This window comes from Aotus nancymaae, unplaced genomic scaffold (assembly GCF_030222135.1).
Source record: "Aotus nancymaae isolate 86718 unplaced genomic scaffold, 86718_ANA_hifiasm-v0.15.2.pri h1tg000016l, whole genome shotgun sequence".
NCBI lineage: Eukaryota > Metazoa > Chordata > Mammalia > Primates > Aotidae > Aotus > Aotus nancymaae.
In genome coordinates, this window is record NW_026988428.1 from 75,845,739 (window position 1) to 76,088,504 (window position 242,766).

General features: G+C 41.2%; 2 protein-coding genes and 1 long non-coding RNA gene across 10 annotated transcripts; 1 reads left to right on the forward strand and 2 right to left on the reverse strand.

Annotated features, from left to right (window-relative positions):
• Positions 1–608: 608 nt before the first annotated feature.
• LOC105713840 (uncharacterized) lies at positions 609–4,285 on the reverse strand. The gene is made up of 3 exons (XR_010342928.1): positions 4,199–4,285; positions 3,767–4,077; positions 609–740 (listed from the first exon to the last, which is right to left on the reverse strand). It is a non-coding gene; the product is annotated as an uncharacterized LOC105713840 (long non-coding RNA).
• A 72-nt stretch (positions 4,286–4,357) lies between these two features.
• On the forward strand, positions 4,358–128,294 carry BORCS5 (BLOC-1 related complex subunit 5). Of its 3 annotated transcripts, none has more exons than XM_012447645.2 (4): positions 4,358–4,388; positions 8,395–8,538; positions 68,532–68,689; positions 97,155–97,835. In XM_012447645.2, coding segments are annotated over exons 1-4 (534 nt in total). In that variant the 5' UTR covers positions 4,358–4,387; the 3' UTR covers positions 97,386–97,835. The 3 variants fall into 3 exon arrangements, with proteins under 3 accessions (XP_012303068.1, XP_064233759.1, XP_012303067.1); XM_064377689.1 differs by lacking the exons at positions 4,358–4,388; positions 97,155–97,835 and adding exons at positions 4,695–4,779; positions 118,413–128,294; XM_012447644.2 differs by lacking the exon at positions 4,358–4,388 and adding an exon at positions 4,695–4,779.
• On the reverse strand, positions 105,336–196,048 carry DUSP16 (dual specificity phosphatase 16). 6 transcript variants are annotated; one of them, XM_064377685.1, is made up of 8 exons: positions 195,289–195,719; positions 186,416–186,548; positions 155,261–155,853; positions 153,937–154,075; positions 133,551–133,714; positions 119,582–119,741; positions 113,327–113,450; positions 105,336–109,264 (listed from the first exon to the last, which is right to left on the reverse strand). In XM_064377685.1, the coding sequence occupies exons 3-8, from the start codon at positions 155,486–155,488 to the stop codon at positions 108,091–108,093; spliced, it is 1,989 nt and encodes a 662-aa protein (XP_064233755.1). In that variant the 5' UTR covers positions 155,489–155,853; positions 186,416–186,548; positions 195,289–195,719; the 3' UTR covers positions 105,336–108,090. The 6 variants fall into 6 exon arrangements, with proteins under 6 accessions (XP_064233755.1, XP_012303061.2, XP_064233757.1 ...); XM_012447638.3 differs by lacking the exon at positions 186,416–186,548 and having other exon boundaries at positions 195,289–196,048; XM_064377687.1 differs by lacking the exons at positions 186,416–186,548; positions 195,289–195,719 and adding an exon at positions 194,182–194,795.
• Positions 196,049–242,766: the final 46,718 nt, after the last annotated feature.

Consider the following 242,766-nt stretch of genomic DNA (forward strand, 5'->3'; position numbering starts at 1 on the left):
CAGGCGTGAGCCACCATGCCTGGCCTTCATTTTCTTAATGGTTCAAGAATTTACTCAAAGTCAATAAACATGTATCAGAAAAAGGATTCAAATTTTATGTGTGATTTGTCTTTCTATCCATAGCCTGCATCCTGAAACCACTCTTACATGGTCATGTTTAAGTGGGGAGAATAGATGGAAACTCCCAGGAAAGATCCTTCAATCTAGTTTTGTGGCTAAAAGCAGTAAGAAGAGGTTGAGGAATCTACTTGTGGTAAATGCAGGAAGCCTAAAGGCTGACAACTAAGAAGAAAACTGAAAAACTAAAAAGCACTATAAAACCTCAGACGCAAAGATGCAAAGAAGTCTTGGATCATACTCATAGAAGCAAAAAATACCTAATTCAGCACAGTAAGTATACCAAGGGCCTAACTGAAAATCCAGTCCCTAATCGGCCTAACATTATATTCAGGTAAGTATTAGTAAAAACATGGAGAAATACGTGGTATTTAACAAAAACTGGTTAAATGTGTGTTAAGTGACACAGTGTATTTCCCATTAGAGTCAGCTATATAGTTTGTGGCACTTTGTCCTCCAAAATAGGTCAATAGACTTATTTAAAGACAACATGTGTTTGAAAGTAGCAATTTTATTTGAGTTAAAATTATTTACAAAAACCCAAAGACATACTTCATGAAACTGGTACAAACTATTTTTTTCCTGCCGTTGGTTTTTGCTCCAAAGATCACAGCTGAGAAATCCTGTATAAAATAAAAATAGGATTGGATTCAGAAAAGTACTCTACTGTTCTAATTTCCAATTGGTAGTATTTACAGAAATATTTACAATGGAAAAAAAGGTTACTTTGAAACTTTAATTTGCAAGTCAGCCTCAAGTACCCTAAAATGCGGAATTCTCTGAGGGTTAAAAACACACAAATGCACTGCAGTTGGTGAAGTGATTATCTCACCCACCACCTCCCCCCACCAAAATCTGCATCTCTATCAGTGTTTGACAATTAGTTATTATTTAAAAAACAAAATAAAACAAAAAACTGTTAAACACTGAGGTAAATCAATTGTCAAATGATTACCAGTGTAACAGAAAAATGTAGTTTGCCCTGATTGTTCTCATCCAAATGTTTTATAATATTCCTTACCATCTGCCACAAGTCAGGTTCACCAAAAATCTGTCCCTTTTCCTAAATCCAATGATTAATAAATATCAATATATTTTGCATTTTAAAATAATTAAACAAAATATATCTAATTTAATTTTATGGGTATCATTTACCAATATGCTTTTAAAAATATTTTGCTAAGCTAGCTTTAATACTCAGGGCAAATACAATCTCAATGGTTCCCACGTTACACTGGCGTACTATGTTCTTAAAAGGTGATGGGTAGGGACTGGGGTGGGTAGAAGGAAGAAAACAATTTGCCTGGAATCAGTTACTTCCTTATAGATTTCCCAACAATCTGCATTATCAAAAATAGGAAGACAATAGAAGGCATCCACTGCATTTAAAAACATTACAGCTGGCACTGATACAAGAGCCCCGATCTGTCACTTTATACAAGGAAATAACAAAGTCTAAATGGGTAAAAATTAGACTTTTAGCTATTTTCCCCAATACACACCAAACTAATATTTTTATGGCTTCAAGTTTTTCAAATCCAATGAAGAAACATGATGTAACTACCTTAAAGGTATTTAAAAAGTATTAATGAAAAAGATCTCTAGAAAGCCTGTATTCAGAGACCTAATTAATATTCTAGAAAATTTTCTCTACCTGCCACAGGAGGGATGGATTGAAGGACGTGAGGCCAAAGGTCTCTCTTCCAAGAAAGGGAAGTGATAAGGCCCTGAAATGGGCATGGAGATATAAGAGAAATTAAGAGGAGAGTCTCTCCAAGACACAATGATTGGTTGGATGTGGTGCTGAGAGTAAGCAGGCTTCTGGCTTGGGAGCCTGGTTGGATGGGAGTATCAGGTCATATAAAGACACACGAAGAGGAGCCAGTCTGGAATGGACAGAGGCATGATGAGTTTTGAAAACGAGTCCTGGTTTTATTACTTACTAGTCGTGTGACCAAGAATAAATCACTTAATTTTTCTGTGACATTAGGAAATGCAAGTCATATAAAGTAACATAAAGTAGATACCACTTTTTTAATGCAGGTCTAACATATAGACCTGTAGGCTTTTTAGGCAGGTCTAACATATAGACCTGTAGGCTTATAAACTCGAAAAGGCTGTTCAATTGCTAGTTATTACATATTCAATAATACAGTTTGCTGCTTATGTAGAAGGGATTTTAAAGGTGCTAAAAGACATCAATCTCAAATGTTTCCTAGCTTTAAAGCTCCTCCAGCAGACTCCTTATGTTATATAAATGCTCATTTAATTTTCTTGCCACCAGACTGTAAGCTTCCTAAGTACAGGGACTGGGTCTTGTTGAATTTTTTATTCTTAGTCTGTATCAAGTGCCTAGTACATTACAGGTTCCCAAGAAATGTTGAGCCAGTGAAGGAAGGAATTTTATCTTCATATATTCTTTTTCTGAATATCGCTTTATGGATATAGAATTTGTATACCATACAATTTAACCTCATAAAAGTGTACTCTTCAGTGGTTTTTAATATATTCAGAGTTGTGCATGCATCGCTACAATTTTAGAACATTTTCATCAACCCCAGAAAGAAACCTCATAGCCAATAATAGTCTACTTTTCCTTTCCACCCACCCCTCCTTGTCCTTAGGCAACGCTAATGTTATTTCTCTCTCTGTCGTGCCTCTCCTGGACATTTCATATAAATGGAATATACAATATGTGGTCTTTTGTGACAGGCCTTTTTCATATTGAATAATGTTGTCAAGGTTAATCTATGTTGTAGCATGTATCAGTATCATATCTTTCCCTTATTTTGGTGGAATAAATATTCCATTATATGGATATACTACACTTTATCCATTCATGAGTTGATGGGATAGAATATCCTTTTAAGAATGAAATGTTTATCCAAAGGGAAGCATAAAAAACACCATCATATCAGTATGGACTAGTGTATGGAACACAAGGCAAATATACTTTTATGTGGAAAAGAGGCAACAAGAGCCAGAATGAGTGATTCTCCATCCCTCACCCCTTTAACCTCCTCTCTCACCTACCCCTCAAAGAGGGGAATCTGGGAGAGGAAGCAAGGACTCTCCAGAAGGGAATGGTCTCACTGCTTAGTGGGATCTTCCCAGTCCCATCAGCCTGGTGTGGTTTATGTAAACCTCAAGACTAGTCAGACACAACCTTCTAAAAGCCCACCCTGATCTCTCAGGCAGTTTTTAAGTTTTATCTTCATATTCCCAGGGAACACTGTACTTAGATTCACTTGGTTTTTTCTCATTGTATTGCAGTGGTGAGTAGAGGAAAGAGCATCAGACAGTCCTGAATAGTTCCACCACTTACCACCTGCTGACCATGGAGGAGTAACCCATTTACAGGCCTCAGGGTTGTTGCAAAAATTAAATAAGGTAAAACAGGGAAAATGTTTGTGATATAGTAGAGTGGAAGGGACTTAAAAAATCATTTTTTGTCAACTTGACACTCCTAACATTATGTTTTATGCATGTAAAATCTCAAGGGATTTGCTTGTAATTTCTTGATGCAAACAACATAAATATAAAATGAGTAGCAAAGTTCGGAGAATTCCACAGCCAGCTAACTCCTTGATGGCATTGCATTGCTAGGTCTACTGCCTTGCCCTGGCAAAAGTGGCAGTTTTTGGATTACCTGTACTCCCTCTTCGCCTTTTGTTAGCTTCAGAGTGACTTGTTGATAACTGTCAAGGACCCCAAAAAGCGCCTAGCCAAAAAGGTCCTTCACTTCTCTTTAAAGGTGCGCACTTCCTAATACATGAATCAGCATTTTCCATTTTTAAATTTTTCTCTCATTTCCAGCTGCTTCTTTCACCGTCTTCTGGTATTTTTTTGTCTGTTTGGTCGTCCACTGCTAAACTCCCAGCTCTTCAGAATTAAAAATGAGCTTTGCATCCAGGCTGTTGTGGGTTCGAATCCCGAGTCTATCTAGGATTCTTTCTCCATCTGTAAAACAGGGTTAAAAATACCTAATTTGTAAAGTTGTTCTCACACGTGGGTGTTGAAGAACTTAACAGTGTGGGTGGTGTTTTAAAGGTGACCATGATTACAACAGGAAAAGGCTTACCCTTTTCGGCAGTTCTGGCTACGAGGAGGTCAGGCCCTTCGAGGCGGCGTTGCACCTAATCGCAGGAGCGGGTCTCCACACCTCTCCCTCGGGCCGGGGGCGGGGTCTCATAACCCGGAACTGACGGTCGGGCGTAGCCGGCACCGCCCATTCGCGTCCCGGAAGGAGCGAGCTTTCGGCGCTTGAACCAGTGAGTGAAAGCGGCGCCGCCCGCCGGCCGCAGGTGCGGCAAAGCGAGTGTTATCTGCCTCTTCTCTTAGGGCTCCCCGAAAGATGGAGGGCGAGCCGCGTGCATTCGCGCCGCGCCTTCTTGCGTTTCTGTTCCCCAAATAGGGCCTCTCCTTCTCCCGCCGCCCAGGCCCCAGCGTGAACTGGTCGCGTCAGCCCCACAGATTAGTTTCGCCGCGGCGCGCAGACTCTGCCTTGCCTCCCCGTCCCGGTCCCTGGCCCCTGCCCTGTCGCCCGCCGCCGGAGCGGTGACCGCCTGGCCCGCCGTTCTTCTGCTGCCACCGCTGCCAGCACCATGGGCAGTGAGCAGAGCTCCGAGGCCGAGAGCCGATCCAACGATCTGAACTCCTCAGGTCGGTGTCCTAACCTCCCACCCTCCTCCAGCCCGCCCTGTCCGCTTGCAGAGCGCGGGCTGCCTCCCAGCGTAGTGGGGTCTGGGACGGCGATCGGGAACGCACAGAAAGCCCTCATACCATGCTATTAGGGGGAAAAAAAAAGTCACCATTTGTCTTGGCCTCGATTCCCCTAATGGAAGTGCCTGTGACTGCAAGCTAAGCCAGCGTGGGCGCCGGTGCCCATTATTTTCAAAACAGCCGTTTCTCCCAGCTACAGCCTACTATTTAAAAGACGACCTAATTAATTTTTGGCTCTAGTGCTCATGGCTGATGTAGTGAGATTTGGCTCACACAGTGGATGGATTATAGGACCTCTTAGAACAGGCAGTTTCTTAAAAACAGGTTTTAGAGGTTATTTTTCTGAAGGGGTATGTGATAGGTATCCACTTGCTTTGAACCCTTGAGTGCAAAGGTCTCCAGAAACAGATTTTTCTTCTCAGAAGGTGTCTTGGTCCCTTTTCTAATATTGTAGAGGTTGGCCAAACAGGCTCTGGTGTTTTCCATTGTTGTCCCCTGTCTATGATTTTTAGATTCCTCTAAGCGTTTGAGACAAGAATGGGAGGATTATTGTGTTTGCAATATAGTGAGTGTTCAATAAATAAAACAGCTGATGTTTAATTGAGGATCATTTGCTGCTTTTTTTTGTTACCCACACACCCAGCTGGCAGTGCTTTGGATAAGCTCCGGGGTTGCTAATGCAAATTGGTTAAATCCGGGGCCTAAAAAGAGTCTCCGATTTTAGAAGTTCTCTATTCTTGATAGGCTCTGTAATTCAGAAATAAGCAAGCTGATAGATCTCAGGGTGTTTCACACTGAAGTGTGACCTTCAAGACTAATTCAGACCTACATTCTGGGGGCTGGATTGGGGCAGCTTTGAATGGTGAGCAGTATCTACTAGCTTTGCTACGTTTTTCTATTTCCTTGGAAGGCCCAGAGTATCATATCTGTTATAACAAATACAATAATTATGAACTCTTTCATTTTTGCCTCTGTGGCAGGATAGAAACATATTTTGGGGGGAGGAGGTGTGGCATCTTTTTAATATGTTTGCTTGCCCATGAACCAACAGCATTCACTCATTTCTGATGTTAGAATTTACCTCTTACTTTGTGTCAAGTACTTTACATACATTTACATGTAATTTTTGCAGTAATCCCATTTTACAGATAAGGTGGTAGAGGCTGGCAAGAATGTTTTGAAGTCCCGTTTCCTCTGGCATCTGGGGAAGGAGGAATCACACTTAATTTGCAGCAGGAAAGATTTCTGGTATGGCTTTTGTAAAATGTTAGGTAAATTATCAAAAGTAGTTAAGAAATATTTCTTGAAAAGAAAAGCAGCAGAGATTTTTCTAAAAGGGTGAATGCTAAGTCTCGGGAGATGAGCTTCCAGGAGACAAAGCAGTTCTATGGCATCCCTGGATTAACTTTTGAGATGTGACTATAATGAACCTGGGAATATTACCTTCTAGAGCATAAAACACTTTAAAGATTCATTCTTGCCTCAGTCTGGAAGATATTTGGGGGAGGGGATGATTTTTGGTCTAGGTAGTTCTTTATAATTTGAATCACTTCCCTCCAAATAGATTACATTCTCCCAAGGAACCTGAATTGATCTCCCTCTTTGTCCTCCAAATGTCTGATTTTTGCCTCAGCCTAGAATGGACTTACTGGCTATTTTTGCCCTTCTTGGACTAATGTTACAATTTTAAGAGTGAGGGGCTGTAGTCCTAGCTACTCAGGAGGCCAGGGAGGAGGATTGCTGGAGCCCAGGACTTTAAATCCAGCCTGGGCAATGTAGTCAGACCGTGACTTTTTTTTTTTTTCTGAGACAGAGTTTCACTGTTGCCTAGCATGGAGTGCAGTGACATGATCCCGGCTCACTGCAACCTCTTGACTCCTGGGTTCAAGCAATTTGCCTCAGCCTCCGGAGTAGCTGGGATTACAGGTGCTTGCCACCTCGCCTGGCTAATTTTTGTATTTTTAGTAGAGATAGGGTTTCATTGTTACTCAAGTGATCTGCCCACCTCGGCCTCCTGAAGTGCCGGGATTACAGGTGTGAGCCACCGTGCCCAGCCACCTTGACTCAAAAAAAAAAAAGAAAAGTGAGGAGGCTGAAGCCTCAGGAATAGGCCCATCATTTGGGAGTTGAGACAGGGTTTTTCCTAGACTTACTAAACATAGCTGGCCTGATGCGATAGGGTACATAGACAGCTTTGCAACTACAGTGTCGCAGAGATGGGCCTTGTGTACCAATAATTTACAAATCTCTAATTCCTTTCCTAACTGCTTCTAGCACTGTTGACTTTGGGCAAGTCACAGTCAAATTATGTACCCTTTATTTCTCATTTTAGAAATAGGGATATATATCAAGATAACAGGAGAATTAAAGGAGAAAGTAAAAACAATCTGCCTATACTTTTGTGTGCTGAAAACAAAAGAAGTTCATTTATATTATATAATCCTGTAATGGGATGGGTGCAGTGGCTCATGCCTGTAATCCCAGCATTTGGGGAGGCTCAGGCAGGTGGATCACAAGGTCAGGAGTTCGAACCAGCCTGGCCAATATGGTAAAACCCCGGTTCTACTAAAAATACAAAAATTAGCTGGGGGTGGTGGTGCACACCTCTACTCCCAGCTACTCTGGAGGCTGAGGGAGGAGAATTACTTGAACCCAGGAGGCAAAGGTTACAGTGAACCGAGATTGTGTCTCTGTACTCCAGCCTAAGTGACAGAGCAAGACTCCGTCTCAAAATAAAATCCTGTAATGTCTGGAGTTTGTTGTTGTTGTTTTGTTTTTGAGACTCTTCCTCTCTTACCCATGCAGTGGTGTGATCATGGCTCACTGCAGCCTTGACCTCCTAGGCTCGAGTGATCCTCCCATCCCAGCTTCCCAAGTAGCTGGTACTACAGCGTGTACCACCACACCTGGCTAATTAAAACAATTTTTTTTTGTAGAGACAGGGTCTCATTATGTTGTCCAGGTTGATCTCGAACTCCTGGACTCCAGTGAACCTCTCACCTCAGCCTCTCAAAGTGCTGAGATTACAGGCATGAGCCACCACACCCAGCCTGAGTTGTGGTGTTTTTTTTTTTTTTTTTTTTTTTTGAGACAGAGTCTTACTCTGTCACCCAGGCTTGAGTGCAGTGGCACCATCTCAGCTCACTACAACCTCTTTCCTCTCAGGCTCAAGTGATTCTCCTGCCTCAGCCTTGTGAGTAACTGGGATTACAAGCATGTGCTACCACGCCCGGCTAATTTTTGTATTTTTAGTAGAGGCAGGGTTTCACTGTGTTGGCTAGGCTGGTCTCAAACTCCTGACCTCAGGTGATCTGCCCTCCCCCGCCTTCCGCTGGTATTATAGGCAGGAGCCACTGTGCCTGGCTCCAGCCTGAGGTTTAAAAAATACTATAGAAAATAGTTTCTATAATTTATTCTCCGTCATCCCAACCCCCACTGCAAAATAGTTACATTGTATAAAATTATTTTTTTTAATCACTACACCAAAAACTGCTTTGGTGAGGCAGAGGTACCTAACTAATATGCATTTCCTAAGCAGTGTAACTTTATTTTCAGTGACTCCTTCACCAGCCAAGCATAGAGCCAAGATGGATGATATTGTGGTTGTAGCTCAGGGCTCCCAGGCCTCACGGAATGTCAGCAACGATCCCGATGTCATCAAGTTGCAAGAGATTCCAACCTTCCAGCCCCTCTTGAAAGGTAAAGGATTGTATTTTGTTTTATCTGAACTTGCTGGAGAGGTTTGTGTAGCCCTACTACTTTCTCCCTACGTATCTATGCACCTTGCTGTCTCATCTCTTTTAGGTCTTTGCTTAAAATGGCATCTTCTCAGGGAAGCCTTTCTTGATTTCCTTAATTAAAATTGCAGCCCCTATCCCTACCTGTTTTCCTCTATAGCACTTAATTACCACTGACCTACTGCAAATTTGTTTCCTGTCTGTATTTCTCTGTTAGAATGTGAGCTCCATGATGGCTGGTATTTTCTCTTTTGCTCACTGTTGAATTCCTAGCACTTGTAATAGAACCTGGTATAAAATAGGGACTAAGTAAGTGAATGAATGAGGTTGGAAATGGTCCTTCCCTGTTATATTCCCATGAAAAGATTTTCATTCTTATTTGTGATCCGGACAGTGGGTGGACTAGTTCAGATCCATAGAGAAAATCTCCATTACTACTGATACACTTGTAATTAATCCTGGTGGCTTTTTTTTTTTTTTTTCCCGAGATGGCATTTCACTCGTTACCCAGGCTGGATGCAATGGTGTGATCTCGGCTCACCACAACCTCTGCCTCCCGAGTAGCTGGGATTACAGGCATGCATCACCACGCCCAGCTAATTTTAATTTTGTATTTTTAGTAGAGACAGGGTTTCTCCATGTTGGTCAGGCTGGCTTGAACTTCTGACCTCAGGTTATCTACCTGCCTTGGACTCCCAAAGTGCTGGGATTATAGGCGTGAGCCACTGTGCCTGGCCGTTGGTGGCTGTTTTATATGAGAGAAGAATGTGTGTTTGAGAAGAGAGATTACCCACCCAATTAGCATGTATTGTGGCAGTTACCTTTGGACACGAAGGCCATAACTTTATAATTTTCATATCTCCATTAAGTAGTGGAGATGATTTTATATTAACCGGTGTTTCTGCTATAAGAGTCCTTCAGTTTCCTCTTCCCTCACCCCCCCCGACCAAAGATTAGGAAATAATGAACATATGACCCTGGTTTACTTAACTTGGCATAATACAGTGTAAAACATCTTACATTATTACCTCGGTTGGTATCCAAGTCATGGCAGCAAAATAAAGAAAAAAAGGAAAAAAAATTACATTTCCATAACTATTTGCATTAAAATGCCGCTCCTCATACACATATCATCCCTTTAATTCTTATATCATTAAATGTGTTTCACTGATTGGGGTAAGATCAGGCAACTGATATATAGAGAAGTTGAACTTGAACCTTCTTCACTGATGTCAAATTCTATATTACACTGTTCAACACTATTTAAAAAACAAAAATGATGCTTTATAGCTGATCCATATATTGTCTCATTCTTACCAGAGCTTCATCTGTTTCATGGATAAGGAAATACAAGCTTTCAATTTCTTCCCTGCAGGTTCAGGGTTAGACTTTGGTAAACATTTTGGCTCCTTTTGTTTTGAGACTCAGTTTTTGCTGTTGCCACCCAGGCTTGAGTGTAATGACGTGGCTCACTGCAACCGCCGCCTCCTGGGTTCAAGTGATTCCCTTGCCTCAGCCTCCTGAAGTAGCTGGGATTACTGACGCACTGCTAAGTTTGTTTTTTTTATTTTTAGTAGATGGGGTTTCACCATGTTGGCCAGGCTGGTCTTGAATTCCTGACCTCAGATGATCCATCCCCTTCAGCCTCCCAAAGTGCTGGGATTATAGGTGTGAGCTACCATGCCTGGCCTACTCATCTTCTTAGTTTTCAAGATTTTGAGGAATAATGTGATTCTCTAAAGAAGCCAACAATATAGTAGGGCATGGTGGCTCACATCTGTAATTTCAGCACTTTGGGAGGGTAAGGCAGGAGGATCACTTGAGTTCAAGACCAGCCTGGGCAACATAGTGAGACTCTGTCTCTACAGGTAATACAAAAAATTAGCCAGGCATTGTGGCACCATGCCTGTCGTCCCTGCTACTTGGGAAGCTGATGTAGGAGGATCGCTTGAGCCCGGGAGGTTGAGGGTACAGTGAACAGTAGTCATGTCACTACACACTAGCCTAGGTGACAGAGCGAGACCCTTTCTCAAAAACAAAATAAGCCAGCCAGGCGTGGTGGCTCACGCCTGTAATCTTAGCGCTTTGGGAGGCTGAGGTAGACGGATCATAAGGTCAGGAGATGGAGACTATCCTGACTAACACAGTGAAACCCTGTCTCTACTAAAAATACAAAAAACTAGCTGGGTGTGGTGGTACATGCCTGTAGTACCAACTACTCAGGAGGCTGAGGCAGGAGAAGGGCTTGAACCCAGGTGGCGGAGGTTGCAGTTGCAGGGAGCCGAGATCACGCCATTGCACACCAGCCTGGGCGACAGAGCAAGACTCCATCTCAAAAAAAAAAAAAGAAAAAAAGGCCAACATTAATGAAATTTCCGTCTTTACATTTCCTTGTACGATCAGATTAAAAGACATAGATGGCTTTTATTTTTAGAAATTTAGAGTTGGACACTGTGTTCTATAATCCGTCCCTTCTGGAGTTGCGTGTAGTGCTGCCCACAACCAGAGTTTTCATGCCCCTATTACCTGTTATTTTCGTTCTCTCTTCTCCTAAACTCTTCTAGTCCTGGGTGGGACCTTATGTGACCAACTTTTGTCTCCACTTTAGGGAAATACTCAAAATATTAAATAGAAGTTTGAAATATAGTTAATACTTTTCAGGGATTAGCTTTTTAGTCATTTGAAATATAACTGACCTTTGAACAACTTGGGGGTTATGGGTATTCCCTTCCCGATCCTGCAGTAAAAAAAATCTGCATATAGGCTGGGCATGGTGGCTCACACCTGTAATCCCAGCATTTTGGGAGGCCGAGGAGGGCCGATCACTTGAGGTCAGGAGTTCAAGACCAGCCTGCTAATATGGTGAAACCCCGTTTCTACTAAAAATACAAAAAATTAGTTGGGCATGGTGGTGTGCACCTGTAATCCCAACTGCTTGGGAGGCTGAGGCAGGAGAATTGCTTGAGCCCGGGAGGTATAGGTTGCAGTGAGCCGAGATCGAGACATTGCACTCCAGCTTGGGCAACAAGAGTGAATCTCCATCTCAAAAAAACCCCAAAAAAAACAAAAGCTACCTATAACTTTCAACTTACCCAAAACTTAACTACTAATAGCCTTCTGTTTAGTAGAGACCTTACTGATAGCATAAACAGTTGATTAACACATCTTTTGTGTTATATGTATTATAAACTGCATTATTACAATAAAGTAAATTAGAGAAAAGAAAATGTATTAGGAAAATTATAAGGAAGGCCAGGCGCGGTAGCTCATGCCTGTAATCCCAGCACTTTGGGAGGCTAAGGCGGGGGGATAACTTCAGGTCAGGAATTTGAGACCAGCCAGGCCACCATAGTGACACCCTGTCTCTACTAAAATTACAAAAATTACCTGGGTGTGGTGGTGTGCACCTGTAGTCCCAGCCACTTGGGAGGCTGAGGCATGAGAATCACTTGATCTCAGAACCTGAGAGGTGGAGGTTGCAGTGAGCCCACATTGTGCCACTGCACTCCATCCTAGGTGATGGAGCGAGACTTGGTCTCAAAAGAAAATTATAAGGAAGAAAAAGTATATTAACTATTCATTAGGTGGAAGTAGATCATCATAAAGGTCTTCATCATTGTCTTCATGCTGAGTTGGCCAAGAAGGAGGAAAAGGAGGGGTTGGTTTTGCTATCTTAGGGATAGCAGAGGCAGAAGAAGATCCGCATATAAGTGGACCCATGTAGTTCGGACCCATGTTGTTCAAGGGTCAACTGTAACTCCTTTCATGATAATCACTAGTAGGGGAAATATCTAGGAGAAGACTTGGTGTTAAGGGAAGCTAACCTCAGATTTAAAGTCATCGCTGAAGGCTGGGCATGGTGACTCTGGTTGGATCACCTGAGCACAGGAGTTCGAGACTAGCCTGGTCAACATGGCACAATCCTGTCTCTACAAAAAAATACAAAAATTAGCTGGGCATGGTGTTGCACACCTGTAGTTCTAGCTACTGTAGTTGAGGTGGGAGTATTGCTTGAGCCCAAGAGGTGGAGGTTGCAGCAAGCCAAGAGTGCATCACTGCACTCCAATCTAGGCAACAGAGCAAGACTCAGTCTCAAAATAAATAATCACTTTTAGAGTGCCCTAAAAGTGAATAATTAATGTGATGCAGTTAATTCAGTGCAATACAACTGGACCTGGTTGCATTGATAAATGAGTTTTAACTGGGACTTTGCCACCAACTATTATGTTGTCCTGGCTTTGTTTTTCCACCTCTTTGAGGCTTGGTTATTAAGAACACTGAGAATAGGTGTAGGAAGGAGAAAGGTTAGTAAGGAGCAGGTTACAGGAACAGGTTATCTGGGATTTGGTTAAGGCAGGTAGAGATGAGATCATGGCTCACTGCAGCCTCAACCTCCTGGGCTTAAGTGATCCTCCCACCTCAGCTTCCAGAGTAGTTGGGACTGCAGTGTGAACCACCACACCCGGCTAATTAAAAGACATGTTTTTTTGTAGAGACTGGGTCTCACTCTGTTACCCATGTTGGTCTCGAGCTCCGGACTCCCGTGCTCCTCCCACAGTGCTGAAACTATAGGCATGAGCCACCATGCCCTGCCACGATTTAAAAAATACTACAGAAAGTAGTTTCTATAATTCATCCCTCCCCACCCCCTCTTGATGAGAGTGGCATGAATCTAGAAATGACAACATGTGGCTGTGGCCAGACTATAGCCAACAAAAAGCCAGTGAGCATTTAAGGCGATGCTCATGTTTCACCTGTGAAGACGAAACATCTTGGGCTGTGATTAGGAAAGATAGGCAAAGGGGAATAATATTGGGTGGAAATGATAAGTATAATTATAAAAATCCTGTCTTATTCTGCGCCGCCCCCCCAGCCACTGTACTTCTGCATAATAGCTATTGTTCTTTCCTTTTTTTTTTGGGATGGAGTGTTGCTCTTGTCACCCAGGCTGGAGTGCAATGGCATGATCTCGGCTCACTGCAACCTCCGCCTCCTAGGTTCAGGTGATTCTTCTGCCTCAGCCTCCTGCGTAGCTGGAATTACAGATGCCCACTACTATGCCCAGCTAATTTTTGTATTTTTAGTAGAGACGGGGTTTTGCTATGTTGGCCAGGCTGGTCTTGAACTCCTGACCTTGTGATCCGCCTGACTCGGCCTCCCAAAGTGCTGGATTTACAGGCATGAGCCACTGTGCCCAGCTGTTCTTTTCATTTTTATAGATTAAAATATTGAGGCCTAGAGAGCTTAAATTAATTACCTAAAATCACATGGCTGTAAGTTATAGCACATTTTAAGATTGCATCAGGGCGTAGAATAAGACTTAGTTTCTGAATGTAGCAAAGCCCATTATAAAAATCACTAGGATATACTGGGAACTTGCGTGATGGGTATGAGGTTGTTTGGGTTTTTAGGTGCAGCATTTGTTGCAGAGCCTCCTGCTTTGCCATTGTTCTGCCTGATAATTAAAAGCCCTGCCCTCTGCCCGCTGGGCTGCTGCAGGGGCCACGCATCACTGTCGCCTTTATACTCTGATCTCTTTTTCTCCTTTTCCTGCTTTCAGGATGAGGCCATTCCTCAAAATAGCAAAAAGGCCACACAGTGAAGGCTGTACCCCCCAGGTTTGATTTCAGAAAGCTTTTATTCAAGTTAATGACAGTTTATTCTTTCAAAACAATATATTCAAGTATTACACAGAGTTCACTATTGTTTCATAATGTCATATGATGTAATGCTAATGCTGGTGGGTGATCTGCAGAGGCAGTGGCTGGGCGAGTTTGGGGCTATTTGTATGACTGAGGTAATGTTTGCATTTTTAATAAGCAAGCAGATTCTTTCTTTGGCCTTAACCCTTTTGCATAAATATACCAGAATATAATTTATGCTCCGTAATCCAAATATCTGTTATTTTTATTTTTAATTTTTTTTAGTCAAAGGGATTTCTGTTTTTCATAGCAATGTCTGAATTAGCAATTTATTTTTACATGTAAAGCATTTTATAGGAAATGAAAGATTAGAAAATTAGAAAGTAACCACAAATGGCCATGACAGAACACAAAGGCAAAATAGTAGATTTCATGTAAGTTAGCAAGATCCCAAGAAGTTAACAAACCCTGTAGATTTCTTACTTAAAATTCAACCACTTACGTTTTTGTATATTGTACATTCTATTGTATGTCATTCTATAGAAATGAAATATTTACAAGAGAAAGGTAACATTGATGTTTTATATATGAAAGTTACAAAAATAATTATTCTATTCTTAGTAGATGATATTTACACACATGTGTGCATGTGACATCCTTTGTAAGTGAGCTACCATTTTTGTTGCTGACCTTAGGTACAACATAGGAGACTGTCTTTCTGCCTAAGGAAGGGACTGTCCTTGTTACTAGTAAGGATAATCAAACATACAGTGTAGATAATGAAGTGATACTCAGCAGCTTTGTTGGGAGTTTGGTGTTTGGTTGTTAAGAACGTGATGCATATGAAGCAGATTTTGATAAGAAGAGCCTAGGGCTTTTCTTAGTGGAGGGAAATCTCATGGAACAGCAGTGCAAGCTTTCAAATCACACACATTGAGAATTAGAGCTTGAAAGTGTAGCTAGGGAAGAATGAAGCAATGGAAAAAGAGTGATAAGGAGGGCATGATGGAGCTAGATTTCAAATGACCAGTTTCTTCACATCCTTCTATCATCCGGACAAGTAAGTCTTTGCATTCGTCATACATCTGCCTCTACCAGCTGTCAGGCCTTATCATTGCATTGGAAAATGGCAGCCAAAGGAGGGGACAAGAGAATGCATCTTAATCAGAGCCACAGTCTTCTCTGAATGGCTTAAAGTTAATCTCTAAACCCAGGGGCGATCCTAAGTATGTTTTCCCCCAAATACCATGTTTGAAAGATTGATGACTTATTTCTGATTACTTTATAGATTTGTATTTGTAATAGCTCTGCAGTTAAGCTTTTAAACATGGCTATTCAGAGAAGTGTGAGTTGTGTGTAAAAACAAAAACAGAAATAAATGTGGCTGTTTACCAGCATTGTGTTAGCCTTACTCAGCGGAGTGGGAAGTACCAGGTGAATGGTTACTTTTAACCGATTGAGAAAGTGAAGTCTCCCCAGAACACCCTGATTTTTTTCCCTTACTCCCATGAATCTCTGTATGCCTGCATCCATTCTTGTGTCTTTCCCTTAAATCTCAAAAAAAAGTATCTATGCCTTTCTCTGAAACTTAATGCCATTCTGTTTTACTCTTTTCATTTGCTGGGACTTTGCTCCTGTTTTTTTTTTTGTCTAGCAACTAGCTTAGTGGACCTCTTTCTTGTTGTTCAGATATACAGCTCTTCCCATCTTAGAAACAGAAAAGACAAACGCTTTCGATTTAGTCGCCATCCTGGCTACCATGCTTTCTCTTTTCTCATTTCTGCTGCCAAACTTACTCCATGGCTGCTACATGTTGTCCCTACTGCCTTGATACCTCTGCCATTCAGGAAGTTCTTGTGAACAGGCTCTCATACATAATTTCATCCATATTTGCTTATTTGGAGGATTACTAGTGTTTTCTTTTCATGCCTGAAGTTTTCTTCTCAGTCCACATCCTCCTCCTCTTTTCCATATTTTACATAGTGATTTTTTTTTTTTTTTTTTTTTAAATCTACTCGTTAGCCTCTATTCCTTTCTGCACAGCATTTTGCCTAGTGCTTTTTTTCTGGAAAACCAAGATTCTAAGAGCCTTGAGTATTCTGAAATATAGTTATCAAGATGATCATAAGACTCTGTCATCAACTTCACTTTTTTTCTTTTTTTTTTTTTCCGAGATGGAGTCTTGATCGGTCACCCAGGCTGGAGTGCAGTGGCACGATCATAGCTCACTGCAGCCTTGACCTCCCGGGCTCAAGTGATCTTCCTACCTCAGCCTTGCAAGGAGCTGGGGACCACAGATGGCTTATTTTTTTTTTAAATTTAGAGACAGGGTGTCACTTTGTTGTCCAGGCTGGTCTCAAGCTCCTGGGCTCAAGCAGACCTCCTGCCCTGGCCTCTCAGAGCATTGAGATTATAAGTGTTAGCCACTGCACCTGGCCAGCTTCAACTTCTTGTTCTGTTTGTCCATGCAGTCAAGTATTGTTACTTTAAATTCAGCATGTTCAATCTTCCACCTGTGTATTTTGTATTTATTCATTTTATTTATTCAACAAACACTGGATCTTATTGGGCGAGTAATGTACACTTGAATGTGTTCTGTGGTTAATGGGTGTGGTGTTCTATAAATATCAATTAGGTCTAGAAATGGTGATGTTCAAATCTTATATGTCCATATTGATTTATTTCATTAGTTTGATTACTTAATGAAAGAGGCATTCAAATATCCAGCCATTTTTGTTAATTTGTCTATTCCATGTATTCTGTTGGTTTCTAGTTTGTGTGTTTTGAAAGTCTATTATTAGGCATATACACATTAATTATATAGATCCTTCCATCTTTATGAAAATGGCCTATTTATGTGTTATTACCCTTGTCTTGTAGTCGTTTGTCTTATATCAATATAGCCACTCCAGCTTTCTTACACTTACTGTTTGCATAGTATATCTTTTACTATTCTTTACTTATTTTTATCTATGTCTTTGTATTTAAAGGCATCTCTTGTAGACAGCATATAGTAGGGTTTTGCTTTTGTATCTAGGCTGATAGTGTGCCTTTTAATTGGTGTGTAAATTGATACGGTTTGATTTAGGTCTCCCATTTTGCTCTTCATTTTCTATATGTGCTGTGTGCGTTTGGTTACTTTTATACTCCTTTCCTGCCTCCTTTGAAGATCAATTGCATTTTTTTTTTTTAGTACGTATTCCATTTTAGTTTCTTTTTTGGCTTTTTAAGTTGTACTCCTTTGCATTATTTTTTTAGTGGTTGCTCTAGAGGTTACAATAGTCTTAATTTATCATAGTTCATTCAGAATTACTATTGTATCACTTCAGGTAAAATATAAGAACCTTTGAATGGTGTGGTTTCATTCACCCCTCCTTCTTTTTTTTTTTTTTTTGGAGAAAAAGTCTTGCTCTGTGGCCCCGACAGGAGTGCACTGGCACAATCTCAGCAACTCACTACAACCTTTGCCTCTCCGGTTCAAGTGATTCTTGTGCCTCAGCCTCCTGAGAGGCTGGGACTACAGGTGTGCATCACCATGCCTGGCTAATTTTTTTATTTTTAGTAGAGACGGAATTTCACCATGTTGGTGAGTCTGGTCTCAAACTTCTGATTTCAGGTGATCTGCCTGCCTTGGCCTCCCAAAATGCTGGGATTACAGGCATAAGGCACTACGCCTGGCCCACCCTCACTTCTTTGTGCTATTGCTTTCGTATATATTACATCTACATACATTAGAAATCCCATAGTGGTTTTACACACACACACACACACACACACACACAGACGTATTTTTTGTTTTAAACAATAATACATCTTTTCTTCTTAAGAGAAGAAAATAACTATATATAGAATGTGATGTTTAGGCACATACTTAACATTTCCAGAATTCCTAATCCCTTTCTCCAGTTTCCATTTGATGTCATTTATTTTTAGTTTGAAGGACTTCTTTTAGCATATCTTGCAGTACAGGTCAGCTGGAAAAAAGTTATGTTTTTATCTATCTGAAATTTTGTCTACTTTTATTATAAAGCCATTTTTTGGTGTAATTACTAAGTTCTTGAAGAGATATTGTGAGGCTCCATGAAATCTTGTTTTGTAATCTACCTTTATTTCATCAGTTATAATATCTATTGATATTTCTTGCTTGAATTAGTTATGCTGTGATGGCTGCCAAATAGCTGTTTTCTAATTTTATCATTCTTTCTATATTTATTAGTTTATATTCTACTGCAAAGAGATTTTTCATCTCCCCATTTATTTATTCAAATCAGTGTGGAATAGTCCTGTTTTATCCAGTGAATTGTATATAATCTGTTGTTATTTCTTTTCAGTCTCAAAATGTTCCAAAATTGGCCAGTGACAGTATCTTCAGTCTAACTTACTGTGTCCTTTTGACATAGTCCCCTTATTGTTTGAAAATGTCTTTATTTTCTGGCACAATATAATGTTCCAAACTTACCTTGTTCTTCTATGGCCCAAGCTCTAGAATCAGGCATTTCTTAAAGGAACCCTGGTTCTTTTAGTGGAGGGTGGTATTTAGAATCCATTTCCAGACCTTCTCAGAAGATTTAGCTAGGGAATCCATAGATTCACACCACACATCTACGCCTGTGTTTATTTTTATTTGTTCATATATTTGGCAACAGGGTCTTGCCCTTTCACCTTGGCTGGAGTACAGTGGCACAATCATGGCTCACTGCAGCTGTGACCTCCTGGGCTCAAGGAATCCTCCTACCTCAGGCTCCTAAGTGGCTGGGACTACAGATATGTGCCACCACGCCCAACTAATTTTTTTGTATTTTTTGTAGAGGTGGGGTTTCCCAGTGTTGCCTAGACTAATGTCAAATTCCTGGGCACAAGCAGCCCACCCACCTCAGCCTCCCAAAGTGCTGGGATTACAGGCATGAGCCACCGTGCCTGGCCTGTATTTTCTATATATTGAAAATGATGAGTTCATGTGAATGTGTTCTCTATGTTCTTTGATCCATAGGTTTGTACTTATTTATTTATTTATTTATTTATTGAGACAGTCTTGCTCTGTAACCCAGGCTGGAGTGCAGTGGTGCGATCTTGGCTCACTGCAACCTCCGCCTCCTGGGTCCTGGTTCAAGCAATTCTCCTGTGTCAGCCTCCCAAGTAGCTGGGATTACAGGCATGTGCCACCATGCCCAGCTAATTTTTGTATTTTTAGGAGAGACAAGGTTTCACCATGTTAGCCAGGCTGGTCTCGAACTCCTGACCTTGTGATCCACCTGTCTAGGCCTCCCAAAGTGCTGGGATTACAAGCGTGAGTCACCGCACCTGGCCAGTTTGTACTTTTAATCAAATACTTTGGTCATTATGTCTTCCAGTATTATTCTGCTCCCACCTCCCGCTTTTTGTGGGACTCCAATTCTGTGTTAGGCCACTTGCTGTTTTCTCACAGGACACTGACACACCTTTCAATTTTTATTTTTAGTCTTTTCCTTTCTGTTCTTACTTTGGATAATTTTTACTGCTGTGTTTCCATGTTTAGTGGTCTTTCTTTTCCATCATGTCTGTTCTGCTTTTAATCTTATCCAAGGTGTTTTTAATTTCAGTTGCTATATTTTTCAGCTTTAGAATCTCCTTCTTGAATGTCTTTTGCTTCTTTGCTTATAATAATGCTTATGTTTTCCTGTACTCTTTAAACATGAGTACATTTATTTTATTTTATTTTATTTTATTTATTTATTTTGAGATGGAGTTTCTCTTTTGTTGCCCAGGCTGGAGTGCAATGGCATGATCTCAGCTCACTGCAGTCTCCACCTCCTGGGTTCAAGGGATTCTCGTGCCTTAGCCTCCTGAATAGCTGGGATTACAGATGCCCACCACCAAGCCCAGCTAATTTCTGTATTTTTAGTAGAGACGGGGTTTTTCCATGTTGGCCGGGCTGGCCTCAAAACTCCTGACCTCAGTTGATTTGCCTGCCTTGGCCTCCCAAAGTGTTGGGATTAGAGTGCATTAATTTTAATTTTTTTTTTTTTTTTGAGATGGAGTCTCGCTCTATAGCCCAGGCTCTAGTACAGTGGTGCGATCTCAGCTCACTGCAACTTCTGCCCCCCGGGTCCTGGTTTAAGCAATTCTCCTTCCTCAGCTTCCCAAGTAGCTGGGATTACAGGCACGAGCCACCATGCCCAGCTAATTTTTGTATTTTTTAGAGAGACAGGGTTTCACCATGTTGGCCAGTCTGGTCTTGAACTCCTGACCTCGTGATCCGCCCACCTTGGCCTCTCAAAGTGCTGGGATTACAGGCATGAGCCACTGTGCCTGACCTTAAAATTTACTTTATTAAATTTTTTTTCTTTTAGAGACAGGATCTCGCTCTGTTGCCCTGGCTAGAGTGCAGTGGCACCATCGTGGCTTACTGCAGCCTCAACGCCCCAGGGCTCAAGCGATCCACCTGCTTCAGTCCACCAAAGTGTTGGGATTACAGGCACGTACCACCATACCCGGCCTGGATTTCATTTTATTCCTTTAAGGATACTAGACTTTATTCTAGCATATGCCTATGGTTAAGTTACTTATTAAGTTACTTGTAGTCATTTGGACCCTTCCCATGCTTTTTTTAAAATATCATTAGGGCTTATCTGGTGCAGTCTTTGTCTAGTTTAATTTAGCCTCACTACTAACGTGAAAGCCTTCTGAGTACTCTACCTGTTTTTAATCCATATTTTTCTGTCCAATACCACTTTTTCCATTTTACTTAAGAGTCTCGTGCCAGCAGCCTTTAATTAGTCATTCATTTTTGCAACATACAGATAAACACCTGCTAAGTGCCTGGTATGGTCTGACAGTACAGACATAAAAAAATAGAAGACATAGTTGCTGCCCTTTAGGACCTTATTGTTTTGTGAACAATTTAGATAGGTAGGTACTCATAATAAAATCATATTAGTAATACTGGCCACGTATCCCAAAGAGTAGATAAACATGGAGGAGATAATTACTAATTTGGCCTGGGAATTTCAGGCAGCCTTCCTAGAGAAAGTAACATTGAGCCGAACTTTGAGGGATGAGTAGGAGGTAGCCGCGTAGAGAAGGCATGGAGGAGATAATTACTAATTTGGCCTGGGAATTTCAGGCAGGCTTCCGAGAGAAAGTAACATTGAGCCGAACTTTGAGGGATGAGTAGGAGGTAGCCACGTAGAGAAGGCAGGGTTGCAGAGGTTATTCTTTTTTTTTTTTTTTTTTTTTTTTTGAGACAAAGTATCACTCTGTTGCCCAGGCTGGAGTGCAGTGGCAGTGGCCCAATCTCGGCTTACTGCAACCTCTGCCTCTTGGGTTCAAGCAGTTCTCTGCCTCAGCCTCCCGAGTAGCTGGGATTACGGGTGCCTGCCACCATGCCTGGCTAATTTTTGTATTTTTACTAGAGACGGGGTTTCACCATCTTGGCCAGGCTGATCTTTAACTCTTGACCTCGTGATCCACCCACCTCAGCCTCCCAAAGTGTTGGGACTACAGGTGTGAGCCACCATGCTTGGCCAAGGGTATTCTTAGTTTAAAACTCTTCTATATATATTTTAAAAGATATAATTAAAAGATGCTAGCCAGGCACAGTGGTTCATGCCTCTAATCCCAGCACTTTGGGAGGCCAAGGTGGGAGGGTTTCTTGAGCCCAGGAGTTCGAGACCAGCCTTAACAACATGGTGAGACCCTGTCTCTGCTACACACACAAAAAAGTTTAGCTGGGTGTGGTGGTGCATGCTTGTACTCCCATCTACTTGAGAGGCTGAGGCCGGAGGATTGCTTGAGCCTAGGAGATCGAGCTGTGTTCATAACACTGTACTCCAGCCTTGGTGGCAAACGAGACCCTGTCTCCAAAAAAAGATGCCAAAAAAAATTCTTAACCAGGTTGGGTTTGGTAACTCATGCCTGTAATCCCAGCCCTTTGGGAGGCTGAGGTGGGCAGATATATTGAGGTCAAGAGTTTGAGACCAGCCCGACCAACATGGTGAAACCCCGTTTCCACTAAAAACAAAAAAGTTAGCTGGGTGTGGTGGTCCACGCCTGTAATCTCAGCTACTCAGGAGGCTGAGGGTGGGAGGATCTCTCGAACCCAGGAGACAGAGGTTGCAGTGAGCTGAGATTGCACCACTGCATCCAGCCTAGGTGACAGAGCAAGACTGTCTCAAAAAGAAAAAAAAAAAACTTAACCAGATTCGTATTTGAGATGTACTGCTTTAATTTTCTTTTCTTTTTTTTTTTTTGAGATGTAGTCTCTGTCACCCAGGCTGGAGGGCAGTGGCACCATCTCAGTTTACTGCAACCTCTGCCTCCTGGGTTCAAGCAATTCTCCTGCCCTAGCCTCCCGAGTAGCTGGGATTACAGGTGCCTGCCACCATGCCTGGCTAATTTTTTTTTTCTTTTTTTTGTAGAGTCGGCATTCGCCATGTTGGCCAGGCTGGTCTTGAACCCCTGACCTCAGGTGATCCACCCACCTTGGCTTCCCAAAGTGCTGGAATTACAGGTGTAAACCACCACACCCAGCCTGTAGAGGACTCTTAAAACTGTCACATTTGGCCTGGTGCAGTTGCTCATGCCTGTAATCCTCGCACTTTGAAAAGCTGAGACAGGAGGATTGCTTGACGCCAGGAGTTTGAGACCAGCCTGTGCAATATAGTGAGACCTAATTTCTACAAAAAATTTAAAAATTAGCTGGGCATGGTGGCGCATGCCAGTAGTCCTATAGTCCCAGCTACTTAGGAGGCTGAGGTGGGAAACTCTTGAGTCCAGGAGTTTGAGGCTACAGTGAGCTACAATGACACCACAGCATGCCAGCATGGACAACAGAGTGAGACCCTGTCTCTAAAATAACAATAACAACATAGTCCTAGGTATTTAATAATGTTTAAATATTTTTTCCACCAAAATTCAGTTTCACAGAAAGCCAGTGAAACGCAAAGTGAGATTTTAAAGAATTAGTTTGGATTGATAATCATTTAGTTCTCCAAACTGATGAAAATCATCAAGAAACGTTTGGTAATCATGTTTTTTTTTTTTGTTTTTTTTTTTTTTTTTGAGACGGAGTCTCGCCGTGTCACCCAGGCTGGAGTGCAATGGTGCAATCTCGGCTCACTGCAACCTCTGCCTCCTGGGTTCAAACAATTCTCCTGCCCCAGCCTCCTGAGTAGCTGGGACTACAAGCGCCCACCACCAACCGTGCCCAGCTAATTTTTGTATTTTTAGTGGAGACAGAGTTTCACCATGTTGGCCAGGCTGATCTCAAACTCCGGACCTCGTGATCCATCTGTCTTGGCCTCCCAAGTGCTGGGATTACGGGCGTGAGCCACCACACCCAGCCTGTAATCATGTTTCTAAACATTTTTAGCAGTGTATGAAAGTGTCAGTAAGTAAATATTTATGAACAAAAAGTCTGTTTTGATTTGCAGGATTTTTGGATCAGTTGACAATTGGGGTTGCTTTGCTCTTCCGTCTCTTTTAATTGAGGGCTTTTCTCTAACTTTTAGTTAAAGTATCAGTCTCTTTTATTTCAGTAAATCTCATGTTGTATCAAAATTAATTTTTACCAATGATAAGAGGATAAAGTAAATCCAACAGAGAGTTAGCAGTTATATAGGCCAAAGGCAAAGTAATAAATATCATAGGTCTTTCTCATATTTTGCCATTTTTAAAATAAGATGGCCTCCCTTTAGTGTAGTGATTAAATTTATAGCAGTCCTGTGTTTAACAACACTTTTGCCACTAGATGTCACTATACTAAAACAATTGTTAAGCTCGTTGAAACTGCTGCAACCTGGTGCAATCTTTTCAAAGGCCTTTGGTTAATAAGGTTTCTTCTGTAGCACCTGAATTTCTCATAAAACTAAGTCATAGCTTGCTTCAAGCACAAGCTGGTTGGAAAATATACATGTTCTGTGACACGTTAGTAATCTAGAATTACTTATTTTAGTGTTTATCAGGAAAGGAAAAAAAACTTGCTACCATGGGAAACTTCTTAGTGACCTTAATGTTTTGGAGAGAAAACTATTTTCAGTTTATCACCGTACTCAAAGAAGCAATTATCACACCCCAGATTTCTCAAAGGTTTGGATTTTAATCCTTTTTTTAATCCTTTTATTTATTTATTTATTTTGAGACAGTCTCACTCTGTTGCCAGGCACCAGGCTGGAGTGCAGTGGCTCCATCTCGGCTCACTGCAGCCTCCACCTCCCAGGCTCAAGCAATTCTTCTGCCTTAGCCTCTTGAGTAGCTGGGACAACAGGTATGCACTACCATGTCCAGGTAATTTTGTGTATTTTTAATAGAGATGGGATTTCGCCCTGTTCGCCAGGCTGGTCTCAAACTCCTGACCTCAGCTGATCCGTTCACCTTGGCCTCCCAAAGTGCTGAGATTATAGGCATGAGCCACCGTGCCCAGCCAAGAGTTGGGGTTTTGCCTTAAACACCTCGAATTTCTTAGGGCCCAGCATAAAGCTTGGCACTTAATTCAGTAAATGCAATTAAGCGTTAGGGTAGTATACTAGATGTCATGGGGGGAAAAGTTAGCTCACAGGTCCTCTACTCTCAAGAAGTCTCATTTGGGAGACAACACAGGCCCACAGCACAGGGTATTATATGTAAACCAAATGAGTAATGCATTCACTAGCTTCTATAGGATTTCAGATCAGTAGCTCTTGAGAGCTAGTGGTAGTGGATTAAAGGTGTCTTTAAGATCAAGTATATTTAGATATGAAAAGGTAGGACAGTTACAAGTGAGGAAAACAATGAGCCAAGGTTTAAGGATAGGAAAATGCAGGCAGTAAAGATTTAGAAAAATAAAAACTCAAGGGCCCTGAATTTAAAGCATACACTTAGGTTTAATATTCTTTAGAGGAATTGGAGGGGGCATGGAAGAATATTGGTGTGGAAAAATAATATGTTACATGATACTTTGTAATATACAGAACACTAGGACTTGAAGAACAATGAATTAAAGATGATTGCTCTTTGATTTTAAAATACTTCTGTTTTAAAGTCTATTATAGATGGGGCACGGTGGCTCACGCCTGTAATTCCAGCACTTTGGAAGGCTGAGGCAGCAGATCACCTGAGGTCAGGAGTTTGAGACTAGGCTGGCCAGCATGGTGAAACCCTGTCTCTACTAAAAATACAAAAAATAGCCAGCCATGGTGGCACATACCTGTGATCCTAGCTACTTGGGAGGCTGAGGCAAGAGAATCACTTGAACCTGGGAGGCAGAGGTCGCACTGAGCCAAGATTGCACCACTGCCCTCCAGCCTAGGCGATAGAATGAGACTCCATCTCAAAAATAAATAAAAAAGTTGATTACAAACACTTTTATTTAAAAGAGAGACCATAGGCATAGGGCTTAGTATAGTACCTGGTACTTAATAAACCTTCAGTAAATGATCTTGTTGATAGTAATATTAAATCAGGAAAAAATATTATAGACATTCTACAAAATAATTAACCAGTTTTCTTCATAATAGTCAAGGTCTTGAAAGACAAGGAACAGTTGAAGAATTGTCACAGATTTAAGGAGACTGAGGCATGCAGTGTGGGTCCTGGAATGAAAAAGGATGTTAGTGGGAAAAAAGGGCACATTTGAATAGTTGTGTCATTTAGTTGATTATATTGTATCAGTGATAATTTCCTGGTTTTGATCATTGTATTGTAGTTACATACTATGTTAATATTAAGAGGTTTAAAAATACAGTTTTGTTTTACAAAAGATTACAATTCTGTGTTCAAACTAAATTCTCTACTGAGAGGTCATATGTGAGCAGAAAGAGTTTAAAATCTCCTACCCTGTAGAACTTTTAAGATCCGCTGAAGACCACTAAGCAATCCCCTAGGATGGCTTAAGGCAAGAGTGGGTTCCCTTGAAGACAGGGCAGTAGAACCTCTGAGGTGTTCCCTTGATTAGGCTTTGGCTTAATGGAATGTTGGAGCTAGTTTGATTGTCTGTCCACACCATTAAAACTTTCTATATCAGCAGTAGGGCTGTTTTTGCCTTTGTGTGTTCACTGGAGTAGCACTTTTAATTTCCTTTAAGAACTTGTCCTTTGCATTCACAACTTGGCAAATTGGTGCAAGAAGCCTAACTTCTAGCCTATCTCAGCTTTGAACATGCCTCCTTCACTCTAGCTTTTGATCTAAAATGAGAGATGTGTAATTCTTCCTTTCACTTGAACACAGAAGACCATTGTACGGTAATTAATTGGCCTAATTTCAGTATTGTTGTATTTCAGAGAGTAGGTCCACGGAGAGGGAGAGAGGTGGGGAAATGGTTGGTCCATGGAGCAGTCAAAACACATATAACATTTCTCAATTTAAGTTTGCTGTTTTGTATGGGTGTGGTTTGTGGTGCCCAAAACAATTGCAATAGTGACATCACTGATCACAGATCTCTGTGACAGATACCATAATAATGAAAATTTTGAAATATTGCAAGAATTACCAAAATGTGACAAGCATGAAGTGAGCACCCTGCCACAAATCTTCAATTTGTAAAAAATACACAGTATCTGTGAAGCACAATTAAAAAAAAATTGAGGCCGGGCGCGGTGGCTCAAGCCTGTAATCCCAGCACTTTGGGAGGCCGAGGCAGGTGGATCACGAGGTCAAGAGATCGAGACCATCCTGGTCAACATGGTGAAACCCTGTCTCTACTAAAAATACAAAAAATTAGCTGGGCATGGTGGCGCGTGCCTGTAATCCCAGCTACTCAGGAGGCTGAGGCAGGAGAATTGCCTGAACCCAGGAGGTGGAGGTTGCGGTGAGCCGAGATCGCGCCATTGCACTCCAGCCTGGGTAACAAGAGCGAAACTCCATCTCAAAAAAAAAAAAAAAAAATTGAAGTGGAATAAAATGAGGTGTATGCCTGTATATGGAAGATGGCTTGATCTAATCAGAGATAAAAAGAGATGAATTAGGATGATATCAAAATGATTTCCAGTTTGCAGTTAATTCTGCTCCCAGTCTCCAGTCCTAGGCAACCACAGGTCAGCTTTTCTGGACATTTCATCTAAATGGAATCATGCAATACATACTCTTTTGAGTCTGACTTCCAGTTTTTGCCTGTTAGGAATAATGCTGCTATGAACCTTTGTGACCATGTGTTCATGTGAATGTGTTTTTGTTTCTTTTGTGTAGATTCAGAGAAGTAGAATTGGTAGGTTGTATGGTAACCCTGTGTTTACTTTTATGTAACTGCCAAACTTTTTTCAAAATTTATACCATTTTACATTCCTTCCATCAATGTATGAGAATTCACTATTCTCTTTATTTCTGATTAAGGCATCAGAGTGGTTGTGTAGTGGTATCTCATTGTGGTTTTCATTTACATATCTCTAATGATGTTGAGATTATTTTTGTGTGCTTATTAGTGAAATACCTGTTCACATCTCTTATCCATTTTTTAAATTGGGTTTTTAGCTTATATTGCATTTTTACAAGTTTTTTACTCTGGATACAATCTCTTTATCAGATATATGATTTGCAATATTTTCTCCCAGACTGTGACTTTCTTTTTTTTTTTTTTACGGAGATGGACTTTTGCTCTGTCACCCAGGCTGGAGTATGGTGTTGCAGTCTCATCTCGCTTCAACCTCTGCCTCCTGGGTTCAAGCAATTCTCCTGCCTCAACTTCCCAAGTAGTTGGGATTACAGGCATCTCTGCCACCATGCCTGGCTAATTTTTGTATCTTTAGTAGAGACAGGATTTCACGGTGTTAGCCAGGCTGGTCTGGAACTCCTGGCTTGGCTGATATTTTTTGAAGTACAACATTTTTAATTTTGATGAAGCTCAGTGTATCAGCATTTTTAATAAAGATTTCTCCTGGAAGTTTTACAGTTTTGGTGATTGCATTTAAGTCTGTGATCCTTTTTGGATTCTTTTTTGTGTACTGTGTAAAGGTCTAAGTTCATTTTGCTTTGTTTGTTTGCTTGTGGTATTGAGTTGACCCTTGAACTATTTGTTGAAAAGATTGTGCTTTCCCTTATTGAATTATCTTGGCACTTTTAAAAAATGATCATAAACATAAGGGTTTATTTCTGAACTCTTAGGTCTATTCCATTGATCCGTCCCATTTTTAATTTCATGGATAGTACTTATGGTGCTGTATTTAAAAAGTCATTTTACATTTAGGTCTGTGATCAATTTTGAGTTAATTTTTGTGAAAGGTATAAACCATGTGTACTTTTAAAGACTAGGTAGTTAGCAGTCATTGAGTAGAGGGTTTTATATATGTCAGTTTTGTTGGTTGATAGTGTTTTTTAAATTTTGTATATTCTTACTGATTTTGTGTTTAGTTTTATCAATTGAGAGTGCGATACTGAATTATTAACCTGTTTTGTTGAATTGTGTATTGTTCCTTTGGATTCTGTCAGTTTTTCCTTCATTTGTTTTTTTATAGCTGGCATGGATACATTTAGATTTATTATGCCTTCATGATATAATAACTTTCATCATTATGAAATGCCATTCTCAATACTCTCTGTTTTTATGTCTACTTTATGTAATATTAATAGAGCCATTTGTGTTAGTCCACTTTGAGTTGCTGTAAAGGAATACCCGTGGCTGGGTAATTTATAAAGAAGAGAGGTTTATTTGGTTCATGGTTCTGCAAGCTGTATAAGAAGCGTGGCGCCAGCATCTGCTTCTAGTAAGGACCTCAGAAAACATTCAATCATAGAGGAAGGGGAAGGAGGAGAGCAGACATATCACATGGTAGGAGAGAGAGGCAGAGGTGAGGGAGATGCCACACTCCTTTAAACAACCAGCTCTCACAAAAACTAAGAGACAGACTTGCTCAGTACCACAGGGAGGCAACAAGCCATTCTTGAGGGATCTGCTCCTATGACTCATCTCTCAGTAGACCCCACCTCCAACATTAGGGGCCACTTTTTTTTTTTTTTTTTTTTTTGAGTCAGAGTCTTGCAGTGTTGCCAGGCTAGAGTGCAGTGGCGCAATCTTGGCTCACTGCAACCTCTGTCTCCTGGGTTCAAGCGATTCTTCCACCTCAGCCTCCCAAGTAGCTGGGACCACAGGCAAGTGCTACCATGCCCGGCTAATTTTTGTATTTTTAGTAGAGACGAGTTTCATCATGTTGGCCAGGATGGTCTTGATCTCTTGACCTTGTGATCCGCCTGCCTCGGCCTCCCAAAGTGCTAGGATTACAGGCTTGAGCCACCGCGCCTGGCAGGGGCCACATTTTAACATGAGATTTGGAGGGCACAAATATCCAAACGATATCACTATTCTATTTTTCTTATGGTTCTAGGATGGTGTGTGTGTATATATGTTTGTGTGTGTCTGTGTGTGTGTGTGTGTGTATATATTTTTTGGGGGGACAGAGTCTTGCTCTGTCTTCCAGGCTACTGGAGTGCAGTGGCTGGATCTGCAATCTCTGCCTCCTGGGTTCATTCGATTCTCCTGCCTCAGCCTCCCGAGTAGCAGGGATTACAGGCACATGCCAGCACGCCTGGCTAATTTTTGTGTTTTTAGTAGAGACAGGGTCTTGCCATGTTGGCCAGGCTGGTTTCAAACTCCTGACCTCAGGTGATCTACCTGCCTCAGCCTCCCAAAGTGCTGGGATTACAGGCGTGAGCCACCGTGCCTGGTGGGTTTGTATCTTTTTTTATTCATTTACTTTTGACTCTTTTGTCTTTGAATTTAAGGTATGTCTTTTGTAAATGGCATGCAGTTGGATCTTGATGTTTTATTCAGTCTGACATTCTCTACCTTTTGATTGAGGTATAAAAACCATTCACTTTTAATGTAGTTATCAATCTGGTTAGATTTGCCTTTTTGTTATTTCTTTTCTATACATTCTAATCTATTTTCTTTCTCTGTTCCTCCTTGACTGCCTCCTTTTATATTAAATACATGTTTTTAGTTTACTGTTTTAACTCTTCCGTTGATTTTTTTTAACTATCCTTTTTTTTGAAGTTGTTTTCTTAGCAGTTGCTATAGGGATTACATTGTACATGTTAATTTATCAGAGTCTCCTTCAGATTAAGGACTTAATTCTGGTAAAATATATATGCTTTGCTCCATTGTAGCCTCATTCTTTCTCTATTTTTGTGCTATTATTCTCATGCATAATACCTGTATATGTTTGTAAACCCAAAACACAGTGTCATAGTTACTGCCTTAAGGATATTTATCTTAGAAGTTAAGAGAAGGTACGAATAAAAATATATTTGTAGAATCTGTGTTAACTCACATATTGATGATTTTTGGTGTTCTCCAGTTCTTCCTGGACTTCAGGACCCCAACGGTTGTCACTTCCTTTCACCCGAAAAGACTTTTGTTATTACTTAATGTTACAGGTTCACTAGCAGTAGATAGATTTTCTCAGTTTTTGTTTATCTAGGAATGTCTTTATCTTTTTTTTTTGAGGGATAAATTTGATTAAAATGGAATTTTTGGTTGACAAATTTTTTTCCCCCAAGCACTTTATATATGTCATTGCACTTTCTTCTAACCTCCATTGTTTCAGATGAGTTGCTTTTCTCTTGCTCATTTCAGGATTTTTTTTTTTCCTTTAGCTTTTCATAGTTTGTGATATGTCCAGGTTTTGATCTTTTTGTGTTTATCCTACTTGGGTCTTTTGAGCTTCTTGAATGTGTGGATTAGTATTTTTCATCAGATTTGCTAAGTTTGTCTCTTCTTTCCTTCTGGGATTCCATTATGCATGTGTTGATGATGTTGCACAGATCTCTAAGGGTCTGGTTTTTTTCTTTAATCTTTTCTCTTTGTCCTTTAGATTAGATAATTTCTATTTTCAGGTTCACTGATTCTTTTTCCTGTCATCCCAAAATTGCTATTCAGTTGCTCTAGTGAATTTTCATTTCCATTATTATACTTTTCAACTCCAAGATTTCTATTTGGTTCCTTATTTTAGTTTTAAAATTTTATGTATTTATTTATTTCTTTGTTTTGTAGAGACAGTCTCATTATGTTGCCCAGGCTGGTCTTAAACTCCTGGGCTCAAGCAATCTGCTGATCTTGTCCTCCCAAAGTGCTGGGATTACAGGTGTAAGCCACTGTGCCTGTCCTGTTTTTTAAAAATATATATGTAATTTCTATCTCCTTATGGGGAATCTGAATTTGTAGATTCATTGTCATATTTTTCTTTACTTCTTTTATTATGATTTTCTGTAGTTTTGTCAGCTTATAATTGCTTTGAAATTTGCGTCTGCTGTATCTAATATCTTCGATACACAGAGGCGATTTCTGTTGACTGCATTTTTTTCTTGAGTGTGAGTCATACTCCTGTTTCTTTCTGTGTCTTGTAATTTTTTTGTCAAGAACTGGGCATTTTAGATAATATAGCAGCTGTGGATTCTGATCCTCCCCAAACTGTTTTTGTTACTTTTTTGTCTGTTCATTGCTCTTTGTTTGGTAACATGTTTGTCAAACCTGTGAAATCTTTTTCCTGTGGTTTGTGGCTATTAATGTCTCTACTTCTCCACCCCACACCCTCCTTTTTAAAAGACTACAATCAGTTTATTATCGCTCAGATTTCTGTGGATCAGGGATTCTAGAAGGGCTTACCTGAGCAGTTCTGACTTTGTTATGCAACTGCAGTCAGTTGGTGGCTGGAGCTGAAAAAACCCCCGGGCTGAGGGGCGTCTGGGCAGCTCTCTCTATTTATGTAGTCTTAGGGTCCTCTCCATGTGTCTGTTTGCTTTTTAAACTTGCTTGTATCTTTACATCTGCTTTCCTAGGGGTTGTCACTATGTCTGCATGGGTTAATAGCCAGTTATTGATCATAGGTTATATTTAACCACCTTGATCAGGAAGGCTTCTGTCATCTGTAAATGGCTGTGTGGCAGGGTAGCACATTCAAAGTTCAGGCCATTTTTAAATTTTATCTTTTGCTTACTGCTGAACCCTTTTACCTCTCCTCTTGGAATACACACAGCTTCAGTGTCAGCTAGGAGCACGTGACTGGTTGCACCCTTTTAGGTCTCTGCTGCAAATTCTCGATCTCTTGACCTCGTGATCCGCCCGCCTCGGCCTCCCAAAGTGCAGGGATTACAGGCATGAGCCACTGCGCCCGGCCCTCTGCTGCAAATTCATACCGCTTTAGCCAGGAGTAAGCTTGCCCTGACCACGATCACAACCTCATGTTAGTATAGCTTTTGACACTTTGCACTTACCCATCTCTGAGATAATCACTTCTACTGATGACACTGCTGGGTGTGGATGTTACCTATTGTTCCAAATAAGTCAGCAGCCTCTTCCTGCTAAAGCAGGAAAGCTTCCTGTTCTCATTACCTGTCCCATTCTAGTACAACATCACTTCAACTGAGGCAGGAAGGTTGGGAGAAGCCTCACATCTGAATGCCACAGATTCTCACTATTTTTACCCAAGTTCATTCATTTTTTTATTTTTTTGAGATGGAGTCTCACTTTTTCACCCAGGCTGGAGTGCAGTGGTATGATCTTGGCTCACTGCAACCTCTGCCTCCTGGGTTCAAGAGATTCTCTGATCATGAAAGTAACATGTGCTCATGATTTTATGTCACTCAACCCTCTGATTTGAAGCCTCAATATACCCCATTTTGTCCCTTTTATTAGAGCATGACCTCCAGAACTGGCATAGTATTCCAGATGTGGATTGGGTCCAGTGCCTTGCTCTGCGTGATATATTCCTTTTAATATAGCCCAAGTTTAAGTAGCTTTTTTGGCAGCCACATGCACTTGAGTCATATTGAATCATCTAAAACTCTAAAGTGTTTTTCACATGTGCTGACATTAAACCACATCTCCCTCCTCCTGTATTTCTGCAGATAGTTTTTGGACCTTCAGTGCGAGACTCACATTCATCCACAGTTCAGTGTCATATGTAGCCTGAGTTTCTAGCTTGTTGAGGCCTTTTTTGAATCCCCACGATTAACACACTGTGAGGGGCCTCACTCAAGTCATTAAAGAATGTTTAGTCTGGGCACAGTGGCTCACACCTGTAATCCCAGCACTTTGAGAGGCTGAGATGGGCGGATCACGAGGTCAGCAGTTTGAAACCACCCTGACCAACATGGTGAAACACCGTCTCTACTAAAAATACAAAAATTAGCCAGGTGTGGTGGTGTGTACCTGTAATCCCAGCTACTCAGGAGGCTGAGGCAGGAGAATCACTTGAACCCAGGAGGCAGAGGTTGCAGTGAATTGAGTTCATGCCACTGCGCTTCAGCCTGGCTGACAGAGCAAGACTCTGTCTCAAAAGAAAAAAAAAAAAGAGTTTAACATGACAGAACCTAAGTCAGAGATCCAGGGAGAAGCTCATCACAGTCAACAGATACAGAAGTCTTTCTCTTAAGAATTTTTTTTTTATTTTCAAGTTTCTATTCGGTATTTTTATGGGAAGGAAATTACTGCCTCATATGTGATTAGTGAGAACTAATGTTTGTGATTATTATATTAAGTGAGACTTTTTGCTATCTTATTAGCAGTACCATGTTTATTATGTATATCATTAATGCAGTTTTTATTGTGGTATTCTATGTATTACCACAAAGTATATTTATTACTAGTATATACTTATTTAAAACATTGAAGTGTTTTTCCTGAGACTTTAAACCACACATCCTAAGACCACACTTCCCAAACATGGTAACAGTGACCAGAGAAATAAAAATCACACCATTGAAGAGAGAGTAATGATTCTAAGACCTGCCCTCAACCTCAAATAGGATAGCAGTGTCGTGGCTGTTGCTAATTTAGATGGCATGAAATCAGCAACAAAAAAAAACTGCTGGCTGGGGATAGTTAATATTCAAAAGCAAAAGAAATGTTATCTGTAGATAAAGAAGATAAAATAAATCTCATAAGATCCACTGCTTTTTTTTGATGTGGTCTTTGGACAGTAGTAGAGAAGCGTATTAATAAAACCACTGTGTTAGGCACTGTTCTGTAATTATGCAAAAAGGGAAAATAGGACAAGGCATGAATAATTAATGAAAGAAAACCAGTTTTTTATGTGGGGTGGGGGCACATGTAGGAAAAGGTAAGAGCCATCTGAGAATCTGGTCTGAGGACCAGAGGATGGCTGACATTTTTGGGGCCAGATAGACTATCTTTCTGCTGTTCTTTTCTTTTCCTGGCAATACACTGGAAGAGATTGAAACAGAACATCAAGGCAACCTCACACATTAGAAGCATGAGATAGAAATTTTAAAAATGTTCTCAGATATGAGCATAACTCCATTTGGTTAGACAAGTAAGCCATTCTTTCAGCAATGGTGGAAGCCAGTCCTCTGACTTGCAATAAGTTCTCGCAAGAAGCTACAGTTCCAAGGCCTGTTTATTTTGGACTCATTTTATCCCAACTTTTACTTTGGTAACATTCATTGAGTCTCACTTATTCCAGCATAGGGACAGGACATAGGTTGTTGAGGCAAATACCATGGGTTCATATAGAAAGTACTAGATATTAACCATCTCTGGCCAGAGTTTTTCTCCTAGGTCCTTACAAATAAATACTGGTTTTTTGTTTTGTATTTTTGAGACGTAGTTTTGCTATTGTCACTCAGGCTGGAGTGCAATGGCATGATCTTGGCTCATTGCAACCTCTGCCTCCCACATTCAAGCGATTCTCCTGCCTCAGCCTCCCAAGTAGTTGGGATTACAGGTGTGCACCACCACACCTGGCTAATTTTTGTGTTTTTAGTAGAGACCTGGTTTTGCCATGTTGGCAAGGCTGGTCTGGAACTCCTGACCTCAGTGATCCACCCACCTCGGCCTCCCAAAGTACTGGGATTACAGGCATGAGCCACCACGCCCAGCCAAATAAATATATATTTTAATGCACATTTACAATTCTAACTAGTTTTATATACCTCTGCCAGAATCTTTCTTAAGCCCAACCTAAGTTATGCGATTCCTCTGCAGAATTGGTTGCTCCATTCTGAGCTCCTTGGCTTGAGGTGACAATCTCAAGCAACCTTATTTAAAAAAAAAATTATTTTATTCAGATGATAGTCTACAGGGAAAAAAATATATATATATATTTTATTTATTTACTGAGAGTCTTGCTCTGTCTCCCAGGCTGGAGTTCAGTGGCTTGATCTCAGATCACTGCAAGGTCTACTTTTCGGGTTCAAGTGATTCTCATGCCACAGCCACCTGAATGGTAGGGATTAGCACATGCCACCACGCCTAGCTAACTTTTGTGTTTTTAGTAAAGACAGGGTTTTGCCATGTTGGCCAGGCTGTTCTTGAACTCCTAACCTCAAGTGATCTTCCCGTCTCGGCCTCACAAAGTGTTGGGATTACAGTCATGAGGCACTGCGCCTGGCCTCAAGTAACCTTTAAATCTTCATTTCCCACTGCGTGCTTTGTATTGAGCTCCAGGCCAAATTGGACTGCTTTCTTTGCTTTCCCACCTTTAGCTTTGCCCATACCATTGTGTCTGATAGAAAGGTGTCTTCTCCATGTAGGCCTGCTAAAATCTTTATATTCCTTTAATGATTCCCTTTTAGATTCCTTCAGTATATCATTCCTTCAAGATTTTGCTTGTTTATTTGTTCAGCAAATATTTGAGGACTATTTTGTATTAGGCACAGTTCTAGGAGGTGAGGCTATAGCAAAGCACACAATATCTGCTTTCAAAGAGCTTACGTTCTAATAGTTCATCCCACTAGAATGTAAGTTTGTCTTAGACCATCTTCTTCATCATCTTTTTTACCTTTCCTAAATTGATATGATAATCTTTACATAAATCATGATGAGAAAGAAGGAGATAATATATTTGAAGTGACCACTGTGGCCAAGCAGAGAACATTCCAAAATGCTTTAGTTTTAAAAGTATGTGTCCTAAATGTAGAAGGAAGCAAATGGAACCAGAGACAGATATAAATGAGTGATGTGGACTTGAATGAATAATTTCAAGATTTATAAAAGCTAGGATTGGCCAGGTGCAGTGGCTCATGCCTGTAATCCCAGCACTTTGGGAGGCTGAGGTGGGTGGATCACGAGGTCGGGAGATGGAGACCATCCTGGCCAACATGGTGAAACCCCATCTCTACCAAAATACAAAAAATTAGCTGGGCTTGGTGGTACGCACCTGTAGTCTCAGCTACTCAGGAGGCTGAGGCAGGGGAATTGCTTGAACCCAGGAGGTGGAGGTTGCAATCCTCAGCTGGCCCGAGAAGCTGACTATACCTATTTACTACTTTAGAGGCATGGTTATTTATAAAGTGCTGGGTTTACAAGGCATGAGCCACTGCACCCAGCCCAAAATGATCTTAACAGACTGGAAAGATGGTCTGAAGCCACAGTGACATTTAAAAGCAATACAGTGGGCACAGTGGCTCACGCTTGTAATCCCAGCACTTTGGGAGGCCAAGGTGGGTGGATTGCTTGAGCTCAGGAGTTCGAGACCAGCCTGGCCAACATGGTGAAACCTGGTCTCTACAGAAAAGTAGGGCAAGCATGGTGGTGTGCTCCTATAGTCCCAGCTACTCAGGAGGCTGAGGCACTAGAATCACTTGAACCTAGGAGGCAGAGGTTGCAGTGAGCCGAGATCGTGCCACTGCACTTCAGTCTGGGTGACAGAGGGAGACCTTGTCTCAAAAAAAAAAAATGAAGCAAAACAAAACGAAACAAAAAACACTTAAAAGCAGTACATGTGAAGTCCTGCATTTAGATTAAAAATAATCAGTTGTATAAGTACAAGATGTGGGGAAACTGGCTCAACAGCAATGCAGTGGGGGCTTTTTTGATTTCAAGTTCAGAAAGTGGAAGCAGCAGTCTCAGGCACTTGGCACTGGTTACTGTACACCTGCACGAGTGTTCTGGGTATCATGTTTAAGAAGAGATTTTTAAACTAGGGTACATCCCGAGTAGAGTGATCACAATTCATTGTCTAGAAACCTTGTCTTATTTTTTGGAGACCAGAGTCTCACTCTGTCACCCAGGCCGGAGTGCAGTGACACGATCTTGGCTCACTGCAACCTCTGCCTCGTGGGCTCAAGGATTCTCCCACCCCAGCCTCCCAAGTAGCTGGGACTATAGTCACACACCACTGTGTTCCTCTAATTTTTTTTTTTAAATTTTTTGTAGAGACGGGGTTTTGCCATATTGCCCAGGCTGGTCTTGAACTCCTGGGCTCAAGCAATCTGCCCACCTCAGCCTCCTGAAGTGCTGGCATGATGCCACCACACCTGGCCAACTTTTTCTTATGAAGGGAATTTGAAGCAGATAACAGTTTTAGTTTGTGAAAGAGATGACTGGAGAATCCAACTCTCTTCTAATATTACATGGCTGCCAAATACATACAAGATTTGATCTAGTTTTATAAAGTCCCAGTGATCAGAACTGAGATCAGTAGAGAGAAATTATTAGGAGATAGAATTGGTTTGATATAAAGAACTTTCTATAATACTTTGAATGGTAGTTTCTATTGGGCAGTTGCAATACGTCAGGCAGTGAGCTACATACTTTTCAGACAGCATCTCACATTGAATTCTCACAGCATCCTTGTCATGTGGGTACTTTTAGTCTCAATTTATAGATAAGGATACTGTTGTTTAGAGATAATGATTTGTTCAATGTTGTGCAGCTAGGAAGTGGCTGAGCAGCTGTTCTTAATCTAGATCTGACTGTTCTCAGAAGTCTATGTCAGTAACCTTTTTGCTGCCTTGCGTGGTATTAAACTATCTCAATTACTAGAAATGTTTAAGCAGAACTGGAATGATTCTTCTTTGTAACTCAGAATAAATTCCTGCAATTCACGAGAGTGCAGACAGGCAATGTGGCATAATAGGATAAAGCACAGACTTTGGAGATAGTTCAGGGATGAAAAATGTCCCATATTGGCCTTAGGATCTTTGTCAAGTCACCTAACCTCTTTGAATCACATTGTCCTCATCTCCAAAAAGGGACAGTAATACTGCTACCTCAGAGGGTTATTGGGAGGATTAATTTATGTGAGTAGTATGTGTTTGTTATATAGTGGGGACTCAGCAAATAATTGCTATATGCAATTATTTAACTTAAACAATTATGATCGTTGGACTTAGAGCACCATCATTTTCACTTTGTCTCTATTTTTTTTGTTTTTGAGATGGAATCTCACTTTGTCGCCCAGGCTGGAGTGCCGTGGTATAATCTTGGCTCACTGCAACCTCCACCTCCTGGGTTCAAGCAATTCTCCTGCCTCAGCCTCCCGAGTAGCTGGGATTACAGGCATCTGCCACCACGCCCAGCTAATTTTTGTATTTTTAGTAGAGATGGGGTTTTACCGTGTTGGCCAGGCTGGTCTTGAACTCCTGACCTCAGGTGATCTGCCCACCTTGGCCTCCCAAAGTGCTGGGATTACAGGTGTGAGCCACTGCTCCCGGCCTTTCTATTTTAGAACATTAGAATTACTACATTGTCTCTGAAATAATACCTGCTCATATACCAGTTAGAACAGAAGTTTTGGTTGCTAGGCTTGATTTTGTTTACAATTTTGAACAGATCAGGTATGTAGGTTTGCTTTTTATGGTTTTTCTGTCATCTCCCTTGCTGATAGCAAGTAGCAGCCATCCCCTAATTTGCTGCTGTCAGCTAGGAAACCAAAATAAAAACCAGTAGGCCTCGGCTGGGTGCGGTGGCTCATGCCTGGAATTCCAGCACTTTGGGAGGCTGAGGCAGGTGGATCACTTGAGGTTAGGAGTTCTACACTACCCTGGCCAACATGGTGAAACCCTGTCTTTACTAAAAATACAAAAATTAGGTTAGGAGTTCTACACTACCCTGGCCAACATGGTGAAACCCTGTCTTAACTAAAAATACAAAAATGAGCCGGGTATGGTAGTGTGCGCCTGTAATCCCAGCTATGCAGGAGACTGAGGCAGGAGAATCACTTGAACCCGGGAGGCGGACATTGCAGTGATGAAATCACACCACTGAACTCCAGTCTGTGTGACAGATTGAGACTCCATCTCAAAAAAAAAAAGAAAAAATTAATAGGCCTTGGAGGTAGTCTGAAGGGCTTCCTGTTACTAGAATACATAGGCATTAATACATGGGATTTAACTATTTTGGTGACCTGTAGGCCATTTTTGTTTTTCCCTGTTTCTTGGCTATTTAGGGAGTTGGAATTATTAAATAAGTAAGCTATAACTGGATGTAGCATGATTTTTGCCTTCCTTTAAAAAAATTGTTTTTTTAAAGAGACAGAGTCTCACTATGTTGCCTGGGCTGAACTCAAACTCCTGGGTTCAAGTGTCTGCCTTGACCTCCCGGGTAGCTGGAGCTATAGATGTGTTGCACCTTGCCAGGCTGATTTTAGCTCTCGAAGATTACAGTCTAGTACTGAAAACAAACCTCACGATTGACTTAAAGACTAGGATTTTACAAGCATAGTGTTCATTTAGTATTGTATAATGTTATAATACTGTGTCAAGTGCCTGTTTACCATGTGCCAAATGCTACACTGGTTGTACTTCACACAGGACCTTTGCAAATCTTCCATACAATCCTACGAGGGAGGTATTAACATCATCCTCATCTTATAATGCTGAGCTACAGAGAGGTTATTTTAGACAACTTGCTCACCTTCCAAAGAGATTTAAATTCAGGTCTGCCACAGTCCAAAAACCAGATGATTTTTAACACAGAGAAAGAGGTGGACCATAGTCATAGAAAACAACTGTATATAGAGAGAAATGATTACTTGAGCTGAACCTAAATGGACAGGTGGGGTTTTTTGGTGTGATATGTTAGGTTGGGTCAGGAAGGTGGATGAAGGAGTTCCTGGGCTGAGAAGAGAGTCTGAGCAAAGTGGGCCTGAATATCCTGCATTGAGGAGGTGGGATGGAGGCAGAGAGATCACTCTGTGACCAAAGAGAAGGGTATAATTTGAGAGGGAGTAAGAAGCAAGGTGAGAAAGTTATTATTGTTATTATTATTATTAAGATGGAGTCTCTCTGTCACCCAGGCTGGAGTGCAGTGGTGCAATCTTGGCTCACTGGCACCCTTTGCCTCCCAGGTTCAAGCAATTCTTTTGTCTTAGCCTCCTGAGTAACTGGGACTACAGGCACGTGCCACCACATCCAGCTAATTTTTTTTGTATTTTTAGTAGCGACGGGGTTTCACCATGTTGGCCAGGCTGGTCTCAAACTCCTGACCTCAAGTGATCCGCCTACCTTGGCCTTTTTGAGTGCCCGGATTACAGGGGTGAGCTACCACGCCTGGCCAGGTGGGAAAATTAGATTAGGGCCAGATTATGGAGGCTCCCAAAGAAGAGGGAATGGAATTTGAAGGTGATGCCATAAGGAAGTGATTGTAGTTCTGTTTGTTGTAGTAGGGAGCGGGGTATTAACATGTTGACAGCTGCGCTTTTTGAATGAATTGGTATGACAGTGGCCAAAGATGGGCAGTCCAGTTAGGAGATTGTTGTGGTTTGCTAGTGATGAGCTGAGGAAAGCCTGGGCTGGGGTGGGGATAGTGGAAGGAAGTGCAAACTTGAAAGGCATTTTCAAGGAAGACATGACAAGATTTGACAAATTGGGTGCCAGGAATGAAGAGATGGGGAAATAACCGTAAAGTTGCTTGACTAGGGGAGCAGAATAATGGCAGAATGGAGACGGGAGATTAATTTTGTTTGTTTGTTTTGGAGATGGAGTCTGGTTCTGTCACCCAGGCTGGAGTGCAGTGGCACAATCTTGGCTCACTGCAGCCTCCACCTCCTGGGTTCAAGCAATTCTGCTGCATCAGCCTCTGTGTAGCTGGGATTATAGGCATGTGCCACCATGCTCAGCTATTTTTTTGTATTTTTAGTAGCGATGGGTTTCATCATGTTGGCCAGTCTGGTCTTGAACTCTTGACCTCAAGTGATCCGTCTGCCTTGACCCCCCAAAGTGCTGGGATTACAGGCATGAGCCACCGTGCCTGGCGGGAGATTAATTTTGAATTTTGACCTTGCAAAACCACAACTGGTAGGAGCCATTTCACTGATGCATACTGAACACTCCCTAGTCTAGCATCCACACAATGCCTCTTCTGGCCGTGGAGGAGAACACTTCAAAAGGAGGCACTGCGGAGGGTGGGGAGGGTAGAGGAGCATGGTAGGGAATGGGAGGGGCAGATATCTTCCAAAGTTTTCGGTTTTCCTAACCTGCTTTGCCCTGGGTTCACTGAATGCAGTATTATAGTCATGGCAAATGCTACCATACTGATGTGCTTAACACAGAGGTAATGTTTCCTAGAGGGTAAACTAAAACTCTTGGAGGGAGTGGGGGGTTTTTAAATCTTTGTATTATTATTGTACTGTTAATGTCAGGGAACAATTCATCCTTTTGAGTCTGTATGTTTAAACAGAGAGTGAATACTAATATGAATTTACAGTACTCATGTTGGAAATTGCTATCCTCATTTAGAAACCATTAACCTTTATGTTAATAAAATAATGTTCTTAACTGAGCATATGAAATCTGTGCTGAACAGCTGCAGTCTTTCCGGAACACTAACTTAAAAAGTGCTCATGATACTTTTTGAAAATCAGAAGCATGTGGGTGGGATGAAGTCACCTGAGCAATTTTCTATAATTATAATTTTCAAGGCCTTTTCCTTTGTCTTTTTCCAGCTAACCTAAAACACACACACACACACACACACACACACACCTGTGTGTTTTCTTGTTCCTCCTCTGTTTTATTTGAAACCTTGTATCTCTGAGAACTTTGGAACCCCCAGAACAGGCTAGATGTCCACCTAGACTTTCAAGCTTTGAATACCCCATCCTAAAGCATTTCTAGGCACGTTAGATCTAAACTAATTCACCTAGGGTGATACTGGAAACCCCAAAATGCCGATATCCTAGAGAATGACCAGGAACTGCTCAAGTTGTTACACATTTTTTTGTATGTGGCTGAGGTTCCTCAGTGCCATCCTGGTCAGCCAGTACTGGAATGTGACAGAACTGGCATTTGCGCCCAGGAACAGCCCACGCTGGGAATTCGCTTCTGCGTTCTGATAATTAAGTCTGGTGTGCTACTACTATTGTTCCCTGAGGTAAGAAGAGCTAGGGAATAATATCATTTCCACTTGTACCTTTTAATTAACAGAGGAATGGAATGGAAAGGGATTTAAAGAAGACTTTCATGAGAGAGGATTAGTACCTGGCGTAGTTCGGTAATTCCATCATTGTTGAACACATTTTAAGAATACCACTGCCAGTTTTTTCAATAAGCTAACTGAAAATAATTCTAAACTTTGGCTTATTTTATGTGCAGAATAAAATTTTTGGTTTTCCAGAAGCATTCATCAAGAAATGCCGTGCTAAAAAGTGTTAGGCGTGAAGCAGTGTAATATGTTTGTCTTGCTATTTTAGGGGTCACTCCTCTTCTTCATCTTCCTCTTCTCTTTCCCCTAAGTAACCAAAGCTCTTCACCTAGAGTGGAATTTGGGGCTTACATTTTCTTTAATATCATGTAGCTCTTTCTTGTTACTGAAAGCAGAGAGAGCTTTTTCAGGGAGGTTAAAATTGTCTTTATCTTGTTATCGTGTTGTTTTTTCCTTCTTAATAAGTTAGGAGCAATGGATTACTTTCCTGAAGCTGTCCGAAAAGATACCCTTATGCATGTATATAGTGTCCGGGGTCATAGAAATTAGGTATTATGCCATTCGTTTCAGAAGATACACTAATGCTTCAAAAACAAGTGACAGGGAAAACGGAATGCAGTTCATAATCTTGTTACCTCAAAACTGAGCAAACGTTTTGGGAGAGCAAGTTCTTGCTGGACATCACTAAATAAGAATGAGTTGATGTCACACTTGGCAAGAAGTGACTCTTTAAAATTTTTTTTTCCATACAAATAGTACAGCATGGCTGGGAGGAGGGATTGCGAGCAAAGGGTAAAGAATTATGGAGGGAAAATAAGCAGGAGAAGGAATGTGAGAATGAGTTCTTGCTACAAAAATAATTAATATGCAAGCAAAGCCATGTTTGTTTTGTCAGGAAAAATCTGAGTTAGAACATGAGCTGCTGAAGGGGAGAGATGTTTACCATGTCCTCCCCCACACCCTCAGAGGGCCGTTGTGCACAGATCCCTGCGGAGGGTTGTGTAACCATCTTGACTTGTTTTCAGAGAAGAATGGCCCCTGTAGCTCTTTTGGCTCAATATAATGCTGCATCAAATACAATTGAAGAAGTCTCTGGAATACAGTTCTATCAGACTGAAAATATGGTCATTTTAATGAGACTTTCCAAACACCGGGAGGTGATACTGTGCAGACTGTGTGCCACCACCTGTCTCCTCCTCCCCAGATATCTGTGCAGTATTGGGAATTTAGGCAGTCCAATCAATGGCTGATTTTACAGTTTTCCTGCAAGACAGAAAATGTCAAGATTAACCAAATATTTATTGAAATTAGCTGGAGTTATCTGGCTACATGAGTGTCTGTGGTCCAGTGTGTCATAATAACAATGGTATAGTAGGTTGGGGTGCTACTGGCATCTTGGGTGGGCCAGCCTTTATTGTGTGTCACTGCTGTGTATTGGCAGTTTTTATCCCTGCCCACTAAATTGCCAGTGGTGCCCCAGCTTTTGTGATGGCCAGGAAAGGCCCTTCTTCCAAATTCCTTCTGTGTTTCAGGGGGGCTAAAATAGTATGTGTTTTACCGTATTACTAAGCAGCACAATTTTCTTTGTTGTTCATTTGCATAAAGATCTTGAAAGTCTTGAAGTTGTGCATTTATAATGTAGCATGGGTTTGATTCAGAGTGAATTTCAGTGAAAAAGTTTGGAAAAATTGGATGGAGGGAAGGGAAAAAAAAAAAGGGCAAAGTGCAAAAGGGTTTCTTAACTAGCCCACTGTTGCTCCCCAAATCCACACTCTAGCTCTGTGGGTGGTTGCTCTTTATTTTCAAGAGGCAGCAAATGAGTAGCCTGGGGTGGAGGTCAGGGTTGGAGGTAAGGTAGAGGGGAAGTAAGAGAACAGAAGACGGGGGAAGAGGCAGTCATGAATAAAAGATTTGGATTGGAATATAAAGATGGAAGACAGTGGAGTTAATGAAAGACCATAACAAAGAAACTGGAGATTTTACATGGCATTGTTAAGTTTGCAATGTTGGCATTTTGAGGACAATTCTGAGTACCACAGATCTAGAACTTCTAAAAGAAAAACCCTCTAAAATAATTATATCAGTTGAAGACCTTCGCATACATGTTGAATTAATAGTATTTAATGTCCCTTTGTAGGTTTCATCTTTTAAGCCTGTCCTGCAAAAGACTGTGTCCTTCTAGGTGCTTAGCCAGGAATTTAGGCGTGCTGTCACCAGTTGTTTTCATTATCACTTCGAAGTCTGAATAGCCATTTTCCCCTTAGATTTTATTAACTGAGTCAGTAACTGAAAGTGTTACTGTTTTCCACTCATCTGGACTTTCTGAAAATAATACAGTGCTTTATTGGAAAAGCTAAGCATAGACATTAGCCAAATGTTTGTTAAAAATTAGCCAAATTAAATGTTATTAAATAAGATGTGTAAATAGAGGAAATTTTTGAGAAATATGAACAGATCCCACTAATCTTTGTTGTCAGTCACTACTTATAACCTTGGCTTTACACCAAGGCTGAATTAAGTAGAATAATGTTTTTCGTAATGCTTCCCCTACGTTTTAAGTTGGTTTGAAAACGTTGAGTTGCATGTGTACCACTGGATTTTTTAGCTGTTTCACTGGTTGTTACCCTGGCAGCCTTCCTTCAGTAAAAGTCTTGTTTTTGTCATGGGCTATTTCTCTGAGCAGCCGATGTTTTGCTCTCTCCCTGTCTAATCGTCCAGGCTTGGTAACTCTTAGTAAGAGTAGAAATTACCTTGGTTAACCACATAACGAAAGAGTGGGCATGGGTTTTCCTGAATGTCTCCTGAGGTGACCAAGGGTGGAGTGGTGGTAGTGTAATAAACCCCGGGGGAAGTGAAGCCATAGATTCCATCAGCTTTGCAGAGGGGCCTTAGACCCAGCAAGGTTTAAGAATTATTGCTGTGAATAGGAAGCCTTGTCCTCTATAGAGATTATCAGCTGCTACCTTAGAATTTCTTTTTCATTTGCAGTATGTCAGCATACAGAAAAAAAAAATAGCAAATACTTGTGTATTCATCAAATTTGTCATATTTTAGTATTTTGACATATTTGCTTCAGATCTCTTTCCCTTTAGGAAGAAAAATATACATTTCAAATAAACTTAAAGCCCCTTCCCCACCCTTTACGTCCTTCCCTGGTATTCCCTCCTCCTCCCCACTCCACAGGGAATTATTGATCTGATTTTGGCATTCATCATGCCCATGTGTTTTTTTCATGGCTTGTTTTTTTCCTACATGTTTTTGTATATCTAAGCAATGTAGAATATTCTTTCACTTGTTTTGACTTTATATAAATCGTGTTCTATATGTATCCTTCAGCTACCTGTGTAACTTTTTCTTTTCCTTATAATTTTGAGATTTATCCATGTTGATATATGCCTCATTTATTTTCACTGCTGCGTAGTATTCCATCAAATGAATATTTCAGTGTATTTATCCATTTACTTATTGATGAATATTTGGGTTGTTTCCAGTTGTTTCACTATTAAACAGTTTTGTAGTGAACATCTTTGTACATGACTCCTTTTGCACATGCATGAGAGTTTTCTCTAGGGTATGTAACTAGGAACAAATTGCTGTCTCGTAGGGCACATGTATTTTCAGCTTGACTAGATATAGCCAATTCACTCTTCAAAGGGATTATGCTCTTTTATCGCCTTACTACTTTTATATGAGAGTTCCTGTTCCACATCCTCAATAAAACTGGATATTGTCCCAGCTGTTCCTTGTTTATTGATTAAAGACAGCATTATACTTAGCAACCATGTCAAACATAGGGTCAGATGCAAACTTAATTTTCTTATACCATGCTTCTTCCTTTTAAAAGAATTGTTTTGATTTCTGAGTTATAAATCCAAGATAACTGTAACATAGCTTTTTTTGGTCATATATATTTTTTAAACAATCTTTTTCTCTGGTCACAAAATGAATATATAATTATTTTAAGGAACTTGGAAAACAAAATGATGAAAAAGAAAACTAAAAATTTTACTACCTAGACATAGCCATTGTTAATAACTTGCTATATTTTTCCTTCTAGCGTAGACCTATGTAAGATATACATTTATTTTATAATTAAAATCTGTCATTTTATATCACAGTTTAACTTAAAATTCTATTGTGACATTTCCTATGTCATTGGATATTGTGTAAAAACACCATCTAAATAGCTGGATAACATTTCTTTCTGTAAATGTGTTGTATAGTTTAATCATTCTTTCATTGGAGGACATTTTGGGTATTAAAATGATACTGGAGTACAAAATCTTGGTACATAAATTTCATCTGAATTTGTTTCTTTGGGATAGATATTTAGAAGAGGCCAGTAACTATTATTGGAATTAGATTGGATGGATGATAAAAGCAGGGCATCAAGGGGGGAAAAAAGTCAAGAGGGCAAAACAACATGTTTCAGGATCATGAGGTTCATGAATTCAGCTTCTCTCATATTTGGGTTGAGTGGCAAATCTCTCTCTTACCTGAATTTGGAGATCTTTCTCTAATTAGGGGTGTATTAGAGGGATGATATTAGAGGGAAACTCTGCCTTACTGTGAACACCAGAGAGTTGCTTGTGTATTGTAGTGTTCAAGGGTTTTATCATTTCAATATTCTACTTCCTGCAGAGTTCCTGACTTGAGTGTCTTTTACAGAATATCTCATCGAAGTAGACTTTTAACCTTGACTTGCTCAACATCTAATTAAGAGCAACTCATTGTCATATAGGGAAATCTGCTCCTTTATGGAACATTTTTGAGTAGTTGAGTTCCCCTTTTTCCCATAAGCCCAGATTTGATTCCCTATAACCTTCACTTACTCTTTAACTTGTTTAAAGGCTCCCTAAAAATAATTCTGCAAGTATTTCAACTTTATTTCTTTATTAGCTTCTACTATAATTAACGTGAAAACAAAGTCTAAAGCTTAAAGTCTTTTTTTCCAAGGTATAATTTAGCTTTATCGTGTCTTCATAGTGAAAATTATATATGTGAACATTGGTAGGATAGAAAAACTTTCCACATAGTTTTATACTTGGTGTCCGAAAACTTCCAAAGTGTTTAGGTTTACTCATTATTATTTCTTAGAAATTGAATGAATAGAAGCAGTGGCTTGAGTATACACAGTCCCACTTTTTCATTAATAATAACCATCACATTCCCTTTTTTTTTTTTGCACAAAAGTGTTATATGTGTTTTCTTGTTTAATCCTTGTACAACCTGGTAAGGTAGATATTTTCCTCATTTGACAGATAAGGATGCTGGGGCTCAGAGAGGTGAAAGACCTTTCCTGTCATACAGTTATTAAAGGCAGAGCCAGGATTTAAACTCAGGTCTAATTCTAAAACCTGTATATTTAACTAGTTTGCACATCTGTCTTCCTGACTTTATTGATTCATAAAATCAAAGGTCTTTCCCTTCAAAGTATGTTCACGTTGGATTACTTGGCTGTCTCATTGTCAGAAGTCTGTTGCTTCTGCTGGCTTCTCTGTGGCAATCCCAGCTGCTCTCCCCATGGCTTGGGCACAGCAAAGATTTCCTTTCTGTGATTGCCCATCTCTCCCTAGTCCCCTGTGGGGCACCTTCCTGCTTCTGAGGAAACTGAAGCAGGAGATGAGGAAAGGGTAAAAATTAATTATATACTTTTTTTTCCTGAGTATTATCAACCAACATGTTCTGTAAAGGAGCATGTTTTCACAGCTGTGTGCTTTAGAAACAGGGAGAAAAGTTTGAATTTTTATGACTCAGGTATCTTCAACAAAGGCTGTGATGTACACACTTGATGGACTTGGAACATGGAAACCCATTCCCTCCCTCAGCCCTGGGATTGGAATCTTTGTGTTTATGGTCACGTGGGTATTCAGATATGTTATCTCTGAACGTGAGGCCCTGGTCAGAGAATCAAGGAGTGAACTTGCTAGAATATGATTTAATTACCCTAGATCAATCAAGCTTTGACTTAGTGATGGCAGGATATATTGTGTATTTTTACATAGTTGTAGAGGAAAGGAACAGAGTTTAATTGGCTCTGTTGAACTTTGGTATCACTTTTCTCTTATAGTTCCATATAACTGCCTTTGCAGACTCTTCAAAAGGCTGAAGGCAAGCAATTTATAGATAAGGGCTCATTCAGTACTTGCACAAGAAGAGCCCATATCTTCAAATATGGATGACGTAAGTTTACTTTAGAAACAGAAATGAGTTCATTTATTTGGAGAGATGTGAACAGAATGTGCGTCTTTTGCTCTGGGTGAGAAATAAGTTTAAATTTAGAACTTTGCTTGGGGGAAATGAAATGGAGGAACTGGGCACTTGAGCCTCTTAAAAGTTAAGGATCTTTAGCCAAGGCCCAAGGGAGCACTGTCTTGGTCCATCTATAATAAAATACTGGAAACTGGGTAATTTATAAAGAACAGAAGTTTATTTCTCACCTTTCTGGAAGTTGGGAAGTTCAAGATCAAGTTTTGTTGAATTCTGCATCTTCTAGAGGAGATGAACACTGTATCCTCAACTGGCAGAAGGAGAAAGGGCTAAAAAACAGGAGTGACTCCCCTGTAGAGCCCTTTTATAAGGGCAGCTAATCCCATTTACTCAGAGAGGAGCCCTCACTGCCTAATCACTTCTTTAAAGCCCCACCTTCTATAGGATCATTAGCAACACCTACATTTTGGAAGGGACACATTCAAACCACAGCAAGCACCAATAATGTGTTTCAAAACTCATCCACATATGAGCACTCCTCAGCATATCCAACAGCAATCTGTGGAGAACTACTTTTTTATTTTGTTTGTCACAGAGTCTCTTTCTGTCGCCCAGGCTGGAATGCAGTGGCATGATCTTGGTTCACTGAAATCTCTGCCTCTTGGGTTCAAGCGATTCTCCCACCTCAACCTCCCGAATACCTAAGATTACAGACATGTGCCACCACGCCTGGCTAATTTTTGTGTATTTTTAGTAGAGATGGGCTTTCACCATTTTGGCCAGGCTGGTCTCAAACTCCTGGCCTCAAGTGATCCACCCACCTCAGCCTCCCAAAGTTCTGGGATTATAGGCATGAGCCGCTGCCCCCAGCCAGAGAACTACTTTGTGTAAGTCTATGAGAACCTTTCAGAGATAACAGTACACACTTTTCCCTTTAAGGACCTTACTGAATAACTGGGGAGAGAGAGCAGGAATGTCAACCATGATACAGAAAAAAGGTTCTATGGTAAATACTAAAAGTGAACCTTCGCAAGTGAGTTCCAGAGAGCCAACTCAGAAAGGTAAAGATTTAGTCATAAATGAGCTATGTTGCTACTGAAAACATCTTGATTCTAAAGTATAACCACATCTCAACTAAGCAAAAACTGTCTTAAGCCTGATTTAAGAGAAAATGATATTTTAAGTTAATTCCTCAAGTTGCCAAATAATCGACGCTAGAATTTCAAGAATTGGTGACTCTAGTGCTCTCATGGTTTGCCTCCTGTATTATCTCCCTCAAGTTGCAGTAATATTTCTGTCACCGAAAATCATTAATTGATAACATTATTCTTTCTGGTAATTCCAACACTTATTTCTATCACTGTGATTTTTTTTATGATGATCATTATTTTTACTTAGTATAGGGGATTACCTGCCTCTCAAGGTCATCCTGACAAGATAAAATTCAGAACGTGGTTAGCACAATGCTTGACTGAGAGAGTGCCATTGTTAATATTAGGCATTATCTTTCTTATTTGTGAAATACAGTGTTTTAGATAGTGCCTGGCATATAGTTAAATTTTAGTATTATACTAATGTTGTTTATTGTTTTCCAAAGGATTTTAGCATGTTTTATCTCATTTAATCCTCTCAGCTACCTTCAAGGTATGTAATGATACCCCTCTTTTACTGCTACAGAAATTGAAGTTAAGTGTATCTTGACTTCAGATTTTTCTGGCTGATTTAAGCAGATAAAGAAATTATTAAAAGGATGGTGGATAGCTCACAGAATCAGCTGAAGAGCTCTAGAATCCTGTTTTGGGCTATCTAGCCAAGCAAAATGGCCAAAATCATGCTACAGAACTGAGCCACTGCCAAGTACCTGCTGCTCCTTGCTCAGCAAACAATGCTGGCCGGCATTGGCGACCGGACTTTGCCACAGGGGTTGCTTCTGCTGCTCCCTTGGAAACTGTTTTACGGAAACTGCTCTCGCCAAGGAATGTACTTCATGGAAGGCCGTATTTTGCAACATTTGCCACCTATTTACGGTCTGGAGTGGGTGACAGTTTGCTTTATTGCCAACTCTCTGTGAAAGGAATACTTCATTTATGTTTCCTTTTAATTGGATATAAAATGAGTAGAAGTTGAGATTATTTTCCTTATTAGTAGACTTCATGTGTGGAAAAATCAGTTTTTTCTAAAATTGACCTTGTTCTTAGCAGTTATCTGCTATAAGTATTGCCTCAGCATTTTAGGCTACTACTAAATGAGAACTTTCCATCGATCAGGGCATCTTCTCTGGTGTAAACAATCCTGTTTCCCATTACCCATTGGAGCACAGGGTATGTAATCCTTTAGGGAAGCCATGATGAGTTAACGCATGCAAGAAGGGTGACCCCTTTAAGCAAAAGAAGTCCTGGCATTAGTATTTCAGATTTTTTTCTGGCATCCTTTTCTGATACTTATTTTCATTTAAAGTGGACCTATGGTTCATCTTGTTGAAAATCTCCAAAAAAAAAGAAGAGAAAAAAAATTCAGGTCCCTAATGTGATTACTGTTAACTGTATAAAAATAACCTCCCCTCTTTTATAATCAGTCTTGCTGTGCCTTGCAAAGTCTATATTTCTAACTTGCGTATACTTGAAGCTACTGTGAGTATATGTTAAACACCATTTAAAAACAACAACACTTTCAGCTCCTTAAAGCAAACTCTTTTGGGAAGGAAAGAATCCTTGAGTGCTGCAGCCATCCATCCTGCTTTGTCTGGAAAGCTAAAGTTTTTGGGCAATTGATGTTTCAACAAGTGGAGAACACCTGGGTCTGGTGAGCACCAGCTGCCAAAGTGTGGGGGGCACCCAAGTGGCCTGTTCTTCCAGGATGGCATTCACTCTTCCAGACAAGTGGGACAAAGTGGGCTTTCTGCCTTCACTCAGTGAGAGCTGTTGAAAGATCTTCTCATCTGAATTGTGAATATTTGTAATGTTTATTTTCATAATAAGAGTAAGGGTCTTCTGACTTTGAATATATTTCTTTTTACAAATAGTTTTGAAGTAGCCCTGATCCTGTATTAAAAGAAACATGGTATGTCAGTATAGAAGAATCCTTCATCCCTCTTCCTTTAGAAACATGAAATTTTCAAAGTTTTCACTTGGAAGAAAACCTGGTTCATTTCTCTCCATTTTCAGGGAAGGAAATGGAATTTTTTTCTTTTGTTTATCCTTTTATAGTTTTCATTTTGTTCTCTGTTGGTCACATATTTTTTTTTTCCTGGCCTCCTTATTAGAGGGGTATTGCAGAATATTTTTGCTTAGCAAAAATTAAAATCAACATTCCTGACAATAAACATAAATTTATGTTACAATATATGTAACATAAAATTTATCATTTGAATCCTTTTTCAATGCACAATTCAGTGGCATTAAGTAGTATCATGCCCATCATTACCGTTCATCTCCAGAACTTCTCCATTATCCCAAATTGAACTCTATATCCATTAAACAGTAATTTCCCAATCTCTACCCCCAGCCCTGACAACCAGTTTTTTTTTTTTTTTTTTTAAGATGGAGTTTCATTCTTGTTGTCCAGGCTAGAGTACAATGGTGTGATCTCTGCTCACTGCAACCTTGATCACCTGAGTTCAAGTGATTCTCCTGCCTCAGCCTCCCGAGTAGCTGGTATTACAGGCACCCACCGCTGCACCCAGCTAATTTTTTGTATTTTTATCAGAGACAGGGTTTCACTCTGTTGACCAGGCTGGTCTCCAACTCCTGACCTGAGGGGATCCACCTGCCTCAGCCTCCCAAAGTGCTGGGATTACAGGTGTGAGCCACCACACCTGGCCCTGACAACAATTATTATTCTACTTACTTTCTCTGTGAATTTTACTTTTTTTTTTTTTGGAGACAGGTTCTCATGCTGTCTCCCAGACTAGAGTGCAGTGGTATGATCTTGGCTCACTGCGACCTCCTTGCACCTCACAGTCTCAAGTGATCCTCCTGCCTCAGCCTCCCGAGTAGCTGGGACCACAGATGTGTGTCACCACGCCCAGCTAATTTTTCTATATTTTGTAGAAACGGGGTTTCACCATATCGCCCAGGCTGGTCTCAAACTCCTGGGCTTAAGTGATTCTTCCATTTCAGCCTCCCAAAGTGTTGGGGTTATACAGGTGTGAGCCACCACGCCTGGCCAAATATTACTGTTCTGTTTACTTCTTGTAAATGAAATCATACAGTTATTGTCCTTTTGTGTCTGGCATACTTCAGTTACCATAATGTTTTCAGGGTTCGTCCATATTTTAGCATGTGCCAGAATTTCATTCTTTTTTTTTAAGTCTGAATAATATTCTGTTATATGTATATACTACATTTTGTTTATCCTTTCATCCACTAATGGACATTTGGGTTGTTTCTACTTTAGCTGTTATGAATAATGCTGCTGTGAACATTGATACATAAATATCTATATGAGTCGCTGCTTTCAGTTCTTTTGGGTGCTTACCCAGAGGTGGAATTGCTAGGTCATGTGGTAATTCTGCGTTTAATTTTTTTTCTCCCTTGTAATTACCTACAATGTGGTAAAATACACTCGACATGAAATTTACCACAGTAACCATTTTTAAGTATACAGTTCAGTGGTATTAAGTACATTGAGATTGTTGTGTGACCATCACTACCGTCAGTTTCCAGAATGTTTTTCACATTGCAAACCTGAAACTCTATATCCGTTAAACAGCAACTTACCATCCTCTCTTCCTCCCAGCCCTGGTAACCACTGTTATATTTTCTTTCTCTATGAATTTGACTTTTCTGTGTACTTCATGTAAATGGAATAATTCAGTGTTTGCTTGTGATGACTGGCTTATTTCACTTAGTGTAATGTCCTCAAGATTCACCCATGTTGTAGCATATATCAGAATTTTCTTGGCTGGCTGCAGTGGCTCACACCTGTAATCTCAGCATTTTGGGAGGCCAAGGTGGGTAGATCACGAGGTCAGGAGATCGAGACCATCCTGGCCAACATGGTGAAACCCTGTCTTTACTAAAAATACAAAAATTAACTGGGCGTGGTGGTGTACACCTGTAGTCCTAGCTACTCAGGAGGCTGAGGCAGGAGAATCATTTGAACTTAGGAAGTGGAGGTTGCAGTGAGCCAAGATTGCACCAATGCACTCCAGCCTGGTGACAGAGTGAGACTCCATCTCAAAAAAAATTTTTCTTTTAAAGGCTGAATACCTCATGTGTGCATATATAGTAGAATATTATTCAGTCTTAGAAGGGAATTCCTTTTTAAGGAATGCCACATTTTGCTTATTCATTCATCTATTGATGGAAATTTGAATTTTTCCATGTTTTGGCTATTATAAATAATATTCTTTTTTTTCTTTTGAGACACAGTCTTGCTGTGTTAACAGGCTGGTGTGCAGTGGCGTGATCTCAGCTCACTGCAACCTCTGCCTCCTGGGTTCAAGTGATTCTCCTGCCTCCGCCTCCCAAGTAGCTGGGACTACAGGAGTGCGCCACCATGCCCAGCTAATTTTTAGTAGAGATGGGGTTTCACCATGTCAGCCAGGCTAGTCTCGAACTCTTGACCTTGTGAGTTCGCCCACCTCCGCCTCCCAAAGTGCTAGGATTACAGGCGTGAGCCACCACGCCTGGACTATAAATAATGTTCTTTGAACATGAGTGTACAAATGTCTCTCTGAGACTCTGCTTTTGATTCTTTTGGGTATATACTCAGAAGTAGAATTGCTGGATCATATAGTAGTTTTATGTTTAATTTTTGGAGGAACCACCACACCTCTTTCCCCAGTGGCTATGCTATATACCATGTTACGTCCCCACCAACCGTGCATAAGAGTTCTGCATCCTCGCCGTCACTCTTCTTCTTCTTTTTTTTTTTTTTGGATAGTAGCCATCTTTTTTTTTTTTTTTTTTTTTTTTTTTTTTTTTTTTTTTGAGACAGAGTTTTGCTCTGTCACCCAGGCTGGAGTGTAGTGGCACGATCTCGGCTCATTGCAACCTCCGCCTCCCGGGTTCAAGCGATTCTCCTGCCTCAGCCTCCCAAGTAGCTGGGATTACAGGCACCTGCCACCATGCCCAGCTAATTTTTGTATTTTTAGTAGAGATGGGGTTTCACCATGTTGGCCAGGTGGTCTCGATCTCCTGACCTTGTGATCTGCCCACCTTGGCCTCCCAAAGTGCTGAGATTACAGGCATGAGCCACTGCACCTGACTTGTGATAGTAGCCATCTTAATGGGTGTGAGGTAGCATCTCATTTTCGTTTTGAATTGCACTTCCCTAATGATTAGGGATGTTGGGAATTCTTTCATGTGCTTTTTGGCCATTTGTATCTCTTATTTGGAGAAATGTCTATTCAAGTCCTTTGCCCATTTTTGAATTGGATTGTTGGAGGGATTTTGCTGAGTTTTAGGAATTCTCTATATATTCTGGATATTAATCTCTTACACATGATTTGAAAATATTTTCTCCATTTTGTGGGCTGCCTTTTTACTCTTTTGATAGTATCTTTCAATGCATAAAATTTAAAAATTTTCATTATCCAATTTATCTTTTTTTGTTATTGCCTGTGCTTTTGGTGTCATATTTAAAACATCATTGCCAAATTCAATGTCATGAAGCTTTTGCCTGCGTTTTCTCCTCATAGGAAACTGTAGTAAAAAACATTAAAAGTTTGATTGTTTTAGATCTTAAATCTAGGTCATGGATTCGTTTTTAATTAAGTTTTGTATATGGTGGTAGGTAAGGATCCAACCTCATTCTTTTGTGTGTGGATAGCCAGCTTTCCTAGCAGCATTTGTTGAAAAAACTGTCCTTTCCCAGTTGAATGATCTTGGTGCCCCACTCAACAGTCATTTGACTCTATATGTGAAGGTTTGTTCTGGGCCCTCTACTCATATCTGTGCTCTGTTTGTCTTTATGCCAGTGCCACACTGTTTTTATTACTGTAGCTTTAAGTTTTGAAATCAGGAAGAGTGAGTCCTCCAGCTTTGTTCTTCTTTTTCAGGATTGTTTTGGCTATTCAGGATCTCTTGAGATTTCATATAAATTTTAGGATGGGTTTTTCTATTTCTGAAAAATAATAACAGGTACTGGATTTTGTTAGGGATTGCACCGAACCTTTAAATCACTTTGGGTAATATTGACATCTTAATATTAAGTCTTCCAATCAATGATTGTGGGGTGTCTTAACATTTATATGTGTACTCTTTAATTCCTTTCAGCTATATTTTATGGTTTTTATTGTACAAGTCTTTCATCTCCTTGGATAATTCCTAGGTGTTTTATTCTTTTTGATGCAATTGTAAATGGAATTGTTTTTTTAATTTCCTTTTTGGATTGTTGGTTAGTATATAGAAATGCAGCTGATTTTTGTGTGTTGACTTTGTATCCTGCTACTTTACTGAAGTTATTTATCTTTAGTTCTAACAGTATTTTTGTGGAATATTCAGGTTTTCTGTATAAGAGATTGTATCTAAATTCACTTCTTTCTTTCTAATTTGGATGACTTTTATTTCTTCTCTTGTCTAATTGCACTTTCTAGAACTTCCATTATTATGTTGCATCAAAGTGGTGAAATCAGCATCCTTGCTTCATTCCTAATCTTAGAGGGAAAGCTTTCAGGTCATCACCATTGAATATGAAGTTCGCTTGCATTTCTCTCATATGGTTTTTATTATGTTGAGGTAGTCTCCTTCCATTCCTAGTTTGTTGAATGTTTTGTTTGTTTTTATCAAGATAAGGTGTTGAATTTTGTCAAATGCTTTCTCTGCATCATTTCAAATGATTTTGTGGTTTTCTTCCCTTTAGTCTTCTAACATGGTGTGTTAACGTTGATTGATTTTCAAGTGTTGAATCATCCTTGTATTCCAGGAATAAATCTCACTTGGTCATGGTGTATAATCCTTTTATATGCTCCTGAATTTAGGTTGCTAGTTTGTTTTGGATTTTTGCATCAATGTTTGTAAGGTATATTGGTCTATAGTTTTCTTTTCTTGTGTTTTTGTCTGGCTTCAGAATCAGGGTAATGCTGCCCTCATAGATGAGTTAGAGAATGTTTTCTCCTCTTCAATTTTTTGGGAAAGTCTAAGAAGGGTTCATGTTCTTTTAAATGATTGATAGAACTCACTGTGAAACTATCAGGTCCAGGGCTTTCGTCAGGAAATTTTTGATTACTTATTTAATCTCATTACTAATTTATAGGTCTATTCAGAATTTCTATGTGGTTTAGCCTTGGTAGGTTCTGTGTTTCTAGGAATTTGTCCATTTCACCTAGGTTATCTAATTTATTGCTGTACAATACTCATAGTACCTTGTAAAATCATTTTTATTTCCATAGAGTCAGTATTAATGTCCATACTTTCATTTCTCACTTTAGTAATTTGAGTTGTCTCTCTTTTTTTCTTAGTTCCTCTACTCTAGCAAAAGGTTTGTCAATTTTGTTTATCTTTTTAAAGACTCAACTTTTGGTGGTGGTGATTTTCTCTCTCCTTTTTTTTTTTTTTTTTCCTATTCTCTATTTTATTTATCTCTGCTCTAATCTTTATTATTTTTATCCTTCTGCTAACTTTGGGTTTAGTTTGTTCTTTATCCAGTTCCTTAAGTTGTAAAGTTAGGTTTACAACTTAATGTGAGATCTTTCTTTTTATTTTTTATTTGATTTTATAGGGATGGATATCGCTCTGTTGCCCAGGCTGGAGTGCGGTGGTATAATCATAGCTTATTGTAGCCTCGAACTCCTGGTCTCAAGTGATTCTTCTGCCTCACTCTCCCAAGTAACTGAGACTACAAACATACACTACCATGCCTGGCTAATTTTTATTTATTTACTTATTTTTTTAAAGAGACAGAGTCTCATTATGTTGCCCAAGCTGGTCTTGAACTCCTGGGCTCAAGCGATCCTCCCACCTCAGCCACCTGAGTAGCTGGGATTATAGATTTGAGTCACCACACCCAACTCTTCTTTTTTAATGTAAACTTTTTTTTTTTTGAGATGGAGTCATGCTCTGTCGCCCAGGCTAGAGTGCAGTGGAAAAATCTCAGCTCATTGATTGCAGCCTCTGCCTCCCGGGTTCAAGCAATTCTCCTGTCTCAGCCTCCAGAGCAGCTGGGATTACAAGCACACGCCACCACGCCCAGCTAATTTTTGCATTTTTTTTTCAAGTAGAGATGCGGTTTCACCATGTTGGCCAGGCTGGTCTCGAACTCCTGACCTCAAGTGATCCGCCCGTCTCGGCCTCCCAAAGTGCTGGGATTACAGGTATGCACCACCATGCCCAGCCTATTGTAAACATTTATAGTTATAAATTTTCTCCTTAGCATTGCTTTCACTGCATTTCATAAGCTTTAGTATATTGTGTTTTTGTCTTAATTTATTTTTGTTTTTTAAATTATTACAGCATGTCTCTGCACCAGGAAGCAGCCTGAGGTGTACATGTTAGGTCTCCTCAGATCTTTTCTGAGCCTCTGCTTTTCCCTGGGCATGTGTAGCAACTATCTAATTTCTCCTATATATGTGGTTGCTTTTGAATATCCTGGTCTTTAATGTCTGACTCCCAGAGAGGGGAAAAAGAAAAAAGTGAAAGAGGGGAAAAAAACATGCTTCCCCTTTTAATCTTCTGGAAATCACTTCAGCATGAGTAAGAGGACCTTGCAGCAGTGTGTCGGAGATGCAACAGCAGTGACCACTGTCTCTCTGTCTGCACCTTTGTGATCAGAAGCAGCCATTATTGATCAGAGCATAGATCCATATTTAGAGGACAGGGTCCTTTTCTACCCTGCTGTCTCCCACAAACTGTGTGCAAGCCACTCCAGGAGTAAGTGCATAGCTGCCTGCAGTGGGGCTGGGAGCTTTGGGATGGGTAGGTGCTATTATGATAACATCTGAAATTGACTAAAAGTAATCATAATTTATCATCCAGGCCTTCCTCTGGATGTTGTAAGCCTTCGATAGACTCTAGAGCTACAGAATAGTTACATCATACAGAGTGTAGCAGTGCAATTATTTAGTTGGGAAGACAAATTCCTGGTGCTTTCTACCAGTCTTCCCCAAATTCCCTCTATAATTTTTTTAGGAACCTCCATACTGTTTTCCCCAGCAGGTGCACCATTTTACGTTCTCATCAGCAGTGCACAAGGGTTCCAAAGATGTGGAGAACATCCTTTCCAACACGTGTGTTTTCTGTTGTTGGGATAATAGCCATCCTAATGATTAAGTGGTACCTCCTTGTGTTTTGTATTTCCCTCATGATTAGTGGTGTCGAACATTCTTCTTATTGGCCACTTGTATATCTTCTTTGGAGAAATGCCTATTTAAGCCCTTTGCCCAGTTGGGTGGTTTGTTGTTTTATCTTTTTAATTTTAGCTCCTTTTCATATTTGCTCTCCTTGTAAATAACTCCTGCTTTTTCTGGTAATCTGCTTGAGGAGTGAGATTATTTCTTTGCTATTTCCTACAGTGCTAGTACATAGTAGTGTGCACCTGGTCAATACCTACAGTGGTAGGATAGGCCAGTCATACAGCCAGATTTTGAAACCCTGCTTAATTGACTACTACAGTTGGTGACTGGAGACTTTGAGATAGTGAGGAAATAACACGAATTGTATGCCTGCTCTGTGCTAGGCGTTGTGCTAGGCCTAATTCCCGTAATACTCCTTTAATACATGTGACACTTACTGTGTAGATGAAGGATTTGAATTAAGGGACGTTAAATTTAGACTCCCATACCATCACACAGGTAGTAAATGGCAATCCTTGGATTCCAATTCCAGGTCTACCTGACTCCAAACTTTTTCATTATACCATGCTATCGCCCTTCCCTAGTCTGGTAAGTTCAAAGAGAGAGCAAGCCTGTGAACCTGGGAATTGTTTAGGGCAGATGAGGAGTTGAACATTTACTTAATAAGAGACAGAGAATCTTGCTGTATTGCCCAGGCTGGCTTTGAACTTCTACGCTTAAGCAGTCCTCCCACCTCTGCCTACGAAGTAGCTAGTAACTACAGCCTATTCCATTTTACTTAATTCTTTGAGAGGAAAAAGTAGAGATTGTGAAATGCTAAGTTTATAGCAGTGAACAGGATTCCTTGAAGACACTGATGTGTGTCGTTTGTGGATGCTCATGACCTTTGGAAATGCTGTGTCTACTTTTGGGTGTGACATCCTCTATTCTTGTTTCTTTGGTACCATAAATTAGGGCTGCTGGCCATGGCCAAATGGGTGCCTAACATAGAAGGAGGAAGGGCTTTTCATCACTTACCACAAATTCCCTTGAAGCCTTTACCTCTCCGAGTCTTAAGAAAGGCAAGAATAAAGGGAACAGAGTTTTATTGAAATCCTGTTGTGTGCTAGGCAAACCCTAGAAGGGAAGTCGTTATTATCTTGCTTTTACATATGAGAAAATTGAGGCTCAAAGACATAAGGTAATTTGTCCAGATTCATGCAGCTAATAAATAAGGGAGCCGCATTCAGCTTTTTCCATGCTGCCTCCATTTAAAAGTTCCTCTTTCTTGTCCTCTGGTGGGTTTCAAAGATCCTGGGAGAAATGTTTGTATCCTAACCGAATATTGTGGTGGGTGGGCATCTTACATGGGCTTGTTCTGCACTTGCAGTTTCTTCTTCCACACGGTATAACTAAAGCCATGATGATAGCCATTCTACAGGGCCTTTTCTCCTGGGTGAGGTTAGCTCTCCTCTGAGGTGACATGGTAGGGATAAAAGTTCCTAAAGGAACCGGCCCTAGAGAGCACCCTTTTTCTAAGTATCCTGAAGGAATCAGTCACTAACACACATCACAAAATCCTCTCCAAGTTGTGAAGACGTTTTTAGACTTTCTTTAAGAAGAGGTAGGAGTGCCTTCAAGAACTAGAGTTTAAGTAAAGGATACACATAGCTTAAGTGCTTTTATCTTTGAAATATATTATGACCAATAGACTCAAAAGTTCCTTATTAATTTTGCGGGTATCATAGTCAGTTTGGGATGCTATAACAGAATACCATAAACTGGGTGGCTTAAACAACAAACATTTTTCTCTGATAGTTCTGGTGGCTGGGAAATCCAAGCTCGAGGTGCCGGCAAATTTGCCTCTGCCGAGGACCCCGCTCCCTGGTTTGCAGATGGCCATCTTCTTGCTATGGCCTCACATGGCCAGGAACGGAAAAAGTGAGGGTAGGCTCTCTTGTCTCTTCTTCTAGGGACGCTAGTTGCACTCATAAAGCCTCCACTTTCATGATCTACTCACCCTCTAAGCTCCCCACCTCCTAATACCATTACACTGGGGATTAGGATTTCAACATAGGAATTTTTGGGGAATACAAACATTCAGTCCATACAAGGGGATTTCTTTTTTCAGAATCTGTTGTTTGATTGTACCTTCACAGTAACTTTTGTCAAAGTTATATATAATTTCTACTTCCTGGATTCTGTAGCAGGCAATGGAGCTCATATGTGCCCCAATATTTGTAGTGCTTATTTCTAGTCCTAGAAGTATCTAAGCCTCTCAGAGTTACAGAATTCAGTTTGGTGATAGGCTAAGCTCATAGCCATATGGCTCTGCACTGTGCTATAGAAAAACTGTGGGTTCCCCCCACGTGACAGTTCAGAATGAAAAAGATCACTCAGCAAAATATTTCCCACATTTCTAACCCTGATGATTTTTCCACTCAGCACTTTACACAAAGAGGTAGGTACAGATGGTAGTTTGCTGTATCTATGGAATATTCAGGCTTAGTCGTCTCTCACTCCCTGGAGCCTACTCCTCATTCTTGTATAAACAACGTGGTTTAAACAAGGTCTTAGGAAATATCTCCAGGACTTACCATTTGCAAACCTAACCCTTAATATATGGAATTTGTTAGATCAGGTTTTTAACTCAGTAAACATCTTTGTGTGCATCACCATATTAAACTAAAGAAGAATTAGAAAACTGAAAGCAATGGCCCTGTTTTTTGACTGTAAGGAAGATGTAATTTAGAAACTTCTTTTCTTTAACATGAAAAACTAACCATAAGTATGTGGATCAATATTCTTCTTTATGGAGTATTAGGAGTGAAGTGTCATGATGTTATGATTTTTTTTAATGGCTCAGCAAAAGAAAAATTATATAGTGAGATGAAGTAGATATGACAAAATATTAGTTGTTGAATCTAGATGGTGTGTATTTGGGTGTACATTTTTTCCCTACTTTTCTAGGTTTAAAAATTTTCATGATAAAGGGTAAAGCAGAAAAATCGTAACTGTACATAACATTTATAAAACGATACAAAAAATAATTTCAAGGGTGGTACATGGTTCATTCTCTATTAATGGTAAGAGTTTAGGTAATTAATGGCATTGGTAGGAAATAATTAAAATAGGGGTATAAAACCAGAGGCCTGCAGAGGCCAGGCAGGTAATATGGGTGAGTGGAGCTGCCGGCATTAGACAGGAGGGAGGTGGTGGGGACTGAGCAAACAGGCAGGCGCACACCTCATTGAAACCATTCCAAAAATTAAAAAAATCTTAATGTGCATTCAGAATGAAACACTTCCAAGGGCTGGCAGTTTGCGGTCTCCTAAAAATGACAAAATTTGCCATCTCTAAATTTACCCAGCTTTCTATCCTTCTCCCTCTTTTCAGAAGATCTAGGAGAGGTGCAGCTATCAGTGTGAGAGGGAGATGGTATCCTGGCGCAAGAGGGTGATGGGAAAACATTGTATTCAATGCCTCTAGAATTTGCCTGGGTTGCCACAACTTTGTTGCTTCAGGAATGGAAAGTGTGGCCCATCTTCTTTTCTCTGTCCTGTCTTGCTCCTTCTGTGACCCGGGGCAGGATTTGCGGCGGGTTTATGGAGATTCTTATGAGTCAAGGAAGCACATTCTGAGGATACACTCATGCACCTGGGTTTTGTTTTTAGATGGTTAAAGGGAGTGTGCAATTGTGATTTATAAGAATGACTTAAAGTGTAATTCCTTTGATTTTGAAGTTGGCTAGGCAACTTAATTTGAATGCCCTAGTGTGCCTATTAGACCTGGCAACCTTCTCAAAATCCCCCTCCTACCTCATTTCCCCCACCCTCCACTTTTTCTCAGGAGGCAGAGGTGAGACTTTTGTTTTGTGAGCTAAGGTTGGGCTCTGGGCCCTCTGCTTCAGCTGCCTGGCAGCTTGGGCTGGCCCAGTAGCCTTCCTCCACCTCATTCTGTAATTCAGCCTCCCAGTGGTCTTCCGAAGCACCAGAGAGCTTCCTCATGCACCTTGGAAGAACAGATTCAGACTGAGACAAGGACTCTCTTAGGCATAAATGCAGCCTACAGAGACCCTGGGAAGCCTTTTTCCTCCTAATAGCTTCCTAGACTCATGGTTTCCTTGGAATTCCAGCAATAGAACTGTATCCTCTTACCCTAATTTAAGAACCTTCTATGTGCCAGGTGCTATACTAGACATGATATATAATCACCTTAGAAAAAATGTTTTAAGATGTGTTCAGCCATATGAACTTCAGTGAGAATTAAAGATGAGGTTTTTACTTAAAGAGTAGGGGGCTCTTGGGGTGGGTGAAGAAGGGAGAAATGCCTCTGAAGAGATGCAAAAAGACCTCAGCTACTTTTTGTTACAATGAGTTTATTTAAAAAAATTAAAGGGGAAATGCATTCATTTGGTTAAAAAAGTTATGTTAAAAGTATACTATGAAATTCCACCCCCCACCTCTTGCCTCCATCTAATTCTTATATGTCATTTCAGAGTTTCTTTATGTAAATATAAGAATATCTGAACATACACTCTGATTTACTTGCACCCAACCCCCATTTTTATGCAATGATAGCACACTCTATGTATCTATATATCTTTTAAAAAGTTCTATCTTTGGAGATTTTTTTCCATGTAAGTATATAGAGGGCACCCTTATTCTTTTATTTGTTCATGCAATACTATTTATAGATGTGTCTTGATTTAATTAACAAGCCCTCTATTCAGGGACATTGGGTGTTTGCTGACCTCTGCCGTTGCAATCACTGCTGCAATGAATACTCTTGTATATACGTTATACATCATTTAGCACGTGTGGTACTATGTGTGTAAATTCCTAGCTGCTGCATCAGAGGCTGTGCATTTGTAATTTTGTTATCCATGCTAAAATTGCCCTCCATGGAGTGTTAAGAACTGACACACTAAGCAGCAAAGCCTTTTTCCTCACAGTTCTACCTACAAAGTATTCTCCATGCTTTTCATTTTTACCAATTTGACAGGTGAAAAATGGGCTTGCAGTGAACTTTAAATTTGTTTTATTATTATAAGCAAGGTTGTGCATCTTTTCTTATGGTTGAGGTGTTGGTATTTCCTTTTCTGTGAAATATCTTTTCATATCTTTTGTTCATCTTTCTTTTACTAAGTTTTTATTTGCAATTTTTTTTTTTAAGAGACGGAGTCTTGATCTCAGCTCACTTCAGCCTTGCCTCCCAGGTTCAAGAGATTCTTCTGCCTCAGCATCCCAAGTAGATGGGATTACAGGTGCATGCTATCACGCCCAGCTACTTTTTGTATTTTTAGTAGAAACAGCGTTTCACTGTGTTGGCCAGGCTTGTCTTGAACTCCTGACCTCAGGTAGTCTGCTGACTGCCTCAGCCTCCCAAAGTGCTGGAATTATAGGTGTGAGCCACCGTGCCCAGCCTTATTTGCCAATTTCTAGGCACTCTTTATATATTAGGAAGTTTATCTGATATGAGTTATCATATTAGGAAGAAAAAAGCTTCCCGGGGTCTCTGCAGGTTTTTTATTTTCTCCAGGTTTTGAGTATTCTTTTTGTATTTTAAATTTTAACTTGTGGCCGGGTGTGGTGGCTCATGCCTGTAATCCCAGCACTGGGAGGCTGAGGAGGGTGGATCACGAGGTCAGGAGTTTGAGACCAGCCTGGCCAACATGGTGAAACCTTGTCTCTACTAAAAATACAAAAATTATCCAGGCACGGTGGCACATGCCTATAATCCCAGCTACTCAGGAGGCTGAGGCAGAAGAATTGCTTGAACCCAGAAGGTGGAGGTTGCAGTGAGTTGAGCACTCCAGCCACTGCACTCCAGCCTGGGCGAGAGAGCGAGACACTGTCTTGAAAAACAACACAACAACAAAAAAACTTGTGTTTGCTGTCATGAGGAGTCTTGGTTTTTATACTGTTGAATTTATCAATATTTCCTTTAAGGCTTTCGCATTATCCTGGTCCATTATTATTGGCACAGAAATCATTCATTCCTTTTTCCACAGTGCCTCCTTCTTCTTTTCCTCTTTTAGTTTTGGATTGACAGCAAAAACGCTTTTAGTAGCTTCCCCCAAGTTTGCGTTCCTGGAAATGTATTTCTTGTCAGTGATAGGGTAGCCCTTGATAGCTTCGTTAGGAGATTTTAGTGGACTGTAAAATTCCCATTTTCTTGGTACAGGCACTCTGGGAAACTGACAGTTTCTTATAAAACTAAACATGCAATTACCATATGACCCAGCAATTGCATTCTTGGGCATTTATCCCAGAGAAATGAAAACTTATGTTTACACAAAAACCTGTACATGACTACTCACAGCAGACTTGTTTGTAATAGTCCCAAACTAGAAACAACCCAAATGTCCTTCAGTGGGTGAATGGTTAAACAAACTGTGATACATAGATACTTTGGAATACTACTCAGAAATAAAAAAAGAATTAACCATTGATATATAAACAACATAGACAAATCTCTAAAAGTATTATGTTGGGCAAAAAAAAAAAAAAAAAAAAAAAAAAAATCCAATCCCAAAAGCTTACATGATGTATTATTTCATTTATATAACACTTTTGAAAGGACAGACTTTTAGAAACAGTGAATGTATTAATGGTTGCCAGTTATTAAAGACGGAAGGGGGGTGATGGGACTTTACAGTATCTGACCATGGTGGTGAATACATGAACCTACGTATGGGGAAAAAGTTGTATAGAATTAAATACACACACAAATGAGTGCAAACAAAATGAGGAAATCTAGGCTGGGTGTGGTGGCTCATGCCTGTAATCCCAGCACTTTGGGAGGCTGAGGCAGGCGGATCACCTTAGGTCAGGAGTTTGAGACCAGCTTGGCCAACATAGTGAAACCGTGTCTCTACTAAAAATACAAAAATTAGGCAAGAATGGTGGCACATGCCTGCAATCCCAGCTACTCAGGAAGCTGAGGCATGAAAATTGCTTGAACGTGGTTACAGTGAACTGAGATTATTCCACTGTTCTCCAGCCTGGAAGACAGAGCGAGACCGTGTCTCAAAAAATTGAAAAAAAAAAAAAGGAAATCTGCCCAGGTGCAACGGCATACTCCTGTAGTCCCAGCTACTTGGGAGGCATGGGAGGATCTTTTGAACTCAGGAGTTTGAGCCAGCCTCAGCAACAGAGGGAGATACCATCCCAAAACCAAAAAAGGGAGGGATGGATAGGAAATCTGAATAAGATCTGTGGATTATATCTGTGTCAATGTCCTGGTTGTGATATTGTACCATAGTTTTGCAAGATGTTACTATCGAGGGAAATTAGGTAAAGGAGACACAGGGTCCTGTACATAGGATCTTAATAAAAATTTCAATGAAAAAAATCCCAATTTCTGCTAATACTGGATTCACCAAAACATACTACCTAGAAGCAGGTTCAGTTGAAGTAACTTGTGCTCTCCTGTGTTAGGACTTGCGGTGCAGGAGCTTAGCAGTGGAATGTGGAGGAGCTTGGCAGTGCCTCGGGTTCCAGCCCTATTGTACTCTGCTCTGTCAGGCCAGATGAAGATCTGAGACCACTGACGAGTATTTCCTAGGATTCTCTGGGACAACCCAGCTTGGTAGCCCTTCATACAGCCTGCCTTCAGGGAAAGAATACTGGCTTCAGCTCTAATAGAAGAGTGTGGGGTGGATGTTGGTGGTTGGGGTCAGTGGGGAAGGGTTCTCAAGATGAACTTTGGCCGGGCATGGTGGTTCACACTGAGGTGGGAGGACTGCTTGAGCCAGAAGCTGGAGACCAACCTGGGCAGCATGGTGAAACCCTGTTTCTACTAAAAATACAAAAACTAGCTGGATGTGGTAACAAGTGCCTGTGGTCTCAGCTACTCGGGAGGCTGAAGTGGGAAGATTGCTTGGGTCCAGGAGTTCAAGGTTGCAGTGAGCCAAGATTGCGCCACTGCACTCCAGCTGGACGACAGAGCGAGACTTCATCTTAAAAAAGAAGAGGTTGAGCTTCGATGTGCCCTGCATGTGCCCCATTGTCATATGTATTCTGTGTACCTTGTGTTGTAGTATTGGCTCTGGCATGAGACAGAGTGGCCTGGCATATGGTAGAGGGATCACTGGGATCCCCAACACCCTGCTAGGGAATCTCAGGTCAAAACTATTTTTGTAATAATATTTAGACGTTATTTGCAAATCATGGTCATTCTCTTACACAAGTGTCCAGTGGAGTTTTCCAGAGGCTAAATGATGTGAAATAGGAACAGATTAAATGCAGAAGCAGCTATGAGATTCCAGCTGTTTTCTGTTAAGGCAGACATTAAAAAGACATAAAAAAAAAATAAACCAGTGCCATTTGTTTCACTTTTTTCTTTTGGAAGAATATTTTCCTTAAAATGTTATTTGTGTTGGCCGGGCATGGTGGCTCACACCTGTAATCCCAGCACTTTGGGAGGCCGAGGTGGGCAGATCAAAAAGTCAAGGGATCGAGACCATCCTGGCCAACATAGTGAAACCCCATCTCTACTAAAAATACAAAAAATTAGCCGGGCATGGTGTTACGCACCTGTGGTCCCAGCTACTCGGGAGGCTGAGGCAGAAGAATCGCTTGAACCCAGGAGACGGAGGTTGCAGTGAGCCGAGATTGCGCCACTGCACTCCAGCCTGGTGACAGAGCAAGACTCCGTCTCAAAAAAAAAAAAAAAAAAAAAGGTTATTTGTGTTAACATGGAAATAAAAAAAGAATTAACCATTGATATATAAACAACATAGACAAATCTCTAAAAGTATTATGTTGGGCAAAAAAAAAAAAAAAAAAAAAAAAAAAATCCAATCCCAAAAGCTTACATGATGTATTATTTCATTTATATAACACTTTTGAAAGGACAGACTTTTAGAAACAGTGAATGTATTAATGGTTAAGAGAATGTATTAATGGTTAAGAATGTATTAATGGTTAAAGATAATTATCATTATCTTTAAATGATTTAAGATTTAAGGATGTTCTCAGTTTTAATTTTTATAGGTGAATATCGAAAGATATAACCCACATAAACAAAAGCTCTTTGCGGTCCTTGGTAATTTTTGAGAGTGTGGGGGTTCTGACAATTGAGAATTGTTGGTTTGGCAGAAAGCAATAGGCTTAAGTTCTCGACTGGGCTTTGCTTTGTGAATGTGGGCATCATTTGGCCCCTTTAATTGATTTCTTCTCCTGCAAATGCTGTTAATTGCCCTGCTACATACCTATGAAAATACAATACTCTATGCAAATACAGGGGAGTTTAATGGTTACATGACTAAACTGGTGTTGAAAGAAAATGTAAAGAATGAGAGTTTCTGGCCTGTTAGCTGACAGTCTGTTTACTTGATAAATATCTTCATTTTAACATCTCCTAGCCATTTCTATATGCATTTCATTTCTTTTTCTGTTTTTCAGAAAATCATTTTAATTATTTAAAAAATTATATTCCCACATTTTCAGTTAATAAGGGATTTATATTTATATTCCTTGATGAGATGTAATAAAGTCAGGAGCTCTGTCTTGGAGAAACCACTTACTAGCTATGTGACTTTTGGAAAGTTACTTAACCTGTGTCTTGGCTTCCTCAGGTGTAAATGGAGTTTATACTACCTCACTTTCCAGGGCAGTTGTGAATATGAAAAATAGTGTACAGGAAGCATTTAGCAAAAGTGATTGGCACATATCACATGCTCCATAAATAATATTTGCAACAATTGTCATTAACATATAACAGAAGATGCAAGATTAAACTGAATTCTTACCCTGTCTTCAATGAACTTATTAAACTACTTTATTCACAAGTTTATTAGCAGTAATTTTAATTTAATTTCGTTTTTTTCTCCTTTGAAGGGCTACTGAGTGGCCAGACTTCCCCAACAAATGCCAAATTGGAGAAACTGGACTCTCAGCAGGTGTTACAGCTCTGCCTCCGATATCAAGATCACCTGCATCAGTGTGCAGAGGCCGTTGCTTTTGACCAGAATGCTTTGGTTAAACGAATCAAAGAGGTAATGTACTGCAGGAAAATAACATTGCTGACTGGTTATTGTGATTGTCTGCAACTCTGGATTGACATTTGTCACTATTGCTTGGAGGAGATTGCTTTTTCCTAGCAGTAAAATGTGATGTTGAAAAAAGTGGTCCACAGAACTAGGCTCATTTAGAGTTTGAATCCTGATCACCACTGATTTGCTTGGCCAAGTTGCTTAACTGTTTGTCTCAGTTTCCTCATGTGAAAAATGGGGCTGATAGTAGTAACTTACCCCAAGGGTTGACTGACAAATTGCTCAGTAAGTGTTAGCTATTATTAGTATATGTAAAGTCCTGCCATACTCATTTGCTCTAGCTACCATTATATCTTTGAATTGACTTTAACCGTTTCCTGTGTATAATTTATATTTTGTTTCCCAGTAGATTATAATTTCTTTCAAAGCAGGAGTCTTGATACAGAAAGCTTCAGTGATCCTTACTGGTTTTATGGAAACAATTATGCCTATTTAAGCCACAAAGTTTTTTAGAGAAACGAAGCAATGTAATTCATGTGAAAGTGCTTAGTAAACTGAAAAGCATGATACAAATATTGTATAATTATTAATCTCAGTAAGTAGGTACTTCCTTTAAGCACTTAAGTGTGTCATTGACCAGCTGCAGCACAGCACAGTTCTAGGGGCACCAAGGAATAAGTAAATACATTTTTCAAAGTTTTCAGTCAAGAAGGGGTTTATATTCCTGACACCTGATGTACTGTAATATCAAGGAAATGTCAGGAACTGTTTGTTGGAGAAACCACTTACGTGAATGGCACTCCCAGATTTGTTTAACAAAATGGCCCTTTAACTCTGGTGAGAGAAGATGGACATGGAAAAGCACACAAGTGATGGGGCAAGAATCACTGCAGATTAACAATTTTTATTTAGCAATGGAGGTAGTACATCTTTGAGATTGTAAAGTAGTCATTAGTTATACTGACAGATTTAAATTTGCCAACATCTCCAGCATTTTAGTACTTAGTTTTCATAAAATGTTGTATGCATATACTCTTCTCTCATGGGTTAAATACTATTATTTGGAAAGCTATTAAACATGACCTTTGATATTGCTTTTCATTGATGTGGCTTTGCATATATTATAAACTTATTTTACTGTATTATGGTCCACCAAGCTTTAATTTCCAAACATGACTCTTCATTGGCAACATGTGGTTTTTTATTTATTTTAATACTGAGTTCTCCCCTCCTCCCAGTATATCTAGGTGTAGTCTGTGAATCATTATTTTCATAAGATGATATGGTTTGGCTGTGTCCTCACTCAAATCTCCTCTTGAATTGTAGCTTCCATAATTCCCACATTGTCATGGGAGGGACCCAGAGGGAGGTAATTGAATCTTTCCCATGCTGTTCTCATGATAGTGAATAAGTCTCATGCGATCTGTTGGTTTTATAAAGGGGAGTTCCCCTATACAAGCTCTCTTGCCTGCCACCATGTAAGATGTGACTTTGCTCCTCATTTGCTTTTAGCCATGATTGTGACACCTCCCTAGCCATGTGGAACTGTGAGCCAATTAAACCTCTTTCCTTTATAAATTACCCAGTCTTGGGTATGTCTTTATTAGCAACATGAGAACAGACTAATACATAAGGTTACCAAATGGTACTGATGCCACCCTCTATTAGCTGGAATTTGAGAACCAGTGGTCTTAAGCACTATTTCTAAAATAAGTTCGACAAAACTAGTCCCATATAAAGAAGGTCAAACATTTTGCATATTCCCTTACCACTCCTTAGAAACCCTCAAAGCATATTATCTCATTTAAAGTTTTTAGGAGTCTCACAGTAAAGAAAAAGATTTTTGAAACTTTGTATTTAGTTTCTGAAAACCTAAGTATTTGATCGCCAAACACTTATCTTGGGTAACATCTGTTAAGTCTGGTAGAGTAGTGATTTTAGAACATTCTTTGGGAAATGCTATTGTAAACATAAGACTTTACCTTTTTAATTTTTTTAGAGACAGGGTTTCATGCTGTCACCAAGGCTGGAGTTTAGTGATGCATTCATAGCTCGCTGCAACCTTGAACTGCTGGGCAGAAGTGATTCTCCAACCTCAGCTTCTGAAGTAGCTTAGGACTACAGGTGTATGCTACCATGTGTAGCTATGTTGCCCAGGATGGTTTCGAACTCCTGAGGTCAAGCGAGCCTCCTGCCTCAGCCTCCCAAAACACTGGGATTACAGTTGTGAGCCACTACCCCCAGGCAAACTTTACTGTTTTTGACTATTGTGCTAGAAATTAATTAACTATGACATTAACTCTCAGAGAGATCTTAGAATAATAATAAATTGGCTTTTTGATGTTTATTCTTTTTAAAAAGTCCTCTAAGTTTGAGACCAGCCTGGCCAACATGGTGAAACCCCATCTCTACTAAAAATACAAAAATTAGCCAGGTGTGGTGATGCATGCCTATAGTCCCAGCTACTCGGGAGGCTGAGGCACAAGAATTGCTTGAACCTGGGAGGTGGAGGTTACAGTGAACCCAGATGAAGCCACACTGTACTCCCACCTGGGCGACAGAGCCAGACTCCATCGCAAGGAAAAAAAAAAAAGTCCTCTCATCCATGTCTGTTGTTTTGCAGTTTAGGAAGGTGTGGTATGGAGAGATTAACTGACTGACTCGATGTTAGAGAGCTGGGGAAGGTGTTTTGTAGCTAGAAGTGCCAGACAGAGCTTCTCATTATACCACATTTTCAAGACTTCAGAGCAGTGTTTCTCAGCCCTGGCTACATGTTAAAATTAGTCGGAAATTTTTTCCTCCAATATATATGATGGGAAACTTTACACATACACTGAAGAAGACAGAGTAACACAGTGAACCTTTATGTACTCATTACCAGCCACTATGATTATCAACTTGTGAATACTCCTGTTTCTTCCATATCCCCACTCCCTGCCACCCCCAACTGTGTATTTTATAGTAAACCCCCAGACATTATTTCATTCATAAATATTTAAGTATATATCTTTAAAGTGAAGGATTCTTTTAAAAAATAACTTTTAAACTTGAATTAATTTTAGACTTAGAGATAAGTCACAGAAATAATTTGAGAGTAACCGTATACTCTGCCCCATGCAGCTTCCTCTAAAGTTAACACTTTACATAACCTTAGTACAATGATCAAAACCAGGAAATTTGCTTGGTACAGTACTAGTAACTTAAATAGAGATTTTATTTTGAATTTTACCAATAAATCTACAAAGAACTCAGTCCTTTTGAAAAATATAGTCATAATGCTGTTATACCCAAAATATTTAAATTTTAATTCATTCAGCATAGCTGAGGTGCTGTTAAGAAAATACTGATGTCTGGGTCTCCAAACTGATTAGATCAAAATCTTTGAAGGGTGATAGAGTTGGGGCGGTGGGATGTTGGCTATTGGTATTTATGAAGGTGCTCTAGGTGATTCTAGTTAGTAACCAGGTTAGAACCAGTGTTTTGGAGCATTCGTTTAAAAATAAACTGAGTTTGGCTGGGCGACATGGCTCATGCCAATAATTCCAGCGCTTTGGGAGGCCAAGGCAAGCGAATTACTTGAGCCCAGGAGTTCAAGACCAGCCTGAGAAACATGGTGAAACCCTGTCTCTACAAAAAGACAAAAAAAAAAAAAAAAAAATTAGGCAGGCCTGATGGTATGTGCCTGTAGTCCCAGCTATTTGGGAGGCGAGAGGATGGTTTGAGCTCAGGTGGCAGAGGTTGTGGTGAGCTGAGAAATCTTCGCTGTAGTCTGGGTGACAGAACAAGACCTGGTCTCAAAAAATAAACAGTTTAAAATTCTGTTTGAAGAACTTTGGGATTCACTTTGAATAGTCAATAATTACCCAGAATTATTGCAAAACAGAGCCCAGCACTCACAGTACTTAGCAATACTTCAGCAGCGCTCTCAGGCAGAGGAGGTGAGCACCATTTTGAGGCTTGCATTGGTGATGTAATGTGTCCATTGCGTCTCTGTTGGTGAGTGTTAGCAAATCATATCCATCCGTCTATGTTCACTTAAGACATAAGCGTTGAAATTAGTCACTTCCAGATGAGTAAAGCAGAGGATGTCGTTTTGATCAAACACCAGCTCTCTGATATTATTCCAGATGTTTCCTGGAAATTTGGTTGGAAAGGTGAGGAAGTAACGTAATACTATGTGTTGAAAAGTGAGGGAACTTAATAACCATGGTGAATATGTGTTAGTGGAAGTATAGAACTGGGATCAACTAGAGGTCCCTAAAATTACAGTACCTGTGATCACTTAAGTCTGGATCAAAGGGAAACACGGCTATAACTATTTCTGATTCAGATAAAAGAAAATCAAAGAGTTAGCTAAGCTTTCCTTATGTTAAATGTGGATGATGGTCTTGAAAGAAGTTTATGTTTACAGATTTGTGTATGTGAGGAAGAAGAATGGAGGTAATTTCCTTTACAATCAGGGAGTCTAGTGACGTACCTTGACCACTAGTTCCTTTAATGGCAATAGGATGACCCCTCAGCCAGCAGTGTTGAACAGCTATTGCAGACCCATGTAATGGGAGGTTCTTTGGGGGTTCCAGAGACATGTAACATGGTCCCTGCTCTTTGAAAGTTTAGCCTGGATGAGGGAATGAAGATATACAGAACAGAAATAGGAAAAAGACACTGTTGAAAGGGAACGCTCATTTGTGATTTATAACAAAAGTTCTGGAGATCCTGGAGCAGACAAGGTTTAAGCTAGGTCTTTGGGGAAAAAAAGGATTTGGGAAATGAGAAGAAGAGAAGGGGCATTGCTACAGGGGAATAGCTTGACAGTCTTAGAAGAAAATTAACTTTGGGGCTTCAGGGACAATGAAGAAACTGGCCTGAGTTTTGGTGAGCCTGCTCGGAGAAATCTCTGCATTAAGAGCCACAGAATGTTGGAATTGGAAGGACCTTAGAGACCCTCTGGTCCAGCGCTCTCATTATTCAGATTTAAAAATTAAAGCCTGTTAGAGAAAGTAAGCACCTTGCCCAGATCACACAGTGAGATAGTGGCCACAATTAAATTAAAAGTGGATGAAGATCAAAGGGGATTTTTTTTCTTGCAGGTGGTACACTTGAACATGTTTACAGGCTGAGGAGGAAGAGGCAGGAGAGACAAGATCAGAGATGAAGGAGAAAGGGGAATTCTTAGAGTAAGATCCCTGTTGGAGCCTTGTGGGGCATTTGTTTTGAGAGAACAGGGAGGGTACAGGCAAGTGTATGCCAGGAGGGCCCCCAGCAGAGATCAGTCCCACCCAGCAGCTTGTGTATCCTCTGTGGAGAAGAGGGGGGTCATTTGTTGAGTGGCCATGGTGACTGGGTACAGTAATGAGTGCCACAAGGCATTGAGGGCTCTGTTGAGGCGGGCAACTTGTATTTGCTCTGTATTTGTGGACAGTTTGGCAAAATGGTTCTGAGTGTAAACTCCAGAGCCACATTGTCAAGGTTCAATCCTGGTTCCATCTCTGACTAGCTGTGTGACCTCAGGCAAGTTCCTGAACTCTTCTGAGCCTCAGTTTTCTTTTCTGTTCAGTTGCATGAGAGTAACATCCACCTCAGGTTTTTGTGAGGGTTTAGTGAGTTATTCTTGGTACAGTACTGGGGACCATGCCTGCCATATAGTAGGCACTATAGTGTTAGCTCTTGTTATTGCTTTAAATATAAATGAGGACCAAGGAGAAAGGCCTATCCCACTTGCCATGAATTGGCCCATATGAAATTACTTGATACCAGCAGCTGTCTAAATATTGCCCCATTTTAAGCTCTACTCTTAACCCAAGTATAAGAACTAAATAGAGGCAAAAAAAAAAAAAAAAATTTTTTTTTTTTTAGCCCACTGTGGTTTTCTTCAAACCCTGCATGATTCCTTTCATGCCACGAATATGTAGTTTTTGGAATTTCTGTAGTGAATTTAGCTGTTTATTCTGCTTTGTGGATAGGATGCTCGTGCCTGAGGAATATGGGCTTGAGAAATGTGAAGCTGGATGGTGGCAAACCATTAGTCCTTGGCTTCTAGGCTGTGGATACATGACTGCCTATGATTTTGGGGATTTCCTGTATATTGCATCATTTCTAGCTAAGGATTCAAGCTGACAGACACATTGTTTTAGGTTACATCTATCATTGAAATGTGGGGTAACTGAAAAGCCAGCGAGAAAGGAGTGTGCTTCCTCTCCAGGTGTGTTTTCCCTTGGGGGAGGGAGGAGGCTGGTGGTAAATATGCAGCCCCAGGAAGACGCAGCACAGACTTTTGGAGCTTCTCTTATCACTGCCCTGGGTCTTGTTTTTGCCTCAGGCTAGTTGCTGTCAGTGGGTAAATATGTTCATAGATTAGAACACCTTAGTAACTAAGATAAAGCCCCAAGGTTTATTTTGTAACAGTTGCTGTGTACTTGCCTAAAGACTTTGAGAGTAAATTCATGATATGATTCTGGTAACACCTGTTTTAATTCTTAGATGCATTGATAAGCATACTGTATCAACATAAACCAATGTGAAGCATGGAGTGGGGGTTCAGATGGACTGGTAAGTTGCAATCCTTAGAAAGCCATGTGATTGCACAGGATTATAAAGAGGCCCTAAAGTTTCTCTAATTTAGCCCTTTCATTGTGCAAATAAACCAAGGACTTCCGAATGTATATGGGATTTGCCGGACATCTTTCTATTGGTTAACGATTAAGATGATTTTAGAAGGGGAGTCATCTTTTCCACCACACCATACTACATCTGTTCTGCCTCTTTGGAGTCCTTCATTTCATTTTTGGTTATTCGTTTTTCATATGGTAGGTCCTCAACTGGTGTTTGAAAGAATGCATGGAGTTGCCATTCATGGGCCTGCACATAGGGCTGGACAGGGATCTCTTTTTGTCTTCGGTACTGTAATGTTTCAGACCCAGCTGGAGTCATTTTCCAAGTATTTGACCTGACTTCCTGTACTGTGTGTCCTCCCAGGGGGAGAGATTGATCCAGATTAAATGAGTTGTTCCGAGTGTTGCACAGAGCATCAGTGTCTGAATTGGCATTAGCACTCACTTTGAGCTCCTTCAGTGAAAAGCCTGGTTAGGGTGAGCTGTTGGCCAGGTGAAACTGCTGCTATCGCCCTGACACCGTGAATCGAATCTCCTTTAAATAACAACATTGTCAGATTCCTGTGGCTGCTTTTAAATATGGCTTCAGTGGCTGCTTTCTTGAGCTGAAATTGTAAAATGGGTTGGGAGTGCCTGTTTCAAAACTACAAATTTTGACGAGGACATGGAGATATCGGCTTCTTTTTGCTGAAATACTGAGGCAAGACATTTCAAGAAAATTTTATGTTCCCTTTCTATGTCACAAGTTACTCTGGCATAAATTCCAGGTTAAGACCTTACAATGTAATTATAGTTTCCCCCCTTCTTGTCTTTTGGGCAACCTTTCTTTTCTGTAAGAAATACAACTGGTCCCCTGGGTGGCAGGAAATCCAGGTGGGGGAGTGGGCTGCTTCTGGTTCGGCAGACTGTAAGGTATGCTGCACAGGGCTTCCTTGGGCCTGGCCCCACACTTCCTTTACACCAGCATTGTCCTGCCAAAAGCCAGAAATCCTGGAAGAGGGCCGAACCTAGTTTATTACTTGCCTGTTGGAAACGTAGGCTTGTGTTTTTTGGCAAGGTATGAGCAGAGCCTGGTTATTTGACTGCTCTGAGATTTAACTCCATTCCGTTTTTGGACAATGACATGTGAGCATGTGTGAACAGCAGCCCCATTTCCCCCCAGTTTGCCTGCCCTAGACATGCCCCCAGACAGCTGACTCTGCCAGCTTTCCCAGTGCCAGGTTCTAGAGCCCCTGTTCTTCTCCCTCCCCTGCTCATTTTCAGTCCACCAGAGTGGGCAGTGTCAGAGGCCCCATGTAGCCTCCTCTCTTGGGAGGAACCCCAGAGCACCTGCATTCTCTAAGCCAGCTAGCCAGTATTGAGGGCTTCTGGGTTATGGAAATGAAACTAGGGCTGGGAAAAGATATTGCCTGTCCTGTATCCGTTTCAATGAAGAGAAACAAGACTTTTAGCAAATTTGAGCATTGCCGCAGTGCCTAGAACAATGCCTGGCATGTAGTAGATGTTTAACAAATATCATTTGATGAACCACTTACATATTCTTCAATTATTTCATCCTAGAGACTGAGATCCGTTTTCTCATTCTGTCAGAGAAAAGAAAGGTTATGAGGGTTGCAGGGTTGCATTAGGTAGAGTAAGCTAGGCTGCAGCTATAAATAGACTAAAAAATGTGTAATGGCTCAAATGCACAGAAGTTTATTTCTTGCTTTTGTTCAAGGTGGATGTGTCTGGTTAGCAGGTAACTCTCCTCCATCGAGTTCAGGGATTCAGGTTCCTTCCATCTTGTGGCTCTGCCATCCCCAAAGACCAGTAGCAAAAGGGAAAAAAGAGCGGACTAACACCTAACTCACAGGTTCTTACAGGCCAAACCTATGAATGTTGCCAATGACTTCGGCTAGAAGTCATTTACATGGCCACAGCTAACTCAGAGAGGCTGGGAAATACAGTCTATATGTGTTCCCAGGGGTACACTAAATTTTGAGCTACTTTGAACATCTGTGTCATCTTCAAATTTAGATTCCTAAAGTGCATCTGCAGCCCAACTTTGAAATTCAGAAGGCCTGATGCAAGTTTCCATGGTAAATTTCACTTGGTTTAAGTCCTCCTGCCAATGAAAACCAAGACCTATACTTTTAACAATAAGTAAAAAACAAAAAAGCAAGATATAATAGTTTCTATTCAGTATGATTTAAACTGTGTTAAATATTCTTTTGTTTGTTTATTTTAAAGCAGGTTTGTCCAATCTTCTGGCTTCCAAGGGCCACGCTGGAAGAATTGTCTTGGGCCACACATAAAACGTGTTAACACTAAGGATAGCTGATGAGCTTTAAAAAATGCAAAAAAAACTCATAATATTTTAAGAAAGCTTGCAAATTTGTATTGGGCCACACTCAAAGCTGTCCTGAACTGCATGCAGCCTGTGGCCGAACAATCTTGTTTTAGAGACAGTCTCCCTCTGTTGCCCAGGCTGGAGTGCAGTGCTGCAATAATAGCTTACTGTAGCCTCAAACTCCTGAGCTCAAGTGATCCTCCCACTTCAGCCTCTCAAGTAGCTGGGACTACAGGCATGCCGCCTACCTGGCTAATTTTTAAAACTTTTAGTAGAGACAGTGTCTTACTGTGTTGCCCAGGCTGCTCTTGAATTCCTGGCCTCAAGCAATCCTCCTACCTCCCAAAGTGCTGGGATTACAGGTGCGAGCCATCTTGCCTGGCTATGTTAAATATTCTTAATAAATGATTAGACAGAAGGAAACATGACAGTGACTTAATTGTGGTTCCCTTTAGAGATGAGATTTTCAGTGGTATTTTGTTTTAGCCTGCTTCTCTTTTTCTATATTTTACAAGATTTCTATCTTAAACATGCATTACTTTTTTTTTTAATTTGAAATACTTTTTATTTTTTTTCTTGTAACTGATGGGTAGGCTTTATCTTCAGATATTCTGACTCAGTGGGTCTGGAGTAGGGCCTGGTACTGGCACTTTTATTTTTTAATTTAATTTTTTTACAGAGAGGGTATTGTTCTGTCACTTAGGCCAGAGTGCAATGGCATAATCATAGCTCACTGCAGCCTCAATCTCCCAGGCTCAAGTGATCCTTCTGTCCCAGCCTCCCCAGCAGCTAGGATTACAGGTACATGACACCATGCCCAGCTAACTTTAAATTTTTTTTTTTTTTTTTTTGTAGAGACAGGGTCTCACTAGGTTGCCCAGACTGATCTTGAACTCCTGGTCTCAAGCAATCCTTCCACATCGGCCTCCCAAGTGCCAGGATTACAGACATGAGCCACCATACCCAGCCTCTGTTGTTTTTTTTCCTGACAATATATGAACCTCATGACAGTTCTATCTCCCTGCCTGCAGCTTTTTGACTCAACAAGATAAGAATATGTCTCTGATAACTTTGTATGTATGTGTCTTTACATGTCTGCTTACAGTCAGCTCTGTGTCAGGCCTTCTTGTAGGTGTCAAGGAAATATCACTACAAAACAGATAAGAATCCTTCCTTCAGAGACCTTACACTCCATTGTGGACATAGACAATAAATAAGGTTAAAAAAAAAAAAAAAGATGAAATAGATGGCATGTAAGATGGGAAATACAAGAATTTAAAAAAAAAAAAAAAAAAGTAGGCTGGGCATGGTGGCTCACACCTGTAATCCCAGCACTTTGGGAGGCCAACGTGGGTGGATGACGAGGTCAGGAGTTCAAGACCAACCTGGTCAACATGGTAAAACCCCGTCCCTGCTAAAAATAAAAAAATTAGCCAGACATGGTGGTGCGGGCCTGTAGTCCCAGCTACTCAGAAGGCTGAGGCAGGAGAATTGCTTGAACCCAGGAGGCAGGGGTTGTGGTAAGCCAAGATAGTGCCATTGAACTCCAGCCTGGGCAACAGAGCGAGACCTTGTCTCAAAAAAAAAAAAAAAAGTAAGGGGATACAAAATGTCAGTAGGGTAGAAATTTTACATGGGGTGACCCAGAAGGCCTTCCCAGAAAGGCACTTTTAATATGAAGACCTCCTGGTCAATACTGAGCTAACCAGAGGCTCTTCTTTATAACTCTGTCTAAATCTGAAATTTATCAGATTATTTGACCAGATCCCAAGATTCTGTTCTTTACTATCAATCTGCTCATTGTCGTGTTTATCTGAATGTTCTGAACTAGAGTCTTATTTACTATCTATCTCTGTTGTTAGTTGGGAGGAGACTTGCAGATTTTTAAAAATGTCTCTTAATTGTTTTAGATCTCAGGGATTCCCAAGGGATTTCTTCAAGAGGTGTCCCTAAAGCTCAAAGCAGCATTTAATCTTCTTCTGCCCATGCTGACAGACTGACTATAATTTTGTAAGACTTTAGTTGACATCCTGGTGATCCTCCATAGTTTTCATTCTACACGTGAGTAGAGAGCTTTTCACTTGTCTAAGGTCATATCACGCCATTGCTGGAAACTGCCCATGACAGCCAACCTGCAGCCCAGAGCAAAAGGCATAATGAATGTGGAAGGACTCTGTAGGACCATATAGAGCTATATAAAAGAAAGGATTATTTTGGGGGAGTAAAAGTCATTTATTTCAAATGCAGCAAGATGAGGAGGGATTGCAGACTGTTATTCTGTAGAAGTATGAGCATGAGTGGCGCAACACAGCATCATTTCAGTGATGGTGTCTTCCTGTATCCCAGAGTGTGCCAGCCTCCTCTCTTCCCCTTTCCACCTGGAAGTTTACAAATTCTCTCTTTGCCCTTACTGAGACTTAGATTCTCTGGAGTCTGTCACTCACCTGCATCTCCATCTTAAATTGTAATAGTCATAGTTGCATTCTGTAAAATCCACAAAATTCAGATGGCTCCAGCCTGAAATATCCAGCCTCCATTTATGTTCCCTGACTTCTGCTGTGCCCCCGCCTGCTGGTGTCTGCTCCCCCATCAGCAACCGCCAACAGCCTGGCACATCCGGAAGTCTCAGCTTCCCTTGATCAGAAAGGACCTCCTTCCTTATGCCTCCCCGGTGCACAGGAAGTGTTTGCTGGAACAGTTTATGTGGTAAAGTTGAGTTGGTGCCTCAGCCATCTGCACGGGGAATGACATGGGCCTTTGGACTCTAGATCAGGCTCCAGCCTGATGTCCTGAGCAGCCATCTAGCATCGCCTGGGAGCACAAGGCAGCATCAGCGGCAGTATACCAAATCATTATATCAATACTATCATCGTCCCATGTGTGGTATCTTGGTTCTTTCTTCAGGCACAGGGTGGAGGATTTTAGCTGTAAGATATTTCCCTGTGCGCCACTGCTGAGCTCTGTTCTCTTAGTCTAAAAGGGATTGTGTTCACAGATGGTTTGGGTGCATACACGAGGGAATTATAGAGCACACAGTCCAGTTTTACATTGTTTCATTACCTTAGCCCAGGTTTTAAGATGTCGAGTGCGTCACTTTGGTCACACAAACTTACTTTTACCTCCCTTTAATTCTGGACATCGGAAAGGGGAGTCCAGGGTAGTGGCGTGACTTGGAGACATTCCTCACTATCCACCTGCTGTATCTGTGGAAGCTTCTTCAGCCCTCTCCTGATGGAGTGGTGACAGCAGCAATAGTGTTACAGCTGTTATTTTTACATGTTTACCATGTGGCAGGTCTAGAATAGGCATTTTGCATATATCATGTATATTTCACAGATAAACTGAGATTCAGAGATCTGAATGTGTTTCTTTTTTTTTTTTTGAGAGGGAGTTTCGCTCGTTACCCAGGCTGGAGTGCAATGGCGCGATTTCGGCTCACTGCAACCTCCGCCTCCTGGGTTCAGGCAATTCTCCTGCCTCAGCCTCCTGAGTAGCTGGGATTACAGGCACGCGCCACCATGCCCAACTAATTTTTTGTATTAGTAGAGACGGGGTTTCACCATGTTGACCAGGATGGTCTCGATCTCTTGACCTCGTGATCCACCCGCCTCGGCCTCCCAAAGTGCTGGGATTACAGGCTTGAGCCACCGCGCCCGGCCTGAATGTGTTTCTTGTTACACATTTGTCGAAAGTGGAGCTGGCATGCAGGTGCAGAGCTAACATCCACCTTCGAGACTCAAAAGCTGTGCTTCCTCTCCATATCTTTGTCCTTTGTCTCCAGTTCTTTAAGGGCTTGTTCTTCCATCCTGTCTCCTGCTCATGCCCAATGTTCAAGCACATTCTCTTACCCTGTATTCCTTTACAGTACTCACTGCAAAGTGTCACAGTATAAGTACACTTATACATCTCAAAAGCAGTCTTTATAGGATGCAACAACGCTTTAAAATAGCCGTGAAGACTCCACATTTACATTCTTGAAGTGGCAACTCTGCCTGCCTTGGGGATAGCTTTTCCATGCTTCCAACCTTTGGAGAATGAATGGGGCTTTTTACCAGCGTCTCAGAGCACTGTGGTGGTAAAGAAGGTGGACAGAGAGTGAACTCGTGCTGAGGGGCTTCATCCTTCCTCACTGCCACTCGGGAGGGGTTGCAGAGAGGGAGGCTCAAATTAGTGAGAAAGGCTGGGGTGCCTCTCTGACTAAGGCGGGGCCTTCTCCAGGCGGCAGAAGATCTCAGATATCTACGTGCTCTACAACATTGTCTTTCATGGGACCCAAGGAAATGTCTCCCAAGGAAAAGGAGGAGTGGGACTTGTATCCTCAGGCTTTTATTTTTACTTCTGATGTTTTTCTTTTCCTTATTTGCTGGGTCAGTGCCATTTTCAAGGCCTTTGTGGGGAGGAGGTGTGATCTGCCTGTTTAGTTTTGAAAACTGCTTAAAGGTTTTGGGGTTTCTTTCCCACTTTTCCACCTAGATGCGATGCCAAGGGTAAGAAGGCATCAGGGGAAGCTGGGCAAGTCATAAAGTCATTGTTGAAACAAAGTCATGCAATTCAAATTCCTGCCATTCTGATATCTCTTAATTCTCTTGAAGACCTGAATAAAATCTGTTCTTTTACTGAGACATTTAGATACATTGTTTGAACAAAGGAAACAGGGTGACTTCAAAATGTCCAATATGTGGAAATCGATGCCATTCAGCCTGTGGTGTAATTAATGAAAACATTGGCGACAGTCGGCCTCATTGTTTGTCATTGTGCAACAGGAAGTGGTACACTAATAAGGAGCCTGGGAAGGTTTACGTAATTCAGAGGGAAGCAGACGTGTGTGCAGTTTTGACTGATGCCCTGCTCACTGCTGATCCAAGCTCACCCAAGCAGGTTCCTGTTAATACCTGACGGACATTGAGATGTCTGATTTGATTTTGTCATTTGAATTTTGACATTGATTAACAACAGATTTTTATTTCCCTTATGGTCAGAAATAGTGTCTTGAAAAGCTTTGCTTTCGATCATAGTTTTCACACACAGTTGTAATTCATTGGGCAAAGCATAGTAGAACAAACTACGGAAAAGGAAATGTCACTGGTAGACGTTGGTCGCTTGGGGCAAGAGTGATGGCCCCTGGAATCAGGAGATCTGGAGTTCAGTCCTGACCCCGTCAGTCCCAGCTGTGTGAGTTTAGACATAGTGCTTGCCCACTCTGGAGCAATTTTTGTCTGTAAAAGGAGGGGTGGGGGTGCCCAAGACCCTTTCACCCCCTTCCTTTTACAGATGAAGACTGCTTTGTCTAAGCCCCCTTGGTGAGGTCAAGAATTGTGAAATGTTTGTACAAGTGAGATGTCAAGAGTACAAAGTGTACAAACGAACTGCCAGTGAAAATGTCATTTAAGTTTATCTGCTAACGAATAGTTTGTTCCCTTTGGTCTCCTTTCAGTTTTTGTTTTGTAAATGTCAATGTTTTGTCTGGTAATTCATTATTTTTATTATTAGAAAAGTAAGCAGCAAAGTGTTTTTCCATTCCACTTGACAGCATAAAAAATTGCCATTAAGTTCATCTTTTAAGGATTTCAAAAAGGCATTAAACACACTCCTCAACATGGTATGTATTTAACTGAAATGAGTTAACATTTGAATTAATTAGCCCTTTAGAAAAGATCGGCAAAAATTAGGCTGAAAAGCATGGGTTTGAATTCTGGCTTCACTGCTAGTACGAGCTATGTGACCCTGAGCACCTTTCGTTAACCTCTGAATCCCTAATGTCTCATTTCTAATAGGAGAGTGACATTCCGTATGAGAGTGTGGTGAGGTGTAAAGATAATGAATGTAAACTGCACAGTACGGTATCTGACAATTAGTAGATACTTAATGGATAGAAGCTGTAACTGTTATATATTAATTTATTATAGTAATTAAAATAACTAGAGAATTTGATGTGCATTGATTACCAAAAGAAATAGTCACCAGTATGGATGCCAGTTTTGTTTCTGTTAGAGTATGTGGACTGAGATTTACCAGAGAGGGATTTCTCTTGTCTGGTTGACAGATCAAAGGTACACCTATGAGAATAAATGGCAAGAGTTTTTTCTTACAGGCTGCCATTGCAAACTATTGTCTTCAGAAACAAGGTCACTCAAAGTGTCCAGTGTGTGGTAATTGGCGCCTTTCAGTATGTGGTAATTGGTGCCATTCAGCCTGTGGTGTAATTAAGGAAAACATCTGTCCATTGTTGTCCACTGTGCAAGAGAGAGGCATCCAGGAAAGATTCATACAGAGGACTCCCAAATCCTCAATGAGAATGATGATCTGGAGGAGGGTCAGACAGCCAGAAAGAAGATAGTTGACCCTGAAAGCTTTTGTTGCAGCCTGGCATAACCTAACCTTTATAATCTGTCTGAATCTCCACTGCAGGACAAGTAGCCATGGTCTGGTGGGGATAGAGGTGGCAGGTAGGCTAGAATGTGCCACATCTTGACTTGTGGTAATGGGCCTCCTACTCTTCAGAGTGGTAACAGCTAATAACATGAGTCAAAGACCAAATCAGTGGGTAGCCGATGTATGAAAACACAAGCACTGGCTTCGCAGAGTGGAAAAAAGAAAGGTCTCGAAGAAAGTGTCAGAAGCAAAAATGGTAAGTATGTGAGGAGATGGGTATTTTAATTAGCATGACTATAGAAATCATTTCACTATGTATATGTATGTCAAAACATCACGTTGTGTGCTGTAAATATATAGTTTTTATTTCAAAAAATGAATACTGTCAGTATGAATTCATTTAAAAATAAGCAAGCTTGACGTTTCAAGGAAATTGCTGAGAACGGGCATCTCACGCTTCCTTTTGGTGTTAAGGCATGGTATAGTTAATTTAAAGATGCAGGATCTTATGAACATAGCTTTTTACCTTGGACTGTTCCTCTTGCAGACTCAGCTACCACCTTCCTTTATTATTAAAAATGTCTTAATTACCCTCAGCAATCTGTTTTAGAGCCACCTTCATAGTGTCTAGTTCCAGATTGCCAAATAGGTTTCTTCATCTTTGTAAGCTCCAAAGTGGCCATCTGGGGTTTGGTGTCAGGAAGGGTTCTGAGTCCAAGTCAGATTTAAAGAATAACCGTGATCCATTACTGATATCTCTCAGGGGTCTGAGACAAGGAATTGAATGTATTTGAATATATTTATTTTATTGTTGTAAAAAACTGAGTTATAATTCACATAGTTCACCCTTTTACAGTGTGCATTTCAGTGGTTTTAGTATTCTTGCAAGGTTGTCCAACTACATCACTGTGTGTAATTCCATAACATTTTCATCTCCCTAGAAAGAAACTATGTACATCAGCAGTCACTCCCCATACCTCCATTCCCCTATTCCCCGGCAACTACCAGTCTACTTTCTGTCTCTATGGATTGCCAATTGGGGGTGTTTCATATAAAGGGAATCATATGATATGTGGCCTTTTGTGTCTGGTTTCTTTTACTTAGCATAATGTTTTCAAGGTTCATCCATGTTGTAGCTTATATCAGTATCTTATATCTTCTTATGGATGAAGAATATTTTATTCTATGGATAGGCCACATTTTGTTTATCCATTTTTCAGTGGATGGACTTTTGGGTTGTGTCTACCTTTGGCCTATTATGAATAATGCTGCTATAAAAATTTGTGTACAGGTTTTTTGGTGAACATATAATTTACTTCTCTTGGGTATATAGAAGTGAAATTGCTGGCTATATGGTAACTTAATGTTTAACTTTTTGAGAAATGGCCAAACTGCTTTTCAAAATGGCCATACCATTTTACATGCCTTCCAGCAATGCACAAGTGTTCCAGTTTCTCCACACCCTCACTAACATTTGGAATTGTCTGCCTTTTAATTTCAGCCATCCTGGTGGGTGTGAAGTTGTATTCTTTGTGCTTTTGATTTGCCCTCCTCTAATGTCAAATGATGTTGAACATCTTTTCATGTGTTTATTGGCCATTTGTATATCTTCTTTGAATAAATGGCTTCAGTTGTAATTCCAAGGCCAGATTTTGCCCTAGGGATAGTACTGATTTATATAGTTAGGCTAACTGCTTCCTAATTGGGAGAATTGGTAGCTCTGAATTTCAGAAGCTTTATGTAAAACATTGTGGCAGTTTTCTTCGAATGTGATTATTTTTTGGGAACTTTTTAGTTTTACTACCATGAAAAACAAAACTTCCAAGCATATTTGGCCATTCATTGTTAGAATAATATAAACATACATGTTTATAGCAGTGTTCTGTTTTCATATCATTCTTACATATATCATCTCATAACCATTACAACACTGCCGTGAGATAGGATGAACATTAGACATTATTATCCTCACTTTTAAAAAGTAGAAGCTGAGAGTCAGCTTGTGACTTGCCCAAGTTCACCAATTAGTAGGATTTAAATTCAAGCCTTCTGACTTACTTTTTTTTTTATGGTAATGAATTATTAGTGATGTCAAGGATTTGAAGGGGGAGCTTACATTGCTAAAAATCAGCAATATGCCCATCTTCAAATAACAGATTGTTACTGACCTCAGAATGTATTATTTGAATAGCTGTACAACCGGATGAATTGTTACTTTTCCATTTAGCCCCTTTAGCTACAAAGTACTTACAATAAAAGAGTAGAATTACGTATCACTGCATGTTCATTACATTTTGAACACAGAAGGAAACCCATCCAAAGAAAGAACAAAGCTGGAGATGGATTTAGAATCCTAAAAAGAGGCAGCGTTTGATTAGCTGGCCTTGACCCATCATGCCTCCTCCTCCCAGCCTCTGTGTTTCTAAACTGACCTCCTTGGAAAATAGGAGTTTAAATGTAGAATGAGTGAAGAGAAAGTGAGATATCCATTGAGAGCAAATAAAAATTGACCTTGAGATTGAAGTTAACTGAGAGACACCACATTGAAAGCTGAACATTACCTTTAAAGGGTGGGAAGGATGGGTGACTTTTTAAATGCAGTCTTGAGCTGCCGCCGTGGCTCACATCTGTAATCCCAGCACTTTCAGAGGCTGAGGTGGGCGGATCACCTGAGGTTAGGAGTTTGCGACCAACCTGGCCTACATGGTGAAACTCCATCTCTACTAAAAATACAAAAATTAGCTGGGCGTGGTAGCACATGCCTGTAATCCCAGCTACTTAGGAGGCTGAGGCAGGAGAATCGCTTGAACCCAGGAGGTAAAGGTTACAGCGAGCTGAGAACGTGCCACTGCATTCCAGCCTGGGCGACAGAGCGAGACTCAGTCTCAAAATAAATAAATAAAAAACAAATGCGGTCTTGATTAAGTCCATATGCAGTCTTTCTTGTTTTTAACATTTCTTTTATACCTAAGTATCTTGGGGATAGAAAAATAAGTCTATTGATCCTATGGGGCGTGAATTTTGTTAACTGTGAAACACAGCTTACCTACTCATTTTTCTTTCGACCCATGAGGGTTATTAAATTTGCTTTCAATCATTTCATGTATATCTATATCTTAAGTTTTTAGAATTTAAAAGATGTACACTATCTTTATGAAGTTCTTACTGTTGTGCTGCACATCTTCTGTAACTTAAAATAAGCCCTTGTAATATGTCACTAATTTGGAGAGTTTACCTTTACTTTGAAAAGAACTACATGAGGCACAGTGAGGCCAGGTGTGGTAGCTTATGCCTGTAATCCCAACACTTTGGGAGGCTAATGGGAGTGGATGGCTTGAGGCCAGGAGTTTGGAGATCAGCTAGGGCATCATAGTGAGACCCCATCTCTACAAAAAAAATAATAATAATAATTAGCCAGGCATGGTAGCATGCACATGTAGTCTCAGCTCCTCAGGAGGCTGAGATGGGAGGATTGTTTGGGCCCAGGGAGTTCAAGGCTGCTGTGAGCTATGATCAAGCCACGGTACTCCAGCCTGGGCAACAGAGCGAGATCCGGTCTCCAAAAAACAAACCACAGTGACATCTTTCATAGGATGACCCATCTGTCTCACACCATCATCAAAGCTTATTTTATCAGGAAATTTTATGTAATGAAGTTTTTGAAGCACTGTACTCTTGTTGGAGAGGATACCATTTATTGAAGCATTTGGTTTTGCTTTCAAAATATATATATTTTTTTAGACGGAGTTTTGCTCTTGTTACCCAGGCTGGAGTGCAATGGCGCGATCTTGGCTCACCGCAACCTCCGCCTCCTGGGTTCAGGCAATTCTCCTGCCTCAGCTTCCTGAGTAGCTGGGATTACAGGCACGCGCCACCATGCCCAGCTAATTTTTTGTATTTTTAGTAGAGACGGGGTTTCACCATGTTGACCAGGATGGCCTCGATCTCTTGACCTCATGATCCACCCACCTCGGCCTCCGAAAGTGCTGGGATTACAGGCTTGAGCCACCGCGCCCGGCCTCAAAGTATTTTTTGAAAAATATACATGTATGCATGTACACATATGTATTTTTATTTTTACCATATTGGATAGCATCAAACAGTGGTAATAGTTACTCATTCTCAAGGCTAAACATATAGATCCAAAACATGGAAGGACTTGTAGGTGAATAATGATTTCAGTTATTACATAGTGCGAAATGATTCAGGAAACAGGGGGATGAGTAATGTGACTCTGTTGTAAGATTTTCAGTAGCAGAAGTACAGAACAAAATAAAACATGTCAGCAAAAAAACACAATGGTAAGTTGTCATCTGAGTGATTGTGTAAGACTTGAAGATAGTTAATGTAACCAAGATGAGGCATCCATGTAAGCTCCTGCCTTTATAACAGATATGTTGTGTCTATTTGGATACCACAAAATGTCATTTTTTTTTCTGCTTTCATATACTATATTTCTTTATATATATATATATTTTATTGCGTTTTAGGTTTTGGGGTACATGTGAAGAACATGCAGGATTGTTGCATAGGTACATACATGGCAATGTGGTTTGCTGCCTTCCTCCCCTTCACCTATATCTGGCATTTCTCCCCATGTTATCCCTCCCCAACTCCCTACCCCCCGCTGTCCCTCCCCTAGTTCCCCCAACAGACCCCAGTGTGTGATGCTCCCCTCCTTGTGTCCATGTGTTCTCACTGTTCAACACCCGCCTATGAGTGAGAAGATGTGGTGTTTGATTTTCTGTTCTTGTGTCAGTTTGCTGAGAATGATGGTTTCCAGGTTCATCCTACATTTCTTATCTTGCTTTTTCATTCTTCATGTAAAAGAGGTTTTCAGACATCAGCTCATGTACCTTTTATCATTTATGGAGCTCCTTTTTTTGGGGGTGGTGCTGTTCTAGGTGTTTTATACGTATTGTCTCATTTAATTCTCACATCAACCCTATGAGGTAGGCATTGTCAGTGTCCCCAGTTTAGGCGACAAAGGAGCTGAGGGTCAGCGAGGTTAAGTAACCGGCTCAAGGTCACGAAGGTAATCAGTCATCTGCAGAAGCAAGGTTCTGTCTGATACCACTGTTTTTATCCATAAGCGATGTATATTTTAGTCAGAAACGTGGAATGGCTACTCAACTTCACATTAATTCTGTTTATTTTATTGCTTCTATAGAAGCTCTCTTCCCTCCCCACAAACTCTGAGTCACTCAGCTTGAGCTCAGGAATGATTTCAGATGTCTAAACAGGTCATTTGCAGGGTCTGGGTGGTCTGCCCACAGCAGAGGTAAAAGCTCTGGCTCAATCTTGGCAGGTGAACCACTGAGAATTTAAGCCAGTAGATCTGAAGGCAATTGAATTCTGTTCTGCCACTCCAGCTCAGGCAGGACAGAAGCACAGGCCCCTCTGAGGTTAGACGTGCAGCCTTAGTGGGCATTAGTGTCATGAATAGCTGCTCCTCATTTGGCAGCTGTAACTATCCAGAGACAAAGGATAGGATTCGAGATAATTGTGGTCATAAGCTAGAAGTCTCCAGAGTCCTTGGAGGAATCTGAAAACTGAACAGAATTTTTTTCTTTCCACACTGTGTCAGGCAGGGCTTCAGCAAAGGAATTCTGTTGTGACAATTGTCTGGGTAACTACTTACTTTTTTTGTTCTTCCTGATTTGTAGTCCAATTTACTTAACCGTGCCCAAGGGCGAAATCTTTACACTATTCACAGTTTGACTCTTAACACCTCTTTGACTCCTTTGTCCCAAGGTGAGATCCCACTTCCAGATGATCTCCTACAGGATTTGTCCCTGAGCCTCTAACCCATTTCTAGCCCATATTTCCCCCTCAGGAATTCAGTAATGTTTTCAGTTCTCCTGAAAAGATCTCAAATTTGAAATTTTTTCTTAATGTTTAATTATAGGAATTCTTTGATATATTCTGGATGCAAGACTGTCATTCGATATATATATTGTGAACTTTTTTCTTTGTTTATTTTGGCCCATTATTTTCTTTTTACTTATTTTTGTTTGTTTTAAAACAGAGTCTCGCTCTGTGATCCAGGCTGGAGTGCAGTGGCGCAGTCTCCCAAGTGTACGCAATTCTCCTGCCTCAGCCTCTCGAGTAACTGGGATTACAGGCGCCCACCACCATGCCCTACTAATTTGCCCATTATTTTCATAGGGAAGAAAATATGAATATTTTATCAAAATATGAAAATATTATAAAATATGCCTTTTCTTTCTCTCTCTGTTTTTTTTTTTTGTTTTTTTTTGAGACAGTCTTGCTCTGTCACCCAGGCTGGAGGGCAGTGGTGTGATCTCAGCTCACTGCAACTTCTGCCTCTTGGGTTCAAGAGATTCTCCTGCCTCAGTATCCTGAGTAGCTGGGATTATAGGTGTGCACCACTACGCCTAATTTTTATATTTTTAGTAGAAACAGGCTTTCACCACGTTGGCCAGGCTGGTCTCAAATACTTGACTTCGGGTGATCTGCCTGCCTCAGCCTCCCACAGTGCTGGGATTACACGCATGAGCCACCGTTCTGGGCCTCATTTTCTTAATGGTCTTAATGGTATCTCTTTTTTTTCTTTTTGAAATGGAGTCTGGCTCTGTTGCCAGGCTGGAGTGCAGTGGGGCAATTTTGACTCACTGCAACCTCTGTCTCCCAGTTCAAGTGATTCTCCTGCCTCAGCCTCCTGAGTAGCTGGGATTACAGGTGCGCACCACCACGCCCAGCTAATTTTTGTATTTTTAGTAGAGGCGGGGTTTTACCATGTTGGCCAGGATGGTCTTGATCTCTTGACCCTCATGATCCATCCGCCTCAGTCTCCCACAGTACTGTGATCACAGGTGTGAGCCACCACGCCCGGCCCTTTAATGGTTTTTTTTTTTTAATGTTTACCGTTATCAAATCAGTGGTATTGCATTAATGGTTTCTTTTGAAGAGAAGTTTTTAGTTTGATGAAAATCAGTTTAACCATTTTTATTTTATGGTTAACACTTTTTGAAAATTAGAAATCTTTGCATATCTCAAGGTAGCAGATTTTTCTCCTATATTTTCTTCTAAAAATTATATAGGTTTAGCTTCCATATTTAGATCTGTGATCCATTCCCTGTTAATTTCTTGTGTATGCAGTGCGAAGTGTAAGGGTCCAGATTCATTCTTTCTCTGTATGGATATCTAGATATTCTAGCACAAATTATTGAAAAACTTTTTCCTCTATTGAATTGCCTTGGAACCTTTGTAACAACAACAACAACAAAATCAATTAACCCTATGTTTTTAGATGATTTTTACACTGTCTTCCGTTTCATTGATCTGTGTGTGTCTATGCCAGCACCACGCTAACCTCATTACTGTAGCTTTATCATAAGTCCTGAAATCAAGTACTGTAAGTCTTCAAACTTTGTTCTTTCTTTTTTTTGGCCATTCTGTGTACTTAGAATCACCTAACAAAAAAAAAAAAAAAAAAAGAATCAGGTAACCAATACCTGTTAAAAAAAAAATGCTTTCTAGAATTTTTGTTGGATTACAAATGAATCTGTTAATCAATTTGGCAAGCATCAACACCTTGACAGTATTGAATCTGACAATCCATGAACATGATATACTTCATTTTTTGAGATCCTTTTTAATCTTTCAGAGCAATGTTTTGTAATATCAGTGTACAGGTCTTATACATATTTCGTTGAATTTTTGCCCAAGTATTTCATGTTGTTGATGCAGTTGTAAATAGTATTCTTTCATTCTATTGTCCTGTCATTCATTGTTACATAGAAATACAGTTGATTTCTGTATACTGACCATGTATCTTGCAACCTTGCTGACTTCATTTTAATAGTTTTTGGTAGATTTTTAAAAGATTTTCTAAGTGCATTATGTCATCTGCAGATAAAGACCCTTTTGTTATTCCTTTCTAATTTATTTGCCTTTTGCTTAATTTATTTCATTGGCTAGGACCTTCAGTACAATGTTGAATAGAAGTGCTAAGAGTGTAGACATGCTCGCCTTGTTCCTAATCTTAGGGAGAAAACAGTCTTTCACCAATAACCATGTTGTTAGCTGTAGGTTTTTCATAGATGCCCTTTAGCAGGTTGAGGAAGTTTCCTTCTGTTCCCACTTTGCTGAAAATTTCCATAATAAATGCATGTTCAGTTTGTTGAATGCTTTTTCTTATATCTATTGAGACCATCATAGATTTCTAACCTCTATTCTGTTGAAATAGCAAGTTACTCTGCTTGATTTTTCAGATGTTGAAGAAGCTTGTCTCCTTGACATAAGTATCACTTGGTCATGATGTATTATTCTTTTTGTATATTTCTGGATTTGATTTGTTAATATTTTGAGTCCATTTATTGAGTGGACCAGCCAAGTGGGCAAATGGGCCCATACCACTGATATAAGGTATTTGGAACAACTTTGCACACATTCTACAGATGCCTCATACCTTAATGAGGCCTGCAGTTATATTCTCAATTAGTTTCCCCTTCTTTTTCACTTGTCCTTTGAAATGGACTGGCACCAGAGATGATATATGAATCTGTAGGGCAAAGTTTTGAAATATGACTTTGAGTAAATGATGAGTTCCTGAAGGCAAAGGCTTTATTGCATTCATTTTTTTTTTTCTGTGTTAGGGCCTTGCTGTTTTGTCTGGGCTGGAGTGTAGTGGTGTGATCACAGCTCACTGCAACCTCGACCTCCTGAGATGAAGCAGTTCTCTCACCTCAGCCTCTGGAGCAAGTGGGACTACAGGTGTGTTCCATCACACCTGGCTAATTTTTATTTTATTTTTTGTAGAGATGAGGACTCCCTGTATCGTCGTGGCTGCTCTTGAATTCCTGGGCTCAAGTGGTCCTCCTACCTCAGCCTCCCAAAGTGCTGGAATGACAGGCATGAGCCACCGCACCTGGCCAGCATTCATGTCTATCAGTATAAATCTTATGATTATATTAATTAGTGTTACAGAAACCCCAAATGATGGTGGCTTATACAAAATGAAAGTTTATTCTCTCTCGGGCCTGGACTACTCTTCCCCATAAACATCCTTGTGGACCCAGGCTTCTTCTAGCTCAGTATCTGCCAACTCAAGGATGTAACCCTCCTTATTCTCATGGTGTGCGTGGGCTGCACCTGCATTCCAGCAGGAGCAGAGTTGAGGAAGGGACAGTGAAGAAGAGAAGCAACACAGAGTACACGCCAGCTGCCCTTTCAGGAAGGTGCCTGGAAGCTGCCGGGAGAGACTTCTGCATGCTCACACCACTGGCTAGAACTTGGTCCTGTGATCATGGCAAGGCGAGGGTTTGGAGGCAAGAGCTGTGGAGAATAGAGTCTAGTCTGTTCACTTTCTATTCGAAAATCAGCTAGTTCCTTTTTTTTTTTTTTTAAGACAGAGTCTTGCTCTGTCACCAAGCTAGAGTACAGTAACACAATCTCAGCTCACTGCAACCCCCGCCTCCCGGGATCAAGTGATTCCCCTGAGCCTCCTGAGTACCTGGGACTACAGGCGCGCACCACCATGCCCGGCTATTTTTTTTTTTTTTAATTTTAATATAGACAGGGTTTCACCATGTTGGCCAGGATGATCTTGTCAATTGCCTGACCTCGTGATCTGCCCACCTCAGCCTCCCAAAGTGCTGGGATTACAGGCATGAGCCACGACGCCCGGCCTCATTTAATATTTTTTTTAAGTTCCTGAAACAAAGTTATTTACAATTTCTATGTTTCTGGGCCTGAGTTTCTTGGAATAGTAAAGTCATGTTAACAGAAACAATGGAAAAGAAAATTCATATTAACATACGCAGTAGGCCGTGTGGGTATAAGTAGTTTTGGTTATCAATATCTATATCCTAGGACCTCGCATGGTGCATGACATGTGATGCTACTCAGTAACTATCTGTTGCCTGTGTGTTAATAGTTCACACTTACCCAGTGCTGACTGTGTGCTGGGCAGTATAAGAATGTTCTCCATGCAATATCTCATTTAATCCTCAGCACAGTCATATAAGTGGCCACTGTTGTTATCCCTACTACCTTACAGATGAGGAAACTGAGGCTTACATAGATTTTCATTCATTTATTCAACATACCTGCTATGTGCTGGGTACCGGGGATATAGCAGGGTTTAAAGCACACCAAATCCTTGCTCTCGCGGAATCACCCTTCTGGGTAATTTTCTAAAATCACATAGATACTGGATCGAGGGTGACCCTTAAACCTAGGTAGTCTGACTCCAGAACCTGTCATCTTCACCGTTGTTTTATTGGTGGATGAATGGATTGATGAGTGCAGTGAACAAAAATTGTAACTCTCCATTTCACAAGCAGCTTTGTGGTTGCAGTGGTACGATCTCAGCTCCCTGTAACTTCTGCCTCTCAGGTTTAAGTGATTCTCCTGCCTCAGCCTCCCAAGCAGCTGGGACTACAGGCACCCACCGCCACGCCCAGATAATTTTTTGTATTTTAATAGAGACAGGGTTTCGCTGTGTTGCTCAGGCTGGTTGCATACTGAGTTCAGGCAATCCGCTTGCCTCGGCCTCCCAAAGTGCTAGGATTACAGGCGTGAGCCACTGCACCCAGCCAAGCTGGGTCTTTTGAATGGCTATGGAGTATTCAGTGAGGCGACCCTAGGTGATATCATAACACCTCTGTTTATCCAGAAGGCTATTAGTATATATGCTATCTTGTTAGAATCCTTGTGCCAAAAATAGAAATAGGAAAGGCAAAGGAGGATATATCCCTAGATTGATAAAATGGTGATTCAGAATTGCTTGAGATACTGGTTTACTGCCTACAGTCATGTCAAATGTGTTATGATGAGCATGTGTCTGGGAGTTTAGGGAGCAAAGGTAAGGATTATGGATTGGGGCACCGTTGCCTCAAGAGCAGAAGGCAGAGACATCAAAAATGGCATTACCACTCTTACTGTCCTTTTCCAGATATTCCATTGCTGCTTGTACCAAGTTGAGACTTTCTTTGCAGCAAAAAATGGGGGAAACATTTAAAAGGTAATAACTTTCCCCTCATGTGATCCAGTCTTCTTTAATGCCACGTCATGTGCCAACAAAAGTCTCATATAGCATCAGTGGTACAGGCTCTTGCTCAGGAAATATGTGTAAAAGAGGGGAGCTGCTGGACTTAGGGGATCTGGGGTCTAATTTTGGTTCTGCCACTGTAAGATCTTGAAAGTCACGCAGACTAAGTTTCCTCTTGAGGTTTTTTTCTTCCATGGAGTGTAATGGAAATAAGACATGATGTCAGTATGCATGAACAACCTGCTTGAACTATGTGTGCTTGTTTAAGCATTAACAGAAAGTGCCTTTGGACAAAAGCTTTGGAGACATGAAACACAGGCCCCAGCTGGTTGTGGAAACGGGTGGGGAAGTACATGCCATTTGACAAGCACCTCTCAAAGACAGTTGTGAACAGTCCTCTTCGGGTGTGAATCGAGGGGATGGATTGATTGCTAAGGACTTTAGACTTGATAAGGCAGAGCCTTGGAGGCCATTTCAGATAGAAAGTCTCCAAGCATCTGTCTACTCTGGTAGGGTTGGGGGGTGGAGGGCCAGGAATGCCCCGCCAAGTAAAGTGTGATGCCCGAGAAGGTTCTGAATTCAGGATTCCACCTGCCTCCCCCGTGCCCCGCTCTCTCTCAGGTGTGTGGAGTGTTTCTCGGTGCTCATTGCAAGGCCACCCTGAAAAGGCCCGGTGGGTGACTGTCAGGAGTGCAGGAATCTCCTGGCTCACTACTTCCAAAGTGCTGAGGGCGATAGGGCTACAGAGAACCCTGGAAGGTGTGTGTTGTTTCCACATTATTTGGAGTTGCCCACTCCGATGGGTTTTTTTTTTTTTAACTTCTGCGTCTCCCCCACCACCTAGCTGTGGCTTCTGCCCTGCAGGCACTTAGACAAGCTGGGCAGGCCAGGCCGCCAGAGGACAGCAGCACTGACGTCCTTCCATCACCTCCCGCCCCTCGCGCCCTCCCCACACGCGATAACCAAATAGAACTTGTTACTTTTTCTTGGGGCTGGCTTTGGTCTCCCATGTTTTCATTAGTTTGATTTTGTGTCTCTCAAAGCCATTTTCAGAGGCTCTGTGGTACCGGGTGTTGAGCCCTCATCCTGATGCAAGGTCGGGAAGGGGCATGCCCTGGGCATAAACCAGAAGGAAGGGCTGGAGGAGCCCGGGAACCTTGGGATCGGAGTGTGAGCCTCGGCAGTCGAACTGTTTTCTCTCCTGGCCTGGGAAGGAAACAAGGGGTGAGAGGGTGGAAGTGGGGTCCGTGCTGAGGAAGGGGTGCAGGTGTCCGACACGATGGCGGTCCCCTCTCCGTACTTGTATCTGGGTGATAGGTACTAAAGAGCCTTTGCAGGGGAGAGAAGAAGTCACACAGGGGAGCCCAGAGCCTGCAGTTCCTTTAATGGGGAAAGGGGCACATGAGACAGTCCTCACAGTTTGACAAAAAACAGTGTGGTCATTGTATGGACAGGAGCCTTGGTTGCATTTTGGCCCTGGCAGGGAGAGACACCCTTCTCTTGCAGTCTTCCCTGAGTGACCGCCAGTCTGCAGCCGTCCAGGGAAGAGAGAGAAGGAGTGAAGAACATGTGTTTTGGATTTTGGGTTTGTTGTTGTTAGAGACAGGGTCTCACTCTGTGGCCCCGGCTGGAATGCAGAGGCATGATCATGGCTCACTGCAGCTTCAACCTCCTCAGCTCAAGCGATCCTCCTGCCTCAGCCTCCCAAGTAGCTGGGATTACAGGCTCACACCACCACGCCCATCTCCTTCTAGTTTTTTTCTAGATGAGGAAACTGAGCCACCAAAGATAAGTACTAGCAGTTCATACGTGTGGCAGAGCCAGATTCAGCCATGGCCGGACTGATTTCTGCATCCAGGAGGGGAGATAGAAATCTCAGTGTCTCCACAAGGTACAAATAACGCACATTCCCAGAACATAGAGCAGGGACAGTCCTCTCAGTTCTCTTCTAAAGGTGGTTCTGGTGCAGCAATTGATAAAGCTGTGTCCCTGAAGGGCTTTTTAGCCCCCGGTGCTTCCTGTAAAACTTGTCCGCTTCCGCTTGACCTGTGGGACTCTGTCCCTCGCAGCTGGACACCTGGCCCTGCTGAGAGGACTTGAGGAAACAAGGTATAATAATGTACTTTTTCCCGTCCACAGATGGATCTGTCTGTAGAAACCCTGTTCAGCTTCATGCAGGAGCGCCAGAAAAGATACGCCAAGTATGCTGAGCAGATCCAGAAAGTGAACGAGATGTCCGCCATCCTCCGCCGCATACAGATGGGCATCGACCAGACCGTGCCCCTGCTGGACAGGCTCAATAGCATGCTCCCCGAGGGCGAGCGGCTGGAGCCCTTCAGCATGAAGCCCGACCGCGAGCTCAGGCTGTAGCTGCTTGGGGCTGGGAGCCTGCGACACCCGAACCTTGAGGATGTTTGGAGCCATAGTCGTATCATCTGACCAGGGCTGGAGGATAGGGCGAGGCTCTGGTACTCCCTGCAGTGGGTGCAGAGGAGTCCGGCTGGCATGAAAATCCGACTTTGCCCAGCTCTTTTCCTTGATGCAATTTCCCTGTGTGAAAGAACCAAACCAATTCTCAGTGATAACTGAAGCTGGAACATGTGAATTATTAGGAATTCTTTGACGAACTCTGCATCGAGAGTTATTTTTATTTAGTTTTTTTTTTCAAATTGAGAGTATATAGTGTAGTCCAGGTACTGGAATAAAAATATGGAGACAAGGGGAGAAATATGTTAAGAAGCTCTGTGTTCTCAGTGCCCTGAGGTGAACTTTCAGTTGGCTCTCTGGCTTATGTGTTGTAAACATGAAAATCTAATTGAATCTAGGTCTCTGTGCTGTTCCCGTTTCTGCCCTGCCTGTTTCCATCACACCAAGCCCTTATCTGGGGCGCGTCTTCCTGCCCAGGTGGAACACTGGCGTTTTGTTTTCTGCCAGGTTATGGTATCCCTTAGTCGTCATCAGAAACCAAAGCCTCCCTTTCCACACCCTCATCAGATACATCTCCACTGATAACCGGCTTCCTTGATGCACACATAGTTTAGCTTTCTTTCCAACACTGGCAGGATTTCAATTTTTGTAACAAAGTTTTAACCAGCTGTGGTTTTACTAGCCTAGAAAACGTGTGGGATGAGAAGGCTCTGGACACTGACGGCAGAGATCTCTGATCCCACAGGCGTTTCTTGAGCCCATTTGATGTGTCCGATACTGTGCCCAGGATACAGATAGGGCCAGAGAGCCTCAGGCCTTCATTTCTGAAAAGAAGAAACTCAAAACGCTGCGGAATTTCTCTGGGAGCTTAGGAAAGGAAGTGATTTGAGTCACAACAGAAGTGCTTCGTGTAGTACTTTGTACAGCATAGGTGTTCTGCTGGAAGGAAGGACGGGAGGAGCAAAGATGGGGAGCACACCTAGGCAGACACCTTGAGACCAAGAGCCAGGGCTGAGGGGAGCCGCTGGGGCCGGGCTGCCACGCAGGCCTGCATCCTGTTCCATGCGTTCCTCCAAGCCTCGGGAGGTGTGTTTTCAGATGCCAGAAAGAGCCTTCAGTAGATTCACAGGATTAAAATTGATCTGCTTAATTTAATGTATCTCGGCTAACCTTGATCTGACTCTAATCTTGGTTTGAGACAGGGTCTTGCTCTGCTGCTCAGGCTGGAGTGCAGTGGCCCAGTCATAGCACACTGCTGCCTCAAACTCCTGGGCCCCAGGGATCCTCCCGCCTCAGACTCCTGAGTAGCTGGGACTACAGGTGTGTGCCACCAAACCCAGCTAATCAAAAAAAAATTTTTTTTTGTTTGAGACGTAGTCTCGCACTGCCGCCTGGGCTGGAGTGCAATGGCGTGATCTCGGCTCACTGCAACCTCCGCCTCCCAGGTTCAAGTGAATCTCCTGTCTCAGCCTCCCAAGTAGCTGAGATTTCAGGTAAAAAAATCTTCTTTTTAAATTTTACATTTTCAAATTTGAAAGAATGATACAATGAATATTCATATTTCTTTCATCTAGATTGACAGGAAGTGGTATTTTTAAGACATCACCGTCATTGTCTTTCTTCTGAGTTATACAGAACCCAGTTCTGAACACGGGATATGTTTATAACTTCAAAGAGTGAAGGGTTGATTGTTTATAGAGCTACAAAAATAGCTCAGGTGCCGTTATCCTCGCTGCACTTTTTTTTTTTTTTTTGAGACCAAGTTTCGCTCTTGATGCCCAGGCTGGAGTGCAATGGTGCAATCTCGGCTCACCACAACCTCCACCTCCCGGGTTCGAGTGATTCTCCTGCCTCAGCCTCCTGAGTAGCTGGATTACAGGCATGCGCCACCACGCCCGGCTAATTTTGTATTTTTAGTAGAGACGGGGTTTCTCCATGTTGGTCAGGTCTGGGCTCGAACTCTCGACCTCACGTGATCTGCCCGCCTCGGCCTCCCAAAATGCTGGGATTACAGGCGTGAGCCACTGCGCCCGGCCCTTACTGTACTTAATACAGGTGACACGTGAAAGCACAAGTGGGAGGCAGCTCAAGCCTGCGAGGGCCGAGCTTTTCCAGTGCAGCAGTTAGTGGCTGGCACAGGGCAGAATGGCAGACCCAGCGCAGCACAAACAAACTGCACATCCAGCTCTCCAGCAACTGTCTCCTTCTAAGGAAGTTAGATAAAACATGGGGTTAACTTAGATTGGGGTTCTGAGTAGGTAGGTGATCGGCGACTTATTACTGGGTGGAAGCAGAGAAGTATGGCAGAAGAACAATAGGCAAATTCAGTACTTTTGCAAAGAATTCTAGTTTAATACTGATGGTGTGTCGTGGTTTTTGCAGTGTCGTCAACTTGGCTAAACTGAACTGTGTTCCCAGAATTCCCTTCCGTGTTTGCTTCTCTGGTGAGGGTTGGCCACGAGAGAGATTTGCATGAGGTTTGGAAGTGGGTGTAGAACGAGAGCCATGCGTTGTCACTGAAAGCTGATGTAGGTCAGGCCCTGTTCCATCTCGTGCGTGGTTCCATGGATCTCCTGCACTTGTGTGGGCAGCTGCTGGGCCCACAGCTCCTCCAGCTCCCACAGAACTCTGCCTTCACCTTTTCCAAACCCTGGGCCAGGTATGAGGACCAGCTTCTGAGTCTGCAAACGCAAAGATGAAGGCTTGGAGACTAGGAGAGGCCGGCACAGGCTGTGGTGAGAGGCAGGTCCTGGCTTGGTGCTTGCAGGTCTCAGTTGTCCTTGCTCTCCCCCACCATCCTTCCCGACAGAAAATGCAGAACGGAGACTTTTACCAGCCCCTGTATTGCTTAAGTCAAATCCCTTTACCAGTCCTCTCATTCTACTTCATCCCTAGTGGTTCTCTGATTGAACCTCTGACTGGTAACATGGTGTTACCAGTCCTTTCTCTCATGTTTTGCTATTTCCTGATGGAACCTGGCAGTCTGAGTGATTTGTATTTCAAGAAGCAGTTATGCTGGATCTCTTTGTTGGTTAATACCCCATGACCTCTCTGGCCATTATGAGAAATTTCAGGGATAGGAGTTGTGAAAGAGCCCTTGGCTGGATGTTTCTGGCCTTACTCTTTGGCAAGCCATTTCATTCCTCAGCCTCAGTTTCCACCTCCCTACAGTGTGAGCTAGTCTGGGTGGGCTCTCAAGGCCCTTCCAGCTCTAAATTCCAAGTCTGTGATTCCGATTAAGCCCTTTACTGCAGTGAGCGTGTTACCTGTTGTCTCTGAGCAATGGCCCTAGGTCAAGATTAAAATAGATCCGCTTAATTTAATGTATCTTGGCTAAACTTGATCTGGTTCTAATCTTGGTTTGAGAAAGGGTCTTGCTCTGCTGCTCAGGCTGGAGTGCAGTGGCGCAGTCATAGCACACTGCTGCCTCAAACTCCTGGGCCCCAGGGATCCTCCCGCCTCAGACTCCTGAGTAGCTGGGACTACAGGTGTGTGCCACCAAATCCAGCTAATTAAAAAAATAATAATTCTGAGCTCCTAAGGTAGAGCTGCTTGTCTTCCTTTCAATTATAAGTTAGGTGTTCATTGGCTGCTGCTTTCTAGAGCCTGTTTTGCGTATCTAGCGATCTGGTCATTTATGAACACTGTCAAATAGGCCCCTACCTGCAGTCTCCTGGTTTTACTGGTTGAAGTGCAAGGTTGGTAGAAACTGGCCATCACCCCTTGTATTATGTGTATATAAATTTATAGTAAATGAATTGTGGAGTTAAGAGCAAGTGATAGTATAGCTTTACAGATTTCACATCTTTTTTTCTCTCAAAGTTTTATTCTTAGTAACTATATATATAGTTTTATAGACTATATACATATAGTCTCCCGTGTCTTAGATAATATCCTTAAAATATATTTTGAACAGAGATTACCCAGTGTTCTCTGCACAGAGTAAATATTTGACTAAATGAGTTTCAAGGACTCCATAGCCTGATATAGGAGTTTAGGCTGGGCGCTGTGGTCCATGCCTGTAATCCCAGCATTTTGGGAGGCTGAGACAATGGGTGGATCACCTGAGGTCAGGAGTTCAAGACCAGCCTGACCAACACGGTGAAAGCCGATCTCTACTAAAAAAATACAAAAATTAGCTGGGCATGGTGGTTGAGGCTGAGGCAGGAGAATCACTTGAACCCGGGAGGCGGAGGTTGCAGTGAGCTGAGATTGTGCCATTGCACTCCATCCTGGGCAACAAGAAACTCTGTCTTAACACAAAAAAAGGAGTTGAATCTGGGAGAATTTGCTTTTCAAGTAAAAAAATAAAGTTTGATTTTATGTGTGTATGTGTGCATGTGTATGTTTCTGTATCCTGAGTATTTCTTTGTGGCTTCTTCAGACTTATGAAAGAGGTTGGTAATGTTACCCTTACGTTGTAAGTATTACAAACTCGGTTTTACAAGGTTACATAAACTAATGGCCCTGGGGCGACTGACAGGTGCCACTTTTGTGTTGATTTCTAGAACTTACTTAGCTTTGGCATTTCCCCTAGTAAGTCCCAAGGCAAAACCAGGAATTTGTCAGAGACGTGACCAAACATGTATTAAAATTCTAGTGCGATTGGGAACTTGGTCTTCCTGATTTGTTTATACTTCAGCTAAACCCAGATACATAGTGTTCAGCAGAAATTATTCCAAATGTTGATACTCAAGACTGAAAGATGGATTAGGGAGAAGAGAAAACTTTTCTTCTTGTGGACTTTTTAGGTATGAAATGAAATGTAATCATGAGAGTGGTTTTGCTTTTCTTTCCTCCACCTTGGTCTTCATTCTTTTGTTAAGAACTATATAGTGCCCCTGAGGAGGCGTCATTATTGTTCACTAACTTACCATCAATCAGGAGTCTCCAACCCCCGGGCCGAAGACTGGTACTCATCTGTGGCATGTTAGGAACTGGGCTGCACAGCAGGATGTGAATGGTGGGCGAGCAAGTGAAGCTTCATATGTGTGTGTGTGTGTGTGTTTTTTTTTGAGACAAAGTCTTGCTGTGTTGCCCAAGGTGGAGTGCAGCAGTGCGATCTCGGCTCACTGCAACCTCTGCCTCCCAGGTTCAAGCGATTCTCCTGCCTCAGCCTCCTGGGTAGCTGGGACTACAGGAGCATGCCATCACACCTGGCTAATTTTTGTATTTTTAGTAGAGATGGGGTTTCACTATGTTGGCCAGGCTGGTCTTGAACTCCTGACCTTGTGATCCACCCGCCTCCACTTCCAAAAGTGCTGAGATTACAGGTGGGGCCACGCCCCTGGCCAGCTTCATGTGCATTTATAGCCACTCCCCATCGCTTGCATCACTGCCTGAGCTCCACCTCCTGTGAGATCAGCCCCAGCATTAAACTTTCCTAAGAGTGCGAACCCTATTGTAAACTGCACACGTGTGTGCCCCTTGTGAAAATCTAATGCCTGATGGTGGGAGATAGAACAGTCTCATCCAGAAATCATCCCCCTACTTCCCTGTCTGTAGAAAACTTGTCTTCTATGAAATGGGTCCCTGGTGCCAAAAAGGTTGGGGACCGCTGTCATAAATAATTTAATTTCTTGTGGTTTTTGACACACCAGGCATGTGCCTTCCATTCAAATGCTATGGCTACAGAGGGAAAGGGTAGCCAGATAATTATCCTCCTGCTTCAAACCAAAAAGATAAAACAGTTGGTAACTAGCTGGAGTTGCTTGCCAGGATGACCAGCGTTATGCTGGTGTGTGTGTCCATGCCTCAGGAATTTTTCCAGGGTTATCAATGTCAGTGTAAGACATGATGGAATTTACTGATGACCCAATTAATTTTTCTTCACCAATCAAGGCTCATTCCTTGAGGCATGAGTTATGCCGAAAGCCTTTGTGCACCAAGTACTTTGAACCTGGTCTTTGAAATTGTCATAATTCCGACCAAAGAGAACCCAGACCATTACTGAATGCTCTTCAAGTTACCCTATTTGCCTATCACGTTGCTTCTACAAGGTCACATCCTGAATTTCCTGTGGGACAGCATTTTCAAACTGATTCTGATGTTTGAGCTGGAACCAAAAGAATGAAACTGTTTTTACATAAATGCATTTTGCTGTCTCTGCAAATAAACTGCAACAATGTGACTGACTTGTAAATACCTTCCAAGACAGTGCTGTAATTTTCCAGTTGATTTTGCAACTTTAAAGATATAACCAAGTAAAATTAGGCTGTTCAAGGATGAATGGTCCCACAGAAGCTAGAAACAGTTTACTTCCCGCTTCCATTTATAGATGCGGAAGAGTAATATTCACAGATAAAATACATAGACAAATTTTGTTTACTAGGTAATCTAAAACATTCCTGCTTCTCAGAAAAACAAAACTAGAAGAATATTTAATATAAAGTATAATCCCAGCACTTTGGGAGGCTGAGGCGGGAAGATCATGAGGTCAAGAGATCCAGATCATCCTGGCCAACATGGTGAAACCCCGTCTCTACTAAAAATACAAAAATTAGCTGGGCATGGTGGCGCATGCTTGTAGTCCCAGCTACTCAGGAGGCTGAGGCAGGAGAATCGCTTAAACCTGGGAGGTAGAGGTTGCAGGGAGCCGAGATCACACCACTGTACTCCAGCCTGGGCGACAGAGTGAGACTCCGTCTAAAAAAAAAAAAAAAAACCAGTTTTGTCAATGAAAAAAAAAAAAGAAAAACAGTGAATGTTTTCAGTCTAAAAAATTTCCATCAGCTAGTCCCAGTATACGCCCCCTACCCTTCACATATTCTCTTTAGACACTTGGCTCCAATTTTGCCTTATTTTTCTTCACATCTCCATCTACACCTTCCTAATTTTTCCGCTTAGTTTATTTGAAATGGAGATTTGCTTTTGTTGCCCAGGCTGGAGTGCAGTGGCACAATCTCAGCTCACTGCAACCTCTGCCTCCTGGGTTCAAGCAATTCTGCCTCAGCCTCCCAAGTAGCTGGGATTACAGGCACCCACCACAACACCCAACTAATTTTTGTATTTTTAGTCTCAAAAATTAGGCTGGTGTCAAACTCCTGACCTCAGGTGATCCACCTGCCTCAGCCCCACAAAGTGCTGGAATTACAGGCATGAGCCACCGCGCCCAACCTCCCCTTAGTTTAATTCCTGGTCTAATTGTAGTTGTCACGTCCAAACCAGTCCAACAGCCTGCTGAGGCTGGTCAAGGGGCTCCGAACTCCGTAACTGGCCTGACCTTCAGGCCCTCCCAAGATCTTCCATCTTCTCGTTGGAAGCCTCTCACTGCAACAACTGTTCCTCCTGCTACCCTCTATTTCTGGGGGCTGATTTATTCTACTTTCCTTTATTCTTGTATCTCACCTCTACCTCTTATTTTCTGTGGGGTCCTGGCCAAGACAGTTCTTTTAGTCTAGCTTAGTCCAGTCCTTCTTACAAATTTTAATTTAACTTCAGGTCAACCAACTTCAAGGTCACCTGTGATTCTTCCTATAGTCATTATTGAATCTGCTTGCACTGCAGCTTTATTCCTTCAATGCCTCATTTTTATGAAACTGATGAGACTAAGCTTCCAGTCTCATAAGTCATCAAATCTAGTGTCATGAGCAGAGAGGTCACTAAGATGTATGTATGTGGCAAGGACAGAGGCTAGATCTTCAACAATTGCCCTTCCTGTTTTTCCTGTTGGAATCATAACATTGTTAATTGAAATGGACCATGAGTGTGTAGCTGGCCTTTTTCTTCCTACCATATACTTGTGTGTTCTGGAATCAGTCAGCTAGAAAATATTTACCAAGTGCCTTAGGCTTCTACGCCATAGTGTACATTTCATGTACACAGTGAAGAAGGCTGGCACTTTACTGTTAGCTGATGATCCTGTGTTCCATGCAAATGATAGAACAGAGAATATACCTGATGACAAAACCACTTTATTTTGAGCTAAATCCTCATTTATGTTAGAACAGGACAGGTTTCACCACTGCCTCCTTTGGCAACTTGCGTGATGGTATTCCCACCGAGTGTATGGCTGCAAAAATAGGTCTTTTCTCATATTTATGTATAAACAGGTACCAGTTTTGATTTTATTTCATTTCATACATTAACATACATGACACATCAAAATGAGAAATGCACAATTTAACCATTCAACAGCTGGCCTTACTTCAAAAGAACACTATATTCATATTAAACATTTACAATCTTTCCATCTAACTTTACACATGTCCTAAGTCATTTTCCAGCATTTCTCACATAGAAGTCTAAGCCTAGTTTTGCTCTTTAAAATCACCATCTATATCACCCTAGTAAATGCCAGGGTTTCCCGATTACATGCTGAAGAGAGCCAGCCACCACCCTGCCCAAAGACACCCAAGCAGCTCCAGAGCCTGCCTCCAAGGCTGCCCCTTCGCCACGGCAGTCTTGATTCCACGAAATGATTTGACACTAGCGAACCAGCACTGAAGGCTGTAGTGTGTGACTACATCACAGTTACAGAAGGAAGGGGACCATGGCCAAGAGACTCCCTACATGACAGAAGCTCATTAAAACCCAGTCCCTCAAACCTCCTGAAACATCCTTAGCAAGGAGCTACGGCTTTAATTTTTTTGGATATGACCACATTCAGGAAGTGGTGAACGATTACACATTTGTGTGTGTACGTAACATCAAAAATTACTGTGTGAAACTTGAGAATGTGATTACATTAAAGATTTCAATGTATGTATAAAAACTAACTCAAATCATTGACCAGCTCTTTCCCAGTATCATAGCAATGTGGCTTACCCTCTTCTGCCTTCACTTTACACCCCATCATGGCACATCATTTGTGCACAGCTAGTGATGTCTTTGCAGCTCTTCTCCATGACCAAGCCAGTCTCTGTTGAGTCATGTCATTCTGTGCTGGTTTTAGAAGTCACCATAGGAAACATGAAGTCACATCCTGGTCAAAAAACTGTCCATTTCTCAAACAGAGAAAAACCTGAGATACGAGGCAGCAACTAGCGACACTTACAGGAAAGGAAAGAACAATGACAACACCCGCCCAGCCCCACCCCCAAAAAGCTGCTGTCATGAATTAAGCCTTCAAAAGAGGACCCACATTGTAGCTGACAAAACTCAAGCCAGGAGGAAGTTTGAAAGCAGATGATGTGCACTGTCACTTGCGTACTTGTTCCAATGACCACCTACGTTCAGCTGGAATCGGTCCTGGAGAGGACCGAGTCCACACAGTGATTGTAGGCTGTGGGCTGAGGACGCCCCTCGCTCTCGCTCCATTTTGATTCGCCCCTTCCACTGAAGACACACCAGCCAGAGTTTCTGAAAATAGCCTGGCCATGGTTTGCACTCTGCTCATAACTGATCAAAACTCAACAGTCTTCTCAGCTTTTTTAACAGTTTTATTCTGAATATTCCTTGCTCACTAAAGCCTTTCTCAGCCCTACTAATAAATTCGAAAGTCTGAGGCAATTACAGAAACACCACTCCCTCGCATGCCAAGGGGATAAAAGCCATTAAGGAAAGAGGTTTCCTGCTTCTCCTCAGCAATTTTCACTTTTCTTAATCTCATAATTTACCTCCCTTGGTAGTTTCCTTTAAAATTCTGCTGTATTGTTACATTTTACCAACTGTATCCATGCAGTGAAGCAGGAAGGGCAAAAACATCTACTCTGGCTGAGAACTGGAAGGTGCTACTGCTCGGCTACCAACCCAAATAAATTAACATTTGGCTTGAAACCAAGTTCATCTTTATTTAAAGGATTGACAATCCCATTTTAAACAATTCTTTGATTTATAAAGAGGGAGGTAGATTCAGCCTCCCAACCCTAGCTTTAACTCAACTCATAATGCTGTCAGGTTCCTGGCTATTCAGGTGAATCCTAGACACTTTCCCCTCTCTTCATAAAACTGAGAAGAAAACAAAATTATCCCCATCCACGCCCACTGGTATTTTGTGCAGAGAGAGTTTGAATTGGTCTGAAAAGTGTGACTAGCTACCTACCTATTCACAATGCCTAGAAAACGGGCTACCAGATATGGTAGTGGTCAAAGCCCCGACTTTCCTGTCTGAGGTACTGGGTTTGCTCTAAAGTAGACCTTGGCAAGACCCCTAATGGTCCATCCAGCAGAGTGATGCTGTGTCCCTCGGCTGTCAGGTGAGCGTGGGTTTGTGAATCAGCTTTGGAAAGGATCATTTCTCTTGGATTTACCACTAGGCTCTGTCCCTAACAGGGTCTACTTACCTGACCCACAAGCTGGCTCAGTCTCAGCGCTAAGGTGTACTATGGAAGGGACCAGACAAAGACTAATATTTGAGATCTCTTAGTAGCACAGTGTGAAAATGGTAGAGGATTTTGTCCTCCAACACCAAATACACTTTCTTTTTAAGAACAAGATGTGCAATTCACTGAATAAGATGGTTTCCTCTGTCTAGGGGGGATTCTAACATCTGCCCTTCCATTTTTGTTGAGAGAAGTATTAGCTGATCTCTCAAATGCAGATGTTAAAAGAGTAACAACTGGTTTGATCCACCTTTTGCTTTTACACCATAGCTCCATTTTCCAAAAATATATATGTATGTACATATATATATTTCAGATTTACAGGGAATTCTTTTGTGAACCAGAAAAAAAAAAACTGTCTGTAGAAGTCACACGTGTTTTTCTTCTCAGGAGACCTCAATGATTTCCATGCTGCCCGAAAAGCTGGACTGACTCCCCACTTTCCCCAGCTCTTCCCGCGACCTATTCTCTGACATGATGCTCTCTCCAAATTCCATTTGGCAGCTTCTGCGTTTAAACTGCTTTTCAAAGGGGCTCTCTTCGTGCCAGCTCCGCCGCGAGTCAGCTCTGTCACTTGGCTTCTGCCGCCTGCGCACAGAATAGACTTGGTCCCCACAAGTGGGCAGCTGGCTGCAGCTGTAGGCAGAGTAACTGGCACTGCCTCCGTAGATGGCTGAGGCAGAGTAGAAGTGTGAGGACTCCGTGGCAAAATACCAGCTGCTGGTCAGGGAAGGGGTAGAGGTCTGGGGGGCCAAAATATCTGAGTGCCAGCCCTTGAGGCCCAGGCCAGCAGACTTCGTGAGGTGCTGCTGGCTGGTGGAAAGGCCAAAAAGGAAACTGGTGTGGTAATTGTCCTCCACGCTCCCACTTCGATGCAATGGAGATAAAAGAGACCTCTGGGTGGTGCCACTGCTGCTGGTTCTGACCGAGTGCAATCGCTTGCTCTGGCTGTCTGAAGGCCTGGTGGGCTGCGGTTTCTTGGGGATGCTGGCTTCCTCCTTATCGGGGCTGGTTTCAGGAGTCTGTTCCGATAGTTCCTGAACAGGGGAGAACTGGCATAGCTTGCTGGTCCCATCCAGAGTACTGGAAGGTTTGTAGTATTCCAAAGCATCTTCTGATGAGGAGAAGCCATGTAAGGACGCTGCCATGCTGGCTGAATATGAAACTGATTTGATATCCAGAGAGAAGGAACGCTTGAGCTTATTGCTGTCTTCTAGCCTGTCTGTGGACAGGTGCAGCCCACTGAGTGCCTGTACCAGCGGACTGTCCTCTAACAGTGGCGGCTGCATGCTGGGCATGCTGGTGGGATGCACAGGCCTTTGCCCTGCTGCCTCTGAGGTAGCAGAGTCGGCAGAGGGTGGACTGAGGGGCGTCTCGCTTTTCTGTCCACCCTCTGAGACGGCAGGGACAGGGTCATTTGGCTTCTCCAGGTGCAGCAGCTTGAGTTTGCTCTTTGGCCCTGATGTTCCAGTCTGGTTCTTAATCTTCTTCTCATAGTCCAGGAGTTGGCCCAGAAAATTGAAGTTTGGAGATATAGTAGGTCTTTTTTCTTTCACAAATCTACAGAGAGAGGAAAAAACAAAAACCTGAATTTTACAACTGGTTTTTTTTTTTTTTTGAGGCAAAATCTTGCTTTGTCACCCAGGCTGGAGTGCAGTGGTGTAATCTCAGCTCATTGCAACCTCTGCCTCCTGGGTTCAAACTATTCTCCTGCCTCAGCCTCCTGAGTAGGTGGGACTATAGGCGCGCGCCACCACGCCCAGCTAATTTTTGTATTAGTAGCTGAGGTTTCACCATATTGGCCAGGCTGGTCTCGAACACCTGATCTCATGATCCGCCCCCATCAGCCTCCCGAAATGCTGGGATTACAGGCGTGAGCCACTGTGCCTGGCCAACTATACTTTATCTTAAGAATATTAAGTGAATAAATGAGATAGGGAATTAACAGGCAGACCTCAAAAACCTCTGAAAGATGATTGGTTTAAAAGTTCAGGGAGGCCGGGCGCGGTGGCTCACACCTGTAATCCCAGCACTTTGGGAGGCCGAGGCGGGTGGATCACAAGATCAAGAGATCGAGACCATCCTGGTCAACATGGTGAAACCCCGTCTCTACTAAAAATACAAAAAATTAGCTGGGCATGGTGGCGCGTGCCTGTAATCCCAGCTACTCAGGAGGCTGAGGCAGGAGAATTGCCTGAACCCAGGAGGCGGAGGTTGCGGTGAGCTGAGATCACGCCATTGCACTCCAGCCTGGGTAACAAGAGTGAAACTCCGTCTCCAAAAAAAAAAAAAAAAAAGTTCAGGGGGATGCCACAAGGTGGAGAATACAAAAGAAGCTTTGCACACATCCCTGGAGCATGCCAGAGAGAGGCAGCCAGGCACCAAAGGCCCTAGTTTTTGCCTCTTTATTTTCAAGGGCCAGGGCTCCCAATGCAAGTGATAAGAGACGGTATGGGGTTTTGTTGGTGGCATTCTTTTCTATAGGGTCTTGTTCTGTTGCCCAGGCTGGAGTACAGTAGCATGATCACAGCTCACTGCAGCCTTGAATTCCTGGGCACATGCAGTCCTCCCACCTCAGCCTCCTGAGTAGCTGGGACTATAGGATCACATGCCTGGCTAATTTTATTTTATTGTTTTTTTTTTTAGTGAGATAGGGTCTCACTGTGTTGCCCAGGCTGGTCTCAAACTTCTGGGCTCAAGTGATTCTCCCACCTTGGCCCCTCAAAGTGCTGGGACTACAGGTGTGAGCCACCAGGCCTGGCCTAGAGATGATTATTTATTCACCACCAAGGACATCCCGACACACACACACCAGTGCTACTATCAAAAGTACAGTATAGGTCAGGCGTGGTGGCTCACGCCTGTAATCCAAGCACTCTGGAGGCCAAGGCGGGCGGATCACCTGAGGTTGGGAGTTCAAGACCAGCCTGACCAACATGGTGAAACCCCGTCTTAAGAAAAGAAAAAATTTACACTCCCACCAACAGTGTAAAAGTGTTTCTATTTCTCCACATCCTCTCCAGCATCTGTTGTCTCCAGATTTTTTAATGATCGCCATTCTAACTGGCGTGAGATGGTATGTCAATATAGTTTTGATTTGCATTTCTCTAATGACCAGTGATGATGAGTATTTTTCATATGTTTGTTGGCCTCATGTATGTCTTCTTTTGTAAAGTGTTCATATCCTCCGCCCACTTTTGAATGGGCTTGTTTTTTTCTTGTAAATCTGTTTTAGTTCTTTGTAGATTCTGGATATCAGCCCTTTGTCAGATGGGTAGACTGCAAAATTTTTTCCCATTCTGTTGGTTGCCGATTCACTCTAATGACTGTTTCTTTTGCCGTGCAGAAGCTGTGGAGTTTGATTAGGTCCCATTTGTCTATTTTGGCTTTTGTTGCCAATGCTTTTGGTGTTTTGGTCATGAAGTCCTTGCCTACGCCTATGTCCTGAATGGTTTTGCCTAGGTTTTCTTCTACTTTTACACTGTTGGTGGGAGTGTAAATTAGTTCAACCATTGTAGAAGACAGTGTGGCGATTCCTCAAGGACCTAGAAATAGAAATTTCATTTGACCCAGCAATCCTATTACTGGGTATATATCCAAAGGATTATAAATCGTTCTACTATAAGGACACATGCACACGAATGTTCATTGCAGCACAGTTTACAATAGCAAAGACCTGGAACCAACCCAAATGCCCATCGGTGATAGACTGGACAGGGAAAATGTGGCACATATACACCATGGAATATTATGCAGCCATAAAAAACAATGAGTTCGTTTCCTTTGTAGGGACATGGATGAACCTGGAAACCATCATTCTCAGCAAACTGACACAAGAACACAAAATCAAACACCACATGTTCTCACTCATAGGCGGGTGTTGAACAATGAGGACACATGAACACAGGGAGGGGAGCATCACACACTGAGGTCTGTCAGGGGGAAATAGGGGAGGGAGAGCCGGGGGTGGGGAGTTGGGGAAAGACAGCATGGGAAGAAATGCCAGATATAGGTGATGGGGAAGAAGGCAGCACATCACACTGCCATGTGTGTACCTATGCAACAATTTTGCATGTTCTTCACATGTACCCCAAAACCTAAAATGCAATAAAAAAAAAATTAAAAAAAAAAACCATCTAGCACAGGCAAAAAAAAAGTACAGTATAACTGCCACTCTCCTTCAATTTCCAATGTCATCCCCCCTCTCAAAGTCACCAGTCACTTCCCAAGACAGTTCACATTTTAAATTTAATGACAAAAAGAAGATGGTATCAGATGATCAAGGTATCAAAGCAACACTTCTTTTTATAGTCAGCATGACAGAATAACCAAGACAAAGTGGTCTCTGTGTGCTAAGCACGATGCTTACGCACCAAATCATTATTTAGTCTTTAGAACTACCTTGCATCAGGCAGGTGTCATTATCCCCATCATATAGCTACACAAAGTCCTTAAGTGACTTGCCCGAAATCACACAGCTACTAAATAATGGTGCTGGATTCAAAACCAGGCTGAGCAAATGTCTGGGTCCATATTTGTAACCACCATGTTAAAAACAGATTCATCAAAGGATAAAAACTAATACTAGATGGCTTTCATGTTTCATGGATGATATAAAGACTCAGAGATGACAAATTCTTCAGCAGCCCCTGCACCTCATGGATACTTTTCAGGTGATGCAGGAGTAGAACTACACTGCAAATTGGCATTTGAATAAGAAACAAGAAAAACAAAAAATAAACATGGAAATCAAGTAACCTAAAGCAAATTCATAAAAATAGAAATAACTGGCTCAAGAACAACAAGTATCAATGTAGGGTCCTCATAATGAGACTTCATGACGTGACGTGATATAAGGGTGCCTTTTCTTCTGATTTCTACACGAAGCAAGAGAAGCCTGCACCGGGGCACAAGAGTTAATGCGGATGACCGGAGGACCCATCTCCTCCAGGCCCCTGACTTACACGGCAAACTGGGCAGCTCATTTCTGTTTTCCAAACTTTCCAATTTGAGAGAAAAAAAATCCAACTGTTAAATCAGGCCTGCTCCATGAGTCTCTATATTTTTTATTTCTTACCAGATAAAAATGAACCATCTCTACCCGGCAAGACATGCAGGGGAATCCAATTAATCAGAGACTGGAGGCAACCCAGTCAAAGTCACACACATAACCTGGCCCACTCCAGAATATAGGAAATTTTACTTAAAGAATGGAGTCTGACAGTTATTTGGTTCATATTTGCATGTATTAGGCTTTTTCTTCCCAGCAATCCAAAGTTTGAAGCAGAACTGAGATTGTGCAGTGAGCATTCTATTAGAGCTTTTCCCCTTCATGCAAATTAAAACAAAGGATACTTTTACATTTAGGGAAAGGAATAAACTCATGTAACAGGATATTTTTGTTCCTTAAACATAAAAAGTGGCTGAGGATGAATGTGACACATGAGGACAGAATTAATGCTAAATAGTAAAAGAGCACAAGACCATTAAAAAATCTACAGTAACCTGTAAAAAGCATGACTAAAATAATAATCTGTTTTAATTTGGTTACTCATCCTTATAATTCTTTATGTTTCAGGTCAAATGAAAAGCCAATCACAGAAAACATTTTCTTGCCCTCACCTGTAAGCTTCATCTAAAGACATGTCCATCCTCTTCATGATGTAGGCGATAGCGATGGTGGCAGAGCGGGAGATCCCAGCCAAACAGTGCACTAGGACACATCCATTGGAGGCTTTTGCTTTCTCTGTATGAGTCAAATTCAGGAAAGGTCACTACTAACAATTGTGGTCAGCAGTGAAATCTTGTTTCCATTTATTTACTCAGTGTCTTCCACCTGAAAACCTCTAAGCAAATCTCATCTGTTTACATCCTATTTATCCTTGCAATATTCTTCTGAGGAGGTAGGGGAGGAGAATTCCCTCACCACTGACACGCACGACAGCTGGGGTCCAAAACTCTTTGTTAATAAGCAATTTGTTAATAAGCAAGCTATTACTCACGTTTCCTGACTTATGTCAATATTTTCCCCTACTAAGACATGGCTAATGTTTAATCGTGTTATCTGACATTTCAAATTTTTCCCTGATTACATAACAGATATAATTAAAATTTTAAATTATTATTATTTTGAGATAGAGCCTTGCTCTGTTTCCCAGGCTGGAGTTCAGTGGTGCGATGTTGGCTCATTGCAACCTTCACCTCCCAGATTCAAGCGATTCTCCTGCCTTAGCCTCCGGAGTAGCTGGGATTACAGGTGTGCACCGCCACGCCTGGCTAATTTTTGTATTTTCAGTAGAGACAGGGTTTCACCAATTTGGGCAGGCTAGTCTCTTAACTCCTGGCCTCAAGTGATCCACCCACCTCAGCCTCCCAAAGTGCTGGGATTACAGAAGTGAGGTGATGTGCCCGGCCTCCCTATTTTTCTTTAGGCAACTTTTCTATATGCCATAAAATGGCTCAACTTTATTTACTAAATTTTAGAAGAAAACATTGTATATCCTATGAATCAGGTCACTTTAATGAGATCCAAGAGAACTTTTATCCCTTCCTTGATACCCAGGAGTTACTGTCTTATTGCATTATCTTAATTTCCCACAACACGGTGGAAGGACTCATGGACACTTTGCTAGAACCAAAGGACTGGGGAAATCCAAGCAGTGCTGCCATCTCTCACTGCTGAGGGGCTTAAAAATACATACATGTAGCAGGGGATGAGGTTATTCCACACAGCCTGGAAGCTACTAACATTCTGGCCAGTGCTATGACTGCCTCAATTCTAAATAGTTACATGTGTGCTCAGTCATGAAGCTGAATTCTCCCCTTTTCATTCTTGGTAGATACTACCAAAAGCCTACTGAGCCTTGTGTTAAAATGATTACAATTAACAGATATGCAAAGAATCTTACTTTGGCAGCTAAATAATACAAGGCTACTCAGTCTCACTGCCTGTTATAAATATTATAAATTTCTAGTGTTATGATTATATATAGCATAATTATTTATCATATACAAAGCAACATAGAAGTTTTGGGTAGTATGTGAATAATCAGGCAGCAAGCAGCTTCCCCTTCTAGATAGGGAAACCGAACACAATAAAACAAAATGAATCCCAAGCAACACTCAGAACTGTATGCTATATAAATGAGAACATATAAACCCGTGTACGCACAGTCTCATGCCCTCCTGTGCCTCCAGCGTCCCCTTCCTTCTCGGCTGTCATTTACCCCATGGTACTCTCAGTGCTTCCTTCTCCTTCTGCCCTGCTGCAAAGAAGCTCAAAGCTAAGCTTTCTACTCTATTTCAGTAAGAAGTTGCAATTCAGATTTTTTTTTGTCAGTTACTTTACCTTTCCTAGCCTCATATTATTTGATTCTTGCTTTTTTAAACCTCATTTTAATGTGTATGTGTGAGAATATGTGTATATTTTGGTCCTCACCTATTATTGAAAACTGCTTCAAATCCTTACTGGAAGTAGGCTGGGTTTGTTTTTGTTTTTTAACGTTGACAATACTCTCATTAATTTTCATAATTATCTCAAAAACTAGATTATAAGGACCTAGAAGGATCTTGCTTGCTTCTACCAGCATTCCCCTGAGGGATTTAAAACTAGGCACATAGTAGGCATTCAGCTGATACTGGCTAACTGATATATATATTTTTGAAAGCCATTTTTATAAAAAATATGAAGAAGGCTGGAAGGAAATAAAACAATGACAGTAACGTGCTACGATGTTGAGGTTACAGGTTTCCTTTTCTCTGTTTTTCGAATTTTCTGCAATGTGCTTATGACTGCTTTCACAACCACAACTCTTTTGATGACTCCTTTTAAAAATTAACAAGTGACTAAACTGAAGTTGAGGTTCATTAGCACACATCTTGGGAGACATGAGCCCTAAACTATGTCTTCAAGCAAAGGAATTAATACACACAGACTTGGAAGAGAGGAGAAGGGAAGTGTGTGCAAGAAAGCCCTACAGTGGGACTGAGCAGAGTGCTCAGAAAACAGCCTGCCTTGGAGAAGTAACCAGAGAGAAGGTTTCAAAGGTGGGGAGCAGGTGTTGGAGGCTGTTGGGAATGTCAGGCTAAGGGCTACATTTCTATTTTGAGACAGGATCTCACTCTCTTCACCCAGGCTGGAGTGCCATGGTGTAAACATAGCTCACTGTAACCATGAACTCCCAGGCTCAAGCGATCCTCCTGCCTTAGCCTCCCAGCTAGGACTACAGGTACACACCACCATCCCTGGCTAATTAAAAAATTTTTTTTTGTAGAGACAGGATCTTACTATGTTGACCAGGCTGGTGTCAAACTCCTGGCCTTAAGCAATCCTCCTGCCTCTGCTTCCCAAAGTGCTGTGATTACACACACTGCACCTGGCCAAAGCTACCTTTTTAATGTAGAAAACTAAGGAGGCTCTTCAGGTTTCTGAATAAAGAATAAGAAAGCAATGATGATGAAAACTGGAAATAAGCAGGTGGCCATTATAGAAATTAAGGCTAAAATCTAGGTTAAGAAAGGGCAGAGAGAACTGCAAATGAAAAGGGCAAAGACGCAGTGAGGATGACAAATTACAAAGGCTAAAAAGAAGGAAATAATAACTAAGAGGGGTTATAGAATCCAGCTCAAAGGACAGAAAAAGGGAGGAACTTCAGATAACAATTTAAAAAATACTTATTAATATCCAATTTTGAGTCCAGTATTTTACAAGGTGTTCAATGCACATAACATTATCTATTTTACTTCTTCTTATCTTCTCTTTTTGGTTTTTTTTTTTTTTTTCATTTTACATTATCTATTTTAATCGTTACAATATCACTATAAGGTAGGTAAATTATCTTCAGTTTCCAGATCAGAAAACTAAAGTGCACGAAAGTTTGAAGTAACTGAACTCAAACCACTTCACTAACAACCAGGGCAGGCAGGACTCAATACAGACAGCTTGCCTTCAAAATACATGGTCCTAATCACCTCCCTATGTTGTGTCCATGCAGTCGTGAGTTTGGCATAGGACAGCAGGAGCCCAGGAGACAGTGAAGAGGAAGCAAGAGGCTGTATTCATAGCCAGCTGGGTTTGGGGACACCTCATGAGTATCCCACAGCACAAATGGGCAATCTCTGTTACTGGCACCTTAACTAAAAAGAAAGACAAAATTCCACATAAACCTGAGTCTGTGCAACAAACCCGGAGACTTACTGAAATCGAATCTAAATAACAAAAAGAAAAGAAAAAAATCCCTATGAGACTATAAGTCACTTAAGGGGGTACATCTTCAAATGACATGCTATGACTAACCATGGCTTAAAACACCACAAAGGAAAAGACTAGCAATTATAGTGAATATGGGCTGAATTCAAAAAGTGGCCTGGAGATTTTGCCTTGAATTACTTGGATGGGATAAGGATGATGGCTCTAATAGGACCAAGCAAATGAAATACTGATACGTATTTGCAGATACTGCAAACAAAAATTGTGTTTTGTGCATATGTGTTTAACCAAACTGCAAAGCAGTTAAAGTTCTTCTCTATGAATGAAAGTGGCATGATGACCCCAATATCTCCCATGAAAGGAGAAAATAAGTTGGGAGCAAAGTTACTCATATTCTCTCTTCTCTTCTAAATCTTTTCTACTAAACTTTGTCTCCTAAAGCCTACACATTGTCATGACTTGAGAAAATCATGTTCTCTTCTAGATAGATTTTGAAATCTCATTTTTAGCTGAAATGAGAGCCAATGTCTCTGGATCAATGTGATGTGCAATGGGAACATTAACCATAATTGTTTTGTTTTGTTTTTTTTTTTGAGTCGGAGTCTCATTCTGTCACCAAGACTGGAGTGCAATGGTGTGGTCTTGGCTCACTGCAACCTCCACCTCCCGGGTTCAAGCGATTCTCCTGCCTCAGCCTCTCAAGTAGTTGAGATTACAAGTGCCTGTCACCATGCCCGGCTAATTTTTATATTTTTAGTAGAGCCGGAGTTTCAACACGTTGGCTAGCCTGGTCGTGAACTCCTGACCCTCAGGTGATCTGCCTACCTCGGCCTCCTAAAGTGCTGGGATTACAGGTGTGAGCCACCGTGCCTGGCCAACTGTTATTTTTTAAAGAGGCAAAAAATGATTTACTGAATGTTTTCTAAAAGTACAATGTGGGGGAAGGGGTTAACTTGTGGGAGTTTGTTTGCGATTTTTTTTTTTTGAGAGATGGAGTTTCACTCTTTCGCCCAGGCTAGAGTGAGTGGTGCAATCTTGGCACACTGCAACCTCCACCTCCTAGACTCAAGTGACTCTCCTGCCTCAGCTTCCCAAGTAGCTAGGACTACAGGAGTGCACCACTGCACCCAGCTAATTTTTATATTTTTAGTAGAGACGGGGTTTCACTATATGTTAGCCAGGCTGGTCTAGAACTCTTGACCTCAGGTGATCCACCTGCCTCGGCCTCCCAAAGTGCTGGGATTACAGGCGAGAGCCACTGCCCAGGCCGTTTGTTTGTGATTATTTTCATGTGAACTAAGTCATTTATCTTCAGATGTTTCACAGAATGAATCCTAATTGAAGATGAAACCCTTAGCAACCTGGAAACCTTGAAAAAAGACAAGTGTTTTAGAATTACTCAAAGTTCCAAAACCATTACCTAGAATATTCTCCTCACAGGTGAAAATTATAGTATGGGGCTTAATATACCTAATTCCACTATTTTTGTTTTTGAGACAGGGTCTGGCTCTATTGCCCAGGCTAGAGTTCAGTGGCACAATCTCTGCTCACTGCAACCTCCACCTCCTGGCTCAAGCAATCCTCCCACCACAGCCTCCTGGACAGCTGGGACTACAGATGTGCTGGTAGAGACAGGGTCTTGCTATGTTGCCCAGGCTGGTCTTGAACTCCTGGGTTCAAGTGATTGCTTGGCTCGGTCTCCCAAAGTGCTGGAATTACAGGCATAAGCCACCATGCTTGGCCAATTCCACTTTTTCCAAGGAACTGGTTCTTTTATTTTTAAGGACGGTAACCAATTCAGAGTATTTAATTATGGATTAAAGTGATCAAACTTACAAAACTAAGAGAAAAAAAACCCTCACATGTAACATCAAGAGTCACACACTGTGGTATGTTGCTCAGGAGCTAGCAGCAGTGTTTCTCCTCTGCTCAGCCACTATCCACTAAAGCCACATTCCAAATACACATCACCTATCATCCAGCAGATCTGATCCCATGGCACCAAAATGCCTCAACAGCACCCGGGAGCCAGAGAAGCTCCAGAACTGAACAGGCCCAGGAAGCAGAACAAAGTATGGCACAGATGAGATCCTGTCATGCATGACCACTGCCAAAGGAATGACCAAATGGGAGCGTGTGTGTGTGTATCGAAATTCTATTAGATCAAATACTACCTGAAATTATTGCCATGTGGACCCAGGGTTAGAAATCTTGACATAAAGACTTAAACGTAATGGGATTTGTCTTCACAAGATTTAACTTTTCTCTGTGGAAAACATAGCAACAAGTCAACAGGGAATATTACTGAAGTTTCCCAAAGGCTTGCATAGGATTTGAAAAAGTTGGGGGAAGAATGTAACCCTAAAAGCTTAACTGATTTCCAAACACTTGCAAATACCTAATTACAGATCCTGTGAAGCTTAACCTTGGTGGTGGTAAACGTTAGCTAGAATGTCACAAGGCCAGTCCTTAGGGACAGTGTGACACGTGTCACCTTGACCACTAGATGAGTAAGCAGCACCAAGTGTTGTTTTCAGACTTTTGAAATCTCTGAAAGAGGCTCCTTTTCTCTAAAGAAAAAGGCGGGGGGGGGGGAGGGTGCTGATGGGGTACACCTACACATGAGACAATTAACCCAAAGGACCTGTAATATTATTTGAGCTACTTACCAATGAAATCCACTGATTCATCCAACCACGGTAAAATTTTCTCACAAAAGCTGTCATTCACAGGCACACGCAGGAAATGAGACTCAGGGATAAAGTCAGGCTTTGGACAGGTATTGCTGGCATTTAACACATAACCAATCCCATTCTGCTGCATTAGCTCCTATGGAGAGAAAGAGCAGTTAAAGTGACTAATAATATAGTAAACATGATCATTCTGAAAGAGTGAAGTTTAAAGCAATGATAAAAATGCCCAGTTTCCTTGAAATAAAATTCATTCAGATCAGTGAAGTCCAAAAACCCAGCAAAAAGACATCTGGAGACAAGTTTAAAGCAAAAAAGAAAAAAAATAGAAGAACAGAGGCTACTTAAAATGATGTGCTCACACATCATTAATATAGTTAACCCTCTATAATCTTACTACTAGAGAGAAGTGGAACAAAGAATGCAAAATCAAACAGTTTATATGACTTTAGAATATATGGACACACAACATTTTCTTCCCACACAGAACATGCTAGTTCTCTAAAATACAGTTCTAGTCATTCTTCTCACTCTAAATATTCTCTTTGAAGGCTGCACTTATTTCTATAGCTTTAATTATCAGTTCTACATGCTGATGCAGGTGTGTGTGTGTGTGTGTGTGTGTGTGTGTGTCCTCTTAAATTTCCAACCTATATCTCCAGCTACTACTGGGTATCAGGATGTTCCACAGGCCCTTCACATTTAAAATGTCAGAAACTAAACATATTCTCTTTCTCCCTTTTCTGCCCCAACTCCTGCTTCCTCTCTGTAATCCCAAAATTGGTTTAGTCATAACATTCAACCAGCCAGCTGAGCTCGAAAATAAAATGGGGCTCCTTTCTCTTCCCCATGACCCTCATCCAAATGGCTGCCATGTTTTGGAATCATCTCTTCCATTGATCATATCCTCTCTATTCCCATTCACTGCTCAGTGGCCAAGATACCAAAAAAGCCACTGGGAGCTCTTGAAGTTTGCAGCAGTTTTCTCTTCAAACCATGTTCTGAACAATTAGAGGAATCCTGGTTATGATTAACCCCAGGCTGGGTGCTTTATCCATATTCTTTTCATTTCCTTGTGTCTCATTTCCTGCTCTTGTCCCATATAGCCCCAACAATGTCACGTGTATACCCACACTGTGTGCTTCTGTTCACACCATTCCTGTGCTTAGAAGGCCCTGTCCCTCTTCTGAAAGACACTCTCCCCACTTTTCCTACTTTGTTTAACCTCATGTATGAACCCACTGATGCATAATTAACCATTTAGGTCTCTGTGCTTCCAAAGTACTTTGTTCATGATATTAGTTAAGCACCTAGCATAATGTGTTATCATTAACAGATAATTCTCATCTCCCCTGTTATGTAATGAAGTAATACGTGAGATCTTGGGCCAAGTCTTGCTTGTTTTTGCACCTTTACCCCAGGTATAGAGTCGCACTCAAAATGAATCTGTTCAACTGACATCCGCCCAGCATTTAGCAGGTAAGCTCACACAAACCCACTTCATTTAGTCACCCTCCTGCTGTCTCTCAGGAGATGTTCCAAGCCTGGAATAGTTACCTCAGTCTAAGCAATCTCAATCAATCCTTCTCTTGGAATACTACCTTTTCTACAAATCTTTTCCAACTACCTGAAAGAAACTTGGCAATTTTCTTCCTATATTACCCTTCTGAAACATGCCGGTTCCCTGATCTCTTCATTCACCACATTTGGCACAATAAATATACTTTATTTTACATAAAAGGTGGATGGTGGCCAGGCACAGTGGCTCACTCCTGTAATCCCAACACTTTGGGAGGCCAAGGCGGGTGGATCACCTGAGGTCAAGAGTTCAAGACTAGCCTTACTAACATGGAGAAACCCCATCTCTACTAAAAATACAAAATCAGCCATGAGTGATGGCCCATGCCTGTAATCCCAGCTACTCAGGAGGCTGAGGCAGGAGAATCGCTTGATCCTGGGAGGCAGAGGTTGCAATGAGCCAACATTGCACCACTGCACTCCAGCCTGGTCAACAAGAACAAAACTCTATCTCAAAAAAAAAAAAAAAGGCGGGGGGAGGAATCCAGATTGTGTATGCAACCATCTCTTATCTCTGAGATGACAATGTCAATAAACAGCTTTTCAAATTAGGTGGGTTTCTTAGATTGGGCAACACCCTTCAGCTATCCCAGAGCCCAAGTCTTCCGATGGTCTCTCATGCTGCTGTTAGGTTAACTACCAGGCTATGTAGATCTTAATGGTGTTTACCACAACCTTTAACTTTTGTACATGTACAAAGGTTACATTTGTTTTTCTATGGGTGAACCCAAGCTGAGTTTATCTAGTACTATCTGATCAACAACAGGGTGCAGAAACTGGTTCAGGATCACCCATTAAGAACAGAAGTGGGTCACTGGAATTAAGTCAGCCTTTGAGGACTTTCTCACCAATGATCCTACAGATATGTTAAATTAAAAGTATAGTAATATCCCTTTCCACTCAATTCAATAAGGAAGATGTTACAGAACTTTCTGAGAAATGGGGTGACTCTAATAGTGTTACATACTGTACACAATCAAAAGACAGGAAATTCTCACTAAGAGAAAACAAGTTGCAAATCAATGACTGTCAAGTTTGATTTTCCATAAAAAAAAAAAAAAACAACAATGTACCCTTCTGACAAGTAATCTAACAGCCTACATTTTATAGAAATTAAAATTTAATCAACCTATGTTAAGTCAAAGAATATTTACCGAGCACCTTTGTTAGAGACCTATTAATAATACAATGACACATGGTACCTATTAAGAAAATGATATCTAACATTTAATGAATGCCTACAATGTGCCAGATACTGTGTTAAGCATTTAAAGGGATGGTCTCATTTAATTCTCACAACTACTTTTTGATGTGGGTTCTTATCCTCATTTTACAAATGAAGAAACTGAGGCATGGCCAGATGCGGTGGCTCACGCCTGTAATCCTAAGTACTTTGGGAGGCCAAGGTGGGTGGGTGGATCACCTGAGGTCAGGAGTTCAAGACCAGCCTGGCCATCATGGTGAAACCCCATCTTAAAAAAAAAAAAGAAAAAAAAAAAGAAAGAAACTGAGGCTTAAGTTCCTTCTAAGGCAAATCAGATGGAGCAATAAAGTAACTAGCTACATAAATACATTTTTTCTTTAAAGACAGGGTCTCACTGTTTCCCATGCTAGAGTGCAGTGGTACAATCATAGCTCATTACAGCCTTGACCTCCCAGGGTCAAGTGATCCTCCTGCCTCAGTCTCCTGAGTTGCTGGAACTACAGGCATGTGCCACTGCTCCCCGCAAATTTTTTAATTTTTTTTTGTAGAGACAGGGTCTTGTTATATTGCCCAGGCTGGTCTCAAACTCCTGACCTCAAGCAATCCTCCTACCTTGGCCTCCCAAAGTGCCTGGATTACAGGCATGAGCTACTACACACAGCTAGTAAAATATTTTAAATGCAAAATGAACTGAGAAAAAAAGTAAATAATTTCGATGGCTTTATTTATAGAATTTTTAGCTTAAAAGATCTATTGATTAAATCTACTATCCAGCTGCTACCTGAAAATATTTTTGGAATAACAAGATGGGACTTGATAAATAGAACAAGCACAACTTTTAAAACAAACCAAAAAAATACCCAAAATACTAAATATAGTTTGGCTACTAAGTTAAATATCATAAATAAGCACCTTCTCATCTGGATTCGTAGTCAGTAGAAAAAGTTAAGGAGGAAATCATTACAAATGACACATACATGCTCGAAACATTATTTTAACTTAAAACAAATAAATGTACATGAATATACTAATTTCTGATGCAGGACCACAGCTTTTTCTTTTCTAGGTTAGCTGACTAGAGTTCTTAAGCAAATCATACCTAAACACATCTACCACTTATAGTTTTCATTTTTTAAAGAAGAGCAAGAACTTGTAAAGCACTATCAGTGCCAAAGCCTTCTAGATTACTACTGTCCCCCAAATACTTTATAGCTCCCTTATTCCCACCTAATTTGACAAAAAAATATATATATATCAATCTGTCATTCCTGAATCTTTCCAAAACACCTGAGGTCACAGAAAAACATCTCTCTTCATTCACATTTCATCGGTGTCATATTTTAATTAATGTACATAATTATAATAACAAGTCGAGTGGCCTAAACAGGTTCGAGAACAAACACAACTGATTCTTGGTAAGTATACTATTCAAATGGTAGAAGCAGACATGCTACAGCAAAGAGCCTACTCATGCAGCAGGCATTCACCTGCCAAAGACATGGGGAAGAGAGGACATGGAATCTCTGGAGTCAGTTAAGAAAGTTTCTAAAGTTTCATACAACTGTTGTTAGTTTGCTCTCTTGTTTTTTTTTTTTTTTTTTTTTTTTACAAACTTCAATACAACTGGCTGGGAGAGGATCTTAATTTTTGCTGGTGTTTTTAAGAGACAGGGTCCCACCATGTTGTCCAGGCTAACCTCACACTCCTGGATTTGAGTGATCCTCCCATCTCAGCCTCCCATGTAGCTGGGATTACAGGTGTGCACCACCATACCTGACCCATCTTATTGTTTGTAATGGTGAAACTGAAATGGAACTATAATTATGAAGAATGAGTCTGACTCTTTTGTGGAATAAGGATTGCTTTTATTTATAGATATGTATCAATGACTTCTTACTAAATTACAGAGATATAATTCATTCAGTTTAGTTTCAGCATGTTTTATAAAACATGTGCAACTGAATATTTACTCTGTCCTATAATTAAACATCATAATCTTTCAGCTTCCAGAGAGCAGTCATCTTATGCTGTTAAATATTTAGCTCAACTTTGTGCTAAGTCTGCAAATACATACTTTCTACTGATTAGATAATCCTTTCTCCCTGGCCTTCAAAGATCCTTCCAACACCTTGGCCTCATAGTTCTTTGAGCTCCTCATCCTGGCCACTCACTCCCATGAGATCTAGCCTGGTCTCTGTCATTACCAATTACCACAAACCCTCCATAATCTAGATTTCATGCACCCTACTCTTAGACGACTCTTCCACTTTCCAGCTCACTCTCTCTTATACTACACTACACCCAGAGTCTAAACCCTTGTAGGACCTACAGTCTGATGATCTTACACTTTTTCTGTCCTTCATCCCCATGACATCTGTCTTCCTTCCTCGCCCAACTTAAATTGTATAATCAATCATGACAATCACTCCTTTGCTTTTACCCTAACTTCCTCTGCCCCCATCAATTGCTTGTACTCAACTTAGCAAGATTACAACCTTAGTGAAATCGACTTCTCCACCTAGTCTGCATTGCTCATGCCACTGAACATGGCCAGAGAAAAACACTCCACAATGCTACCTGATCTCACTTTCAATTCATACTCCTCAGCAATCACTGTATTTCCCCAGTCCTTCACTTTTTCTCTTTCCCATGTCATTATTACATAATATATAGGTCCCCAACTCATCCTCACTCACAGCTGAAGAATGATCTTGCTTCCTACTACAATGGAAAAATCGGAAACAGTCAGAAGCAAATTTTGATAGCCTTCCATCACCACATTTACCCATCTACCAGCAAATGCACTTAGATGCTGTGCCTTCCCACCTGTTGTCCTGGATGAACTGTCCACACTCGTAAGGCCAATCCCTCCCGCTTGCTAAATAAATCCATCCCCTCTTGCTCAAGGATACAGCTTTCTTGATTCTCCTTTCTTCTACATCAATTTTCCACTGTACAGGATCATTCCTCCTACCTGCAATCAAACAAGCCACCATTTCTACCACCTTAAAATATCTTCTCTCACCTTCGACTCTCCCTCTAGCCATCTTTGTTTCTTGAAATGCCTTGAAAGAGCTCCCTCTACTTGGTATATTCAATTCCACTCCTCCTGTTATCTCCTGAAGCCATTCCATTCAGGCTTTCACCTCCGACACTCTACCAAACCTGCTCGGTGATCACCAGGGACAGTCACATTGCTAAATCCAAGGACCAAGTCTCAGTCTTCATCTCTCTTGACCTACAGTACTACTTGGCACACTTGATTACTCCTTCCTTCTGGAAAACACGTTGTTTAATTGCCTTCTTGAGTTCTTTCCTTCCTCAATATTTACGTCTAAATATCCCTTGTTGGGTCCTTCTCAACTCCCCAGACTTTCAGGGTGGGAGTGCCCACAGCTCAATCCTTTTCTCATCTATATTTTGCCTCTTACTAATTATCTGATCCTCTCTTATGACATCAAGTACTGTCTGTATGTTAATGACTCCCACCTTTATACCTCCTCCTTCAGGGATCCCCCACCCCATTCATACATCCATCTGTCTACTCAACATCTCCACTTGGAAGTATAACAGGCGTTTCGAATTCAGCATGTCCAGAACTGACTCCTGCTCTTCCCACAGACTTCATCTCAGTTTAAAGCAACTGCATCTTCCAGTCTCCCTGACACCTCTCCTTTTCACACACTCCTACCATCCAATCCTATTGGCTATCCCTTCAAAATATAGCCCAAATCTCACCTTATTGCCACCCTGACTCCAACCCACGAGAATGGAGCCTCCTAACTGGCCTCCCTGATTCCATCCTGTAGGAAATTCAGCCTATTTTCAACACAGAAACTACAGTGATCCTAACAGTGTAAGTAAGATTATGTTGCTCCTCTGCTTGGAACCTTCCAATGAGCTCTTTTTCTCAGAGTAGAAGCTCAGGTCTTACAAGGCCTAGGTAGAAGTCTTGTATTGTCCAGATCTGCTCCCATTACCTCTCTGACGACACTCTCCCATGCTCACTCTGCTCCAGCCACACTGGCCTCACTCTTCCTTTGCATACCACGTGCACTGCAGTCTTTGCCTTGGTGGCTTCTTCTGCCTGTACTGTTCTTCCTCCAGCTATTCAAATGGCTCACTCTTTGACCTCAAGTGTTTGTTCAAATGCCTCTGTCTCAATGAGGCCTACTTTGATCACCCGTTTAATTACAACACACACCTCACAGGTACTCCCCAGCCCTCTTACCCTGTTTTCTTCTTAGCACTCATCACCATCTGCTATACATGTAATTTACACATTTATTATGCTTCCTATCAAGTTTCTTTCTCTTGGATGTAAACTAATGAAAGCAGAGACTGCTGTCTCATTTACTGCTGTACCCCCAGCACCTAGAACACTGTTTGGCACACGGCAGAGGCTCAGTGAACATTTGCTGAGTGAATACATGAAGGAACCCTTAACCATGAAGCTGACTAAAATCAGTACCTAATAACTAGTTTATTAGCATTTTCTAATGAGAAAACTTCATATATGTTCCTTGTACATTTTCATTTTACAAGTCACTGTAAAATGTCATTAACTTACATTCCATTCATTTCATAATTTATAAAAGACTATTTTTCCTAGGTTGAAAATTTTAGTTTCTCAAATTCATTAAGGGAAGGTTTTCTTTTTCTTTTTTTTTTTTGAGACAGAGTTTTACTCTTGTTACCCAGGCTGGAGTGCAGTAGTGCGATCTTGGCTCACTGCAACCACTGCCTCCTGGGTTCAAGCGATTCTCCTGCCTCAGCCTCCTGAGTAGCTGGGATTACAGGCATATGCCACCACGCCCGGCTAATTTTGTATTTTTAGTAGAGACGGGGTTTTGCCATGTTGGCCAGGCTGGTCTCAAACTCCTGACCTCAGGTGATCTGCCTGCCTCGGCCTCCCACAGGCGTGAGCTACCATGTCCGGCCACAAGAAGGTTTTCTGAGTAAATTAACAGAAGTTGTGCTTACTTAATTTTTAAGGACGTGAATTTCATACATGTTGCACTGGTTACAAATTAGGATATAACTATTTATTTTGAAAAATAATCACCAAGGGCTTACTATGCATCAAGGTACTCTGGGGCATAAAAAAGCAAGCATTCCTACTGGGGATGAACAGTCTACTAGCAGATGTAAGACAGCTGCATGAGTAATGATGACACAAAGAGGCATCTGATGAATATAATGTAGCAGGATAAGCAAAATGGCATTGGAAAACAGGAGTAAAATCAAAGGAAAGGATTCTGAGAAGAATATTTATAATGGAACTATAATTGTCATCTGAAGCTCAGATGGCGGCAGAGGCACTCCAGATAGAGTATAGAAAATGAAAAAAGACCAAGGACAGGACAGAAGTATCTGGGGTGCACTCACTAGGCGAGTATGTCCAGACACTGAAAGAGGATGAGCAGAGGAAAAGAACGGGAGAGGTAAGAACTAAAAAGGTGGTATCAGGTCCTAAAGGGTCTTAAATACCAAGCTATAGAACTTTTATCAAATGCCATTTTGGGAAGACTGATCGATTTATTAAACCACACTCCTAAAGGATCTCTTCTTGAAACAATTCATTAGTGGTTAGTGTGGAATCTCACTGTGGCATGGAATAAAGTACAGTACATGGATAATGGCTCCAGAACAACCAGAGCACAGCTCAGCACATTACCACTCATCACCTGAGTGATCTTGGGAAGGTTACCTAACCTCCGATAGCTTTCATTTTCTCACCTGTAAAATAGGGCTAATGATGTATATTTTGTAAAGTCAGTATGAGGATAATAAGATGCCTGACACATAATATAATCTCCTAAAATGTTAGTTCTCTTATTTTAACTCATTGTAAAAAACTGCTTGTAAATTATATGGTATGTGAATTGTATCTCAATAAAGCCACTACAAAAAAAAAAAAAAGCCCATGATGTTTATTTTTCACTAATCCAAACTATCCTTTCTCCTAATTGGTATTAAGTAGGGAAATTACATTGAATAAAGCAGGTGAGGTTCATCTGCAAAGTGGAAGACATAAGCCCCCTAAGGATTTAAAAAATTCATTCCAGTTTCAACACACAGTTGAGTAAACTTTCAAAAATGATTATCTGTGAGTCAAGGAAAATTTAATTTTATGATTATTTCCATTCACAATTTTTTCCCTTTAAAACTTTCTCTCTTCTAACCCTGAAATAAACTTTCTCCTGCAGTCAGACTAATTTCTAAATATGAGTTCTAAGATCTGTTGATGCAGACTGTGGAGTAATACAGAGAACAGATTAATACATGGCCTTAAACTGCTCTGTTTGGTCAAATTCTTTATGTTCAGTGACACTGAGGACAGAGATCTCATTAAATAATCACAGGCATTGCAATTCTAAATAAGAGAATTGTAATTTTTCTTTCTGAAGTCAATTCCATGACTAATTTTGCATCTGCCCATCCGTTTGCCTTCATAACTGGCCTCAAGTCCTACTCAACTCCATCAAGCCTTCCTCAAACGACAAAACACACTGTATTTACTACTTGCCCTAGTATGCTGCATAGTCTACCCTAACATGACAACAAGTGTCCCACCAGAAATTGTGCTCGGTGCCTGGCCTATGCCATTTCATTTGAATGTTACATGAACACCAGGAGGCTGGAATTACAGCATGCAGGTAAAGAAATTGAGATGCAGTAACAGCTAAAGTGATATGGCTGGTAAGGTCCATCCGAAAGCACTGTCCAGCTGTTGTCCACCCCCAAAGCTGCCTCTCAACCATCATGCCGCGCTGCCTCTGCATTGGGAGTCACTTGTAGTCACTTTGTCATGTGGATTGTTGCTGAATGAATAGGTCTTGTCTAACCAACCAATTTGATCACTGTATGGTGTTCCACATACAGTGACATAATAGACATGGAAGAAATATTTTATTGATAATTTTGATAGCCTTTTGTCCTCCTAGGTCATTTATTTCCACTGGAAACTCTGAAAGCATTCTTAGCCTATATTGTGTTTACGCCATTTGTTGTTGCCTAACTCTTCTAAGAAAACAACAGAGAAAGTAGCAGTCTTCCTACTGCGTACCAGGCAGAACAATAAGGAGGCGTAGGAAAACCAAGTTTGCATGTTAAGAGGATGAAATAAGAAGCTACTCAAAGAATATTGACAGGAGATTATTTAAATGGGGAAGGGGTGGGCAGCAGAGCTCCTTTAGAAAAGAAGCTGCAGTGGTTCACCTCAGATACAGTTCTTCTTAATAACTACTCCCAACAGGTAATTCTGTCATATGATTCATGTATTTAAGTGTGAACAAAAGTCTGCATTTGAAATGATAACTGATAATAAAGGCAATCAAGAACCTTTGTCTTTCACAGAGTAACCAGAGATTCTTTCTCAAATCCCACCCATTTCAGATATGAACTGGACTTCAGCAGATGACTTTCATTTAGTACAATAAGCTGCTCCCATTTCAGCTCTAGTACAAAGACTAGAGGATGAAAGAACACACTGTGAGAAACAAAAGTACAGTTGTGAGGGAAAAGGAAAATAAAAGTATGTTTTTGGTACCGATGACTTCTTATGGTCTTCTACAAAAGAACCATGTCTTCAAAACATCAGTAAAAATTAACACATGCTGAGACCTATACTGTCCAATGAGGTAGCCACAAGCCACACATGGCTACTGACCCCCTAAAATGTGACTACTCCAAATTGAGATGTGCTGTAAGTATAAAACACACACCAGATTTTAAAGACTCAGTACAAAAAAAGAATGTAAAATATCTCAATAATTTTGTATACTGATTGCATGTTGAAATGACATTATTTTAGATATACTAGGTTAAATGAAATGTTATTAAAATTAATTTTGCCTGTTTACTTTTAAAAGCCACTGGAAAAATTTAAATTATGTATGTGACTTGTATTATATTTCTATTAGACAGTACTGGTACAGATGGTGTTGCAGAAAAAACGGGGAAAGAAATTCTCAATTGTGACTCAATAGACTTAAGGTCTGTCAGTCCTTCGTAACAGCCTGCTATAGATAATTTTTTTTCCAGAAGATCAGTATTTTTGGTGCAATATAAGCATGGGACTTAAAATCACAGCAGCTTGGGTTTACATTTGATCTGTGCCACTGACCAGCTCTGAAATCAATGACATAATCTCTAGTAAGTGACTTAGCTTGGGGCAAATGTTTTGGTGCAATATAAGCATGGGACTTAAAATCACAGCAGCTTGGGTTTACATTTGATCTGTGCCACTGACCAGCTCTGAAATCAATGACATAATCTCTAGTAAGTGACTTAGCTTGGGGCAAATGTATCTTCTAATCCTATTATGAGGGTTAAATCCAATAATATAAAAAGCCCAGCATTTCAAATGGCAAACATTATGATCCTTCCAAGAAAATTTCTGTGACATGCTTTTAACATATTTTGGTGGCACTTCATTTAAAAAAAAACACTAGTAATATTAGTGGCCTCATGGTTGCTGTTTGTAAAGACTTCAACTTCCGAATTTTAATAAAAAGAACTGTACTTTTAGGGAAGATTATAACATCTTCATCTTCAGAGATCTTTGGGAAGAAAAGAAGCATATTTTTTCTCTTGGAAAGTGTAAGTCAGGAAGTTGAGCAGGAAGATAGATGAGTTTAGACTATTTGTAAAAGAGAGGCTAATCTACTTGGAAAATTCAACTGAATGATATTGAAGAAATCATGTAACATTTCCGGAATACTGATTTCCTCATTTATCAACTGCTCGTGCTTGACTAAATGATCTCTGAAATCCCCTTCAGCACTAAGGCTCTTGTTGACAATGAACCTAGAGGTCAAACATACCCACCCTTTTCAAACATACACACCTCTCTCTCTCCTTCCTCCCTCTCCTTCCCTCCCTCCCTCCCTTCCTTCCCTCCCTCCCTTCTTTCCTTCCTCCTCCTTCCTCCTTCTCCTCCACCCTTTTCGAACGTATGCACTCCTCCCTCTCCTTCTTCCCTCTCCTTTCCTCCCTCCCTTACTTTCCTCCTTCCTCCCTCCCTCCTCCTCCTCTCTTCTGCTTCTTACTACTTCTTCTTCCTCTCTCTCTCTCTCTCTCTCTCTGTCTCTCTCTCTCTCTCGCTCTGTTGTCTAGGCTGGAGTGCAGTGGCACCATGTGGGCTCACTGCAGCCTCCACCTCCCAAGCTCAAGCGATCCTCCCACCTCAGCCTCCCAAGTAGATGGAACTACAGGCTCAGGCCACAAAACCTGGCTAATTTTTGTACTTTTTTTAGAGACAGTGTTTTGCCATGTTCCTCAGGCTGTTCTCAAACTCCTGAGCTCAAGTGATCTGCCCACCTCAGCCTTCTAAGGTGCTAGGATTCCAAAGTGTGTGAGCCACAAATATAAATTTATATTCACTGCTTTCAAAGGTATCCAGCCTATCCAGTTTATTCTTATTTCTCACTATCCTCGCAGAATAAAAATTAAAGTCTATTATGGGTGCTTAAGAGACTCTTTTAAGGGTGCTTCCTGACAAGCCTTCTGTAAAAACTCCTTGCCCAAGGTGTTGTCCTATAACTTCACAAACCCATTCTCCCTGCCGCAAACATTTCCTCTCAATGTATTTACCTACATACCCTGATTAGCACTGAATATGTTTAGAAGCCAGAGTTAAAAAGAGAAAAGTACTCCTTTTCCCATCGTCAACTCTAAATTCCGGTTTAACTGCTCTCACTTTTTTTAAACTAACATATTTGTTAAATCTGAAAAAGGCATATAGCAAATGAATGTGTCATTTAATTCAGTGTCAAAAGTAACAAAAATGATCTGTAATACAATTACTTATGGAATGACCTGCTGACTTGCTGGTTAAGGTTTACCAGGATTAAACAGGATTCTTAACTAGGCATTTTATTTTCTGATCTGAGGATTAAATAAACCATCTCCAGCTTTCCCCCAGGAATGCATGTGACTTTAAGAAATTAATTTTTCTTTCTGTAACACAGCCTGCTTATCGCTAACAAGAATTAATAATTACATGCTCAAAGGCATTGTGACCCCACCAGAAAGGCTCCGTACAAGCATGAACTATTAAATCTCAAATCGGCACATCTCACAGTAAAAGCAGACATAGTAACAATGCAATGTTGAGGTCTAATTTTGAAGAGGCAGGAGTTTCAAAAACACAAAAGAAAAAAAGAATGCCTTATTGCTACCCAGTGACCCAATAATAGGGCATTTTTCTTCCTTCTAGAAAGCCTTGCCTTCCATGTGCTAAAGAAAGCCAGTCTGGAAGCTTATTTTACAATCAGCCCAATTCTCCTAGTTACTCAAGGAGAAAATGTTAAGGGGTATTTCACTTCGTATAGGATCACCAATAGTTAAGATCTTTGACTGCTTTTTCAATTCGTGGTGATGTAAATTAAGAGATTTTAGAGAAAAATCACTTTTCCAGAAGTAAGAACACTGTTTTGTAGCATTAGTAATTAAGAGCATACATGCTGTGGAGTCAGATTATAGTTCTATTGCTGTTCTGCTTGTACCATTATATACAAAGGCCTCACTCAATCCAATGTGTTCCTCCATTAGGGCCCGCTTTGTCCAGTAGGGTCCGTGTCTTTTTCAGAAAGAATCCATGGCTCTTCCCTCTTCTTTCTCAACAAAACTCCTCCAACAAGCTTTAGCCCAGGGAGACTGGCAGTGGCACAGTTTCAGCCTTCATCCTCACCAACTTTTTAACACCTCTCCCTAGCCCAGAGGCAGCTGTCATGAGGACCTTCCTCAATCCAAGCCCAACCCGCATCCCTTTCTAATGTGTTGCAATAAATACATTTCTAAATGTGTGATAACCCAGGCAGTCTTAGCCTTTCTGAATGTGTCCAATTACTATAATAGATTGATTAATAACCCTAAGAATATAAGGCTAAACTTCTGAAAAATTGTGTCCTATTTCAGGTCTCTTGGACCTGTTAAGAACAAGCAAACATGAAAACAGTTTAGGTTTCCTGTGGCAAAAAGTAACATCAAACAAATTAACACTCCAAGAGATGATGTAACTGTTACCTGGGGAGCACACTGAGAATGGCGTAGCACTTCCTTTCTGAGATTGGGGTGTGTTTCAATGACATAATGGGCAACTGCTGTTTCTCCAGCTAACAATATAAACCCGGCAATGAAGAATATTTTCAAAGCACCCACCTTGTTGAGGACATCTCGCTGGCAGCCAAGATAAAGATTGGGAAGAATTCGGGTTGGCCCAATGTTGGCAACAGGTAAGCAAGGCTGAGAAATGCAGGAAGGGACTAGAGTGGATTTTCCTTCACAGAGGCCAGGGAAACAACGAGAGAACTCAGCAAACCCACCTAAGAATAAACATTATAAAATTATGTAAAATTATGCCACGCACAAAGTAAAAACCAGCCTTCTGTGAACTGCTCAGCTAAAATGGTTTAAAACATAAAAATTGAACCCATGGATCCAAGTGGATATCACTGCATACCTATTCCCGGCTACAGCTGCTGATGCTAAGACTGAAGCATAATCCAGCACTATGCTTGGCTTGTAAGGCTACCATGGGGATAGGCAAGTCCTGAAGGCACTTAAAATGACTCCTGTCTCAGACATTCTCTTCATCTTCACATACCCTACAACATTTGCTCCCCACTCCCCATGCAAATGTTTTGTGGAACACAAAGAAGATTTAAAGTTAGTAGCAAGTAACCAAGCCAATAATTCACAGAAGCAAAATGGGGATATAAGAAATGAGAACTGAGTCTGAATGCAACTTCTTCGAAATAAAATTGATCAAGTTAAAAATTCTTTCTACAATTAACTTTAAATCTTTCTACCATACAAATTTTTTTATTGCAAAGGCACCATAAACATACTCCCACCTACAAATACTCTATCAAGTTCTTGGGATTCCCTGGGCTAGTCAAGGTCTCTATAATTACCACTGATGTCTGGAAAGCTCCTGTTCATCTCAGCAAGTACTATAAAGAAGTGCTGACAGACTAATTGCTTAGGGTTCAGGAAGGCTTTGTGGCAAGATGACTGGACTCAGAATTAGAAGAATTCGGTTTTTTTCTAGTCATGTCCTTATAATGATCTGCTCCATGACCTTCTAAGTCACAGTCTTGCCACCACTCAATGGAGTGAAATCTATATAGCCAAAGGAGGTGCTTTCACTCCCTCTGGGAAAAGAAAAAATGAGTAAGGTATTTGCTTTCCAACCTAAACATTCCTTGTTATCCAAACCCAAACACAGGAACCAAACAGATTCTGATAAATTTTCAGATAAATGCCTTGCTATCCGAACCCTCATTATCCACTAAGTCCGAACCATGGAGATTTGTTTGACAGGAGACACTCATATATTTTTAATATTAAATTAAAAAACAAGGCCCAGCTTGGTGGCTCACACCTGTAATCCCAGCACTTTGGGAGGCCAAGGCGGGTGGATTGCCCAAAGTCAGGAGTTCAAGACCAGCCTGGCTAACATGGTGAAGCCCCATCTCTACTAAAAATACAAAAATTAGCCAGGTGTGGTGGTGGACACCTGTAATCCCAGATACTTGGTAGGCTGAGGCAGGAGAATTGCTTGAACCCGGAAGGTGGAGGTTGCAGTGAGCTGACATGGCACCACACTGCACTCTAGCCTGGGCGATAGAGCAAGACTCTGTCTCAAAAACAAAAAACAACAAATAACATGTTAAGTCTTATTAGAAGATAGTACCTTTTTAACTGAGCCTTGAACAAGACACTGAAATCTTACTGAAGTATTTATCTTCATCTCCTTGAGTTACATTGTATTAGACTTCCCCCCACTTCAAAACTGCTAGAGGTGCAGGAAGTTGAGAGGGAGTCATCTCTCATTTTGCCTTGTATTATGTTCAACTCAGGCATAATTGAGCCCTACACTGGGCTCAGTGTAGGGTCCTCAATGCAGCAAGTTAGAATGGTAGGCAGTTGACAACTATGTCACCTGCAGAATGTAAAAGAGTGGCCTGGCCTCCAACCTAAGTGTCTGTCTATATATTTTTTAACACACAAGCAGTTAAAGTTCTTCCACTTACTGAAGTTCTTAAGGTAGCCTGATGGGCTGAATCCATGGATCCATTCTAGAAATCACAAATTCCTTTGTGTCATAGGCCCTCAGGATCTGTACCTTACAGTTTCATGGTTTCATTTCTTACCATTTCCAATTATGACCTCCAGCCACACAAAACTCACTGTTATTTCACAGTTCCATGTTGTTCTCTTGTCCAAGAATACCACCCTCTCACCGTCCCATGCATGCACACGTAGAAGTACATACAGCATACACACGTGAGCAAGCCCCATGATCATACAGCAGAGAAAGCAAGAGCACAAGCCTTGTACCGGAGTTCCTGTCCTGGCTTTACCACTTCCTAGGTGTCTGATCTGTCAAGCTACTTAAGCCCTCCGACTCTTAGCTTCCTCATCTATAAAATAAGGATAATGATCACACCTACCTCACAGAGTTTTTGAGAGAATTAGTTAATATATCACAAGTATTTTGTGCCTGGCATAAAGTAAAGCACTGAAGAAGTAGCAGTGGTTGTTTTTTTGTTATAGTGATCAGACATTCAGGACCTAGCACCATCTGTGAGGCCTTCTTCCACCTTTGATCTGAAGCTGATTGCTTAGCTACACCTCCTTAGGATTCATCTGAGACACAAGTAGAAAAAGCAATGCCTGTAAGGTTACATTTCCCAAAGCACTAGCGTCCAGCAAGAAGCTGACAGACAGGATAGCAGTCCAAAAAGTAAGAGAAATATTGCATATCCTAGCTCCCTGAGAGTCACAGCACATATTAATGTATTAAAAGCTCTGAAAAGCATCTTCAAAGAAACTGGTTTCATTTATTGAAGTCTAGTAAGTTTCCCCAAACTTATCTGACCATGGAATTCCCCCTAAAATATATCAATAGCTAGTAGAATTCACACTTGAAGTGCTACACTGGGGTCAAAGCAACTACTGAAATGGAGTCAATGAGAACTCCTACACCTACAAGTATAACCCACAGAAAATCTCAAAAAAGGAGGATTAGCCAATATTGGTATATGAGTGTCCACTGTTTGGAATTTATGCTTTTGTTTCTATTCATGTTTAGTTTCTTTTCAGTCTCTCTAATTGAATAATACAGTCATTATTTAAAGTGAGTTTTCTCCCCAAGGTAGTTCTTGTAACAATAAATGTTAAAGATTCTCATCATCCTTTCCTTTTCTTACACCTACCCAACCTAACAACTGAGAAGCACTATTTTAATTATAATTTAATTGTATGATGTTAAATTTTAACGTCTGTTAACATGTAGTTCTGGTGTTTCTTTTCTTTTTTTTTTTTTTTTTTTTTTTTGAGACAGGGTCTCACTCTGTTGCCTAGGCTGAAATGGCACGATTTCGGCTCACTGCAACCTTTGTCTCCCATGCTCAAGCGATCCTCCCACCTCAGCCTCCCGAGTAGCCAGGGCTACAGGTGAGCACCACCGCACCTAGCTAATTTTCGTATTTTTTGTAGAGACAGGGTCTCCCTCTGTTGCCAAGGCTAGTCTTGAACTCCTAGGCTCAAGTGATCTGCCCCCCTTGGCCTCTGCTGGGATTACAGGCATGAGCCACTGCGCCCTGCCAGTTCTGGTGTTTCTCTAAAGAACTGTTTTCATATTTTTTTCTCTTCTGGTTCTAAAATAGTTCATGGAATGCTTGTCATTTAAATCCAACAAAACAACCTGGGAAACAAGGAAAAGCCCCATCTCTACCAAAAAATGCAAAACGTAGCCAGGTGTGGTGGTGTATTCCTATAGTTCCAGCTACTTGGGAGGCTGAGATGGGAGGATTGCTTGAGCCTAGGAGGTTAAGGATGCAGTGAGCTGTGATCGCATCACTGCACTCCAGCCTGGGTGACGAAGCGAGACCCTGTCTCAAAAGAATACATACTTACATACATATATACAACAAAACAATATTCCAGTAAATGTTCTCAAAGAGAAACCAGAGAATCCAGGAAATGCCACTTGAATTCCATTTTAACCTTATGTACTCATAGAACATACTGAACATTTATCGTGTGACTGACATTACCCTAAGCACTCTATAGGTATTTACGTACTCTTACAATTCTGCTATGAGGTAGGTGTTACTACTATTCTCATTTACAGATAAAGCTCAGAATCACATAATATAGGCTCAGACTCACATTATAAAGGCTCAGAATCACATAATATAATAATTACAAGAGCCAGGTTTTAAGTCTACTTTTGTAAATCCTATGGAATTAGCTTCGACTCTCTCCCTTGAATGCAGGGACCACCTTGTTGATGATATTCATGGGGTCCCGGCCTCCCCAGCTGTGACCAGAATAAAAAGCCCATGGCCCTCTCCCAAAGTGATGGAAGAGCTTTGCTTCCCCAAAGCTATAGCTTCAATAAGGGAGAAGAAAGAAGATCTGACAAGACCAGAGAAAGGAGAATCTCTTTAAAGGCAATTTCACATGACACCAATAACAAAGTTTACAGATGAACTAGGTGAAAAGTAAATATGGTCACTGGTTTCTTCATGACCACCATTTACAAGTTGGTAGTAAAGCTGAGGCTATGTCTTGGCTTTCAGGTCACCCGCCACAGAACAACTTTCAGAGGAGATGCAATTCTGCAATAATCATAAACTGAGCCATCAGCCAGGCTGTTCGAGGTCTAGCTCTGTCGTTAATTAGTACAGTGATCCTAGATCACTTTACCTTCAGTGGACCTCAAAAGTAAGTGTGGCCGTAGAAAATTCTAAGAAAACAGAAATAAAAGAGAGAAAGAAACCATTATTCAGCCTCAAAACAAAAGAGCCAAACAAAACAACACTACATTGTAAAACACGTTACAAAACAAAAAGAAGCTTCTTTTTCACAAATCTTTTCAACTGATCTCTAAAACAAATGCAAACAAATATTTTAAAATATTTAGCAGATTTAGCTGCAATCAGAACATTCATTTAGTGCTCAGTTTGGCTTGAAATGTCCCAAACTGTGGCTCCCAGTCACTTCCAGAAAACACTACCTCAGCCAGAGTACATTTTCCCTGATCTTTATCTATGACAGTGTTCCACTCTGCTGACATCCTCCTTCATTGACAGTTTTTTCCATTCACTGACCTTTCATTCACTGCTGCACTCTAGTGACTCCAGTTTCATTTCATTAATTAACAACAGATGAGACACTGCCTGATTTCCCTTGAACCTCTAAAAACTATCTGCGGCCTCACCAGCAACTCAGTTTTGAAACATGTTTAAAATGTCCCTCTTCCTTTCATAAGTTCTCTTACAACCAAGATCTACTTCAGAAGAAAAGTTCATTTATGCAAACTTTCTGCTCTAAATGGCTGACGGAGACATAAAGTGAAGTCTCCTCTTATCTGTCTTTGTCATAACTCTGTTGTCCCATGGACTCCAAGCTAGATTTCATTACAAGATGTAACATCAGTTCACAGTAAATCTGCTATTTACTGTGAAAAGCAGTACCGAAAAGCTGAAAAGCTTCTTGAAAACATTTTTGCAGATTTTTAAAAATCATCTGAAGACCTGACTCATTGTCCAATCTTGCCAAGTTTCTCCTATTCCTAATTTTATGCTGTTGATCATCTGGGAATGCAGAAAACAGAGTCATAGTAACTTACATGTGTTTCCCTAACACGGACCTGAACCTAAGAATGACTGTGTCCCCCTACCTGGAAGTATCTATGCTAAGAGAAAGGAAGACAAATACACAGACACTTCCAGCCTGCTGAGAAACAGGGATGGACAGTCCCTGCAGGCAGAAAAGCATCTTGGCCTCATAGGCAGCCAGACCGCAATGCTAAAACCCATATTTCTGTTTGTTAGTCTTCCATAAATCCAACCAAAAGAATGCATGTTTACAAATAAAAACACAGATACTACTTGAGACAGATAAAACATTTGGTATCACTTCTAAGGCATTCCTGATTTAGATAACACCTTGTCCTAATTCAGCCATGAAAACATTTTCCTTAAAAGCACCTCCTGCACAATTCCAATCATAAATATGATTTTCTGTCAAAGCAAATGTGAATCACCATTCCATTTTGGGAGGGAAAAATCTGCCAAGTAAAACAAAATACATACAACAACTCTACTAAACAATTCCCATTAGTCACTCTTTTCTCTTCCCTCTCACCCATGCAATCAGTTATAAATCATAGTATTTTCTTAAAATGAAAGTATATTTACATAATAAACAAAAGTAGCACTTTATTGTGGCTTAGTGATATTCTTAAAATGTTTTTAAGGCCGAAGTTCTAAAAACAGATCTCTATCCTTTTAGCTAAACTAGAGATAAATGGCAATTCCATGACTTTAAAGATGGTTTCCTGGAAGGAGAGACCGAGGACCTTTCCACCCCTTCATTCAAACAGGGAGCAAGTCACTAGAGATTTATCAATTGACAGAGCTGCCTTCAAGGAAGGCAGAATCAAAGAGAACTGCCCTCCACCCTATATTGTGAATGGAATGCATGGTTATACAAAGAAATAATATTGATACAAAATTCTACTTTATGGAGGGCATTTTTCTAAAAAGTCATATGCAAATTTAACTTTTGTATTTTAAATCATCTGCATATAGTTCATATGATTTCACAGTTTTTGAACTATGCAGTTAAATTCTTTTGTAGTTCTCATGTAGTGTAATTCCTTGGTAAAACAAAACTCCCTTTTTCTAACATAAACACAATCCTTTCATTTGCTTATTTTAGAAAACATGTGAAAAACCAGAGTACACCTGCACCTGTAGAGGACAGTTCTCTCTTCTCTCCATACTGGAAAGAAAATCTATTGCTTTACTATCACACACAGGCGACAACTCTAACATCAAAAATGGAAAATACTGAAAATGTTTATTTCGCAGTAAAGTACTTTAATTGCTCTTAAGAGTAATTCTGTTATGCCTTAGTCTGATATGTCTGATTTAGGCAACTCTGTTCTCTAGACACTCAAAAACAGACTAAAGTATGGTTAAAATTCTTCCAGGATCAGCAGACAGTAAACATGGAGAGCTGAAACTAGTTGAAGAAAATAAAAAGAAAAGCAACATAATTTCATACCCCTAAAGAAAGCCAACAAAATATGCAACTAATTTTCAATGTAGATATTTTGATCTGGATAAGCCAAGCCACACAGCTTTGCTAAATTATTCCTAGGAAGGTAGAGAGTGTGGCATATTTTCCACAACATTAGCAGCATTCCATCTATTTCCCACATAGCCAACTCTCCAATGAGCTGTACTACAGAGAAAAATCCCAAACGATCTAAAGCATTAATTTTAAGCTCTTATTCCATCCACCGCCTATCTACTGGAGCACTGACCAAGAGGAGAGTGGATAGATATGCATTTCTGTGGAGACCTTTCAGGAAGGCTGACAAGTAGCTTACAGCTCACAAAACTTATCATATAAAAGACGCCTCCATAAAAGCTCCCCTCTATCACATGACACAGCTGGGAAATGGGAAATTCTATCTAATTTTGGTAGTTATGACATATACAACAAATGAATGAAACATTTTCAAAGCACCAGCACACAAATCACTAAACACTAAAATTATGCAACTCATAATTTCTTATGACTCAGAATGTCCAGATCTTATTAAAACAATATAATATCTAAATCAACTCAATCGGCAACATCCAGATGTGTTTGTTATTCTAGAAGGAAGAGTTCTCAGAAGACTTAAAGTGATAACTATTTTGCTGATCTTTTAAATTGGCAATACATAACTATGCCCAGAAAATAGTCCTCTTAAACACCCTGAAACAAACAAAGATTGTTCTAAAGAATGTAACCAGAATAACCAATCAAAAAGAATACAGCCAGAGTCTACCACTTGGCTGAATAAAATTAACAAGCTCTGTAAGTAGGAGAGCCAAAGTCACAGAGACAATCCTGTCTTGTCCCCTGTGACCTTAAAATAGGAAAGACAACAGCCAAAGGAACAGCCAAGGGAACAGTATCCTGGAACTTCCTGAGAAGGAAGGAGTTAGAAGAACTCTACTTTCATCAGCGTAGAAAGAGAGGGTTATTAAGGAAATCACATTTGCTCATTTTCTTTTTTCTCACTCTTTCACTCAAGCTGGAGTACAGTAGTGCAATTTCTTTCTTCTTTTCTTTCTTTTTTTTTCTGAGATGGAGTCTCGCTCTGTTGCCAGGCTGGAGTACAGTGGTGCAATCTTAGCTCCCAGTTACTCGGGAGGCTGAGGCAGGAGAAGCACTTGAACCCAGGATCGGGCAACCTCAGCCGCTGGGACTCAAGCGATCCCCTCTCGAGTAGCTAGGACCACAGGTGCACAGCACCATGCCCAGATTTTTTAGATGGAGTCTTGCCATGTTGCCAGGCTGGTCTCGTGCGAACTCCTGAGCTCAAGCAATCTGCCCACTTCAGCCTCTCAAAGTCCTGGGATTACAGGTGTGAGCCAACATGTCTGGCCACATTTGCTCATTTTAAACTGAGAACCAAAGATTTCCCAGTTTGTCCTTTTGGGCTTAATGTCCCAAACATCAATCTAACATTCTCAACTCTCTTTGGTCATTTCCACTGGAAAGACCTACTGACAATTTAAAAATAAACTCAAAGTCCAAACCCCCGTCTCTCTCCTTCGGTGCCCCTGTTCACCTCAGCACCATCCCCGCAGGCCCCTGGGCAGCACTCAGCCAGTACCTGATACACTGATTCTCCTCCGTGAGGTCTCCTCCATCGCTGCCTTCCTGTCTATTTACACCACCCTAGTCTTCACACCTCAGGCTCACACAAATTCAGTAACAGCCTTCTCTGACCCACTTATTGTTTTTTGTACCTCAATTCCAGTCTGCTACTAGGTTAAGCATTCTAAAATAAAGATTTTATTTTTAAACTTTACTCTCTGATTTCAAATACCCACAGAATAAAATCCAACATTCTTAGCCAGACAATCAAGATGCTCCATAATCTGGCCGGGCATAGTGGCTCACTCCCACAATCCAGGTGCTTTGGGAGGCTAACGTGGGAGGATCCCTTGAGCCCCCAGGAGTTTGAGACCAGCCTGGGCAACATAGTGAGACCCTGTCTCTACAAAAAATAAAAATAATCAGTGGAGCATGGCAGCATGCACATGCAGTCCTCACTACTGGGAGGCTAAGGCAGGTGGATTCCTTGAGCCCAGGAGGTGCTGCAGTGGGCTATGGTCACACCACTGTACTCCAGCCTCGGCAACAGAGCAAAATCCTGTCTCTTGTGTTTTTTTTTTTGTTTTTTTTTTGAGATGGAGTTTTGCTCCTGTTGCCCAAGCTAGACCATAATGGCGTGACCATAGTTCACTGCAACCTCTGCCTCCCAGGATCAAGCAATTCTCCTGCTTCCACCTCCCCAATAGCTGGGATTACAGGCGCCCGCCACCATATCCAGCTAATTTTTTGTATTTTTAGTAGAGACGGGGTTTCACCATGTTGGCCAGGGTGGTCTCAAACTCCTGAGCTCAGGTGATCCATCTGCCTTGGCCTCCCAAAGTGCTGGGATTACAGTCATGAGCCACCATGCCCAGCTGATCCTGTCTCTTGAAAAAAAAAATAATAATAATAATCCTTCATAATCTAATCCCAATCCAATCCAACTTCCAGGCTAATTTCCTCTATCGCCACTCTACACACACCAGACAAATTAGTCTCCTTACTGTTTTCCTAACACATCTGTGCTTTCCCACCTTTAGGCCTCTGAAAGTTCAATCTTTCCAATCCATTTTATATTTCCTTCTAAGCCACAGACAAGCACAAGTTATACCTCTTCTATAGCAGTATGTTCCCAAAATCAACAAAATACATTTTGCACCTAAACCCTCTAAAAACCTATACATACTCATCACTAAGACAAAAGTTTCATGATATTATCTTCCCTAATTCTGTTGCGTTAAAAAAAAAACAAAAACAAAAATCTCCTTGACCAGCATTATCTAGACGTGGTTTTGCCAGCTTAAAGGCTCTATAAAATTTATGCCAATCATTTGAAATTTACCATGGGCCTAGTAACTGTGAAATGATTGTGTGTGTGTTGTGACCTGTCTTACTTCTCCATCTATTGTGAGTTGCTTATGAATAAGAATTATGTCTTATACTCCTTTGTAATCGCCTCAGCATTTAGCATAGTGCCTGGCACATAAGCAGAATTCAATAAATGTTTATTGAATCCTTCCTTGTTACAATGAATAGCTGTTGATGGACATAAGTCTTATATATTTTTGGTGTTCCGAAGGATTTCCTGATTCATTCAAAGCCAGAAGCTATACTGGTGTGGGTGGGGGCACAAAATCTGCTTCCTATTCCTAGATCACAATGCCCCAGAAGACTCTCAGGGTGAGTGGGGAGGCACAGGGCAAGAAAAAAACATTCTTTCTTCTACTACAGGAAAAAAGATAAAATTGGTGAGTGCCACTTTGGTTATCCAAAAGCCAACACTGAATCCTTACTATGATTCTGCCATATCCACAGGACTTTACATGAAAGGGAAAGAAAATTTTTTCTGATGCTCCCAAATGGTACAGGACTCCATAATGGTGTGGAGAGTCCCATAATACACCTCCATGGCTCAGAGAATCAGGGCACAACCCATAGGAGACCAGTGAGACACCAACTATGATTACACCCCAGACGAGGATGGTGTGGCTGTCGGATATGTCTATAATCATCATCAAAATACATAATGAAATGAGATTATCAATAGGGGAAACTTGATGAGTCAAGGGGAAAAAGGAATACAAGTCTAGTATCTGGAAAATGACTCAAGAATAAAATCCGACTAACTTGTCAACTGTCCATGAATATACAGCCTCACTTCTCAGGCTTTCTATGTGAAGTGCAAAGCTTTCTAATCCATCTAGCAACAGGCTCTCCCATAAGACCACTTCTGTGTATTTTATTCTGTTTACATCCTCCTCTTTGGCCAACTACACAGTTTGACAACCTCACAGAGCAGTGAGGAAGAAAGGGATAACTGCATTTCACATATAAGTTCAAAAAACATTAAACAGCACCTGCTATGAGCTTGACATAGTGCTAGGTAATGGAACAGTAGTGACCAAAACAGAGAGTCTTCTCTGGAGTTGATGGTTTTATGGGATAAACTTCAACCAAATAATTAGATGAATAATTAACTAATTATGGTAGGTGGGCAAAGGTGGAGGGAAACCAACTTTGCTTGGTAGCTAGGGAAGTCTTGACAACCACGTAGAATCTAGCAGGAAACACCTAGGTAAATAGCAGAGAGAGGCCAAGGCAGAGTAGAGAGCCTCTGTGAAGGCCCAGGGTGCACGATGTTGTAGGTTTAGAGCGATAGGGAGGATGCCTAAGGAGCTGAGGCAAAACAACAACTGAGGACTTAAAGTGGCACTGGATGAAGTTAGCGAGGGAGGCAGAAGCCAGCCACTGCAGGGCCTTGTGAATCAGTTTAAAATTTTGTAATTTAAGAGCACTGATGCATATTAAACTGGGAAGTGATGTAATCTGAATTAGTTTAAAAATACAAAATAAAAATATAACTTTGGCTGCAGTGTGAGCAATGGATTGGAAGGAGGCAACACCATGTGAACAGACCAGTTAAGAGGCTCCTGGAGCGATCTGGGGGGAGGATTGGCGTTCGCTTGACTTCATGGTAGCAGAAGAGTAGAAAACCAGACAGATCCAAGAGGTTGGAAGAAAGGTCTGGTGACTAAGAGGTGACAGGTGTTGCAGCCAAATCTCTAGTAGCTCACAACACCCATCACCTTAAAGTACAAATTCTTTCTCCTGATTTAAAGAGCTTACATAATTTGATCTGATGTCCTCTCAATTCCCATTTCTCTCCTTCACAAAAAATCCACTCTGGACTCCTCATTACCCATCCAAATCTATGTTCATTTCTGACATTTTCAGTCATGTTCTCTTTTCCCCTCAGAATGCAAAGAACCCTCCCCATCTAAACCTTACCCATCTTTTAAGGTTTGATTAAAATTCCATTGCTGTAATCAACTCTTCCCTAACTTCTGCAGACTATACTGAATCATCCCTTATCACCGTATCATACGTTTTAGCAGATGATCATATACTTCTCTTTGTTTCATCCACTTTAGGTGCATTTCCCCAAATTAACCACTAGATTCTGAAGAACAAGAGCAAGACTTTTGCTTTTCCAGTATCCTTACCCGGGAGAGCCCAGTCCAAGGCACAACCATGGAACCACCCATCAAACACTGAGAAGCTGTGTGAGTGAAAGGGCTGAAGAATATGCTGGACCTGGTGTTTCTCTAGACCACACAGCTGCCATAACTGGGGCAAGGGAAGACTGATGTTAATGTTGTCATCTGGGGTGCTTTTGTTTTGCTTGTGTACAATAATCAGGATGGGGAAGTAAAGGACTATCTTTAATCTTAAGTTGGCTCTCTAGTCTGTTTTTTTCAAAAGACAGTCTCAGGCATATGTCTTAGCCACTGGTAGCTGGGAAGGGACATGAACTGACTTTCCATAATGGCAGGTAGCAATCGGAGAAAAGATGATCCAGTTTAGATGAACTCGTGCCAACTGAGACTCAGAAACAGAGCCAGCAATACACAGCAGCCAGTGAGCAAACAGCAACCCTTTCCCCCAACTTTACTGAAATATGATTAACAAAAATTTTATTTAAGGTATACAGCATGACAGTGTGATATACACATACACTTGGAATGACTACCTTGCCTCACACAGCAACGTTCTTTTTGTTGTGGTGAGAACACTTAAGACCTACTCTTCCAGCAAATTTGAAGTATACAATGCGTTTATTGTTAACCATAGTCACTGTGCTGTACATTAGGTCTCTAGAACTTACTCATCATATAACTGAAAGTCTGTACTCTTTAACCAGAATCTCCCCATTTCCCTAGCCCTCCAGCCCCTGGTAACCACCATTCTACTGTTTTTATGAGTTTGACTCTTTTAGATCCACATGTAAGTGATACCATGCAGTATTTGTCTTTCTGTGTCTGGCTTATTTCAATTAGCATAATTTCCTCCAGGTCCAACCCATATTGTTGCAAAATGGTAGGATTTCCTTCTTTTTTAAGGTTTAATATTCCATTGTGTGTGTATCTGTGTATATAACATCTATTTTCAGTGACTCTCAGTCACTGTAGCTTTTTAGACACAAGAGCAGTCAATTCCTTAATAATTAGTATACTTCTACTGAAATCCATTAATTTCAATCTCATTTACCAAATGCCTACAGGATTTGAAATGGAATTACTGAAGATTTCCCTTCTCCACACAAAGGAGAAGAAACACCAAATTAGAGAACAGAATTGACGATAATAGCACAAAGAGATCTTACTGTAACCAGTAAGATCAGGTTCTATTATACTTCCATGAGGAAGGGACAGTAATCAATTCCATTAAACCAAAACTATACATTTATTACACAGAACTGTTACTTGAATCTAGATCCTTGTTACACTGAAAACATGTAAAGAGTCTAATACATTTTTTTTTCACTCGTAGGTCTAACTACAATAGTAAGTTTAAATCAAAACAAAGAAATGAGTATTTGGCCTTTAACCATAGCAAATATTAATCGAAGACCTTTGCTCTGTTCTTAATAAATGGTATCTTCTATCCTCATTCACAGCTATAGATCAGTATAAAACAGAGTAGACTTTTACTTGATGATCTCTTCTGGGTAACATAATTTAATGCTTTAAAAAATGTTATATACAGTATATTTTTATAGATTGCTATATTCCATAAAGTATGAAGAATATGACTGAAATTCTCTAAAAGGCTGAGAAAGAGCTATTACAAAAAGAGGCTTTCAGAATAAGCCTGATCTGAAATGGGCACCCTTGATTCCCAATCTAGCCTCCTGACAAAATTTCAGAAGACTGGAATTACTTGTGGACATGAGCCTTGGGCAGTGAGAGCTGGGAGAGTCACTTAGCGGCTCTGTTGCTTTCCTCATTTGTAAATGAAAGGGCTGAAATCTGTGGTTCATTTATGGTTTTCTCCCCGAGTCACTGTACGGTTACCCTGTGCTGCATCACAGGACAGAGGGAGTGCTGTGGAATTAATAAACCTGGTGGTGCCCTTTTGCTTTTACTCAGGCCATAACTGGGTAAAGAGAAGGACATAGAACAGCATTTTTCACATGCAGGTTGATCTTTATTTCTACCAAATTAACCCACTTACTCTCTTTTCCGTATGTCAGCATAAAATAGAAGCCCAAATTGAATAGTTTTCCCTTATTTCACATATATTTACTTCTAATCTGGCATGCTTAGAAATAGACAAGTAGAATAAAGTAATACATAGTGAATAAGTAAAAGCCAAGAAACAAGTTTATTTTTCAGAGAACTAGTTTTCTGTAGGTTGTTGAAAACACCAAAAAAGTTGCTCAATAAGTCAATGTTGGCAACTGGTTATTTTGTTTTGGAACTCATACTGGTAAGTTTATTTTTTTAAAGGATAGTCTTTTAGACTATTGACACAGAGATTTCACATGCATTATCTAATACAATCCTCACAATAAGGCAAGCGTTATTACCTCTTTTTAAGAGCTGAAAAAAATACAAGATAACTCAGGTTAAATGACTTATCCAAAGTCACCATAAGGAGGAGAGACACACACACACACACACACAACACGGGCTACAGCTCTCTAGTCCATTGTTCTTTATAGCTTAAAGGGATTTCCTCAATGCAGATGTTAGATCACCTAGGAAACGGGTGTGGACATGGCACTGAGTTGACCAGAAGACCCTGAAACCTTCTGCAGATGCAGATACAGGTCCTGTGTTCAGATAACACCTTCACCACTAGGACCTAGTTTTTCTTCCCTCCTGCTCTTTTCTGATCCTTTTTCTTTCGTTGATATCTAAGGTTTAGCAGTAACATGAAGGGTATTACCAACCCTTGAAAATGGTTCCTTTTTTGGATTCTCCCAATCCCCATCTCTCCCCTTCCCCTCAATCTTAAAAATCTTTCATCTGTAGGGGAAATAACAAGGACAGGCCTGGCGCATGGCACAGAACACAACACTACCTCTCTCTAGCTCTACCTTGTGTAGTTTCTTTCTTTTTTTATTTTTGGAGACAGGGTCTCGCTCTGTCACCAAGGCTAGAGTGTAGTGGCGCAATCATGGCTCACTGCAGCCTCAAACTCTTGGGCTCCAGTGAGCCTCCCAAGTAGCTGCAACTACAGGTATGGTACCACCACACCTGGCTAATTTTTTAAATTTTTAGTAGAGATGAGGTCTGTCTCTGTTGGCCAGTCAGGTCTCAAACTCCTAAGCTCAAGTGATCCTCCTGCCTCAGCCTCCTAAAGTGTTGGGATTACAGGCATGAGCCACCCTGCCTGGCACTTTGTGTAATTTCTACATCCAGATTATCTACTGCTCCCAGGAAGTTGGTCTTCTCTGCATTTATGACTTTTTATTAAAAGTTCAAAATATAGTTTATCAGAGACAAAGGACTTTATTAAAAATATATATAGTTTATTCTGTCAATATTTTCCTACAAGTCTAATTATTTAATATACTTAATTACATAAACTTTTCTGAAATATTCTCAATAGAATTAATTATTTTCAAATTATTAGAAATCCAAGAATATTTTAGCCAAATAGGAATTATAGCATTTTTCCCATCCTAGGTTATAAAATCATTTTTATATGTTTATGTCACACCCATTTTGTTACTCTATTAATATGAGTTTTTTTTGTTTTTTTTTTGAGATGGAGTTTTGCTCTTGTTGCCCAGGGTGGAGTGCAATGGTGAAATCTCAACTCACCCCAACATCTGCCTCCCGGGTTCAAGTGATTCTCCTGCCTCAGTCTTCTGAGTAGCTGGGATTACAGACGTGTACCACCACGCCCGGCTAATTTTGTATTGTCAGTAGAGATGGGGTTTCTCCACGTTGGTCAGACTTGCCTTGAACTTCTGACCTTGGGTGATCTGCCTGCCTAGGCTTCCCAAAGTGCTGGGATTATAGGCATGAGCCATTGCAACTGACCAATATGAATTATTTTTTTTTTTTGAGACAGAGTTTTACTCTGTTGCCCAAGCTGGAATGCAGTGGCACGATCTCTGCTCACTGCAACCTCCGCCTCCCAAGTTCAAGCAATTCTCTGCCTCAGCCTCTTGAGTAAGCTGGGATTATAGGCGTGTACCACCACATCCTGCTAATTTTTTGTATTTTTAGTAGAGATGGGGTTTCACCATCTTGGCCAGGCTGGTCTTGAACTCCTGACCTCGGGATTCACCCGCCTCAGCCTCTCAAAGTGCTGGGATTACAGGCATGAGCCACCAAGCCCGGCCAATATGAATTCTTAAGTCTTAATTTCAAGATTTAAGAATTACTCTTAAGGTTACTGCTAAACCTTAGATAGCGACCAAAGAAAAGGGATCAGAAAAGAGCAGAAGGTTACAGGGAAGACACGCAGGTCTTTAAATTGTACTTATTCAATAACTGACTTCAAAATTGAAAAAAAAAAAAAAAAAAAAAAAGGGTAACAACGGTTTGCCATTACCTACCCATTAATAGTAATAGAGAACTTTTTTTTTTTTTGAGACAGAATCTCTATCACCTAGGCTGGTGTGCAGTGGCACAATCTTGGCTCACTGCAACCTCTGCCTCCTGGGTTCAAGCAATTCTCCTGCCTCAGCCTCCTCAGTAGCCAGGATGGTCTCAAACTCCTGACCTCAGGTGATCCACCCACCTTGGCCTCCCAAAGTGCTGAGATTACAGGCATGAGCCACCACACCTGACTAGTAATGGAGAACTTTCTAAGGCATCCACATGTGTTCTTTTTTAAGATGAGATTGCTAATAATAATTTTTTTCTTTTCTTTTTTTTTTTTTAAGAGACAGGCTCTGTCACCCAGGCTGTGGTGCAGTGTTGCAATCACAGCTGACTGTAACCTCAAACTCCTGGGCTCAAGCAATCTTCCCACCTCAGCTTCCCGGGTAGCTGGAAATACAGGGGTGCACCACCACACCCAGCTGCTACTGATATTAAACCCTTTAATCCACTGGGAGTGAAACAATGTTATGGTTTGGTTTGACTTGGTAAGTAGGTGATTCACTAATGACTAAATAGAGCAATCAATTTACATTTACATTTTTTTAAATACAATAATTATTCTGACTGTTCTCAATTAACATGAATTCAAGGACTTGTATCTTCCTGTGAGTGGAACTAGATTTCTAGGGTTATTAGCGCTTTATCAAATATCAGTATTTAAGGACAAAAAAAATCAGCATTGTTCAACTACAGCAGCATTTTTATCAGATTTTAATACCATCTTTACATCTACTTATATAGATCAATAAAGTTTCATATTAGATATTTTCCCAGCATAGCTATGTTTGCTTCATCAGAATAAATACACCTTCCAAATCTTTTAGTTCAAAACAATCTGAAGTTTTCTCTACTTTCAGACTTCATCACTGCTTAATACACTTATATTCTAAACTAATAAATTATAGGAAATATAAACAGTTAATAAACCCTTCAGATAAGCTAATATCAAAATATTTACTGAAAACTTAAGAAGGGCTAGGCCTTACAGGAACAGAAAGATAAACAAGACCTGGTCCATATTAAGGAACTAAGCCCACTGCATTCCTGTATAGGTTCCCAAATCCCACTTCCTCCTCCTTCAGTAATCCTGCATTTTTTTTTCTTAATCCTGCACTTTTTATGACCATGTAAGTATGTCTTCCAGGTAAGTGTCAGTCTCCTCTCCCGTTTGAAGGGAAGAGCTCATTAAGATGCTGCTATGAATTTCTTGGGGAGTCCTCTTGTTCCCCTGCTTCTCAGGACCAAGATGGCCCTGAGAGTGTAAGTAGATGTGGGCCACAATTCTCTACTGCCATAGTTAATGACCGTAGAAACCATTTCACACATCTGATGCTTTCTTCTTTTCTCAAGGTGGTTCAAAGTTCTAAACTGATGGAAAAATTACTCCAAGAAACCACTTTGTCTTTCTGTTACCATATCCAAACGAGACTGACAAAAATCTCCAAAAGTCATAGGGGCAGTTTGTAGTGAAAATTGTCTCCAGTGACCTTGCAATTTACAGTAGGCCCTGTGAGAAACTAATGTACTTTACAGTTACTTCTTCCCAACCAAAATATTTAAGAAACTTTTGTCAATGTGTCCTGTCCCATATCCCTGGCTTGTCCTCTGAGCAGCTAAAACCTTGACCAAAAAACAGTTTCCCAAGAACTGATGGCCAAACCTTCTCCAATATTGTCGTCTACTAACTCCAATTATCTACCTACCCTGAGGAACAAACTCACTAACCAGGAGCATTCCCAACTGCTTAGCGGCTTTTGAATGATTAGAAAGGCTTCTAATCACCAGAACCTTCTCTTAGATGTCATAAGACACCCAGCTGTTCAGAAACTCCCAAACAAGGCAATGCAGACCCTGAAGTCACCTCCTAAGCTAACAGAAATATAGGATTCTGGAGGTGTGGATGAAAACATGGTGCTATTAATACACTTAATGTGGTTCCTGGTGCTGCCTCCATGGACTTGACTTTAGGCCTAAGAAACACTTCCTGTATGAAGTGAGGATGTCAGGGTGTTCTGACCACGTGTCCCTAGGGTTGATACAGCTAATCAGGCAGTCCTATTTCTTCCTTATTGCCCAGTGAGCGTTCCTCCCAAGGCTACACAGGATCTATAAGAGCCTTCCTAGTAACAAAGAAATGCTCTTTGGTAAAACATTAAAGGGTACAAGTAGCTAAAGCACCTGTGCAAGAAACTCAGCGTGAGTGCACTCCTCTGGGCAGTTGTCTACTTGACCAAGATGTTGAGTAAGAGCTTCCCAAAGGGTAAGTGTCTCAAACAAGAGCAGGGTGGAATAACCATTCTGTTATGAAGCATATCTTGGTGTATGGCCTCTTTAAGAAAAACTCTGGCTGAGCATGGTGGCTCATGCTTGTATTCCTAGCACTTTGGGAGGCCAAGGCAGGCAAATCACCTAAGGTCAGGAGTTCGAGACCAGCATGGCCAACATGGTGAAACCCGTCTCTACTAAAATACAAAATTAGCCAGGTGTGGTGGCAGATGTCTATAATCCCAGCTACTCAGGAGGCTGAGGCAGGAGATCGCTTGAACCCAGAAGGCAGAGATTTCAGTAAGCCAAGATAGAGCCACTGCACTCCAGCCTGAACTACAGAGCAAAACTCCATCTCAAAAAAAAAAAGAAAAAGAACAGAAAAACCCTGATCCCATTAACAGGATTCCACGGTAAAGTCCTTCATACAGTGGCCACATGAAACATGAAATGAGTTCCTAAACACACCAAATTAGTTTAGTGAAACTCTAATAACAGTTGTTATATTTAACACACTATACTCCTAGTAAAAGAATGTGTCTATCAACAGAGACAGAATCTAACATTATAATTCTCAGTTACAGACTTCTGAAAACTACATTCTAAAAAAAGCTGGCTTCACTTAAGAACATTCACCGAAAGATCAGATGAAATCACAGCATAAATGAAAAGTGTATAGATAGACAATCTGAAAAAGATGGAACTATCCTTGTTAGAGAAGTGAGGAAAAGTTGCGAAAACTGGAGACATAGATATCTTATCTAAACCTGAACAGAGTTTAAAATTATTAACACACCAGCAGCTAATTAATCCTATATTTTGTTTTTCTTAGATCAAATGTTTAAAAGCGCTCTTGCCTATCCTTGAAGCTGAATCTGCCTAACACAGCAGCTTTATGTTAAGGTTACTGTGTGCTGTCAAACTATGTTCCCAGCTCTGCAGGCCCACAGGGCAGAGGAAAGGATTTTCATTTGCAAAACAAGAAACAAAGGATGAACAGCCTGCTTCGGAATTTGATAGGACTGACCCCCATACGACACCGTCCTTCAGGACAAATAAAGAATATTTGGTCCTTCCCACACACCTTGTAAAATCATCTGGTTGCTTAGCATTTCTAAGTTGAGACTTTTTTTTTCTATTATAAAACAAATAAAAATATACAAGTAACTAACTTTTAAAACAGTTTCCCTAATTACTAGAAGAAACATGCTACACATATTCTCCCCCTATTTCATTGCTTACAATGCCCAAAAAGGTGACCTTATCTCTGGAGTCCACTTTAACTATAAATCTTAAGAGTTTGTAATACTGATGTGGTTCTTGCCACAGGGGTGGGAACTAATAGCAGGAGCTGAGATGTTCATCATTTGGTGTTCTTATATCACAGGTGAATGGAAAAAGGCAGGCAGAAGCAGCTGGCTTTGAGCTATCCATATGGTGTGCAAATCTATGTGGCACTACCAGTTAATACCAAGTGAAGAGGCACATGAGCTAAGTCAAAAACACACTGACCCACATGGAAGAATGATACAGTATTCAAGTTAAATAGAACAGTGACATCAATCAAAAGCTATAAATAAACCATTCTACACAGCAAAGTTGTGATGATCTATTGTGCTGTGAGTTCACTGTGAAACAGGCTTACTCATCCAGCTCAATGAGATTCTGAGTCCTTTTAATTCCATCACGAGCCTTACCTGCAAGCAGGTGAACAGAGTTGAAGCTCTTCTCCAGTTTACCCAGAAGTACAGTGAGAAAACAGTCTGAAGAGAGAGAGGCAACATCTTGGGAGCTTTGATCGTAAACTACAACCTTCTGACTGCAATCAATGTCAACCTGAAATGCAAACATGAGGCTTGTTAGGAAGGAAGGTGAGAAAAACGATCTCAAACTACTGCTTGAGTAAGATCTCATGTTTACCGTGCTGAGGCAAATAACTGTTTCCTGTTTTCAATTAATAATTTGAATAAAAATGCAATGTAGTCATTTTATGAGATAGACAGCATACAAAATTCTTAAAAACCAAAATTGGGCCGGGCGCGGTGGCTCAAGCCTGTAATCCCAGCACTTTGGGAGGCCGAGGCGGGTGGATCACGAGGTCGAGAGATCGAGACCATTCTGGTCAACATTGTGAAACCCCGTCTCTATTAATACAAAAAAAAAAATTAGCTGGGCACGGTGGCGCGTGCCTGTAATCCCAGCTACTCAGGAGGCTGAGGCAGGAGAATTGCCTGAACCCAGGAGGCGGAGGTTGCGGTGAGCCGAGATCGCGCCATTGCACTCCAGCCTGGGTAACAAGAGCGAGACTCCGTCTCAAAAAAAAAAAAAAAACCAAAATTGATGCTATTTTTGTGTCGGTGGTCTCACAACTTCCTGGTTTTAAATCCTTTACTCTATAAAATAGTAAAGTTCCTAATAAACCAAACAATACGCAAAATAAACATAACATAACCTTGGACCTAAACAAACTTTTTTTAAAAAATGACTTTTACACCTTAACAAAGGAATCAGTTGTTTATTAAAACATAAGCTCGTTTGTATTCGTGAAGAAAAAAACAGCCTTCCCCACCACACAGACAACATTTTAGAATCTCAGGAATAACTTTCCTTGAAGATAATATCATGAAGTCTTGACTAATGTTACCACATGTGTTATGACATATAAAAAGCACCCCTAATTATTAGTCTACTTTCTTTCCAAAAAACTTGAAAAGAATGACTTTCCTTTCAGTAAATTTGTAGATAATATAATGTTTACATTAATAATTTTAGCAAGCCATAAGGAAATATAGCATTTGTTCAGCTTAAAGCAAGTTAATCCTTCTGCATAGTTTAGAAATATTATTAAATGTGACAATATGGTTAGTAGATTATTTTGAGGTAACACAATGCACCAAAATTTAAAAAGCAACCAAAACTTCCTCAAATTACTTTCTCTACTTAAAGAGGAGGCTTTAATTAAAATTATTCCCCATTCAGTATGTCCATTTATTTTAAAAAGGCAAAAAAGAAAGCATTTACCTTATGTTTCGCTGAATGCTGGATGAGCTCTGTAATTAACACTTTGTCCTGTTGCAACCTTCGCTTCATAAGCTTGGAGCAGTTGATATTAATGGCTTCCAAAATGTGGGATGTATTGTATTCCACAAATGGGCGGCTATCAATTAGCAGCACTTTTTCCGTTCCACTTTCCAGCAGAGCCACCAACCTCTCAGTAACAATTTGAGTTCCAATCATCTCATGGGCCATGACAACAATAAGTCCTCTTTTCCCACCTCTTTCTTTAATTTGCCACGATGATGTAATGGTGGTGTGCTCAAAGGCTCAGCCACTCCATTGTACTAAAAGTGTATGAGGTCAGGCTGGTGGTGACTGGCAAAAGGAGAGTTAAACCCATTTTCAGCAAGAGCCCTCCAAGTGAATGTGTCTTTCTCTTTCCCGTTGATGTGCTCTTGCAAAGGACTCCATCCACAAAGCAGCCCCTCACATTTGATTCATAAAGAGATGACTGGAATAACCATTCCACAACAAAAGATGCTTTGGGGCAGCCAGCGCATTACATCATTCTTTACCTTTGCTCCCGCGCTCCAACAGCTTTACACTGGACTGAAAGCCTACGCGGAGAGAGAAAGACAGAAAACAAAACGTGAGGTCAAAAAAAGAAGAAAGAGTGTCAGATTAGAGGGAGTGTATGATTCATAATATTTACTCCATTAATCTAATTCCATACTTGATGCACTGCTTCATTTGAACAAACAAACAGAAAAGACAAATCGGTATGGCTTCAGAAAAATGTGCTAGTGAAAATTCCATTTCATCTCAAAATGTAAAAACTCAAAGAACACAAAACAAGACATACAATGAATTATAATCACCTAGGGCTCAGAACTAAATGAATGACCTGTAGTATGGAATTAAAAGGGCTATAAAAAGCTGCTTTAAGTATTATTATTCCAAATAGTGTTCCTTTATTTGCTTGTTTATTGAAACGTCACAAAGAATAGCAGCTGAGGACCAAGTTAGCAAACCTGTGTTATCAGGACAAGAAAAAAAAAAATCTTTTCTGAAATGGCTTGAGAATTCCTGTGATGAGTGGGTAGGTGTATATGTGTGCACACGTCAGCTCACATGAGTACCAGGGTGCAAACAGCAGCCTTTTAAAATTGCCCTCACAGAGGAGAGAAGATGCAGGACAATTGAAGGTTCTATAAATTTCAGTTATCTTTTGAGGAGGAGGAAGGACAAAAATGACTGATATGTTTGTCACAGCAGCTGCTGAGCTAGGGCTGGAAAGTGCCAGAGCTCACAGCCATGAACCTGGCATGGCTCCTTCCTATGGCCACCTCCCTACCCCAAGTTGCTTAAGGCCCTGTAAGCTTATCCTGTACTTTTTCCTGCTTCATTCTTTAGAGAATCACCAACGCCTAGTCGTAAAAAAAAATCTCACCCCTTAACCTGGAACTCTAAGTTAGCAACCCAGACATACAGAGTCCTTAAAGCTGGACCCAATGCTTCCCTTTCTTGCCAAACTCCTTTAATCAATCACTTCCTAATTAACATTAGTTGAAGTTTTGTGCTTATTGTTTGGACTTCACCTTGACCTTCAATATTTTCAGATTCCTATCTCCCCGGTCCATCTCTGCATATACGAAATCCTCTACTACATAAAACTACATGTCTACTTCTGACATTAAACTTCTAGAGGGTAAACTTTTTTTTTTTGAGACAGAGTATTGCTCTGTCACTCAGGCCAGAGTGCAGTGGCACAATCTCAGCTCACTGCAACCTCCACCTCCCGGGCTCAAGTGATTCTCTTGGCTCAGCCTCCCAAGTAGCAGGGACTACAGGCGCATGCCACCATGCCTGGCTAATTTTTGTACTTTTTGTAGAGACGGAGTTTCACTGTGTTGCCCAGGCTGGTCTCAAACTCCAGGGCTCAAGTAATTCACCTGTCTTGGCCTCCCAAAGTGCTGGGATTACAGGTGTGAGCCACTATTTGATAGCAAAAGTTGCTTATCATATTTCTTACTTCTACAATACTTTGGACATAATATGCTCAATTTATTATTATAGTAAGTAAAATCTTCCTTGTTCCAAAAACAAGTTAAAATTCTAAATAAATATTTGATTAGCTGATTTCAGATCAGGATATCAGAGCCTTTAAAAACCTTTAGGTCATGTTTCCTAATTTTATACTTACAAATTAAAAGCTAAAGCATGGAGACAGAAGGGGGAGCATGATATAAAGAGAAGCAGCTTTGCCATTTACTTATGTAACCTTGGACAAATCACATAACCTCTCCAAACCAGTTTCTTCACCTACAAAATGTAGACATTATAGTGCCTCGTCTCTTCCAAGTTTGTACTGAGGACAAAATTACCTAATTTATTGAAAGCTGGTAAGCAAAAAAGCAACTATGCATCATAGAGAGGAGGAAAAATGCCCTATAGATGCCAATGGCAAACAAAGCTGGCTTGCATCTGGCATCTAAAAGACATCACTCACAGATAAAAACAAATGTAATTCCATCCTCTTATAGTGCAGCTGTAACCAAGCTGTGCCCTTTCTCACAGAGCCTGACACATGGGGAGTTAGAAGGCACCTGAGACACCATCTCAATCACACTACATTTTACAAACCAGCTCATTTAATACGTAATATGTCCACTTCTTATTTTCTAAGAAACAACTTTCATTAATGTATTATTTTTAGTATAGCTTTATGGCCATGAAGTACAAAAGTCATCTCTATTTTCAACTGAAGGAACTAGAACAGAAAATTTGTCCTAGTTAATCCACTAATAAACTTCTACAAAGCGCCTACCAAGGCCATACCACTAAATCAGGTTCTGCCTGCTCAGTGACAGAGTTCATGGCAATGTAAGGTCCTGTACGCAGATTGTCTAATTCCCAAACCAGGGCTTCCACTACTAGGTTACCCTGTTTTCCCTAAATACTTGTTCCCATAATGGAACTGGACTGGGAATGAATGATGTGGATTGTCCATGAGGGTACCCAGGTGGCACAGAAAGTGGAAATCTGAGAACAAGAGCAAGTTGATTCCAACAATGGCACCGGGTCTCCGAGTCTGATTGGCTCCTCTCAAAGAGATAAAATCCGGATGGGACAAAGCAGTTATCTGGGTTAGCAGATCAAGGGACAAAAGGAGGGAGAAGACAGCAAACATGCAAAAGTTGAATTTAGAAAGTTCTCATCTTTGCTTCCCCTCAGCCAATTCTCATAAACCCAAAGACAGGTTACAGCAAACAGTTCTACAGAGCAGAAAATGTCATTTTTGCCCAGAGAACCAGAGTGTAGTTACAGATACAAAAAGACCCTTTCCCTGACCAAGGAAAGCTCTGGTCAAAGTGACTCTAACTGAGGATGTAAGTGAAGCATAGGGGTCAAAGTGAAATGAGGGTGAAGTTACACCCTTTCAGTGCTGTACTGTAGCCAGCTGGAGCCCTCCTGGTAGGACTTCATGTCCAAGGTCTAATTTTCTGTAGTCCTAAATGGGTTATGTGAGAGACAGAGCCCCGCTAAAGGATCACAGGAGGGTAAAATAACAATGGCCTTAACCTCTTATTTACACAGAAAATTTTGGTTAAATACCCATCACTGGCTGTAACTCTAATTTTAAAAATTTCTCTGTATTTACTGTTTTGTGTTCAAAATCCTTTGCATTAGGTAAGATTTAAAAGATGACAAGAGAATATTTGGCTTGCAACATCACCACGCTAACGTTACCCAGAATTTCTCTGAGTCAAGGGGAATAAAAATTCTTAGAATGAACAACAAAGGCCCAAGTCCACAGAATAAAATCCAGAGACCAGCTTTGTTATTTATCTATTTATTTAGCCAACTGTTAAAAGTTTTAAATAATTTCTTTAGATTTTTAAGTAGCTAACATATTGATACGGTTCAAAAAAGTCTAAAACTGTATACATATTATGAACATGTACAGCTTACTGTGTCACTTATACATCAATAAAGGTGTTTAAAATTGCCGTGATATTGAAACTTCAGCAAATACATTTAAATGAAAAAAAAAAACTAAATATATTCAAAATCCTTCTCCTACCTTTATCCTCCATCTGCCTGGGTCCCAACCCTGCCTTCTAACTGGTAACAACTTTTAGTAGTCTCATCTAATTTATTCCAAAGATTGTTTTTTAATACAGAATAAAACACAAATATGTACTCTTTTCCATCTCTGTTCAAGTGGTTACACAGTATAGACACTGTTTTGAATCTGATTTTTTTCAACATTTAATTAGAAAATGAGAGGTCTTGCATATATGCATGTCTGGCAATCTAAATACAACATGCAGAAATTCTTTTTTTGTTTTGAGACGGAGTCTTGCACTGCTGCCTGGGCTGGAGTGCAGTGATGCGATCTCCGCTCACTGCAACCTCTGCCTCCTGGGTTCAAGTGATTCTCCTGCCTCAGCCTCCCGAGTAGCTGGGATTACAGGTATGTGCCACCACACCCAACTAATTTTTTGTATTTTTAGTAGAGACGGGATTTTACCATGTTGACCAGGCTGGTCTCAAACGCCTGATCTTGTGATCCGCCTGCCGTGGACTCCCAAAGTGCTGGGATTACGGGCATGAGCCACCGTGCCTGGCCGAAATTCTTAAACTTTAAAGATAAGTCCAGCTGGGCATGGTGGCTTATGACTAATCCAAGCACTTTGGAAGACCAAGGCAGGAGGGATCACTTGAGTCCAAATAGTTCAAGATCAGCTGGACAACACAGCAAGACCTTGTCTCTACAAAAATCCAAAAAAAATTACAAAAATGTAATTCTAAGGGGAAAATTTTGTGTGTGTGTATACATATGTATACGATAAAGATTAAAGCAACTTTATATGTATACATGTGCATATATATGTATACATGTATGTATATGCATACGTATATCTATGTATACATATGTATATATGCGTGTGTGTATATATGTACACATATATATACACACACACACATATATATAATCACCCCCACTAGAATTACATACCAGAGTACCTAGAAGCTGACAAGTAATTCATAATAGTGTGCTCAAAAAGTCAGCAAATTAAATGCTGGGAGTCACCATACCTGGCTTGTTTTATGACATCCTAGTTAGAGAGTACCCTCTACAACTACTATGGCTTCAAAGAAAGTTAAAATGTGATGGTGAACATTCATGAAGTTATGGAAATTATCTTTTAAAGGATACCCTCAAGTCAGCAAGACAGTATTCATCATACTGAAGACGAGTAACCTTAATCAGGACTACTACACAAATAAGTGCAAAGTATCCCAAGTTCAAAATAAAGGTTTTAAAAGACTTTAAGAATAAAGATAAACTGAGTCAACATCTTAGTATAACAAAACGACTATACTGATCATGGAACAAAATCAATAAATCTCCTAAAGAAATACCATTTCTGGTTTATATTACCTATCAGCAAATGATTGGTGTTTTATATTTTATAATATCTAATATTAACACAAGTTATATAACAACTTTCCCCCTTTAATATACAATTTTTTTTTTTTTTTTTTTTGAGACAGAGTCTTGCTCTGTTGCCCAGGCTGGAGTACAGTGGTGTGATCTTGGCTCACTGCAACCTCTGCCTCCCAGGTTCAAGCAATTCTTCTGCCTCAGCCTCCTGAGTAGCTAGGATTACAGGTGTATGTCACCACGCCTAGCTAATTTTTTGTATTTTTAATAGAGACAGGGTTTCACCATGTTGACCAGGCTGATCTCGAACGCCTGACCTTGTGATTCACCTGCCTTGGCTTCCCAAAGTGCTGGGATTACAGGCATGAGCCACCACGCTCGGCCTTTTCTGTGTTCTTATATGTAGTTTATTTTGATTTAGATTCCATTTGGTTACATATGAAAATATATCTATGACTATAACAGAAATCACTGGAGTTTTATTTCTTGAAATTCACTCTATATCTAACTGCACAAATATGGTATATCAATGAAGTATACTACTGAATAAGTTATGTTTAAGAACTGTAAGTCTAAGACTATTTTTATGTTACAATGAGCAGGTGGGGCCTGTTTTAACAAAAGAACAACATAAATTTGTATAAAACCAGTATTTGCCATTAATTACTTAAAACGAAAATATTTTGTTTTGATTTTAATTACTTGTACTTTCAAAATTTGTGCCTAACCAGAGAATCCTTTTTTTTAAGAGTAACATTATTTTTAAGTGATTATATTAAGGATCTTCTGCTTCCCAGATGATTTTTCTTTTTTTTTTTTTCTTTTCTTGAGACGGAGTTTCGCTCTTGCTACCCAGGCTGGAGTGCAATGGCACGATCTCGGCTCACTGCAACCTCCGCCTCCTGGGTTCAAGCAATTCTCCTGTCTCAGCCTCCCCAGTAGCTGGGATTACAGGAGTGCGCCACCATGCCCAGCTAATTTTTGTATTTTTAGTAGAGACGGGGTTTCACCATGTTGACCAGGATGGTCTCGATCTCTTGACCTCGTGATCTACCCACCTTGGCCTCCCAAAGTGCTGGGATTATAGGCGTGAGCCACTGAGCCTAGCCCCAGATGATTTTTCTATTCAACTTCCCAAACATGATCCTGGGTCTAGGTCAGTCATATTGACAACACTGACTATATCTCACTCAGAAAAAAAGTGATAATCTTGCTCACACACTATTTTTTTCCTTCTACCCATGGGTCATTTTCTGCCGGCAGCACAGTTTCATCTGCTGCTGGTACTGCTGCTCTAAAAATGCCCACTCCCAAGGCCGGCACAGAGGTCCACAGCAGCGGGTGGGGCTCCAGGAGGAGGCAGGGGCTCCCGCTCAGAGGCACACCTCCATTTTAAACATTTCCTTTTACAAAGAGAAATTATCAGGGGAAGGAAAAAGATCCCATGGCTATGGGGTGCTTACTAGGCCTGTTCAGTGAGGAGAGGGATTTAGCTTTATTTGGTTGGGCTAGAGCTCAAGTTCAAATTCTCAGTTTATGGAAACGATATAATCAGGTGAGGTTTACTTTTATTAAACTACATACCTGACTTAAATTTATTCCCTCCAATAAAATTAAAGAAACAGGCAACAAGATACACCAAAATGCCTTTCAACAGAGCCCTAAATACAGGCTTTCAATTAACAGGAAAAAAATTAACCAATCAAAAGGGAAAAAAGTAGGCTATCATGTCTGTAAGCAAACAAGAACTCTTTAGACTTTGACTGCCTCAATTCTACACAGATTAAAGCAACTTTATCTACTAAGCTGTGGGTGAAGAGAAACTTGATAGAAAATCTGAGGTCTGGTATTTGGCAAATATATTCAATAAAAAAACAAAAACAAACACAAAAAAAACAACCTCACCAAAATCAAGAATGCTATGAACTTAATGTGCTTTTTAGCTGCCTATTAATGTCTGATCATATTTCCTTACCCCAAAATTGAGGACACATATTTCTGACAAGTGAAGGCAATAATGAGATAGACTGCTTGAAGCAAAACTGTTTAGATGATACTAGACCTGGAGACAGCACTTATCTGCACCGTAGAACCCAGTGGCCTTGCAATGACATACCAGCTGTTGAAAGACGCCACTCCCATCAGAGGTTCACATTGTTTACATACATCTCAAGGACCCACAGATAAAGGCTGGAATAGCAGTCAGCCTTCAAAGACTAACTATAATGCCTGTGCTTTCAGGCACAGGCCAGTCCAGGCAGAGGCCAAATCTCTGAGAAGCCTTCACCAAAGTTTCTGCTCAGGGCAAGGAGCACTCCCTTCTTAGTATCGGCTCAATCGGAGCTCTTGTCTTTTTCTTAGTACTGCTTCCTGCTTCACCAGCTTCCCCTTCCCCTTCCCTGACCCACCAGAGCTCTTCTGCTTCCTCCTCTCAACCTTCCTTTCCCCGTGCCACCCATGTATGTATCCTAGACACACTCCTCCTGGCTCACAGGCTTCCTCACTTACCCTCTACACTTAATGCTTCCTCCAGACACCCTGCCTGAAAACTTAGAACCCTACCTACTGGGAGAGGGGCCGGTGTATGGAGGTGATCTTGGGAGGGGAGAAATGGAAGGATCCCCAGATGGAGTTACTGGGCAAGAGGAAATATGGCCAGGGATTGGCTTAATCTGAGAATTGAGGAGAAAATGTTTTAGGTTATTTTCAGTAAAGATAGGCTGGAGGAAGGAGAAAAAAGATTTAGAACAAGGCAAACAGAGGTCAGATGGGGACTAAATTGTGCATCCTGGTTTTCTTGAACATCTGCCAGAACCACTATAATTCATCAGGCCTACTGTAACTAATTCAGTCAACTAACAAGTACTTATTTGGCACCTAATATGTACCAGGCACTGCTGTGAAAATGTAGTAATAAATGAAAAAAGTATTCATTATAATTTATAAATTATTAAAGTCCTGCCTTGGTTATAAATTAACAAGGCAAAAATTATTGCCCTTCTGGAACTTCTAATTTTGTGATAGGGGACACAGTCAACAAAAACAAAAAATATTTTCTATGATAGATGTTGATAAGAACTAAGGAGAAAAAACAGAGCAGGGAAGAGCAAAGGATGTAGTGGGGGTGGCTAGTAAAATTGTAAACAGAGTAGTCAGCGAAGGCCTTACAAACATGAGAGAGGAGAGAGGTAAGAGACTAAGCTATGTGGACACTTGGAAGACTGCTCTCTGGGGCCAATGAATATACTAGCCAAGATAATGCTGAATTGGGCAAATTCCAATAAAAGATGTGGCAGATGTTCATGCTTTGTTCAGAACTATGGTTATATCTATTGGAAATGATGCATTTCCAGGAGACTGAACTTGTGTTTTTGTTGTTTTTTTGAGACAGGGTCTTGCTCTGTCACCCAAGGCTGGAATGTAGTAATGTGATCTCAGTTCACTGCAACCTTCGCCTCCTGGGCTCAAGTGATCCTCTCACTTCAGTCTCCCAAGTAACTGCGACTACAGGCATCTGCCACCACCCCTGGCTAATTTTTATTTTTTGTTGAGACGGCATCTCATTGTGTGCTTAGTCTGGTCTCAAACTCCTGGGCTCAAATAATTCTCATGTGTTGGCCTCCCAAAGTGCTGGAATTACAGAAGTGAGCCACTGTGCCTGGCCAAACTTTTTAAATTGATGGATAAAACTGTATGTATTTATCATGCACAACAAGATATTCTGAAGTATATACACACTGTGGAATGGTTAATTCTGCTAACAAGTGTATTACTACACGTAACCATCATTTTTGTGATGAGAACACTAAAATCCACTCCTTGCATTTTTCAGGAATACTATATATATCTTCATTAACCGTGGTCACAATGCTGTACAGTACGTCCTTGAACTTATTTCTCCTAAGTATTTACTTTCACCAACATCTCCCCAGGCTTCCCTTCCCACTAACCACCCCAGCCTTTGGCAACCATTCTATTCTCTACTGCCATGAGATCAACTTTTTCAGCTCCCACATATGAGTGAGATTATGCCATGTTTGTCTTCCTGTGTCTGGTTTATTTCACTTAACATAATGTCCTCCAGGTTCATCCATGTTGTAGAAAATGACAGGATTTTCTTCTTTCTTAAGGCTGAATCTCATTGTGTACATATACACCATGTTTTCTTTATCCATTCATATTTTGATAGATGCTTAGGTTGATTCCACATCTTGGCTGTTGTAAATAGCACTGCAATAAACACTGGTATGCAAACATCTCATTTTCTTTACTCAGTAGTGGGACTGCTGAATCATATGGTGGTTCTATTTTTAATTTTTTTGAGGAACCTCCATAATGTTTTCCATAATGGCTGCAAATAGTTCACATTTCTACTAACAGTGTACAAGGGTTCTCCTTTCTCCACATCCTCACCAACATTGATCTTCTGTCTTTTGATAACAGCCATCCTACCAGGAATAGGATGCTATCTCACTGTGGTTTTAATTTGCATTCCTCTGATGATGAGTGATGCTAAGCATTTTTTCATATACCTGTTGGCCATTTGTATGTCTTCTTTAAAAAATGTCCATTCAGGTCTTTTCCCCATTTTCAACCAAGTTAGTGTTTTCTTGCCATTGAGCTGTTGGGGAGTTCCTGATGTTTTTGAGGTATTCTTTATCAGATGTATAGTTTACAAATATTTTCTCCCATTCTATAGGTTGTCTCTTCACTCTGTTGACTGTTTCCTTTGCAGTGAAGAAGGTTTTTAGTGTGACGTAATCCCATTTGCCTATTTTTACTTTTGTTGCCCGTGTTTTTGAGGCAGGCAATTGAACTTTTAACTTCAGTGTGAAAAATATATATATATAAGAAAGTTTAGTACAATTTCTTCATTAAAACTACAAAGAGAGAAGCTGTGGCTATACAGTGCATTTCTTGGCAAAAGAAATGAAAAGAAATAGTAACAAGAAAGATTACTATTAATGTTAATATCATACAATTTTTCCAACCCCACAAGTGTGTTGCATCTACTGAGAGAATCTTAGTTTTACAACATGGAATGCAGTAAAATATCAAAGACATGTTAAGCAAGATATATGTGTGAAAAAAGTCTATACAACAAGTACAACAAGGAGGTAGTTTAAAGAATCTTTACATTAAAAATTTTTTAAATGCTTTCAAGGTTCTCTCCTTGTCAGAAGGATCAAATACTTAACACAATGACTTTACTATATTCAAGGGGTTGATAACACTAATATAAGTTTGTAATCTTTATCTATTAATATATGCAACCCCCCGCTTTAGTACACACCAGCCCCAGAACAAAATTCGACTACATGAAAGATACAGTACACTTTGTTGACAAAGAACTAAATGACTAAAGGTATTAAGACCAGAGTAACCATCTGAACAATTTGGAACACAGTCTAATGGGAGAGGGTTATAATTTAATTTTTCCAAAGAGGACTGGAAGGCTCTAGGAGCAAGCAATGGAATACAACACCAACACCAAACCTCTCACCCACCTGCACTCAAGCTCAAGTTCACAATAGTAATATTCCAGAATTTTATCTATTTTAAATCTCTTAATACTAAAATAAATAAAACTAGGATGCTAAACTATATTGTCCTGAAGATGATTTCACAATAGCTCACAAGAATAAATTCAAAGTGACTTTGAATGCCTGAAATCCCAGCACTTTTTCCCAGAATTGTTCCAACACCCAAAGTGTGTTGTATCTACTAAGAGAATCTTAGTTTTACAATATGGAATGGAGTAAAATATCAAGGACATATTAAGTAAGATATATGCGTGAAAAAAGTCTTTCACGCATACTTTTGGGAGGCCGAGGTGGGTGGAGGAGGTGACTTGAGGTCAGGAGTTCGAGACCAGTCTGGCCAACATGGCAAAATCCCGTCTCTACTAAAAATCCAAAAATTCAACGGATGTGGTGGCATGTGCCTGTAATCCCAGCTACTCAGGAGGCTGAGGCAGGAGAATCGCTCGAACCTGGGAGGAGGAGGTTGCAGTGAGCTGAGATCACGCCACTGCACTCCAACCTGGACAAAACAGTGAGACTCCAACTTAAAAAAAATAAAAATAAAAATAAAACAAAGTGACTTACAAGAAAGTGCTTTATCTGTCAGTTAAAATACACATGAAAAATACTGGAAAAGACCTAGATGTATAAGAAAGGGATGGACTGGCTTAAGTAACTTATAAATTATGGTAAATCCTGCAACATGGTATGCAACATTTAAAAATCACGGTGTAAAACTATACTTCTTGACAATTAAGGATGGTCATGATACATTAAGAATAAAATCAAGCCCTAGAACAGTTAGGTAAATAAAACAGAACCTCAAGCCGGGTACAGTGGCTCACACCTGTAATCCCAGCACTTTGGGAGACCAAGGCAGGTGGATCATGAGGTCAGGAGTTCGAGACCAGCCTGGCCAACATGGTGAAACCCCGTGTCTACTAAAAAACAAAACATTTAGCCAGGTATGGTAGCATGTGCCTGTAATCCTAGCTACTCAGGAGGCTGGGGCAGGAGAATAGCTTGAACTCAGGAGGTGGAGGTTGCAGTGAGCTGAGATCCTGCCACTGCACTCCAGCCTGAGCAACAGAGCAAGACTCCATCTCAAAAAAAAAAAAAAAAAAAAAAGAACCTCAAACACCCGGATGCATACAAATACACAAAGAATGGATATGTCTAAAATGTAGTAATAATTTTACTTAGGTAATTAAAGGTAATTGTTATATTCTTTTCCATAACCTTGGAAATTAAGAAAAATATTAATAAAGGGCATGAGATACATCCAGACCCAGGAACTAGTACCATGTCCTGCTGTACTCCTTCTTCTTAGGACCATTATAAAACTTTGGGTGTGCAAAGCTTAAGAAGATGAGGGCTGGGCACAGTGGCTCATGCCTGTAATCCCAGCACTTTGGGAGGCCAAGGTGGGCAGATCACCTGAGGTCAGGAGTTCGAGACCTACCTGGCCAACGTGGTGAAACCTCATCTCTACTAAAAATACAAAAATTAGCTGGGTGTGGTGGTGGTGCATGCCTATAATCTCCCAGGTATTCCAGAGGCTGAGGCAGAAAAATTGCTTAAACCGGGGAGGCAAAGGTTGCAGTGAGCCAAGATCGCACTTCAGCCTGCGCAACAAGAGCGAAACTCCGTCTCAAAAAAAAAAAAGATGAATAAATGTAATGTATGGAGAATTGATGTTTACTCTCAAGGTAAAAGCTGAAATCCCGCTTCACAAAAGGACTTAGAAAGAATTATTTTAAACAGAATAATGTTTGAGGGAGTGGTGGAAATGAGAAAAATTAAATTTTAAATCACGTTTATGACTATAAAAGCTGGACTTTAAAAACAGGTCAGTAAGGGAGGAGAAGGAGAAAAAAAATAGGTCAGTTAGGGTATAACTCTTATAATACAAGAGTTATTTGGTATACAAAGAATTTATAGCTAATGTATTTTTTAATTATATTCACTAACACTGGTACAATATCATTCAATTTATAAAGTTTCCACAATAAGCCTGATTAAAGTGTCACAAATACAACACAGTATGACTTTCATTCCTCTCACTTGGCAAAGTGCAAATTCCTCTAACAAAGTCTATGCAGTGGCTTCATCACTATTCTCAGCTCCTAAGCAGACATGAACAACAAGGTTTGAACACATTCCAGGCGTGGCCTTCAAGCCCGGACCACACCTGCTTCCAAGGCCCTGTGGCTAAAAATAACTCTGGGGCCTCAAAAATGGGACACCAGCCAGGCCCAGGGGTAGCTGCAGGCCCCTTGCTCAGCTCCACTAACAGCAAAAGCAGGAGTCACAAAAACTCTAAAATCACAAAACACTCTATCACAGGCTTCTTTCTCTCAATCTCTTTGTGTCAATCACATACAACCTAGGCCTGCTCAGTTTCTTTGCTCCATGAGGCCAAAACTCACCCTAGGAATCTAGAGACAAGTAAGGCTTTATGGTATATTGTTTTTAAAAAATACTGTAGACTACGACTCAGGAGACCTTGTTCCTAATTTCAACTCATCTACTAAAATGCTAAAATGGTATATACAGTGTCACTTGACATTCCCCAAGCCTGTGTTTTTCCTACTTGTAAAATGAGGAATTCATTGATCACTAATATCTAAAGATCATTTCACTTAGAATGAAAAGATACTGCTGTAAGTGTGTCTCAGTTCTTAGCAAAGTCTCCTAACAGGGACAGAGCTGATTTACCATTAAGCAGTCATATTATAATGCAAGAGTTTATAACCTACAACACACAAACTAAAACGGGTAACTGGGGCAAAGGTTCCACAATCAGCATGGCGATTGTTCCAGATAATTCCTTTTGTGATAGGGGATTTCCAAGGCTTGCTCTGAGCAACTATTTCCCCTTCTCTTCCATTCCTACGGTATGCAGGAGACCCCTTTGGGGCTCATTACTCCACCAGGTAAGGAAAAAAGAAAGGGCAGCCAGGTAGCAGAGGAAGATGCAGCAATAGCATCGCTGTTCATTCACTGCAGGGTCTAGGCTATGCTAATTTAAGTCACTGCATCTGTCCACACACCTCCCGCTGCTGGGGCCCTGGGAGTTAATGATATCAGGAAGCTGTACCAGGGGCAAAGTACCACAGAGTGACAGGCCAAGACCTAGGCTGAAGAATCACAGCACCACAGGAGAGCAAGGACACTAAAGGCTGGCAGAGTAGCCCCAGGCGGGAGTCGGAACATTCTCTGTCCTCATCCCTGTTACTTTTTCCACTTTGTCCTTTTCTCTATAATTCAGCCCCATCACATCATCTAACTGTAGTTTCTATACCCTTCTTTTGTCCTTGGACGCTTTACTGTTTCTTCATCCTTATATTCATCTCAATTTCTGTCTTCATGATTATAACCAAGGCTCTTCCTGTCTGACGTTAAGCTCTTATCATTAATTCATTTTCTATTTTGGGGGGAAACTGCCAAGGTCCTTGATATACTGCTATTATAACAACTAATACTTTCCAGACTGGTTTGAGACAGTCAACCGTGAATTCAGGTGTTTTATCATCTATCAGCTTTTAAAATCTTTGATTTGTTACTCTAAAAAGTTTTATTTTGGAAGAGAGAGGTAAAATTTTTCCAGTTTAGTGTTTCATAAGTGGTTGGTTATATTAAGATCATCAATTCAGTATTTTACATTTATATAAGCCCTTGAATAAATACCTGATGTTGCAGATACTAAAAGTCAGATTTCCACCTAAGCCTCACAGGAAAACATAATAAATTCTCAAGATTTTCACATTAGATTATTTAGAAAACAAACAAGATCTGAATTATTTTATAATCTAGTTCTCAGATTCTAAAAGCAGAACATAACCTCTGCACGTGCAGAAAAAGCTGGCCTCATCAAGAGTCTGCCTGGCACATTAGGACAGACACTGTCCCAGTGCTCAGCCCCTCAGCTCCTCAGCCCTGCTCGTTCTCCTCCACCAGCCTCGGGTGAGCTGTTCTCTTTACCTCAGCTCCTGGTAACGCTATTGTCTAATTCTTTAGAAAAGTTTCCCAAATAATCTTAATAGCAAAACAAATAGTAATGGGTTAAATCCCATAGAATAAGAGAAATATCAATGAGTCTAAGGGGAAAAAAAAAGATTTTTTTTTTTTTGAGACGGAGTTTCGCTCTTGTTACCCAGGCTGGAGTGCAATGGCACGATCTCGGCTCACCACAACCTCCGCCTCCCGGGTTCAGGCAATTCTCCTGCCTCAGCCTCCTGAGTAGCTGGGATTACAGGCACGCACCACTGTGCCCAGCTAATTTTTGTATTTTTAGTAGAGACGGGGTTTCACCATGTTGATCAGGATGGTCTCGATCTCTTGACCTCGTGATCCACCCGCCTCGGCCTCCCAAAGTGCTGGGATTACAGGCGTGAGCCACCGCGCCCGGCCCCAAAAAAAAAGATTTTTTACAAAGCATCTGCTTCTACAAATCAAAGGTCGAGAAAATGGTGTTTCTATTTGTTATTCTTTCTTTCTTTATTTTTTAAGAGGTTATTATTCTGTCATCTTTACAGAGTACTGTACTTGGCGCTCTATAAATTTTGGGTGTGATGTCAGTTGGGTTCAGGCACATTACCTGCGGCAGCAGCCAACACCTTCCTCATTTCCCACTCTAAAATACCAATGTCAGTGTTTAAGTTAAATTAAATTAGATGTCTAACCCAACACAGGGAAAAACAGAATAGATGGCAAGTCCTGGATATTAATTAGTTGAGTAAACTTTGAAAATGACATTTTTAACAAATATAAAAAGACAACATGCCGGGGGAATGTACAGCAAGTCAAGGAGAAAGGCTTCCCGAAAAATGTAAATTTCAAAGAGTTTTTAAAGAAAACAGGGACAAGAACTGTTAGAGACAAGAGGAAGATGATTCCAGATGAAGAAAACGCAGGAGCAAAGGTAGAGGGATAAACAAACTGTGTGCAAGCTTTCCTGGCTAGATTACATCAGCAAGTAACAAAATAACTTGGTGGAGTAAAAGGGGCTACATGGTAAAGTATCCTGGACGTCTAAAGCCATCGAAGCCACTGAAAGCTTTATGAAAATAACATAAGAACATTACTAAGAGAATTTCACCCTGGTAACTCTATTCAGAATGAACTGAGGTGAGGAGAGAATAGACATAAGGAGACTAACAGACTAGTCTCCTTACAGTACCATACAGTTTTAGTTGCCTATGGATGCACTCAGCCTAGAACGGTGACTATAAAACCTGACAGCCAAGAGACTGTTAGTAGTCTAAATCCAAGGCAGGGTCTGGCAAAAATATACCCTTATTATATGTCATGAGCACTGAAAGTACACATGAAAATGGCTATCTAAGGCCGGGCATGGTGGCTCAAGCCTGCAATACAAGCACTTTGGAGGCCAAGGCGGGCGGATCACCTGAGGTCAGGAGTTCAAGACCAGCCTGACCAACATGGTGAAACCCCGTCTTTAAAAAAAAAAAAAAAATTAAAAAAGAAAATGGCTATCTAGACTACATTATTGACTCATTCCACCATAACATCTGAAAATATTTCAGTATCTTATTCTGTTCCGGCTTCAGATAAGCTAATGTAAAGTAAAATGAGCACTATGTACAGGCTCAAGTTTTACTGATTCATTGTTTATAAACCAGAATAATTAGACATAATAAAAGGCTAAAATAGGCCAGGCACAGTGGCTCACCCCTGTAATCCCAGCACCTTGGGAGGCCAAGGTAGATCACCCGAGGGGAGTTTGAGACCAGCCTGGCCAACATGGTGAAACCCTATCTATACTAAAAATACAAAAATTAGCCCGACGTGGTTGTGCATGCCTGTAATCCCAGCTACTTGGGAGGCTGAGGCAGAATTACTTGAACCCTGGAGGCAGAGGTTGCAGTGAGCCAAGATCACTGCCACTACACTCTAGCCTGGGAAACAAGAGTGAAACTCCATTGCAAAAAAAAACAAAAGACTGAATCCTTTGTTTTTAAAAGGCTGAAAAATAGGTGGACTCTGAAGGTTGACATTATGGATGACTTTCTTCAATACATTTTTCTGTAATTTGTAAGTTTCCCATTTTATACATATATGAAGAAACAAAAAACTATATATATTTTTAATCAGGTATAACTCATGTCATGTCATGAAAGATAGACGTGGAAATCAAGGTGAAACCTAAATTTAATATACTATCATGACATTCATCCAACAGTGACTTTGTAGTGTGAACAATTTTTTTAAGGTTTTAAATGACAGCCATGCTACAAGGTACAAGACATTCATATGTATTCTATACAAAGCAATATAACTATGTATGATTCAGTGCAGGGCAATGTTCCTTTGCCAAATGTAAAACCTTCAGTATCAAAGAACACAGATTCAAAATTAAAATTATAAGCAAAATCATTACAAATACAGTAAGCTTGCTATTCGTGAAACTTAGCATAAAGCAGACCATAGAATTGTCCATTAAGAAACTCAATGGCTTAAATACCAAAATATCTAATTTCACCATCTCATCTAAAACGTAGTCCAGTCATAGACCCTAACAATACGCTCACAAAGTTTCACAGTCTAATCCTCTACTAGATAGATTATGAAATACATTAAAAAAAAAACCCTATCGCCATTTGCTATCAACATATTTAAGCATCATGTAAGTATCACTAAGTATCAGAGACTGAAAGGCCCCGAAGTACAACACAATAATAAATGTTCAGTTTTTTCTCTTGCAGATAGTGTTTGTTCTTTTAATTCTGGGGAGTGGATCTTAACTAATCTGTAAAACTCCAGGAAAAAATGAAATGAGTTAGTAGAATATACATATGTTCATTTATCAAGCACCAACTAGGTTCAATTTCCTAAAGCACAATTTCCCACTTTTGTCTGATCACAAGAATCATTTAGAAACTTGATAAAAATGCCCAACTAGGCCCACCTCTGGAGATTGATTCTTGGGTCTAGAGTGTGTGAATTTTCATATTTAACAAGTGTCCCAGGAGGTTTAGAGAATCAGGCAAGTCTGAAAACTTGCACCACTGTGTGCCACCAGACTCAGCTAAACACATCTGTCCTAAAGACACCTTTGGTCTTTCTCTCAACATTCACATTTAATCAGTTGTCAAGACCTACTGATTTTCAGTCTCTCATACCTGGAGGACACAGAGGCATAAAAGCTGGATTTGAGCTGAAAACAATGGTAAGAGGAGAAATGGGAAGTCAGCCATGTCATGAAAGAAAGACTTTCAGAGACTACTGAAATTTCATAGCTGAAGAAGAACTTCCACTTAGTCTAGTGCATGTCTTCTGGTAGGTTAATAATGTCCGTTTTACAAAATAAGTATTTACTCAAAGTCGCACAGTTCATCAGTGGTGGAAGAGAGAAAATAACTTCTAGGGAGTGTGCTTTCTACAACCATAGAGAACTTACCAAACATTCTGCAAATTTTAATACTCTTGAAAAACACAGAACACAAGAGATTTCAAAAGAGGAGAAATAATGCACCCTTTTAAACACTTGATGTGTGTGGCTGTGGAGAGTTGGGCTCACCAAAATGCCAGCCTGCCATGAATTTACAGATGAAATCCCAGGCATGAAGTAGAAAATCAAATGGTGAGCCAACAGCCCCCCTGCAGGACACTAGTGAAGGAGGAGAAATCCTGGAAGGAAACGCTTGTTGACATCACTGGGTCACCATGAAAATACAGTAAGATAATTAAAGTATGTAATAAAACATGTAATAAACACTCAGGTGATCCTCCCACCTACTGTAAATTCTAACATTTGCTAAAAAGGGAACAACTCAGTACATGATTAAATGGAGGAGCATTTTGGCTAACAGAGTAGCTCTGAACCTTGGTTACACATTAAAATCATCTGGGAGCTCTTAAATATCCTGACGTTCTCCAGAACAATAAATCAGAATCTCTGAGGAATGGGTCCAGGCATCAGTATCTTTCACACAAAGAAGCAGAGGTGGATTCTTCACCCTCTCCTAAAGAAGTATCACAAAGGACAGGCCACTTGGAAGGCAGTTTAAAAGGGAGCAGAGGAGAAATCTGGTGACACATATAACACTGTGATTAATCTATTACTTGAGATGTTCTATATGTTGAAAATTTGGAATTATGAATATTTTATTAGGTAAGAGATCCAGTTCTTCAATGTCACAGCCTCTAATTTGAATAATAATAAGGGAGCACAATAATTCACTTAAGATACCCAACAAAAGACCACAAGGATATGCTGGGGCACAGAACCCAATTAGGGTTTAATAAAACAAAGTTTATGAGTGAAGCAATCTAGTTTAGAATCTTTCTTCTTAAAAATCTACAAATTTTTAGATGTAGATGTGTCAAGAAAAGATTGTTAAAGCTTGGGAGGAGAGCTCAGTGTTCACCTGCTTATGAAAGCAAGTTAAATAAATATCTCCACCCAGGAATTTCCCATTACTAAGGGCTAATCACCATTACAAGGGCATATAGTCCTTTAGAATTCCCCTCTAATCCAATCCTGTAAAACTTCACTTAAGTAAGATGATGACGGAAACCAAGCTTTGGGCCTCCAGCCAAACAACCTGTATTACATTAAATAAAGAACGTCACCACTCTTCTCAAGGTTGGGCCAACAATTATTTAAAAAAAAAAAAAAAAAAAATGCTGGGTGTGGTGGCTCATGCCTGTAATCCTAGCACTTTGGGAGACCGAGGCGGGAGGATCATTTGAGGTCAGGAGTTCAAGGCCAGCCTGACCAACGTGGTGAAACCTTGTCTACTAAAAACATACAAAAAAAATTAGCCAGGTATGGTAGCATAGTCCCAGATACTCAGGAGGCTGAGGTAGAATTGTTTTAACTCGAGAGGCGGAGGTTGCAGTGAGCCAAGATTGCACCACTGCACTCTGGCCTAGATGACAGACCAAGACTGTCTCAAAAAAAAAAAAAATTGAAGAAGCCAGGAGTTTGAGACCAGCCTAGGCAACATACTGAGACTCCACTTCTATTAAAAAAAAAAAAAAATTTCGGTCAGGCATGCTGATAGGCTGATAGGTGCCTGTAGTCCCCGCTATAGGGGAAGCTGAGCCTGGGAGATAGAGGTTGCCATAAGGCCACTGGGGAGCTTGAGCCCAGGAGACAGAGGTTGCAGTGAGCTATGACTGACACTGCACTCCAGCCTGGGCGACAGAGTAAGACCCTGTCTTAAAATATATAATATAAATAAATAAAATTTTTAAAGATGGTCTTTAACCAGTCAGGAGGTTTTTTTTTTTTTTGAGACGGAGTTTTGCTCTTGTTGCCCAGGCTAGAGTGCAAAGGCGCGATCTCGGCTCAGCGCAACCTCTGCCTCCTGGGTTCAAGGGATTCTCCTGCCTCAGCCTCCCGAGTAGCTGGGACTACAGGCACACGCCACCACGCCCAGCTAATTTTTGTATTTTTAGTAGAGACAGGGTTTCACCATGTTGACCAGGATGGTCTCGTTCTCTTGACCTTGTGATCCGCCCACCTCAGCCTCCCAAAGTGCTGGGATTACAGGTGTGAGCCACTATGCCCGGCCACCAGTCAGGAGTTTTTATTCATAACATATTAACATACAAGAAACACTAAATTAGAAAATGCTCATTCAGCTATTTCCCTTGTATAGTGGGTCTAACTTGTGCTTCATTCACTTACACAACAGTTTTTGAGTATCTATATTGTGCAAGGCTTTTTGCTCATGGAACTTTTGGAGGACACAACTTTAAAGCAACTTCATAACATATCTGTAAGGCTCAGTGAGATCACGCAGCAAGAGTGGGAGAGAAAGAATTTCTAGTGGTGACGTCTAGAAGTCAACAGCAGAGGTGAGGAGGTGGTCAATCTCACCTATATATTTATTCTGGATGCTCTCCTACGCCAACTCCTTAGGGTGCTACGCAATCTCTTTGTATTCACAAATAACCTCTAGCCAAGAGAAGTTTGAGGGGAGTAGGGAAACTACTAGCTGGCAAACTTCTAATAATTCTGGGCAACTTCCTGTCAGCTGGTCACTGAAGGTTGGCTGCTTCCTGCCAGGAGCCACTTAGGACAGATTCATCTTTCTCCAGGAGGCAGACAGTTGCTGATTTTTTTTTTTTTTTTAGCAAGGTCTCACTTCGATTGCCCAGGCTGGAGTACAGTAGTGCTGATCATTGCTCACTGCAGCCTCAACCTCGCAGGTTCAGGTGATCCTCCCACCTCAGCCTCTCCAGCAGCTGGGACTACATGTGTGCATCATCACACCTTACTAATTTCCATATTTTTAATAGAGCTGGAGTTTCACCATATTGCTCAGGCTGGTCTCGAACTCCTGGACTCAAGCAATCCAGTTACCTCAGTTTCCCAAAGTCCTGGGATTACAGGCATGAGCCACTGCACCTGGCCAGTTGCCAATTCTCATTATGGCACTGAGTTAGAAGGAAAGGAAGAGGGGAAGACAACTCATCTTCCCTTGTACCCCAGGTACACACAGTTCCCTGCCCCACACAAATACAAACATGAAGAGAAGAACAAAAGAGGTATAGGCCTTGACAAGATTGCACTGACATTATTTCCACCCAACAGTATCTCCCACAAAGCATTTAGGAGGAAAAATAAGAAACTCTTATTAAAATTAGTCTATCTTATTGGAAGGCCCATAAGGTAGCCAAATGGCATAAATTCTCAGGAGTTGGTCAATCTATGACAGCTGTAGTTGGAATGAACTGTCTGTCTAGACCCATGGTCTTCAAGCTTTTCAGCTGACAGCCCACTTCAGAGTAACAAACTACCAGGTCTATGTCTTCCTAACAACTGTTTCTCTGTCTACATGTGTTCCACCCCAAACCCTAGAGAGAAATAACAGTGAAAACAATTCTGTAAAGTGAGATATAAAACCCAGATTAAAATGTAAATACAAGAGCACTGAAAATGTACACACGTAACAAACCTGCACATATACCCCCTGAATTTAAAATAATAATTTAAGAAAAAAGAAAATATACCAACAAAAACTTGTATGAGAATGTTCACAGTGGCTTTATTTATAAATAGCCAAAAAATGAATGGACAAACAAAATGTAGCATATCCATACTGTGGAATATTATTAGCCATAAAAATGAATTAATACTGATACCAGCTACAGTAACGGGGGAACCCTGAAAACAGTACGGTAAGGGAAAGAAACTAGGTATAAAAAGCCACATATTATATGAATCCATTTATATGAAATACCCAGAAAGGGCAAATGCATAGGGACAGGAAGTAAATCAATGGTTGCCACGGGCTGGGAGGATTGGGGAATGAAGTATGACTGCTAATATGTATAGGGTTTGTTTTGGGGGTGATGAAAATGTCTTGGAATTAGATAGTAGTGACTACTGCACAACTGTGAATATACTAAAAACCACTGTATTGCACAATTTCAAAGATGAATTTTATGAATCAAATTATATCTCAACTTTTTTTAACTGGTAAATTTTATGGTACACGAATTGTATCTCCACAAATTGACATTTTTAAAAAGGGCAGACAAGCCAAGTCACTACTCCAGATGTAAAGAAATGAAAAACACACACGACAAGTAAATGTAGAACATGATCCTCAACTGGACCCTGTATGCAAGATCAAATATTTGTGTCCCCACTAAATTCTTTTTTTTTCAGACGGAGTCTCACTGTCGCCAGGCTGGAGCGCAGTGGCGCAATCTCGGCAACCTCCACCTCCCAGGTTCAAGCAATTCTCCTGCCTCAGCCTCCTGAGTAGCTGAAATTACAGGTGTGTGCCACCATGCCAGGCTAATTTTTGTATTTTTAGTAGAGACGGGCTTTTTCCAAGTTGGTCAGGATGGTCTCGATCACCTGACTTCCTGATCCACCCACTTCAGCCTCCCAAAGTGCTGGGATTAAAGGTGTGAGCTACCGTGCCTGGCCCCCCACTAAATCTTAAATTAAAACCCTAATTCCACTGTGATAGTATCTGAAGGTGGGGGCTTTAGACGGTAATTAGGTCATAAGGTGGAGCCTTCATGACTGGGATTCATGCTGTTATTTAAAAAACCCAAGAGAGGCCGGGCACGGTGGCTCAAGCCTGTAATCCCAGCACTTTGGGAGGCCGAGGCGGGTGGATCACGAGGTCAAGAGATCGAGACCATCCTGGTCAACATGGTGAAACCCCGTCTCTACTAAAAATACAAAAATTAGCTGGGCATGGTGGCGCGTGCCTGTAATCCCAGCTACTCAGGAGGCTGAGGCAGGAGAATTGCCTGAACCCAGGAGGAGGAGATTGCGGTGAGCCGAGATCGCGCCATTGCACTCCAGCCTGGGTAACAAGAGCGAAACTCCGTCTCAAAAAAAAAAAAAAAAAAAAAAAAACCCAAGAGAGCTCTCTTTCTTGGGTATACGATGAAAATTTGGTAGTCTGCAACCCAGAAGAGGGCCCTCACCAGAATCAGACCATGCTGACACTCCGATCTCAGACTTTCAGCCTTCAGAACTGTAAGAAGTCAATTTGTTATTTATAAGTCACCCAGTCTAAGGTTACTTGTTATAGCAACCCAAACAAACTAAGACTGTACTAGACAGCACAATGCTATGAAGAATGTTGTTGGGTCAACTTACAGGACTGAAATACATGTGTGGGCTGGTTAGAAGTATTAAATCAATGTCAGGTTTACTGGGGTTGACAACTGTACTGTGGGTAGGAGACTGTCCTTGTTCTTTGGAGACCTGCTGATGTGCTTGGGGATAATGGGCCATGATGTGTGCAACTTATTCTCAAATGGTTCAGAAAAATATATCATGTATAAATATGAAGAGAGCAAGTAATAAAGCAAAGGGGGAAAACTGGTAATAGCTGATGCTGTTCTTTTTTCTGTAAATTTAAAATTATTTTCAAACAAAAAAATTAAAAGTAAATAAAACACACATAATCTGAGATCCAGAAATTCTACTTCCAATAATTTGTCTTTATCATAAATACCTGCCCAAGTAGAATATGTAAATAATATGTAAAAAAAAATATGAAATATTTTTCCCTGTAACATGTTTATAACTGTGAAAAGAAAAAACTTCAAAGTTAATGAGTGATATATTGGCTAAATATATTATTATATCAATGTAGTATGGTATACTATATGGACATGTAAAAAGAAAGATGTCTATCTGATATAGAATGACTTCCAGAAATATATTTTTTTGTGAAGAGAAAAAAAGAATGGCTTATCCCTAGAAACGAAACCAATAAAAAACTCAAGAAGCCTAGGAATGTTTGGATTTGGTTAAGAAAGAAGCTAAGCCTGTTCTATTTATTTATGGAGCTAGTTATTTGTATTTGTAATACAAATAATTTTCTCCCTTACAGCATTGATAATACAAGCTTTACTAATGCAAAAAAAAAAAAAACCTACTACAATCTTGTATGCCATTTACTCCTATGGTTAACTTGAAGCATTTAAAATAAATTTCTTAAAAATTTAAGTATAAAATATATGCTAATAAGCATACAAATCATGAATGTACAGCTCAAAAGGTTAACACTCTCATGTAACCACCATCCTGATCAAGAAATAGAAATCCACCTGTACTCCAGAAGTTGGCTTCATATGTCTTCCTATTACTAATCTCTCTCCCCAAAGGTAACCACAATCCTGACTTCTTATACCATAGATGAGTTTTGCCTATTTTTGAGCTCTTTTGTGTCTGAACTATTTTGTACAAAATTATGTTCATATCCATGTTGTTGTAAGTAGCAAGAGTTTTTTCATGTTCACTTCTACATAATATCTCACTGAATATACAACAATGTATTTATCTATGCTTCCACTGATGGACATGTAATTTTCCAGCTTGGAGTCATTAGGAATCGTACTGCTATGAACATTCTTGTACATGTCTTTTGGTAAGCATAAGTACGCATTGCTGTTGGGTATACACCTAGAAGTGGATTTGCTAGGTTAGGGGCATGGTAAGTATGTAATACTTTAGTATAACAGATACAACCAGTTTTCCAGTTATACCAATTTATAATTCCAGAATCCATATATGAGGGTTCCAACTGCTCTACATCCATGTTGATACTGCTATTTTCAAGTTTTTGTTTGTTTCTCAATTTTAGCTACTCTGGTCAGTGTGTAGTGGTAATTCACTATGGTTTCATTCAGCATATTTTGATGACTAATGTGGCTGAATACTTCTAGAAGCTTTATTTTTTTAAACCTTTCATACTGAGATCTACAATTAACTTTATTTTTATAAATGATGGGAAGCGAGAACCAAAATTAGTTTTCTTTTTTCCATATAGATACGCAATTGATATAGAATCATTTATTGAAAGGTCCTTCTTTCCACATTGCTGTGAAATGCCATTTTAATCATAAATTAAGTATCTACATATATGTGGGTCTGACTTGGAACTCTATTCTGTTCCACTGATCTATTTGTTTATTCCCCACTGTATATTCAATAGTGTGAATCCTACAACTTGGTTCTTCCTTAATATTACCTTGGCTATTCTTGCCATTTGCACTGCCATATGAATTTTAGAATCCACATATATAAACTTCTGTAAAAGTTTCAGGTATCTTTCTTAGATTTACTCCTGACATTTGATAATTTTTTGATGCTACTATAAATATCTTTCTAAAAATTTCATTCTCTGATTTTTACTATTATATAGAAATACAAGTTTTGTATAATAACCTCACATCCAGTAATCTTATTAAATTTATTTTTATTTTATTCTGAGACAGGGTCTCAGGCTGGATGGAGTGCAGTGGTGCTGATCTTGGCTCACGGCAAACCTCTGCCTCCCAGGTTCAAGCGATTCTCCTGCCTCAGCCTCCTGAGTAGCTGGGACTACAGGCACCTGCCACCATGCCCAGCTTGCTTGCTTGCTTATTTATTTATTTATTTAAGTAGAGACAAGGTCTCACTATGTTGGCCACGCTAGTCTCAAACTCCTGACCTCAGGTGATCCACCTGCCTCAGCCTCCCAAAGTGCTAGGATTACAAGCGTGAGCCATCATGCCCGGCCACTACATTTATTGAGACGGAGTTTCGCTCTCGTTACCCAGGCTGGAGTGCAATGGCGCGATCTCAGCTCACCCGCAACCTCCGCCTCTTGGGTTCAGGCAATTCTCCTGCCTCAGCCTCCTGAGTAGCTGGGATTACAGGCACGTGCCACCACACCCAGCTAATTTTTTGTATTTTTAGTAGAGACGGGGTTTCACCTTGTTGACCAGGATGGTCTCGATCTCTTGACCTCGTGATCCACCCGCCTCGGCCTCCCAAAGTGCTGGGATTACAAGCTTGAGCCACCGCGCCTGGCCTGATTTATTTTTAAAGTATTATTTTTTAACTTACATAAAGTAAGATTAATGCTTTTGGTGTACAGTTCTATGAGTTTTGACCAAATGTACATCGTAATGTAACCATCACCACTACCAAGATGCAGAACATTTCCATCACTCCAAAAAAATTTAAAAACAAATCCTGATCAAATCTTAAGTTACCCTAAAAACAGATGAGAGAGTACGTGGATAAAGTCTAATGATATCCTATAAGCTACGATCTAGCCAAAACTATGACACCTTCTGTCTCATTTCCTGGCAAATCTTTCCCCACCAAATACAAAGTAGGTAAGAGAAATGGTAACCAAATCACAGTTCTAGAGCCATAATGTACCAATCTAATATTTAACATGTGGATTCTGAAGTATCTGAATGGAGAAAGAACTTGTTATAAATGATACTGATGTAATAACACTGTATACTTTCAGAAACCTAAATGAAATTACAGTATAAAAATAAGTTATATTTCCCATGCAAAATAAAAGGATAAATAATGAAAACACTTGATAGTTCTTTATGCAGTATTATAAATCTATGAAATGCTATCATTTGGAGGTAAATTCTATACCCTTTGGATAATGATTACGTTAATGAATTCTGGTCTACTAATGATCACCCATAGGTTAGTTTTATCTTTTTACTTTTCCTGTGTTTGGTGGTTGTGTTTATTCACAATTAAATGACCAGCCTATGCTCAGAGGGATGAATGGTGATAAGTAGCCCCAAAGGGCCTAGATAATATTTTGCCATGAAACGTCATAGTGCTACCAAATACACTCCAATCCTTGAGTTACTGTATAACCGAGGTTAAGAATGAACGAACGACGGTGGCTCTGAACATTATGGCAACTTTCTACAACGTAGTTCTCTGAAGCTGCCTCAGTCCCTGCATTACCTCCTCTATTCACACACCCAGGTGTTTTTAGTGTTTTGTAAGAAGGAACTGATAATGTTCCATCAAGACCTGGCAACAGTCCAGAAGCGATATAGATGTCACAGACGGTCAAGCACAAAGACAACACTAGATAGACAGGCTGTGTTCTAGAGTAAGCACTATCAACACCTCACGCATTCTGAGTCACCCTACATATTGCTCACCCATTCCCATTTGGTTTAATGGATATTGCTTGTTTACTTTATTCCTCCTACAGTACTGTCAGCATGAGACCATTTTAAGTCATGGTACCAATATGACAATAATATGTAACTCCTTAACTAAAATAAGCTCCCTAAAGACTGCCTGTCAGATACTATCTATAAGACACAAAAAATTAATAATATCAAATACTTGAAACCTAAAAATAATTGTATCTTAGCAATACCCTTAAACCTCAACCACAATCACATTATTTCATACCTTTAATTACTATCATTATCAGTCTATATGAGAGCCATGGACAAGGAATAAATCAATCAGTTGAGAAATATTTCTTTAAACCTGGCATGAAAATATAGCTGATCTTAGGCCGGGCGCGGTGGCTCAAGCCTGTAATCCCAGCACTTTGGGAGGCCGAGACGGGTGGATCACGAGGTCAAGAGATCGAGACCGTTCTGGTCAACATGGTGAAACCCCGTCTCTACTAATACAAAAAATTAGCTGGGCATGGTGGCGCGTGCCTGTAATCCCAGCTACTCAGGAGGCTGAGGCAGGAGAATTGCCTGAACCCAGGAGGCGGAGGTTGCGGTGAGCCGTGATCGCGCCATTGCACTCCAGCCTGGGTAACGAGCGAAACTTCGCCTCAAAAAAAAAAAAAAAAAAAAAACAAAAAAAAAGAAAATATAGCTGATCTTAACAGAAATAAAAATTCACTGAATTTGGACTGGTGGTTCTGTTTGCTCTATGTCTCTCAAACAATTAACAGGCCGGGCACAGTGGCTCACACCTGTAATCCTAACAGTCTGGGACGCCGAGGTGAATGGATCACCTGAGTTCAGGAGTTTGAGACCAGCCTGGCCAACATGGCGAAACCCCATCTCTACCAAAAATACAAAAATTAGCCGGGTGTGGTGGCAAGTGCCTGTAATCGCAGCTATTCGCGAGGCTGAGGCAGGAGAATCACTTGAACCTGGGAGGCGGAGGTTGCAGTGAGCTGAGATGGCTCAAAAAATAAAAATAATTAAGATGGTAAAATTGTTAAGTGTTTCTCTTTTTACTGCAATTTTTTAAAAATGAAAAATTTTTGCAACAGATCTTACTTTTTCTTGCTATGTTCCTCCCAATCTTTCATAATCTAAAGGTGCCAAGAACTACTCCCGGATACTGTCTTCCTTCTCCCAAACCATCCTACAGAAGCAGCCAGCTAACATATTGCTCTTAGAGTAAGCAGGGCAGGTCTGCAATCGTGGAGAAAAGGGAAAATGATGAGAGGGGATTTAGGTGGATTGTCCTCCACTTCTAGTCATGAGTTTATCCCTCAGCCTAGGAAAAGCAGAGATAGGGTGATGGAGCCCAAGTTGGAAAACCCCTAGGGCAAAAAAAATGAGTCTTTTATCATGTTTTGTTTAAACTATGAATAGTAATATATAAAGAGATGCTAAAAACAAGTATAAGCTTCTGATGACCAAGGCCACATGCATCTTCACTGCATCCCTTCTAATGCCTCACTCATAGAAGTCACTAAGTAAATACTTATTCATGCTGATGACAAGGACACTATTGGCTAAATAATATATTTTTTGCCCAGAAAAATGCCTATTAGATTTAAAAACCAATGTGCTCATTTTAATGGGTGAATTAAAGTCATTTCTATAAAAATCTCCACTGATTTCACCATCACTTAAAACTTCAATAAAACTACTTTTTCCTAGCAAGTGGATACCATATTCCCTAACACCTGACTTTGAAATCCCCACCCTACCCCCATTATAACTGTATCTCTGTGAATTAACAACACATTAACTACATTATATAATGAGACAGTCACTGGATGCATCTGAAATCACACAAGCCATTCATTTACCACAAAATTCACTTGAGTTTGTTTTTCAGTTGGGATTGCTAGAGGTATTTTAATGAAATACCCGGGCATTTCCTCAGAACATTGCACTGAGAGTATTTTGATGACAGATAATACACACATATGTATACCTTTGTCTATTAAAACAAAAATACAATTAGTCTTTCATTTTTAATGAAATATGAGTAACTGCCCAAAAGTTAAAACCTAATTTTAGCTTTTGCCTTCTTTGCCGTCAACACTGTTATTAGAGATGCAACCCAGTCATCAAGATGACTGAAAAAGTGGCACTGCTGCTTTCACCTGTATAACTCAATACACAATTTATACCAACAGAAATGGAATACTGATAAGTCACTACAAGGCAGACTATCTAGTACAGTTATTTTAACTGTGTTTTGATGGAAATCTTTCAAATATATGTGCATCTCCATGACTCCTGTTGCACCCACCTCTGCACTTCCCCAGCCCCATTCTTCCAGGTCAGCACACTGGTAAGCCCAGTTGATCCTGCAGTCTTCCTCCGTGCCCTCCAATGCTTAGCTCCACTGCCTGTCCATAGCCTCATTTGCCTGTAGCTATTCCCAGGATTGCCTACTCTGTTCACTCTTCTCTTACCATTTCTTCTTTCATTTATCTTCTGCCATCCCTTAGTTTTCCCAAAAGAAAAGAAAAAAAAAAGTCAACAGTCTCCCCAGTTGGATGAAATAAATGACTGCCAAGAGCAGTCCATTCTCCTCTCAAGTATGTTACTATCTCGCCCGTTCTGTCATTCAAGAAAAAAAAATGACGCAGTACCCCAGATTTTGAATACAAATATAAATAAGTATGAACAGATATGTGTGTATATATGTGGGCACAGTGCTTTTTTATTAAAAAAAAAATAGGAAGAGAAAATTTTCACTTTTTTATGTTACTGACTCTTCCCTTCTGTCTACCCTTTATCCACCACTCTCTCTGATGTTATATGACCTTCTACCCACAATGGGCTCTGGGCCACATGGCTCATCCTACACACTACTATAGTCCCCTCTCCCTGACAAATTCATCATCTAAGATGGAAATGTTACTTTACTGATTTAGTTGTGTGTATCAGTAGCTCACGCTACTGTAATCCCAGTATTTTGGGATTACACGGTAGCTCACGGTAGCTCACGCCTGTAATCCCAGCACTTTGGGAGGCTGAGGTGGGTGGATCCCCTGAGGTCAGGAGTTCAAGACCAGCCTGGCCAACATGGTGACACCCCATCTCTATAAAAATATAAAAATTAGCTGGGCATGATGGAGGGTTTCTGTAATCCCAGCTACTTGGGAGACTGAAGTGGGAGAATCGCTTGAAACCAGGAGGCGGAGGTTGCAGTGAGCCAAGATCGTGCCACTTCACTCCAGCCTGGGTGACAGAGCAAGGCGCCATCTCAAAAAAAAAAAAAAAAAAAAAAAAAAGTGTGTATCAGACTGCTCTGAAAAGATGTCAGCACATGGTACTAGTTTACACCAGCAGTTTTCCAAGTGTGATCCAGAGATCAGGAGGGAAACTTTCAAGGGATCTATAAAACTATTTTTGATAATATGAAGATGTTAATGAAAATGAAGTCTTTTTCGCTTTCATTCTCTGATGAGTGGACAACAGTGAGTTGAAGATACATGGTATGTGGTGATGTTTCTATCACTCTGACAGCTAATAAAATATGTACTTGTATATTCTTCACTGCCTATCACTTTTTAAAAAGCCAGTTTCACCCATCATTCTCAGCAAAGTAACACACAGGAACAGAAAACCAAAAACCGCATGTTCTCACTCGTAAGTGGGAGTTGGAACAATAAGAACACATGATGGACACAGGGAGGGGAACATCACACACCAGGGCCTGTTGTGGGGTGCGGGGCTAGGGAGAGATAGCATTAGGAGAAATACCTAATGTAGATGATGGGGTGATGGATGCAGCAAATCATTATGAATCAGAAGATCTTGGCTCCAATTCTAGCACTACTTCTTACTTGTTCTAGGCCTTAGTTTCCTCACCTGTAAAATGAATAACTCAAGTCTTCTAAGGATAAAAGAGACAAAATATGTAAAAGCAATTTATAAACTACAAGGTACATTATTATTACAAGATCTCAAAGTTAAACATTTTAAACACTTCTTATGTGTTTTGTTCTTTTGTTTTTGAAAAAAGGTCTCACATTGTTGCCCAGGCTGGAGTGCACTGGAGTTAACATGGCTCACTGCAGCCTTGACCTGCTGGGCTCAGGTGATCCTCCCACCTCAGCCCCTTGAGTGGCTAGGACTACAGGTGTGCACACCCAGCTAATTTTTTGTATTTTTTGTGAAGACAGGGATTCACAGTGCTGCCCAGGCTGGTCTTGAACTCCCGGCCTCAAGTGATTCGCCCACCTCAGCCTCCCCATGTGCTAGGATTACAGGCATGAGCCACCGTTCCTGGCCTCTTATGATGTGTCTATGAAATTTTCCTTATTCTTAAAATTTTATTACCAAAAACAGAACTTACAGAAAATGCCAAGTGCAGGCTGGGAGCAGAGGATCACACCTGTAATCCTAGCACTTTGAGAGGCCAAGGCAGACGGATTACTTGAAGTCAGGAGTTCAAGACCAGCCTGGCCACCATGGTGAAACCACATCTCTACTAAAAATATGAAAATTAGCTGGGTATGGTGGCACACGCCTGTAATCCCAGCTACTTGGGAGGCTGAGGCAGGAGAATAGTCTGAACCCCAGAGACGGAGGTTGCAGTGATCCAAGATCGTGCCACTGCACTCCAGTCTGGGTTACAGAGTAAGACTTGGTCTCAAAAAAAAAAAAAAGCCAAGTGCAGACTTTCAATTAGCCAATTAGCTCAAATGTCCACGCATATAATTTTATTTTTGCAGAGATGCAGTCTCACCATGCTACCCAGGCTGGTCTCAAACTCCTGGCCTCAAGCAATCCTCCCACCTCAGCCTCCCAAAGTGCTGGGATCACAAGAATGAACCATCACACCCAGCCCAACAACACAATTTTATTGCATTAAATTTCCTCCCTCCTACAGTTATAACTGGTTATATATTTTAACTCATTATAAGGGACATTTCCAAATATACACAAATGTACAGAAAATAAAAAACCCCAACATACCCATTACCCAGCTTCAACAATTTTCAAAGTTACCAATACTCTTTTATTCATTTCCCACTTCTGTTTGTGCCTAGCCTGAAGTTTTTTAAAACAAATATTAGGCATCACTTTATTTTGCCTATAAGTACATCCATATGTATTTTTAACACATGAGAATATTTTAACATAACCACAATACCACTATTATAGATGAAAACATTATGGTTATAACTATTAAATATCACCTAATATATATTCCATTTTCAAGTTTCCCGATTGTCTGAAAAAAAAAAGTTTTTGTTAGTTTTTGGTTGGTTGTATTATCAAACTATCATTCTTACCAATTCTTTTTCAAGTGAATCCAAGATATTTAAGTAAAGCTAGGAAGGAAGTGGAAATAATACCATGTTTCATATACTATGTACAGTTTACAAAACCAGTCAAGAACTATCTTCCCCAGGAATTTGCTTCTCTACCAATCAAACAACAACACACACAAAAAAACCAAGCAACAACAAAAAATAAACTCACTACAAAATAAGCCAGCATGGTGATACATATACCTTAGTATTCTGAGAAGTGATCCAAAGAGGACACAGCTCAGCTGCTCAGAGAAGGAAGGAGCTGTTACACCATGAGCAAAAAAAGGTAACTGGATATACTATGAGCAGAAAAAGGTTTTGGAAAGGAGGAAGTCAGGTCAGCGGCAGGGTCAAAGCTGGAGGTGAGGTCACGAGTTCTAGAGTGAGCATATGGCTCAAACAAGAGACCCTGCCCAAGACTGCAAGTTAACACCTTTCAAGTTGCAACTGAAAGCTCAAAAAACAGTGCTCTAAGCTAGAGATATAATGGAACTGCTATAAAAAGCAACAATTGTTAAGAACTGATTCATTAGGCATACATTTTCAAAAGCCTACTCTACTGGGCACTATCCTAGGATATAAATTGTGTATTTAAAAAATTAGTATACAACGTACACCATAAGTAGCATATACCTCTCTACACATCTTTCCCCATTTAAGAGAAATAATGGCTATATTATTAATTGTCTTGCCATACCATTATAATTTATCTTTTTTCTATAAATGCAATTTGCCCAACCACACATTACACAGACATTAAAACAAACTGAATTCTGTCTTTCCCAAATATTTTTGAGGAGTGCAAGTCAGGATAACTTTTATCACACATACCACAAACCCACAGCATTTATAGCTGTAATTCTTTTCTAAATTAAGGCCAGGCATGGTGGCTCACATCTGTAATCCCAATGCTTTGGGAGGCTGAGGTGGGAGGATGGCTTGAGCAGTTCAAGACCAGCTGGGCAACACAGCAAGACCCTGTCTCCACAAAAAATAAAAAATAGCTGGGTGTGGTTGCACATGCTTATAATCCCAGCTGTTTGGGAGGCTGAGGTGGGAGAATCCCTTGAACCAAGGAGGTCCAGGCTGTAGTGAGCTATGATTATACCGCTGCACTCCAGCTTGGGCAACAGAGCAAGATCCTGTCTCAAAACAAAATAAAATAAAATAAATTAAGCATTTAGTGTAGGAGGAAATCAAGAGAGCACTAAAGAATTTCCTACCTTGTTTTAAAATTGTTTCCCATAGGTTTATCTCAAGTATATTGCAGATGAAAATTTGTTAGGTGCATACAGAATAATCCTTGAGGGATTTGGTTCTGTAGATACATTTAATATCAACCCTTTTTAAAATCCTTTACCTTAATTTCACCTATAAAAAAGTTTTGCTTGTCACAGTGGCTCATGCCTGTAATCCTTGCACTTTGGGAGACTAAGGCAGGAGGACTGCTTGAAGCCAGGAGTTTGAGACCAGCCTGGGCAACAAAGCAAGGCCCCATCTCTATTAAAAATAAATAATAATAATAATTAGCCGGGTGTGGTGGCAGGCACCCGTAGTCTCAGCTACTTGGGAGGCTGAGGCGAGAGGACTGCTTGAGCCCAGGAGTTTCAGACTACGGTGAGCTATGATCGCTCTATTGCTGTTCAGCCTGGGTGACAGAGAGAGACCTCATCTCTTAAAACAATTAAGTTTAAAACTACAGAAAGAGTGAAGAAGGGCACATATTTCTTAAAGAATGCTTGAGAAGAACAAAATGTGCCCTAACACATGAAATAGCTCCTAATATCAGTTTTTAGTTGACTACTATGAAGGACATCTTCTAAACAATAACAAAACAAATCTGGCAGTCAAATAACTACAGGAAAATCAAGACTTCCCCACTTTGGAACATTTTTGCTTCAGGTTTTTACTATTTATAGAAATACAGGAAAAAATATGCCACAGGGACAAGAGCTGAACAGGTGTCATCCCTTACCCTATTTTGTCTATTTGTAATTAAGCCAGTTTATTGTCCGTATATATTATTGTCTGAAATATTGTAGTTTTCATACAAAACAAACTATCTTTGAAATTTAGCTTCACTTTATGAAACTATTGTTACTATTTTTCCTAACAGAGAGTCTAACCTAAGAATATATCCCAATACATGAAAACCCTAACCGAACAGTAAACAATCATATTAATCTCATTGTAAAAAACATGAGATTCTTAGCAAATGGCAGCAAAAGAACTGTGGATAACTTAATGAGGCATTAAAAAAAAATCTAAATTTCCACGCCTTGACCTAAAAAAAAGTCACATAGGTTTTTTTTTTCTTTAATTCACATTTCTTTTTAAAAAAGCTGGTTAAAGTTAATGTGTAGATTTCTATTCAAATTCGTTTGGACTGCACATGAATATTAAAAAGTTGTAACATGAACACTATTCATTAGACTATCAAAGGCAAAGGAGGTGATTCACAGAATAAATGTGATTGACACTGATCATTATCTTCACTATTTACCACTATTTGACATCACTTTTTTAATGTACTGTTTACTTGTTATTGTCTTTTCTTGTTTACTGTCCTGTCTTCTCCCACTAGAATATAAGTTATACGGGCAAAAACTTTCTCTTATTTTCCACTGTATAGCCAGGGTCTACCACTTGGTAATTTGTTGAATGAGATGGGTGAATAGCTTCGGCCTTTGACCTCCCCCACTTCCTTCTCTCCATACACATGTTAACCAATCTTTAAGGCCAGGGTCAAATTCTATTATCTCTATGAAGATTACCTCCTCCAGCCCTTTTTCTCTTTTGTACTTGAATTTGGCAAGTGCCAAATTCTTTAAAATTTCTTTTAAATTGTATTTAAAATTTCTTTTAAAGCCAATCAAGCATGAACTATGGTTTTTCCTGTGAAATCCTATTAACTAGTTCCTTTCATCTGCATATGTATCTCCCCTGAAATTCTTATAATCCTGTTCTCCCTAAGAACATGGACCAATGTCCCCAACTTTTGGCATCCATCTCAGCACATGTAAATAGTATACTGTTGACAAATGTTTTGCTTGATTTATATTGGTAGTTTCCAGAAATTCAGTTAATAATTTCAGTTTTTTAGTCAGGCATGGTGGCTCAGGCCTGTAATCCCAGCACTTTGGGAGGCTGAGGTGGGTGGATCACCTGAGGTCAGAAGTTGGAGACCAGCCTGACCAACATGGAGAAACCCCATCTCTACTAAAAATACAAAATTAGCCGGGTGTGGCGGCATACACCTGTAATCCCAGCTACTCAGGAGGCCAAGGTAGGAGAATCGCTTGAATCTGGGAGGCAGAGAGGTTGCGGTGAACTGAGATCATGCCACTGCACTCCAGCCTGGACAACAAGACTCATCTCAAAAAATAATAATAATTTCAATTTTTTATCATGTATCCCTCCCTTCCAAATAACTCAAAAAAAATGGGCCATGATATTACAGTGAATCCCTCTTTATTTTTATTTCTGAGAATTTTAAATTTGATGTTCTCATATAATTAATGCACACAATGTATCCATCACTCTCTCTCAAGATTAAATTTTTCTTTTTTTTTTTTGGAGATAGGGTCTTGCTCTGTTGCCCAGGCTGGTGTGCAGTGGTGCAATCATACTTCACTGCAGCCTTGACCTCCTGGGCTCAAGAGATCCTCCCACTTCAGCCTCCCGAGTAGCTGAGAACACAGCAGTGTACTACCACACCTGGTTACTTTTTTGATTTTCTATGGAGACAAGGTCTATGTTGCCCAGGCTGGTCTCAACACCCAGGCTCAAGTGATCCTCCTGCCTCAGTCTCTCAAAGTGCTGACATTATAGGAGTAAGCCACCATGCCTGGCCTACATTTTTTAATGTAATAAAAAATCTTGTGACTTTTTGGCAACAACTATAATGATGTTTCTAACCCCAATCAAGAAGGGCGTGAAGTTTCATTACTCTCTCTTGTTGCTGAGGTTGAGGGCATTTTCCCATTTATTCCTTTCTCTTCATGCCAAGATGTATTCCATTCTCTTCCTTACTGATCATATCCCTAGCAAGCTTTTATTATTTCTTTGTACCTGTCGCATATCTGTCTTACATCCTTCTTTTGAGCCACCGTTTCCTACGGTTATTTACTTGAGTTAAAATTCTAACTCCCCATCTCAATCCATCTGTGTATGAGAAGCGCCTCTTCTTAAAATCTGAGCCTGCTTCTTTAAATTCAGCCAACCTTTATAAACCTCTCTTCACACAGCCAACCCTTAATCATCAAGGATAATGAAATGCATACAAATAACAGATTGTCTACAACACAAGACAATCAGGAAAAAATTGACATCTGGCTTTGGAATTTATCATATGTAGCTTTGGGCAAGACTTATTTTCCTAATTATGTTTTTGTTTAAGCCAACATCCATTTTCTTTTATGATGGTGAATATCTGTTTTAAAATTTGATCAGTAAATTTCTTTTGAAGTCAATCAAGCATCAACTATGGTTTTTCCTTCGAAATCTTTTTAACTAGTTCCTTTCCTCTGTTGAAATCTGGCATAAAATCTGTTTTGTTTCCTCTAAGTTATCTGCTTGTTTTCTTGGGATTCTGATACAAATTAGTTCACCCTGTATTAATTTACTTCTTCAAACTAAAGTACCTTTTGCTTGAGAACTCAACGCATTTTAAAAACACCGAATGTTCAGTGAAATTTTTAGGTCAGGTAACACAAGTTAGAAAACTCTTTCTGTCTAGGAAAACTTGGAGTTCTAGGATAAATTATAACACTGGTAATTCTAGCAAATTGTATTTAGTAGAATTTTAGGATTAGCTGAAAATTGAAAAAAATTTAATACTGGAGAGCTATGTAAGTCTGCTTCATGAATATATTAATCCCACATGCTAAAAACTGTATTAAATTAAATTCCCAATGCAGGTATTTACAGAAAATAGCATCAAAACAAACTCACACATAAATCCTGCCTCTTCTCCTGACCTCAACCTAAACTTTGCAACCTTCACACATACCTACTCTCCACCCCATCTCAGCCTCACTTCCACTCTCAAGTACCCCACAAATAATTTTTAAATATATAGGAAAACATAAAAGAACTGGAGTAACAGGATCTCCTCTTTTGCTGCCTCCTCAGTTAACTGCCATTAAGCTTTTGGCCCAAGAGACTCTAACACCCAATTTTACATGACTATTTTTATTTCATAGGCACTCACATTCACCAAACTGAACCAAAGAACAAGGACGTTCTAAATTGAAAAAGGAGCAAAACTGGATAATTCTGCAGTTCTGTTCCTAGCCCCCTCCATAATCAGGCACTATGTGAAACACCCAAGTAAAATAAGTATAATTTTCAGCCAAATGAGATATTTTACTTTGAGTTGCTGATACAGCAGAGGTTAATACTAAAAAAAATTAATTACCACAGTTTACACATTTTTTTATATCTGAATGTGCATTTATAGTACCTGAACCAAGTTATTTTCAATACAATATTCACCATATTAACAGAATTCAAAATAAGCTCATTTCTAATTTTTCCTCCATGTAGAATTTTGATAAGTGCAAAAATTATTTTACCTAAAATCCAACTATTGGGCTGGTGTTATTTAGCCCATATTTTTACGTAAGATAGTAAATGTTAGCAAAATTTAAAAAACAATTTAATGCAACTTTCCACGTTGTCTTCAAACTCAGTAAATTCCACAATTTTAAAAAACAACCTTTCACGGTGCCTACTCACATTTTTACTAAAATCCCTACACAAAGCCATACATTCTATTTTTCATTTTACTTCTCCAAGCTGCTGCCTTCACCAAATAGACTCCACGAGCCTCCCAAGTGGTATCCACCAATATATGAGTTTCTCAAGGAAAAGTAAGTAATTAAAGAGTAATTAGTACAATTGGTACGAAATCTTTTCTCTTAAAAATTTACCTTAACTTTAACAAGCCCTTTTCTTGATGGAGTTTTAACAGCATAAATCCTAATGAAACGGTTGTCCTTTACGTGGTTTCTCCATCAGCCCCATGAGGTGAGTGGCATAAAGAGGCATTTTTCTGACAGTCTGTCTCAGTTTCCCAAACACTAGTCCTAAGCTTTTGCTCAGATGGTAAATTTCTCTCTCTCTCTCTCTCTCTCTCTCTCACACACACACACACACACACACACACACACACACACACGGAAAAGAAAGAAGAGAGAAACATACCTGGTCATTTTCTAACCTGGTTTGATAGGTTTGGTTCACTTGTACGAGCAGAGTGTTTACTTATAATCTTTTAAAACAGAAGTGGCAGCCAGAGCACTGGGTAAATAAAAACTTCAGTTTTAAAACCCTGCATCTTAACTCACTTCCCTTTGGTTCAAGGGGACGGCACAGCAAACCCCACGGCAAATGAGATTATGCAACAGGTTTTTTTCGTCCACACCTTATTCATCACAGGCTGGTTAGAGGTGTGCTTTCTTCAATCTGAGACACACGACTTCAAAACGCCAAGAATCCTTGCAGTTGATGTTTCCTAAACTTCTTTAGGATTTTGCAGTATCCATTCATTTTCAGATCTACTTGTATTTCCTCTGGTTCACTACCGGTATTCTTTAGGAAATAAACCCAGCATCTGAAAATATTTCCCTCTGTGGTGTTTCATTACACGAAACTACACGTGATATACAGACCCTGGGCTTTTTTATTTCTCACGTTTTGCAGCTAATGTAAGTCACTAGGCGTCGGGCCCCCCAACACCAAGACTCATCCCCTGTCGGAAAATTAAGGGCTTTTTTGGTTGGTTGATTGAAGAAAGCAGCACCGTCACCACCCAGGTGGCCTCGCTGCTAACACCAAAGGCGAATTGGGGATAATGGGAACAGTCAGGCCGGGGCCCCACTTGGCAGGCGTGTTGTGTAACAGTCGCGCCTGGAAGTGAACAGCTTCGCCCGCGAAGGTGCCGCGTCCCGCGGCGGTCGCTCCTCTCGGAGGGGCCCGGTCCGAGCCCGCTCGCCGCGCAGCGGCTGGGGGCGCACCCACTGCGACCCCGCGCCCGGCCGCACGCCCCCTTCCCGCTCGGGCCGGCCCCGGGCCAGGCCTACACCCCCGCTTCAAACGCTCCTGCGGCCCCCGGCCGTGGTCGCCCCCACGCCGCCTCCCGAAAGGGTGGCCGGTACGCCCGGGAAGGCAGAGCCGGCGGGGCAAGAGCACGGCGCCCGGGACCGGGAGTCGGGACGCGCCGCGGAGCGTCCATGCGGCCGGGCGGGAGGGCGCCCCGGGCCCCGTACCCTCCCGCATGCACACCCCGCGCGGCATGCCGAGGCCACTTACTTTTGGGGCCGCCGACCTCCCAATTCCCTCAGAGGGAAACGAAAGTTGTCACGGCGTCTCCCCTCGGGCCCCCCTCGCCTCCCGGGCTTGAGAGGCGCCGCCGCGGAGCCGAGAGGGCGGCTGCGCTCCCGCTCGCGTCCCGTCCCGTCGCTCTCCTCCTCCTCTTCTTTTCACTATATTATCTTCTCCTTCTCTGAGGGGTGGGTGGGGGCGGGAGGCTTAAGAAGAGAGGAGACGCTCGCAACTTTTCTTCACTCTTTCTCTTCCACCCTCCCCCAGTCAGCCTTCAAAAAAAATGTCGAAAGGGATGAAGAACTTAGGGAGGTAAAGGTGGGGGGCCGCGTGGTGAAAGCGGGGGTTGGGGGGGAGTGAGAGGTGGCAATAATCGTTTAAAAAACTGATTAAAGTCCCCCAAACAGTGATACATAGAAAGAGGGGGAAAGGCGAGGGGGGGTGGTGGGGTGGGGGGTTGGGGGAAAGAGAAAGAGTCGCTGGTCAGGAAACTTCAAGCGCGGATGAGGTCATTGGTTTAAAAATAAAGAGATGGCGTCACTTGAAACCAATCCCAGTGAATGAACTCAGCGGAGCCCCGGGGAAAGGAGGAGACAGGCGAGGGCAGGGCGGTGGGCGCCGGGCGGGGCCGCGCGCCCGCCTGCCCGCCCATCCCGCGGACACCAGAGCTGGGAGCGCGGCTCCGCGCCTCGTTCCGGCCGCTTGGGGAGGGGTCAGGTCATGTTCCCTTCCAGTGTCCGGCGACTCTGAGGCAGGTTCCGCGGGCGCCGCTGGGAGGAGCCGGAGCTGCCGGAGGAGGCGGCCCCGAGACCTCCTCCCCCTCCTCTCCTTCCTCCTCCTCCTTCTCCCGCGCCCGCGCGCCCGCTGCCCCGACCCCCGGGCCAGGGTGTCCGCCTCTAGCGCTGCGCTTCAACAGGTATCGGAGGGTTTTCCCCTCACCCAGACACAGACCCTTTCCCTCCTTCTTGAGCTGTTTGCAGCTGCCTCACCAACGTCAAAAAACGCAAACACTGATTTGAGAGAATTAGAATCGCTCTCTAAAAAGTCTGAGGAATGCAAAAGGCAAAGCTCTGCCGTCTCTCAGTAGAGAAGTTACAGGTATTTCAAGAAAAATCACACTACTGTTGACAGGCTTTCAGCTATCTATATGTTTATGGTTGAAAACCCCCACGTAAATATTCCTAAATTACTTTACTTTGCCTGTATTTGCAAATATGAGGATAAGGAGCCTAGATTCTCTTTAAAAATGTTTTCTACAGGAAGCAGCACAGAAACATCTTTAAATCAGACCAAGGTTTCACTACCTTGTGAGAGGTACAAAACCCTTGTTGATTTAACTCCACATACCTCATGCATTTTATTATTTGAATTCATTAAAATCGCTTTTTTTTTTTAGATGACATTATGCACTTTGGAAAGCGAGAGACCTGAGGTGGTGACAAACCAGGACTTGGAATTACTGAATAGGACAATGGGAGCTTTATTTCAATGTTCTTTGAGCATTTAAGCATGAAGCTGATTCTACCAAGAAGTACTCACGTGGATATCACATAACAAAGATGTGATTAATGACGGAAAAGCACCCTGCGAGTGAACTGCTCCATGAGCCAGAATTTCTGTGTAGGAATAATCTAACTCCTAAAATATTCCGTTTGCAATGTGCCTGATTGGGACACTGGCCCCTAAAGACACCGTTGTGGGATATCCATATGCACCCTGACTAAAGCACTTTTTTTCATTGGCAAAAGAACTGAGAAGGGGTTTGGGTGGGTTAGAAAGATAATACACCCCTTTTGCTACTTTTCTGCCTTTAAATCCTGCAACTAAAGGGCATTCCTTATGATTGGTAATCATTGAAGGTTAGTGTTGCCAGGTAAGGCTCTGTCTTTTATAGGAGGGAGAAAAGTCCGTTTGAAGATGGGAGGCATTGCCAGCACCTCTGGCAGTAGGTAAAGCCTGAAGGCCACAATGCAGAAGCAACTTTGAGCCGGTGCCTGTGGCCTCCTGAAGACTTCTGCTAGGGGAAGCAAATCTCTCCCACTGCTTCCTGTCCTCTGGTGGCCAGGAGGTGTTACTGCAGCTTCCTTGGGATTTGTGCTCTACCAGGAAACCCCTAAAAATCTACTAACTGTTGACCTTTGTTGGAGGTGTTGGGATTTTTAGGAAGGAAGGAGAAGATAGTCCTTTTACTAGTGGTACAGAGCATGGATCTTGCCTGGAGAAAAGATTCATGATAATTGATGGTATCCCCTTTGCATGCCATAGTTCCAGTAACCTTGCTTTAACTGACATGGCTTGAAATCTTTCTCCCCTTTCCTCCTTATTACAATTAAATTTGTGTAATGTATGCATGTGGTGACATCATAGCTATCATGGAAGCCTCTCAGGATATTTCATCTATTTCTGGAAACAAGACACAGATTAAAGTTAATTAAAAGCAAAATCAATGATTGAGTGATGTACAATATTGGTTAAAAGAGTCGGGGGAGAAAAGGAGCGATGCACCCTGCCTAAAGCACTTTTATTTCATTGGCAAAAGAACTGAGAAACGGGTTTGGGTGGGATTATCGGGGAAGGCACCTTGTGAAGAGTTTTGACCTTATCCTTGAAGGATAGTTAAGATTTAATTTGCAGTGAAGAAGCCAGTGGAGGGATGATTCCAGAGGGCAAATGGCAATGAGCCAAGACATGGAGGTGGAATGAATATCAAGTAAGGTGTACTCAGGTAAGAGAAGAGTAAACCCTTCCAGTAGCAGTAGAAATTCATATTTAAGCCCAGGCGCAGTGACTCACGTCTGTAATCCCAGCACTTTGAGAGTTCAACACGGGCAGATCACCTGCGTTCCAGATTCGAGACCAGCCTGACCAGCATGGTGAAACCCTGTCTCTACCAAAAATACAAAATTAGCAGGTCATGGGAGCACACACCTGTAATCCCAGCTGCTAGGGTGGCTGAGGCAGGAGAAACGCTTGAACCCAGGAGGTGGAGGTTGTGGTGAACCGAGATTGCAGCATTGCACTCCAGCCTGGGCAACAGGAGTGAAACTCCATCTCAAAAAAAAATGGTATGTAGCAATTAGGTATGAGGTCAAATTTAAGAGATACAGAGGCAGATTGTGGATGTACTTGAATGTTAAGATAAATAGATTGTTACCTGCCCAGCAGGTGAAGGGGAAACCACTAAACAAGTTTACTTCACTGAAGAGTACATTTCTCCTTCTTCCACTGAGAACAGCTTTAAACATACTAACAATAAATATGTGGAAGCAGAAATTAAAAACACAGAACCATTTACAATTGCTCCAAAGAATGTGAAATATTTACATCTAACAAAATGTACAGGATCTGCGTGCTGAAAATTATAAAATGCTGATGAAAGAATAGATTTAACATAATTCCCATCAATATCCCAGCAAAGTTGTTGGGTTTTTTTTTTTTTTTTTTTAGAGTCTCACTCTGTCACCCAGGCTGGAGTACAGGAGTACAGCGGTGCCATCTTGGCTCACTGCAACCTCCACCTCCCAGGTTCAGGCAGTTTTCTGCCTTAGCATCCTAAGTAGCTGGGGTTACAGATGTCTGCCACCATGCCGGGCTAATTTTTGTATTTTTGGTAAAGACGGGGTTTCACCATCTTGGCCAGGCTGATCTTGAACTCCTGACCTTGTGATCCACCCATCTCAGCCTCCCAAAGTGCTGGGATTACAGGCATGAGCCACCATGCCCAGCCAGTTTTTTGTAGTCATAGGCAAGCTTAAACTAAAACAGTGTCCAACACATCTAGAGGGCTGAGTGAGTGCTAGATTCCCCCAGGACACAGGAAGAGCTCATACACTAGGGCACCAGCAAGGCAGGGCCTCCAAGATTTACAATCAGATAATCTAGAAAGAAGCTATTTTTGCTTCAGTACATGTAAGTGTGTGGTTTAGTACTATTTTTAGTTAGAGTTAAATATGGGGAAGGAGCACCAAAATTTCTAGTTACAATTAACTATGGGGGAGGAGCACCATAATCCCTAGTGTTTAGACCCTCTTAGGGTCTTACTTAATTCATCCTTGGCTGAAGTTTATTCATTCATTTGACAAACAGTGATTGAGTGCCTACTACGTGTATGTGCCAGGCACTGCACCTAGCTCTGGGAATATGGTTATAGATAAGATAGGTAAGGCTCCCTTTCTCATGAAACTAACATTCGAGTGGAGAGAGAAGACAATTACCCTAAGCCAATAAACAAAATCAAAGGCCTGGACTGTGATAAGATGGACTACACAGGGAAAAAACTGGGTGAAGTGATAATGAATGGCTTAGGGTAGGGGTGAAGGTGGTGGGAGAAGTTCAAATGAAGAGGGGACATTTGAACTGAGACCTGAAGGAGGGCAACAGGGGAAGTGGTCAGGGTAAACAGGTCACTCTAAGACCCTTCAGCAGAAACAGAGTGACTTGAAGAGAGTTGGTGTGTTCCCAGAGCCAAGGGAAGCCAGTGGGGCACAAAAGTATAAAATAAGGGTGGGCAGAAGCCAGACTATGTAATATCTTATAAGGTACTACATAGTCTGATGTATAGAGTTGAGATTCTATTCTAAAAGATTTAAGCAGTTAGTACATGATCTGATTTATGAGAAGGATATTTGCAAGTAAGTAAGCATAAAAGGTTTTAGAGAGTTGTTTTGTTTTTTTTTTTCCAAGCAGATAAAGGCTGTTTTATTTGAATAATGGATCTATGTAATTACTGAGGCCACTATGTACAGATAAGAAAGGAGAAGCTTTATTTCTTTATCTCTTTCTCCTTGGACAACATCTTGATGATCTCCTCCTTTTTGGCCTGGAGGCACTCGTCATGGAGCTTGCATGCTTCCTTAGTCTTAGGCCAGTGGGTCTCAGCCTGATCCGCCAGGAGCTTCTGGTAGGACTTGTCTACCTTCAGCTTTCGGATGATTCCACGAGAATCCGCTTGTTTTTTAACACAATCCCTTTTGCCTTCTGGTACAGACTGTGATTCACGTGGCAATCCATCTTCTTAGATTCACAATATCTTCTGAGCAGCTGGCACGGAATCCTCAGTCTCCTCATCCAGATGACCTTCTCTGGCATTCGGCCATTGGCTGTACCCTCTTGCTTACCTATGCCCATGTGCCTGCTCTTCCAGTGGGCCAAGGTTTTTCTGGCATCAAGGAGCCCAGGAGTGGACAGGCACAGGCTTGCAGATGATCAGCCATTGTTTGATCAGCTTCTGGATTTGCTGATGGGAGTTAACATTGGTTTTTGGGGACCAACCAGACCTTCTTATTGCCACAGCGAAGGACACTAGAGGCAAACCTCCTCTGAAGCCTGAGCATATGTGTGGCTTCAACTGTAGCAACAAAAAGAATTTTAATATTCTATACTTTTTATGTAACTTAGCAGCTCCCTTTTCCAATAGGAAGAGAGTGTTTTTGACAATTTAGTTAATCTCCAGGGATCCTTTGGATGTTCCTAAGTCAAATGTTCTTAGCTAGGATTTGTGGATTCCTAGAGAGTACATAGATGGGCTCCAGAGAGGCTAAGAGCCCCCTAAAATTTTGGGCATATATGCTTATATATGTTTTTCTGTGAGTGAGTCCCCAGCTTTCAGTGAATTTTCTTTTCTTTTTTTTAATGAGATGGGGTCTCCCACTGCCCAGGTTGAAGTACATAATCATGGCTCACTGCAGTCTCAACCTCCAGAGCTCAAGTAATCCTCCTGTTTCAGCCTCCCAAGTAGCTAAAACTACAAGTGCACACCACTATGCCTGGCTAATTTTTAAAATATGTTTTTGTACAGATGGGGTCTTGCTTTGTGCCAGGCTGGTTTTGAACTCCTGGGCTCAAGCAGCCCTCCTGCTTCAGCTTCCCAAACTGCTGGGATTACAGGCATGAACCACCATGCACAGCTGCAACAAATTTTCAAAGGATTTTGTGACACATGCAAAAAAGTGAGTAAGACCTACTTCACATTAAAGTCTTGGCTGTACTTTGGGGATAGTAGCTGCTACTATTATCTAGCGTTCATGACACTGAACAAATTGCAGTTCTAGAAAGAAGCAAGTTCTGCCTCAAAAAAATGACACTGTGTTGGAGGAGGGCAATATTTACAACAGAGTAGGAAGGAACTTCTTGGAAGAAAACTGTTACCTGTGTGATGTGAGAACTAGAAGATACCTAGGAAATTACCTGGTACCATCTCACTTACATTACATGTAAGAAAATGAAGGCCCAGAGAGGTTAAATGATTCGCCTAAGGTTGTATAGCTAGATGGGGGCTACAGAGGAATTAGAAACAGGTCGCCAACAGTCAGTATAGCACTCTGTGCTCCCCATGGAAAGGAAACAAAGAAACTGGACTAAATATTGAGCTTAAAAGTTTAATAGGAGCCGGGCACGGTGGCTCAAGCCTGTAATCCCAGCACTTTGGGAGGCCGAGGCGGGTGGATCACGAGGTCAAGAGATCGAGACCATCCTGGTCAACATGATGAAACCCCGTCTCTACTAAAAATACAAAAAATTAGCTGGGCATGGTGGCGCGTGCCTGTAATCCCAGCTACTCAGGAGGCTGAGGCAGGAGAATTGCCTGAACCCAGGAGGCGGAGGTTGCGGTGAGCCGAGATCGCGCCATTGCACTCCAGCCTGGGTAACAAGAGCGAAACTCCGTCTCAAAAAAAAAAAAAAAAAAGTTTAATAGGAAATACATATTAAATTTCATTCAACTCAATTACACAAATGAATGCTCATCCCTAAGGAATTAGAAGGAAAGCGGGAAGTAAAGGAATTAAAAAATGTGTAAGTTCTCAGTCCTGAAAGATGAAAAACATCAATGTTAAGATGTACAACCAAAACAAAGTAAATAGTAATTAACACTCTATTTTTTTTTCTTTTTTTTTGAGACAGATTCTCGCTCTGTCACCCAGGCTGGAGTGCAGTGGCCAGATCTAGGCTCCCTGAAACCTCCATCTCCCGGGTTCAAGTGATTCTCCTGCCTCAGCCTCCTGAGTAGCTGGGATTACAGGCATGCACCACCACGCCCAGCTAATTTTAGTAGAGACGGACTTTCGCCATTTTGGCCAGGCTGGTCTCAAACCCCTGACTGCACGTGATCCACCCACCTCAACCTCCCAAAGTGCTGGGATTACAGATGTGAGCCACCACGCCTGGCCAACACTATATTATCAGTCCATATCTGATCTTTCTGTGGCAGATTTGTTAAACAGACCTAGTAAGTTACAAAAGCTAGACGATTTTTGACTTATCAATTTGGCAGTTATTTTAAAAACTGGTAATCCCACAATTGAGCCAACAGTGTGGAGAAACAGACTTTCTCAATACCACTGGTGAGAATATAAACTGGTATAACTCTTCTGAAGAGCAGTTTGGCAATATGTTTACAAAGTCTTTAAAAATGCATACCCAACAATTCTACTTTAAGAATTTATCTTAAGGAAATGATAGTACTATTTTCAAAGACATGAATGAGGATGTTAATCATAATGTAATAGCTAACATTTATTGAAAATTACCCCATTTAATTTTCATTTATCTTCCAAGTTTACAGTTAACTTCCTCAGGGTTACATAACCAGTGGGACACAGTGGCTCATACTTGTAATCCCAGCATTTTGGGAGACTAAGGCAGGTAGATCACTTGAGCTCAGGAGTTTGAGATCAGCCTGGGCAGCATAGCCAGGCCGCGTCTCTACAAAAAAACTTATAAAAAATTAGCCAGGTGTGGTGGCACATGCTTGTAGTCCCAGTTACTCAGGAGGCAGGAGGATCTCTTAAGCCCAAGAGGTCAAGGCTGCAGTGAGCTGTGACTGTGCCACTACACTCCAGACTGGGCAACAGAGTGAAACCCTGTCTAAAATATCAAAGGATTTGGACTTTATTCAAGGCAAGCAATGGAGGAGCCATTGAGAGATTTTTAAGCAAGAGAGATCAGATTCACACTTTTCCATATAAAGAATGGTTAGGTGGGGCAGACATAAAGCACAACAGGAAACAATTATACAAGTTAGAGAACTAAATGGAAATGAGAAGACAGATGCAAGATGTTGAAAAGCTAGAATTAAAAGGACCTTGCAACCATTGAGACATGAGCTGTGAAGGGGAGAAGCAGTGTCAAGGGTAACTCCTAGGTTTCTGAGCAAATGGGTGGATGGTAGTGCTGCTTATTATGGGGGGAGAAAAGATAAGAAGTTGAATTTTAGCCGGGCGCGGTGGCTCAAGCCTGTAATCCCAGCACTTTGGGAGGCTGAGGCGGGTGGATCACGAGGTCAAGAGATCGAGATCATCCTGGTCAACATGGTGAAACCCCGTCTCTACTAAAAATACAAAAAATTAGCTGGGCATGGTGGTGCGTGCCTGTAATCCCAGCTACTCAGGAGGCTGAGGCAGGAGAATTGCCTGAACCCAGGAGGAGGAGGTTGCAGTGAGCCGAGATCGCGCCATTGCACTCCAGCCTGGGTAACAAAAAGCGAAACTCCGTCTCAAAAAAAAAAAAAAAAAAAAAGAAGTTGAATTTTAAGCATGTCAAATTCAAGGGACCTGTGGAACCTCAAGAGGAGTAGCCATTGGATTTATCAATGTCTGAAGGTCAGAGGCAGTACCTGGGCAGGAGACAAGGTTTTGGGATTTATTCGCCATATTTAGTTGCAGTCATGAATGGTCAATGTGACCATGGGGAAAGTGAGACAAAAAATATGTTGGCAATCAAGGGAATTGTGAGGTTTAAAGAAGCTCATAGGTTGGGCGTGGAGCCTCACGCCTGAAATTGGGAAGCCGAGTTGGGCGGATCACCTGAGGTCAGAAGTTCAAAACCAGCCTGGCCAACATAGCAAAACCTCGTCTCTACTAAAAATACAAAAATTAGCTGGATGTGGTGGCATGCGCCTGTAATCCCAGCTACTCAGGAGGCTGAGGCAGGAGAATCACTTGAACCCAGGAGGCGGAGGCTGCAGGGAGCCGAGATTGTGCTGTTGCACTGCAGCCTGGGCAAAAAGAGCAAAACTCCATCCCAAAGAAACAAAAAACAAAAGAAGAAGAAGAAGACACTCATAGGGAGACTGAAGAGGAAAAACTAAAGAAGTGGAAAGGAAAGCAATGAAAACGGCTGCTACAGAAATAGAGCCAAGAAAGGGTTTCAAGCAGGACAAGCGTGTATTTCTGGTGGGCTAATACCTCAGGGAAGCCCCATAAGATAAAGATGAAAATGTATTTCTTTGATTTAGCAATATATTGATTGGAGAGAGAGTGGTTTTGCTGAAGGCAGTCTTGCAAAGGCAAGATTGCAATAAGCCGAAAAAGGAATAAAATGGAAACTGAAATATAAACCACTCTTTCAAGAAGGTTGTTCAGAGAAGGAGAAAAATCGGATAATACCTTGTTAGAGGCAGATGTAGAATATTTAAACCCTTCAAAAATCCTAATGACCTGGCAAGCAGTCTAAGGTTTTGTTTTGTTTTAATGAAACAATTGATAACAAACAGGGATTAGACAAATGAGAAATGAGAATTTCTCAATTGTAATCTCAGGAGAGATTTTTGCTACTTACAGCTCAAACTTTATTTTTAATGTTAGGTGGAACACACATTTACAGCTCTTGTCGGAGTATTTTGCCAAGTCTTTTAATAAATGTAAATTAAAATATTAAGAATAATAGAATTGTCACTTCTTTTTCTTTATTGCATTTTAGGTTTTGGGGTACATGTGAAGAACATGCAAGATTGTTGCATAGGTACACACATGGAAGTGTGATGTGCTGCCTTCCTTTTAAAATACTTTTCAGCCTTTTAAAAGATAAATACACCTGAGGTATTTAACAGACTTTCTAACCTCAGGTGTATTTATCTTTTAAAAGGCTGAAAAGTATTTTAAAAGTTTAAAAAATGGTGGTGGTAGGGGGAAAAGTAAATAAAAGGCTAAAAAGATTTATTAGCAATTGCTTATAATTTTTCTCTTTTTATTTTTCTTTTCCTTTCGCTAGGAACTCATAATTTTTCTCAATTGTTGATCCACAATTCACCAAAAAGTGGGAAATACCTTTTTTTTTTTTTTTGAGTCTCACTCTGTTACCCAGGCTAGAGTGCAATGGGGCCATCTTGGCTCACAGCAACGTCTACCTGCCAGGCTCAAGCAATCCTCCTGCCTCAGTCTCTCAAGTAGCTAGAAGTACAGGCATGCACCACCACACCTGGTATTTTTAGTAGAGATAGGGTTTTGTCATATTGCCCAGGCTGGTCTCAAACTCCTGGGCTCAAGTGATCTTCCCACCTCAGCCTCCCAAAGTGCTGGGATTACAGGCATGAGCCACCATGCCTGGCCCCTGTCTAATTTTTTATTCTGCCTCCAATTATCCTAAGGATTATGTCAAACTCTCATAAACTTCAGAAGGAAATTAAATATAATTCAATTTAGCAAGTAAAGGTTTTACAGCACCTTTACTAGAAAGTCCATGCATGAAGGCCAGTTGTGACGGCACATGTATATAGGCCTACCCACTCAGGAGGCTGAGGCGGGAGGATCACTTAAGGCCTAGAGTTCAAGACCAGGCTGGGCAACATAGTGAGACCTTGTCTCTACCAAAAAAAAAAAAAAAAAACACTTTTTTTAATTAGCTAGGCATGGTGGCATGCACCTATAGTCCCAGCTACTGGGGAGGCTGAAGCAAGAGGAATGCTTGAGCCCAGGAGCACCAGATTACAGTGAGCCAACATTGTACCATAGCACTCTAGCCTGGGTGACAGAGAAAGACCCCATCTCTGGGGAAAAAAAAAAAAAGAAAGAAAAAGAAAAAAAAGAAAGTTTGTGCAGGAATTGAAAAATCAAAGAATAGTAATAAAGATGTTGTAAAAGCCAAAAAATTATGAACCATTTCTTTTTTTTTGAGACGGACTCTCACTCTGGAATGCAATGGTGTAATCTCAGCTCGCTGCAACCTCTGCCTCCCGGGTTCAAATGATTGTCCTGTCTCAGCCTTCCAAGTAGCTTCAATTACAGGCATGTGCCACCACACCCGGCTAATTTTTGTATTTTTGGTAGAAACGGGGTTTTGCCACATTGGCCAGGCTGGTCTCAAACCCCTGACTTCAGGCGATCCACCCAGCTCAGCCTCCCAAAGTGCTGGGATTACAGGCGTGAGCCACCACACTCGGCCTAAATGAACCATTTCTTTAGGTGAGTTTCGCTTCTTTTCATCTGATCCTCAAGAAAATAATTGGAATGAATACAGTAATATCTTCTTTTATTTTCTCTCTTTCAAAAGGGTCTCACTCTGTCACCCAGGCTGGAACCCAGTAGCATGTTCATGGCTCACTGCAGCCTCAACCGCCTGGACTCAAGTGGTCCTCCTGCCTCAGCCTTCCGAGTAGCTGGGACTACAGGCATGTGCCATCATGCCCCTAACTTTTTTTTTGTAGAGGCAGAGTCTTGCTTTGTTGCCCAGGCTGGTCTTGAACTCCTGGACTCAAGCAATCCTCCCACCTAGGCCTCCCAAAGTGTTGGCATTATAGGCATGAGCCACTGCGCCTGGCCTCCTTTTTTTCTGATATAAATATTCTGTTTTTAAAAATTGCTGTTTTTGAAGGCCAGAGATTTTTTAATGTTTTTTTTTTTTTTTCATTTTCTGAGTAAACATGTGTCTCAGTGTACTAAGTTTTTTAATTCACAGTGGCTTTCTGGACTAACAGTGACAACATTCATTAACAATATTCATGTTTATAAATGTAAACATTTACCTTAGGAACAGTCTTTAACCAGTAACTGAACCTCTTGTTCAACGTGGCTTAAACAGCAAGATGTGATATTCTGACCAAAAAGCAAAAACCAATTTTAATTAAAAATACTTTTTAAGTTTATGTAAAGTCAAGTTTCTATTGTCTTGACACAAAAGCTATATTCCTCTAGTTTAGATCACTGAGTTTTAAGAATATCTCAAACCACTATAGTAGTTTACTCTATTTCTAGTTACTGTAAAGAAACTAGGAATGTAATGAATTTGAAAATAAACTATCACCATGTCAAATCAAATACACAGGAAGCAGCTCTTTTGTACAAGGAATATTCTGGGCTTTTAACTCTCATAACCCCCAAGAGCTAGGTATTATTTTGTACTCTACAGTGGAGGAAATTGAGGCTGAGAAAAGTTAGCGTTTGCTCAAAGACAAATAGCTAGTAGCAAGTTAGATCTTGAACCCAAGTTTTCCCAAAAGGAGATTTTGTTGAGAAGATAAACAAAAATACAAATATAAATCACCACAAATATAAATTACCACAAACTTTGTTCAAAATAATATTACAAGAAATACCACTATCTTAGCACTTCTGTGATTACTGGTAAAACTTATCATTCAGGTATGAGCTACAAAAGTTAGAAAAACATGAGAGTTTGCTGACCTGGGGCAGAAGATTCAGCTGGTGATAAATTCCAGCTCCACCACACACTGGCTGTGTAGGTTGAGGGAAACACAATCTCCTCATCTTCAAAATGAAGATAACATCAACCTTCCAGAGTTTTCATGAGATTTAGATGAAGTACCAAGTAAAGCTCCAAGTGGAGGGCCTAGCACACATAGCAAATACTGCATACTGATTCCTTCCTTCTTAGAAAAGCCTTTCCATAGATCTGACTTAGACCTTGAACAATAGTTTGAGTTGGGATCTTAAAAGAGAATGGGGAAGCTCATTTCAGGAAGAGAAAAGAAGCACAAGTCAGAGACATAGCAGGGAAAACGTGTTTAAAATAGTTTACCTGATGCAGAACATTTGAGTTTAATAGTATAAAATAAACCTGGAAAGCAGTTTGGGCCAAATTGCATCAGACCTCAGCCAAAGAATTTAGACTTTATATTGTAAGTAGCAGGGTATGATGGAGAGTTTGGTTCTTTTGTTAACAGTATGCTTTATTGACCTTATGTTTTATTATAAAGCAATACATTTTCATTGTAGAAAGTCTGTAAATTGGCCAGACGCGGGTGGCTCACACCTGTAATCCCAGCACTTTGAGAGGCTGAAGCAGGCAGATCGCTTGAGGTCAGGAGTTTCAGACCAGCCTGGCTAAAATGGCAAAACCCTGTCTCTACTTTAAAAAAATAAAAATTTATGGCCGGGCACAGTGGCTCATGCCTGTAATCCCAGCACTTTGGGAGCCGAGGTAGACGGATCACTTGAGGCCAGGAGTTCCAGACCAGCTTGACCAAAATGGTGAAACACCATCTCTAGTAAAATACAAAATTAGCCAGGTGTGGTGGCGCATGCCTGTAATCCCAGCTACTCAGGAGGCTGAGGCAGGAGAATCACTTGAACCTGGGAGGCAGAGGTTGCAGGTAAGCTGAGATCTCGCCATTGCACTTCAGCCTGGGCAACAAGAGGGAAACTCTACCTCAATCAATCAGTCAATCAATCAATTTAGCCAGGTGTGGTGGCTCGGGCAGAGATTGTGCCACTGCACTCGAGCCTGCAACAGAGCAAGACTCTTTCTCAACCAAAAAAAAAAAAAAAGAAAAAGAAAAAAAAACGTAAATTACAGAGAAGTGTAATGAAAAATATACAAATCACCTTATTCAACAGTTACCTTGAGAGACAAAATTTTTTATTGTTTTATCCTTTGGTGGATATTTTTTCTCTTTTTTCAGTAGCTTTATTGAGGCATAATTAACAAAAAGAAATTATATAATTCAAGGTATACAATATGAATATTTGATATACATATACATTGTGAAATGATTACCAAAATTAAATTAACACATCCTTCCCCACCCATAGTTACTATTTTCCTTTGGTGGTTTTTTTTTTTTTTGAGACAATTTCACGCCTGGCCTTTGGTGGTATTTTGATTGAGGTTTTTTTTGTTTTTTGTTTTTTGTTTTTTTGAGATGGAGTCTTGCTCTGTCTCCCATGCTGGAGGGCAGTGGTGCGATCTCGGCTCACTTGAAGACCTCCGCCTCCCAGATTCAAGAGATTCTCCTGCCTCAGCCTCCCGAGTAGCTGGGACTACAGGTGTGGGCCACCACGTCTTGACTTTTTCTTTTTAGACCACATGCATTTGTTATTTTAATACTACTAATAAAATGTATAAATACATGGAAAACACTAAACACATTTACATAACTGTTCTTTTTATGAGAAGATTTGCCTCTAAAAAAAGGATTTGCATATTTTAGATGATCAGATGGCCAGTGAGAGCTCTTCAAGGCTTGAACCACACATTTTACAGGATACAGTGGTTGCTAATTTTTTTTTTTTTTTTTTTGAAACTGAGTCTCGCTCTGTCACCAGGCACCAGGCTGGAGTGCAGTGGCGCAAGTGTGGCTCACTGCAACCTCTGTCTCCCAGGTTCAGGCAATTCTCCTGCCTCAGCCTCCCAAGTAGCTGGGACTACGGGTGCGCACTACCACGCCCAGCTAATTTTTGTATTTTTTAGTAGAGATGGGGTTTCACCATGTTGGCCAGGGTGGTCTCAATCTCTTGACCTCGTGATCCACCCGCCTTGGCCTCCCAAAGTGCTGGGATTACAGGTGTGAGCCACCGCACCTGGCCTGCCGTTGCTAATCTTTATATGCATCTTGTCCTATCATTTCAACATATAGTTGTAACACATTTTTCTTTTAATATAGCTAAGCTATTTAATTTCTTTAAAAAATATATTGCTACCATAACACTGTAAAAATAAAAAAAATATTGCTACCATAACATAACATCTAAAGATGACCTCTGGGGACATTTGGATATATCTTTTCTAGTTTAAAGGTTTGAACTTGAAGATGATTGGAATAAAAGTGGGACTTTAGGTGGCTTACTCTGACCAAAGCAAATTAGAAAGATGCAAGGAAGGAGATTATAGAAAAAGGAAGACCATATTGGACTATGGTAGCAATTCAGGCATAGGTCAAAAGCAGGCAAGACTGGTACAGTGACAATAGACATGGAAAGAAAGCAACAAACACAAGAAATAATACAGAGGGAGAAATGACAGGACTCAGTGACTCACAAACTATGGAAGGTGAAGGAGATGAGTAATGAAAGGTGATGCTAAGTTGTCACCTTTGGCAATTTACATAAGCTTCAGTTTCCTCATCTATAAAATGGGGTTAATAATTGTACTTTCCTCATGGGGTTGTTGGGAGGAGTAAATGGATGACATCTAAAATACCACAAAAACTGGAATGCATTCTTAGCCAATAGTAGCTGTCATCGTTTTTATAGATGTTGAATCTACATGGCTGGGTTTAAGAATAATGAAACTTTTAAAAGAAATAGGAAAGTCGGAGAAAGGTCTGATTGAGGTGGAGAGGTAGAGTTGAGCTATATTTTAGACATGTCAAATTTGGGTTATGGTGGACAGTCCATTAAAAATGTTTAGCAAGAAGCCACCACTGACAGTGATGTTTGACAATGGGTGCATTTTAGGAAGACTTCATGTTCATGAGAAGCAGACACCTGGAGGGTGGATATCACTGCACAATATTGTCCTTGGGAGGCCAAGGCAGGCAGATCCCTTCAGGTCAGGAGTTCAAGACCAGCCTGGCCAACATAGCGAAATCCTATCTCTACTAAAAATACAAAAAAATTAGCCAAGCGTGGTGGCAGGCGCCTGTACTCCCAGCTATGCAGGAGGCTGAGGCAGGAGAATCAATTGAACCCAGGATGCAGAGGTTGCAGTGAGCTGAGATCATGCCTCTTGACTCCAGCCTAGGCAACAGAACGAGACTCCGACAGAGTAAGACTCCATCTCAAAAATAAAATAAAATAAAATAAACCTTTAACGAAACAGAAGATGTGGGCTGGGTGCAGGGGGCGCCTGTAATCCCAGCACTTTGGGAGGCCGAGGCAGGCGATCACCTGAGGTCAGGAGTTCAAGACCAGCCTGGCCAATATGGTGAAACCTCCTCTCTAGTAAAAATACAAAAAAATTAGTCGGAAGTGGTGGCTGGTGCCTGTAATCCCAGTTATTCAGGAGATTAAGGCAGAGGAATCACTTGAACCTGAGAGGCAGAGGTTGCAGTGACCCGAGATTGCGCCATTGCACTCCAGCCTGGACAAGAGTGAAACTCCATCTCAAAAAAACAAAAACAAAAAATAAAACATAAGATGTTATATAAATACCAAGGTTTTGTTTGTTTTGTTTTAAACAGGGTCTCACTCTGTTGCCCAGGCTGGAATGCAGTGGCACTGTCACAGCTCACTGCAGCCTCAACCTCTCCCAGCCTCATGTGATCCTCTCACTTCAACCTCCTGAGTAGCTGGGACCACCGGCACATGCCACCACACCTCGCTAATTTTTGTACTTTTTGTAGAGACAGGGTTTTCATCATATTGCCCAGGTTAGTCTCAAACTCCTGGGCTCAAGCAATCTGCCTGCCTCAGTCTCCCAAAGTGCTGAGCCACCGCACCTGGCCATAAATACCAAGTATTGCTATTAATCTTGTCTCTCCTTGAAATTAATAGCTATGTTTATATTTCCTCTCCATTCTTTATGGTGTCAAACCTGAGAGGCACTCTCTGCTAACTGCTGATCGCTGTGCCCCCACAACTTTGGTTTTCAGCCTCTCCCCATGGCTCAGTCCCTTTTGGAACTCTATAACCCATGATTATGAAATTCCAGAATGCCAAACAACATCTTTGGAGGAAGATGGCCTGTTAGTCTTTGGAGAGACCTTCTGTATTAGTTTTCCATCGCTGCTTAAACAAATTATCACAAATTTAGTGGCTGAAAACAACACAAATGTATTGTCTCACGGTTCTGTAATTCAGAAGTAAAAATGATCTCCCTAATAAAATCAAGGTGTCTGCAGGGCTGCATTCTTTTCTGGAGGCTCTAGGGGATAATCCATTCCCTCGCCCTTTTAAGTTTCTAGAGGCCACTTGCATTCCTCGGCTCATGGCCTTCTTCCTCCATCTTCAAAACCAGCAATAGCTGCCTGAGTTCTCAACTCATCAACCAACTCTCTGGTTGACTTCTGCCTCCCTCATCTCCTAGTAAAGACCCTTGTGATTACATTGGGTTCACCTGGATAACCCAAAATGCTCTCCCTATGTTAAGATCTGCTAACTAGCAGCCTCAATTCCCTTCACAACTTTATCTCCCTTGCCATGTAATGTAACATAGGACAGGTTTTGAGGCTTATGATGTGAACATTTTGGGAGACCATAATTTTGTCTACCATACCTTCCATCAAGAGAACTCCAGGGAAACTTGCCCCTGCTTTTGTCTCTCTGTCTTGCAGGACCTAACTGAGCCTCTAACTCATGAACCATTTATCACAATCTGATAATTGTAATAATCACAATTGGGAGGCCTTTCATGATAATATTTTTCTTCTGGTCTAATTGTGATTCTGTTCCATGCTTAAAGATCTATTTGTAACTAAATACAATGACTGTTAACTAAAAATTCTTAAAGAAAGAATGGTCTCAGGAAATCCTTTCTAGTATGGGGGAAAAAAGGTGTATCATCAGCCATTCACTTTTATAAATGATATGAATGTCCATTTCTTTTTTTCCTCAAGTCAGAGTCTCACTCTTCTGTCACCCAGGCTGGAGTGCAGTGGCCCAATCACAGCTCATAGTAGCCCCAACCTTCCAGGCTCTAGCAATCCTCCTACTTCAGCCTCCTGAGTAGCTGGGACTACAGGCACATACCACCATGTCCAGCTAATTTTCTTTCTTTTTTTTTTTCTTTTGCTAATTTTCTTTCCTTTCTTTCTTTCTTTTTTTTTTTTTTTGTAAAGACAGGGTCTTGCTATGTTGTTCAAGCTAGTCTCAAACTCCTGGGCTCAAGTGATCCTCCCGCCTCAGCCTCTCAAAGTGCTAGGATTACAGGCATAAGCCACCATGCCTGACTGAATGTCTGTTTTATTTCTGAAACTAAACCACATGACTGTCACCAATATGTTTCTATTTTTTTTTTTAGCTGGGTATACTTCTAATACCTGTAGTCCCAGCTGTTCAGGAGGCTGAGGTGGGAGGATCTCACTTGAGCCCAGGAGTTTGAGGCTGCAGTGAGCCATGGTTGTGCCATTGACTGCATGACAGAGTGAGACCCTGTCTAAAAAAAAAAGTTTCTGTTTTTTAACAGAACCCCAACAGCGGTGTTATCATTTTAGATCCAATTGATGATTAATGGACAACAGAGTATGTCTTAAGAAAGACAGATGAAAAATATCAGGTTGCAAAGCAAAGCACGTAAATATACCAAAGCCAGACTTTTTTTATTTTTTTAAGGGTTAAAAAGCCCTGAGTACTATTTTAGGAGTACCGAAAGTTCAAACATTATAGTTGGAAATGGGTAAAACCTCAGTGCCTTTGAATTTTACTCTGAAATTTAGTATTTCTATTTTTTAAGTTCTTTTATCTCAAAGTGTATAAATGTGCTCAAAATAACTATGTCCAACTCTCCATAGATTTGTACATATTTATTTTGAGCATTAAAAATTTTGTTAAAAATTTCAGCATTAAAAAATTTGTTAATGGTTGATCCTAATTTTCTAGTGGGTAGGTAGCTTTAGTACCAGACTGAAAGAAAACAGCTTGAAAAACAGGAAAGGCAGCCAGGTGCGGTGGCTCACGCCTGTAATCCCAGCACTTTGAGAAGCCAAGGCAGGCAGATCACAAGGTCAGAAGATTGAGACCATCCTGGCCAACATGGTGAAACCCCATCTCTACTAAAAATACAAAAATTAGCTGGGCATGGTGGCACACTCCTGTGGTCCCAGCTACTTGGGAGACTGAGGCAGGAGAATTGCTCAAGCCTGGGAGGCAGAGGTTTCAGTGAGCTGAGATCACGACAATGCACTCCAGCCTGACGACAGAGCAAGACTCCGTCCCGAAAAAACAAAACAAAACAAAAAAACAGGAGAGGCTAGCACTAAATTGTTTTCTGACTTTGGGCAGGAGACTCAACAGAAGGAAAGTAGAGAGCCCAACAGGTACTGAGCATCTATTATTGCCAAGCACTGTTTGCATACATTATTTCACTCAATTTTTACATTTCCTGTGGATTGGCATTGTTTCACTTTAAAGATGAGGAAATTGAGTCAGAGACGTTAACAGCCTCTCCCATAATCAGACAGCTAAAGTGTAACAACACTGGGATTTGAGTCTAATTCTGCCTAACTCCAAAGCCCATGCACACGCTTTCCACCACCCTCAGCTGCTCTTGCCTTGTTTCCTCATCTACAGAACTAGGGAATTCAGTCAGATAATCTCTGATGCCCGCCAAATTCTACCTGCATGGCCTTTGTGGTTGGGAGGAGAAAGGGGAATCAGGGCAGGGTCTCCCACACTGTGCTGGGCTGTCTTCTCCTGAGTGGAAAAGCACTGAAACCACATGTCCCACCAGTGCTGTACTGACTCCCTGTCCTGTGAAAGGAGGTGGCTTCTGCTGCTGGCAACACAAATGACGCTGGGACTCCCAGGCCCACAGCCCTCAAAAGGAAGCGAGTCTTCTCATTCTCCTTTTCAGGGCCACTTTTTATAAATTTACATTTCCAAAATCAAATTCGTCAACACTTACTGTTGAGACTTTACTGCGCCTGACACTGAGTTAAATTGTATTGTGAGGCTCTATAGGCAACTGCAAGGAAGTGTAAGACACGGTCTGTATTCTCAGGAACTGACAACTAGCTGAAAGAACACAACACACAAAGCATTTTTTTAAAGGACAGTGTATAATGCAGGACTGAATTGTGTAGTCCAGATAATATGTACTGCAGGGGTGCAGAGAAATGGAAGTTCAATGGAAGCTAAATACCCGTGAGAACTGGAGCGGAGACCGAGTTATTCACCTTGCATTCTTCACTAGTCTTTCTTGGCCTTCTCTCTAATTTCGAAATCCTGGTGTGACTCTTTCACATAGTTCAAACATTCTCTGCTTTGCAGGCTGCAGTGGTGTCCTTCATATCACGTCATCTGAATGCCACTTCATCTTTATTGGCATGTTTGGGAGGAATAAAACCCCAATGGTATGCAAACACCGTCATGGAGACTTGCTTCAAGCCACGGGAAGTTTCATGCAAAACCAGTTTCTCAATAGGGCAAATGTTGTGTAAAAGTGCAAGAAGTTTGAGAAACTAGTTAAAGGCACAGCCTGTCACAGCATGAATGAGATTTGAATGGGGACACTTTGCTGTCTGTGTCAGGGATGGTCTGATGGTCTGCTTCCAGCCCCTCACCTTAAGGGCCCCTGTGCTTAAGCACTTCTCTGACACCATGGCCCAGAGGACAGAGGACCTTGTCCAATGTAGCAGGAACTTCTCACTCCCAAACCCTCTGCCCACCCTCATAGGCCACTTTTTTGATACGAGGCTGCAGACCTGAAAAATTATTCTAGAATGCTGGATCTAATAGATTTAATAGTCACAATATATTTACTGCATGTTCTGAAACAAGGCTGGACTAAGAAATGTTTTCATTTTAGTTGAAAACACAAAATGAATATACAGGAAACAGTAGCTAAGTGTACCTGACAAATGAATGGCATCAAGTGCTAAATTGAGGGTAATTGGTTCAGAAAAATGAGACATTGATAAGTACAGAAGTAATGAGGGAAAGTGTCACCAAGTCAAGGTTTAGGAGAGACCTTAATGAATGGAAAAAATCTGGATTGGCAGGAAAGAGAAATTATGACATTCTAGAAATGATATAGCACCTAGTATTTCGTGTGATGAATTATAAATTACAGTAGGAAACCATTATCAAAGGCAGGAAAAGTGAAAGATATATTCATGGAAAACCAAGGCAGTCAGCCTGTCTGGAGGAAGCGTGGCATAAGAATGTACACAGCAAAAATTAGTGGGAAGTAAGATCATCTGAATAAGATGAATTCATCAACACACTTAGGCCAGGTGCAGTGGCTCACGCCTATAATCCCAGCATTTTGGGAGGTGGAGGTGGGTGGATCGCTTGAGCCAAAAAAATCAAGACTAACTTGAGAAACATGGTGAGACCCCTTCTCTACAAAAAATACCAAAACATGTATACATACTGGGGTGTGGAGGTGTGGCCCTTTAGTCCCAGCTACTTGGGAGGCTGAGGTGGAAGGATACTTGAGCCTGGGAGGTCGAGGCTCAGTGAACCACAATCATTGCACACTAGTGTGGGTGACAGAGTGAAAAATTGTCTCACACAAACAAAATTAGCAAACATATATCAAGTGCTGATTATACTAGGTCTCTTGCTGCATAATTATAATAGTTCACATCTATTAAAGCTTATAATGCGCTTTGCACTATGTTGAGCGCTTTACATGTATTATCTTAATTGTCACTACAGACCTATGAGGTATATGCTACCTCATAGCTAGTGTATCCATTTTACAGATGAAAGTGATGGAACCCAGTGAGGCTAAGGAACTTGCTTCAGGTCACATAGTTACTGAGTGGGAAAGCCTGGTATTGAACCAAGTAAGTCAGCCCAAACACAGGTTCTAAGCACAATGCTAAACCACCTCCACACATATTACTATACTCTCATAAACTTCCCTGTGGCATAGGTATTATCATCCCAGTTTTGCAAATGGGGATTCAAGGTTTCAAGAGTCAGTGAATTGCCCAAGGTCATTCTGCTGACTACAGGGCTAGCATTGAAAGCAGATCCACTAAATCCAAGTCCATTAAACTTCCCAGTATAATAATATAGCCACCTGGCAGAAATATTGTTTAGTATGGGATCAGACCAGAGGAAATTTTGACAGCAAAGAAGAGCAAGAAGTCTATATGAATGAGAGGGGGTGGAGCAGCAAAAAAAAAAAAAAAAAAGAAAAGAAAAAAAAAGAAGTCTATATGAATACAGAAGAACTTCAGGGTTTTGAATAGACATGATTTGATTAATGAAGGTAGTCCTAGGTCTGACCTCAGTGTTTCAAAGGGAATTGAATCAGGGAAAGAGTAGACATGAACACTAGATGATATTAGAGGAAGTAAGGACCTAGAAATGGGCATAGGAGAGCTGGAAGGGCAGAAACAAGATCAATATTTGAAGGAAAACCTGATTGTTCTAGGGGCTGAATAGCTGAGAGTGATGAAAGAGGAGACGAAATCAAAGAGGAATTTGCTTCTCTATAGTTAAATAAATTCATGGACTATTGACAGGGACTGATAGTTTATATGAGCAGCTGGTTTGTGGCAAAAAAAAAAAAAAAAGAAGAAGAAGAAGACTGTTTTTGGACATGTTGCAATCTGCTTGGCAGAACAATGACCTGCACATTCCAGAGGAAATGGCCAGTAGCTAATCAGGGAAATGGGATTGGAGCTCAGGTAGAGAGCAGAAGCTGTCAATCATATCTGACAAATAAGCTCTGCAAGGACCACTGAAGGGGCAGACAAATCACATCCTAAGAAAAGTAGGGCTTTTTAAAATAGTCAGAATGAGCCAGGAGTCAACAGAGAACCAAAATACACCATAATGAAAGAGATCAGGCCCCAGGGCAAGCCACAGGTCAAGATGAAAGGTTAGAAACAATGCAGAGATAAAAATTAAAGGGACACAGCAGCAAATCTGATCTCATCAGTATCAAGGATAAATGACCACAGAATAATTTCCTGTCCTGTTTCTGGTATTTTGGGGTATTCCCCTATTGCAGGAGCCAAATCCATTTAACTGGATGAAACCTTCAAAATGACCCTGCAGAACAACCAGGAATCTTCCTAGCAGGGAGTACACAGTCTACATCAGCACAGGGAGAGAATGGAAGTTATCAAAAAGGTCCTCTCCACTGAATTGTACACTTTAAAATGCCTAAAAGAGTAAATGACATTTATGTAGATTTTACCAAAATCTAAAAGGGAGTCTATCTCTTGAAAATTTAAACATGTCTGGATTCCCCCAAAATCTCCAAAAAGTCACCTAATTTCCATCTCCTGGACTTCCCCTGTTTGTTAAAGATCTTGGTATTCTTGCTCAAGTTGGTGGCTATGGTGCTAAAGGGATGAAGGTGCTTGCAAAACCATGGAGGCTGCAGCTACCTGGTGCCCATGTCCCTTCCAATCTGGGAAGGAAATGGGATAGTCAGTTGTGGTCAGTTTGCTGTGGAAACCTCTCTTCTAGCCTTTCTGCTCCCTCTGTCCTTTTGTCAGAACTTTGAGAACATGATATATTGGCAACAGCCCCACCCTCTGTGACCTCTTCTGCTTGACCCAATTAAGAAAATGAGTCATAGAGCAACTCAGTCAACACCTGGAAGAGAATTACCTGAGACAGGAACCTGGGAGTCCTGTAATTTCAGTTCTTGCTCACTGCCCTGTGTGTATGCCCTTAGAGTTCTAGGATCCTTTTTCTGACTTTACAGAGATCACCTCCAAGCCTATATGCAATTCCTTTCCTGATCAATATATAATTGATACATGTTCTTAGGTCAGGGGGCCTCCACAAACCAAGGCAATCCAAAGGCGCTCAGCTCCTATGCTCTCGGAAGTAGCAAGGTGGGGTTCCTCTTTATCTTGTAAGTGAGGAAACAGGGACCCAGGATCATTCAGTGGCTTGCCCACAGGCATACACCTCGCTAATTGCAGGAGGAGAAGGGGATGCAGGCCTTCTGATCCACTCTCCAAATCTCTGTTAGCTAGATAAAGATCCCAGCTGAAATATTTGGAATTCTATTTTTCCTGAAGCTTTTCTTTTCCCCAGATTTAGTCTCTTTTACTGCCTTTTTCTCAAAACATGTTGAAAATGCTTGGAAATGCCAATTAGAGGTTCTAAAACAGAATGATAACCGCGCTGATCAAGTGGGGAAGCTCACTGGTTACCCACAAAACCATCACAGACCGCCTATTATGCTGTGGCTAAAACTCGGATCCATGCCCTCCCGCAGCCTCGTAGGGCAGAGCACTCTAGTCCTTCCTGTCATTGCCCCATGTTGGCCTTGATATCTGCCTCTGTCTGAAATCCTTGATTACCAACGTCAACAGGCAGTTGGCCGGCTTAGGAGGGGCCCTCCAAGGCTTTGGCAAGACAGAAGAATGACAGTACAGCTCATCATAAATGTATTTATCAGGCAAACTTCAGGAAAAACTGGTTTCTCAGGCTTGTCACCTGAAGCAAAATAGTTCTGTGTGAAGCGTGACATGGTGTGTATCTGTGGGTCAGGTCAGCACAAAAAAAAAAAAAAAAAAAAAAAAAAGAATCTTTTTTGTTTTCTCTTTGGAGATCATCCAAGCTATAAAGTTAACCAGAGAAATGAATTACCTGTTTTCATCAAGCCTATATTTCATTTTCTGGAAATGCAGGAATTCAAGTTTAGAACTTCTAAGTCATAGAGTCATGTACTCATAAAACAGCAGCATTGTATGAGACCTGGAAATCATCTAATCTAGCCTCTAATTTTGCAGATAAGAAAGCTAAAGTGTCCCGTTATTAAATGAATATTGTACTTCTATGCAGGCTGAGACTGCACTCATTTCTTTATAAGCTAAAATTACACTGTTGGCTCCCACAGCACTGGCAGTTAGCCTAAATAAAACCTATGATATTTTTCATATAAACTACTGCTCAGCTACATTTTCCACATTCCAGGTTTATACAATAAATTTCTTAAAATTTTGTTCAGGAGTTTACATTTTCCCTTCCTAATTTTACTAGTTTACTAATTTTTTCTTGTTTCTGGCCCTGTCTTAAGCCTTATAAGTACTAGAGAAAGGGAAAGATCATTTGCTAGTGTGCACTTTACAGTGTACCTTCCATCTCTTATTTATTTATTTATTTATTATGTTTCGAGACAAGGTCTCACTCTGTCACCCAGGCTGGAGTGCAGTGGTGCCATCACAGCTCACTGTAGCCTCGACCTCCTGGGCTCAAACAATTCTCCTGCCTCACCCTCCTGAGTAGCTGGGACCACATGCACATGCCACCACGCATGTAGAAAAATTTTAAACATTTCTAAAATGTTGCCCAGGCTGGTCTGAAACTCCTGGGCTCAGGTGATCCTCCAATCTCAGCCTCCCAAAGTGCTGGCATTACAGGCATGAGCCACAGTGCCTGGCCCCACTATAACTTCAGTTCTTGCTCACTGCCCTGTGTGTATGCCCTTAGAGTCCTAGGATCCTCCTTCTGACTACAGAGATCACCTCCAAGCCTATATGAAATTCCTTTCCTAATCAGTATATAGCATGTTCTTAGGTCATGAGTCCTCCACAAAGCAGGGCAATCCAAAGGTGCTCCTGCACTTAGCTATTAGGACAATAGCTAAATTGTCCTAAATAAAATGCTATTTATGAAAAGCATTTATCTTAGGTTTCCCCCACCTAGTTTTGTCCTAATTTAGTCCTCAAGGAGATTTGGTAACTTTTTCTCCCTTCTTACATGAAGGAGTGCTGAAAGGGGTCTTTCCTCTATAAGGGAGAAGAAACCTCTCATAGCTTGTCTCCTACCAGAAGTAGGAGTCACTGGGGTAATGTGGTAAAAGGACATCCTCTAAACTCTAGAGTCAGAAGAATCTTTTTTTTTTTTTTTTGAGACACAGTCTCGCAGCAAGACCCAGGCTGGAGTACAATGGCGTGATCTCCACTCACTGCAACCTTCTTAGGTCACAGGATTCAAGCAGTTCTCCTGCCCTAGGCTCCAGAGTAGCTGGGACTTAGAGGCAGGTGCCACCACATCCAACTAATTTTTTTATATTTTTAGTAGAGACGGGGCTTCACCATATTGGCCAGGCTGATCTCGAACTCAAAACCTCAAGTGAACCACCTGCCTCAGCCTTCCAAAGTGCTGGGATTACAGACATGACCCACCACGCCCGGCCAAGAATCTTTTCTTATGTCCACATTGATGTATAGGTTAGTAGTTTATCTTCCATCACTGTAGGATCAAGAAATTTAGGAGTAGGGAGGAAAGAAAGGAAAGATTTTCTAATCTCTTCGTACTCAAAAGGGTATCTGCTATATGAAAAAGGAGAGTTAAGTGAAATATTTGTGATTACTTTATATATTGCAAGTAGCCAAGAAACCCAGAATTATCCCTGATTTCTTCCTTCCCCTCACCCCCCCCCATATCTAATAATAAGAATAGCTAATACTTATCAAGCACTTACTGCGTGCCAGGTACTGTGCTGGGCATTTTATAATCCTGATTAATTGAATCCTCACAACAATTATGATTTTAAGATGAGAAGATTGGGACTTTTAAGAGATTACATTACTTGCTCATATATCAAGGATCGATGGAGCCGGATTACCACCCAAGTTATTGTGACTCCAGAGCACAAAAGCTCACCCATAATAAATATTAGTCCAGGTCCTCTAGGAGAGCCATGAGACCATGATACAGGTTTGACCCTTGTGAGACAGAAAGAAGAATGAAAGGAAGAACAAGAGGGAGGAAGATGTTGGATAGAAGGATGGAAGGACAAAGAAAGGTCGGTGGGCTGCGTAGAAGGAAAGTTAGGAGGAAGGTCAGTGGGCTGCGTGGGAGGAAGGTTAGGTGGAAGGTCGGTGGGCTGCGTGGGAGGAAGGTTAGGAGGAAGGTCGGTGGGCTGCGTGGGAGGAAGGTTAGGAGGAAGGTCGGTGGGCTGCGTGGGAGGAAGGTTAGGAGGAAGGTCGGTGGGCTGCGTGGGAGGAAGGTTAGGAGGAAGGTCGGTGGGCAGCGTGGGAGGAAGGTTAGGAGGAAGGTCGGTGGGCTGCGTGGGAGGAAGGTCGGTGGGCTGCGTGGGAGGAAGGTCGGTGGGCTGCGTGGGAGGAAGGTTAGGAGGAAGGTCGGGGGGCTGCGTGGGAGGAAGGTTAGGAGGAAGGTCGGTGGGCTGCGTGGGAGGAAGGTTAGGAGGAAGGTCGGTGGGCTGCGTGGGAGGAAGGTTAGGAGGAAGGTCGGTGGGCAGCGTGGGAGGAAGGTTAGGAGGAAGGTCGGTGGGCTGCGTGGGAGGAAGGTCGGTGGGCTGCGTGGGAGGAAGGTCGGTGGGCTGCGTGGGAGGAAGGTTAGGAGGAAGGTCGGGGGGCTGCGTGGGAGGAAGGTTAGGAGGAAGGTCGGTGGGCTGCGTGGGAGGAAGGTTAGGAGGAAGGTCGGTGGGCTGCGTGGGAGGAAGGTTAGGAGGAAGGTCGGTGGGCTGCGTGGGAGGAAGGTTAGGAGGAAGGTCTGTGGGCTGCGTGGGAGGAAGGTTAGGAGGAAGGTCGGTGGGTTGTGTGACAGAAAGGTTAGGTGAAAGAGTCTTGGACTGCAGTGCGGTATTAAGACTGTTTAGCAAGGACAATGGAACATCATGGAGCTAAACTTGCCCATCAGAGGGGTCCCACATTCGCCAGGAATGGGCCTGCCTTAACATTCCTGCTGCACTCAGTCATGAAGTAGCCTTCGAGAAGCATGAGCTGAGCAGGAAGCTGTGATGGATTTCAGAATGCAGAAGTTGGGGTTATCAGTCAATTGTGACTCTCAGTGAGGTGCATTGTCTTTGCTACCATCTTTCATCACACTGTTTCTTCAAGCAAATCTGCTAGTTTTGTCTTCAACAAATGTCTCCACCTATTGCCCTAGTTTAAGCCTTTGTCACCATTCACCTAGACAATTCCAAAAAAATGTGTTTTGTTTTTTTTCCGCCCGCCTACCCCTCCCCTGTCCCCCAAAAATGTTATAACTTGTTTCCCTACTTCCAGTCCTAATACTCTTAAAACAATTTCCCACAATGCTACAAGGATAAACTTACTGATATATAAATGTAACTGTGTCATAATTCAGTTTAAGAATGTAGATGGAGGCTGGGTGGGGTGGCTCACGACTGTAATCCCAGCATTTTGAGAGGCCCAGGTGGGCGGATTGCCTGAGGTCAGAAGTTCAAGGCCTGCCTGGCTAACATGGTGAAACCCTCTCCCTACTAAAAATACAAAAATTAACCCAGCGTGGTGGTGCACGCCTGTAGTCCCCGCTACTCGGGAGGCTGAGGAAGGAGAATTGCTTTAACCTAGGAAGCAGAGGTTGTAGTGAGCTGAGATCACATCACTGCACTCCAGCTTGGGCAACAGAATGAAATTCTGTCTCAAAAAACAGAAGAAGCTAGGTGGAGACGTCTTTTTGTCAATCTGATAATGGGTATGATGATCCTTTAGCATATATGTGATAAGAATCTCACCAACTTTGGTTACAAAAGCTAATTTCAAAATTGCCTCATTTTTTTTTTTGGTAAGGGCATCATCATGATATTTATATATGGAGCCATCCCAGTTACCATATGCCATTTATCTGCTTAAAACCCTACAAATATTTACTAAGATAACACCTAAGCTTTTGATCACAGTAAACCAGGACTCCCAGGACCCAGCCACTTTCTACTTCTCCATTTTATCCCTGCTACTCCTTTCCTGGCATTTAATATCCAAAAATACAGTGCCGAACTACCTGTAGCTTCTGCTATGCTGTACACATCACCTTCACGTCTTTGTTTATACTCCTCTCTCTATTAGGAATGCCATCATCTCTTTTCCTCCTCCTCTCCTTTCTGTGCCTATTCGAATCCCATTTTAGATTCAGCTCAGCTACCGACAGCTTTCCAAGACTCCAATACACCAATTCAAAGATCATTCAGTCCAAGCTCGGTCCCAATTCAGAAATCCTATATAAAGCATTCAGGAAGAAGGTAATCCAAGGAAGCGCTCACAATATCACAAGGCAACTAGCTATATCTTTGAACTGTGCTCGTGGTCACATAAACCAATGACAGCCACATCCCACTGGGTTTCATCAGGGAGTCTATCAGTTCCTGTTTCTCCATCTTTTCCAGGTGCAGTGGTTAAAATAATACTCACCTGCTTTGGGAGGCCGAGGCGGGTGGATCACGAGGTCAAGAGATCGAGACCATCCTGGTCAACATGGTGAAACCCCGTCTCTACTAATACAAAAAATTAGCTGGGCACGGTGGCGCGTGCCTGTAATCCCAGCTACTCAGGAGGCTGAGGCAGGAGAATTGCCTGAACCCAGGAGGCGGAGATTGCGGTGAGCCGAGATCGCGCCATTGCGCTCCAGCCTGGGTATCAAGAGCGAAACTCCGTCTCAAAAAAAAAAAAAAAAAAAAAAAAAAAAAAAAAAAATAATAATACTCACCTGAAGCTTTAAGATGAATGAAGAGTTAGAAGTTGGGAAGCTGACTGAGAAATTCTCTTGGCAAATCCTATAGAGGTGGACCAACTGTGGTAGCTCATGCCTGTAATCCCAGCACCTTGGGAGGCCAAGGAGGGCAGATTGCATGAGGTCAGGAGTTCGAGCCCAGCTTGGCCAACAGTAGTGAAACCTTGTCTCGACTAAAAAAACAAAAACAAAAACAGAGGCCAGGGCATGGTGGCTCAAGCCTGTAATCCCAGCACTTTGGGAGGCCAAGACGGGTGGATCACAAGGTCAAGAGATTGAGACCATCCTGGCCAACATGGTGAAATTCTGTCTCTACTAAGAATACAAAAATTAGCTGGGCGTAGCAGTGCATGCCTGTAGTCCCAGCTATTTAGGAGGCTAAAGCAGGAGACTCTCTTGAATCCGGGAGGTGGACCTTGCAGTGAGCAAAGATCATGCCATTGCCCTCCAACCTGGCAACAGAGCAAGACTCTGTCTCAAAAATTAGCTGGATGTGGTGGTGTGTGCCTGTAATCCCAGCTACTTGGGAGGTTGAGGCACAAGAACCACTTGAAACCAGGAGGCAGAGGTTGCAGTGAGTGGTGATCATACCACTGCACTCCAGCCTGGGCAACAGAGCAAGATTGTCCCCCTGCAAAAAAAAAAAAAAAAAAAAAATCCTATAGAGGTGATCTCCTGCTTTGACCCTTCAGATCTTGGGTGGGGACAGAAGCAGGGAAGGTGAAGATGAGGCAGGACAGAACTTGTCAATAAGCCCTTGGTCATGTCCTTCTGGTTGTAATATCTGAACTTTCTAGCTCTTCATTTCTAAATTCCCTACCTGTGACTCATAGATATTTCAAGGGGCCTTCAGAATGCCTTTGGACTTTAATAGGTGAGAGGCATGGGCAGAGGGAAGATGTAGCAGATGATAAATCATGGAAGGGTTAGAATTCGGCCACGTTGACTGCAGCTGCCAAGATTCTAAATGTTTCCTTAGTGCTTTTTGGTAAATCTCTCTTTTTCCAAGATTGAAAAGTTGCATCTAGAACTAGATATATAGATGGGAGATACTTAATATGGAGGAAAACACAGTGAACAAAGGCTAATTTGGGAATCCTAAACTTAACTGGGATCGTGGAATGAAAGCATGATGAATATGAGTTTTCTTTATCCACATCTAAAATAAGCATGATTTTCTCAATTTTCAGTAGGTACTGCCTGCTTTTATGCACTTTAGAGGGTTCAGTATGGTGGCTGAGTAAGCACTGGGACACTGTCAACTAGTTTTCAGCTAAAAGATCATTTTAAGGAAGCATGAAAAGGACTTATGTGTGAAAAAATCAGTAAAATAAATACGAATAAAAATTTCACCACTAGCAATGTTGTTTACACTGCAATCATGAAAATAAAAACAACAATAAAAAATACTGACCATTAAGAATCACTAAATTATCTTACCAGACATCATGATGGTACAAACAGAAAAGATAATTACATTTTTCACTGGAACTTGAGTATTGATCATCTGGAAATATAAACACAAATATACCCACGAAAGGGTAATGAAAGGAAACCAGTGTCTGCAGTGGCTCATGCCTGTAATCCTAGCACTTGGGGAAGCAGAGCAGGGAGGATCACTTGAGCCCGGCCTGGGCAACATAGAGAGACCCTGTGTCTCTTTAAAAAAAAAAAAAAAGAAAGAATTAGTTTCATTCTATTTTAAAATGTATTCTAAAGCTACATTAATTGAAACAGTTGGTATAGTGGAGAAATAGACAGATCAATGGAAAAAGTTCAAAAGTGGACCCACATGCAAACAAAATTAGTTTACAATAGAAGGAGCATTTCAAATCAGTGGGAAAAACAGTCAATAAACGGTGTTGGTATAAGTGACTAGTCTTTTAGAAAAAATGAAAATGGATCCATATTTTGCTCTGCACATTGAAAATAAATCCCAGGTGGAACTAAGACTGAGATATAAAAATGAAATAACCAAAGTTCTAGAATAAAATAATGAATTTTTGTATAATCTTGCATGGAGAAGGCTTATTCTAAGTATGAAAACTTGGCAATATTTGTTTATAAAATCCAGAAGTCACCATAAAGAAAAGATTAGTAAATATGACTACTTAAAAATGAAAACTTCTGGCTGGGTGAGGTGGCTCATGCCTGTAACGTCAGCACTTTGGGAGGCCAAGGCGGGCAGATCATGAGGTCAAGAGATTGAGACCATCCTGGCCAACATGGCAAAATCCCGTCTCTACTAAAAATTAGCTGAATGTGATGGCGTGCACCTGTAGTCCCAGCTACTCAGGAGGCTGAGGCAGGAGAATTGCTTGAACCTGGGAGGCAGAGGTTGCAGTGAGCCGAGATCGTGCCACTGCACTCCAGCCTGGGTACCAGAGGAAGACTCCATCTCAAAAAAAAAAAGAAAGAAAGAAAAAGAAAAAAAAAAGAAAACTTCTGAATAAAAAAATAAAATCAACAAAGTCAAAGACAATTGACAATCTAGGAGAAAAGTGGACAACACGTACTATCTATATATGTTCTCATCTGTTTAGTATAGATGGAGCCTTTAGAAATCTGTAAGGTAGGCTGGGTGTGGTGGCTCAAGCCTGTAATTCCAGTACTTAGGGAGGCCAAGGCAGGCGAATCGACTTGAGGTCTGGAGTTCAAGACCAGCCTGGCCAACATGGCGAAACCCAGTCTCTACTAAAAATACAAAAGCTAGTCAGGCGTGGTGGTGGCGCACACCTGCAATCCCAGCTACCTGGGTGGCCAAGACACGAGAATCGCTTGAGTCAGGGAGGTGGAGGTTGCAGTGAGCCAAGATCATGCACTCCTGCCTGGGTCACAGAGCTAGAATCTATCTGGAAAAAACAAAAGAAAAAAAGAAATCTGTGAAGTAAAGCTCACCACCCATAAAAGAATGAGCAAAGGACTTGAACTGGTACTTCTCAGAAAAAGAAATATGAATGCATCCAACTCACACATAAAGAAATACTTGGCCAGGCATAGTAGCTCATGCCTGTAATCCCAGCGCTTTGGGAGGCTGAGCCAGGTGGATCACTTGAGGTCAGGAGTTCGAGACCAGCCTGGCCAACATGGTGAAACCCCATCTCTGCTAAAAAGGCAAAACTTAGCCGGGCGTGCTGGCACATGCCTGTAGTCCCAGCTACTCGGGAGGCTGAGGCAGGAGAACTGCTTGAACCTGGGGGGCAGAGGTTGCAGTGAGCTGAGATTGTGCCATAGCACTCCAGCCTAGGAATCGAAGCAAGACTCTGTCTTAAAAAACAAAACAAAACAAAAAAAAACTCAACTTCACTGTTAAGTCAAATAATGTAAATTAAAGTAGCAATAAGATGCAATTGTTAACCAATCAAATTGGCAAAGCTTTAAAAGTTTAATAACAAAACATGTCAGCTAACAAGTAGGGAAACACTAGTGGTGGAAATATACACATTTAAAATGCTTCTAGAGGAAAATTTGGCAATATTTCTCAAAAATTCAAGTGCATATATTTTTAATCTAGAGGTTCCTTTTCTAGGAATCTATTCTACAGATAAATTCACACAAGAACAGGAAGATATATAATAAAGGTTGTATATTTCTGCATTAACTAGTAAAAATAAAAAGTAAAACGAAGTAAATTATGAAAGAAAGGAAAGAAAACCAACAATGAAGGATGAAAATAGTGCTGTATACTGTGATAAGGAACAATATCCAGCATATAGTTAATTTAAAAATGTAGAACAGTGTGCATGAACCATTTGAACCATTGGTATAAAAATGAAAGAGAGATACCTGTATTCCTTGTAGTGCATAGAAAAATTTTAGAAGTATATAGAGTGGTTAACGCTACAGAGTGCATCAGAGAGATGGGGAAAATGTTTTTATCTTTTACCTTATGGACTTTTTTATTGCTTGGATATTTTACCATGGCCATGTATTGCTTTTGAAATAAAAAACTACATTTTTAACTCTTGCAAATGAAAAAGAAAATTCCATCTGGTTCAAGAAAGTTTCTGTACAGAACCTGGAGGGTGTTTTTTTCATGTTGCCACCTTTTTTTTTTTTTTTGAGAGCGTCTTACTCTGTCACCCACATTGGAGTGGAGTGGTGCTGTCATAGCTTTCTGCAGCCTTGAACCCCTGGGCTCAAGCGATTCTCCCACCTTAGCATCCTGAGTAGTTAGGACTACAGGCCTACTCCACCACACATGGCTAATTTTTAAATTGTTTTTTAAGAGACAGGGTCTTGCTATGTTGCCCAGACTGGTCTCAAAATCCTAGGCCCAAGCAACCCTCCTGCATTGGCCTCCCAAAGTGTAGGGATCACAGGCTTGAACCACTGTGCCCAGTCCACCTTTCTTTTCTCTTCTTTTCTTTCCTTTTTCTTTCTTTCTTTTTCTTTTTTTTTTTTTTTTGAGACAGAGTCTCACTCTGTTGCCGAGGCTGGACAATCTTGGCTCACTGCAACCTCTGCCTCCCAAGTTCAAGCCGTTTTCATGCCTCAGCCTCCCAAGTAGCTGGGATTACAGGTGTGTGCCCCAGTAGTGAAGGGGTTTCACCATGTTAGCCAGGCTGGTCTTGAACTCCTGACCTCAAGTGATCCGCCCCCCTTGGCCTCCCAAAGTACTGGGATTACAAGCATAAGCCACCATGCCTGACGGCCCACCTTTCTCAAATAATATTTATTCAATTCTATTGAATAAGTGATAGGAATCTAAATTCAGTCTCACTGTTTATCATTCTATTTGCCCACCCATCAGTTCTTGGTAATAGACGTTAATAGGCATGGCTAGGAAAACAAAGTGCACTGAAAATTTTTAGTCTAACTGCTGTGTATCCATTACAGGTATCACTCACCTTGCAAAATTGACATTGATCAGCAACATTGAAAATAAAAGCTTTCTGTTTTATTTATTTATTTGTTTATTTATTTATTTATTTATTTATTTATTTTAAAGACGGGGTTTCACCATGTTGGTCAGGCTGGTCTTGAACTCCTGACCTCAGGTGATCCAAAGTGCTTGGATTACAGGCATGAGCCACCACGTCTGGCCAATAAAAGCCTTCTGTAGAGCGAAATCCATGTCTTACTAACATTTCAGAAGTTAGTGCTCTTTCCCAGATATGATAGATTGGATTAAAATTTTGATTGAGCTGGGCACAGTGGCTCATGCCTGTAATCCCAGCATTTTGGGAGGCTGAGGTGAGTGAATCACCTGAGGTCGGGAGTTTGAGACCGACCTGACCAACATGGAGAAACCCCATCTCTACTAAAAATACAAAATTAGCTGGATATGGTGGCAGGTGCCTGTAATCCCAGCTACTCAGGAGCCTGAGGTAGGAGAATCACTTGAACCCGGGAGGCAGAGATTGCAGTGAGCCGAGATTGTGCCATTGCACTCCAGCCTGGGCGACAAGAGCAAACACAACTCCATCGTGTTTGAAGAAGGATTAAGATGATTTCCAGAACATATACTGGGCATTTCCATGTAGCTGCACTACATATTTATGGTGACATCCCAGCAGTTCCTTTGTCACTTCTTGCATGTATGTGACAGAACCTGGAGGATGATGAAGTCAGGACACTTGGCCTGTGTCCCACCAGTCCCACACAGTCCCACCACCATCTGACCAAGAGTAAGACACTTATGTCAGAGTTTTTGTTCAGTCATCATCTGTTGGGAGTGGTTACTATATGGCAGGCCCTTACACTCAGTTACATTCAGTTCTGTATACCATAGCACCATATAGCATATATTATGAAAACGATATAATCTAGTGTAATAAAGTATTTAAAAAATAAAATAAGAGGTATAGAGAGCTGCCATCTTCATGTGAACAAGCCAAGTTCTCTCAGATTTGTCACTCTCCTGCATAAACCTTCAGTAGCTCCCCAGTACCTTCAAATTAAGTCCACATCCTAAGTTTGGCATTCAAGATGCTTCATCATCTATTACCTGTCCACTTCTTTGGCCTTAGCTCTTGACACTGCTCTCATCTCGAGATGCCTGTGTCACACCCAAATCTAATTATTTGCAGTCCCCCTGTTATTTCACAGAACTATGACTTTGCAAATGTTTCTTTTCCTGCCTGCTTGAAAAAACGTATACTCAGTGTTTGAGACCTGGCTCAGATATCAGCTTTTCAGTAAAAACTTGCCCTGGCTCTTCTCTATATTTTCTGTATATCTTTTATTATCACACCTAACGCAGTACCCTGAAGTCATTCATTTACATTCTTAAGGAAGTGTGGAAATGAAATGTAAAATAAATCCCCATTAGTGCGTAAGCTCCTTGAGGCCAGAGGCCCTATCTAGTTAATCTTTGTATTTGTAGTATACAACACAGTGCCTGCTCAACACAATTTATAATGAATGCCTGGATAAAAGAATGCATTTTTTATACTATAGCTGACGGATTTCTTCGTAGTTTGACATTTCTTAATATAGTAACAATCCTGTAAAACCTGCATCTCTCTTGGATTCCGTGTTGTCTCTACCCCTCTCCCACGGGCACTACTCATAGCATTGTAGTCAAGTTCCCGAAACAATTCGTTAATTTTAAAACATACTAAATCACCAAGCATATATCATTTATATCTTGACAGTGTACTTTAAAGCAGATGCTTCAGTTTTTCTTCCTTCACATAGCTAGCATCTCTCTAAACAAGCTTAGATAGCAACCTGTTTTCTTTGGCGAATTGATTAATGGGGACATTACTCATATGCCGGTTGTATGACATTTCCAATAACATTGTCATTTTGTTTATGGAGTGGTGAGTAAAAATATCCAGGAATTTGTTACCAGTGGAGAAACCACCTGTTTGCTGGAAACATTAAGGAGGAAAAACTGAAGAGGCAGCTCTCTTGGAGAATGCTGAAAAAGATCTAATTCTGTCACCAGCCTGGCCCACAACAAACCACCTCCCAGTGGCACCTGTGGAAACAGGAGAACAGCCTTGCTGTGTACCTTAGCACTTTTTTTTTTGAGATGGAGTTTTGCTCTCTTTTTGCCTAGGCTGGAGTGCAATGGTGCAAGCAATCTCGGCTCACTGCAACCTCCCACTTCCGGATTCAATCGATTCTCCTGCCTCAGCCTCCTGAGTAGCTGGGATTACAGGCAAGCACCACCACGCCTGGCTACTTTTTGTATTTTTAGTAGGGATGGGGTTTCACCATGTTGGCCAGGCTGGTCTCAAACTCCTGAGCTCAGGTGATCTACCGCCTTGGCCTCCCAAAGTGCTGGGATTACAGGCGTGAGCCACCGCGCCCAGCCGACCTTAGCACTTTGGCTGGGGACCGAGCTGCCCAGTGGGGACCTAGCTGCCCGGCAGGAACATGTCGAAACTGCAGAGGTAGCTCTTCTTATGCCTAAAGGGTAGCAGAGTAAAGTGGGTAGGGGAGAGCTGTCTAGCACTGAGTCAGTGGCAAGGAGGGGGTTTAGGAGTAGGAACATGGGAAAAAAGCATGAATGAGGGGTGGTTGGGAAGTGGCAGCATGTGGTAGAGGCACACTGGGGAGTGTGCAGGGACCCAACTGTATGATAGAAAATTGGGCAGGTGTGCGGGGCGTAGTGGCTCACACCTGTAATCTCAGCACTTTGGGAGGCCAAGGCTGGCGGATCATGGGGTCAGGAGTTTGAGATCATCCTGGCCAACATGGTGAAACCCTGTCTCTACTAAAAATACAAAAATTAGCCGGACGTGGTGGTGCATGCCTGTAATTTCAGCTACTCAGGAGGCTGAGGCAGGAGAATCACTTGAATCCAGGAGGTGGAGGTTGCAGTGAGCCGAGATCATGCCACTGCACTCCAGCCTGGAGACAGAGTGAGACTCTGTCTCAAAAAAGAAAAAGAAATAGAAAATTGGGCAGGTGTAATCAGCCTACACCTTCCACCTCAACTCAGAGGCCTTACCGCATAGGGGGAGGAGGGGGCAACCATGAAGAGAAGGTATGATCTTGTCCTCTGGAAGCCACGGGCAGGAAGGTCACAAGTGCCTATATGGGCCTCACCTGCAGCAGCAAGAACGGAGCAGATGAACAGACATGCTCCATGCTGAGTGGGAAAGGAGGCTATCTAAGGGAAACACACCCAGGGCTTGAGGTTTTCCAAGGCAAAACAAAGCCAACTGCAGAAACCTTTAAGGATTAGGGAAAGGATGCTCCCCACTCCCAAGAACTTTCTGTCTTAAAAAAACAAAACAACAGAAATAACAGAACACAACACAAGAACCACGTGCAGAAAGGGGAAAGGGGAAGCTGTGGAGGAGGAGCTAAGTCCAGGCTGATGACCCCGGTGCTGAACACCGTTGGGGAAAAGATCAAGGTTTCTTGCGAAATCCTTCGCTGCATTTGCGTCAGCCAGCACAAGGCCGTCTTGAACTGGCAGCTGTCAATTCATGAAGCTTATGTGAAAGCCAGCATTACTTAAGACAAAATGACTTTCTATCCTACTTCCAGAGAAATATCTAGAGGCCAGGGCTTCAGTGTAAAGCAAATCTATAAAATTCACAATCATATATATGTTCTCCTGGTAAAATGTGGAAAGAGGTTGTTGCTCCTTTAGTGTTTTGAATCTCATTATTGAGAGGGCAGCAGGAGTGTCAGGAGAGGCCGTAGCTCTAAACTCTCAGGACTTTAAAATTCCTATGCTACATTATAAAATAATCCCCATAACAGAATAGTTGTATAAACTCCCAGTTCTAATAATACGATTTTATTGGGGAAACAAGGTGTTTGTCTAAAGAGTTAATTTTTGAAAATTAAAGAAACTAAGAGCTTAGTCATTTGTGTGAAAAATATGTATATGCCTTCACCAAGTTCCTATAGATCACTGTGGTTACTTACGTGTCCAAAGGGTCCCAGCAGAAGGCCCCAGAAAATGTTGGGTGGCACCAAGTCCAGAACAGGAATGAAAACAGAATATTTATTTTATTCAGATTAAAAGCAAGCAAACAGGCTGGGGTGGTGGCTTATGCCTGTAATCCCAACACTTTGGGAGGCTGAGGCAGGTGGATCACCTGAGGTCAGAAACTCGAGACCAGCCTGGCCAACATGGCCATCTCTACTAAAATGCAAAAATTAGCCAGGCGGGGTAGCATGCAACTGTAATCCCCGCTACTTGGGAGGGTGAGGCAGGAGAATTGTTTGAACCTGGGAGGTGGAAGGTGCAGTGAGCTCAGATTGTACCACTGCACTCCAGCTTGGGTGACAGAGGGACATGCCATCTCCAAAACAACACCAACCAACAAATAAGCGAGCAAACAAGCAAAACTGTCATTCATACACAAATGGAAGAGCTTGCCAAGGCAGCTCTGGTGACTGTCTCTGGAAAGAGGTGATGGTGTCAGGAACTGTTTAGAAAAGTCCAGTGGAAAACTTTATGGGGGCTAGGTATAGGGAAACATCTTTTTGAAACAGTGCCTTTCACCTCAAATAGGTAAAAGCTGAGAAATAGCACAATGTGAGTCTATAAAAACCATCAACAGCAGGCATAGAATCAAAATGGGCATGCTTACGAAATAAGGATGAAAGAGTATTCTGAAACTTTTGAAATAAGCATAGAATACATTTTTAAAGGACTGTTTCATGGAGCAAGCAAAATATTTTCTTTTTTTTAAATAACCTTATTATTTTTCTATTTTTAAAAATCTTTCTATTTTAGTAGAAACTCTGTTTCTACTAAAAATACAAAAATTAGCTGTGCATGGTGGTGGGCGCCTGTAATCCCAGCTATTTGGGAGGCTGAGGCAGGAGAATTGCTTGAACTTAGGAGGCAGAGGTTGCAGTGAGCAGAGATCACACCACTGTACTCCAGCCTAGGCAACAGAGAGAGACTGTCTCAAAAAAAAAAAAAAAGAATTGAAAATATGCTTTTACGCTTTAACATATGTAGATAATATAAATTAATGAAAAGAATAAATAAAGATATGTGACTAATATATAAAATCCCAAACAGAAAAATCAGAATATCCATAGTATTATAAAGTAAGCCAGAAAGAAACAGAGATATTTACATCTAGCAATAGTACGTAACTGAGAGTCAAGAAATGTTGTTAGCACTTAAATCCTCATAGATATTGTTTATGGCTTTTTGAAAATATCTTTATGGTCATAAATAGGTTTGATAGGATCCCAATAGTAAATTTGTTTGTATTTTTTTCTTAGAAACGGGGAAGATTGAAGCAAAACTTGGAACAGTTAAGGCTACTTATGAAGTAAGAAATGGTTTCCTACTACTCTTGTAAAGTTTCCAGGTACCAAACACACACTTCTCCTAACTACCTAGAGTCCCAATCTTTTCTCCCTTAAAAATACAAGATTCAGAAGAGGAGCCCTGTTGGATTTCCATTCAATGAAAACGCTGGGTTTGCCAACCTCTCACTGGAAACAACAATCTCAAAAGTGGACTCTGAAAGAAAAAACCTGTTTTTAAAAAAAGGTTTCAAGCGCTAAGTGCAGGCTGAGTTTTTTAAGTTGCTGTGTGAAGTGTGGCACAGCAAGTTTAGACATCTGCAGGTCTGATGCAGACATCTCCTGAGGGTTTACCCAAGACACACACACACACACACACACACACACACACACACACACGGCCAGGCACCTTTACTTCTTCAGCAGCAGAAGAAAAATGTTTTATGTTATGCTCTTTATTGCCAAAAATAAACACTTTTAAAAAGGTGACTTCTGTTCATCAATAAATATCCCTTCCTTTCTGTACTGCGTCTCTGGTTTTCTCCATGCTGCCTAATTAACTGCTTTGGGTATGTTCCTACCTGGAGACAGTGCTGAGGGGTCAGGGCGAGATCCTTCATTAGGGAGAAGTGAAACACTCCTCCTGTGTACGTGGGAGGGTCCCTTGGTCCTGCTGGCCACCGCCACCACCACCACCACCAAATTAAATGATCAGGCTCTTGGTGGTGAAGGGGTTCATAACTGCTGGGTAGAGAATGAAATACTGTGTTTAATGGCAGGGAGGGTACAGCCAGGGTCTAATGCTATTCCCAGAAGGTTACTTCGCAAATTAGGGACACCTGGGAATTTGAAGCGCTAGTGACCCTAGAAGGATTTATTGGCCCCTTGAATGAAGGCCATGGCACTCAATCCTAACACCAGAAATCTAAGGTACAATGGAAAATTACTCCTTTTGGACAGAAAGGAATCCAGAAGGGAGAATTGTTAAAGAGGGTACCTGACTGTACTTTTCTTCAGCTCTATCCTACCTCCCCCACCCTAACCCCCACAGGTATCCAGTGTCTACTAGCTGCTCTTTAAATGCTGAAAGCCCAACACAGCAATCAGATCTACCCAGATCTTCTCCCTCTTCTAACGTCTATCCTCCAAAACCGTATATTCTTCTTTTCTCCCCCGTAAACCCTCCCTTAAACTAACATTTAGGGAGCAGAAAAAACATATTCATACTAAAGTGTAAATGACTAATAGGGATGCTTGGCAAGGCCTCTCTTAACAAAGAGTAGCTTAGTTTTAAACGGTTGCTTATTGGCCAAATAAATACATTTTCTATTATTTCCTCAAATAAGGGAACATTTTATTCTTTTTCACAGGGTGAAGGATGTATGTATACAGCTTTGAAACAGCAACAGTAGGCTGGGTGCAGTGGTTCACGCCTGTAATCCCAACACTTTGGGAGCCCGAGGTGAGGGGATCACCTGAGGTCAGGAGTTCGAGACCAGACTGGCCAACATGGTGAAACCCCATCTCTACTAAAAATACAAAAAATTAGCCAGGCGTGGTGGCAAGTGCCTGTAATCTCAGCTACTGGGGAGCCTGAGGCAGGAGAATCACTTAAACCCGGGCGGTGAAGGTTGCAGTGAGCTGAGATCGCACCACTGCACTCCAGCCTGGGCGACAGAGTGAGAATCCAAAAAAAAAAAAAAAAGAAAGAAAGAAAGAAAGAAAAAGCAACATAGTTTAAGTAGAAAAGAGTAGATAATACAATAAGTATCAAGAACTGCTGTTGTTGCCTTTGAGGGGAAGCTTTTAGTATGTTGGTGAAGGGGAAGAGGGGAGGGAAAGTTTGAGCTTGGAAAGTTTTAGTTCCTTGAGCCTCATTTTCTCTTCCTTATTTTTATGCTGATTGGGTCTCTTTTTCCTTCCCTGTCAACAGACTGCTTCAGTACTTCTTGGCTTTATTTATTTATTTTGCTCCTGCTAACAAGCTGGAGGCTGAGTTATGTGCCCAGTCTGAAAATGTTTCCTTTGACTATTGCCTCTGAACTTTCTAACCAATACAGAGAGTAAATAGGTACTGTGCTGTATGCAAATGTAGGCATATTTGTCCGTGTAGGCCAAAGGAGGGGAGGCATGTTGCAAAATGCCTTTAGAACAAAAACAAACTTTTCTAACAGAATATTTTATAGCCTCACAAAAATAAGCTAAACTTTTAGAAAACAAAAAGTACAGAGGAATACTTATCTATAAAATAAATTGGAAAAAACCACACATAAAACAAAACATGACTAATGCTTCAACAGTGAGTTCACCTCAAGCATTTCATGAATTTCACATGACCCACCCACTTTTTCTCTGTACCTCTGAGGATTACCATATTAGCAGCAATAATACCCTGTTGTTCAAGTGCCAGATTTACATATCAACGTAGCCATGGCATTCCTGAATGTAGAAGATTGTACTGCTTGCCTCGTTTGTGGTTTCTATAATAAGGTTAATTTTTGTTCCCTTACCCTCCTCACTTAATCTCATGCCACCCCCTACCTCTATTCAATCAGTGGTTTGTTTTTCACTTTGAATAGTTTTTCTCCTTTCCTTTCTCAGTCTCTGTGCCATAATTTGAACTATCCTCAAATTCTCTGTACAAACCATGCTGCATTTAAAACTTTTTATCACTCAGCCACGGATGATCAGTTCTTTGAAAAGACAAGTCAAAAACAGCGAAGTTATGAATGGGCATTTCTAAGATGACTCTGGGATACCTTCTTCCCCAAGTTTAGGATCTGTGGTAAGGTGGGTCAGAAGTTACCATGGTAGATTTCATGGTAACTTTACCTTGGTAGGCCTTTAAAAAAAAATTGCTATTTCTAGATCTTATTGGAGATGAGTCTAGCAAAAATTTCCATGCCAGAATTGCATCAGACATTTTTCATTTCCAAAGGATGTTTGGAAAGGGTTGGGCAGTTTAAAAATTTTTAGACTCAAATGGGTTAAACGGGCCAGGTGCGGTGGCTCACACCTGCAATCCCAGCACTTTGGGAGGCCGAGGTGGGCGGATCATGAGGTCAGGAGATCAAGACCATCCTGGCCAACATGGTGAAACCCCGTATCTACTAAAAGTACAAATATTAGCTGGGCGTGGCAGCGTGTGCCTGTAATCCCAGCTACTTGGGAGGCTGAGGCAAGACAATCACTTAAACCTGGGAGGCGGAGGTTGCAGTGAGCTGAGATCACGCCACTGCACTCTAGCCTGGTGACAGAGCTAGACTCCATCTCAAAAAAAAAAAAAAAGTCAAACTAAATAGAAAGTCAGCTGGAGGCGGGGGGCTAACAAGCTATTTTAATGAGTATTCTTTCTCTCTAATGTTCCCCAGGGGATATGAGGCTAAGCAGACCCATGTGGACCAGGGAGTAACATGATCATCTTGGCTCTGTTTAGACACCTGTGACTTTAGCCCAGCAGTAAGGGGACCAGGAGTGAGACAAAGAGATGAAGGCATGGAGGCATGCAGACCCATTAGGAGTGGTTGTGTGCCATGCTACTTAGAAAGTTACTACGAGAAACTCCATAGCAGTGACAAAGGTTTAATGCAACATAGGCCAACAGTGCCTCTATGTGGGGTGTCTGAGAGTATATTAACTGTGTTTGTGAGTGTTCAGGAGAGGGTGAAGACAGGAGAAACATACGTGTTTTTTAAAGGAATTGCATGCCTTGGAGGTTCCTTTTGAGAAGAAGGTATAGGAAAAAAGATTGAGAACCACGGATATAGAATACACCCAGGATGCTGAGAGCACATTCCCCTAACCACTTTAAAAAAAAAAAAGTTCATTCACTGTGTTCTCTCTTCTAATCAGTCTGATGCACGGCTTTCCCTGCCTACCATAAGCACCCTCTTACCTTCAACTTATCAGCACATAGATATTAAACTTGATCTGTATTATTTTTCACCAGATGCTTTCTTTAGTGAATGATCTAAGTTTTCTGTATGTCACCTCCTGGATTATTAAGTCCTTGAGGATTTACACTGTACTTTTAGAAGTTAATGCACCCTCTTGTTCTCTCTTCACCTCTTTGTTACCAATTCTGGGTACTTCTTGTAAGGCTGGTTGCGTCAGGAAGAACTCGGACACACCCCCTCCCACGTGGGGAGCTCGACACACCCCCCCTCCCCTCCCCAGGAGCTCGGACACACCTCCTTCCCTTGCTGGGAGCTTGGACCACCCCCTCCCCACCTCCGCGGGGAGCCTGGGAAAAAAAGCCCTGCCAGAACCTACCTGATACCATTTTGTCCAATCCAGGCCCCACTCCCTGCCTGCCATTTTGTCTTCCTGCCTACCATTTTGTCCTATCCGGGCCCCACTCCCTGCCTGCCATTTTGTCTTCCTGCCTACCATTTTGTCCTATCTGGGCCCCACTCCCCGCCATTTTGTCCCACTCACCTTTGGCACAACCAATCAAGCGCCTCCACTCCCTATAAAACCCCACGTCTGTAATCCCAGCACTTTGGGAGGCCGAGGCGGGTGGATCACGAGGTCAAGAGATCGAGACCATCCTGGTCAACATGGTGAAACCCCGTCTCTACTAATACAAAAAATTAGCTGGGCACGGTAGCGCGTGCCTGTAATCCCAGCTACTCAGGAGGCTGAGGCAGGAGAATTGCCTGAACCCAGGAGGCGGAGATTGCGGTGAGCCGAGATCGCGCCATTGCGCTCCAGCCTGGGTATCAAGAGCGGAACTCCGTCTCAAAAAAAAACAAAAACAAAAAAAACAAAAAAACCCACGTCTAAGAGGAGTCCACGCGACTTCTCCGGCCCTTCCTGTCAGACCGCAGAACCTCACCCGGGACCCTGAATAAATTCCTTTGCATTGGATTTTTTTCGTGCTGGCTTCAGTTTCTTCATTTTATCCTCAGTGAGACCGTACCTTACACTTCTCAGCAAATGTTTAACATATAACTGTACAATACTTCATCAGATTTTCTTCACTTTAAAAACTCTTTTATGATGTGATTAGAATTCATCTTTATAAAGCCAAGAGTGGTGGCTCATGCCTGTAATCTCAGTGCTTTGGGAGGACAGTGTAGGCAGATCACTTGAGCCCGGGAGTTCAAACCAACCTGGGCAACATGGCAAAACCCTGTCTCTACAAAAAATAAAAATAAAAAAGTTACCCAGACATTTTGTTTATAATTTTAAACATTTCGTAGTTTTTAGAATGAGTGTGTTTACTTAGTGTTTTTTATTTTTTTCATTTTCAAATTATTTTTGGTAATATTTTAAATATACAGAAACATAATGAAAATAATACAACATACTCCCCATACCTACCACCACCAGATTTAACACATTTGCTATACACCTTTTTAAAACTAAAAGTTAAACTACAAAAGTTAAGCTAATTACCCAACACTGCCTCATCCTCATCCCATTTTTCTCCCTCCCTCCCTCCCTAGAGGTAACCACAGTCCTGAGCTGGGGTATATGCTATCCCTGCATGCTTTTAGATTCCACTACATGGTTCAGAAGGTCTTGGTCCTCTCTCCAGAGGGGCTGGGAACTGGGTTCCTAAAGCCGCTCACACACAGCCAAGCATAGCTATCTGTGTGCCTCCAGAAGGCAAAAGGACAATGGACAAGAGACATTTCCAGGGCTGGGTGGATTTTTGTCAGGAGACATTTCTTCACAGCAGCTGGGATGCAGGAAGAGAGCATAGCAGAGGATCAACCCTGGGAAAGGAAATTCCATTCTGAAGAAAAGGGCACAGCAGAGACAAGGGCGTGACTTGGCCTGGGAAAAGAAGGAGGCGCCCAGAGGTGGAAAGAGGCTCTAACACGGACTTTTGCTCCCGGATCGATCCTCAGGGAGGACGGAGCTAGGCGTCTCTCGGGGCCACGAGGAATACAATTTGGGGATTACTGGTATATCCAGGGCTGGGTGGGAGCTGCTACCCCAGCAGGGCACATTTCTTACCATTGGTACCAGGCTGGGTGGCATTAACTTGGAGGAACTACCCTCCGCCAAAGCATTAGACAGATGGGACAGAGACCATTCAACTTTCATTACTCCTCAATTTAGAGTTGCCAGACAAAATAGAGTATGCATGATTACATCTGATTTTTTGATAAACAATGAATTTTATTTCATTTTATTTTTTTGAGACAGAGTTTCACTCTTGTTGCCCAGGCTGGAGTACAATGGCACATTCTTGACTCACCACAACACCGCCTCTGGGTTCAAGCGATTCTCCTGCCTCAGCCTCCCGAGTAGCTGGGATTACAGGCACACCACTATGCCCAGCTAATTTATTTTATCTTTAGTACAGATGGGGTTTCACTATATTAGCCAGGCTGGTCTCGAACTGCTAGCCTTGTGATCCATGCACCTTGGCCTCCCAAAGTGCTGGGATTACAGGTGTGAGCCACCGTGCCCAGTGAATACTCTTTTTTAAGTAAAAGTATGTCTCAAATATTGCATGGGGCCAGGTATGGTGGCTCATGCTTGTAATCCCAGCACTTTGGGAGGCCGAGGTGAGCAATCACCTGAGGTCAGGAGTTCGAGAACAGCCTGGCCAACATGGTGAAACCCTGTCTCTACTAAAAATACAAAAATTAGCTCGGCTTGGTGGTGGGCACCTGTAATCCCAGCTACTCAGGAGGCTGAGGCAGGAGAATCACTCGGAACCGGGAGGCAGAAGTTGTAGCGAGCCAAGACTGTGCCACTGCACTCCAGCCTGGGTGACAGAGCAAGACTCTGTCTCAAAAAAAAAAAAGTTGCATGGGACATACTTTCCTAAAAGGATATTTGCTGTTTATCTGAAATTTGAATGTAATTGGGTATTCTGTGTCCATATTGCTAAATCTGGGAACTCTATCTCAGTTGGAGTTTACAAGGGTTAACAAAGCACTTTATGAGTCTTTGAAAAGGTGTGAGCCAAAGGGCTCTTCAGGAGCAGCTTTGACAAATATGCAATCTTTGTCAAGTTCTCAAAGGTCCAAGGTAGGCCAAAACAAAAACAGCAGCAAAAATAAGCTCACCGACTTTATTAAATGAGGACACAGCCAGTTATTTTTAAAGTAACTTTATTGAGATATGATCCACTCATTTAAAGTGGTTTAACTACAGTTAAACTACAATTTAGTGGTTTTTAGTATATTCACAGAGTTGTGCAACTGTCACTAAATCAATTTTAGATCATTTTCATCACCTCAAAAAGAAACCCAGTACTCATTAACCATCACTCTCCTTTCCAGGACCTCTCCATCTCTGACATTCCTCAACCACTAATGGATTTTTTGGTCTATTTAGATGTTCCTGTTCCAGACACTTCCTTATAAACAGAATCATACAATATGTATCCTTCTGTGTCTGGCTTCTTTCACTTCACATAATGTTTTCAAGGTTCAGACATATTGTAGTCTGTATATGCCTTCATTCTTTTTCATTGCTGAATAACATTTCTTTCTTTCCCTTTTTTTGAGATGGAGTCTTGCTCTGTTGCCCAGGCTGGAGTGCAGTAGTCATGGCTCACTTCAGCCTCCAATTCCAGGGCTCAAACGATCCTCCAAAGTGAGCCTCGCGAGTAGATGGGAGTACAAGCACCACCACAACACCTAAATAATTTTTAAATTTTTTTGTAGAGATGGAATCTCACTATATGGTCCTTTCTTTTTCTTCTCTTTTTTCTTCTCCTCCTCCTCCTCCCCTTCTTCCTTTCTTCTTATTCTTCCTCCTCCTCCTTTTCTTTCTTCTTCTTCTCCTCCCTCCCTCCTCCCTCTCTTTCTCTTCTTTCTTCTCTTTTGAAACAGTGTCTGGCCGTCTAGTCCAGGCTGGAGTGCAGTGGCACAATCTCGGCTCACTGCAGCCTCTGCCTCCTAGGCCCGTGATCCTCTCACGTCAGCCTCCCCGGTAGCTGGGATTACAGACATGTGCCACCACAACCGGCTAATTTTTTGTAGAGATAGGTTTTGCTATTTTGCCCAGGCTGGTCTTAAACTGCTGGGCCCAGGCAATCTTCCTGCTGGCCTCCCAAAGTGCTGGGATTACAGGGGTGACCCACCACGCCTGGATAATATTTATTTGTATAGTCTACACTGGTTTATCCATTTATCCAGTGATGGACATTTGAGTTGTTTCCACTTTTTGACTATTATGAATAACGCTCCTAGGACAGAACATTTATGCACAAGTTTTTGTGTAGTAATTCGTTTTCATTTCTCTTGGATATGGGAGTGGCCAATATTCTGAGGAACTA

Coding starts and splice junctions, on each gene's coding strand:
- DUSP16 (XM_012447638.3), bottom strand. CDS start 155,488: ATGGCCCATGAGATGATTGGAACTCAAATTGTTACTGAGAGGTTGGTG. Junction 133,715..153,936: donor CTCTGTTCACCTGCTTGCAG/GTAAGGCTCGTG, acceptor GTTTATTCTTAG/GTGGGTTTGCTGAGTTCTCT. Junction 113,451..119,581: donor TGAATCAGTGGATTTCATTG/GTAAGTAGCTCA, acceptor TGACTCATACAG/AGAAAGCAAAAGCCTCCAAT.
- BORCS5 (XM_012447644.2), top strand. CDS start 4,722: ATGGGCAGTGAGCAGAGCTCCGAGGCCGAGAGCCGATCCAACGATCTG. Junction 4,780..8,394: donor CAACGATCTGAACTCCTCAG/GTCGGTGTCCTA, acceptor CTTTATTTTCAG/TGACTCCTTCACCAGCCAAG. Junction 8,539..68,531: donor CTTCCAGCCCCTCTTGAAAG/GTAAAGGATTGT, acceptor TCTCCTTTGAAG/GGCTACTGAGTGGCCAGACT.